The sequence below is a fragment of the Phacochoerus africanus genome, chromosome 2 (assembly GCF_016906955.1).
Source record: "Phacochoerus africanus isolate WHEZ1 chromosome 2, ROS_Pafr_v1, whole genome shotgun sequence".
Classification (NCBI taxonomy): Eukaryota; Metazoa; Chordata; class Mammalia; order Artiodactyla; family Suidae; genus Phacochoerus; species Phacochoerus africanus.
This window is the reverse complement of record NC_062545.1, coordinates 234,786,665-235,075,022: the sequence shown is the minus strand read 5'-3', so window position 1 is coordinate 235,075,022 and position 288,358 is coordinate 234,786,665. Positions and strand designations below refer to the sequence as shown.

The 288,358-nt window shown below is 36.9% G+C and overlaps 2 pseudogenes; both read left to right on the top strand.

The window, feature by feature from the left end:
* Positions 1-66,010: 66,010 nt before the first annotated feature.
* Positions 66,011-66,555, top strand: LOC125120826 (ferritin light chain-like; annotated as a pseudogene).
* A 22,438-nt stretch (positions 66,556-88,993) lies between these two features.
* Positions 88,994-270,312, top strand: LOC125120825 (stAR-related lipid transfer protein 13-like; annotated as a pseudogene).
* Positions 270,313-288,358: the final 18,046 nt, after the last annotated feature.

Genomic DNA, 288,358 nt, shown 5'->3' with positions numbered 1-288,358 from the left:
GCAATTTAGTTAAGAGAACTCTACTGTGAACAAATAGAATCAGAAGAAGTCCACATTGGCTCAATTATGGTGCTGAGGTAAAAGCCGCGCTGCCTTGGGTCTGACTATTTTTGATCTGCTCAGAAAATTAAAATCTCTGAACCAAGACTGATGGAACTGTCTTCAGGTGCTTTTCTTAATATTCTCATTATTTAATCACATTGTGGTCATGGGTGAACCAGGCCCTGTTGATGATAGGGAGGAGAATACCTATTTCAGAACTCTTTCATGCTGACCTCAAAACAGAAGGGAGCACTTCTCAGTATACTAATCCCAAGTTTGATCTCAACATCAAACTCGAGGATGGGCTCTGGCCTGACTATTTTAGGGGAAAACAAACTTCACTTTTCATAGTGGAGGCTGGATTCAATTATTTCCTAGATCAAGCCCCTGTATAATCCAGTGTTTTCAATTTACCCAGATTCCACCAGAAAACATAGAATTTGATGGGCATAGGAAAGATGCAGAATCAAAAGTAGTTAGATAAAAAGCATTCTGGAGATGAAAACTCTGTAATTAACAATGTAATATTTCATCTCTCACAGAAACACAGATAATTAAAATGGACCAACCACTAACAACTCAAAGGAACAAACAAGGCAAAGATGGCCTTGCAGTGCCCCCTAGCAAACATCACAAAATTCTTCTCTGTAACATTTACTTCTTTGTTACTGCAAATCTGGCTAAAGCAATTTTGAAGCCACAGTCCAGACAATTCTACTTCCTAATCACTACTGAAACACTGACAAACTACTGAAAAGTATGCTGATGTCCATTTAATATTAGACAGGCAAACCAGAACAATATTCTTTTATTGCAATCTGTAACCACACACTCAAACGACTGATTTCTTTATAACTTCTCTCTTTTCATTTCTTTCTCCTTTCTTTTTAAAACGTTGTAGTGAGCTTGTGATCTTGAACCAAAAGCACAATAAAAGTGAAAACAAAGCTAAGATTTCAAAGCTGTTTTTCTCTTCCAGAAATTCTCATGTTAATTTAGTTTATCATTCAATTCTGCTAAGCAGACTATTTTTATATAAGACTAGCTGAAGTTTACAGTCTATTTATCTTACACCTTTTAATTAAATGGCCTCCACCTGATGCCTGGTCCCTATTCCACTGTCTTACATAATGTATCTGTTCTCATTTTCCTTTTGATTAAGAGTAAGAAGCAGTTACGGGGAGTGAAGCGGAAATATGTGAAAATCACAACAAGGCATAGCAATTTCATTTTTTAACCTGGAGGTGTCCTACGCTTTTCGTTCAGGTCAGCCGAACTTATAAAGGCTGTGAGTGATTACTAATTCCACTTTATTTTCCCAGTGAAGCTGAAGGTGATGAAGGAGGGAGAGATTTTGTGTCAACAAAAAGATGGATAGAAGCATAAAAATAATAGCAGTCAATTTTAAGAAAGTCACCAGAAATGTTAAAAATTAGCTAACTCTTCTGGGTGTTATGGAAAATTGTAGAGTGGAAATAATAGGTAGATGAGATTTGATTAAATATTTAATTAAGCTAAATACATACAAGTCTCTTAAATTTGAATATGTTCTGCACAAGGGTATTCCACCAAAATGAAGTAGGGAAACATTTTAAAACAACTCTTCCTTCTGATTATATTGAATTGCTGACTTGATCAGACAAAGCATGTCATCCACCATTATTCTCAAACCAAGTTACATTTCATGGTGTTATCCCATTTATTAGACCCAATTTTACAGATGGGACAAAGCTCAGGATTCAGATTTCATCTGCTTATTCACAATATTGACTTATAAACATTTTTCCTTAGTGATTAATTTAAATGGCTTTGAGGAAGGATCAAGATGGCAGAGGAGTAAGACATTGCGCTCACTTTCTCTGACAAACACATCAAAAAAAAGTACATCTACATGTAAAACAATTGGCACAGAACATCTACTGAACACTGACAAAAGAAATTAAACCTCCAAAAGGGCAAGAAACTCTTGATTTAACTGTGTAGAACAGAATAAAAAAAAAAGAAAAAGAGAGAGGAAAGGAATCAGGATGGGACTACATTCCTGAGAAGGAGCTGTGAAGAAGAAAAGGAACCCACATCCTGGGAAGCCACCTAACTGACAGGGAGATCAGCCAAGACAGAGAGACCTCAAAGTCACCAAGAAAAGTACAGTAGATGGACTGAGGAGGGAAAACTAGAGTGAGGGCCACATAGATCATCTGCATCGCCACCCTAGACACCACGGCCTGAGACGGTTGGGCAGGGGCTTGGAACTGAGACTCAGCCTCCAGAGGTCAGTTCTAGGGAGAGGACTAGGGCTGGCTGTGATGGAACAGCCTAAGGGACTAAGCAGTGTGTCACGGGCAGGGGAGCGGTGTGCTATGGGCTGGGGAGTGGAACACCATGGTAGAGGGAACTTGGGAGGAGGTCTGGGCCCACAGGAGAACCAAGGTGCCACTGTTGGGGAGGGCAAGAGGAGGAGGGGAGAACTATAAAACTTTAATTAAGGAAATTAAAGAGGAATGCAAAGAAATAGAAAGATAGTCCATGCTTCTGGACTGGAAGAATTTACATTGTGAAAATCTCCATACTACCCAAAACAATCTACAGATTCAATCCAATCCCTATCAAATTACCCATGACATTTTTCACAGAACTAAAACAAATAATCCAAAAATTTATATGGAACCACAAAAGACCCAGAATTGCCAAAGCAATCCTGAGGAACAAAAGCCAAGCAGGAGGCATAACTCTCCCAGACTTCAGGCAATATTACAAAGCCACAATAATCACAGCAGTGTGGTAATGGTACCAAAACAGACATACAGACCAATGGGACAGAACAGAAAACCACAGAAATAAACCCAGACACCTACAGTCAATTTATCTTCAACAAAGGAGGCCAGAATATGAAACGGGACAAAGACAGTCTTTTCAGGAAGTGGTGCTGGGAAAACTGGACAGCAGCATGTAAATCAATGAAACTGGAACACACCCTCACACCATGCCCACAAATAAACTCAAAATGGCTTAAAGACTTAAAAATAAGACAAGACACCATCGAACACCTAGAAGAGAACACCAGAACTCCTAGAAAGCAAAACATTCTCTGACATCAACATTACAAATGTTTTTCAGGTCAGTCTCCCAAAGCATCAGAAATAAAAGCAAAAGTAAACCAGAGGGACCTAATCAAACTGACAAGCTTTTGCACAGCAAAGGAAATCATAAAAAAAAAGACAGTCTACAGAATGGGAGAAAATAGTTTCAAATGATGCAACTGACAAGGGCTTAATGTCTAAAATACACAAACAATTTATACAGCTCAACAGCAAAAAAGCCAACAACCCACAGGGAAAATGGACAAAAGACCTGAACATACATTCCTCCAAAGAAGATACATACAGATGGCCAACAAGCACAAGAAAGAATGCGCAACATCACTGAGTATTAGAGAAATGCAAATCAAAACTACTATGAGGTACCACTCATACCAGTCAGAATGTCCATTATTAATGAGTCCACCAATAACAAATGGTGGAGGGGTGTAGAGAAAAGGGAACCCTCTGGCACTATTGGTAGGAATGTAAATTGGTACAACCACTATGGAAAACAGTACCTTGGAAAACTAAATATAGAACTGCCATATGACCCAACAATCCCACTCTTGGGCATATATCTGGACAACACTTTCCTTGAAAAAGACATATGCACCCACATGTTCACTGCAGCACTATTCACAATAGCCAAGAGAGGGACACAACCCAAATGTCCATAAACATATAAATGGATTAAGAAGATGTGGTATATATATATACAAAGGAATACTACTCATTCATAAAAATGAACAAAATAATGCCATTTGCAGCAACATGGATGGAACTAGAGACTTTCATACTAGTGATGTATTATCAGAAAGTGAAAGACAAATACCGTATGATATCACATATCTGGAATCTAATATATGGCACAAATGAACCTTTCCACACACAAAAAAAAATCATGGACTTGGAGAATAGACTTGTGGTTGCCAAGGGGGGAGACAGTAGGAGTGGGATGGACTGGGAATTTGGGTTAATAGATGCAAACTATTGCCTTTGGAATGGATAAGCAATGAGATCCTGCTGTATATAGCACTGGAAACTATATCTAGTCACTTACGATGAAGCATGATAATGTGAGAAAAAAGAATGCATATATGTATGTATGACTGGGTCACCTGTAGAAAATTGACAGAACACTGTAAACCAGCTACAATGAAAAACAATAAAAATCATTAAAATAATAAATTGCTTTGCAGAGGTTTACCTTTTGGCACTCAGGAACCAACATAATTTGCATCTTAGGCTACTCTCACCACTGGTGATGTTCAATAAGAAAAACATCAAATTATGCTCCTTATCTAGACAATGGCAACTCAGGAAGAACAGGAGAGCATCCCAAGTTAGATATTGGAACTCAGTACTTTTTGGGTATAGGAAGCTCCTGAGTGGAGACCTAGCACATGGTCCCATCAAGTTTTACTCCAGAAAATACATTCACTGAAATGACTTAATATTCCAATTTCCACTACTCAGTGAACTAAAAAATCCAAAATCACTAGAGATGCATGCATAGAAATATCATGTTTAAAGTTTAAACATCTTGTTTAAAATAAAAACTTTAAACCTTTGTATACACATTCGTAAGAACATTAACTCCAGGTATAAAAAGTTCCCCCAATGACAGCTGTAGTATTTTCTTTCCTATATTAGCTGCAATTGTTTATGCTTAGTTTATCGTATATTTATTTCCACTAGACTATGATTCCTGAAGGACAGGATCTGAGTTGTAGTCATATTGTATCACAAGTAGTGTACTTGGCAGAATGTAAGTAGTGCATAGTTATTGACTGAACTGGATTAAATAAATTTAATATTGGTAAACATCACTACCCAATCAGTCAGCAAGGATTGGAGGCTCTTACCAGGCAAAACAAACATACTAGCTGGACCTGTGACTAGGTATTCTATAAAAATAAGGTTGGTTATGTGGTTTTGATTAAAATGGATACTGGATTTTTCTAAGAATACTAATGCTTAGAAAACATGGTTTGAGTTTGTGGAACTCAAACCACAGCATATCAGCTCAAACATAAAACCTGAAGCTGATATACAGAACCTGTAGCTGAAGCTCATGGCAGGCCTGGCTCTCTTCCAATAAGAAAGTATCCTGCACCAACAAGCTCTCTTTCTCTCTACAAAGAGACTGCCTACCCAAGCAGGCTTTTATCAGGAATGAGAAGAATTTCAGATACCCAGTAAGGCCCCACCACCATTCCCCTTTCACTCTGGCTATTAAAAAAAAAGCAGCCAACTTCCACTGGGGGTCAGCTCTCTCTGATCATCAGGAACTCATTTCACTGTACTAGCAGCATTTCTTATCTAAATAAACTCTTCTTTCTCTTCACCTCTCTATGAGTATGGAAATTCTTTTTTCTAACCTGTGCTATGGCCATGACAGATTTAACTGATTCCACAATTCCCTTCAACCCCAAAGGTAACTGGATACCTATTATGCAGTCATCTTCAAAACTACAGTCCTCTCTTTGCCATCGCATAAAATAAGGTATCCCTACAGAGACCATTTATGAATGTATTTTGTTTTAAAAGCACATCTATCTTATAAATCCATGTTGCAGGTGGTGTATTTTAGAGAGCCATTGACCTCCAAATATTCCCAGAGTGCTTGACACTCAGGAACCCTTCTCTTAGTGTCATATCATGCAGTGCATTGAAAGAAAAAAATCATAATTGCAAGGTTAAAGCACCATCAAACAAACAAGAATGCTAACAATCAAAATAACTAAATAAAGATGCTTAACAGAAGAATTAAGAAGAAATCTTGTGAGGCAGATGAAGTGGTCTGTGTCATGATTAAGAGACGGGTTCAAAGCTGGATCCCTGAATCAAGAGAGAGTTTAAATTAGGCTCTTTGTGTATTGATGTGGGGGTCCTCACCCCTGTGGCTGCTGCTCTGAGCAATATGGCAGAAATAGGCTGGAGGGAACCTGAGCAAGCCAGGTGCCACATGGAGTGAGAACAAAGAGAAAGAAACTAGAAGTGATGCAGAAATGCTGTCAATGTAACTTGGTAAAATCTCAAAAGACAGGCACCACTTGACCAATTTAATGACACAAAGAGAGACTTTGTTCTGATAACATACTGCCCCAAAGTAAACAATGCTATGGAGTGGAACACAATTCATCCTTAAGCCCTAAGGGATCAGAAGCATCAATAGTAATCCTTAGGGTATAGGGAAGTTATATGATTCTTGTCACTCTATCTGTCCCTCCTCATTCCTCCACAACACACATACACACACCCGCACACAGTTTCTCCCAGGGGTAGTTTGATATTACAAATTAAGATACACCAGGTTTGAACTGTAATCACTTCAGTTAAGGTTATTCAACAATTCTACTAATATCTGTAGCAAATTCTTCAAAATCTGAACAAAACACAACCCTCTGGAAAGATGCTATATATTCAAATCCTGTAAGTTATTTACCCAATTCCTTAGGAAAACACAAAATTCTTCCTTTTTAAAAAAATGTCACTTATAAGAAATAAAGGTATGATTCAGGTTCATTTTCTTAAGCACATGCAGCATATTTTGTGCTAAAATTATGAGTAGTATTGATAGCACCAAATGATCTGTATTGATATTAGTGGATTATTAGGTTTACATTTATGATTTTTTAAAATCACTGTTATTTTGTATTATATATATATATATTAAAGCAATGAATGCACATGATTTTAAATCATATATAGTAGTCTCCTTCACTTTTTCTGTATTTGACTTCCTCCCCAAAATGTTTAAATTCTTCTGGCAGTTTCTTCTTATGTTTATCACAATATTTTTTAAAAATTGATTTGTATTACTATTTCTTCAATCATCCACTTCAGATATTATTAGTTTATTTGTGTCACAGCAGTTAAGTTCATCCTGCCCCCAGTCAAATACACATAAGAGCATGTAGACAGACAGACACACATACTACATATACAGTAGTTCATACACATACAACATACAATGTAATTTAATAGTATTTTTAATGAAATCAGGGCTATATTACTTAATATGACTTTGTAGTATATATCACAACTGCATTTTTTTTCTTACCCTTTGCCCATGATATTAATAACTGCCTCTCTCCTGCATCTTCTTGGCTTCATTTGGAGTCATTACAAAATTTTGCAAATATTTCAACAGATTTTTCAGATGACCTTCGGCAAATTTTTGAGTTGATTAAACCAAATTCCTTTTTTCAATTAGCCATGATTGCTTTTGGAAAACCTTGGCTTTACAGCTCTCCACCCGCTGCCCAGTCCACACTAGTTGTTGTTTGGGCCTCCTGTCCTCTTAGATCCTAGTCAGATTCTTTTTCCACTGAGCCACAAAAGGATACATAATAAGGAAAATTTTAAATTCATTAGAAGGATTGAAATATAAAGCCAAAAAAATCCTAGAAAATTAAATAAAAAGATTAAAAGAATAAAATACATGAAAAAATAAAGAGATTATTTCAGGAGTTCCACCACTGGAGGAGAAAGAGAGAAAGGCCACAAGAGAGAAAGGCCAATAGAAAACACAAAAGGGAAATATTATCAAAGACATACTATAAAAACATTTTCAAAGCTGATAAGCACACATCTTCACAAAAACCTAGAACATCATCAAACATCAACTGAGAACTGAAGTGATGGAATCTCGTAGTATTTTTCTATGTGTGTTGGTTTCAAGGTTAATAGGACAAAGGTTGCACAGGGTGTTGACTCCACCTAGTATTTGAGGAGCCACCTAGCAATAAATGTGAAGATTCCAACATGCCATAACTTTGTTTACTGCAAAGTTAAACCCTTGTAGCAAACCCTGTTTTCAAAAGTGAAGCTGCCATGAACTGCAGTATAGATCTGAGAACTCCACCGTTTCTGACAGGCTGCTACAGTGATTCAACTCCTAGCAGGGCTTCAGAAATGCTCCTAGTAAAGAGCATTTAAAGAACTGTAATCAGTAATTACTTTTCAAAAGGCAGAGATAGCAATTTAAACTAAAGTGCATAACCAGATTGAAATGGAGGTGAGGCCAAAAAAAAAAAAATCATCCATCCCTCTAATAATGCAGAACCAATGAATCCACTTTTTTATTTTACCTCTCTCACTTTCAATTTATACTTGATCTGTTTCTTGTTTTGTTCTGTTGTTTTATACCTCCATCTCTTATTCCTATCTTTTTTTCTGCTTTTTTCTTAAGCATTTCTTCCTCCCATTTTGTTTGTCTATCTTCTGTCTTCTTTGTCCCTTTCTTCCAGCTTGATCTTCCTTTTACTTGCATGCTATAGCTGTCATAGCATTGCTATATGGAGTTGAAGTGTGTGTTTCTGGGTTGCATCTATGTGAGCATTATACTCATGGAATATAAGCTAATTTTTTTTCTTTTCTAAAATGAAAAAAATTTTGTAAACTTCTTTCTTTCTTCACCTCTTTAAAATTAAGTATTGACTTAATTATTTAAAAACATCTACATGTTGCTTAATCTATTAGCAGTTAAACAGAATAACTATTTTTCACTTCTGATTTAGAGTAATTCTTAAGATCCTAAGAAATAAAGATGGCAGAACAGGAAGACACTGAGCTCATCTCCTCTCACAAATACATCAAAATTACGACTATTTATAGAACAGCTATTTATGAAAAAGATCAGATTATACCAGAAAAGATCTTCGACTAAAGATATAAAGAAGGAGCCTTGAAGAGATGGGTATGAGGGGAGGAGTTGTGGTAGTGTCAAAATCCATACCCCAAGGTGGGTGACTCACAAATAGAATGATTACAATTGGAGATTCTCACCAAGGAGTGAGGAGCCTTAGTCCCACATTAGGCTGCCCAGCCTGGTGATACTATACTGGGAAGAGAGCCATCAGAACACTTGGTTTTAAAGGCCAGTGGGGCTAATTTTCAGGACACATAGAGGGCTTTGGGAAATAGAGACTGAACTTTTAAAGGGCACACACAAAATCTCATGTGCTCTGGGACCCAAGGGCAGAAGTAGTAACTTGAAAGAAGCCTGGGTCAACCTTACCTGCTAATCTTGGAGAGTTTCCCAGAGAGGCAGGAAGTAACTGGAGCTCACCCTGGGGACATAAGACACAGGTAGCAGCCATTTGAGGAGGCTTGTTCTACTGTATGGGCACTGATGCTGACAAATACTCTTATGGAACTCTTCAGCTTGTTTAGCAGGCTCGGTACCCAGCCCTACCCCACATGTCAGCCTGAAGTCATCAGTACTAGGATGCCTCTGACAATGAACTAAGTGGGCAGAGACACAGCTCCATCCATAAAAAGACAGGCTGCTATAAAAATTCCTGAGCCCACAGCTGCCTGTGGACATGGCTCTGTCCAAAAGAGGGCTTAGGACATAGTTGAACACACCAGTGAAAAGCACTAGACCCAGGACATCCAGGACCTTGCAATCAGAGACACCAGGACCCAGTTCTGACAACTGGTTGTCAGGCACCAGCCCTGGAATCCCCTGGTCCTGGCCCCTCCCACCAGGGAGTTTGCTGTAGGCTCAGGACAGCCTCTTCAGGAGGCTGACAATCAGCTAGGAAGAATGCAGCCCTGCAGCCCGCCATGGTAGGACACAGCCCACTTACCTGCAGGCCAACACCAGCTTGGAGACAACACCTTTGGCCCTCAATCCGCTAGCCTCAGGATCAACCTTACTCACTGGTGAGCCAATACAAACTGTGAAACATCAGTGACCTTGCTGCCAGCTCTGTAAGTAACTAGCTCAACCTACCAGGGTTCTGCAACAAGCTCTGGGACCTTAGGGTCCTAGAGTCTAGACCCTAGGACCAGGCTTTGCATGCTAGTAGGTCAGCCCTAGCCCCAGGACTTTGATTCACCCACTAGTGGGTGGGAACCAGCCCTGTGATCTCCTAGAATCCAGTACAACCCAATAGTGAGCCAGCACTAGTTGTGGGCCCCTTAACCCCTGCGAGTTCCACAGGAAGCCACCTTGCGACCCAGCCCTGCCAAACAGTAGCAAGTAGCTAACACATAGGGAAGGGAGTGGCAGCCAACCAGACTGAGGGACAGCCATACCTACCAGATTTCCCACAGTGGTCAGCCCACCACAAGAGGAGGACCCACATAGACCACACAGGGGACAATCCTAGAGCATAAATTTCTGATAACCATAGGATAGTGTATGGCTGGGAAGCATAGGACACCTACAAAAGGCCACTTCTCCAAGGCCAGGAAACATGACCAACCTACCAGAAGTATAGAAATAAAGATAGCAAATTAGGCAAAATAAAGTGAAAACAAAAAACAAACAAACAAACAAAAAAAAAAAAACCCAACAAGATAAATCCCCAGAAGAACCAAGTGAAGTGGAGATAGGCAATATACCCAAGAAAGAATTCAAAGTAATGATTAAAAAATTATCAAAGAACTAAGGAGAAGAATGGACAAAAAGAGCAAGGAAATAGAAGTTTTAAACAAATGGTTAGAAAATACAAATAATAACCAAACAGAGATGAAGAATACAATATGAAGAAAACTGAAATGAAAAAATGAGGACAATTTAAGAGACCTCTGTGATAACATCAAGTGTATTAAACATTTGCATTATAGGGATCCCAGAAGGAGAGAGAGAAAGAAAGGGGAAGAGAATATATTACAGTAATAATAGCTGAAAACTTCCCTAACCTGGGAAAGGAAACAGATACTCAGGTCCAGGAAGCAAAGAGTTCCAAACAGAATCAACCCAAAGAAGGATACACCAAGACATGTTGTAATTAACATGACAAAAATTAAAGATGAGGAGATATATATGATATATATATATATATATTTTTTTTTAGGGCCGTACCCATGGCATATGGAGGTTCCCAAGCTAGGAGCAGAATTAGGGCTGTAGCCACTGGTGTACACTACAGCCACAGCAATGCCAGATCTGAGCTGTATCTGTGACCTACACCATAGCTCACAGCACTGCTGGATCCTTAACATTGAGCAAGGCCAAGGATTGAAACTGCATCCTCATGGATACAGGTCAGATTCGTTTCTGCTGAGCCACAAAGGGACTTCTAAGGAGAGTATATCAAAAGCAGCAAGGGGAAAGCAACAAGTTACATACAAGGGGACACCCATAAGGCTATCAGCTTATTTAGTAGAAACTCTGCAGGCCAGAAGAGAGCACAGTAAACTTAAAGTGATGAAAGTTAAAAAAAACTTACAGCCAAGAATATGCTACCCAACAAGTGTCTTTTCAGATTTGATGGAGACATCAAAAGTTATGAGAACTTTAAGAAAAGCAAAAAGAGTTCAGTATCATTAAACCAGCCTTATAAGAAATGAGGAATCTAGGATACAGCACAAATGAACCTATCTACAAAGCAGAGACAGACTCAGGGATATAGAGAACAGGCATGAGGTTGCCAGGGGGAAGGAGGAGGGATTAGAATAGACCAGAAATTTTGGGTTAGTACATGCAAACTATTATATTTAGAATGGATAACCAATGAGATCCTAGTTTAGTACAGGGAACTACATCCAATCTCTTTGGATAGAACATGATGGAAGATAATATAAGAAAAAGAAAGTGTGTGTGTGTGTGTGTGTGTGTGTGTGTGTGTGTGTGTGTGTGTATACATAAAACTGGGTCACTTTGCTGTATGGCAGAAATTGGCACAATGTTTTAAATCAATTATACTTTAATAAAAAAGAAATAAAAATTTAAAAAGAAATGTTAAAGGTACTTCTCTAAGTAAAAAATAAAAGGCCACAACTTGAAACATGAAAATTACAAAAGGAAAAATCTCATTGGTAAAGGCAAATATAATGTAAAGGCAGTAAGTCATCATGTATAAAACTAGTAGGAAGGGGTACAAGACAAAGTAGCAAAAATCATCCATATCCACAATACAGAGTTAAGGGATACCGAAACAAATCAATTTAAAATATGATGACAGAAACAGTAAACATGGGAAAGGGGGAGTGAAAATACAGGGTTGTTAAAATGTGTTTGAACAAAAGAGATCAGAAACTTAAAATAACCACATATATATAAATAGATGGCTATATATATACCTTGTGGTAACCACAAACCAAAAACCTAAAATAGACACACAAAAAAAGAGAGAAAGGAATCCGAACCTAATACCTAAAATAATTATTAAAGCACAAGGGAAGAGAACAAAATAAGAATGGAGCAAAAAAGAACAAAAACAAACTCCTCCCCAAAGATTAACAGAATGGCAGTAAGTATATACCTATCAATAATTACTTTACATGTAAATTAACTTAATACATCAACCAAAAGACAGAGAATGGCAAAACAGATACAAATGTATATTCTGCCTACACAAGATTCACTTAAGACCAAATGACACACAGAGACTAAAAATGGGGGGATCAAAAGTTATTCCATTCACACGGAAATCAAAAGAAATCTAGGGTAGCAATATTTATGTCAGACAAAGTAGACTTTAAAACAAAGACTGTTGCAAAAGACAAAGGACATTACATAATGATCAAGGAATCCATCCAAGAAGACAATTTACTAATTATAAACATATGTGAACCCAACACAGAACCACTGAAGCAAATATAAATAAACATAAAGGGAGAATTTTATGGTAACATGGTAGTAGTAGAGCACTTTAAAATCCCATTTACATCAATGGATAGATTATCCAGACTGAAAAACAGTCAGGAAAAACTGGCCTTAAATAACATATTAGACCAGATGCCCTTAATAGATATACAAAGAACATTCCATGCAAAAGCAACACAATACACTTTTTTTCTTCAAGTACACATGGATCATCCTCCAAGATATACCACATGCTAGGCCATAAGAAAAATCTCAGTAAATTTAAGATAACTGAAATCATATCAAACATCTTTGCCAACCACAATGAGACTAGAAATCAAATATAAGGACAAAATTGCAATAAAACAAACATGTGGAGGCTAAACAATATGTTACAAAACAACAGATGTGAAATAAAAAAGGAAATAAAAAATACCTGGAGACAAAGGAAAACAAAAACAAAACAATCTAAAATCTATGTGACAAGAGACAGGATTAAGCTGGCAGAATAGAAGGACTGGAGCTCAACTTCTCTCCTAAAAACAACAAAATTCACAACTAAAGACTGAGCACACTTCACCAAAATGGACCGGAAACCTTAAAAAAGATACCCTACTCCAGAAGAAAAAGAGGAGGACACATCAAGAGGTAGGAGGGGCGATTTCACAATATAAACAACCCCATACCTCCTGGGTGGGAAGCTCCACAGACTGGAAATTAACTGGTGCACAGAGACTCACCTACAGGAGTGAGAGTTCTGAGCCACACATCAAACTCTCACGTGTGGGGATCTGGCACAGAGAGAAAAAGCCCCGGAGCATCTGGCATTGAAGGCCAGTGGGGCTTGTGCGCAAGAGCTCCAAGGAACTGGGGGAAATGGCGACCCCAATCTTAAAAGGCGCACACAGACTTTCATGTGCACTGAGTCCCAGGGCAAAGCAAAGTCTCCAAGGGAATCTGGGTCAAACCTGACCGCAGTTCTTGGAGGACATCCTGGGAAAACAGGGGTGAATGGGGCTTGTTGTGAGGGAAGGACATTGAAAGCAAAGCTCTCGGGAATATTCAGCAGCAGTGCCTTTTTCTGGAGGTGGCCATTTTGGGAAAATCTGGCCCCATCTGTAGGCAGCTGCTGAGAAGCCCCAGGGCAAACAACAACCCAGGTGTGAACACAGCCCCACCCCTCAGTAAATGGCTTCCTAAAGACCCCTCAGGCACACAGCTGCCTCTAATCCCATCCAGACACTAAGTCCACCCACCAGAGGGATTAGAATTGGCTCCTCCTACCAGGGGGCAGGCATCAGCCCCTCCCATCAGGAAGCCTACACCAAGCCCCCATAGTGACTTCAGCCACAGGGGGGCAGACATCAGAAGTAAGAGAGGCTACAATTCTATCATCTGTAAAAATGTCACCACACCAAAAACCTATAAAAATGAAAAGACAGAGGACTATAACTCAGATGAGGGAGAAAGGAAAAACCCCAGAAAAACAGCTAAGCCATGAGGAGATTCTCAGCCTCCAGGAAAAAGACTTTAGACTGTTGATGCTGAAGATGATGCAAGACATTGGAAATAAACTGGAGGCAAAGATGGATAACTTACAGGAAACACTGAGCAAAGAGATACAAGATATAAAACTTAAACAAGAAGAGATGCAAAATACAATAACTGAAATAAAAAATTCACTAGAAGCGGCCAACAGCAGAATACAGGAGGTAGAAAAATGAATAAGTGAGGTGGAGGACAGATTAGTGGAAATTACGGATGCAGAACTGAAAAGACAAAAAAGATTGAAAACAAATGAAGACAGTCTCAGAGAACTCTGGGACAATGTGAAATGCACCAACATCCATATTATAGGGGTGCCAGAAGGAGAAGAGAGAGAGAAGGGGACAGAAAAAATATTCCAAGAGATAATAGCCAAAAACTTCCCTAACATGGGGAAGGAATCACTCACTCAAATCCAGGAAGCACAACGAGTACCATACAAAATAAACTCAAGGAGGAACACCCCAAGACACATACTAATCAAACTGACCAAAATTAAAGACAAAGAGAAAATCTTGAAAGCAGCTAGGGGAAAGAAACAAATAACATACAAGGGAACCCCGATAAGGCTATCGGCAGATTTTTCAACAGAAACTCTGCAGGCCAGAAGGGAGTGGCATGATATACTCAACGTGATGAAAGGAAAAAACCTCCAGCCAAGACTACTCTACCCAGCAAGGCTCTCGTTCAGATTTGAAGGAGAAATCAAAACCTTCACAGATAAGCAAAAGCTGAGAGAATTCAGCAACACTAAACCAGCCTTACAACAAATACTAAAGGAACTTCTATAGGCAGAAAAGAACAAGAGAAGAAGGAAAGGAAAAAGAGCAGCAAAAACAAATCCAAAGTAATTAATAAAATGGCAATAAGAACATTCATATCAATAATTACCTTAAATGTGAATGGACTAAATGCCCCAGCCAAAAGACATAGACTGGCTGAATGGATACAAAAACAAGACCCATATATATGCTGTCTTCAAGAGACCCACTTCACTTCTAGGGACACATACAAATTGAAAGTGAGAGGAGGGAAGAAAATATTCCATGCAAATGGGGATCAAAAGAAAGCTGGAGTAGCAATACTCATATCAGACAAAGTAGACTTTAAAATGAAGAATATTTTAAGGGACAAAGAAGGACATTACATAATGATCAAAGTATCAATCCAAGAAGATGATATAACAATTTTAAATATCTACACACCCAACACAGGTTCACCACAATACATAAGGCAACTGCTAACAACCTTAAAAGGACAAATCGACAATAACACAATCATAGTAGGGGACTTTAACACCCCACTTACAGCAATGGGCAGATCAACCAGACAGAAAATCAATAAGGAAACACAGGCCCTGAATGAAGCATTAAACCAGATGGACTTAATAGATATCTATAGGACATTTCATCCAAAAGCAACAGAATACACATTCTTCTCAAGGGCACATGGAACATTCTCTAAGATGGATCATATCCTGGGCTACAAATCCAGCCTCAGTAACTTTAAGAAAATTGAAATCATATCAAGCATCTTTTCCGACCACAATGCTATATGACTGGAAATCAACAAAAAGAAAGCAAATGACAACAAAGATATGACATTGAAAAACCTATGGGATGCAGCAAAAGCCGTTCTAAGAGGAAAGATTATAGCAATACAAGCCTACTTCAGGAAACAAGAAAAAGCCCAAATAAACAAGCTAACTTTACATCTAAAGCAGCTTGAGAGAGAAGAACAGACAAGACCTAAAGTTAGTAGAAGGAAAGAAATCATAAAGATCAGAGCAGAAATCAATGAAATAGAAACAAAGAAAACCATAGAATAGATCAATGAAACAAAAAGCTGGTTCTTTGAAAAGATCACCAAAATTGATAAACCCCTAGCCAGACTTATCAAGCAAAAAATAGAGAGAACTCAAATCAATAAAATTGGAAATGAAAAAGGAGAAGTAACAACGGACATCACAGAAATACAAAGGATCATAAGAGACTACTATATGCAACTATATGCTAATAAAATGGAAAACCTAGAAGAAACAGACAAATTCTTAGAAAGGTACAATCTTCCAAGACTAAACCAAGATGAAATAGAAAAGATGAATGGACCCATCACAAGAACTGAAATTGAAACTGCAATTAAAAAACTTCCAAAAAACAAAAGTCCAGGACCAGCTGGCTTCACAGGAGAATTCTATCAAACATTTACAGAAGAGCTAACACCTCTCCTTCTGAAACTATTTCAAAAAATTGCAGAAGCAGGGATACTCCCAAACTCATTCTATGAGGCCACCATCACCCTGGTACCAAAACCAGACAAAGACTCCACAAAAAAAAAGAAAACTACAGGCCAATATCACTGATGAACATTAATGCAAAAATCCTGAACAAAATACTAGCAAACCGCATCCAACAATACATTAAAAGGATTGTTCATCATAATCAAGCGGGATTTATCCCAGGGATGCAAGGATTCTTTAATCTACACAAATCAATCAGTGTGATACACCACATTAACAAACTGAAGAATCAAAACCATATGATCCTCTCAATAGACACATAAAAAGCCTTTGACAAAATCTAACACCCATTTCTGATAAAAACCCTTCAGAAAGTGGGCAGAGAGGGAACCTACCTCAACATGATAAAGGCCATATATGACAAACCCAGAGTGAACATCATTCTCAATGGTGAAAAGCTGAAAGAATTCCCACTGAGGTCAGGAACTAGACAACGATGTCCGCTCTCACCACTACTCTTCAACATAGTTTTGGAGGTCCTAGCCACAGCAATCAGAGAAGTAAAAGAAATAAAAGGAATCCAAATTAGAAAAGAAGTAAAACTATTGCTATTTGCAGATGACATGATACTATACCTAGAGAATCCTAAAGACTCTACCAGAAAACTGTCAGAGCTTATCCACGAATTTGGCAAAGTTGCAGGATACAAAATCAATACACAGAAATCAATAGTGTTTCTATATACTAACAATGAAAAAGCAGAAAAGGAAATTAGGGAAGCAATCCTGTTTACCATCACATCCAAGAGAATAAAATACCTAGGAGTAAACCTACCTAAAGAAACAAAAGACCTGTACTCTGAAAACTACAAGCCACTGATGAAAGAAATCAAAGACGACACAAATAGATGGAAAGATATACCATGCTTGTGGATTGGAAGAGTTAATATTATCAAAATGACTATACTACCCAAGGCAATCTACAGATTTAATGCAATCCCTATCAAATTACCAAGGACATTTTTCCACAGAACTCCAACAAAATATTTTAAAGTTTGCTTGGAAGCACAAAAGACCCAGAATAGCCAAAGACATCCTGAAAAAGAAGATGCAGCTAGAGGCATCAGGCGCCCAGACTTCAGACTATACTACAAAGCAACAGTCGTCAAAACTGCATGGTACTGGCACAAAGACAGACATATAGATCAGTGGAACAGGATAGAAAGCCCAGAATTAAACCCATGCACTTACAGTCAACTAATCTATGACAAAGTAAGCAAGACTATACAATGGAGAAAGGACAGCTTGTTCAATAAGTGGTGCTGGGAAAACTGGACAGCCACATGGAAAAGAATGAAATTACAACACTCCCTAACACCATACACAAAAATAAACCCAAGATGGGTTAAGGACCTAGATATAAGACCAGACACTATCAAACTTCTAGAGGAAAACACAGGCCAAACACTCTCTGACATAAATGACAGCAACATCTTCTCAGATCCACCTATTAGAGTATTGACAATAAAAAGAAAAATAAACAAATGGGACCTAGTCAAACTTCAAAGTTTCTGCACAGCAAAGGAAACTCTAAACAACACAAAAAGACAACCCACAGAATGGGAGAAAATCTTTGCAAGTGAATCCACTGACAAGGGATTCATCTCCAAAATTTATAAACACCTTCTTCAGCTCCATACAAAAAATAACAAACAACCCCAAAATGGGCAGAAGATCTAAACAGACAATTCTCCAAAGAAGACATACAGATGGCCAAAAAACACATGAAAGGATGTTCAGCATCACTCATGATTAGAGAAATGCAAATCAAAACCACAGTTAGGTACCACCTTACACCAGCCAGAATGGCCATCATCCAAAAGTCTACAAACAATAAGTGTTGGAGAGGGTGTGGAGAAAAAGGAACCCTAGTACACTGTTGGTGGGATTGTAAATTGGTGCAACCACTGTGGAAAACAGGATGGAGATGCCTCAGAAAACTAAACATAGAACTACCATTTGATCCAGCAATCCCACTCCTGGGCATCTATCCAGAGAAAACCATGACTCGCAAAGACACATGTACCCCAATGTTCATTGCAGCACTATTTGCAATAGCCAAGACATGGAAACAACCTCAATGTCCATCGACAGAGGAGTGGATCCAGAAGATGTGGTACATATACACAATGGAATATTACTCAGCCATTAAAAAGAACGAAATACCAGCATTTTTAGCAACATGGATGGACCTAGAAATTATCATGCTAAGTGAAGTCAGCCCGACAATGAGACACCAACATCAAATGCTTTCACTGACATGTGGAATCTGAAAAAAGGACAGACGGAACTTCCTTGCAGAACAGATGCTGACTCACAGACATTGAAAAATTTATGGTCTCCAGAGGAGACAGTTTGGGGGGTGGGGGAATGTGCCTGGGCTGTGGGATGGAAATCCTGTGAAATTAGATTGTTATGATCATTATACAACTACAGATGTGATAAATTCATTTGAGTAATAAAAAAAAATGAAAAAAATAAAAAAATAAAATCTATGTGACAAGAAAAAAGCAGTTCTAAGAGGAAAGTTTACAGACACAAAGCTTACATCAGGAAACAAGAAAAATCTCAAATAAACAACCTAATCTTTCACATAACAAAACTATAAAAAGAACAAATACCAAAATTAGTAGAAGGAAAGAAATCATAAATATCAGAACAGAAAGCAATGAAACAAGAGACTAAAAAAATCAATAGAAAAGCTAAATAAAACTAAGAACTGGTTTTTAAAAGATAAACAAAATTGACAAAACTTTAGCTAGACACATCAAGAAAAAAAGAGCCCAGAAAAAAATATATATGTATATAAAAATATATATATATGTGTTATATATATGTGTATGTTATATATATATATAAACAGGTCTCTGCTATACTGTAGAAAATTGACGAACACTGAAAACCAGCTACAAAAATAAAAATCATTAAAAAAAAAAGAAAATAAGAGCCCAAATCAATAAAATCAGAAATGAAAAAGAAGTTACAACTGACACCACAGAAATACAAAGAATCATAGAGATTACTGAGAACAACTATATGTCAATAAAATGGACAACCTAGGGAAATGGACAAATTCTCAGAAGTGTATAATATTCTAAGACTAAACCAGGAAGAAGTAGAAAATATGAATGACCAATTACCAGTAATGAAATTGCATGTGTAATTTTAAACGCCCCCCACCCAAACAAAAGTCCAGGACCATAAGGCTTTACAGGTGAATTCCACCAAACATTTCGAGAAGAATTACCCCCTATTATTCTCCAGCAAAATCAATACTGCTAGTCCACAGGCCACAATTTGTAGAAACTACAGCAACAGGTATATATAAGCCAATGCCACTTTCCGAGGAACTTATTAAGTAATCAGGAAATGATTGAGAATGTGTGCAAATCATTTTGGATCTTTCCTACAGAGGTCTTGATCTCTATCTGGAAGGTGTAGACAGCCACACTCTCTGTCCTAGTTTAAGATGGACCACAGAAACAGGCATATAGTACATCCTCAACCACAGTGAATGTTCTTGATGTAAGGTTAGTCAGAGGCAGAAATGTTCTGTATTTATATGTAGAGACACAGTCTCTGAAACAGAACCTTACTCTAGGTAAGAGTACAGTAAGTTGAACTAGATTGAACGTCAATGAAGTCGTTCTGGTCTTGTATTTCTAGTTGCCACATTACTTTATTAAGAACTCTAGCGACATATGGGCTGATCTCAAATAATGTAATTGCTGGAATCATGCTTTCAGATTCTTGATGTTCTTACAGATAAATGTCTCAATATTTTTATTAAGTTGAATTCTCCAGCCTTTTAACTAAACCCTTGCTGGTTTTCTTATATCAGATTACCTAACTTTACAACTTCACATAAGAATGCTTCTATTTCATACCTTATCATCACAAATTTCTTGTTGGAAAGAACCATTTATTAACAATCCAACAGCAGTCTGTAACTACATTAAAACTTCTTAATAAAAGAAATAATTAAACAATATTTTAATGATGCTAGTTTCTCCTTAGAATTTTTAATATGATAGAAAAATTGGTGCCCTGGGTTTTCCATAACAGCCTAGATTAAAAGTACACCAGTCCCATTTTTAGCAGCATGGACCCATTGTAAAATAAGAAATACATAAAAATAAATACTGTATTCTTGAAATGTTAGTCTGAGAATGGTATAAATTAGGTACTCCTCTCTTTTAGAATTTTGGCCCAGAGTTTTTAATATTTGTTTCAGGAAATATGATAAAGGAAAGAAATTATAACATTTTGCAGAACTTATAACATTATAGTATATCAAATTATTCTGCAGCAATAAGCAATAGTCCTATGATTAAAGATATGATTATTGGTCATTTCTGATTAACTATGTAATTTTTAGTATTTTGATCACATAAATGGTATAGGACCATTTCTGTCTTTCTCTTACAATGGAAAATAAAGCAAGTTATTATGTATGCCTCCTTCATATTTCTGTATAATGCATCCTCTGCTTGTATTATGGTGCCAAAACCTGACATGAAAGTTTATGACAGAGTGAGATTGTAAAAATGTATTTTTTATTTGAGACAATTTTGCTATAAAAGCACATTTCGGTCCTTTAAAATAACAGTCGACAAGATTTACTGTATCAAATGTAAGTTTCACACCTCAGTCAGTGGTAGATTTCAAACAAATCCCAGCAGCTGAGCTGAAACTGGCTTTTAAAATCTTTAAGTTAGTTTGTTCCCAGATGAACATCATTTTTTCTTACTTGAAAAATCACACTTATCATGCAGCCTGCAAATTCCTTGGTTTGCATTTATCCATTTTATTATCTTTTTCTTATTGACAGAGACAGGACCCAAGTCAGTGCTACATTAATCTAGAAATTGAAAATAAGTAGACAATATTGTGAATATTAATGCAAGATGGTAGCTCTCATTTTTCCCAGCCCAACCTACTTTTCATTTGAACCAATTTATACAAAATGTATTTAAAAATAAGAAACTTAAAGACAACCCATTTTCAACACTGACCTACAAATTTGTGTTTCATTGCAGTGCACTTCTGCTGTAACAGGGAGATTAGAAGTGGGTGCTGAAAAATTGCAGATTCTTTGGGGAGGGTATAATCACATGCTGACAATGCACCCAAGCCATTTAATGTCCAGGGTGGAAATTGGAGGACATCTAGCCAGTTTATGAGTCTCAAAAGAGGGGAGAAATGGATGTCGATAACCGTAACACCCCACTCTGTAGGGAGCCTGTCTAGTTCTTGGCAAGAATTTCAAGCTTAATGCTTCCTGGATAGCTTTCTCTTCTTCCTTCTTTCTCCGTCACTCTCTTGTTGTCTAAGTAAATAAAAGTAGACTTAAAAGTTGCACTTACATACAAAAAACATAGAGAAAAGAAAATTAAGTGAAGAAAATCTCAACAGATTTGACTTCAGATTTGCCTTAGCTATCATGAGTACTTGGCCTTAATATTCACTTGCTTTGCAAGTTTATCCCTAAAAATGACCAATGTTTGGGTAGTGCTTACAGGATTACTAAGCCCTTCATATGCCTAATATTTGCACAACAGAAAGTTTTTGAAGCAGGAATATAATTTCATCATACATACTGTAAAGTTGTCTTGAAGATGTTTAAACAAAGTCCCTGAGAAAGAAATTCAAATATACTTTTCCAGAATTCAAAGTCTGATGCTCTTTTGTCTACACTAACTTGCTATTTTCATCTCTGAAATGTTTATTAATTTTTATATATTTTCCATTAAAAAATCAAGGTTAAAAGTAGGATTCCTTGGAGTTCCCATTGTGGCTCAGTGGTAATGCACCCAACTAGTATCCATGAAGACATCGGTTTGATCCCCGGCCTCATTCAGTGGGTTAAAGATCCAGCACTGCCATGAGCTATGGCGTAGATTGCAGACATGGCTCAGATCTGGCATTGCTGTGGCTGTGGCATAGGCTGGCAGCTGCAGCTCCGTAGGCTGGCTGCAACTGCAGCCCTAAAAAGCAAAATAAATCAATAAATAAAATTAAGCTTCCTCTAAGGCATATTAAAAAAGGTAAACCTATATAGAATATCCAAGTAATAAAGATACTAAAATGACACTGTAAGATCAGAAATAAGATGGATGCCAAATGCCCTCTGGTAGCCTCCTTTCCTTTAGGAATAGGTCTACTAAAATGTGAAGAATTGGGATACAGATGAAGGGACACTGTGCCCTTTGGTTTTGTCGTTTGTGTGCTCTTTTGGAAAAATACTGAAACTGCCTCTGATGATTTCTAATAGACCCGAAGGGAAAACTACCCAAATTCCCATGAGCAATAGAATGAATTAATAGATTATGATTCACATGAACAAGAAGATAACACACAGCAATGAAAAACAACCATATTTCAATACACACAGCAATGTAAATGAATTTCTTAAATGTACCATTCAGCATCAAAAAAGCCACCCTCAAAAGAATACACTGTATTGTCAAATTTACATCAAATGCAATGCAGTCAAACTAGTCTATAGATTAAAAGGCAGAGGTTGGAAATGGTCATCCTTGAGGGGGATTAGTAACCAAGAGTATACTATATATTTATCTGCATGCTGGATACATAGTTGTGCTTGATTTGTGATCACCTTTCAAGTGAAACATTTATGATATGTGCACTCTAATGTTCATATAACATATTTCAATAAAACCTTTAAAGAAAGAATGAAGCTGGACATTACAAGTGCATGTGTATCCACCAGATACATTGGAGCAACTAACTCCAGGCTTTTTCAGGCTGAAGAGCACTGGAAAAGTGTAGGCTTTGGATTCAGATGCCTTTGTTGTAAATCTCCACTGCACTGGGACACTCATTAGCAGGGTGTCCTAAGGCAAGTTTCCTAAGCCTCAGTTTCTCCAGTATAACTTTTATGGATTTGTCCCCTCAACTATTCCATAGGGTTTTGTAAAGCACAAATACAAACTCTGTAAACTGACAGCCACCAACAAATTTATTTATGCTTCAATGGCCATTAAGTATCTTGAGTTAGTGCTATCATCAGCAAAAGTCAAATTCTGTATTAGAAAAGTTAAGCAATATTTCAATATGGCCACGAACCATTCATAGTTCAGTGGCTTCACATAATATTATTTCTGACTCCTGTGACGTCCATTTGTTGTTTCCTAGTTTAATGGCTTTAAGGAATTCTGTCCTTGTTGACATCTTTCGGATTCTGTCCATTTATTTTTTTCATTTGGAAAAAGAGACCACAGGGAAGGTATGTATATTTTTTTCTTAACTGCTCTGTTCCCAAAGATGTAGTCATTATTCCCACTTACGTTCATTTTGGGGGGAAGTAGCCACACGGCCCCATCTCACTATAAGACAACCTCAGGAAAGTTTGAATCTTCATTAGCCATTAGTTCTATCTGCTCCATTGGCCTTGATGGTCTGCACAGACCACTTAATTTTTGAGGCTCTATCAGTTAAGCATTTCACACTAAAATTCATAGAAACACAGAGATCATTTGATCTAAAAACACATATAACTCTCTGGGATATATCTTCCAAATGATAGACTAATTTCATACATACTTCTCAGTAAAGCAGGAAAACATAAAAATTACAAATGTAATAATGTTTGCATGTAGGATATCCTAATAATTAAGTTCTAAGATTTGATAAATCTGGTTGATTATTTTACTACTGAAATTCTCTCTGTTCCTTGAATTATATCAATAACAATATCAGTAATTTTATCAATAATCATAAATTGTATTTATTCCACATTTTTCAATCTTTTTTTGTACTTGCAGACTTAGGATCACAAAACGTAAGGCAAAAGGTATCAGCTTGGAATCGTTTTCATCATGTAGCCTTTTGCTCCCAGGAAGTGGTTATATGATTTTAACAGTCCCGTTTCTCTCTCTCTCTCTCTCTCTCCATGTATATATATATATATATATATATATATGTAGGTCTCTCATGCCTGAAATGAATTTTCAAGACTCAATGTCTTTATGCTAAGTATTCAGCACTCCAAAAACTACTGCTTCTGAAAATATGTATAGGCCAGGAATGAAGTGTTCTATTTTTACTGTGAGATGCAGATTTCCTATTAAAAAGTAAAACTTTCATTTCCAATGTTGTAAAGGACAGTATTTGGAGTTTGGTGAATTAATTTAAGAGGCAAAAGAAGTTCTATACAAGAATTTTCTTTAGTCAATGTATTTACTTTTGATTATAAATTTGAATATTATTATCAGTGCCCAGCCTTTGACTCTATTTGGGTCAAATATATATTGGTAGCTGGTACTTAATCATCTTATGTTATTCTGTTTATAATTATATTTGATCTCATAGCCATTTATACAACTTCAGGAATCAATTATCAAAATGTATTGATATTATTTTTTCATTTGTCTCTATGTCTCAATAATACTTCTTTTTTATTTCCCTTTGTTCCTTAAAGAAAAAAAACAGGAGGGACACATAATAATGAAGAGATATTTCAGGGTTCAAGTAAGGTGTGAATAATTTTTCCTGTCTTTCATCCAGCTTTAAACAGTATTTCAAAGTCTATTTATCAAGTAAGAATAGATGACTGTTACACAATGTAGGGCATTGTGGGCTGGGGGCCTTCAACAAATTTAAAATCCATGGTCACAAGTAAGTACAAGAAGACAGTAAGCTCCATGGACCATCTTCACAATAACCTATCAAGCAGCACAATGCCTAGCATGTAATACTAGATTAAAAATTAACGAAGTATGGTTGGTAGCAGTTCCTCTACCTCTTGGCCAGTCCTGACCTGTAACACTGTACACCATTCTCTCAACATTGCAGTCGAGCCAAGTAGACAATCATTCTGAAAGTTCTTAAATGGCCAAGAAAACTCCTAATGTCCCAGATCATACTCTGTCATCTGAAATTCCACTTTTGAGTTTCATCATTTAGCTAAAAATATCATTCCTGGAGTTCCCATCATGGCTTAGCAGAAATGAATATGACTAGCATCCATGAGGATACATGTTCAATCACTGACCTTGCTCAGTGGGTTAAGGATCTAGCATTGCTGTGAGCTGTGATGTAGGTCACATGGCTCAGATCCTGCGTTGCTGTGACTGTGGTGTAGGCCGGGGGCTGTAGTTCTGATTTGACCCCTAACTCGGGAACTTCCATATGCTATGGGTTGGGCCCTAAAAAGACACACACACACAAAAATCATTCCTAGTAAAACGTGAAACAAATATAAAACCAGAGAGTCAGTCATCTTTGAATCCATTTTAAGTTATTTACACTTATGACAAATGATGGCAGATTTTTTTTCCCCCAGTGACAATTGGTTGGAGGAGGAAGTTATTCTGTGGTCTTGGAAGCTGACTGCAAAAAAACCTGAGTCAGTTAAGTTGAATTTAGATGAGTGAGAACCAAGAAACTTTCTCCTTATCTTATACTGTTGCCTATGAATGAAATACCAAAAGCATAAAGATCATTATCACCAGTACTTGTGTACATAATGAAAATGTGATCCACAGATGTAATCTAGTCTAACAGCTAATCACTGGGAGAGCCCAAGGTTAGTTTTTAAGAGACCTGACTTTTAGTTTGGTGTCCTTACTTTTAGAACTGCAGTTTCTTATTTGCAAAAGCTAATCCTACTTCAAAGTATATACAAAATCTTACAAAATATTTCAGAAATTCAAAAGAAAACTGAAGGAATATCAACAAATTTTATCTCTGTTATTTTGCATAGTATACATAACTATTTAGGCTCCTTTAGAGTGAGTTAATTTTCCAAACATAAACTACTATTAAGTATGAAGGTTTATGATTATGTAGTTAGGATCTGGTTTAAAAAATATTCTCCATCATTTTCATCAATAGTAAATCAGCCCATTGAAATTATCATTGGGATCCTTGACTATGGTGAAAAAAATTGTATTGCTGCAAATATAAAGAAATGATCTTTCCTACTATATCAAAAAAGTATTCAATAAAGAAATAACGGTTACATAAATACATACGTATATATATAATATATATATATATGTATATATACATATATACCATGTGCCGTAGTGGAGTGCCGAGGTCAGTAGAGTCAAAATTAATTACATCACAGGAGTTTCTGTTGTGGCACAATGGAAACGAATCTGACAAGTATCCATGAGGAAGCAGGTTCAATCCCTGGCCTCTCTCAGTGGGTCTGGGATCCAGTGTTGCTATGAGCTGTGGTGTAGGTCACAGACACAGCTTGGATCTGGCATCACTGTGGCTGTGGTGTAGGCTGGCAGTTGTAGCTCTGATTCAACCCCTAGCCTGGGAATTTCCATATGCCACAGTGCAGCCCTAAAAAGCAAAATAATTAATAATAATAATAATAATAATAATGATATTTCAGGCTGTGTATTAGAGTTCTCCAGAGACAAAGGGCCAATAGGATGTATATGGATATGTATATATTCATTTATTTCTATATAAAGACATTAATTACAATGAATAAGCTTGATTACAGAAGTGAGAAGTCCAGTATCTACAGGATGAGTAACCAAGCTGAAGACCCAGGACTCAAGTCCTAAGAATCATGAAAGTCAATGATGTTGTTCCATTCCAAAAGCCAACAGGCTAGAGAGCAAATGTTTTAATTTAAGTCCAAAGGCAGAAGAAAAGTCAATGTCCCAACTCAAAGCCCATCAGGTGGCAGAATCCCCTCTGAATCAGGGGAAGAACAGTTTTTCTCTTCTAATTAGGCCTTCACATGATTAGATGAGGCCCAACTGTATTTTAAGGGGTAATCTGATTTACTCAGTATACAGATTTAAACTTTAATCTCATCTAAAAACATCCCTAAAGAAATACTTAGTATCTTAGTCCATCTGGGCTGCTGTAACAAAATACCACAGATTGGGCAGCTTTGTAAACAACAGAAATTTATTTCTCATAGTTCTAGAGGCTATACATCAAAAGATGAGGGTGAAAGGAGTTCCTGTTGTGGCTCAGCAGTAATGAGCCCAACTAGTATCCATGAGGACAAAGGTTTGATTCCTGGACTCACTTAGTGGGTTAAGGAACCAGCATTGCCTCGAGCTGCTATGTAAGTAGCAGATGCAACTTGAATATGGCACTGCTGTGGCTGTGGTGTAGGCCAGCAGCTGTATCTCTGATTCAACCCCTAGCCTGGGAATCTCCATATGCCTCAGGTGAGGCCCTAAAAAGACAAAAAAAAAAAAAAAGAAAAGAAAAGAAATCAGGGTGACAATATGGTTGGGGTAGAGTCTTGTGGGTGGCAGACTTCTCGGTATATCCTCACATGGCAGAAAGGACAAGGATCTCTGTGGGGTCTCTTTTATGACAACACTAATCTCATTCATAAGGGTTCCAGTCTCATGACCTAACTATCTCCCAAGGCTCCAACTCCTAGTGTTATCATTCTGGGGGATAGGATTTAAACATATGAATTTTGGGAAGATTCAAAATAATATTTAAGCAAGTATCTGGACACTGCATGGCCCAGTCAAGCTGATTAACCATCAGAGGCAGAATGCTCTTTTCAAATACTTTGCTGTATCTTTTTCTTAATAGAAACACAAGAATTTATCAGGAAAAAAGTCTGAAACAATTCTACAATTGGGATTAAGACACAGGTAGGCATATATGGCAACAGAATATTCCGAGGTAGATGGTAAATCTGCTTTTGCAGATTTTCAAGGTGTTAATTGGAGCTGCTAAGAAAGACATAACATACCTGTAGACTAAGTCAAGCAACAACATTATTATAATTGGAGAGAAGTGGCTTAATAGATATGGATTATTTAGAGAGTTTTATAAAACGGCCTTGACCCAGCCACTTGTTCCATAGGAGAAAAGGACTAATAGGATATTTTTAACATAGCACAATAAAGAACTAACTCTCAAGATGATTCTCAAGCTCCATAGAATTGAAAAAGCGTTGGACAGCAGCAGAACTGGATGGTATCAGAGGATGGTGGGAGCCAACATTGTTGTCTCATGAGAAGGGCAGCCATGTCAATGGTAGCTCTGTAAGTGAGCCCTGTGTTACCCTGAAACACCTGGGGGAGCAGGAGCATTTTTCACAGTGGGCTGATTTATTGTAGTCAAACAATCTATTGATAAATTAATTTTCATTTTGTGTTTTACTGCTCTAGACTCATAAAAACATATAAAAATGAATTTCCCTACAATGCTCCTTTCCTCCAGAGACACAGTCAACCCCACATTTATAGTTCTAAGTTCTCCATATAACAAGGGATAGTGTAAACAAGCTTTTTTTTTTTTTTTTTGAAAGAAGAAATCTCTGGACCATGGGCCATTGCAATGACCATCCTTAAGTGGCTCTTTGTGTTTGGAGGTTGAGGCCACTCAGAGAATCTAAGAGGAGGAGGACAAACAATAGGGTGCTGCAGATGGCTCAAACTCTTGCAAGAGATAGTTTATTTTTTTCACAAGTGTTGTGTTGTTAAACACAGCCACTATTAAAATTTAAATTATATAAACTTTCTTTGAAATGAATTTTATTGAAAACAATGTTAATATTCACAACTCACTACTTCCTAATTATTTTAGCACATTTTTTATTATCTATGTTTTTTCTTCAGATTATTTACCCGTCTTGAATTTGTATGGTGGAAATAACATAAAAAAATGTGTTGCCAATTCTGCCATCAATGACATCAAGTTAGTACTTGAAATTGGCTGTGGTGAGAGCATTCACACTACAGAAATTGGCAAACCCCAACTGTGCCTTCTTTTTACAGTAAGCCAGTTGCAAAACATTTACTGGCATAATAGTAGTTTGACACTGTGAATATCAAGGTGCAATAAAGATGATAGGATCCTAAGTTATGGTGAGGTTACCGAAGATGAAGAAGAGGAAAGTGGTTAAACTTGAGTGTGGTACCTTGTGTTGCAGGATTTCTAATTGCACTGTGTTCCTGGGGAGTGGATTCTAAATCATGTTTTAGAATCCCTCCCACCTTTGAGGGGATCACTTCTGTCTGATCAAAGAGTATTGGCAGAAATGATCTCTGCAAATGAGAATTAAGTCTCTTTCCTCTTTCTCTGGTGTGGTAGAAGACTCAAATTTCTCCTACAAAATAATAGAAGGTCTCCCCCACTATTGGATGTTACTGTACATTTATCAAACTTGGTTTTTAACTGGATCCAAAATAAAATTTATTTATATGAAAAGAAGAACCGTGAAATCTATTACCTTACTTGGACACCTAGAACTGTGTAATGATTTCTACTTATTGTATCATGGTAAAAAAATGGCTTGTTAGTAAAAACTGAATGTGGTAGGAGCATATTTCATAGGGATATTGATTATAAATTATATTTGTCACTGGCTTTCATATAGACCAAATATTTGAAACATTTATATTGTCATAGAACAAAGAGAGGTGTGATTGATGTCTTAAAGGTATGTGATTCTAGAAACTATGTTCCATGGTTACAACCCCTCCTTCATCTCTCAGATTTTAGGAGATTATTAAAATGATTTTACATGTGACATTGGGAGGAGAATTTATGAAATTGGTGGAGGGAGTAAATGACCCTTCTCAAGATCTCCCAAATCATGCTCCCTCAGAGATATGCTAAAGATAACTGAGACAGTACAGAGAGTCAAGGCAGCTAAAAGCTGCTAAAATCAGGATATTAATGCAATTGGGAATTTGTTGATACTTGATGATTAGTGAGTGAGCCATGAGAAAAACTGCCCTATCTACTGTATCCCAGGGTCTAACAAGGAAAACAAACACATTTTACAAGCAAAAATAAAGGGAATTTAGGATAGAGAATTGGTTATACAGGTCATGGAAGAGCCTTGTTTGAGATCAAACAAGGGACATGAGACACTCCAGAGATTATCACCAACAGGCTGGCGGGCCAAAGGGAGCAGGTGATGTCACAGAAGTCCATTCGGCATCCAGGTTCACATGGTTGACAGGATTTTCAGGACCTGGAGCCCCAGAGTTGAAGACATTCCTGTCAGAGATGCCATCAAAACAGAGAGGGAAACAAAAATATTCTGGTTTCTCCCTTCCTCCAGCTTCTCAATCTCAACACCAGCAATTCTCATTAAACCTAACCATGAGCTGGTTAACAGTGTGCCCTTGTAGATGTAGCTTCTAGGGGTCAGTACACCAAGAAAAGGAAAAGAAACTTCTGAGGGAAAACAGGTACAGGACTAATAGATCTATAAAATCTAAAATATGTATCTATATGTGGATGAATAGGTACATAGCTAGATTACATGATTCCCCTCCAGTGTCCATCAATGTTATGTCCATGGGGGTGGAGGAAGGGTTTCTTTTTTTTAAGGCCACACCTGCAGTATAAGGAAGTTCCTGGTATAGGAGTCTAAGAGAGCTGCAGCTGGGGCTAGGCCATAGCCACAGCAATACTGGATCCAAGCCCCATCTGCAACCTATGCTGCAGCTTGTGGCAATGCCGGATCCTTAATCCACTCAGTGAGGCCAGGGATCAAACCCACATCCTCATTCAGTGTTCTTAACCCATTATGCCACAATGGCAACTCTGGGAGAAAAAATAATTTATTTTTGCTCAGGTATAATATCTGAATGAGCATTTAATTAATCACTGAATTATAAGTTTACACACTTCTAATTATTTACAGTATTCAATTGTTATTTAGCTCCCTAACTATGCACAGGATTGCCCAAATATCAAGAGCCTATTACTGATCCAAGAGACTCTTCTTTTCCATTATTCTTAAGCTCTCTATCTATACTCATACTGTAAGAGGTACTACAAAATGGAAAATCAGACTGATCTGACAGTAAACCTACTCTTTTTCACCTTGCCTTCTTTCACATAGGCTGAGAAACCTAAAATGGCCAAAAGGCAAGAAGAAGGCATAAAAGAACAAGAATAATCCATGAACTAAGTGAAGTGTGATGGGTGATTGAGAGCTGGCTCTCTTTGTCAAGTGCTTTTATTATCCCACGTCTCCTTGCACCCTACTAAACAGCTTGATATAACATGTCAGTATTATTATTGCTACTTTTTGCCGTATCCTCTTTCCAACATCACAAAAATAAGAGCCCATCAGAAAATACATAATATTAGCCAAGACTTGGTTCTATTCTTTCTAGAATTACTTCTGTTTTACGCAGATCCTCTTTATAAAGCTCTTTGGTGTCATAAACTTACACTAAGGGGAGTTCCCATTGTGGCACAGCAGAAATGAATCCAACTAGGAACCACTAGGTTGCAGGTTCAATCCCTGACCTCACTCAGTGGGTTAAGGATCTGGCGTTGCCATGAGCTGTGGTATAAGTTGCAGGCATGGCTCAAATCCTGCACTTCTGTGGCTGCTGCAGTGTATGCCATCAGCTGCAGCTCTGATACAACCCCTAGGCTGGGAACCTCCATATGATGCAATCTCATACCAGCAATTCTCTAAAAGGCAGAAGAAAAGAAAGAAAGAAAGAAAGAAAGAAAGAAAGAGAGAGAGAGAGAGAGAGAGAGAGAGAGAGAGAGAGAGAGAAAGAACGAAAGAAAGAAAGAACGAAAGAACGAAAGAAAGAAAGAAAGAAAACCCTTTCCTTCCTGTCACATTATTTCATGAGGAGTGTGTCCTGTTACTTACACAGACAAGTGGAGTTCTTTCAAAAGAGAAAAGCTATCTATTTCATTGACTTTCCATATGCAATCTATATACTACAGTTAAGCACTCCAAGGACACAAATTTGTTCTAGAAAATTGGCAACTCAAAAATACAAACAAGCCTTATGCTATTCAAACAACCCTTAAACCATTTGAAAAACAATCCTGCTTTAAAAGTTAGAGTGGCGATGAGATCCTGCTGTGTAGCACTGGAAACTATGCCTGGTCACTTTGGATGGAGCATGATAATGTGAGAAAAAAGAATGTATACATGTATGTGTAACTGCATCATCATGCTGTACAGTAGCAAATTGACAGAACACTGTAAACCAGATATAATGGAAAAAATAAAAATAATAAAATAATAATAATAAATAAAGGTGTAAAAAAATTTTTCGCAAGAATTGGGCACACTTTGCTAACAGATTCACTAATGTTTAGCAGAACAGAATTCACACTGAATCCAGTTTATGAGTAAAAGACTCATATGAGTAAAAAAGTCAACAAAGTTGATCATAGATGACAATGCTTCTTCTCAATTTGCCTGATTTGGAGCCATATTTCCGCTGACCACTCAAAAATCTCCTCTTGAGTATTTTATGCCATAATAGAGCCAGAAATAAGGGATGTTAAGGCTGGAAGGGACTGCCAATGGTCTGTGATTCAATTCACATACTCTTTCTGCACCAGACTCTTTAAGATCATTGAGTTAGTCTAAGAATTTTGAAGCTGTAGAATTCAGGGAAGTACATTACAATATGCCAATATTACTATTCTCCTGCTCTGACATTCTCCATTGATTGACAGATGAAGGAGAAGGAAGGGCAGTCACCATTAACTGAGAGTAAATGAAACTGGAATATTAAAATTCAGTATGATTTGAGTGACTGAATTGGCTGGCAGAGTATTCTCCAGTTAAGGGTTGGGAAAGATTAATTCTGTACATGACACCACTACTGTATTTATACAAGTCTACTGGGACAATTGTTTGCCTTGAATTGTTTTCTTCATTTCAGTCAGACAGTTGTGTTGACTGATTTTTCTTTTTGATGTATGAAATGACTGTTTGACTGGATTTACCATTTAATTTCCACTAACACACTGCAGAAACAATACATTAGTCAAATTAGATTGGCAGGTATGAAAAAGTTTACCCCAGAACTAGACAGAAATATAATATTGCCTTCTATAGATATGTAAGGCATATGTCCTGGGTTTTGGGGAATTGTTCCAATTTCAATTATTTTGCCAAATGTTTCAAAAATGTAGGGTCACTGGTCGCATAGTAAAAATAAGAAGATCTGTGAAGTCCAGATAAAAATAATTTTGTGTCAATCTGAGAAGCACATAATAGAAACTATTACGAGATAAATTTTACACAATTTCTTACTTATAAAGAGGTGTTACTATGCTAAATGTTTGAGTCTTATTCTAGAAGTTCTTTAGGAACAAATACTTTAAAAATATTCATAGAAGACCCCCTTTATTTACAATTTCGTTCTTCCAATATTTACAGTTACTATGACAGCTATTCTCCATGTCCATCTCATGACTCTCTGTTCCTAGTGAATATTTGGAATTTGGTGACAGGAAAGTTGAGCAATTTTTGACAATGTTATTGAATAATGATGATTTTATAAAAAGTACTTTCCTCCACAGCCAATCAGTTTATCATGGCACAGATGGTTGGATATTACTCTTAGTTACGAAAAAGGTCTTTAGAAATTTTCCATATTCTAATCACTGAACTGTGTTCTTTTTCAAAGCAAGATTAATTCTTTTCAAAAGTAACATATTAGCTTAATTATAATTTTTAATCTAAAAATCATCTGTCTGTGAGAATGGCATCTTTTTATTGGGAAAAAGGGATGGAAGAAGGGACAAAAAAATCCCAGAATTCATAGCAAGACAAAACAGAATGTTTTAAATGGTGGGTAAGGGCTTCAGTTTCCAACTCTACCAGCTTTCCTTAGATAAACACATTAGAAAGGCCATATAATTCATAAGTAACATTTAATTGTGGGCATTAGAAAGTTACTAAGGTAGCCATGACCTAGAAAAGTAAAATATAGAAAGAAACTCAGTGAAGTTAGAATAATATTCTACACATGCTTTTCTAGTCCAGGCATTTGGAAACTACTGACGAAGAACACAATTCTGAGAAACAAAATGTGGCTCCCAAAAGGTAGAAAAACAAGTAGATCTTATAGCAATATTGTAGGACTAAGGAGACCAGACTTAGAATTTAGAAATAAAAAGGCAGGTAGAATTTTAAGGACCAAAATCCCAGAGAGAGAAAAAGTTCAGAGAATTGAGCTAGATTCAGCAACAATTCTTTTGAGGCATTTTTCATGTAGAGGGAAGAGGCAAGATGCTAAGAACTCTCATAAAATCTAAGTCAAGTCAAAGCAAAGACTTAGCAGGCTTATAATGCTAGAGAAATAAAATTGAGGTTCAAATCCCACCAAGGAAGAGTGGCCCAATGGAAAACTAAGGATATGAATTAGGATATGGAGAGTCTCAGCCTGCCTGTCTGGGTGTGTGGGTGTGTGGGTGTGTGGGTGTGTGAGAGAGAGAGATAGAGAATGTGTTAGGAAGATTGATGAAACATCTAAGTTGAATCTTATAAAGAAAGAAAACGAGTATGATGTTTGTCCAATGTTTGAGAAGAGATACCCTTCTGCTCTCTATGAAATTCTCTGCTGAAGAAAACACAGCTGACCCTTGAACAAGGGCTTAGGAATGTTGATTCCCTGTGCAGTCAAAAATCCACATATAACTTTATAGTTGAACCTTCCTCTCTCTGGTTCTGCCTATGAGAATTCAGCTACTATGGATCATGCAGTACTGCAGTATTTATTGAAAAAAATCCATTTATAAGTGTATCTGCATAATTCAAACCCATGTTGTTCAAAGATCATCTATAATATCATTCAGATTCTCTACAACTTATCATATCCCAAGTCTGGCATTCAATGAAGAACCACCAAGGCAACACCACCACCCCCCAAAAAAAGGAGAATTAGGATTTAAAACAAAACAGAATAATAATCATAGATCATCTCAATATTAAAATTCAAACATATTTTGGTAAATATTATCAAATTGAAGAAAATAAATGAAAGTACGTGGAGAATGTAACTAGAAAACTATAAAGTATAAACTGATTGATGTTGAACGGAAAGAATTAAAAATCTTATCAAAATTAAAAACTCAGTAATGGATTGGACACAAGTAAAGAGAGATTAGTGAACTGGAAGAGACATCAGTAAAAATATTAAAACTAAAGCATGGAAAACAAAAAGAACAAAAAGTAGAGAAAAGAGTGCTTGAGACATATTGGGCATAATTAATGATTTAGTCATATGTTTAAACTGGAATCCAAGGGAAAAAGGAGAGAGATTGATGAAAAAGCAGTATTTTACAAATAACAGCTGATAATACTCCAAAACTGAAAAGAATATATCAAGCCATAAATTCAGTAAGCATTAAAAATAGCAATAAGAACAAATACAAAAACAAATCATGCCTAAGATCACCATAGTACAATTCATGCATAGCAAAGAAAAACAGAAATTCTTAAAAGTAGCCAGAGGAAAAAGAGAGATATTACTTTCAAAGGGACAATAATAAGATAAAGGTTGCAGTTTACTTCTCAACAAAAATAATGGGTATTAGAAAATAATGGAATAACATTTTTAAGTGCTAAATAAAATGTGTCCATCTAGAATTCTAGAGGTAGAGAAAATGTTGTTTTGAAGGAAAGATGCAATAAGGAAATAAATTTGCAGACAAACAAAATTTAGATAATGTGTTCTCATCAGAACTGAGTAAATTAAATTACAAAGGGAGACCTGCAGGCAGAAGGAAAATTATCACACATGAAAATAAAGACTTTTATAAAGGAATTATGCACAATAGAAAGGATGAAGAAGTGGATAAATCTAAGTAAAATTTAACTACAAAAAGAGTAATAATAAATTAAAATGTACTAAAAATTAAGTGCATTAAAACAAATGGAGGAAGGAAAATTAGTAAAAGAAATTTAAGTTGGCAGCATTGCTTGAAAAGCAGTGAAAGTGCTAATTAGTCATGGTTCATGTGCATTTGCTACTTATAGAAAAATAACAAGCTAATATAAGTGGAAATGGAATTTGATTAATACAAAGGAGGAAGGAAGAGCAAAAGGAACATAAAAAGGAAACAAGGAGTAAATGGTCTATAAGAAGATACACTAACTGTAAATACTCAAATTAAAGAACAAAGATTATTGAAACAAACAAAAAAAACCCCACAAACAAATCCCATGCCATTTATAAGAAATGAGATTCAGTATGAGCAAACAGTAAAACTGAAAATTAAAGGACATAAAGAATATGTCATATGAACTATAAAGTGAAGTTTTCTAATGTTAAAGTAGATTTTAAAGCAACAAGTATCACTGGAGGTAAGACAGGATAATAAAACCAACTGTTACTTTGCAAAGAATACATTATAAATCTAAACTTCAATGCAATATACAAAGGGAAATTCAAAAAGTAAGTGGAAATAGAAAAATCTAAATTACTTCTACCAGTAACACAGAACAGCAAGTCAGGAAATTATAGATTATCTGAATACCATCATGAAAAATATGGGCTAAGGTTACATAAAACACTGCACCAACAAGGATGGAAAACATACATTATATATAAATTTTTAGGTGCACAAGGCACATTTATAAAAATTAGCTATATGCTGGATATAAAACAAGACTCAGAATAAGAAAGAAATTTAAAAATATATAATCAATATTTCACCAAATATTTCAATATTAAAAATATACCTCTAATCAATATATAGGTTGAAGATAAAGTCACAATGACAATCAGAATTTATTAATTGAATAATAATGCAAATATGCCAGAAATGAAAAGAAGTTACAATAGACATCACAGAAATACAAAGGATCAGAAGAGACCACTAGATGCAACTATAGGCCAATGAAATGGACAACCCAGAAGAAATGGACAAATCCTTGGAGAAGTACAGTCTTTGAAGACTAAACCAAGATGAAATAGAAAAAAATGAATGGTCCAATCACAAGTACTGAAATTGAAACTGTGATTTAAAAACTTCCAACAAACAGAAGTCTAGGACCAGATGGTTTCACAGGAGAATTCTATCAAACATTTAGAGAAGAGCTAACCCCTCTCCTTATGGAACTATTCCAAAAAATTGCAGAGGAAGGAACACTCCCAAATTCATTCTATGAGGCCACCATTACCCTGACACAAAAACCAGACAAAGATACCCCAAAAAGAAAAAAGAAAATTACAGGCCAATTTCACTGATGAACATAGATGCAGAAATTCTCAACAAAATACTAGCAAACCGCATCCAACAATACATTAAAAGGATTGTTCATCATAATCAAGCGGGATTTATCCCAGGGATGCAAGGATTCTTTAATCTACACAAATCAATCAGTGTGATACACCACATTAACAAACTGAAGAATCAAAACCATATGATCCTTTCAATAGACGCGGAAAAAGCCTTTGACAAAATCCAACACCCATTTCTGATAAAAACCCTTCAGAAAGTGGGCAGAGAGGGAACATACCTCAACATAATAAAGGCCGTCTATGACAAACCCAGAGCTAACATCCTTCTCAATGGTGAAAAGCTGAAAGAATTCCTGCTGAGATCAGGAAGAAGACAAGGGTATCTGCTCTCACCACTACTATTCAACATAGTTTTGGAAGTCCTAGCCATGGCAATCAGAGAAGGCAAAGAAATAAAAGGAATCCAAATTGGAAAGGAAGAAGTAAAACTAACACTATTTGTAGATGACATGCTACTATACCTAGAAAATCCTAAAGACACTACCAGAAAAATATAGGAGTTCATCAATGAACTTGGCAAAGTTTCTGGACACAATATTAATACACAAAAATTGACTGTATTTCTATATACTAACAATGAAAGACCAGAAAGAGAAATTAGGCAAAGAATCCCATTTACCATCACATCAAAAAGAATAAAATACTTAGGAATAAACCTACCTAAAGAGACAAAAGATCTGTATTCTGAAAACTGTAAGATGCTGATGAAAGAGATCAAAGATGACAAAAATGGGAGTTTCCGTTGTGGCACAGTGGAAATGAATCCGACTAGGAACCATGAGGTTGCGGGTTCGATCCCAGGTCTTGCTCAGTGGGTTAAGGATCTGGCATTGTCGTGAGCTGTGGTGTAGGTTGCAGATGTGGCTAGGATCTGGCATTGCTGTGGCTCTGGCATAGGCTCGAGGCTACAGCTCCAATTCAACCCCAAACTCAGGAACCTCCATATGCTGTGATGGCAGCCCTAGAAAGACAAAAAAAAAAAAATGACACAAACAGATGGAAAGACATACCATGCTCTTTGATTGCAGGAGTCAGTATTATCAAAATGAGCATACTATCCAAGGAAGTTTACAGATTCAATGCAATCCCTATCAAATTTACCAAGGAAATTTTTCACAGAACTCAAGCAAAATATTTTAAAGTTTGTTTGAAAGCATAGAAGACTCATAATAGCCAAAGACATCCTGAGAAAGAAAAATGGACCTGGAGGAATCAGGCTCCCAGACTTCAGACTATACTACAAAGCTACACTCATCAAAACCGTGTAGTACTGTCACAAAGACAGAAATATAGATAAATGGAACATGATAGAAAGTCCAGAATTAAGCCCATGCACCTACAGTAAACTAATCTATGACAAAGAAGGCAAGAATATACAATGGAGAAAAAAACAGCCCCTTCAATAAGTGGTGCTGGGAAAACTGGACAGCCACATGTAAAAAAAAAAAAAAAATGCAGTTAGAAACTTCCTAACACTGTATACAAAAATAAACTCAAAACGGATTAAATACCTAGATATAAGACCGGATACTATAAAACTTAGAGGAAAACAAAAGGCAAACACTCTCCGGCATAAACCACAGCAATATCCTCCCAGATCTGCCTCTTAGAGTAATGACAATAAAGACAAAAATAAATAAATGGGACTTAATTAAACTTAAAAGTTTCTGCACAGCAAAGGAAATCTTAAAGCAAAAAGACAACCCACAGAATGGGAGAAAATATTTGCAAATGAAGCAACTGACAAGGAATTAATCTCCAAAATTTATAAACACCTTCTTCAACTCAACACCAAAATAAAAACAAATAACCCCATCAAAAAGTGGGCAGGGGAGTTCCCGTCATGGCGCAGTGGTTAACGAATCCGACTAGGAACCATGAGGTTGCAGGTTCGGTCCCTGCCCTTGCTCAGTGAGTTAACTATCCGGCATTGCCATGAGCTGTGGTGTAGGTTGCAGACGCCACTCGGATCCTGCGTTGCTGTGGCTCTGGCATAGGCTGGCAGCTACAGCTCCGATTTGACCCCTAGCCTGGGAACCTCCATATGCCGCAGGTGCAGCCCAAAGAAATAGCAAAACGACAAAAAAAAAAATTGGGCAGAAGATCTAAACAGACATTTCTCCAAAGAAGACATACAGAGGGCCAAAAAATACATGAAAAAATGTTCAGCATCATTCATTTTTAGAGAAATGCAAATAAAAACCACTTTGTGGTACCACCTTACACTGTCCAGAATGGCCATCATCAAAAAGTCTACAAACAATAAATGCTGGAGAGGGTGTGGAGAAAAGAGAACCCTCTCACACTTTTGGTGGAAATGTAAATTGGTGCAACCACTGTGGAAAGCAGAATGGAGATGCCTCAGAAAACTAAAAATAGAATTACCATTTGATCCAGCAATCCCACTCCTGGGCATCTATTCAGAGAAAACTATGACTTGAAAAGATACATGTACTCCAGTGTTCATTGCAGCAATATATACAATATCCAAGACATGGAAACAACCTAAATGTCTATCGACAGAGGAGTAGCTAAAGAAGATGTGGTACATATACACAATGGAATATTACTCCACCATTAAAAGAAAAGAAATAACAGCATTTGCAGCAACATGAATGGACCTAGAAATTATCATGCTAAGTGAAGTTGCACAAATGATGAGACACCATCATCATATGCTATCACTTATATGTGGAATCTAAAAAAAAGGACACAATGAACTTCTTTGCAGAACAGATACTGACTCACAGACTGAAAACTTACAGTTTCTAAATGAGATGGCTTGGGGGTGGGGGGATGCTCTGGGGATTTGGGATGGAAATGCTATAAAATGGGGTTGTGATGATCGTTGTATAATTATAAATGTAATAAAATTCAAAAAAATATGCCATAACAAACCTGGGTTGCAAATAAAACCGTGGTCACAGAGAAATTTGCGTATTAAAATTATGTATCTATAAATGTAAGCAGTAAAGTGGTAAAGCTTCTAGAAAATAATCTATCTCCAGGAAATAGGCAACTACTGAATGGTACCTCCTGGTGGAGGCAGAGCAGACCTAAAAATTGCAGGAGGCTAGTACAGATGAGCAAGTTCCAATTGACACCAGCTGAGAGCAAGGTGAACATCAACATCAGTCTCCAAGGAAGAGTGTTCAAAGTATAAAAGGATGGAGAAACCAAACTATATTTAAAAGCTGGCACCATAATTCCTCTTAAGGACAACTTACATTGCTGGGGAAAATAAGAAGTGCTTAAAGTAGAAGGTGAACATCTTTATAATTCCCAGAAGCATGTTGGTAACAGGACCACATAATGACAAATTTAAGAGTCCCTGTGGGTAATCCAGAAGAGAGAGAAGGAGAAATAGAGATTGGAGAGAAGGGAAGGGGAGAAAATAAAGGGAAATACTAGTGCAGTTTGGTGTTGCTGCAGACTAAAGTCAAGATACGCCCTCCACCTCCAAATATTAAACAAAAGCCACTGTGTTGCTAAGTCTTTTAGGTACTTAGAATTTTTCTTTTTTTCGTTTTTTTTGTTTGTTTGTTTGTTTGTTTTGTTTTTTTCTAGGGCCGCACCCATGGCATTTGGAGGTTCCCAGGCTAGTCATCTAATCGGAGCTATAGCTGCTGACCTACACCAGAGCCACAGCAACACGGGATCCGAGCTGTGCCTGCGACCTACACCACAGCTCACCACAACACCAGATCCTTAACCCACTGAGCAAGGCCAGGGATCAGACCCGCAACCTCATGGTTCCTAGTCAGATTTCTTAACCACTGAGCCATGATGGGAACTCCCAGAATTTTTCTCTTTAGAACCTGGAAATGAGGTTAAGTTTCCTGCTTGGGTTACCACAGCACAATAGAAAGGCAGGATGTTCACAAAAGTGCAGAAGAGACCCTGGAGCTGTGAGCTCCTCACTGGGAACCAAAGGACATGAAGGATTCCTGAGCAGATTGAAGCTGCTGGGTTGCCTTTTGGGAGTTCAATCCCATGGTAAATACTATACCTTCAATGGCCCCTTTTCCCTCTCTGCCCAGCCCTCCTCTACTTCCATGTGGACCAAAGAGGGTTAAGTGGACTCCCTTTGACCTGTACTTGGTGTTCTCAGTACTTGACTCAGGCTTGAGGAGTTCAATAAAAAGTCTGATTCCATCTACTGCTTTTGGTTTCTAAGTCGCTGCTCCAGGCTCATCTCTTCAACCTGCCTTTTCCACTTATGCCAATAATCCGCTCTCCAGACGTCCTCATCTTTTTCTGAGGCAGAAGGAAGAGGAGAATTAATGAGAGCAATTTTTATTTCTAGAAGGAAAGTAGAATATATTACCTCCCAATGTTCATCTCCTTGATGTTCAGTATTTTTTTATTAGTCATGGATATTTGTGCACTGCCACCCCCCACCCAAGGAGGTTTTAGAACATGGTCCTTATCTCAGCACTTAATCTTTCTCATCCTCCTTCACTCTCTCCCCTTACTCAACTTGATCCACTGATTCACAGGCTTTCTGGACCTCTGAGGAAGATAAGCACTTTACAAAACCTCTGCTACAGGACCAAACATATTGAAATGACTTTTTATGAAGATATTGAAACAACAGAAAAAGAATGCATGAGGATTGTTTCTCCCGAGGGTTCAATTATTTTGAAGGCCTTTAGCAAACTTTGATTGAGAAATCTAACCTTTCTTTCCTTGGCAATAGTTGATCACACTGTGATGAAAACAAGTTAGAGGAAGGAAAAATAATATTTGGATTTCAACAAAATAATGAAAATGCAGAGACTATCTCTGACTTTGGCAAGGTGAGAAAAGAGTTCACATTTTGATTGTGTGATGGCAGGAATTCTTTTTAAAATAGGGCCAGCTTGCATGATGCATTTAAAAATCAACCTTTTCAAATATAGCCACAACCCCCCACAAGATTTCTTGATTTCTCTGGGGTCAGATAAACCATCACATTTCAGAGTAGTGCCCTGTATATGAAAGTGATAAAAATAATCTGGAAGCACAGCAGTGGCTAAACATATGGAGCTGGCAGCCTTTCACTGAGATGGTTTGGGCTATTAAATTCATTGCATAAAATTTTATATGTTCACATTCAGGCAGGTAGGTCTTTCCAATGATCAGGAGCTTCCACCCTGCTAACAGCTAAGCATGCACTTTTAGACCTTACTTTGGCTGTTCCAGAAACTACTGGATTTCTTTAATGCCTCTGTTACTATTTCCTTTGTGTCATTCTGTGTTTCTTTAAAAACACAACTTATGACCTTGGGGAAGTTATATTATGTCCTTAAGACCTGGCTGCATTCTCTGGGAATATCTGTGTATATTTTTAGTACTGCTTGATGAAGTTTTCTGTGATAATGAAATAATCTATATCTGTACTAACCAATGCAGTATTCACTAGCCACATGTGGTTAATAAAATCCATGAAATATGGCAAATGCAACTGAGGAACTGAATTTTTAATTTTATTTTTAAATTCATTTAAATGTAATTATTCTATGTGGCTAACATCTATTGACAGTACAGAAAAACAATATTTAAAGACATTCTCCACTCTAAAACCTAAATATTTTTACCCTTTGACAAGCAGAAAATAATTTATGCTTCCCTTGAAATTATTTTTACGACCTTTGTCAGTTTGGAAACATTATATTCTTAAAATTAGCTTTTCTTTATGAAACTTTAATAATGTTGAAGTTTCCTGCCCTTAGTACCACCTTTGTGATTATTGGAAATACTGTGGATGAACAAACCATTTCAAGATATCATGGAGGGAAACCTCCTTCTGGATTTAATTTCATTATGAGGATGCTCAGAATGTCAAAAAGCTAAATTGCCTAACATAAAACCCATGCCTTTTTTTATACTAAGTTATTTTCTACATGTAGCTGAAAAATGTTAAAAATATTTTTAAAAACTGCACATCTATTCTTGAAGCTGATTTGGCTGTTCAAGGCTTGCTAACACTTGATCCATCTCACTAATATTTCACTTAGTAAACAAATACAGTTGCCATAATTGCTACATATGTGTCTATATTCCCTTCTAGGTTTTATGTTTTTGAAGTTATAAACTATTTATATCACAGCCCCTATGCATCACACGATATTCATTGCTAAATCAGATTGTGTTTTAAGATATGAGACAAAATTTAACATTTTTGTTATAGTCACAAACATTTAGCAAATCAATCAGAAAATAAAAGCAAATTTTTTTTGTTCTGCCAACAACAAAAAAAGAGAGAAATACTTAATGCAAAACCATCTCTCTAATAACTACTGGTGGATTTAGAATATACACATGCTAAACTTATTTTAAAATATCTCCTTATCAAAGTCTTTGAGGTTGTACCTAAAAAAGATTGTAACAGAAGTGAAAAGTAATCATGTATTCTCACCAGCCTGGATCATGCATTCAAAGTAAGTGTATATTATATATAAAACAAATAAACAACAAAATCCTACTGTATAGCACAAAGGAACTATATTCAATACCTTGGAATAACCTATAATGGAAAAGAACATAAAAAAAAAAAATATATATATATATATACACACAACCATATCACTTTCCTATACATATGAAACTAACAAAACATTATAAAATCAAATCAATACTTTAACAAAAAACAAAGTATATGTTTCCCTTTATAAATGGAAGTAAAGTTTTATCAATTCACCTCTGATATCCAGTAAACCAACTGAAACAAAAGAGAAACTACAGCTTTCTTGGAAATGATATGGCCAGCAAAGTGGGCCATTACCCTCAGTAATTGTCACATCTATTGAAAAATATACAAACTAGCCTGCATTCACCAATATATAGGAATTTTTCATTTATCTGACATTGTTGGGCATTGAGTTACTGTATGGTAGAAGAATTTTTTATAAAAAACGACAAATTTAAGAAGGGTTATTTTAACCTTCACTTAGTACTTTTTTCTAAAATTAAGAAATGTATCCATTAGCGTACATAATGCCTCCTTGATAACTCTGGGGTCATCAGTTCAATCAACATTTGTATGAATAATGCAAATGGAAACAAGTCAGACATGCTTTGAAACTGAAGATGATATAATACTGGAAGTAATAACTGACGGGAGAGCAAAGAAAAAAACCCGAATTAAAATAAACTGTGTTCGAAAACAATCAGTCAAGTTCAGACTTTCTATATTTAGTTTCAAAATGAGATACTATAAGTCCCAGAGAGACATTCCAGCATTATTAGCTGTCTTTCTTTCCTTTTCTTTTTTTTTAATGTCCACACCAGGAGCATATGGCAGTTTCCAGGCCAGGGACTTAATCCGAGCTGCAGCTACAACCCATGCTGCAGCCTCAGCAATGCTAGGTCCTTTAACCCACTATGTCTGCCTGGGATTGAATTTATGCCTCTGTAGTGCCCCAAACAACTGCAGTCAGCTTCTTAACTCACTGTGCCACAGTGGGAACTCCCTGTTAGCTGTCTTTCTGCCTTGTTTCCATCTGTCTTCCTTTTTCTTCTATCTTTGACTATTCCAGGAAATATTTACAACTGATTCCAAGACAAATTTTAATACTTACTTTCTCTCACACTAACTTCATAATATGTTCATGAGATAAAATTGTGAAGATAAAATACAATTCATCACAGGGAGATCTGTTGTGAAAATAAAATTAGTAACTAGCATCTAAACAGGGAGACAGTAAGGTGAGGTGTCAGGCACTAATTTACTTCTGAATTTCTCTCCATTTCTGTTTTTTGTTTTTTGTTTTTTTGTTTTTTTGTTTTTTTTCTTTTTAGGGCCACACCACAGCATATGAAGGTTCCCAGGCTAGGGGTCAAATTGGAGACGTAGCCACAGGCCCATGCCACAACCACAGCAACGCCAAATCTGAGCCATGTCTGGAGCTACACTACAGCTCACAGCAACACTGGATCTTTCACCCAACAAGTGAGGCCAGGGATCGAACCTGTGTCTTCATGGATGCTAATCAGATTCATTTCCACTGAGCCATGACAGGAACTCCTGAATTTCTCTCCATTTCTAATACGTATTCTTATTTACCAAGATACTTTCTTATTGGTACACTATTCCAGACTGCTCCAGTCCAACCATCCTCATCCTCTAATATATTCACACTCTTTGTGATCCTCGTTATTTAATAAATGATTAATAGGATTGATGGAATTAAATATGGAGGAAAATTAAACTACCGGAGTCCCTTGGAGGGTTTAAGTACTAGGCATGGATTGAAAGAGGCTGCAATGGACCTGCCTTGTCCAAGTTCCTTCTCAAGACGCATCTGAAGTAAACCTAAATTCAGGGTTGTTCAGATTGGCCTGCTTCCTCAGGCTGACCGAAACTCATTGCTCATGACCTCCCCCAACCCCAAGGTCAGTTGTACTTTCCAAAGAGTGGGTGGCTTTCACTGCCCAGTGCAGAAGCTCAGGCCCCACTGGGCCCACTCTCAGTCTGAAATTCCACATTCAGGTCAGATGCCAGCCTTCCTAGCACATTAGTGGCCTATGCTTCAGTTTTTGAACTCTCAGATGGAGTCCCAGTAGACTGTTTCTCAGCTTGAAACCTGATCTTCGACCCTTTTGCCTGACTGCATGGTCACCTTCCTACTTGAGGCCTCAGTTGTTTTAGCTGTAAAATGATGTATTTGTTCTTAATTCTAAAGTCTTCTTTCTCAAGCTCTAAAATCTGAAATCTTCTTTCTCAAGCTCTAAAATGTGGTATCTCCTTGAAAACGCTGCACTTTGCTGGTTTTAATTTTGTAGAGAATTAAAACCACAATGACTCTAAAAAGATAGTAAGTTACCTTGGATAAGTAAAGTGTGCTTTTATAGTTAGATTTACGGGTATGGAAGATGACTTCCTAAGTTTTATGATAGTAAGGGTACATTGTCATGAGAGTTCAGGGAAGGAAGAGGAAGAGAGTTAATAAAATACAAAATGATTCTGACAAATTGAGTTAGGCAAGGTGTAGCTGATCAGTCAATACTTGAATAAGCTACATATATCCATTTCAAGTTTTCCTTCATTTTTTCTAGGAAGTAATCCCAGGGGACTGAGTCCCATGTTCAGTATCTCCACATTCACTGGTTGAGTATTTAAAAACTGTTACTGTGGCTGGAAAAAGAAATACTGCCTGTCAGTCCTAATTGATGTTTAGCTATCAAGTGCATTTGAAATAAATTTATCACTTCGCCTGATCTCAGTTTAATACATTCCAAAGTGAAGAAAAATACACAAAAATTTATGGAGTCTCCGTCTTCCACACTAAAGTGTGCGATAAATTACAACATTATTTGGCCATGAAATTAACAAGCCATAGAAACCACACCATTAGCAAGGTATACAGGGGTAAACAGCAGGCAATGATAATAATATGAAACAAAATAGACTGTGCATGTTGGTATAGCTGCCAATAAAGCAATAATTACATGCATTCACATGCATCTTCCATAGGTAAGCTCTTTGAGGGCAATTGCTATGAATTCTACATGCCTGTCAGGATACTATGGCCCAGTTTCTACAGCCTTTATTCAGACTCTGAATAGGTATTACTGAAGGTAAATTCAGACCTCACGCCAAGGCAGAATTTGGTCAACATGCATTCTGAACAACAAAATTTTTACAGACCTTTTTTGCAATACTTCCAATTTTCCTACACTAACTGCTATCTCAACAAACGCAAGGTTAAGTATGGTAGATACTTAAGTTAGAAAGAAAAGAAGGAAGAAAGGAAGGTAGAAAAAAGGTGAGTATAGAGTATTTCAAAATTTATATAGAGTGGACCCAAAAACAAACCTGAGTTTACCCTAAACTATTAGCATGTGCTATAGAAATTTAAATGAAGAAAACCAGCAAGGGAAACTCAGAAAGATTATTTGTTTTTCGCTTTACTGCATATACACGTCCACCTTAAGTAATTTATATGTTCTTATCCAATAAAAGAGCACTGTCTTTCAGAGTTCCCATTGTGGCTCAGCAGAAACTAACCCGACTAATAGCCATGAGGATGGGAGTTCTATTCCTGGCCTTGCTCAGTGGGTTAAGGACCCAGCGTTGCTATGAGCTGTGGTGTAGGCTGGCAGCTGCAGCTCCAATTTGACACCTAATATGGCAACATCCATATGTTCCAGGTATGACCATAAAAAGCAGAAAAAAAGAGAGAGAGAGTGAGAGCACACTATCTTTCAAGTCTCTTTGGGTTCTATCACAAAGCATGTAAAGATCTGTAAAGGTTGGATCACTCAACTTTAGCAGAACTAGCTTTCAGGTAAATAACTGCTTTTTTCAGGTTTTGAGCAATTGAATGTTCCAGAAATATTTCCCCCAAAAAATGAAAACTAAAAGTGTACTAGGACAGCTTCCTTTAGAAGTTTTATACTATCAAGGTTTTTATAGGAATATCCTTCTGGATTATCAACACAATAATTCTAAGTAGGTCAATTTATGCTGAGAAAATTATATAATTAAAACCACTTCAACTCCATTATAATTACAATATCTTCCTTACTTAAATCTTGTGCTTCTTAGAAAAGTTTAAAATATTGAGCCAAGAACAGACAGTGGCAATGTCAGAAACTCAGAGGTACCTATAGATGCCTTCAGACAAAATCACCCAGGCTAAAGTACTGGTTTAAAATATCCCAACATGAATGAACCTCAAAAAACACATGCTGAGCAAATAAAGCCAGAAAAAAAAAAGCGCCTACTTTATTATTCAACTTATATGAAATTCTAGAACAGGCAAAATTACTCTATACAGATAGAAAACAGATCAATGATAGCCTTGGGGTGACAGATAGAGAGATTTTTGCAAAAGGATACTTTCTAGAGTTTTAGAATCGTTTTCTGTCTTTATGGTGGTCCAAACCTATACATTAATTAAAACTCAATGAACTACTGACTAAAAATATATGCATTTTATTGTGTATAAATGATACCTTAATAAGGTTGATTTTTAAAATGAACAAAAAACAAAGCAAAGCAAAATGAAAACCTCTCAAGACTTCAAAGCAAATACAGTTTTCTCCCAGGCTACCAGATTGGAAATGAGACACTGGTCTTTTCTACCCTCAGATATCCCCATGATTATCTAGAGTTCCCTATCAGAAAAATCTCACTCCATGTTTAATTACTTTGATTTCCTCTCTGTCTCTTTTCCCAACACAGTGAGGACAAGTTTATGGACGGAAAACCAGCTTTCTCCATCATTTCATCATCACATATTCTTTCTAAAGCTGTAATTTATGGAATAAAATTTGGCTACATTTTGTAAAAGTCTAGCTTTTTGAGGTTTACAAAGCTTAACAGTTAAACTACCATCTCCACCAGAATTTGGAAAAATTATTTTGAAAATGAATAGCTGAGATTTGACATTTCTCCCTGCAGTTTTCTTTTCTCCCAAGAGAGAAAGGGTAGTTGTAAAAGTGAGTAGGAATGAGAAATATATATAAATAAAAAGTATTATCTTGCTGCATTTGCATGGTTATAATGAATAGGAGGCTCTTTTCAACAATCTATTATCAGGATCAATAGAATATAATCTCCATGAAGGACAGGATATTTATCTGTCTTTGTTTTGTTCATTTTGTTTTTCTGATGTATCTTCAGTGCCTGGAACAGTGCTTGTCAAGAAAAAGTGACAAATAAATGCTTGTTGAGTGACTAAATTAGTAATAAGTTCTGGTGCTTAGTATGCAATTCAGACTGTCATTGAGCTTGCACTTACTACAACAGAGCTTGGAAGGGAATCTTCATGGTATCTGTAGTCAAGGATTATCATAATCAATATATCCTTTCCCTTAAATAATCCTGTAACTCCCAATGGATTGTTTTCCCCAACCTCATGGTTATTTCTAACAGAAAAGTCATTACTTTCAGCACACTGCAGTACAAACCACATTCACCAGAGGATATGCCTCTTGATGAGCTTTTTAATAATATAACAGTTGATTATTTCTTCATGACTTTTCACCTTAACTTAAACCTGGCTCTTCACAAATGACCTCATATTCCCTTCTCACTCCTTTGGTTGTGGGCCTCTTCCCCAACTCCAACACCCATTTCATTGCAGACTACATATTTTTTGAGAAAACAAATTTCAAGGAATCGGAAGAGCTAGGTTTCAGTACCATCTCTGCCACTTTTACAAAAGACACTTGACTTCAGTTTATTCATCCATAAAATGGAATTTAACTAGATGGCTTCAAATTCTCTTTGTACTCATAGGCTATATAGATCTAAAATCTTAGAGGAAAGTCAAACAATAAACAATAGAGCTATGTGTCCATCCACAAATCACAGCTGCAGTCACTTTTTTGTGTGTGTGTGTGATTTTTTAAAATAGTTTTAAACAGAAATTTATTCTCAGTATAATCCTATGCACAAAAGCAGAGGTTGAGGCTGCTCTTGGGAGGCCTCCCTCCCTTCCCCGGGCGCCTCCGCTCCTCTCTGAAAGCCAGGGAGAACACAGTTGAAGGAAACATGCAATCACAAACAATGATCAACTCTAAAGGCAAAAGGTTTGGTCCAAAAGAACTCAACAAAATTAATCCAATTACTGTGAAGAGCTTCACTGAGTAGGAGTAAGATATTGAAGATGTAGTGTTTCCACAGGGTGGCTCTTCAGTGCACCAGGGGGGACCTGCTTGAGAGAGCTGAGGACAGAACACATGTGAGAGACATCTCTGGCCTGCTTGCTGGACTTGGGGTTAAAGTCCATTAAGGAATCACACCTTCCTGCTTTTTAGAGATACCACTAGGCAATTACCATATTTTAATTGCCATGAAGAATAGCCAAACAATTATTATTTCAGGGCCATCTGAAAGTTAGTAGCTCTAAAAATTAGCTAATGTACAGTATCTGTCAAAATGTACTGGATTAAGGAGTTCCTGCTGTGGCACAGTGGGCTATGCATCTGGTGTTGCTGCAGCTATGGCATAGGTCACAGCTACAGCCCAGATTCAATCCCTGGCCCAGGAACTTCCATATGCCATGGGTGAAGCCCAAAAAAATATTGGTTTAAGATGATGGTAATACAGCAGCAGTAATTCCAAAGTCATTTATGACAGTGTGGAAGCACTGTCTTTCGGGAAGACCCTTTACCATACAATATACTTTCCTTGTCAGATAATAAGGAAGCAAGGCCATGGACAGTTTACCTTTTGTGGAAAGAAATATTTGGCTTCAAGAAACCTTGAAATTCATGCATTTTTCCTGAACTAGTTTCTCCATTAATTACTTTATCTAAAAAGATAAAGTATGCTCTTTTGGCTTGTTGACTTTTTCCATTTTATTTCATGTGGCTATCTGAAACATTAGCAATATCTATGTCTGTATTATTTTTACATATCCACATATGTATGTGCCCACATGATGAAAACATAATTAAATAAAATATCATGGATAGACTCTTAAGAAGCAAAGTCCATTCAAAGTCATGGAAAATGTGGAAGCACTAACATTCATGGACGACTTTACCACTCAGAAATTTACCTCAAATTTTCTCGATCTTTGTTTTGTCTAGGAATTTTTCAAATTTTCTAAAATAGTCATTTGTTATTTTATAATTATATAGTAAATGCATTAAATCATACCATCTTCTATTTTACACTGCAATTTTTAAACTATTCTTCTCCTTGTCCTCAGCAGATATCATGTCATAGGTTAGGACACAGGCAAAGACTTTGAATATAACAGTACTTTACAGTGACAAGAACTATGTTGAGCTATCTCTATCCTAAGACACTTGACTATATACCAAAGTATGTAACACTAATTATTCCAAAGTTATACAACACTTATCTACAAAAACTCAAAAACAGCATACAAACTTGCATATAAAATAAACATGTAAACGTTAATAAATAAATCACAATATAACTTGCCACACATCATAAATATACTGACTGTAAGGTTCCAAGCCTCTCCCATCCTTAGGTAGTTGGAAATTACAACAAAATAATACATTTCACCTTTAGAAGCCACACAATCTCTCATATCTTACACCCCATTGCTTTCCTAGAGAGAACAGGAAATTACCTTGAATATCATGAAAAAATAAATAAATAAATAACATTACTGATGTAGAATCTTTGTTTAAAGACAATAACTTCAATAGCAGAGGGAACTTTACCACTGCAGGCTTCAGATAACCTCTATTATTTCTCAGATTTCATGATAAATCATAAAAAGCCATACAGCATCTGAAGCTATTTTTTTCAAGAGCCCATTTCATAGCAAAGAAATAAATATTGAGCAATATTTTGACTCCCAAATCTTAAGCCATTCTGATTATGCCTGGGTGATCATGGAGCCATCGGTGAAAACCACCACAGGACTGGCCAAGATACGAGTGTTCTGGCCAGGTTATAAATTAGAAATTATACAGAAAATAATTTTTTGCTAAGTAATTCCTATAAGTCCTTTGGGATGTCAATATAAAGTCCTCTGATGTATCATCTTTATCCATAAGATGGGAACAATGCCATTCCCCACCATGAAAACTTTCACAATCTGATGCTGAAAATCTACTGTAGGGCACAGGATACCAAGCACACATATCCAGTCATTTGGACAATCAACAAACATTCATTTTTAAGTCCAATACATGCCAATAATGTACTGAGCTCTAAGATGTTAAAACAATCCAAACAATCCACATCCACAGTTCTGGCCCTCCTGGAACTTATTGCACAGAGAAGTGCTTTCACTGTAAATGATCAGGTCTCAGCCAATGCTATTATCATCAGCAGGTGACCAAATGATACAGGGCTCTTTCTAAACAGGCTCCAAACTCTTTGTCACTTGCTTTCAATATTTTGATTTCCTTCGAAGAACATAACCCAGTGATCAATTTCTCCCACTTAGTGAGGTTTGGGGAAAATTTATCCAGTGAACAATTCCTTGTGGCCTCACTCTTTCGTCACACTCTCCTCTGTGCTCTTGAACTAAAGAGACCTTGATTAAAGTCACTTGCTCTAATCCTATTATTTTAAAATATGGCTGTTCCTGCTTTGAGGATTTCTACTGGACCAACACAGTGGCAGAGCAGCACTGAAGCAGAAGCAGGTAAATTTCAAAGTGACAGCTCTAAAAATATCTACTCCCCTTTTGTTCTCCTCCCATCCCTTTGCTCTGAACACCTCTGTCCTGATGCATTGCCTTTACCCTTCTATGATTACTACTCCAAAAGGATTTCCAAGAGCAGGGAGTATTTATGGTTTCATTTGCTCCCAAGTCCTTGGTGGAAAAGAATTGTTCCTGAATTCTTACTAATTCCACACTCCCATGGTTAACACACACACACAAAAAAAAACATTATTTTTAAAAAAATATTTCCTCACCTTCATATTTCTCTGGGCCAACACTGAAAGAGTATTTTCAAAGAAACAATACTCTCTCCCCACTGCCTTCTGAGTTTCACATTTGCGCCTTTAGTCTCATTTTCAATCCTTATTAAGGCATGCATCACAAAAATATAAGAAAGTTCTTTGTGCTTGCCCTGTACCCGCCAATTATTCTAATTTGTTCTGTCTCTAAAAGAACAGAATGTGAAATCAACGCAAAGCTGATTGTGCCATCTCTTCCCAGGGAAAGATCTGAGAGTTATCTATTTACTAACGAAGCTCAGTGTGTATTAAGGGTTGACTGAAGCAATCATCAGGAAGTTTCATCCCTTAAATTAGTGTTTTCCATCAGATGCACATCTTTTATTTTGGATAATATATTTTTATAAGTTCAGGATACAGCTGGACAAAAGGGGGAAAAATAAGGGTAACCAACACAACATTTGTAAGTAATGACACAGTAATACAGCGATCATCCTTCCCTGAGAAATTCAGCCTACTTTATAGACACAATTTAGTATGAACTCATAAGAAAGCTAACAAAGACCAAAACTACTTCACAATAGCCTAGAGAGGTAAAGGTCAAAAATGATTATTGCCAAGCCCAGCGGACAATAGCAGCTACCAGAAAGAGCACAGGACAGGAAAATCTGGAAGCCTGTGTTCCAATTTCTGTTATTCCTGTAAGCATTAGTGTGATCTGAGTGAATCCATCCTTCCCTGATTTTTCCATCTATTAAAAAACCTGTATCATCCTTTCAACAGAATGAAATACCTTATCTGAAAAGTTGAAAATCTCTACAGGAAAGAGAGAAAACACGAATTACGCTTTCTAACCAAAATGAAATAACTCAGCCAATGGAGACTTAATAAAAGTCTGCCCTGTACCAAATTACATAAAGCAATTACTTTCTTGAAATCTATCTTTTATGATATATTTATTGTGATAAGGAATTGAAGGAAATCATAGTTACTAATTATTTCAGGAATCATGGTCATTAAGTTCAGATTCCAACTTTGACCTTGACCCAGGATTACAGAGATGTAAGATGTCCCAAAACTTACATACATTGTACATGTGAGAAACAAGATATGCAGACAGATACTAATATAAATATCCCATATGTGATGGTTTTAAAACAGGGTCCCAAATTCTCTGCCACTCTTCCTATCCAGATGTGAGCATTTCCCTTTGAATTTGGGCACGCTTTCCATGGCTTCAAACAATAGATCAGAAGTAAATTATAGCTGGTGGACCAAATCTAGGCCTCTATCTGCTTTTGTAAATAAAGCTGTATTAGGACACAGCCATATTCACGAGTATACGTCTTGTCTTGGCTGTTTTCACATCACAGCAGCAGAGCTGAATAGCTGCAACAGAGACTGTATGGCTTGCAAAACCCAAACTATTGACTGACACTTTATAGAAAAAGATCTCCAACATTGTAATATAACATGATGAAAGTGTTGCTATGTAATATCTAAGCCTAGGACATGAGAGGTCATGCAGCTTTTGCAGCTTGATCCCTGGACACTCATTCTCAGGACACTCCGTCGTGAAACCTAACTACCATGTTATGAGAAGTCCAGGTGGGTAGGCATCTGTAGGCACTCCAGTCAAGAGCCCTAGTTGGGCCCAGTCTTCAAGTCATCCCTTCTCAGGTATCAGACATGTGAATTAAAATGATCTAGACAACTCCAAGCCAAGCCATTTGAATCATTATGAACTGAGACTTCCAACATCAGTCATGGAGTAGAGGCAAACCATCTCCTCTGTGCACTGTTTGAATATCTGTGCACATATTAAAATTTTTGTTTATACTAAGTTTGCAGTTCTTTATTAGGTAGCAATAAATAACTATAGCACTGTGTCTGTACAGAGATCTACATTTCACAGAGCATAGTTTTAAATGTAAATGTTGACTGCTCAATTTAAGTACATATACACACATATAGATACAAAATATATGTATATATAAATATTATACCCATATAAACTAATCCATATTACCCATAAAATGAGGGGCCCATGAAATAGCTAACATTTTCCAAGAATTTATTATGTTATAGAACTGACAAATTCTTACTTTGTATGATTTTTTTTAACCCTCACAGCAGCTCCCTGAAAGAAGTAATATTATTTCTATGTTATAAGTGAGAAAACCAAGGTGAAAACAGATAACCTGCTTAGGGTACTCAGCAAATCAATTTAGAGTCAAGATTTGAACCCAGGCTGTCAAATTTTAGATTTCTCTCTCTTAGTTGCCAAGCTATATACTCAATAAGGGGATGAAAGCTGAAGCTACTACCCAATGTTCAAAAAGTTACATAGAAACTTAGTAGGCATGGTTGAAAAGACAGGATTTGGAGTTTTAAGTCCAGAGCTCTAGTTATACAATGAATTCTTCTCTCATCTAGACATAGATTTGTTTTTAGAAAATGAAGAGTACTACATATTTTGATTGTTAATTTCTGCTCTTAGGAAAATTATTGCCAAAGAAAAGAATTCTACCAAGTAGTTGTTTTGCAATGACATAAATTACTGATTCAAAATCAAATCTTTATTAAGTCTTCATTGCATCAGAAGTCTTTTTTTTTTTTTGTCTTTTTGCTATTTCTTGGGCCACTCCTGCGGCATATGGAGGTTACCAGGCTAGGGGTCTAGTCGGAGCCATAGCCGCTGGCCTACACCAGAGCCACAGCAACACAGGATCCAATCTGCGTCTGCAACCTACACCACAGCTCATGGCAACGCCAGATCCTTAACCCACTGAGCAAGCACAGGGACCGAACCCGAAACTTCATGGTTCCTAGTCAGATTCGTTAACCACTGCGCCACAACGGGAACTCCCCCCACTCTTGATTTTTCTGATCCCTACTCTGTCTACTTTTGGCCAAAGCTCGAAGGCTAATTCACACTTCAAAGTAAAATAATAAAATAGTCGTAACACAGTATTTCCAATGCCCACTGAAATGGAGGCTCTAAATAATTTTTCAGATAGTCTAGGCAATTAAAAATATGTATAGCATAGGTGCAAAGACAGAGGTTACTTGTGTAATAAAGTAAATGGTAAAACAAAAAGTTTCTGGCCAAGTACTTTGGTTTAAATATGAACACTAATCTGAGTCATACCCTTGTGCTAAAACCCAGAGACAGGTCACAAACAGCTTCTAACGGGATATTTCAGTGCACTGCGTCAAATTCACCCAATAAAATGGGGTTATTTGCAGTATTAGAAGATAAGGTGTGACTGGCTAGATGTAGATGAAGGCTCCAAGATAGAAAAGATCAAGAACAAACTATGTAGAAATAAGATATTATCTCAGTCCATGGAACAGGTCATCCAGGAAAGAACAAGAAATAGATTTATTATCAAATATATGAAACCAGAGCCAGTAATGAATGGGTGGTAGATGGTTAGAATGGACAGGTTTCAAGAACCTTAGTCAGGAAGTAGTGTGAATTGGAAAGACCTGACAAGATTTCTGTATCCTCAGACAATCCTTCCCAAGTTGACTATTGTAAAGGTGAGCATTTAGGAGATCTCTGACCTAAACGGGACATGAGATTAATAATTTAACCCAAAATGCATGAATTATTATCTTCTGTGCGTTCAGAAATCAGATGGCATACTATAGCAAGGGTCTGCCATTTTTTTGCAAAGGGTCAGACAGTGTTATTTTGAGTTTTTTGCGGACCATACATCTCTGTTGCAACTATTCAACTCTGCTGTCATCATACAGAAATAGCCATATGCAATACATTAATGAATGGGTGTGGCTGTGTTCGAGTAAAACCTTATTCATAAATCTAGAGTCAAGCAAGATTTTATCAGTGAGCCATAGTTTGCTGACCCCAGTTCTGGGTCACTGTTCACAGGTGAATGAATCATGAAACATTAATTTCTAGTTCTCAGTGTACTACTTTCTACCTGGGTGAACTCGGCTCCATCCTTTTATTTATATGGTCTACTACATGGCTCAAGGTTCTCCAGAGAAAGAGAACCAACAGCATGTGTACATAATATGGCTCTCTCTCTCTTTCCCTCTCTATATAATTTATACATAAAAAAATTTGTTCACACAATTATAAAGGCTTGGTAAATTCAAAATCTGCAAGTTAGGCAGACTGAAGACCCTGGGAAGAGTTGCAGTTAAAGTTCTGTCAGTTTTCTGGCCAAATTCCTTCTGGCTATAGGAAGGTCAGTCTTTGTTTTATTAAGAGCTTCAACTTACTAGATGAGGACCTTGCATATGATGGAGGGTAATCTGCTTTACTCAAAGTTCACCAATTTAAATGTTAATCTCATCCCAAGACACAATCACAGAAATACTCAAAATAATATTTGATCAAATACCTGGGCATAGCGGCCTAGACATGTTGATATATAAAATGAACTATCTCAGCCATGGTTTCATCATCTTTTTGTGAGAAATTCAGTTTGAACTATTTTGATGCCTTCTAGAGAGAACATTCTACCCTTAATTTTTCACCTGGTAGGCAGCAGGTGAAAAGAGCCCATCTGCCTGGTCAAATGACACCTAAAATGATAAAATTCTGTCTTTTCTCTCTAATCCACTAGGAAGAATTTCAAAAGTACACCACTCATATCTGCTTTAGCTAACATGTTAGATCTGGAACTGACCTATGTTACCAGTGAGTCCCATGGAATGCTCTTTCATGAAAGGGAGATTTTACTTGCTAAGTTTAGGAGAAAAAGAATGTGGTGGGTGAAGAACTTCCCACAGATATAAGTTCATGAAGCTGGGAGTAGGAGAGAGCATGGATTTCTGAAGATGCGTGCTTTGAGTCAACACTAATTCCACAGCATAAGTTCATAATTTTGGAAGCCAAACTGCTATGTATTTTTTTTCCTTTTGTTCCTCCAAATAGAAACGAATCAACTATTCTGGCAAAGGAAGAGAATTAGTCATCACAGACAAATTCCTTTTTTAGAGGTGATCTCTCAAATAATTTGACTCAGTGTAGATGATGATATAGCTCCAAAAAGCATAAACCAGAGCCTTTCATTCCAGGTTCATCCTCAAACATCTAGGATAGATAGAAATTTGGCATCAGTAGTTTCTGAAATTTCCCCAGGTAATTATAATAGGTAACCAGATTGAGAACCACCTATGTATCCAATTCTACACACATAATGGAGATGTAGTGAGAAGTTAAATCAAACTTCCAAAAGCAAAACAAGCTCTGACTCTACTGGCTGGAGACATGGGCTCTGGATTTAGTGAGGTGAGAAGATAAAGATCACCAGAGAGTAAATCAAATGTTTTACACTTGTGCTTAGCTAATTTTTACTCATATGATTCAGACAATATCATGGCACCTGAACCCTGAAATGCCTTAGTTCTGTTTTTAAAAAAAAGTAACTGTTCAAGTAAATGAACTCTGAGAATTACATAAATTATAAAGAAAAATAAATCTTATTTTCTGTATTGCTTTCATATATATTGTTTCACTTTCATGATATAAACTAGTTACCTTTCTTTTCATTTTACATTTGATGAAAATAAGGCCTAAAAAAGTTCATTAATTTTATTAAAGGCAGAATAATGGCTCCTAAAGATGCCCTCACCCTAATCCCTAGAACTTATTAATAAGTTACCTTATGTGGCAAAAAAGGCTTTGTAGATATGACTAAAGTTATAGACAATGAGATAGAAAAATTATCCTGGATTATCTCATGGAACAAATCTAATTGCATGAGTCCTTAGAAACAGAAAACCATTCCCAACTGTAGAAAGAGACAGATGTTCTAGTAGAAACAGGATCAGAGAGATGCAACTTTGCTGATTTTGAACGTAGAGTGAGGGAACTCTGAGTCAAAGACCACAAAGTGACCTCTGGAAGCTGATACAGTCCAAGAAACAGATTCATCCCTAAGACCCTCCAGAAAATAATGTAGCCCTGTGGACAGCTTTACTTTAACCAATTGAGACGGACATCAGACTTGCAAGATAAAAAATTGATGTTGTTTTGAGTCACTAAATTTCTGGTGATTTGTATAAAAGCAATAAAAACAAATACAGAGGTCCTACAAGAGCAAATCTATATATTTTTACTTAAGCATTTCTAAAATGCACTTTAACCTCATGATTGACAGCAGTAGCCACTTTAATGGGGTCCCACCACACATTTGGGGCAAAAGAAGCCTAATACAAAGCAGTGACAGCAGCAAATCAGTGTCTAACACCTGGGATAGAAGGCAATTTGATTTACTGTAGCAGCAGTGTAGCCTAAATGGGAACCCATTCTTCTGTCCCACACCCATAAACACTAGTCTAATCTGCAAGCATCTGCTGTGCCAATAAGCCCAACATACACTAACCCTCCAAATCAGTACATTAAGTGATCCAGGCTGGATGTTTCATGAAACTTAAACCCAATGGCACTGGTAAGTGCAGATAGCACCTATTCTTCTGCAAAACTAAAAATAATAGTAACAGAAGAATGGGAAATTTAGAAAGAGGAATAACTGAATGGTGAAAAAATGTGGATAAATATAACAGACTATCATTCACTTCATGAGTATCATAAATTCTGTATAATGGTTAAAGCAAAAATTATGACACTGTCTGATGTAGTTCTCAGCAAATATGAAGGAAATACTAAATAAAATCATACTTTGAGTGGGGAAAATAGACCTAAATGGAAATATATTTTTGAAAATTTCACATGAAATAATAAAACACTGATTCTAGTTGACAATGATATAAATTATATATGTACAGTGTAATACCAAAAGCAATCATAAAGAAAACTATAAAATCAATATTCTATAGTTTTCTAAATTAAAGTGGAATTATTAAAATATGTTTAAGTAACCCACAGGAAGACAAATAAGAGAAACAGGATTGAGAAACAATGGTAAAAAACAGAAAACAAAAAATAAAGTGGCAGATCTAACCTTTAACATAGCAATAATTACATTAAATTTAAATGATGTAAATAACCAATTCAAATACAGAGATTGGAAGAGTAGACTGAAAAAACAGCAACCATGATCCAACTATATACTATCTATAAGAAACTTACTTTCAACATTATGCTATAGGTAGTTCAAGGTAGAAGAATGGAGAAGATATATCACGTGAACATTAATCAGAAAAACCAAGAGTGGCTATGTAAATATCAAGTAAAGTAGAATTTAGAGCAATGTAAATTTCTGGGGCAGAGAGGGTCATTATATAAAGATAACAGGAATAATCCACTCAGAATATCTAGTGATACTAAATGTGTACGCACCAAATAACAGAACTTCAAAATACGTAAGACAAATCCTGAAAAAGCTAAAAGGAGAAAATTTAAAATCCACAATTATTATTTGAGACTTCAACACAGAAATTTATAGAACTACCAGAGAGAAAATCAGCAAGGATATGGCAGAACTTAACAACACCAGAAAAGGATAGAGAAGAAATGAACAACAGCATCAACCAATAACTGACATTTAAAGAACACATTCAGTAAGAGCAGAATACACATTTAAATGTCCATGGAACATTCACCAATAGACCATATATTGGGTGATAAAAATACATTATCAAGTTTAAAAGAATTAAATTTGCATAGAATATATTCTCTAGCCAAAATGGAGTCATACTATGAGTCAATAACAGGAAGACAACAGAAAAATCTTCAAACACATAAAAACTAAACAACATAATCCAAAATAATCCATCAGTCAAAAAGGAAGTTCAGGGAAAATATTTTAAATGCATATAATAAAACAAAATTAAGATATCAAAAGGATCAAAATTTGTGGAATGAAGCTAAGGAATTCTGACAGGAAGTTTATAGCACAAAATTGGGAAAAAGAAACTATTTCAAAGTAACAATCTAACTTTCTACATTAAAATACTAAAACAGGAAGAGGAAAAGAACATTAAACAAGTAGAAAGAAGGAAATAATAAAGAAAAGCAAATCCATGAAACTGAAAACAGAAAAATAGGGAAAAATCAATAATGCAAAAGACTGGTACTTTGAAATAAACAATCTAAACAATGATGATCTAACAAGAGTTAGAAAGATAAAAAGAAAGAGGGCACAAATCACAAATATCATAAATGCAACCAGGGATATCATGACCTATCCTGCAGGATAATAAGGGAAATCTATTTATGAACAAATCTACACTCTAAATTCAAAAATGTAGATGAAATGAACCAATGCTTCTAAACCCAAAACTACCAAAACTCAGCCAAGATGAAATAAATAATCTTACTTTTTCTATAACAATTATAAACACTGAATTTTTCATTTAAAAATTTCCAAAAGAAATATTCAGACTTAGATGTTAAACTTTTATCCAGAAGTTAAAGAATGAACTTACACGATTTTACAAGAACTAGAAGTTCTTGTATGAACTTGTATAAGGCCAGTATTACACTGACACCAAAGCCAGACAGAGTATAGAAAGTAGAAAACTACAGACCAATATTTTTTATGAAATTAGCTATAAAAATCCTTCACCAAATATTAGCAAATTAAATCCAGAAATACATAAAAAGAAGCGTATACCATGACCAAGTGGGATTTGTTCCAGTTATGCAAAGTTGGTGAAATACTTGAAAATCAAACAATGTAATCCCCCATAGCCAATAGATTAAGAGGGGAAAATCATGTGATCATATCCATCAATGTGAAGAAACCATTTGAAAAATCCAATCTCATTCATGATTTTTTTTTAAAGAAGAAAAAAAAAAAACCTACAAGCAAACTAGGAAAAGAAACATACAGAAACTCGTAATTGCAAAAGATTGAGTGTTTTCTCTATAAAAATAAGAAACTAGGCAGTGATATCTGCTTTCACCACTTTTATTAAACATATTACTGGAAGTTCTAGCCAAAAAAAAGCAAAAATAAATACATAAATTTAAAAGTTAACTTTAATAATTTTTTCTTTAAAAGACAAAAGGACTATTCCTACTACATTGCGTAAGAAGGAGTATATCCTAGAGTTCCCATCATGGCTCAGCGGAAACAAATCTGACTAGTATCCATGAGGACACAGGTTCCATCCATGGTTTCATTCAGTGGGTTAAGGATCTGGTATTGCTGCGAGCTGTGGTATAGGTTGTGGACACAGCTAGGATCTGCTGTGGCTGTGGCGTGGGCCAGCGGCTACAGCTCCAATTCCACCCCTAGGCTGGGAACCTCCATGCCGCAGGTGTGGCCCTAAAAAAAAAAAAAAAAAAAAAAAGAAGGAATATATCCTACTGAATGTTGAATAACAATACATCCTACTATATTTACTAAAGAAAACATAAAATTGTATCCGCAGATGAGATGATAATGTAAATGGATAAAAGACCAAAGAATCCACAAAAAACTTACAGAAATAACCCGTTAGTTTATAAATGTTTTAAGTAAAACAGCAACACAATTTATCAATTTTGTTATTATATATTAATAACATGTAGAGCCTAAATAAAAATATATCATGCCATTTACAACGGATATAAATTTTAAAAATACTTAAATCTAGGCTTAATACGACATTTACAGGATCTCTATGCTGAAAGTTACAAAATGCTGATGAAGGAAATTTTAGAAGTCCCAACAAATGGACAGACATACTTTGTTCACGGATTAGAAGATAATACAAAGATGACATAAAAAGACATCAATTCTCCCCAAATTAATAGGCTAAATGCAATTACCCTTAAAATACCTTCAATGTTTTTATGGCTATAAATAAGCTTATTCCAAGACCTATATGATAAAAAGAGGCTCAAGAATAGCAAAAACAATTTTGTAAAAGAAAATTTAAACAGGAGGAAATAATCTATCCAATTTCAAGATATTGCAGTAATGGAGGATATATATACACATATATATATATATGTGTATATATATCCATATATATACATATAAAACACAGAATAGAGAACCCAGAAATAAACCCACATAAATACATTTAACTTATTTTTGACAGCAGTGCAAAAGCTTTCAAAGAAGAGAATTTAAAAAAAAAAAAAAAGGCACTGAAGTAATTGGACATCCCTAGGCAAAAAAAAAAAGAACCTTAACTTAAACCTCCAAACCTTTTACATAATAGTTCAAAGTGGATCATAACCTTAAATGCAAAAGCAGAAAATTTTTAGAAAAAAAAATAGAAAATGTCTGGTTTCTAGAATAAGGTGAATCATTCTTAGACTTGACACCAAAAGCATGATCAATAAAAACAAAATTTGATAAATTGGATCTCATCAAAAATGAGTTAAAAATGCATCATAGAAGACACCTTTAAGTGGGTGAAAACAAATTACACACTGGGAATACGTATTGGAAAATCCCATAGGAGACAAATGACTTGTATCTATAACATACAAAGAACTCTCAAAACTCAACTTAAAAAATACAATTAGAAAATAAGCAGAAAACAGCAAAAGATATTTCATGGAAGAGAATGTACACATGATAAAAGCTGCTCACCATTAGCTGTTAGAGAAATGCAAATTAAGACCATAATGAGATATGAGAGAGTAACCAAAATATAGTAACAACATCAAATATTGGCAACTATATGGGAAAACTGGATCATATCACCGATGGGAATATAAAATGGTTTAGCCATTCCAAGACATAGCTTGACAGTCTTTCTTAAACCTAAAAGTGGAATCACCCTACAATCCAGCAATTGAATTCTTGAACATTAAACCCAAAGAAAAACTTAATTAAGCTCCTGCAGAAACTTACACATAAATGTTAATAGCAGTTTTATTTGTAATAGCCCCAAACTGGCAACTACCCAAATGCCTTTCAATGGGTGAATGTTTAAACAAATTGTGATAAACTTTTTATGACAGCATACTACTTAGCAAAAAAAAGAACAAATTAATAAATGCAAAAATTGAAATGAACTTCAAAGGAAATGATGCTAAGTAAAAAATGTTAAAGTCTCCAAAGTTAAAGTAATACATGATTATGTTTGCATACTATTCTTAAAATAACAAAACTGTGGAGATGGAAAGCAGATTAGATGTTGCCAAGGGATAAAGATGAGGGTAGAAAGTGCAAGGGAGGAACTTGGTGAGGTTTTTGTGGTCCCACTATGAATAAAGTTGCAATTTTGGTTTTAATTACTGAAGACTTTTTAAAACAATTCCTAAAAAGAGGTGTCCAGATATTCCTCAATAGCAGCAGATTAGAGGTCCAGCTTCCCAAAATGACAGCTTTAAAAGAGATCATACTGATTCACTGTGTATGTCAGTTTTAAAAAAGGCCAGTCTCAATAATTAATTTGGTACATGTCTTAACCAAATTATTCTGTGTATCCAGCTATATACCAAATGGACTAGCAGGATTTTCAGTACATTCAATCTTGTTTAAGACAGTAAATCTTATAAGACAGTGTGTGTGGGTATAATACATATATATGTTATATATACATATATATATAAAACATAAACCTCAGCTACAGTTAGATCTTATAGGGAGACCAAAATAAGTAGCAGCAATTTAAAAGCTTAAGCAGTGGTTCCTAAATTTGGTTGCGTATGAGAATCATCTGAGGAGCTCTTAAAAAACCTTCACACCCAGGATGCAAACTAAAATAAAATCTCTGATTCTGCGAGTCTGAGTTCAAATATCAGTCATCTTAAAGCTCCTCACACGATGCCAATGTCTAGCCCAAATAGAGAACCAGCAGATTAACAGAAGGGGATATTTCTACAAAGACCTCTTAATAATATAGCTTTTCACCCAATCAGACTTACCTCTCTCAAAATGGGTAAAGAAGGCTGGATGTTGTCCAAATTGCTAAATTTTAATTAGGACTTGTGACTTGTCCCAAATTAGATCATGTTTCCCCTAAATATCAGATCATTCTCTAAGCTTTTCAAATCAGGGCAAAGGAGTTTCCCACGATAAGATTTTAAGCACTCACACAGGGGAAGTCCCTGGGAAACCCAGGGGCGCGGTCACTCTAAGTTGAAATGTAAAGCTTTCTAAATAATCTTGCTACTGTTCCCAGGTACTAGTCTCTGCCAACTGGTGAAGAAAAGATATTCTTCACTGCTGCCACAGCAGATGCTGCTCTACTTGTCCAAATCTTTTCCAGGAGCCACTCCACTTACTCCTCTCCACCTAGTGGTGGATGCTTTGGCCCTCTTACAGTGCAGGTATTTGCAAACTTTAAGGTGAATGAAAATCATCTGGAAGGCCTGTTATAACAGATTCCTGATTCCTCACCAGAGCTGCTGATTCTATAGGTCTGGGGCAGGGCCCTAAAACATTAATATCAGGGGCTGCTGATAAAGCTGGTTACCCCATACAAGCTCCTGCACCCTGCTCACAGTGAGGCCAAACAAACCGAAACGAAGTTGGGAGCAGAGAAAGGTTTATAGCAGGGCCATGCAAGGAAAGCGGTGGCTCCTGACCCCCAAACCTCCAACTCCCCTAAGCTTTTAGGTAAAGCATTTCTAAAGGCTAGTTGAGGGAGGGGAGTCCCAGGGCATATCATCAGCTCGTGCACAATTCTCTGAATGGCTGATGTTGAAGTTAACAGGGAGGTTAACATTATCAATCATTAGGCACCAGAAGGTCTGTGGGGGGGCTGTATGCTCATGATTGTCAAGCAGTTAATTTCTTTCATTTGTGGGGGTGGGTTTTACCATCTGAAAAACCCAGGAAATATGCAGGATACTATTACCTGGGTACTTTACAGAGAAGCTACAGCAGAAGAATGGGGGAGAGGTCTTTCCTGGGAAGGCCCCATAGGGTCCTGCTTGGTTACAAGGAGACCATACTCTAAGAACCACTATTCTAGGGGCTTGGCATGTTAAGAAAGTAATGGAAGAATCCCTTCCTAGATCTAGATTCTAATATTGCCAACTCTTTTTTTTTGGGGGGTGGGGGGTTAGATTTGTCCTTGGTTGAACTTCTTGTTTATTTATATCAAAGCTTATTTGAAGCAGTGCACTCAGGGTTCCTGCAGATCTTGCTTCAACAGCCTTTGAACAGAACAGACCCTGGGACACCCCTCGCTCCAGCCTCTGACCACCCTCCAACCTTTTTTCCAGTTGCAACCTTCCACATCAACCACTCAGCTATATGTAGCCTCCAGACCCAGCCAACACCATTTTTTGAGCTTAGCTTCTTATTACTGATCAACAATGAGCTCCCAGATTGGTCAGAATTATTCCACCAAGGTGGAGGCCATTGTCAACTGCCTGGTCAACATGCAGGCCTTCGACACTTACCCCTCGCTGGGCTTCTATTTCGATCACAATGATATGGCTCTGGAGGATGTGGGTCATTTTTTTTCTCAAATCGGCTGAGGAGAAGTCCACGGGCATTCAGCATTTTTTGAAAATGCAAAACTAGTGTGGCAGCCACTCCCTCTTCCAGGACATGCAGAAGCCATCTCAAGATGAGAAAGGTAAAATCCAGGACACTGCTGAAGTCGCCATTCTCATGGAGAAGAACATGAACCAGGCCCTTTTGGATCTGCCTGTCCTGGGTTCTGTCTGTGCAGACTCCCAGCTCTCTGACTTCCCGGAGAGCCACTTCCTGGATTAGCAGGTTAAACTCATCAAGAAGATGGGCACCTGACTAGTCTCTACAGGGAGCTGGTCCCCAGGCTGGGCTAGGTGAGTATCTCTTAGAAAGGTTCACCCTTAAGCCTAACTACAGGCTTCTGAAGCCCAGAGGCCCTTGAGGAGCACCTCTCTGCAGCCACTAGGCAGCTTTTAACCACCCTGGGGCCCTCTCCCAAGCCTTGGAGCAAATGGAAACAATAAAGCTTTCTGTTAAAAAAGGAACAAAAAAAAGCTTATATGAAACACAAGCAGAAGATATATATATATATACACATACATACACACAGACACACGTGTCTTTTAATATATGAATTGCTCCCACTTTATCTGTATGAACTAAGTTTGTCCCCATATTGGGCTGGTTCTCAAAATCTGCTGCTCATTTGAATTGCCTAAAGAGCTTTAAAAAAAACACTGGTGTCTGGGTCCCAGCCCCAGAGATTTGGATTTAATAGGTCCAGGGAGGAGCCTGGGCAGGGGAGCTCTCAGAGTTCCCCAGGTGATTCTAATGAGCAGCAAATTTGTGAGCTGCCTCTTGGCTTCAACCCAGCTGGTGATCAGATATTAAATCCAAGACACATGGGCTATTGCCTGAGCTCTGTTGCTAGGTGTATTCCATTTTCTTCCTCCTAGAAGATTTGTTACAGGGAAAATGATTGACAGTTGTGTTACTTCTCTGAAATGGATTGAAATTTCCAATTAGCATGAACAGAGGAGGGAGAAGGGGTGACTGCAATAATGTATATCATTTATGTACTGCCCTAGGTGCATAGCTAGAAGCTTTTGCAATTGAAATCGCTCTACTCTTCATGCTAATGGTAATGTTTGTCCTGCTAATGCAGCTGTAAACTTTATAAGCCCATAGGTAGACAGAATCACTAAGCATTTACTCCTCCCCATTGGCCCACTCTCAAGCTCCACTCCAGTTGACCAATACACAAATGTACATCAATGTGATGGAGAGCAAAATAAACATACTGACCTTCAATTCTTCTCCTTTTCAGCTTCCCTCTTATCAGAAGATGTCAGCATTTAGTGCAAGGACAAATGCTTGGCCCTTGGTGAGTAATGTAGACAATGCCTCCAAGAGACAAACAGTCCTTGTGGGGTGGTGGGGGGGAGCCTTTCAAAAAGGGTGATGCCCAAAGGCGGCATTTTCAGTCTCAGCTTAGATGTCAAACATTCAAAATAAAAATGGTTATCCAAAATAAGAAAGGAAGACAGGAAAGATAACTTCTTATCTCTTTGTAATAAGGCAACCTTCCTTTAAAATTAAAAAATCTTAAACCTTAAATTCCCTTTCCTAATCAAAATGTGCTTTCCCATTTTTAGACCATTCCTCTGATTTCCTATGTTATTCATGGTGTTTAATTCTTGAAATAGCACATGACTGAAAACAGAAGCTACCCTCTTGCCTAATATCAACTCAGTCTTCTTTTCCTAGGACCCGCCTTCAATGTACAATTTTGGGTTTGCCAACATCATTATTATTTGCCACCAAAATAAGTCGCAGTGTTTTGTCTTTCTAATATATAATTATACAACATATTTTTAATGCAATATAGTTACTATAGTCAATATAGTTAATACAGTTATAACACACATGATATGAGAGCACTTTGATTTTCTTTATCCATGTAGTTTTGAAATTTGACAGTATATTTTGTTATATTCCAGTAAGCCAAATACCTTTGCAAAGATAGAAAAATGAAATAAATCTATAATATTCATGTGTGGTTTGCCCCTGGGATAGATTACCATAATGAGAGGATATTTGAGCTTTTCCCCAAGTCATTAAAAAACCTCAAGCAAGCAGCCCCTGGTCCTCTCCAGGGGGTGGAAGAAAGGACCTTTAATCATAATAATCCTGGGGCAGGAGGAATCTCGGAAATAAGACATCTGCTTCTGTGCCTTGTTGTTTTGCAGAATAGTAATGATTGCTTTAGCAGCTTCTATTGCCATATGTGTACAATAAGTAAATGAACATAAAATTGCATGAACACATAAAAGAAGGATAAACCCACCCAGCTTAACAAATCCACTCTCTCACCTGCTGTGCCCTGAAACATGAAAAAAAGACTCACTGGATCATAAGGATTAACAAAATAACAGTCTCTGCTAACAATATTGACAAGAAATGTAAGAATAATTTGTCTGATGTGGAAGCAAGAGAATAGCTGCTTAATTCTTAGCCCTGCACTTTTCCATCACTTTTATCCTATCACGAGAATAAAAATTACCTATACGTTTGCCTTAGAAGAAATTAAAATTTAGCAGTCCAAACATTTTTTTTAAATTTTGTTTTCCCTCCAGCAGGAAATGAAATACATGACTGAGTTTCCGTCGTCATTCATAGTGTCAATGTGGAAAACATTAGTGTTGTGAATTTAAATTCAGTAAGATAAGAAATTTTCAAACTGATCTTCCCAAACCACAAATAATTAACTAATATTGTGTATAGTGCTAAAATCTTAGAGACTTTTTTGAAATTTAAAGAGTTCTGAAAACATTAACTAACATCATCATATTTCTCATGCCTCAAAACTGGATATTATTAAATACCTTAATATTTATCAATGAATAAATGTTTGCTAATTCTCACTGCTACAATAAAGTCATACTATCGATAAAAAGAAGGCTTATTTTGGATTTAGCAAAATAGGATGGGAGAAGATTTTTGTGTGCTAACTATGGTAATAATTAAATGTGTAAAATAAATAAAAGAAATGTCATATATGTTTTGGTCATTTTAAAATATAATTAATATCTTCAGTTTCACTAGCCTTTAACTTTTCATGTTTCCACTCTAATGAGGTGGTTACATGCACAGACAATAAATCTAAGACCCAGGTTCAAGTTCATGACCAACACTCACTGCCTATGTGACCTTGGACAAGTTATTTAACCAATCTATGCCTTCATTTCCTCAATAGAGTAGTTCCCATAATAATCACCAGGCTCACATACATATTATGAGTTAAATAAGAGAATAAATTCAAATTCCTTAGTATAGGGCCAATCATATAGTAAGTAACAAAAAAAGTGTTGCTTGACACAATTATATACTTCCCAATAGACTTCTTTTTGCAATTTTTTGCTTCCTTTAATATCCTTCTTTTTCGATGTCACCTATGTCCTTACATTTAGTTCCTTTTATTTTCCTGTTAAAAAAAACTACCTTCAAAATGGATAAGAAATGAGTTTCTACTCTACAGTACAGGGAACTATATCCAATCTCTTGGAACAGAACATAATGGAAGATAGTATGAGGAAAAAAATGTGAATATAGGTATATGTATGACTGGATCTCTATGATGTACAACAGAAATTGACATAAGACTGTAAATCAACCATACTTTAATTTTAAAAAGTTGTTTAAATAAAAATAAAAATAAACTACCTTTAGCCTATTTCTAATGATTCATCATTCCTTTTATAAACTTTCTTTCTTATCACCTCTCAACCACCATATATACAAGGCATATTTACTTGGAAGCTGATGAAGCTTAACTTCATGGTCCCACAACTCTATGGGTTTCTTTTTTGGGTTCAAGGAAGAGCCCTAGGAATTAGTTCATGTAATCATAATATGATTTTTAAAAATTTTCAAAAGTGAGATATTTTACCTTCAATCAGATAAGACCACTGTCTCTTTCTTTTCCAATTTTCTATCATATTCCCCTTATGTTGGATCATATTGGAATGGCCACAGGCTTTTTTAAAATCTGGCCAAGGAGAAGTTTCAGTTGAGGATATTATGTGATTTTTAGATACTAATTGACTATATACTGTCCCATTATAGGAATGACTTCCATAAATATTCCTACTACCTACTCTACTGACTTAACTATCACAAGATACAGAAGCAGAGCAAAAGTCATCTTACAACATGGTCGTGTCCTTACAACATGGTCGTGTCACAGTTCACAGCTGTGAAAGTATGTATATTTGAAGAAGAAAAAAAAAAATTGCGAAGTGTAAAGCCAGAAGTTATTCTGTGGAAAATCATTTCAATCATAGGGCATGTAAAATGTAAGTCAAAGATTCAGTTCTCAACAATGCCTAGTCAAAACAGAAGTTTTATTTTGTCAAGAATATACTCCCATCAATTATAATGTGTGCATAAAATGGATTTGTGTCAAAGAGTATTTTATCAGAATTTCTATGATGCACAAACCTATAATAGTAGTGAAATCAGTAATGCATTTGTAATAGTATTTAGAGGAAGAAATCTGAAAAGTTTTTCTCAAATTAATGAAATTTAATATGACATTATAAATAATAAATTGTGAAGTTGAAATAAACATTTCTAAACTCTTAATAACGACAAGTAAATTCTAATCAACCATGGTCTATAAGAAATCCATGTCTATAAGCTACAAAGTTTATTTCTTAGATTTTATTTCTAAAATACAAAAATTGGCATATGAAGAGGCAATTAAAGAATATGTAGTTAAAAGTGTGATGGAAAAGCTCTATAGAGATATATCTTGCACTAGTTAATTTTTAATGTTATTTTTCTATAATTTGTGATACCTATAATATTTGATAGCATTATAAAAACTGTAATTTGAAAATTGCCACTTCCACGTAGAATGAAATATTTTGAAGCAAAATGAAGTTTCCACTGAGAAAAAATTTAAAAAGCCAAATTAAGTATCCAGCACACAACTAAAAATTTCTAGGCAACTTAAAAGAGAAAATTATATCACTAAAATTCTAAGAGAAGAGATAATACAAAAATATTTATATAAGATATTTGTGTATCTTTATCAAGAAAAGACTTTAAAATCATCAGAATTGGAAGTACCCATCGTGGCTCAGTGGTAACGACCCCAACTAGTATCCGTGAGGATGAAGGCTTGATCTCTGGCCTCATTCAGTGGGTCAAGGAGCCAGCGTTGCCGTGAGCTGCAGTGTATGTAGGTCGCAGACGTGGCTCAGATCCTGTGCTGCTGTGGCTGTGGCATAGGCCGGCAACTGTAGCTCCAATTCGACCCCTAGCCTGGCAACTTCCATATGCTGTGGGTGCGGCCCTAAAAAGAAAACAAACAAACAAAATAATCAGAATGAATATCACATTTTATTTATTTATATATTTTATTTTTATATATTTATATTTTTATGTTTACAGAGAGAAGTTAAGCCCTAGTTAAGGCAGTGAAAATAGCCATAGCAGTGGGAGTAAAAAGAAATGGTCATATTCAAGATACGTTCTGTCAGTAAAAGTCTAATCTGATTGCATGCACGGGATGGAGAGAAAGAGCGGGGGAAATCAAAGTTAACTTCAGAGATTCTAGTGAAGATGGGATTGCCATTACCTAACCCAAGGAATTCCCATCATCCCCATGGTCTAGGAGAAGGTCATAGAGGAAGAGCTAATCAGTGAGAAATAAAACTCCCAATGTCTCCAACTCCTTATACCAGCTTTGTTTTTCGACGCATACAAAGCAGCATCTCGTTTAAGGGGAAAATCATTAAACTGATAGTCAAATTAAATAACATAGTTCAAGTCACATTACCAGTGGGTAGTTCCTCCACAGTTTAGAAGATCATGCTCACAATCTTCCTCTTCATGCACTCTGGAACACATTAGCCATTTCTCTAAAGTTTCCACTTCACACAGCAGACCAGAGACGACATTAGCCCACAATTAAAAGCTTGGCATGAGATGGTGTCAGCCCCATGTAGAACTCTGGCAAAAGTCATACCCCAGCCCGGCTTTGTGGAGAGCTCTTCATGGAATCCTGGCAATAAACTCTGCCATAATAATGTGATTCTGTTTTTCATTTGGTGTTCTTCCTTGCTTAAACTTTCCCTGGCCACTCTGACAAACAAACTGTCAGGCATGCCTGGACTACTCATTAACTTTAATCCATTTAATGTCATCCAGATTCCAAGAAAATTATTAACAATAAAGAGGGAAATTTGGAATATGGTAACATTTAGGTGCCTGAAATATACAGGTAATTGAATCCAGCAAGTAGCAAATTATTTGGATCTCAAATATGCCAGTAGAATAGCAGAGTAATATCAATTTAATGTAATTCTCCTACTAGAAACACAGTAAATTCTGAGTGAATTTTGAAAAAGTTAAAGCACATAGTTGAAATTAAAAGAAATGAACACCTGTAGGTTTCAGAAAGTAATGGAGAAATTAAACCAAGAAGGAGAAAAGAAGACTGATGTCCATGGGTTCTGTTCTATAATATAGTAGAGTATAGTACAGTATAGTACACTAAGAGGAGCTGGAGCTAGAAAACTAACATTACCTCAAGGCCAGAGATTTAGATTCAGAATGGAAGAATATTGAGAAGCTGGTACATATATCCTATGCAAAGTTCATGAGAAACTACTCAGTCTATTAAAAGGGCCAAGGGAAGTGGTAAGGAAGATTGACATTTGTTTAAAACATTCGGGTAGAGAAAACATTAACATTTCTGAAAAGTAGAACTGTCCTTCCCAGAGTTGTGATGCCCTGGTTGTCACTAACCTGTAATGCCCGGTATGGATCAGAAACTGCAAGGTGAGTAATTCAAAGAAAATGAGCTACAGAATAGATATTGCTATCGTAGGACCTCATCAGAAAATTAAAACCAGAAATTTTAACAAGCCAGAGTAGATAGTATCCTAACCAGAACGGAGTAATTCCTAGAAAGTTACTTTAGTTATTTAAGTAATATTCAATGCATTTCCATAGCCGGGACATTTTGAAGCATTCTAAACATACACAAACAATTCACTTACAACTTATATATCCCACCATCCAAAGCAAAACTCACTTAAGAACTGTACCTGTGGAAAATGTGCAGCACTATGGAAAAAAGAAAAGTTGTTCACCATAAAAAACGTAAAAGTAAGAAAGATAATATCTAATTTTTAATTTTTTTTTCTTTTTAGGGATGCACCTGTGGCACATGGCAGTTCCCAGCTTAGGGATCAAAGTGGAGCTAGGGCTGCCAGGCTACACCACAGCCACAGCAAGGCAGGATCTGAACCGTGTCTGAGACCTACACCACAGCTCACACCAATGTGGGATCCCTGATCCACTAAGTGAGGCCAAGGACTGAATCCACATTCTCAGATGCTAGTCAGTTTCATTTCCACTGCACCACAATGGGAACTCCCTTAATTATTCTATATATTTTTTTAATTTGGGAAGATGCCAAAATAGAAAAAAACAATGTAAAGATGAAGATTTAAATATTTAGAGATTCATGGATCTCATTTATAAATATATTTTTAAAATTAAATCCCTCAGAGGTATAAAAGTGTCTCAAGATACAGTTAAATAAGCATGAGAGAACTTCAGTTATTGAATATCCTTGGTTAGCTATTAAGACCTTTCATGAGCAACTTGATTTTTATGGCATTACACAACAAAGGGCAAGATATTTTGCAAAAGTCTTGGTCCTCTTTTTGGCCTACTTTTGTGTTTTTAGCCTTCATTTTAAAGTCTGTTTTGTCTGATATGAATATTGCAACTCCTGCTTCCCTGTGTTTCCCATTTGCATGAAGTAACTTTTTCCATCCCCTCACTTTCAACGTATGTGTCTCCTTTGTCCTAAGGTGAGTCTCTTGTAAACAGCATATTGTACACTCTTGCTTTTTTATCCAATCTGCCACTCTGTGTTTTTCTATTGGAGCATTCAGTCCATTGACATTTAATGTAATTATTGATAAATACGTGTTCATTGCCATTTTTAACCTTGTTTGCCAGTTGATTCTATATTTCTCCTTCATTTCTTTTTTTGGTTGGATGCTTTCCTTTTATTTTATGCTTGTGTCCTCTCCTTTTTAGTTTTTGTGAATGAATTATTTGGTTTTGACGTGTGGTTGCACTGTTTTTTTAATTATGTTAATGCCTTCCTGTTTCTGCTTGCTTTAGCCTGATAGTCATATAGGCTCCAACACATTATTAAAAGAAAGAAGAAATAAAAATAAAAATGACTCTATATTTTCTTACTTTCCTTCCCCACATTCTATGATTTTGTAGTCCTTTTTTAACATCTTCATGTGTGTCCTTTTGCTGTTCCTTGTGTTTATCATCACTTTCACAGTAAGTTATTTTTTCCTCTTTTAGATCTATATGTTGGCTTATTTAAATGATAACACCTTCTCCCACAAACACTTAAAAAAAATCTACATGTAGAACGATTTGCACAAAACATCTACTGAGCACTGGCAGAAGACCATGATTCTCTAAAGAGGGCAGGAAACTCTCCACATAATTGGGTGGAAGAAAAGGAAAAAAAAGAGAGAGAGTAGAAAAGGAATCAGGACGGGACTAGTATTCTGGAGAGGAAGCTGTGAAAGAGGAAAGAACTGCATCCTGGAAGGGCACCTAACTGATGGAAAGATCAGCTGAAATGGAGTGACCTCAGGGCCTCAGAGAAGAGTACAGCAGCTGGATTAAGGAGGGAAAAGCAGAGAGAGAGCCAAAGGGACCATCAGTGCCACCTCCTGGGACCCCACTGCCTGAGATATTTGGAAGGGGTCACATATCAAAACTAAGGCTCTGGAAGTCAGTTCTTTGGCAAGGACTAGGGTTGGTTGTGTGGAGAGAACCTAGGGGGCTAGAGGGCAGTGTGCCAAGGGCTGGGGAGCAGAACGCCTATGCAGTCATTTCAGGCTCCAGAGGTGGGTGTGACCCGCCACCACTAGGGATCCGTGAATAGGCACTACTTGTGGCCCTAGTCCCCTCAGAGGTCAGCACAGAGGAGGGCACTGCAACCACACTGTTGTTGCTCTCACTTCCCTGGGAATATACATACCCTGTCACTGCCACTGCCAAATATTCTGGTCACTATTTACACATGCCTGAGGGTCATTGCCACTTCCAAGGACCCTGAAACTAGGAGGAACCTGTGCCACCTTCCTGTGATTCCTTGCCACTTTCAAGAGCCCAGCAACCAGGCACTGGCTACTAGCCCTGCCCATAGCTTCCATCTCCCTGGAAGCACATGCAGGACCATACTAAGGAGATAACAACCTGCATACATTGAAGAAAGAGACAGCAAGCATCCAAAAAAGCAACCCTCATGCAAAAAATGAATAGTAGTAAGACCTCACAAAATACCCAGGGGTGCTCTCACATATAAATATCCCTCCAAGACTACAGTAGTTGGTTTTGCTAAACTCATAGAATAAGAAAATATAAACAAAAAGAAGATTCTCAGGAATCAGTCCAAGTTGAAAGAACAGAATTCCCCTGACGAAGCAAATGAAACAATGAAAGAGACCTCTGCAGTCTAACATACACCAGGTTCAAAAAGGATACATTGAAAAAACTGAAGGAATTAAGAATGAATATGAAGGAATTAAGGGCAGATATAAATAGTAATGCAGATTAGTTTAGAAAGGAACTAGAAAATATAAGGTGGAGCCAAGAAAAATTAGAAAATTCATTCACAGAGATGCAAACTGAGTTAAAGGCACAAAAGAACAGAATGAATAATGCAGAGGAATGAATGATTGACTTGGAAGAGAGAATAGTGAAAATCATCCAGTCAGGACAGTAGACAGAAAACCAAATGAAAAAACATAAAAGTAATATATATGAGATTTATGGGATATTATAAAGCAGGCCTATCTACACCTCCAGAAGGAAATGAAAAAGAAAAGGGGATTGAAAATATATTTGAAGAAATTATGGCTGAAAACTTTCCAAAACTAAAGGAAACAGATATCAAGACATGGGAAGCACAGAGAGCCCCAAACAAGTTGAACCCAAATAGGCTCACATCAAAACATATTATAATAAAAATGGAAAAGGTAAAGATAAAGAGAGGATTCTAAAGGCAGCAGGACAAAAACAAAGAGTTAATTATAAGGGAACCCCCATAAGGCTATTAGCTGATTTCTCTACAGAAACATTACAGGCCAGAAGAGAGGGGCAAAATATATCCAAGGTTCTAGAAGGGAAAAATTTGCAGCCAGAATACTCTACCCAGCAAAAATATCATTTAAAATAGAAGGGGAAATAATTTCTCCAACAAACAAAAAGTGGAAGAGCACAGAAATACTAAACCCATTTTAAAGGAAATACTGAAAGGGCTTCTCTAAATAAAAAAAAAGTAAGAATAAATATGATGGAGGAAATCATAACTGGAAAGAAATCACTTAAGCCAGTCTACAGATCTAAAAGGAAAAAAAAAATATTGTAAAAGTGGCAATAAACACAATGAACAGCAAAAGGATAAACATGAAGATGTTAAAAAAAGTACATCAAAATCATAAAATGTGGGGAAGGAAAGTAAGAAAATCTAAACTCTTTTTTTTCCTTTTAATAATGTGTTGGAGCCTATATGACTATCAGGCTAAAGCAAGCAGAAACAGGAAGGCATTAACATAATTAAAAAAACAGTGCAACCACACGTCAAAACCAAATAATTCATTCACAAAAACTAAAAAGGAGAGGACACAAGCATAAAATAAAAGGAAAGCATCCAACCAAAAAAAAGAAATGAAGGAGAAATATAGAATCAACTGGCAAACAAGGTTAAAAATGGCAATGAACACGTATTTATCAATAATTACATTAAATGTCAATGGACTGAATGCTCCAATAGAAAAACACAGAGTGGCAGATTGGATAAAAAAGCAAGAGCGTACAATATGCTGTCTACAAGAGACTCACCTTGGAGTTCCCGTCGTGACGCAGTGGCTAACGAATCCGACTAGGAACCATGAGGTTGCGGGTTTGATCCCTGGCCTTGCTCAGTGGGTTAAGGACCCAGTATTGCTGTGAGCTGTGGTGTAGGTTGCAGAAGCGGCTTGGATCCCATGTTGCTTTGGCTCTGGTGTAGGCCAGAGGCTATAGCTCGGATTAGACCCCTAGCCTGGGAACCTCCATATGCTGCAGGAGCGGCCAAGAAATGGCAAAAAGACAAAAAAAAAAAAAAAAGGAGACTCACCTTAGGACAAAGGAGACACATGACACATATGTTGAAAGTGAGGGGATGGAAAAAGTACTTCATGCAAATGGAAAACACAGGAAAGCAGGAGTTGTAATACTCATATCAGACAAAATAGTCTTTAAAATAAGGCTATAAGAAAGACAAAGAAGAACACTATTTAATGATAAAAGGATCCATTCAAGAAGAGGATATTACAATTGTCAATATATACGCCCCTAATATAGGAGCACCCAAATACATACAACAAACACTACCAGACACAAAATGAGAAATTTATGGGAAAACAATAAGAGCAGGACACTTTAACACCCCACTCACATCAATGGACAGATCCTCTAGACAGAAAAACAGTAAGGCAACAGAGATCTTAAATGACACAGTAGAAAAGTTAGACTTAATTGACATTTTCAGGATATTATATCCAAAAAAAAATCAGAATACACATTCTTTTCAAGTGCACACTAAACATTCTCAAGGACTAACTACATACTGGGGCACAAAACTAACCTCAACAAATTTAAGAGTACAGAAATTATTTCAAGTATCTTCTCTGGCCACAATGGCATGAAACTGGAAATCAACCACAGGAAAAGAAATGAGAAAAAGAAACTGACTACATGGAACATGCTACTAAAAAGCCAATGAGTCAATGAGGAAATCAAAAGGGAAGTTAAAAAACACCTTGAAACAAATGATAATGAAAACACAATGATTCAACATCCTTGGGATACCACAAAAGCAGTTCTCAGATGCAAGTTCATAGCGATACAGGCCTTTCTCAAAAAAGAAGAAAAATCTCAAATCAACAACTTAACTTACCACCTAAAAGAATTAGAAAAAGAAGAATAAGCAAAACCTAAAGTCAAGAGAGGGAAGGAAATCATAAAGATCAAAAAGGAATCAACAAAATAGAAATTCAAAAAACAATAGAAAAAAATCAATAAAACCAATACTAGTTTTTTGAAAGGGCAAACAAAATTGCCAGATCTCTGGCCAGACTCACTAAGAAGAGGAGAGAAAGAACTCAAATAAATAGAATAAATTAAAAAGGAGTAATCTCAACATACTGCAGAAATACAAAAACCATAAGAGAATATTATGAACAATTATATCCCAACAAATTCAACAAGCTAAAAGAAATGGACAACTTTCTAGAGACATACAGCCCACCAAAACTGAATCAAGAAGAAACAGATCAATTGAACAGACTGTTCACTAGAATGAAATTGAATATGTAATAAAAAAAAAACACTCCCTACAAACATATACACAATGGAATACTACTCAGCCATATAAAAGAAAAAAATAATGCCATTTGCAGCAACCTGGCTGGAACTAGAGATTCTCATACTAAATGAAGTAAGTCAGAAAGAGAAAGACAAATACCATATGACATCACTTATATCTGGAATCTAAAATATGACACAAATGAACCCATCTAAAGAAAAGAAATGAACTCATGGACATAGAGAACAGACTTGTGATTGCCAAGGGGGAGGAAGAGGGAAAGGGATGGATGGGGAGTGTGGGGATAGTAAAGGTAAACTACTCCATTTAGAGTGGATAAGCAATGAGATCCTGCTCTATAGCACAGGTAACTGTATCTAAACTCTTGTTATGAAACATGATAGAAGATAATATGAGAAAAAGAATATATATATACACATATATATATATATATATATATATGACTGGGTCAATTTCTTGTACAGCAAAAATTGACAGGACATTATAAATCAATTGTAATAAATTATTTTAGTAAATAAATAATTTTTAAAAAAGAATAAAATACTAAGGAATAAACCTACCTAAGGAGGTAAAAAATCTGTACTCAGGAAACAATAAGGCACTGATGAAAGAAACTAAAGATGACATAAACATATACAAAGATCGCTGTGTTCATGGATTGGAAGAATTAATATTATAAAAATGACCATTCTAGGAGTTCCCGTCGTGGCGCAGTGGTTAACGAATCCGACTAGGAACCATGAGGTTGCGGGTTCGGTCCCTGCCCTTGCTCAGTGGGTTGACGATCCAGCGTTGCCGTGAGCTGTGGTGTAGGTCGCAGACGTGGCTCATATCCTGTGTTGCTGTGGCTCTGGTGTAGGCTGGCAGCTGCAGCTCCGATTCGACCCCTAGCCTGGGAACCTCCATATGCTGCGGAGCGGCCCAAAGAAATAGCAAAAAGACAAAAAAGAAAAAAAAAATGACCATTCTATTGAAGGTAATCTACAGATTCAACAAACTCTTTAGCAAAATAACAAGGGCACTTTTTACAGATCAAGAACAAATAATTTTAAAGTTTGCATGGAAAAACCAAAGACCCTAAATAGCCAAAACAGTCTTGAGAAAGAGGAACAGAACTGGAGAAACCACACTTCCTGGCTCAGGCTATACACTACAAAGCTGCAGTAATTAAAAATTGTGATACTGGCAAAAAGACAGACACAATGTATCATAACAGAGGGCCCAGAAATAAACACATGTACTTATAGTTAATTAACCTATAACAAAGGCAAGAATATAAAGTGGGGAAAATTCTGGGCTTCTTTATGGATGGTTTCTGTCAGTTTTATTTCTAAATGGACCATGCTTTCCCATGTCTTTGTATACCTTGTCATTCTTTTTTTTTTTTTTGAAAATTTGAGATTCAAATATTATAATGTGAAATCAGGTTCTCCTTCAAGTTGAAATGAAAGAACACTAGACAGTAACTCAAAGCTGTATGAAGACATAGAGACCTCAAGTAAAGATAAATACACAGGCAATTTTTTTTCTTTTTTTTTTTTTTTTTGTCTTTTGTCCTTTTAGGGCCTCACCCAGGGCATATGGAGGTTTCCAGGCTAGGGGTCTAATTGGAGCTATAGCTGCTGGCCTATGCCACAGCCACAGCAACACCAGATCCAAGCCGTGTCTGCAACATATACCACAGCTCATGGCAACGCTGGATCCTTAACCCACTGAGTGAGGCCAGGGATCAAACCTGTAACCTCATGGTTCCTAGTTGGATTCATTACCACTGTGCCACAATGGGAATGCCAATTTTTTTTGTTATAGATGATTTAGAATATTCTGCAATTTCTGCTATAGAGGAAAGTGACCCAGTTATTTTTATATATGTATATACACACACACATATACACATATATGCCATGGGTGCTGCCCTAAAAAGACAAAAAATATATATATATGTATATTCTTCTCATATATATATATATATATATATATATGGAAGCTCCCCTATCTTCTATTATGTTTTATTACAAGTGATTGGATATAGTTCCCTGTGCTATACGGCAGGACCTCATTGCTTATCCACTCTAAATGTAGTTGTTTGCATCTATTAATCCCAAACTTCCAGACCATGCCACTCCCTCCCTCTTGGCAACCACATGTCTGACTGTTTTATCTGTAGTCTGTTTCTCTTAAATAAGTTCATCTGTGCCATATTTTAGATTCCACATATAAGTGATAGCATACTGTATTTGTCTTTCTTTTTCTGACTTTCTTCACTTAGGATATTCTCTAGTTGTATCTAAGTTGCTGCAAATGGCAATATGTTGTTCTTTTGGCTGAGTAATATTCCATTGTGTATATGTATCACATCATCTTAATTCATCCATCAATGGACATTTAGGTTGTTTGCAAATTTGGCTATTGTAAATAGTGCTGCCATGAACATACAGATGCATATATCTTTTTGAATTGTAGTTATGTCTGGATATATTACATGGGCAAATATTATATCCAGTATTATGTTATTGGTTTGTAACTTCACTTCCTATTTCTTATATAATTTAAAAGACAACTGCATATGATAATTATAAATCAATGTCATTGGGCACGCAATGTATAAAGATACAATCTTTGACAACAATAATGTAAAGATGAGGGGAGTTCTCACTATGGCACAATGGGATTCAGCAGTATCTCTGGAGTGCTGAGATGCAGATTCACTCCCTGGGCCAGCACAGTAGGTTAGGGGTCCGGAGTTGCCACAGCAGCAGCATTAGGCTGAAAATGTGGCTTGGACCTTATCCCTTATCCCTTATCCATTTCCCAGGAACTCCAGCCCCCCCAATAATACTAATGAAAAGAGGAGTGGAACTGTATATGAATAGTTTTTGTATGCTATTGAAGTTAAGTTGGTTTCAATTCAAATTATATTGTGTTAATTTTAGAATAGTAAATGTCATCTTAATAACAACAAATAAAATATCAATAGATTTTTTTTAAAAAGGAAATAAAAAGGAACTTCAAAAGAGTTCACTATAATAAAAAATCAACTAAGCACAGAAGAAGGCAATAATGGAGTAAATGAAGGGAAAAGAATGTATAAGACAAACAGTAAACTGACAGTATTAAGTTCTTCCTCATCAGTAATTTTTCAAAAAGTTAGCAGATTAAGCTCTCCAATTAAAAGGTAAACGTTGGTAGAGTTTTTTAAAATAATTTAATTATATGCTCTCTATTAAAAAACTCACTTGAGATCAAAAGACACAAGTCATTTGAAAGTTAAAGCATGGAATAAAATAGCCCATCCAAATAGTAACCAAAATAAGATCTGGGGTGGCTACATTAATACAAAAACAAACAAACAAACAAAAAAGCAAAAAAACTTTACTAAGAGGCAAAAGAGAGAACTATATATTGACATCAAGTTCAATCTACCAAAAAGATGTAACAACTATAAACATATATGTACCAAACAACCCCAAAACATATGAAGCAAACATTGACACAACTGAAGGAAGAAACAGATAGTTCTAAAATAAGAATTAGAGATCAATATATTGCTTTGAATAATGGTTTAAAACATCTAATCAGAAAATCAGTAGAGATATGGGGGACTGAGTAACATAATTAACAAACTAAACCTGACAGACATATACAGACCAATCCATTCAACAACATCAAAATACACATTTTCCTCAAACATACATGGACCATTCTCCAGAATAGACTATCTGTTAGGTCACAATACAAGAAATAAAATATTTTTAAGAAATTGAAATCATACAAAGTATCTTTTTTATCCACAGTGAAATGAAAGTAGAAATCAATAACAGAACCATTGGTAGCCATTTCCCATCATGCCTGCCACACATGATAAAAAACAATGAAAAGAAAAACATAATTTATCATTTAGAAAGGTGTGAAAGAGGACATACCATTAACACAGAGTGTATGATTTTTTCCTGTAGTCAGGGATAGGAAGGGAAATGATGCTAATTCATGTGTATCATTTATTCATTAGTGTGTGAGTTTCTTAGTCAATCATTGGGCAGCCTGTGGTTCTGCCTGATGGGAAGATTTCCTATACTAAGTGTTGAGTGGAGCCAACCTTGAAAGGAAGATTTAAAAGGATTACATTGTGATGGCCCTGGTAGCACCCTTCCTCCTGGGCCAATATTTAAGCTGGGCTATTTCCATGGAGTGTGTGCAATCATAGCCATCAGGGCACCAGAATTTAGTTTGATTTGTTTTGTTAATACATTCCCTCAGTGGTTTGTCTTTTGTATCCTTTTCCATTTACTTCACTCTTTATTAACAAAGCAAAAAACTTGGTTTTCCTGTTCAGATTCTGAAAAGTGGATATAAATACCTCTGCAGTTTTACACATCACAGATCAGTTTTAGGTGTTAGGGTCATAAACACCAACTATTTCCAATGACTTTAAGATATAACTTGAATATGTGATTAACATGTCCAGTGTTGAAGTGTGTGTCTGGCTCATTATACTTGCTCTAGGGGGTTTCAAGCTAAAAAGATTTTAAAATCTTTACCTTTGAATAGTTTTCCTGTGCTGTCCCTTGTTGTCAGACTGTTAATGTGCAGTCTGGCACCTTCAAATAATGAGGCTTTGTAACCAATCATTTACCATGTTGTCTTATCCACAGAGAATCTTAAAATCAAAATAGTGATATTACTCAATTAACTACACTTCCTGTTCATATTTCCCTGTCTTTTCTTCACATTCCACCTATGTATGCCTAACCCTGTTTATATTAAATATTTTCATTATTATATTGGGTTGTGTGTATGTATTCCAATAAGCTATCACAATGCTTTCTGGAACATGGTAGGACATTATATGTTTATATATAGTACCATAGAAATATATAGTATATTTATAGAGAGAGAGAGAGAGAATTTGCTTAAATGCACTGTTTTTTCTTTTCTGTACTGAACTCATTGCTCCATTGCCTGTGGGAATTTGAATGAAAATATTCAAAAGGCAAAATCTCCAATTCTGGAAGTTCCTGTCGTGGCACAGTGGTTAACGAATCCAACTGGAAACCATGAGGTTACAGGTTCGGTCCCTGGCCTTGCTCAGTGGGTTAAGGATCTGGCATTGCCATTAGCTGTGGTGTAGATTGCAGATGCGACTCGGATCCCTCGTTGCTGTGGCTCTGGTGTAGGCCGGCAGCTGCAGCTCCAATTGGACCCCTAGCCTGGGACCCTCCATATGCCGCGGGAGCAGCCCTAGAAAAGCAAAAAAAAAAAAAAAAAAAAAAAAATCTCCAATTCTGAAAATTCAGTATGGGTCAGTGTATCATTTTTAAACTAATAGTATAAAGTGATAAAAGTGAAAGAATTAAATCTTTTAAATTTAATTCTTTACTGTCAACAACATAGCAGCAAACATAAATAAATGTCTAATAAAACTGTGTGTTCTAATTTGGAACTCTTGTGAACACCTAATTTTTCCTTCTAATTATATGGTAGTAAGCCATTTGATTATTTTATTTTTAATCCTTGAACTTTAAAACACTGAAGTATTTGTTGTGGACATAAAAAGTGTTTTTCTTTATGTGATGAGGGTCAGGGTACTAGAAAAATTAAAAGTCAAAACACTTATTAAGGAACCCATAGTTTTCTAAATATTGTGTACTTTTATTTCAATAACTGATTTAAAACTCCTAAAAAGATGCTATAATGGCTATTATGCTATTTTAGGCAGTGAATTGAGTGACTTTCCAGGGAGGTATAAAACTTGCCTAACGTTATCCAGCTGATGAGTGGTAGAAGGGAGAATTAAATTCAGTTATAATTATTACCAAAGCTTATACTCATCTCTTTACATCATCTACTTTTAACAGCCAATGCTTTCCTGCTTACAAATACAACTGAGTTTTTCAAAGAGATAGTCAATATTGCTTTTTAATCAAACAGAAAAATTACTGTTGATTCTCTAAAGATATATTCATTTTCCATTAAATGACTGTAGTTGTTCAAATAATACTTCCAGACATGAGTAATCATACAGGCAGAGTCTAAGAATAGAACTCAGGGATGTATCTAGTGGTCAGTAAATACCAGTTGGGCTCCTTAATGATATTTACTGTCATTTCCTCTAGACTAGCATAACCTTATTAATAAGATCCTATACTTCACAGTATTACACTTCCCTGAATGATTTTTCTTCTCCATCACTTTTATCACTCTTTCCTCATTATTTTTTGACAATTTTTGGTGAATTAAATTCAGTGATTAGTATTCAAGTGCACTAGACACAAAACTAGAGAGTTGTAGATTACACCAAAAAAAGAAATATACACATACAAACGCACATGCACACACATCCCAACTACGTGTGGCACTTCTCCAAAATCTATTCAGTACCTGCACATTTATTGTATATTAGGAGTAGGACTAGGGAGTTCCCATTGTGACTCAGTGGTAACTAACCCAGCTAGTATTCATGAGGACACAGGTTCAATCCCTGGCCTTGCTCAGTGAGTTAAGGATCCAGTGTTGCCATCAGCTGCAGTGTAGGTTGCAAATGTGGCTCAGATCTAGTGTTGCTGTGACTGTGGCATAGGCTGGCAGCTACAGCTCCGTCTGGACCCCTAGCCTGGAAACTTCCTTATGCTACAGGTACAGCCCAAAAAAAGACAAAAAAAAAAGAAGAAGAAGAAGAAGTAGAGCTAGGAATGAGCATTACACTCTACTTATAAGATACAGAAAAGAGACCCAAATATGGAAATTATCAGCAATGAGAATGGGGAAGAAAGACTACAACAAGAAATTTTATATGTTATTTTTGTTTTCTAGGTATGATGTCAAATACTGAATTTTCAACCTAAGACAAGGAGGTCATTAAAAAGATGTATTAGTTTCCTAGAACTTCTATGACAAAGTAACACAGATTTAGTAAGTTAACAGAAATTAATTTACATACGGTTCTAGAGGTGAGAAGTCTGAGATAAGAGGCTTCTCTTCTTGGCTTCTAGATACCATCTTTTACTTTTGTCTTCCCCTAGTCTTCTCTCAATGCAAGTCAGTGTCTTAACAGTCTCTTTCTATAAGGACAACAACAATATTGGATTAGGGCCCATTCATATGACCTCATTTTACCTTAGCTACCTATTTAAGGGCTTTATCTCCAAAATACAGTCATATTATGAGGTACTACATCAAAAGCAAATTTTTAAAACTATTAGCTACCTAAGTTCACTGGAGTGAGAAAAAGCATGACCTAGTTGGAGTCATCCTATGAATGCAGAGGTAGTTTAATGTAAGAAATATATAGATTGAACTCACCACCTTTTATTTCTTTCATTTGTCTTTCATTGATCTCTCTTATACTAGGCACTATCCTAAGAAGTTTACATATTTACTCCTTTAAACCTCCTACTATTCCCGGGAGAAGGTTCCATTTTGCTTCCATGTCCTAGGAAAGACCCCAACATTCAGAAAAGTAAAGTTAACATTTTTTTAAGTTTGTGAGGATGGTCAGTAATGGGACCAGGACATATACACAATAGAATACTACTCAGCCATAAAAAGAACAACAAAATGCCATTTGCAGCAACATGGATGCAACTAGAGATTCTCATTTAAGTGAAGTAAGTCAGAAGGAGAAAGACAAAAATCATGTATCACTCATATGTAGAATCTAAAATATGGCACAGTTGAACCTATCTAAAGAACAGAAACAGACTTACAGGCATGGAGAGCAGATCTGTGGTAGCCAAGGGAAAGGAGGAGGGAGTGGGTCGACTGGGAGTTTGAGGTTAGTAGATGAAAACTATTACATTTAGAATGGATTAGCAATGCGGTGCTGCTGCATAGCAGAGGGAACTATATCCAATCACTTGTGATAGAACATAATAGAATATAAGAAAAAGAATATATATATATATATAAAACATTATGTCACTTTGCTGTGCAGCAGAAATTGACAGATAATTGTAAATCAACTATAATACAAAATTTTAAAAAACAAAAATTTACTTTTAGGAGTTCCCGTTGTGGTGCAATGGTTGACAAATCCAACCCTGAGGAACCCTGAGGTTGCAGGTTCAATCCCTGCTCTTGCTCAGTGAGTTAAGGATCTGGTGTTGCCATGAGCTCTGGTGCGGGCCGCAGACACAGCTCAGATCCCATGTTGCTGTGGCTGAGGCGTAGGTCGGCAGCTACCACTCCAATTAGACCCCTAGCCTGGGAACCTCCATGTGCCATAGGAACGGCCCTAGAAAAGGCAAAAAAGACAACAACGACAAAAAAAATTGCTTCTATATTCAGAAGTAAATTTAACTTGTAAGTTTCTTTTTTCTTATAGTTCTTATCTATTTTCAGCATCAAGATTATATAGACCTTATAAGATTAAAAAAAGGAACAGTCTTTCTTTTGCTATTCTCTAGGAAATTTTCTTTATTAATACTGATGTTATCTGTTTATAGAAGTTTGGTAGAATTTATCTTCCAAATGCTCTTGGTCTGGTACTTTCTTGGAGGATGATTGTAAACTATTGACTTAATTACTGGTTAAAGAACTCCAGTTATGTATTTCCTCTTGTGTCAGTTTTGGTAAACTGTAGGAGTTAGGAAACTGTCCATTTTACAAAAATGTTCAAATTTACTGGCATTTCTTATATTCTCTGTTTGTACTCTCTGCTATAATATTATCCTGATACTTTCTGTATATTATTTATTTTTTTGTTTTTTCTTAATCAAAGTGATTTTTAAGTATTTTCAAAGAATATCATTTTGACCTACTAAATCACTTAATTATACTTTTTTCTGTTCTACTAAGTCCTGTTCATATCTTTATTATCTATATTTTCTATGTTCTCAGGGTTTATTGTTTTGCTCTGCTCATGTCAATTAAAACACTTGGTCATTAATTTTAATAAAATTTTTATTTATAAATATTTAAATCTTCTTAAAGATTCCAGCTTAGTGTAAGTAACTAAGGGTCAGCTCCTCCACATTGTTGCTAACCTAAGGCTTATTTCACCCCAAAACAATGAAAATATTGATATTTTTTCCCCCTAGATGACCTATCTTTTGCTATTTCCCTTTTTTTTTTTTTTTTTTTTTTTTGAGAGAAGCCCTTTAAAATACCCTTTACCATTATTGGGTCAATAATATAAGGTATATTTTTTCAGAATCAATCTATTTATATAAGTAGGCAGAAAATCTCTTCTGCCATATTTTTAAAAATATCATCATTTTATTCTTCTCCTCCATAATTAATCTGTTGTTTCATATAACCATTGAGTTTTTTAGCTTAATCAATGATATGTATTTTTTAAAATGTTTCAAGACTCTACCCGGCCTTTTAAAGGATCTTTGTCCCTTGTTTAACTTCTAGTTTATATATTTATCACTAGATATCTATTCATACTTATATGTGTAATATATAGTTAAAATATATAAATATATAATGTAACTGTATTATAATTAATATATTTTGTATTATATATAAATATATGTACTATATTTATATACTGTAACTGTATTATAATTAATATATTTTGTGTTATATAGTATATTAAATATATAAGATTGTAATAATTACATATTTATACATCATATCATTATATAATTAATCTGTAATCAATATTATATATGATAATAACATTATGAATATATTAATATACATAACATAAATATATTGCATTAATATATTTATACATTATATATTTTATATATGCTATATGTTATATATAAATGTATATTAATATAATACATAATTTTATATGTTATCATAAATATTAATGTTACATTTATATATTAATATACTATTTAATATTTATATTATATTTCATATATAATACATATAGCTACTGCTGTCTAAAGCCATCTGATGCAAGAAGTAGAATGAGACCAGGAGCATGGCCAAAGCAAATTCTAACAATGTCAGGTTACTGATATTCATGTCTATGTCTTTTTCCTGGAATCCTCATCTGGCTATTACAGGGCACACAGGAAAATTATGAAAAAGTCTCCAGGAGGACATGGGATCCTTTATTTATTGGAATCCCAAATGAAATGTGGTACTATTCAGTCCCCTGTCAAAAAGCCAAGAGCAAAGCTTGAAGCACCCAGTAAAAGCCAATTCAAACAAAAAAGCTATTACACTTAAAATTGAAAAAGTTAAGTTCCCAAGAGACCCTCTACATCAACCACCAAAGCTCATTTGGCAGTAAATCAATAACATTCACCAACAAGAAATCTAAAACAATAGTTTTTCTACAAAAAAAAAAAACAGAAAACAAAAAAAACAAAACAAAAAAAACAGCTGCTAATCAGCGTCTTCCCCACCTAAAAGGCGGGGGGAGGGGGTATAGGCAGATGACCTGATAGGAAAGATAAAAGGAAAAGGAAAATATCCAGTTAGAGTGTGACCTGAACTGCGGAGCCACAATGCATTGACTGGAGAAGCTGGCTTCTGCAGCTTCCTCTCTCCTAATCAGATCGCCTTAGATTTACAAAGCAACTCTGTTTCAGAGGGTCAGACAATACCCAGTGATATGCAAAGAGATGGAGCATCTTTTAATGAGCCAGAGGCCACTGGGGTCAGAGAAACAAGGGACTCTGTAGCAGGGGCCTCTCTGACAAGGCTCAATAGGTTACTCCAGGGAACAGCTTCCAGCTCTCACGCCTGCCTCAGTAGTCCATGTGTTGATGCCCATCAGCAATCGCCAGCCTGCCAGCTGAACCTGTGGCCACTGCTTCTTGCTACATCGCCTCATGGCCATCATGGAAAAGCACCCATGTCTAGCAAATGCAACTGGACTTGGGCACCACCAAGTTCATGAAGAGGATAAAAGTTCCTGATTACAGAGACAAGGCTGTCTTTGTCATTCCTCTTACTGTTCATGTTCTGAACTGGTCAGGCCCTGTTGCAGAGTATCTAGCAAGCACTGAGGTATCCAGGCAGCAACTGTCTCCATCAGGTAGGTCTTTTTTGCAAATCAGGTGTGAAATCTCAAATCCATGCCTTATGTCAAGTGAATAAGAGCTTTCCTGAGACGTCAGCCACAAGGACCAGTCTGCTTACAATGTGGTAGAAACAGTAAAACAGTTCTTTCAGGACCTCCCTGAGCCTCTTTCCACCAACAAGCTCTGTGAGACCATCCTCCACATTTATCAATATGCCCCCAAAGAGCAGTGGCTGCAGGAGTGCAGGCCACCGTCCTGCGGCTGGCCCATGAGAGCAGCAAGGGCTGCAGACACTCCTGTGTTTTGTCAACAACATGGTCAACGTGGTGGACAGATCAAATGACTTCCATGAACTTGGCTGTCTGGCTCCCTTCCCTCTTTCACCTGAATTTATTGAAGAAAGCAAGCTCCCCCAGAATCATGCAGAAGAAATGTGCCACCAGGAAGCTGGATCAAAAGGACCTCAGTGAGGATCTGGCTGTAGTTCAGGGATTGGCCCACAGGATCATGGAGTGTGATCGATTTTTTTGAGGGGGTGTTCCATTTGAGGTGTTGTCCCTGTCTCATAAATTGTATGTGGAGGCTGAGATCCATCCTCCAATTGTGGAAGACCTGGGAACCCAATTGGAGGAGAGATGGGCCACTTTCCACAGGTCCCTGGAATATCTCGTCCAGGGCCTCCAGAAGGAAGCCAAGGATAAGTTCAAAGGATGGGTCGCCTGTTCCAGTGCAGACAACACAGATCTTGCTTTCAAAAAGGTGGGAGTCAGGCTTCCACTGAGGCTATGGAAGGCTTCTGTGGAGATGGTAGCACTCCTCTTGGTTGTTTTGATTATGTGCTTAGGGAGCACCACCTGCGGGATGAGGATTTGGTGCAGTGGAAGGTGGTAGGAACTCTGGACAAGCAAACTAAAATCTTATCAGTATCTACTGAGCAGCATGGTGCCTGCCCTATCCTTCCAGAGAAATAAAGCATCTCATTCAGTGAGTCCCTTCCTCACATGGTTCTTTCCAAAATGCCCTGGACCCTGTCTCCCACTGTCCCATAAACTGAGCAGAATCTGCTGCTAACACCAAAGTGTGAAAATATGCCCTGATTAAACACATTTCCTTTTCTTTACATGAGACTGATCACAACCAGCACCACAGGGTCCATTGAATCAGAGTTCTTGTCTACATGTCTGAATGAGCTGTAAGTAAAGTACTAGAGTAGAGGAAACCTAAATTTAAATGTCCTCATAATTTGGGCAGAACATTAACCAAAGGGGTGTCATAGACATGCTAAAGAGGAATGGTTGGATTTTTATTTCATTTTTTAAAGTTTTTTCTTTGAAATATAGTTGATTTACAATGTTGTGATAATTTCTGCTGTACAAGGAAGAAATTAAGTTAGGTAATTCTCTTCCAGATTATTTTCCCATAAAGATTATCACAGAATATTGGGTAGAGTCCCCTGTGCTGTATAGCAGGTTCCCACTGGCCAGTCAGAATGGCTGGATTTTATTTATCTTTACTCTTCCCTGGAATGTGATGAAAGAATATCATCTATAGGTTCAGGCTATTTTTTTTGCTAAGGACCAATTCAATTGGAAAGCTGGGGGAAAATTCAATAGTAAAGCTCTCTTTTTCTTGGCCAGTTCACCTTACTTTCCTAAACACAAAGTCCTTCCCCTAATGCTTTCTCCTTTTATTGTAGTAAAATGAACATAACATAAAATTCACTATTTTTATCATTTTACAATTCACTGCACAATTCAGTGTAATTTAGTACATTCATAATGTTGTAAAACAGTCACCCCAAAAGACACCTAACACCTATTTTGAGTAGTAATTCCCTATTTCCCCCTCTCCCAAACCCTAGTAAACCACTAAGACACTTTCAGTTTCTATGGATTTCCCTATATTGGATATCTTGTATAAATGCCACAATACAACAAGTGGCCTTTGCATCTGACTTTTCACTTAGTTTCATCCATGACATATCATGTATCAGTAATCCACTCACTTTTATGACTGAATTCCTTGATCCATTTTTCTTCATACTGTTTGCATACAAAATCAAAAATGTGTTAAGAGTGAAGCTGTGTTTTAATTGCACATCTGTTAGGCAACACATTTAAGGAAGGTGAAAATGGAGATACTATTGTAAAATGATAATCACCAGGAAACCTCACATAATGTGATGATGAAAAATTTGGGAAATGGTGCAAAAAAATATTTGCTTTATATTAAAAGACTTTTAAATAAGGATTCAGGAGATTGTCTTTTTTTTTTTTTTTTAAGGTAACAAATATTTGAGTCAGAAGAAAATAACAGTCCTTTAAAACAATTGTTTTTTTATTTGCTTTTTAGGGCCGCACCCATGGCATACGGAGGTTCCCACTATGCCACAGCCACAGCAATGCCAGATCCCAGCCACATCTTTGACCTACACCACAGCTCACCATAACACCAGATCCTTAACTGCCTAGGCCAGCTCTGCATGTGAAGGCTGAAGAACAGGTGCTGTGGAACTTAAGAAAAAGTTAACATAAATAAGACACAGAGACATTTATCTTAATTAAAGGTGGGAACTGGGGACTCAAGGTCTCAGGGACCAAGTGCACTGCCTCAAGAAACCACACTGCTTTTATTGTGCTCTTGAGGATTATGTCAAGTGAGGAGGGGGTTGTAGGTGCAGGATATAGGGTTTTTTTAATTATTATTTTAAAAGTCACATAGCTGGTAGATGGTTAAGCTTTTATTCTGACCTTTAGGCATTTAACAATCATTAGCACTTGAGGAAACTTGGTGTTAGCTGTCTACGCATAGCATCTAGAGAATCATTATTGTGCTTCTTGCAAATGGCATATCTAACCTGGCATGCCTAGGTTTGCACCTTGTTCTCCTTGCTGATGCATATTCTGCTAACGACCACTCGACCACTCGTAAACCACTTGGGGCCATGAGGTTCCTCTTTCTCTTCTTTTAACAGGACATATCATGCTGTGCAAACAGCATGCCAATCTGCACAGGTCCAGCATGCCTAGACCAATACATTATGTCCTCATTCAGCTGACCATATGGATAACCTATGCCTTTAGGTCTTTGTTCTTAAGCTTAAGTTATTTACCAGCACTGAGACTATTTTTCAAGCAGAAATATGGGGTAAAGTAAAGCAGGACAAGATGGAATTTTCAGCATAGAAAATAGAAGCAAAGAGGCTAAGAAAATACTATAGAAACATATCTCCTGACACTTAATCCATCAAACCTGGAACCTCATGGATACTAGTCAGATTCATTTCCCCTTAACCATGACGAAAACTCCTAAAACAAATTTTGAAAGGATTTTAGTTATTCTTTTTTTAAATTTTTTGCCACACCCACAGCATGTAGAAGTTCCTGGGCCAGGGATCGTACCTGTGCTACCGCTGTAACAACAGACCCCAGCAATGACAACTCACTGAGCCACCAGGGAATGCCAGATTCTAGTTATTTTTAATAGAAAATAAGAGCACAGATTGTTCACACCTAATATGGACACCTTGTCAAAATACTGTTTATGATTCTACCCATCACTATCAAATTATATTTTTTGAGAGTAAGGCAGCTTAATTCTTGCATATTTCTTTTAAAAATTCATCAAATTCATTAATACAGTATAAATAAGAGATGTTGATGTTTAAATGCAATTCAAATATCCGATATAAAAAACCCCAGTAAGAAAAAGAACACTATATCTCCTGCCAAAACATTGTCAATTCTAGCGTGGCATGCTAACTAAAAGAAACTTTTATTGTTAAGTGAACAGAGGTTTGTTGTTTTTTTTTAAGAGGATAGAGAGCCAAGCAATTTTAAGTACTTATGTGTGTTAAGAACAGTGCTAGCCTAGCTCATACTCTATATCAGTCAAGGCTCACTATTTTACATATGTGAAAAGCAAGGTTCAAAGTATTTGAGTAACTTACTAAAAGGCACACAACCGATAAATTCAAGCAAGAATTCAATTCCAAATCTGTCATACTGAAGTTTGAGTTAATACTTGAGATTAATAGAAATAGCACTAAATTAAAAGTTCAGAGATATTTTTTATTTCATACTCTTTCACTAATATTCTCGGAGATAAATCATTTCACTTATATGGGCCTGAGTTTTCACAACTACAAAAGTTGGAAGCTTGACTAGATGATCTCTATAGTCTTCCAATTCTAAAATGTTCTAGCAAATTGGCCTCCTACAATAATTGCCCTTGCAATATATGTATGCTGCCACCAAGTGGCAGTAGAGAGTACTAGTTCCCTTTTTTCCCCAAGTGGGGAGCACATTTTGACATCAGACTGATCCATCAAAAGTGCAACTTTGATATAACTATAAAATAATAAAATAATCAGGTATTATTTCCTATAAATCAGAAGCTTTACATTGTGGCTATGCATCGTATCAGAATCACCTGTAGAGGTTTTTAAACATAGAAGAAATCCAGACCCCACTGAACAAGAATCTTCAGAGATGGGACCAAGGCATCCAGATTTTGTTAATTTTTTTTTTTTTTTTGCTTCTGCAGGTGATTCTGATATACAACTAGTTTTAGGCTAAACAAACAGAAACCAAATGTAAAAGCCCCTTACTCTAGCCATTGACATTTTATAACCAACCTTTTGTCCGATACATACACACACACACATTCACAATATAGGCACGTTTCACTTTATCGTGCTTCACTTTAGGGCACTTTCACAAACACTGTATTTTTTACAAATTGAAGATCTGTGGCAGCCCTGTGTCGGACAAGTCTATCAGCACTATTTTTCTAACAGCATTTGCTCACTTTGTGCCTCTATGTCATATTTCAGTAGTTCTGGAAGTATTTCAAACTTTATCATTATTATTGTATTCATTATGGTGATCTGTGATCAGTAATCTTTGATATTATTGCTGCAAAAAGATTATGACTTACTGAAGACTCAGGTGATGGTTGTTAGCATTTTTTAGCAATAAATTACTCTTAAATTAAGGTATGCACATTGTTTTTTTTAGATATAATGCTATTACACACTTAATAGACTACAGTATAGGGTAAACATAACTTTAATATGCACTGGAAAAGCAAAACATGGGTGTGACTCACTTCACTGTGATAATTCTTTTCTGGTGGTGCTATGGAACCAAAACTGCAGTATCTCTGAGGTATGTCTTTATATGGCTTTGCAAATATTGCTCTTACTTAATATCATCAAATATAACTCATTCGAAATAAATTTTAACTTTTTAACTTCTAACTTTTAGCTTCCTTCTTTTAAGGTCATCTTCTGAGTACCATAAAGGTGAAATATCTGCAGTTAATTTGCCACCAATGAAACCTAATTTCTTTCCTCCCTTGATAGAGAATTGAAAAAATTCAAATACCCTTGTATACATCTTGAATTTTACACACCATAGCTTTTTGGTTTAATAACTTACTGGAGGGAGCATTGCAAAAATACCCACTGTAACTTAAAGTGTTTTGGAGTTCTGCTGTGGCACAGTGGGTTAAAGATCCGACATTGTCTCCGAAGGGGTTTGGGTTGCTATGGAGGTGTGGGTTCAATCCCCAGCTCTGCAAAGTGAGTTAACTATCTGGTGTTGATGCAACTGCAGCTCCAATTCAACCCCTGGCCCAGGAATTTCTGGACGCTGTGGGTGTTTTCATTACGAATAATGTTTTGCTATTGGTATGCTGTGGGTGATTTCATTACCAATAGTGTTTTCATTGCCATTTAGTTTTAAAGTATTTACACATTTTTCTTGATTTCCTCTTTAACTCATGTCATAATATATTATTTCTTAATTTATTTTTTATAAATTTAAAACATTAAATGATTTTTAACAATCATATATAGGAAGTTAATTTATATCTACTCTTGCTCTTAATTTTATGCCCATGATATTATTGTAGGAGACTATATTTTATATGATGTTATTGTTTCTTTTTTGGGTGTGTCTTTTTGTCTTTTTAGGGCCACACAAAACAATGTTTTTGCTCTTCCTTTATGGTAACCTTTTGAAGTTCTCATATAACTTGAAAAAAGTTTTGTTGTTCAATGTAAAGTTCATTCTGAATCACTTACTTTGAACTTCTTAATAGCATTTTTCAAACTTTTATTTTTACCTTTTTTTGCTCTACATATCTAGTTTTAAGAAATGCATTAAAATACTGACTTTTTTATTTTCCATTTTTTTAGTTTTCAAGTCTACCTTTTGCTTCTAGCAGTTGTTTTATCACATATTTTAGTCTATTTTAGTTACATATATATTCATAATTGTTACATACTCTTGATCTATTGTTTGTTTTACCAGTATATATAATCTCTTTATGTTTTATAACATATTTTACCATAAATTCTATTTTATCTAGGTTCATTTTATTTCCTTTTATTGTATTATTTTTTGGGCCACACCCACAGCAAGCAGAAGTTCCTGGGCCAGGGATCTAACCTGTGCCACAGCAGTGACCTGAGCCATAGCAGTGCCAATGCCAGATCCTTAACCTGCTGAGCCACCAGGGAACTCTTATTTTATCTAGTTTTAAATCACTACACTGGATTTCTTACAATTCATCTTGATTTGTCCTATATACTAAAGAATGAATAAGGTAGACAATATGTTGTTCAATTTTGTATTTTTATTCCAGTCTTCTGGTATTTGAATTCAATTTATTTATATTTACTGTAATTAATCTTCCATTAGGACTTATTTTGGCTATTTAACTTTATATTTTCTATTTCCTAGGCTTTCTTTCTGCTTTATGTCCCCTTCCATGTGGCCTTTCATTGGAAAAGATTGTTTTATTTGAAAGTTATACATTCTGTTTTTTTTCTTCAGGTGGTTAAATGTGATTTATAAAGACCTATGCCTACATTCATTTCTTCCTATGAATATTTTAAACATCAGTCTACAATGTTTTTTAGACAAGAAAAGTGAGCTGACATGATTTTTTTCTTCCTCTGGGTTCTCCTTACCTATCCATGGACCCATACTTCTCATTAAGAATTTTGGCTCTTTTTTGTCTGGATATATGCCCAGGAGTGGGAATACTGGATCATATGATATTTCTATATATAGGTCAAAAGATACATGTACCTCTATGTTAATCACAGCACTATTTATAACAGAAAGCAATCAAAATGTCCACTGACAGGTGAATGGATTAAGAAGATGTGGTGTGTGTGTGTATATATATATATATGAATACTACTCAACCATAAAAAAGGACAAAACAATGCCATTTGCAGCAACATGGATGCAACTAGAGATTCTCATACCAAGTGAAGTCAGAAAGAAAAAGATAAATATCATATTACATCAGTTACATGTGGAATCTAAAATATGACAAAAACGATCCTACCTACAAAACAGAGACAGATCACAGCCACAGAGAACAGAACTGTGGTTGCCAGGGGAAGGGGGGAGGGGGGAGGGAGTGGGATGGACATGGAGTTTGCGGTTGGTGGATGCAAACTGTGAAATTTGGAATGGGTGGGCAATGGAATGCTACTATACAGCACAGGGAACTATGTATGACTGGGTCACTTTGCTGTACAACACAGATTAAAGAAACACTGTAAACCAACTATACTTTAATAAAAATAAATAAAATAATTTTGGTTCTGAATTGGTATGAAAATGTGATTTTGAATAAAATAAATTATAATTACTTTACCTACTGTATTACAGAATTTACTTAGTTATGAATGACATATTTTCATCACAAGTGTTTTCACAGGAGGTGTTTATATGGTAACCCTTCTGATGCTTTGTGTGTTTGAGAATTATCTTCACTGTGATTTCATGTTTAAATGGTAATTTAGCAGGATGTAAAATTCTAGGTTCACACTTACTTTCCTTCAAAAGTCTGATATTATTACTTCACTATTTTTTGGCCTGTCTTTGTGACCAAGAAACCTGATTTATCTCTTATCTATATATAGTTCATCATTTTTAATTTATATTCATCTATTTTTTTTTCTGGACTTTTTGAATTTTTCTTTGTGGTGTTCTTAATTTTTCTTATAAATGTACTAAAGTGGATTTTTTTTCCCTCTTTCCTATCCTGTTTGGGATACTTCATGGTTTTAATCCAGAAGCCTTTCATGGTATTTACAAATGTTTTTTTCTTTAAACATGCTTATTCCTGCTTCAGATTATAAATAGTCTCCCATATAGATTTTTAAGTATTTAGCATGCTGATTTTCAAATCTGGCATTGTTTATTTTTAATTAAATATAAATTTACTATTTCAGTACACTTTTTAAAACAGTATTTGTGCTCCTCAGAAGTCTTGATATATTCCCTGAAGCTTATATTCTCCTGTGGTCACAAGCATGGCCACCATACATGACTCTGCTGACCAAACACTGCATAAATATGCCTGCTGAGGGGACTAGGGGAACCAACAAACATCTGTGCTGCATCACTAAATTGATGCCCTAGCACGGGACTGCATGCTCCCAGAAATCAAAGTGAGCTTTCCCTTCACTGGCTTGTGAAGACAGGCCATGTGATGCTATCTTTTCCTAATTCTTGGGACCAGAGTAAAGTATTTATTTCTAGTTTTTCTGTCCAGATATGTTGTGCCTCTAAAATTGTTTTTAACAATTTATCCACCTTGTGGTGAGTATGTTTTTCTAATTTCTTCATCCAGAAAAGTGGTGTTGTTTTTTTTTCTTTTTTTTCTAATTTACACAAATAAAGACTTAGGGCAGGGTTACCATGTATCCTGGTTGGCCTGGGACATTTGCAATTTATACCCATTGAGCTAAGGTAGCTATTAATTGCTCCCCTTTCACTATCAAAATTGTTTCAATTTGAATGATAGATTAAGTGATCATCCTACTTGTAGGTTCCCTGTAAGTAGCCTTGGACATGACTACTGCACCTGGGTAAACTGTCAGTGTGTACTTGGGGAGGGGGCCAAAGCCCAGGCTGTTTTATGACTTCCTCAGTGACCTAAAGAAGAGGGATCTGTCTGGAGTGGATGGGTCCCAGAGCGAAAATCTTGGCGAGAATTTACCTATTTGCTGCCAACTCCCAAGTATGTTTGCAACTCTACCTTCCAAATTCCTTGTCTGACTTTTCTGGATGTGGCTTTCCTTCAAGTGCTTTTCACCTCCAACCATACAACATGTAGAATCTAGGAGAAAAGTAGCAGGTACCGCTTATAAGACGGCTTAAAGACACATCAGCCAGACTTTAATACTTCCATGGAGTTACCTACCAACCAAGCTGTGTTAGGTGGCTGCTGCTTTTTTCTTTTTTAAAGCAGCCCCACTCCAGAGTTCTCCCTTGACAAATCTTTTGATGGGGGCTCCTGGTGCTACACCTGCTTTGGCTTTTTTTTCCATCCCATGCCAAGTCACAACCACCTCTATTTCCCCAAGAGTTTCCATAGGAGCTAACATTCATTTTCCAGATCTATATACATTTTGCTACTTTTTCCCTGACATAGTCAGAGTTGGATTTGCTGGAGGCAACCAGCAGCCTATGCCAATGCTCCAAACCCCAAAGTCCTCTCTTCTATTGTCATAGTCCTGATGACAACAGCAAGCCCACAGATAATAACTCAGAGCCAGGTGCAAGAGAAAATATGGGTGCCCACATATCACATATCTAAATATTTAGAATTAAGTTTCTTCCCAAATCAATTAAGTATGTTCCATATCCTCTTACCTTGACAAATAGGCTATAAGGAGAACTTGGAAGGACTGGTTACAATTTAGATACCCTAGGAGCTAGTTCCCATCAAGGGCCTTCTACCCATGGCCCACCAAAGATAGGCTATATAATTTGCATGGCATAGTGCACAATAAAAATGTTTAGGCCCCTTGCTAACGAAGTACAAAAAAAAATCATTAAATACATTAAAATATGAAGTTTTTCCCTCTCTTCCTCAGTCCCTAATTCTTTCTCAAGGTGTCAAGGGTGTTTTGTATTTTCTATTTAAGTAAAGAAAACTTGAAATTTTAAATTATTAGCATGAATTTTATATCCTTTTAGTATGTGATCCCAATTTTAAATGCAAACATCTTTATGTTTTAAAATCTTTCTACTGCACCTTTTTATATTGTGCAATGTCAGTTTTAAATACAAATATGAGAGCATTTAACCTGTATGCAGAATCACCTAAATTACATGACTCACATTTTGTAACTCATACATACATACAGACACATATTTGTTATGACAGCACTGGAAACACTGCACAAAATTAATTCAACTTTTTTAAGTTCATTTTTTCATATATTCACACTTGCCAGAAATCTCTACCTTCAGCTTATTGATTAGTAAGAAAGGGCTGACCAGGAAAGAAACCACTGACCACCCTATCTTTCACTTTTTTTCTGTCACTGTTTTCAGTGCAAATGCTTAGCTATTAAAGAGAAAAAAACACAAATAAAAAAGAATGTGATATGGTTCTTTGGTCATTCATGTTTCTTAGAACACCAATGCTTTCTTTCTGCATTCAAAGCAAGTTCTGATTAAAATGGAAAGCATAGCCTCTCAAGACTGTCAGTGCCCACCCTTAGAAATAGACCTAACATGTTATCTATACTTGCTTTGAGTCTCGCTGAACTCCGATGCATTATGTATTCACTGGAATTCTGTTCTCATGGGGCACAGAATGCTAGCATGCAAACAGGGTGACAAGGAACAGTGGCGAGTATGCATATTGTGTATATCTTCTCTGCTTACATGCATTTTCCATTAGTCCTATTAGACTTCATCTGTGAAAAGCAAAGTCAATGACAAAATTATTAAGAATATCAAAACATCAATAGCAGAGCCTTAAACTAAGTTCAGGGTGCTTCTTCATGCATGTCCCTGTAACTGCACAGACTGCATGCATGGAAAGCCAGTCCCAGGCTAACCTCACTTCTTTTTCCCTTCCTTTGTTCCATTCTGTATACCTTCACACATCAGTCCATTTGAGCTATGCCCTATCCCCTGCAAACAGCTATGTGTTGGCCATCTATCCTTGTGAGGACAAATCCAAAGAAGAGGTTTATCAGGCACTGAAAGCAGGCTTAAGGCATTAGGGAAGGGTATTTCAGAGTCCCAAGTCATGGGGACTATGGTCTAAGAACAAGGGGTCCATTCCATTTGAGTGTATTCCCTAAATCCCATGATCTTTTTCTTCCAAAAGGCAGACCAGAGAGTGACCCTTGAAAAGCACAAGGTCCATGGCAGGGACTACACTTGCCAGGGTCTTAGGTGCTCCAATCAATCTGCCAATACTATCTTTGTTATTCCCATTCTCATCATAACTCATTTTGTAAAATTTTTATTTATTTTTTTAATTTATTTTTTATTGTTATTTCCCCAAACACATTTTTTTTCCCACTGTACAGCATGGGGACCCAGTTACACATATATGTATACATAATTTTTTCTCCCATTGTCGTGCTGTCTTGTAAGTATCTAGACATAGTTCTCAGTGCTACACAGCAGGATCTCATTGTTAGTCCATTCCAAAAGCAATAGGTTGCATCCATTAACCCCAAGCTCCCAATCCCTTCCACTCCCTGCCCTTCCCCCAGGCAACCACAAGTCTATTCTCCAAGTCCATAATTTTATTTTCTGTGGAAAGGTTCATTTGTGCTGTATATTAGATACCAGATATGAGTGATATCATATGGTATTTGTCTTTCTCTTCCTGACTTTTAAATTCATCATTTCTCTTAAGTTTTAATCTCATTCTGAGTTTGAGCTTTATTAGTATCACTTCCCTTTGGTCACATGGCTCTATTTTTAGCTTTCATACATGTTCTTTCTTAAATCAATCTTACTGAAGAGGTACTTGAGCAGTCACAAAAGTCTCTGTAGACACCTTCTCGGTTTCTTTCACACTTATAATATTAATGACAGTCTTGTCAGAATTTCATTTTCTGTCATTATTATGAATTGACACAACTAAGTGAAAGGTCCAGAATCAGAAAATTGTAGAATTTTATAGTCTTATGGGATCTGTGGATCAAGTAGTTATTAAGATTTTTCTCCTAAGTAGAATAGGTAATTGGTGGCATAACAAATGGCGGGTCCTGGACCTTTCGACTCCTAGTCTGAAGCTCTGTATTATGCTGTTTCAAAACAGAATTAACAGGTTATATCTTGATCTTTGATCCATGGCTTATATGTCCAGCCTATACCACTGATAAAATAGAGCTCTGAATCCTAAGAACCAAGAGAAAAATCAGAACCAGTATTAGTATTTTGATAAGTATATGAAAATAGTTATGTATGCCTATGACAGCCATTGTTAATGAAACAAAGTTCTCTTTCACTTGGAGCTCTATACTTCTCTTCTCATTAATAAACAATGAAAACTGGAACAAAAGACAAAACTTGTAATCATCTGAGTTATATAGAACTAAAAATACTATACAGCTCAGAATATATAATTAATAGTAAAACAATGACAACATATTAAACCTAAGTCCAACTTTTGCTAGATAGCCATTTCAAAACAGGCTCTGGTCAATCAAAGACCTCATACTGGTCAACAATTGTTACAGTAACATTGTTATTGTAATAAGCAATAAAAAAATTTCAGTGGCTTACACATCAATCATTGATTCTCATGGGTTGATAGGATAGGTGGTGCCGTGGTCCAGGTCTGCAATGTATGTGTCTCATATATCCTAGACTTGCAAGCAAAGCAGAATTGCTTCTTCTCATAGCAAAGTCAAAGGTTAAGGATTCAGATAAACAGAACCTCTTAAGACCTAAGCTCAGTATTGGCACATTGTCACTAGATGACCCAAGAAACATCTGTGCTGCATCACCAAGTTGATGTCCTAGCATGGGACAGCATGCTCCCAGAAATCAAAGAGAACTTTCTCTTCACTGGTTTGTGAAGCCAGGCCATGTGATGCTGTCTTGTCCTAATTCTTGGGACCAGAAGAAAGTTCTTATTTCTAGTTTCTCTGCCCAGATATGTTGTGCCTCATGGGGAATCTAATGACTTTGTCATTTTATTAGATATGGTTTTCAATTACAATTGACTCACTGTTGGCTTGCCTGCAAAATGGCCATCACCCAGAGGATCCTGAACAGATAGCTCCTTACCATTTAATATTATGTCCATGCTTTTTTAGTAAGCCACCACCCATTTTCAAAACCAGCATTAAAAGCATAGCTACACTAAAGATGCAAAATTTCATGCCCTTCCTTTTGGAAATTCTGTTAGCTTTGACTCTTAAACTAAAAGTTAAAAACAAATTAACCAAACAAACAAAAACACTAATAACATTATAAAGAGGGGGTGAGGACAAGAATGAGTTTGACTCCAAGGAAATAATAATTATATTAATACAGATTTTCTTTGAAAAAAGTCATTTCTTTCCTCTTTTATCATCCTTTAAATACAATAATAAACATTAGGTAGCCCTTATCTAACCAAGTTTTTAAAAGTATGCTACAACAGTAAGGTACAGGGTATGGTTTGAGGAAGAAGACTGGAGAGTGAATAAAGAGAAGCAGCTACTCTGGAAATATTCTTAAACAAAACTAAAACTGCAACATGAACTTAAATTTTGTTTCATTTTAAAAGTAAGCATTGCATTGCTTCATATTTTCACTTTTATGTTTAAAATACTATTTGCATCGCCATTTTAATATTAAGTCTTTCAGTCTATGAACATGGGATCATACTACTCAAACTGATCCATAGTTAACGCTTTCCCCATCAAAATCCCAATGGCATTCTTTTCAGAAATAGTTCAGAAAAAAATACAAAATTTGAAAGACTACAGATAGCCAGAGTAATCTTGAGAAAGAAAAACAAAGTTGGAGGCATCACATTTCCTGATATCAAAATATATTACAAAGTCATAATAACTAAAACAGCATGTTACTGTCATACAGACATAAAGACAGTCAAACTCATTTCAACAAGGGTGTAAAGAATATGCAATGGGGAAAGGGTATTCTCTTCAACAAGTACTGTTGAAAACTGGATATCCACATGCAAAAGAATAAAATCGGACCTTTATCTTACACTGTATACAACAATCAACTAAAAATTTCTAAAATACTTAAATGTAATATCTAAAACTCCTAGAGGAAAATATAGAAGAAAACTTCGTGATATTTGTCTTGATAGTTGCTTCTTGGAGTTCCCGTTGTGGCACAGTGGTTAACGAATCCAGCTAGGAACCATGAGGTTTTGGGTTCGATCCCTGCCCTTGTTCCGTGGGTTAATGATCCGGCATTGCCATGAGCTGTGGTGTAGGTTGCAGACGCAGCTCGGATCCTGCGTTGCTGTGCCTCTGGCGTAGGCAGGCGGCTACAGCTCCGATTCAACACCTAGCCTGGGAACCTCCTCTTGGGAGCGGCCCAAGAAATGGCAAAAAGACAAAAAAAAAAATAGTGGCTTCTTGGCTAGAACATCAAAAACACAGGCAACAAAAGCGAAAATAGACAATTAGATTACATCAAATTAACAAGCTTCCACACAGCCAAAGAAGCCATCAACAGAATGGAAGAAAATGAAACTGAAGGTAATCATTAGTTAAATCCATTGTGCCTGTAACCTATCTTCACTAATCAAGGCTGTTTTAATTGTTGCTATGAAAAACTTGCAGGTCCAAACTTGCTTTTGGACTAAACAATAAGGTGCTCACCTGAGTCATTTTCTAGGAACTTGGAGTCAGTTGTGTCTATTTCAACCTAAGCTGGTTGTGACTGGATAGGACTAATGATTCTTCGATTGAGTGTGTGAGTGTCCACTAAGTGACCTTATGATTTCTGAGGGTTGAAAATTCCATCCTCAGATAATGGTCAGTGCGTCCTTTTGTTTTAACAAATGGCATTCCATGAAGAGGCTTGTTGCTTGGTTACACTTGTGTAGAGTGAATTACCATAACTTTTCATAATCACCTTATCCCAAGTTCCCCACATTCCTCATGCCTCAGGTCACCCCACTTCTGTTTACTAGATAGATGCTTTAACCAACTAAGCCATGATGCAAAAGGCATTCACCCCTCTTCTTCTGTCCCATAAATGTTCAATCCCTGTGCCTTCAGGGAAGAAAATCTGAGGCTTGTTCTCTTCTCTCTTCACATGGCTGCCTGTGAATAAACCCTCTCTTTGCTGCAAACCTAGTGTCTCAGTGTTTTGACTAGCCGCACATTGGGCAAAATTAACATGGTTCAATAGCAAAAATATCTGAAAACCATATATCTGATAAGGAATTAATAATAAAAACATATAAGGAATTCCTTCAACTTAGTAACAAAATGAACCAAATGACTCGATTAAAAATGAACAATGGAGTTCCCGTTGTGGCTCAGCCATAACGAACCCAACTAGTATCTATGAGGTCCCATCAATCCCCAGTCCCACTCAGTGGATTAAGGATCTGGCTCTGGCATTGCAATGACCAGTGGCGTAGGTTACTAACACAGCTTGGATCTGGCATTGCTGTGGCTGTGGTATAGGCTGGCAGCTACAGCTCCCATTCGACTCAGCCTGGGAGTAGCCAAAGGTGCAGTCCTTCAAAAAAAAAAATGGCAAAAGACTTGAATAGACATTTATTCAAAGAAGACACATAAATGGCCAATAGGTATATGAAAAGGTGCTCAACATCACTAATCATCAAGGAAATGCAAATCAAAGCCACAACGAGATAGCATCTCATGCCTGTTAAGATGGTCATTATGGGGGGAAAAAAAAGGTAATGAGCATTGGTAAGAATGTGGGAAATTGGAACCCTTAATCATTGTTGGTGGGGATGTAAAATGGCACACCACCTGTGGGAAAAAAGTATAGCAATTCCTCAAAAAATTAAAAATAGAACAACTATATGATTCAATAATCCCACTTTCAGGTAGATAGCCAAAAGAACTGAAATCAGGATGTCAAAGAGATACAGTAGACCCCTTTATCCATGGTTTTGATTTCTGTTACATGTGGTCAACTTCAGTCTGAAATTATTAAATGGAAAATTCCAGAAATAAATAATTTATAAGTTTTACTTTCAGGCCATTCTAAATTGTGGGATGAATTCTCCCACCAAACTGCTCTGTCCAGCCTGGGATGTGAGCATCCTTTTGTCCAGTGTACTCCACCCCTTTGTCGCTTGGTAGCTGTCTTAGTTATCAGGTTGATTGTCTTGGTATTGCAGTGCTGTGCTCAAGTAACTCTTACTATACTTAATAATGGCCCCAAAGCATAAGAGTAGCAATGCTGGCAATCTGAATATGCCAAAGAAAAGCTGTAAAGCGCTTCCTTTAAGTGAAAAAGTGAAAATTCTCATCTTAAGGAAGGAAAAAAAAATGTATGCTGAGATTGCTACAATTTTTCTATTTGTGACATTAAAAAGAAGGGAAAAGAATTGTGTTAGCATGGCTGTTGGATATCAAACTGCAAAAGTTAGGCCACAGTATATGTTAAGTGCTTAAGTCAGATTGAAAAGGCATTAAATTTGTACAATAAGATATTCTGAAAGAAAGAGATCACATTCACATAGCTTTTATTATAGTATATTGTCATAATTGTTCTAGTTTATTATTATGAATCTTACTGTGCCTAAATTATAAATTAAATTTTATAACAAACATGTATGCATGGAAATAAAAACGTGGTATATATAAGGTTTGGTATTACCCAGGGTTTCAGGCACTCACAGGGAGTCTTGGAATGTATCCCTACAGATAAGGGGGAACTACTGTATTTGCAATCCTATCCATGATCATGACAGCATTATTCACAATAGCTAAGATATGGAAACAAACTAAATGTCTGTTGACAGATGCTCAGACAGATAAAATGTGATATATACATACAATGGAATAGTATTTGTTCTTAAGAAGGAAATGTTCTCATTCATAACATGGATGAACCTGGAAGACATTATGCTAAGTGAAGTAAGCCAGTCACAAATGAATAAACACTGGATACCACTTACATTTGGTGTCTAAAACAGTCAAAGTTTTAGAAACAGAGAGTAGAATGGTGGTTTCTGGGGATGGGGGCAAAGGAAACAGGGAGTTTTTCAAGAGGCATCAAGTTTCATTTATGGGACATGAGTAAGTTCTAGAGATCACAGTGCCTATAGCAAACAATTCAGTACTGTAAACAGCATTTTGTTAAAAGGATGGATATCATGTTAAATGTTACCATATTACCACAGAAACAAAAGCAAACAAACAAAAACCCAAAGGGGCACAAAGAAACTTTTGGAGGTGATGGGTATGTTTATTGCCTTGATGATGGCACTGCTTTCATGGATGTGTGCATATCTCCAAACTCATCAATTGTATTCAGTTTTTTCATTATCAATTGTACCTCAATAACACTGTCTAGAAAATATAATGCACACGGTTTTAATTAGACAAATGTAAGATGCTGGATAACTATAAAGTTTGGTTAATTATTTTTCAGTACTCACTTTACAATACTGCTTATAAGAAATTGAATGAAATCAATAAAAGGAAAAGGTCCCAAGCCTTTTATGCAATATGGTTTTCAATACAGGCTTAGGCCAATTATATCTCTGACATTTGCAGTGGGCATTTTAAATGATCAGAAAAAATAGCTGCTAGGAATGGTTTTTCAGAGCCAGCTTGGCTGCACACTATGTCAAGATCTCTCTAGAAAAGTGTGTCAGGAGGAATTAGATGATTTTGTAAAGGCTCTTTACCCTTGGGTTTACTGGAAGAATTCATCATTTTAACACCTCATGTTTATTAAGTAACTCCATGTTTTATATATGATGTTTATAAAATTTGTTTATGTGAGAGATGTATATTTGACTCTCCCCGTGGCTGCATGAGACAACCAGGATTGGGCGATGTTACCAAATTAGTAAATGGGGCCCTGATCTTAATAGTAAGAGAGATTTAATTCTATACTATATATAATTTTGTCCAAATGTTTGAAAATTGAAAAAAAAAGGCATTTAATTTTACAAGCTGTCATCACAGAGAATTTCTACATAAACATGAGATAAATTTTCAGAGGATAACATTACAGCTCAATATCCATCTGACCCCCAAAAAACATTTCCTGATTCTTTAACTTAAAAGCCCCACTCTTTATAAAATCATGACTATTAACATTTGTACTACAGCTGCCTTTGGTATTTTTCTTATATCACAGTAATGTACATTTCTATCCATCATAACCCTCAAGCAATCCTATGAGAGCTATAAAGCAGATATTAGTATACCCATTTTACGGAAAAGGAGACTGGGGCTCAGAACATATCAATGCTTAGTGAGGAAACAAAGAATGAATGGGTAGAGGTGGGATATGAAGCCTTAAAATTTAAGTCCAGGGCTTATACTGCTGGTAGTATCCTCACCGAATTGCACTAAGTTGGCACTAGAAGATGTTAGTGAATTGAGCAGGAGCATAGACGGCCAGCACAATAGATCAGTGGGCACTTTCTCTGATGTTGTGGATGTAACAATGGGTAAAGCAAGCACCAAGAACTATCCAGCAGGATATAAAATGCATCTTCTGAAGTACACAGCATCATTGTCTTTGACATTCGCCTTCTAAATGGCTCAAGTTCTATGGCCTCAGCAATTAGCTGCTTCCCCCATCATTTAGCAAGGGACCAGAAACCATATAGTGGGACATGGCTCTTTACTCTCTATCTACTCCACAGAGAGCTCTTTGCTCGTGGGGTGATCAATAATGCTAAGGGTTGGGAGGGTATCAAAGATACTTGTAAAAACAGAAAGGTATTTTCTGGCTTGAAATGGGCTTTAGGGGGATAAGTGACTTTAAAAGTCCTCAGAAATAAAAGCAGTTATACGTTTCACATTAACAATTAGGCATCAAAATTGTTTCTCACTTTATTCTCAATTATAGAGACTAAGAGCCATGTTATCCATGATAATTTACCTGCAAGGTCCAGTTTATTCAGCACACTATATCAGATCTTTCAAGGTTTCCATGGTTAATATCTAATGTGTATATTTTCTATCCATTAGGAAATATGTTTCTCATTAATTGTATATAAAGTTTTTGAATTACGAATTGCTCACAATTAAAAATTTGATGTTTAGTTAGTTGGCACACCAGTGATGAGATTAAAAATTTAAGAGAGAAAACCTCCCAGCATTACAGAGAATAAATCTTGCATTAGCCAAATGATTTCATAAGGCAAGGTTTTCCATTTCACTGACAGAAAGTAAAGGACAACTAAGCAACCTCCAAACTCAGAATGCTCTGTGGTGTATCATATAAATTACCTCCTTTGTTGCTATCTAATTTAAGTTTGCCAAATGATGTCATTTGTTACTTTTCAAGAAATTATTTCCCAAGAAATAGATTGCCTTATTTTGTTTTGTAGAATTTAAAAAACAAAAAAGAAAGAAAGCTCATGACCTATAGGACAGTGAAATGCAATTAGTAAGAACAATATGAAGTCAAAGTGGATGATATTCTTGCAGAAATCAGGAAAAAAATGCTTGTATATTCTGTATATACCAGTGTAAGGTGTTGGTATATAACGCATATTATATTTGTTAAACATATATACATACATAGTGGAAAATGTGATGGTTTCTTTGTTGTTCAAAGACATAGATCAAAGCAGGGCAAATATCCTTCCACCCACTCATTTCAATAGTATTTGAATGAGCACATATTTAGTGCTGAGGGAAGCACTGACAGGATATAAAGAAGCTAGAACCTGAGAAATATTAACAAACCCACTTCCTCTTTCAGCTAGGCAATTTTAAACAGTGCGAAATAGCTGATAGATTGAAAAGTTAGACTGCTAATTTTCTTGATAGAAAAGAAGTGGGAGATTCTGCCTTCTTCCAAGGCTCCCGGAGGGCTCAGGAGTTGAAATTTGTTGTTTACCGTGTAAAATAAAAACAATAAGACAATTTGCATTCTGTTTCCACTAGGGATTAAAACACAGTGGCCTTTAGCTATAGGGTCGGGAAACAATGTTGCTTTGCCTTTCAACCATTTATAACACTAAGCATTACTACTTTGGAATTAAGGGCTGTAAGAGCAGGAAGACAATGTTAGAGTTAGTACATTAAAGCAAATTTCTAATTCTGCCTAACTAGCATGCATTTACTTCATTAACTAGCAGTTACATTTCCCACGCCTTCAATTAACACTGGTTTCATTTTAAATGCTATCAGTTAAGACAAGATGCGATAAGAAAACATCATTGCCAGGCAAGCTTTCCTCAAACACAGCTGATTTATCTCTTTGGCAATTCATTAAAATGCAAAATATATTGAAATTGATTTTCAGCACTTTCAGGCAGGAATGTTTCTAATAACGTTAATTTGCAAATTTCCTCTTCTTCTGCTGCTTTTTTTTTTTTTTTTTAAGTCTCTGTGCTGCAGACGCCATGTTCAGCCGGAGGCTATTTGTATTGTGCAGACAGAAAATGAACAGCGAACATTTATTTCTCATATCTTTCAGAGGAACCTGAGGCGCATGAAGATATTTGTGCTGTAACAGGCATAGTTGATCCCCTTCACTTCCTTTAGTCGCTATATATCACCAGCAAACTCCCAGCTAGTCCTGCTGTAGCAATTAACCTGCCAGAAAACTCTCCTGTCAGGCTCAGTAATAATAAACTCCTCTCCCCACCACCATTCCCAAGAGAGACAGAGCTATAGATTCTGGCCCTGCAACTTCCATGGAGGCTGAATTATTCAGAATCAGCATCATTAAGAAGATGACATGATATTACTTAAAAAGACATACTTTTATTTCCACCCCCCACCCCCCGGCTGAGGTTTAAACCTTTTAAGGTGGAAGCAACTGATCTTTCCTTCTTTGGTGCACTGTTCCTAAAATAGGAACATGATTTACAATACCTTGTCAATTTCCAAGTCTATGAATAAAAGTATAAATACCAGGAGGGAAGTGTCAGAGTCAAAATGTACAGCTCTTGTAAACCTAGGAACTGGCTAAAAATAATATTTTCACCCCAAAGAGACAAAGGGAGCAGGTTCATTTTGAGTAATCGGTCATGTTTAAATTGTTATTCTTAGAAGCAAAGGAAAAAAAAAATCCCCGTGTTTTGCAATTTGGGGGTCAGTTTCAAGTGGACTAAATTGTGATGAATTATAAATTCGAAATCCGGATATACAATCTGTCAGATAACAAGTTGTTAGACTCTGGAAATAGCATATTCTTAACAATAAACCTTGTCTTTATGAGGATGGCAGTATTATAAATGTCATAATGGATTGCAAATGAACCAGCTGTTTATATTCTGCTCTAGTACATGAATGAGAGGCGAGTAAGCCAGGAAATAAAAGGAGATGGAAGAAAATTTACTAGTACCAAGTCATGGGGAAAAAAGCCCAAGGAACTCAATTTTTACGCATTCCCATCCAATTTACCCTTGCTGGTGACTTCTGGGGGGAAGTGTAGCTTTTGAAACCAATTGTATTATTCCACTTTAAGATGCCTTCTAGTATATTCAATAGACCCATCACAGTTATATGTTCCTTTTTCAGTCTCAAGCTGCCCTCACCATACGAGATTGGTTACTGTCAGAGGACTTTCAGAAGAGGATTTGAATGCAATTTCAAAGGCCAGACAGAGCAGCTTTCAAAACACTGCAAGCTTAGGAAAGTAGGGTTAGTAACCCAAGAGGGCTGAGATTTTGGCTTTCTGCTTCTCATCTCACTCATTTCACTTCAAGCTAAATTACCTTTTCATTCCAACCAGGTGAAATTGAGGCAGCATGGCCATCCTAAGTGAAGGAGCCCACCTAGCCAAAGCTCTGCAAATGGCCAGTATCTTTAAGTGCATTATTGCCATCAGGATCCACATTAGCCCGTGGAGATAAGCTTTTCCTTAAGAGAACAGAAACTCATTGCTCCTCTACTTAGAATTAAATCCAGGTTGACTCAGAAGATTTCAACAAATGGCCAGGCCACTCATGGACGCTTGTTAGCAGATAGCCATTTTCTGCATGTCAGGTTATGAATTATATGTGTTTGTTATGCATAGATTTTAAGTTTCACATTCCCTTTTCTCAGCCAGAACTAAAATCCAGCAAAGGGACACAGAGAAGGGATTCAACTTGACTTTACAAATTAACAGTGTTGCTGTGTGGGGCATTATAGCTACTCTATTTAAAAATCTAATCCAGAAGAGAACATTACCACTTGTTACGTTGGCGTTTTCAGATAAGGCACCTCACCCTTGGCTGCAGGTCTCTTATCTCCATAATATTCATGGAATGCTGGCTTTTAATTAAACCATCCACAATTCTATGTAACTCAAAGTATATATTTTACTGCTGCAGGAACCAGTAGTCAAGAAAATTCTATATTTTAAATTTATTTTTAAAGCTTGGATAGTTTTATTGCCAGTGATGTCATGAACAGTACTGCCCTATAAAGATGACTAAATTTTGTGTCTTAAGAGACATGGCAATCATATAAGGCTCCCAAAAGTTCATTTCTGCAGATGTACTATTCAGAGACTTGACTTTGTCAGAAACTCTTGGAGGTCTGTGATATGTCATCATTTTTCATTTTCCTAAAGCACAATTTTCTTCACATGCATGGTGCATCTGGACTGCAGAGGTAAGTCACCAAATCATGGATTCCACAAAAGTGACCATGTGTCTTCTTCAAATACAAAACACCTTAACTTCCCTGATGTTTTCTCAGTACTTATTTCTGGTTCTCTTTTTATTCCTAACTTGTAAATGTTGAAGTCCCAGGCTATTAACTTCTCATTTGTCACACTCAGCCTAGGTCACCTCCTTCCATCCCAAGGCTTCAAGTTGTATGTATGAGTGTGTTGATAACTCCCAAATCAAAATCATCTACCTAGATCTCACTCCTGAAATTCAGAAGCATAAACACAACTGCTTTCTAGGACACTGGGTATCCCAGTGGCACTTAAATTCAATATATTCAAAATGGAATCTATAATAACGCCAGTTATATTTAATATGGTTTTAATGATTACACTTATATTCTTTAAAAAAGAAGAAAAAAAAAACCCTATCAGGTTGGAGACTCTGGTATTTCTGATTTTACAGGTGAGCTTGAAGAGGTTAACTGTCAAGTCCTATGGTTCTAAGGAACTATGATTTGGACCTAAGTCCCTCTAACCAGAGTCTCTTTTTAATCCCTACCCCCAGGCTGTCCAGGCTAGGTTTTCTCTTTCACATACATGATTCATCCCAGTGGTCTTTTCCTGTTTTAGGTGTATAATCACTTCTTCAGAAGTGCCTTTTCTGATCCTACAGAGCAACTTGGATTTCCAGGACTAGGTTCTACAAATATAAAACACTTTTTTTAGAAAGCCTGCAATTATGTATTTGATTTTTAATCTACTCAAGAGCCTGAGAAAAACATAGGGCAGATGTAATCGAGAAAACAAAAGGAGATGAATGTATGAGACAGAGAATTATTTAGAAAAAGAGAACAGCAAGTGTAATGGCCCTGGTGGGAAAATCAGCAAAGTGAAATGTCATTCACAAATAAAAAGGAAGTTGTTTTTTTGTTTTTTTTTTAAATTAGAGCAACAAACAATAAAAGTGAGGAGGAGCAAGAGGTGTGACTTGAAAGGCAGATAGGTGCTAGATTAGAGTGGGTTGTATAGGTCCTCTTAAAGACTTAAAAATGTATACTAAGGACAAAACAAGAATGTTTTAAGCAATGGGGTATGAAAACCCAGTTCATTTATTTACTTAATTCTCAGTCACTAATGGGCAAAGCTGACCTTAGCAACTAAAGGTCATAAACTTTTGTCCAATGCATGGGAGGTACGGATAAGGAAGGAAGAGTAATGGCAAACTGATCTTTTTACTTATGCATTAAAAGGTCAGGTACTCCAGGGCACCCTGTATAAGTAAGAAATTTAGAGGATGAGACTTGTTTTATATAAACAAATAAATAAACAGTGTATATGTAATTAATAGGATTTATTTTTTAAAGAAATTTTAAATTCATAGAAAAATAGTATAGAAAGTTCCCATATATGCCCTGCCTCCACCCACACACAACCTCCCCTACCATCAACATCAGGTACCAGAGTGGTACATTGTTACAACTGATGAATCTACACTGACACATCATTATCACCCAAAGCCCATAGTTTACATTACAGCATCACACAGAGTAGATTCAGAGCCCTTAAAGTCCTCTGTGCTCCACCTATTCACCCTACCCTCTCCACTAACCCTTGGTAACCTTTTTACTGTATCTTTAGTTTTCGCCTTTCACAGAATGTCAAATAGTTGGAATCAGACAATGTGCAACCTTTTCAGATTGGCTTTCTTTACACTGTAGTCTTCATTTACGTTTCCTCCATGTCTTTTCCCGGCTTGAGAGCTCTTTTCTTTTTAGTGCCAAAAAATATTTCATTGTCTGAGTGCACCACAGTTTATTTATCCATTCACCTACTAAAGGACATTTTGGTTGCTTTCAAGTTCTGGGAATTCTGAACAAAGCTGTTATAAACATACATGTGCAGGTTTTTTTGTGAACATAAGGTTTCAACTCATTTGGGTGAATACCAAGAAGCATAATTACTAGATGTTATGTTAGAGTATGTTTAGTTTTGTAAGAAACTGTCATCTCCCAAGGCAGCTATAACGTCTTATATTCCCACCTCCAAAGAAAAAGCATTCTGGTTGCTCCACATCCTCACCAACATCTCATGTTGTCAGTGCTCTGGACTTTGGCCACTGTAGTGGGTATGTAGTGGTATTTCATTTTAGTTTTAATTGAAAAGTCCCTAATGACATAAAATGTTGAGCATCTTTTCATCTGCTTATTGGCCATCTTCTTTGATGAGGTATCTAAGCCTTGCTCATTTTTTTCATTTTTTAAAGTTTTCTTGAAGCATAGTTGATTTACAATGTTGTGATAGTTGCTGCTGTGTAACAAAACATCTCAGTTATATAGGTACACGCATCCATTCTTTAAACTTGGTTGGTCATCTCATTTTTGAGCTTTAAGAGTTCTTTGTATATTTTAGATAGCAGTGCTCTATTAGATAAGTCATTTGCAATTATTTCCTCCCAGTCTGTGTCTTATCTTCTTATTGTCCTTGTTATATTTTTACAGTTATTAAAGTAAGTTCCTGAATTCCCAATAGGTAATGTTCCCTTGTGGAGCATGTTAATGTGTAGAGTATTCAGAATCCAAGGAATAACAATTGAAATAAATTTTCTTTGAGAGCTGACTGTGTTCAAGGCACTGTATTGTGGTAGGTACTGAAATAATGCATGTGTACTCTTTCATTTCTGTCCTCAAGAAATCTATGGTCATAATGATGGCAGGGAAGACAGGCCCAAACACCTCATTTCAGGATTTTCATTAACACAGAACAACAGCATTTTTTAGGAAGCCATCCCATTGTCCTTGTCTTTGTCTCCCTAGTCCCAAAGTCAGTGCTCATTTCTCTTTCCTTAAAGTTTCATCCCCTTAAAGTTATACTTCCTGCCTTCAGAGACTTCAACATTCCTATAGATTTTTCAGCTATGTATTTTCCTATCTTTCTGAGAAGTCACCCCTTCCCCCTGGGCCCATTCTTTTATTTATTCCAGAGAGACTTTTCAACACCAGTCATTGGAAGCATGAACTCCAATCTCATAATCATGCAGGCCCCATTCTAGAAGAGTTAAAGGAAAGGTTACTACTTATAGGCAGCAGGCAGCAAATATCTGGGAAGATTTCATAGAAAACAAAGTCAAGCTAAAATTTAAGAGATAAATAGGACTTGGCAAGAAGAGAAAAGTGGCAAAGAAATGAAAATTACCAGGAAGAGGAAAAAAACCTCAAGGACTGAATAGCAAGCCCACCAAACTGGGCCAAGCAGGAGATGCAAATAGGGGAAGGGTCTGGACAGGTCTATAGAGTTAACCTAGAACTATAATAACACTTTTGCTTTAGTCACTTTATATTTCAGAGTGACTTGCACTTCTGATGGACTGTCATGTCATCATAACAGTTAATATTTACTGAGTACTGATCAGGTACCAGGCTCTTTTCTAGTATAAAGTATAAGCTGCTAAGGCCAGTCTCCAACAGGGAATCTGATTCTACATCTCTATCTTGTAACCACTGTACTCTGTATCAATTCCCTCAACAGGGCTTTACAACAACCCCTTCTCTCTTTTTAACAATAATACTAACTATTATGGGCATGTTGAATTCCATTCTTTCTCCCTTTTCTGAGCTCCTACTACAAAGTCAGTTATTTAAAGAGGCATGTTTGAGTAGATCATACAATTAAAACTATATACTTATAACAGTGTTTTGCTGCTAACGTGAACAAATGAGTACAAACCGAGTACGATTAATAATTTTACTGTACTATAGGTCAGGAGTCCAACACAGGTCTCACTGGGCTAAAACTGAGGTGTCAGCAGGACTGTGTTCTTTTCTGGAGGCTTCAGGGGAGACCTAAGTTCCTTGCCTTATTCCAGCTACTAAAGGGTGTCCTTAGCTCCTTGGCTTGTGGCTCTGTGCTTCCACATTTAGAGCCAGCAAAGGCAGGTAGGGTCCTTGTCACATGGCATCGTGTTGAAATTACACCTTTCATCACATCTTTCTTTGCCTCTCCTCTTCTATCTCAGTCTTCCAAGTTTAAGGATCATTCTGATTACAGTGGACCCACCCAGATAATCCAGGATAATCTCCCTATTTTACACTAAAATATTAGCAATCATAATTCTCTTTTGCCAAGTAATCTAACATACAGATTCTGGAGATTAGGATGTAGACATCTTTCTTTTTTATGGGGGGGGGTGAAGAAATGTATTATTCTGCCTACCACAATATTACAGAAATATTAGTTATTTATTAGTATTTCAAGTGGAGCAAGAACTTAAGGAAACATGAAGCCGTTAGTTATAAAGTGATTAATAGTGAGTTAATGAAATCTTCCTAATATTTCATAACTGTCTTGCTCCCTCCTAATTCAACGGCAACAGTTTTTAGCAGCTTTAATGTATGAAGTTTGTTCAAAATATTAACTTAGGATTCACAGAAACAAAATCTATTTTCACCCTCATATGGGGCTTGAAATTTATACAATAATTAAATTACATAATGAGAGTGATAATTATACCTAGGATAAATGCATGGGGAGGAAATAACTGACTGTGGATAAATATATAACTCAGCTGGAGAAGCCCAAGTATTTGGGCTCAAGAGAGGCATACAGCATGCAATGAACATTCATCCCTGTGATTTGTAGATGGAATGGGCTGTCCATTCACCTGATAAACCAGTTGCATTGAAAAATTTTAAGAAAGCTTCTACTGTCCTACAAACAATAGAATACAGGTTCTGCAGGCAGACTCGAGTTCCAATCCCATCTCATTCATACCTTACAAGTTGAGTGACATTGACAAAAATTAATTAATGTCTAAGAAGTCAGTCCTGTTTCTTCCACTGTTAATGAAGGTTAAGATGACACCTACTTCAAGACACAGAGGTTAAACAGGTTTTGCAGGTAAAGGTTTTGAGGTAACTATTTTGTCAATGACAAATATTTGCATATTGTTTCCATTACTTCTTTGAATAAATCCCTACACATGAAAGGCTGACTGGATGTTTACAAATTTTCATTTTTTATATATGACTATTACCAAAATGGCCTACAGAAATACATATCAATACAGTGTCTGATGATACCCATTTCCTTAGGAAACTTGCCAAGACTCCTTATCATTTAAAGATTGCCAGTTGAGGAGTTCCTCTCATGGCTCAATGGTTAACAAACCTGACTAGTATCCACGAGGATGTGGGTTCAATCCCTGGCCTTGCTCAGTGGGTTAAGGATCCAGCATTGCCATGAGCTGTGGTGTAGGTCACAGATGCAGCTCAGATCCACAGTGCTGTGAGTATGGTGTAGGCTGGCAGCTATAGCTCCAATTCAACCAGTCACCTGGGAACCTCCATATGCCACAGGTGCAGCTCTAAAAAGACAAAAAATAAATAAATAAAGATTGCCAGTGGACTGGCTAAATAAATACTGTCTGAAATTGTTCTCTCATTTGAATTTTTGTGATGATTGACTTTTGGATAGTTTTTGTGTGAAATTATATTGACCGTTGACCATTCAACTTCCTTTTTGTGAATTGCTTATATCTTTATTCATTTTAATGAGATATTTAGAATTTTCTCACTGATTTAAAACAATTCCAAAAAAATAAACCTTTGTCTTTTATGTCCTAAATTTTTCTGATTCATTTATTTCTTTGTCTTTCATTTATGTGACCTAAGAATATCCTTGAGAGACAATTCCCAAATTGTGTCTGTCTTTGGAGGAAAAAATCAGTTCTAAAATACCATCTGCCTGAGATTTTTTTGTGGCTAGTAAATTTCCTAATGATATTAGCATGCATTTTTCAGTATTCATCAGAGTTCATTTGAATCTCTAATAACTAGTTGACTTTTTAAGAAATGACATCTGAGGAAAAAAAAAAAGAAAGAAAAGAAAGAAACCACAACTGTTTTCAGAAAATGTGTTCATCTTTAAATTCTTCTCACACCTTAGGTACCAAACCAACTTGCATTTGTGATCCCTGACTAGTTTTCTCCAATCAATTTCTATTCTTTTTTTAATTGCATATTTCACTAGGCTTGCCTTTATTTAGCAACTGTTACCTTAAAGCTTATTATTAGAGCACCTCCATCTGTTTAATAACGTCAACATCCTTCCTGTCACCTCAGCACTTCTAATCCCCCTCCTCACAGCCCCCTCGCTGAATGAAAAGCAACGTGCTTTTTGTTGGAAGCTTTGAATGAATAATTCATTTGGAAGAATTGTCCGTGTTGTGCATGTTCAGAAGACAGAGCACTTCTCTTGTCAGTCACAATGGCTCGGGTAGGGCTAAGTGCTGTTCAGTGTGTGCTCAGAGTGCACTGCTGATGATGGGCTGCTGAGATTGCCAACTGTGTTAATCCTGATCATCCTTCTTTGTCTTTTGTGACAGGAAGATTAAGATTCGAGGTCTTATTCAGTTGTTGCAGCTAGACTCTATTTCACTTGGTTGTTTCAAGCCTTCTTTTAAGTTAGCAACAGACTCTCATCAGCATCCCCTCAAGTCCAGGCAAAATCCTGAGGTAGAATACCATTTGCCTGGGGCATCTCAAGGTCTAGAGAGGGGAGAGCATGGTCTTTCACCTTCAAGACCCTTGGGTTTGTAATCTTTATCAGCCACTGATGAACTTGGTAGCTTGGGCAGCTTATATCATCTGGATAAGCCTAATTCCCTGGAAGTGAATGTTGCTACCACACAGGTTCTGTGTGTGGATGCATGGATTCTACAAGGAAATATTTTATGGAAGCACTCCAGCACTATGCCCAGAGGATGGCAGGGTTTTAGTTAATGTTCATGTCCTCTTAATGAATTCATTCTTCCTTCCTGTCTCCATCATCTCTATTCCCTTCTCTACTCTGTTAAACATATACATACATACTTTGGAGATACTGCAGGTTCCATTTGTAAAAAAAAGCAAACGTTGCAGTAAAGCAAGTCACATCTTTTTTTTTTTGGTTTCCCAGAACATATAAAAGCTTTGTTTACATTATTCTATAATCTATTAATTGTGTAATAGTAAAACATTTTTTAAAACTACATAGACCTTAATTAAAAAGTACTTTATTGCCAAAAATGCTAATCATCGTCTGAACCTTCAGCAAGTCATGATCTTTTTGCTGGTGGAGGATCTTGCTTCCATGTTAAATAAAGGCTGCTGACTGATCAGTGTGGTGGTTACAAAAGGTTGGGGTGGCTGCGACAATTTTTTTAACTACAACAATGAAGTTTTTGCCACATTGACAAGTTTTTTTCACTTGCATGCTTAGGGACCATTGTAAGATTACTAATTGAGCTAATTTCAATATTGTTGTGTCTCAGGGAATAGGAAGGCCTGAAGAGAGAGAGACAGGGAATGGTCAGTGGAGCAGTCAGAACACACACGGTATTTATCTATTACATTTGCCATCTTATATGGGTGTGGTTCATGGTGTCCCCAAAATAATTATAATAGTTAACATCAAAGATCACCAACCACAGATCACCATGACAAATTTACTAATAATGAAAAGCTTCAAATATTGCAAGAATTACAAAAGAGTGACACAGAGAGACAAACTGAGCAAACGTTGTTGGAAAAATGGCCCAACAGACTTACTCCAGGCAAGGTTGTCACAAACCTATTTGTAAAAAAAAAAACATAATAAAGCAAAGCGCAATAAAACAAGGTACATTTGCACAAAATACTGAATGAGCATACCATTTTTCCTGCCAAACAACATGAATCATTTCCCTATTTTCACGAGATAAAGGGTAGTCTCCCCAGCCTGATTCCAATCAGCTATCCCTCTCTACCCACCCGAAGTGTGCAGCGGACTATCCACATGGAAATAGGCTTCATTTTTCTTGACTAATTTCATGTTACTTCAGTTTCCAGGCCCAGCAGTTCCTACTCCCTACCTGGGTTGGGTGTCTCCTTATGTGCAGCTACAAGTATCACAGTCTTCTTTTAAGATATAGCAACATATAATATGCCTTCTCTGAATTCTTCCCACGCCTCCATCAGAGCCTTTGGTCCCACCTCCACACTCCCAGAGACCTTGCCCATCACTCTAACCTTATCTCATCACAATTAACTTCCCACTTCCCTGTGTCTCTGTCTCCATGAGCTTTAAGGGCATAAATATCCTTAATATCTCTTTGTTTGGTTTATAGAAACTGCCAAACAGTTCAAGGAATTTTTGGTAAATAAATCAGTGAATGCTTGCATGAAAGAATGAATGAACCAATGAAATACTAAATATCTTGAGGAAAAATACCTTAGACATCAACAAACACTAAAATCATTATACCTCAATGACATGATAACAAGAACACGAGAAAATGCCTGTTGCATACCTTTAATCAAACACTTGTAGAACCACTTTTGGAAACACGTTGATAAATGATAAGTGCATCTTTCTCATTATTGACATTCACATATTCCCTGCCCACCCCTGCTTCCCTGATTGCTTTCTCCAATACTCTTTCCCTCTTCTTTCCACCTTGTAAAGAAAGTGGAATTAAGAGGGATTATTTGGAGATCCCTCCTGAGACTAGTAACCTCAGCTGTGACATCTGGAATCTGGCCTGTTTTACTTGCCCTGTCTATAAAACATCCTCACAAGTGCTAACTGGTGACTATCCTAGGCTCTGTTAACCCTCTCCTTCCTGGCTTGGCAGTGGCTCTGCTCTGCCCTCGTCTTTTCCTGGAACTTACATCCCTCTTCTCCCCTAGGGGTAATGTCTTAACTGATGATGACTAAACCTGCAAGGCAGAAGCCACATATAAAACTTTAAGGGATTTTTCTCCTACAGTTTCTATGTGATGTCCATTGATTTTTTTTTTTTTTCCAGAAAGTACCCAGCATTTTTTCTGTCTCCTTTTGGATGAATGCTAGCACAGAATGTATGATCTGGTCAGCCCTTCCATGTCAACACTGAATATACGTATGGATTGGGTTCATAAATACACAAGATGGCAGAGGCCCTCGTTGGAAGAACTCAAAACTAGTGATGCCAACATTGGCTTGAAGGGAAAATAATTCAGGAACCTACATGAGAACAACACTGTGTTCTTTTAACTTGCTTCTTAAAACAAATAATTAGATTAAGACAAAGTGGAATGTTATTTGAGACACACTACTGGCCATACCTTCCATTTATGCACACTTTACATGTAAACTGTGTGTCTGTGTGCGTGGGTGTGTGTTTGACATCTGTCCCTATAGAGCTGATGTCAGAGAGGCCCAGTATTCTAATAAAGAGGGTGAATACAGATCGTCTGACTTTTTCCTTAGTTTTACCAATGATCACAGCAGCAATAACCACCACTAACAGAGTAACTATGGAATCGCAATTTGCATGCAACATCTCATTTAATCAGTCAAACAACCTATAAAATAAGGGAGTATTACTTCTATTTTACAGAAGATATCTGTGTGCCAAAACAGAATGTTAAAGCTCTTGAGAGGTTGCTGATATCACACAGAGCAGAAAAAGGAGAGTCAGTCTGAGTCCAAGCTCCAACTTTTATCACCACACACCACTACTGCCTCATGCCAGTCAAGAATGTTCTTTCTGCACTTTGCGTTTCCCAAATTGTTTAAAATACAATGCTATCACAGTGTAGCTAATCTATAAAATAATGACTCCTAGATTTGATAGCTCAATAAAATCACCTTTTTTTGTCAAAACATATTTTATCTAAAAAGGTGGAAACCTAGAACTCACCGGAGACCTACTAGCTGTCCAGCAGGATTCTGGAATCTCTGTTAAAACACCTCTGCAGTCAGTTCTGATGCAGCCTGACTGGCACGGCTTTGTTGGCACATGGCTGGGAGCCACATCTTGAAGACTCTCAGCATTTAGTCAGGACCCCATTTGTCACAAAAGATCTGGCACATAGTAGCCACTCCAAAATTGCTATTGAACTGAATTGTTGAACCATAAGTCTCTAGAGTGGTATTTTCTTCATTAGAATAATGATCAGCACAATTTTTCCTCTACTAGAATGAAAGGGGAAATCCACTCAGGCCCATGATGCAGCTCAACCTTTTGGGCTTGGGGGTGGAGGGGAGTGGGGTGGCAGTCAGGCATTTGGAGGTGCAGTTTCTCCCAGCAGAGTTTTCCACTAAGTAGAAAGGCTACAGTCAAGGTACACATTTCCTTCCTAGGACAATATGGGCATCTATTATTAAGGTTTATAGGTATTTGTGTATGTCATTACCATTACTGGTTTCTCCTGGGTCCTGGGGAGAATCAAGCTGAATGTCTATAAAATACAACAAGCTCCTAAGAGAAAGATGCTCTCTAAAGATATAGTATTACTATAAATTTCAACCACTTCCCCAGCCTGAAAATGCTGTCCTGGTGAGAAAGATCACTTAGCAGTCATTGGCTCATTTCCTAAGCTAGTAGGAAACCGACCTAACTCCCAGGCATGGTGAAAGTGAAGGAATGGGGTCGTTGGGGGAAAGGACAGGGAAAATACCTAACAAAAGTGGCAATAATCTATTTTTCAATTCCATATCAGTTATAAATACAGCTAACCAATAATTGGGGTAATAACAGCAAAAACCCGAGCTTGCAACAATTCAATTATCTGTTTGTAAGTGCAATACCATCTTCTTAAAGAAGTTTGTTTCATTTTCTGGTATTGCAAGGACCTAACCCCATTTGGCACGCGACAACATAAGGGAGACTGGTTCTTCTCTTTATTCCTCAGGAAGTATCAGTCATCTTGATCGCCATCAGATTTTCACAGTGGCTAGCTATTTGAACCAGGACAGCTCCCTTGGAGTTAATCTTTTAAACTGAGAGCCAAAATCCCCTTACTCATCCCATGTATACAAGAATAAAGTCTCTGAACTGCTCATAATCTTGGAGAAGTGCCATCTTTTAGCCTGTGGATAAATAGAGCTCTTCACCAGTTCCTAGTTATTTATACCCAGTTGGAATGTGATGCCTAAGTAAACAACATACTAGAGGGAAATGGATACATTTGCAGACAGATGAAGGGAGTGTAAATTGTACAGCCATTTTGAAAGATAATGGTGCATAGTGATCAAAAGACTTGCAAATATTAATAACATTATATCCATTTATGTTTCTATACATATTTATATGAATATTATAAATACTATAAACATTTTAAATGTACAAATATAATGCAAATATGTGCTACATATATGCAAATATTTTATATTTTCTATATATTCTATATAATATTTTATAATATTTTTATATAATATAGAATAAGGCTTTGTCCTATTATATGAATTCTATGCTGACAACCTCCAGATCTCTTTTCTAACTCTTCATTCCAATAGAGATCTGCCTTCTCGACATCTCTTGCGCTAATAATATATCTGATATACATCTCAAAACTGAACTGTCGATGTTCTCTATCAAACTTGTTCTTCCCACAATCTTCCTCATCTCATATGGCATCTCCATTCAACCAAGCCCAAAGTCTCTTTTTCTCACAGCAACCAAGAAATTCTCTAGTCTTCAAAATAGATCAAGAATCCTGGAATTCCCACTACAGTGCAATGGGTTAAGAAGCTGACTGCAGCAGCGAGGGCCCCTTCAGCAGAGGTACAAGTTCAATCCCAGGCCCGGCACAGTGGGTTAAAGGATCCAGCATTTCCACAGTTGCAACCCAGTTCAAAGCTACATTTCAGATTCAATCCCTGGCCTGGGAATTTCCATATACCATGGGTGCAACCATGGAACAACAACAAAAAAAGGAGAAGATCAAGAGTCCAGACTCACCTGAGCACTTAGATTACTCTTGCTCCTTCAAACCATCATCACCTTGGAGGTCAGAAGAGAAGTCTGACTAGAGCTACATATTAGGAAATCACCAGCAAATGGATATATTTGAAAGACGTAAGGATGGATGAAACACCAAGAGAGAGAATAAGGAGAGAGAAAAGAATATAAACCAAGAAAAAGCTGCAAGGAACTTTAACTCTGAGAGTTCAGATATATAAAGTGGGAACTAAGACAGAAGGAAAGTGCTGCTTTGTTAGAGATGAGACCATGATAGATTAGCACTGGAGGCAAAGCTGGGTATGTTCACAGTGGGGAACATGTACTTAAGCCTTCCACAGTTTGTTCCAGAAATTTCTGGTCATACAAATGGTACTTGGGCCTAGGATCACTGTGAGAGAGGATTTGAGTCTCATCCACAGAAAGGGTTTCCACCCCATCTATGACTCCAGAAAGAACAGAAAGAGTCAGAACCTTACCAGTCTGGCTCTATTCTCAGAAGATAGATGGGAAACCTTGAACTTATGGCTACTATCTTCTCAGACCTGTCACAGGTCAGGAGCTTGCCATGACCATCAAAGCACCCATGTCCCTGTTGGATGGGCATCTGAGAGGCTGCCTTGGAAGGAAAGACAATGATATTCTGGAGAGAAATGATGTCATCAAGTGAGGTTGCCAAACTTGAAACTACCATCCCCTCCCCTCCTCCCCCCAAGTCTTAATCCTGCAATACCCTGGGTTCTCCAAGTGAGAATCTGTCATTTCAATGATGGATGAAGGCAGGAAGCAGATCACAGAGGCTGTGAGAAGCTGAGCACTGGCAGTCCTGGAGCAAAACTGGATCACCAGCTCCCAGAGTGGAGGGGATTGGGCGTGGTAGAATAAAATTCTCTTTCTACCCCTCTATCTGCATCAGAGATTCTGAGAGGGAATTCTTTAAGAGTCCAGAGGAAAACTGGATTTCCTTTCATCAAAAGGATAAAACACCCAGGCCAATTTAGACTTGAAATACATGAGCATCTTTAAGAAAGTCCTAAGATAGAGCTACCACATTCATTTTCTAAATTGTCTTTAAAAAGCATGATCCACTTGTATTTTTTTTAATGAACAAAGAAAAGACATTAAAAGGAAATGAAACTTAAAGCAAAAATAAACCAATGGGACCTAATCAAATTGACAAGCTTTTGCACAGCAAAGGAAACCAGAAAAAAAAAAAACAAAAACACAAAAAGACAACTTAAAAATGGGGGAAAGTAGTTTCAAATGAGGTAATGGACAAGGGCTTAATCTCCAAAATATAAAAAAAACTTATACAACTCAACAGCCAAAAAGGCAACAACCCAATGAAAAAATGGGCAAAAGACCTGAATAGACATTTCTCAAAAGAAAATATACAGATGGCCAGCAAGCACATGAAAAAACATTCAACATCACTGATTATTAGAGAAATGCAAATCTAAACTACTATGAGATACCACCTCACATCAGTCTGAATGGCCATCTTTAAAAATTCCACAAAAAACAAATGCTGGAGAGGGTGTGGAGAAAAGGGGACCCTCCTGCACTGTTGGTAGGAATGTAAATTGGTACAACCACTATGGAAAAGAGTATGGAGGAACCTTAGAAAACTAAATATATAACTACCATATGACTAAGCAATCCCATTCTTGGGCATATATCCAGACAAAACTTTCTTTGAAAAAGACACATCCACCTACATGTTCATTTCAGCACTATTCACAATAGCTGAGACATGGAAACAACCTAAATGTCCATTGACAGATGAATAGACTAAGAAGATGTGGCATATATACACAATGGAATACTACTCAGTCATCAAAAAGAATGAAATAATGCCGTCTGCAGCAACATAGATGGAACTAGAGACTTTCATACTACGTAAAGTAAGTAAGAAAAAGAAAGACAAATACCATATGATATTACTTATATCTGGAATCTAATATACAGCACAAATGAACCTTTCCACAGAAAAGAAACTCATGGACTTGGAGGACAGATCTGAGATTGCCAAGAGGGAGGGGGAGAGAGTGGGATGGACTGGGAATTTGGGGTTAATAGATACACACTATTGCCTTTGGAATGGATAAGGAATGAGATCTTGCTGTATAGCACTGGAAACTATATCTAGTCACTTATGATGGAGCATGATAATGTGAGAAAAAAGAATGTGTGTATGACTGGGTCACCTTGCTGTACAGTAGAAAATTGAGAGAACACTGTAAACCAGCTATGATGGAAAAAATAAAAGTGACTGGGATTTTTGCACTTACATGTTTTTCTCTTTATTTCTACATGATTTGCTTACATTCATATTATAAATCTCATGTAGGGGTAGGTGGCAAATATCCCATTTCATTGACTGAAAAATGGTGTACTAGAGAGATTAATTTTCTAAAGGTCAAAATTTTAACCACTCAATCCCATGGGTAATTTTTCCCTAAGCACAAATCTCTATCTCAACATGTTCAAGCAACTGCCAAATTATCATTTCTGCTTTTGTCCTGGATTTTAAATTGGTAAATGCTGTACCAGCTGATTTTGGACAATTATTCAGATATTAAAAATGGCATCTGGCATAATTTCAGTTAAAATGCAGTTGAAAGTGATTATTTGCCTTTCTTCTGCCTCAAGGCTTCTCTACACCTGTGCTCAGTTGGTTCTTCCTTGAGGACTTATATTTATTTTATAATTTTTTTATTTTTTTAAATTTTTTATGTATGTATTTTTTCTACTGCACAGCATGATGACCCACTTACACATGTATGTATACATTCTTTCTCACATTATGTGTTCCATCATAATTGACTAGACAGAGTTCCCAGTGCTACACAGCAGGATCCCATTGCTAATCCATCCTAAAGGCAACATTCTGCATCTATTTACTCCAAGCTCCCAGTCCCTCCCACTCCCTTTAATGGGATCTCTCTTTTCTTAAATTCTCTGACTGGGGACATTTTTTTGTTCAACAAATACTATAGGGGTATTAAAGTATTTAAATATTTTAAATATAGATATGGAAGATTACCAACATGTTATTGAACACGTTATTTGAATAGAGATTACACTGCCCTGTACAGGAAGTTTGCAACTTTCTACATATTGTGCTGTGAAAAATTCAAAAATGACTTTAAAATCTCCTAACAATTCACTTATATTAAAAATCATCTTAGTTGAATATTTTCTTCTGGGGAGATTATATATTTTAAAATAATACTTAGTGGAGTTCCCATTGTAGCTCAGCAGTAATGAACAAAACTTAGCATACATGAGGATGCGAGTTCGATCCCAGACCCTGCTCAGGGGGTTAAGGATCCAGCATTGCTGTGAGCTATGGTGTAGGTCACAGACATAGCTAGGATCCCATGTTACTGTGACTGTGGTGTAGGTGGGCAGTTGCAGCTTCAATTTGACCCCGAGGCTGGGGACTCCCATATGCCACAGGGCAGCCTCCAAAAAAAAAAAACTATTCAATTTAGAGCTTCAGACACATTAAAAAAATATAGTGTATGAAACACCACAACTGCTGCTCTTCTTAAACAGCATAATAAATGTTTATTTGTAATATGTTAAAGAGATTTTATAATATAGATAACATATTTTATAACAAATAAATTTTATAACAAAATCACAGATGCTAGAGCTAAGGAGGGGTTCATTTACATAAATCTATCCATTTTGCTTCAATTTATATTAGTAAATATTGTTAAAATATAAATGTTTTTGTTTTTCATTGACATCTCTTTTCCTTCCAAGTCAAATGTAGGAGGTAGGTGCAGGCCGGGAGAAAAAAAATCATAAACATCAAATACTAAACTGTCAGTTGCTACACTGTTTTATAATGAAAATACAAGAGAACAAAATATATTTTTTACAAATGTTTCTTTCTCTCTTATCCTTTCTTTTTTTAAAAGGTAAGCCCACAAAGTGCCAGTAATTACTCTTGTAGGAAGAATCAGAGAAACAAAATTGTGCTATTAAGAGCTGAGAAGCGAGAAATATTTTTTTTTAGAAAACACTTAAATGAATAGAGTTTCCTATCAAGTTATGATTTTGCCAGGTAAATGACTCTTTTGACCAATTCTCAAGCGTAAGCCTGAAGCAAGTAAACACTATTGTTCAAGTTGCAAACATACTTAAAATCTCATGTCTTTTCTCATTCCGGGTTGAGCACATGTACAAATGGTCTTCACTTAATTAGTGTAGGGGAGAGGCCAAGGAAGGAAGGGTTGGTAGCTAGCATGGAAGAGAAACTGGATAATGACTTGATATGGGAGGACTGGAATCAATTCAGGAAATTCTACTTTATTACTTCATAGTAAAAGAGGCCAATGAGGATAGGATGGCAGGTCTGTCAAAAATAGAAGAATCCAAGTATAATAAACCTCTCAAGCTGAAGGAAGACCAGTGGTCACTTAAAGCAGTAATCTTGCATTTTAACCAAGAGAAATTTCAAGTCTGAGAAGCAAGGTGGCCTGCTGAGGATTAGATGACTAAGTGAGAAAGCCAAGCTTTGCACCAAAAGATTGTGCTTTCTGTTAAGAATTCTACTATTCTCTCAACTGTCCCTTTTAGAAGTGGATGCAGATAGTAATATAATCTACTTGATGGTCTAGTTTGTTTTGCTTTAATAACAGACACTGGGAAAGGTTGGGGGAGATTTTGATGACTAGCAGGGATGAAAACTTTGGCTTAAGGAGAAATAAGTTCGAGTATATTCAAACTTAAATACCCTGTAATCAGATCAAGCTCATGTGGGTGAGAAGGATGGGGAAGACAGGAGTTGGACATTCATACAGAAACAAAGCAGAGGGTTTAATATCAGGAAGTGATGGTTGCTTATTAGGAAAGTCTAAAAGAAGGTCTTCGGACAATAGCTTTGCATGTCAGGTGCAGGTACATAAGGGCTGAAGGTTGGCGTGGGAGAGAAGGTGGGTTTCATTAGCAAGGTTCACTGAATCTCTGTCATGTGAGCATGTGGGGACTTCCCAAACACATTTACCTGGGAAGTTTTCCACTTCTGCTGAGTCTTCAACATACCCTGTGTTTTGAACATGTCTTTCCACTCTGGTCCAATATTTCTGCTTTACTATCAGAAGGAAACAATCGACACATGCAAACCATCAAAGAGAAAATAAGCAGGTTTATTTAAAGAACTGTCTGGATATCTGAGGTCTTCTTCTTTCACCTATCTTCAAGCAGCCTTTATTAACATAGAACTTTTATTATATTCCAAGTTTCTTAAGCCAGTATTTCTTTTTAAAAATTTTAGCTAATTAATAATGAGTTCCTGTCATGTAACTGATTCCATTTAATCAATGAAGTCATCAGAAACACTGACTCTAACACTCTTCATCAAAACAGTCATCATTATAAACCACTGATAGTTTCTATAAATGTCAAATGGGTGTTAACTGGGATAACAATCCCTAATAGCAGCATAACTCTCTGGGTCTTGGCCACACTTTACCCTCAAGGTTAAAGTTCAATTACATCAATTAGAGCTCACAAATTAAATGAGCAGCATAAGGCTTAACTTTTTAAGAGATATGGCACCCAGTTCAAATACGCCAATGCAGCTTTTCCAACCCCATGTGTTTTCCCAGCTTCTAGAACAGAGAATCCTGCTTGAGTGGTGTGCTTAAATTTTGGTGCCAGCGCCTCTGACTCACTGTGTGTGTTCTTCCTGAACTTTAACTCATTACCAACTATGTTTTTCCACGTTAAGAGAAAATAAGACTAGGTTTGTAATTTTGTTGGTAACAGTGGAAAAGCCTTTTACATAATCTTGCATGCTATGCAGTGCCAGTTTAATACAATTCACTATTCCTCATCCACAATTATTAAATATAGAAATTCTGAATATCAAGTTTTTTAAAAAATTAGCAGCATTTATTTATTTAGTGGCAAAACCTGACTTGAACCAATATGACCCTATTTAGAGTCTATTTATCTCACTTAATATGAGTATTTCTGCTTTTCACTGTAGAAATCTTAATGTGTTTGATTAAAAGGAGGTGCCCGAGACAACCATGGAGAATCATTACATATTACATGTACATATGCACTGTATTACGTCTATAAAATCTGAAAAAAAATCTGAATTTCAAAACTCAATTGACTAAATTAATTTTAGAAAAGTGATTAGGAATGTGAAAAAGTAAAATTCAGGTATTTTTAAGCCTAAAGAAAGTGATTTTGAAAACTTCCTCTGTTTAAATAAATAATTCTTATTGTATGGCCCACACATTCAAACATTTTTTTCCCATTGCAGATCTTGTTTGGGTTATTTCATGTTATTTCAATTTTAATTTAATTTAACTTTATTTTACTTTTCTGTTTGTGTACCAATGAAACAATAGCAAAACTAAGAACACTGGGGACATTGACCATGCAGCCTCTCTGATGCTGGTAGGACAGTGCCTTGTGGATGTTTACATGGCTACTTCTTATTATGAGAGACATATTTATCCAAAGAACATTCAGTATTTGGTCTCTTTGCTGAGACTGCCAGCAAAGGACCTAATTGTGAAAAAACAAATGCCGTTTATTTGACCCAGGCTCACTGCAAACCCCAACACCTTATTTCACATTCATTTTACTGTAATCACAAAACTATGTGTGGATCATACCCACTCTTAAAAATAGCCACTTAAAAAAAAAGAGAGAGTAAAAAATATAGTCTCATATCTTCCAAGGTGTATTCTAATAATGAGGCCTTTTTTGCTTTCAATGTATTACTTTACTTTTCATACGAGGGGTTGGAACAAGAACTCTATTTAAAATCAGCATATTATAGATGAAAAAATTTTCAGGGAAATATTAGCAAACCTAAGCAAACAAGACATAAAAAAGAAGTTCCCATTGTGGCACAGTGGAAATGAATATGATTAGTATCCTTGAGGATGTGGGTTCGATCCCTGGCCTCACTCAGTGGGTCAGGGATCCGGTGCTGCCATGAGCTGTGGTGTAGGCTGGCAGCTGCAGCTCCGATTTGGCCCCTTGCCTGGGAACTTCCATATACCACAGGTGCAGCCCTGAAAAAAAAAAAATGAACAAAACATAAAAAAGATTATATACCACGACCAAATGGGATTCATCCCAAGTTGACAAAGATGGCTCAACATACACAAATCAATGTGATACATCATATCAACAACAAAAGAAGACAAAAACTGTATGATCATCTCAAGAGATACAGAAAAAGCATTTGATAAAATTCAACATCCATTCATAATAACTAAAAAAAAACCTTATGAAAGTGGGTATAGAGGAAACATACCTCAACATAATGAAAGCCATTTATGACAGGAGTTCTCTTGTGTGCTGCAGTGAGTTAAGGATCTGGCATTGTCACTGCAGTAGCTTGGGTCACTGCTGTAGCACATGGGTTTATCCCTGGCCCAGGAACTTTCATTATCCCTGGCCCAGGAACTTTCGCATGCCATGCGTGTGGACAAAAATAAATAAAGCTATTTATGACAAACCCGCAACCAATATATTACTCAATGGTAAAAATCTGAAAGCCTTCCTCTAAAATCTGGAATAAAACAAGGATGCCCACTCTCACCACTTCTCTTCAATACAGTACTGGAAGTCCTAGCCACAGCAGTCAGACAAGAAAAAGAAATAAATGGTATTTAAATTGGTAGGGAAGAGGTAAAACTGTCATTGTATACAGATGCTGTGACACTATATATATAGAAAGCTCTAAAGACTCCACACAAAAACTACTAGAACTGATAAACAAATTCAGCTAAGTAGCAGGATACAAGACTAACATAAAGAAATCGGATTCATTTCATTACACTTACAAGGAAATATCCCTTGTGAACAATCCCTTTTAAAATAACATATAATAAAATAAAATAGTTAAGAATAAGCCTCACCAAAAAGGCGAAAGACTATATGCTGGTAACTACAAAACATTAGTAAAGAAAACTGAAGATGATACAAAGAAATGGAAACACATGCATGCTCTTGGACTGGAAGAATTTTAGCATTGTTAAAATGACCCTACTAACCAAAGCAATCTACATATTTAATGTGATCCTTAGAAATTATTCGTGGCATTTTTCACAGAACTAGAACAAGTAATTCTAAAATTTATATGAATTGCTAAAGCAATCCTAAGGAAAAAGAAAAAAAAAAAGCAGAAGACATAACCCTCCCAGACTTCAGACAATACTATAAAGTTATAATAACCACATGGGTACTGGCCCCAAAACAGATATACAGATCAATGAAACAGAAGAGAGAGCCCAGAAACAAACCCATGCACCTATGGGCAATAAATCTTCAACAAAGGAGGCAAGAATATACAATGGGGAAAAGACAGGCTCTTCAGAAAGTGGTAATGGGAAAGTAGGACATTCGCATGTAAATCAATGGAGTTAGAACACACCCTCAAACCACACACAAATATAAAGTCAAAATGGCCTGAAGACTTAAATATAAGAGAAGACACCATAAACTCCTATGGAAAAAAAATAGGCAAACCATTCTCTGACATAAATTATAGAAATGTTTTCTTAGGTCAGTCTCCCAAGGTAATAGAAATAAAAGAAAAATTAAACAAATGGACCTAATCAAACTTATAAACTTTTGTACAGCAAAGGAAACCATTTAAAATAATCCAAAAAGACAACATATGGACAAAGAGAAAATATTTATAAATGATTTCACTGGCAAGGGCTTATTCTCTAAAATATACAAATAGCTTATACAACTCAATAACAAAGAAAGCAAACAACCCAATAGAAAAATGGGCAGAACACCTAAATAGACATTTACCCAAAGAAGAAATAAAGACAGCCATCAGGCATATGAAAAGATGCTTTTCATCACTAATTATTAGAGAAATGCAAGTGGAAACTACATTGAGGTAACACCTCACACCAGTCAGAATAGTTACCATTAATAAGTTTACAAATGATAAATGTGAGCGAGAGTGTGGAGAAAAGGGAAATCTCTTACTCTACTGGTAGAAATGTATATTGGTGCATCCACTATGGAAAACAGTATGGAGGTTCCTCAAAAAACTAAAAATAGAGTTCCCATATGATCCAGCAATCCCGCTCCTGGAGATATACCCAGACAAAACTATAATTCGAAAAAATACATGCATCCCTGTGTTCATAGCAGCACTATTCATAATAGCCATGACATGGAAATAACCTACATGTCCACTGACAGATGAATGGATAAAGAAGATGTAGTGCATATATATACTAAAACACCACTCAGCAATAAAAGAGAACAAAATAATGCCATTTGCAGCAACAGGTATGAATCTAGAGATAATCATACCAAGTGAAGTAAGTCAAAGAGAAAGACTAATACCATAACATATCACTTCTATGTGGAACCTAAAATATGACACAAATCAACATATCTACAAAACAAAAATAGACTCATATATATAAAGAACAGACTTGTGGTTGCCAAGGAAAAGGGGCAAGAAGGAAGGATAAGGAGTTTGGGATTCGTAGATGCAAATTAGTGATATACACATATAGGATGGATAAACAACAAGGTCCTACTGCATAGAACAGGGAATTATATTCAATACCTGTTAAACCATAATGGAAAAGAATATGAAAAAAAAGAATATGTATGTATAACTGAGTCATTTTTTTGTACAACAGAAATTTACACAACATTGTAAATCAACTATACTTCCATAAATTTTTAAAAGTTAGTACATAACTTTTTAGTTGCCTTTCACAAGGACAAGGTTTTTCTTTATTTTTTTTTTTTTGAAAATCAGTACTAAATTATGTGTGTTAGGTTTCTGACAAAAAATGTTAAATAGCTAAGATCCCTTATTGATTCTGGTATTGAATTCCAAAAGGAAGAGAGAATATGAACACAACCATAACATCAAAATGCCCTGTTTTGGCAAGAAAGAGTTTTTCAAATATTTACTATGTATATGATTTTCTATTCATGAATCTCATCTTGGGTGTGTAACTTCCAGTTAGAATGAAAGGGAGTGACCTAGGAATATTCAATTTGACTTTTATTCAATAAGACAAGAGGACCTACAAGTATAAAATCCAAACACACTGGCTTTTATTGTCCTCACTGAAAACAGCAAAGAAAACAGAATTTGGACTGAGCACATTTTCAGGTTCTAGACTGGAACCATCTCAAGTTCATTTACAAGTGGACACTAATACGGAAACAAGTGGGAGGTGTGCAACCTGCATATATTTATCTGGATGCATTTAAAATACATCTCACTTAAAAGAGGACTCTTCAGAAGTTCACCAGCAATGAATATTTTTGTATATAGTCATGAACTCTCAAAAAGCAGCTGGTTCTTATGAACTCAGTGGAAACCACAGTGGGGAGGAAAGAAGAAACCACAAAGCCACAGGGATGTTACAACCCCCACGAATTAGTGCTACTTCAGAAAAACAACCACCAACCTTCAAACAGCTCAAGCAAAATGTCAAGTAAATGAAGCACCCACCATTTGCGAAAGCCCGAGTTATGAACATGTTAACAAATAGCTATGTGTTATTATAACAGTGAAGAAAAGAAAACACATCGCAATGGAAGGCAGTTGGGCAAATTATTCAACACCTATATAAACCATGCCCCAAAAAGCAATTTGGCAATATAAGAGAGAATTCCATCCACTTTCCTTTTAGAGTCACAATATTTTTAGGAGTATTTCTCTTAATTCTGAAGCCATAACTGTGTTCTTTTAACACAGTGTGAGAAGTTGGTATGACTCACATGAAAAGTAAACTAGCTAGTGGGACTGGTAAACCCATTGCCTGCCTGAAAATAATTGTGAAATGCTCTATATGGCTGGATTTGAAAGAGATGCACATTCTAAATGCTTACCTCAGAGTTCCCGACGTGGCTCAATGGTTAACGAATCTGACTAGGAACCATGAGGTTGCGATTTCAACCCCTGGCCTCGCTCAGTGGGTTAAGGATCCACCGTTGCCGTGAGCTGTGGTGTAGGTGGAAGACACGGCTCGGATCCTGCGTTGCTTGGCTCTGGCGTAGGCCGGCAGCTACAGCTCCGATTGGACCCCTAGCCTGGGAACTTCCATATGCCACAGGAGCAGCCCTAGAAAAAGGCGAAAAGACAAAAAATAAATAAATAAATAAATAAATAAAAATAAATGTTTATCTCTCCATTCATCTTTCACGAATTTCCTTTTGACATATTTAAGCTAAGCATTTTGTTTTGTTTTGTTTTGTTTTGTTTTGTTTTTCCCTACCTTTCTTCAAGGGATAGTAACTTAGAAAGCCTGTAGAATTCAGACGATTCATGCTGGCATGGTATATTTTATTCATTCTTAACTAGATTTTAGTATTATAATTAAAACAGGAAATGTACATGCAAAACAGCAAAACAGGTAAACAGTAAAAATCATTATCCCTCCCAACCCACATCATCCCACAGGGAGGTACTATTTAAAAGTTCTTAAGTATATTTTGTGGAATTTTCTATGGAGATTGTGGTGTACTGTTAGCCCCATCTACAGATTTCTGTTTTTCTCTTAATATATCTAAGAGTTTCTATGTCAGTATATCAGTACCTAGAGAGGTGCCTCATTAAAAAAAAAATGACTGCAAGTTAATCCATTATATAAATTACCATGATATAGTTAACTGGTTTCCTATGAATGGGCATTTTAGAATATTTCTAGACTCATTACAAATAGCAATGAACACATATGTTTCATACATATGTGAGTAATATCCATAGGGTAGACTCTCAGAAATGGATTGCCAGGTTAAATAACATTGAATTTAAATTTTTGGGAGTTCCCGTCGTGGCGCAGTGGTTAACAAATCCGACTAGGAACCATGAGGTTGCGGGTTCGGTCCCTGCCCTTGCTCAGTGGGTTAACTATCCGGTGTTGCCGTGAGCTGTGGTGTAGGTTGCAGACGCTCGGATCCCGAGTTGCTGTGGCTCTGGCGTAGGCTGGTGACTACAGCTCTGATTCGACACCTAGCCTGGGAACCTCCATATGCCACGGGAGCGGCCCAAAGAAATAGAAAAAGATAAATAAATAAATACAATTTTTTAAAAATAAATAAATAAATTTTTGAAAGACATTTCTAAATTGTTCTTCAAAGAGACAGTGCCAAGGTATGTACTAATTAATATTGTTTGAATTGTTCATTTCCCCACATTTTTGTCAACGATGTGTACTACCATTTTTTTGGCAATATAAATGTTAAAATGCTATTTCACAGTTGTCTTAAACTTTTTTATTAAATCACAAGTGAAACTGAATGCCTATTCATATGTTCCTAAGCTATTTATTTATTTATCAAATTATTTACTCATATCCTTTCCCTTTTTTTCTATGGGTTTATTTATTTTTGGCTTATTGACTCAAATAATTTTTAAATGATTAAAAAAATTCAACCTAAATACAATTATATGTGTTATAATTTTTTTCTCTTTTTTTTTTTTTGGTTTTGTATTGAGGATATTTTGGCCTGAAAAAAAATGTTTAGGTAGTGACATTTAAAAATTTTTTCCCCCTGGATAAGTGTTTCACTGCTTTTTCTCAAAATACAGAGAAATGAATGACTAAATTATTTTACATAATTACAAACATAAAACAAAGTCTTAGTTGTCTTTCAAGAATAAATACATTTTAGGAGTTCCCATAGTGGCTCAGTGGTTAATAAACCCAACTAGTATCCATGAGGATACAGGTTCGATCCCTGGCCTTGTTCAGTGGGTTAAGGATCTGGCATTGCTGTGAGCTGTGCTATAGGCTGCAGACGCAGCTCGGATCCTGCGCGGCTGTGGCTGTGGCATAGGCCAGTGGCTACAGCTCCAAATCCACCCCTGTGAACTTCCATATGCCACAGGTGCAGCCCTAAAAAGACAAAAAAGGCAAAAAAGGCAAAAAAAAAAGAATAAATGCATTTTAGAGGGTTTTTTAATTTTGAAACGTTAGATTGTAATTATTTTTATCTGTAATGTAAACAAAGGTTAGTTCTTATTTTTGATATTATTAATTCTCTGCAGTGTGAAATGAGAAATGTGTTTCCATTGGATTCCTTCTAGACGGAAAAGTAGCAGCCACCTGCAAAATTTTTGCAGTGCACCTAATTATGGAGATCTGGTAGAATCAACAGGGCCTGCAATGTAGAAGATACGAGGCAGCCTCTCTCAAAGCTCATTTTAAGGCTTAAGTTGCTTGATGTATTTTTATTCAAATCTGAACCTGATTTTGTATGTATTTTTTAAATCAAAGTATAGTTTGCAATGATGTGTTAATTTCATGTATACAGCACAGGGATTCAGTTATATATATGTAAATTGTGTGTGTGCGTATATATATGCCATACACACACACACTCAAACATATATATTGCTTTTCAGATTCTTTTCCGCTATAGGTTATTACATAATATTGAGTGTAGTTCTCTGTGCTATGCAGTAGGTCCTTGTTGGTTATCTACTTTATATATAGTAGTGTTGGATCTTAACGAGTAGTTAATGCTTATTGCATCTTAACAAGTTGTCTTGCAGCTTTCTTCTCACCTCTGACAACGTGATGGAATCAGAAGCCCCTGGAGGTTCATGGTTTTGCCTCTGATGTAGAGTAACACTTCAGCCTGTGCTATAATTCAACTTTTTAAAAGTATCTAAATAGAAAACACATAATATGAGGAGATTCCAACACCAAAAGAGAACATAACTTCAGTCAATGAAATGCCAAAGCCAATTAGAGCTTGCAAAATCAGTAGTGGAATACACAACAACCTTTCTTTTTTTTTTTTGTCTTTTGTTGTTGTTGCTATTTCTTGGGCCGCTCCCCGCGGCATATGGAGGTTCCCAGGCTAGGGGTTGAATCGGAGCTGTAGCCACCGGCCTACGCCAGAGCCACAGCAACGCGGGATCCGAGCCGCGTCTGCAACCTACACCACAGCTCACGGCAACGCCGGATCGTTAACCCACTGAGCAAGGGCAGGGACCGAACCCGCAACCTCATGGTTCCTAGTCGGATTCGTTAACCACTGCGCCATGACGGGAACTCCACAACAATCTTTCATTGCTACTTAGGGAAAATGTACGTGATTCATGACTATAACAGGTATCTCACTACTGCTTAGCAAATTTGATGTACATCTTAGTCCCAAGTTGCCTTTTCGCCATAAATGTTTGTTGTTTAAAATAAAAACCATTGCAAATATTAAAAAGTGAACTCCTATTGTCTGATTTCTTTTCCTAAACTCAGTCTGTCTCTATATTCAGTAGCTTATTAATTTGCACGACTCTTCTCTGCACTGATGTGGGTGCTATTTCACCTCCAAGTACGTCGAGAGAGTGTTAAAGCCTCTGTATCTTCTCGTTGTGCCTATTGAACTGCAGGATAAACAGATCTTGGCATCATTGATTAGTTGCACTTGACCAAAATGCTTGTTCACATGACTGAGATCTAGAGACCCATCATCTCAACAATAGCTTGGAAAGGTTTATCAGAGTGACAAGACAGAAATAAGGCATAAGTTCAGAAAATTAATCACCCTCATCATCAGCTCTGCAGAAATCTGTTACCAAGGTTTCCTGGTCCTGGAAATGTAAACTGCAAGCAAGTGTTAACGGCATTTCTAAGCAGCATGTGGGATAAACCTCTACACAAATTATCATCAATAGGCACAACAGGGAAGCAGCAATGGGAAGATTCATTCTCCTCTATTTGACTAGTTCAAATGAATTTCTTCTCTGCACAGAGCACTATGTATGTGATTTCCCCTCAGAAATGAGAAAATTTGAATGTCATCATCTTTTTCACAGTTCAAAGGAGATATTAGAATCTGTACTGCTTTCTGTGTGTATGCTTATGTGTATCACACACATACACACATATGTGTGCAAGTGTGTACCAAAATCCAGACAAATAACTCCATTTATATTCTCCAAGCTCATGGCTTCAAGCGAGTTATTTTCGGAGATTTTTCCTGGAAGTATGTAAATCTCTCTGACAGAAGCTAAGTTTTGTCTCCATTTTGAAGGGCTTCTTGGAATTGCTGTCTTAATTTGCAGTCTTGACGGTTTTTATGAATATCTGGACTTCTGTGTACATATGTACATTAGGATTTAACCCTCTAGGCACCAGGCTTCAAGTTTGTGTTATTGAGCAGATAATTAACTTAATCATTTGTCCTCATGGAAGCCTTCTCTGACCCTGTGTTCTTAGAGAAGCATGTGATTTTCTTTCATGGGACACTTCATAGTTTATACTTTTATCTTTACTCATGTTATCATTGCACAATTTTTTTTCCTTCTCTAACACGGAATTTTTCAGCCTCAGCATGTTAAGTGTGTGTGTGTGTGTGTGTGTGTGTGTGTGTGTGTGTGTGTGCACGAGCTCTCCTGTGCACTGAATGATGTTCAGCAGCATGCCTGGCATCCACTCATAAGATGCCAGTAACATTTCTCCTCTTGGTTGTAACAATTTAAAAAATTCATCAAACATTGCTAAATGTCCCCTAAAGGAACAAAATATCCCCAATTGAGAACAACTACCCTAAAATGAAAGTTTCCACGAGGAGAGGAACTCTGCTAGTTATCTTTCACTTGCCATCCACTCATATCTTCTGTCCATCCTTTTTCACTCTTCTTCCTGCCCCGAGAAGCTGACCCATATGGACTGTATCATTAGGCCCCTTTGTCTTCTCATTTCTACTTGGGTATGGCCAATAACAGGCACTCCCTGGAGATTGAAGAATAGAAAGGTAGTGAGATGGAGACTTTGTTTTGTTTACAGGACGCTGTCATAGTTTGAGTGCACAAAGCCACTCTTCCTATCAAAGAGCCCTCTCCGGTCAGCCAACCCCTCCCCTGGAGGTGGTAATGGTTTCCCAATGGTTACTAGCCTTGGAGTCCAGCACTGTCCCTTGCTGCTTTCCTTAAAATCCTAATCAAACTTATGTAATTCATTTACTAAACTCTCTCCAAGTTTTGCAAGGACTCTGACAGCTACAAAGATGATGCCTTTATTTCACATCATTGAATATGCAGTGCCAACTGCAACCAACTCTCAGCAAAAAAAAGGTGGGGGGGTTATATGAATAAATGAAGTGGAATCTGTTTTCCTCCTTTCTTTGCCCTTCAGCTTTTTCTGGTTCTATTCTTCACTGGACCCAAACTTACAATTCCTCAGGTGGTTTGAAACATGGGTTCCAACTCAACTGAGGGCTTCCAAGACACATTCATCAATACCATGCCTAACCTTATCCCTACTTCTAATCCCTGCTGTGTCCACCTTTATAATACATTGCCTTCACTCTTTTTTGTTTGCTTGTTTGGAATTCTTTCTGCTGGTAGGGAAAATACTTTGTTAAGCTTTTCTTCTCATCAAGCCTAATACTAAAATGCTTTCAGATTTAGTTTTGTCTTCAACTAATAATATCTAATAGTATAAGTTAATAATAAAAAGGCCTATTTTAAGATATGACTATTATATTTTTTCAGAAATTATGAAGACAAAGTTATTCATAGCTCTTGCTCCATTTCAGGGGACTACTGGTTCAACAGATATTGTGACATTATTATTTGATCTGAAATATTTCCAACCCAAGAAATGCTTCACACATATTCCACAAACCAAGCTGTCCATCTCTGGAATAAATAACATCTGTTTTTGAGAAAAAGCAAACACAGACAAGAAGCTAAGTAATTAAGAATTTATTGTAAGTGTTTAAATCCAAGACAAACTCGCAATTCCCAAGCCTTTTTTGTTCCTTCTAGACTCACAAATTCTGATCAGTATCTTCAACTTTCCCTCTCTTAGAGAATCAACAAATCCTTTTACTATCCTTTTATTGAAGGACACCTATAATTGGTCTATATTAAAATGGGAAACTATTTTATTTATTCCTTTTAGTTTTAGTAGCCAAAAAATAACTTATTTAAATATATCAACATATTTAAAACAAGGCTTACATTTGCTACATATTCATGGGGCTTATAGTTATGAACTCTTGTATCTCCGTAGCCCTTCAAGGAAACGTAGAAAAATAGAAGAAAGACAAGCATTCCTAGATCTCCCACGGAGAAGAGAGAGGATGCTGTTAGTTCCCAGAAAGTGAAGCCCACACAGCTACCTTGCTTATTGTTTTCTTGGAAAGACACTTACTTTTGTTCATTTTTATTTCCTTGTTTTTCAGTCTTTCTTACACCATAAATCAAGAGGCCATTCAAGAAAATTTGCAAAAATAGGGAGTTCCTATCACGGCACAGCGGAAACAAAACTGACTAGAAACCATGAGGATGCAGGTTCGATTTCTGGCCTCATTCAGTGGGTTAAGCATCCGGCCTTTCTGTGAACTGTGGTATAGGTCGTAGACTCGGCTCTGATCTGGCATTGCTATGGTTGTAATGTCGGCCAGCGGCTACAGCTCTGATTTGACCCCTAGCCTGGAAACCACCACATGCTGTGGGTACAGCCCTAAAAACCAAAAGAAAAAAAAAGAAAGGATGCAAAAATAAAATGCTGATATAAATAAATAAATAAAATAAATGCTTTACTGATATAAAATCAGGTCAAAAAATTTAGAAATTATTTAAAAATGAATATAAATAATGACAAATTACAATGTAAAATGGAAACAGTTGTAGCATTAGCATGGAAGTTTTGTAGAGAGTATCTTTCATTTAAAGATTTAATATATTAACAATAAATTAAAGGGAAATCATAAGAAGCCTTGTGCTTCAAGAATTTATAAGAACTCTTCCGTAATTTTTAATTTATCATGGATATGACCAATTGTTTGATTTTGTGGCTTATAGAAGTTCTCAAAAAAATTTTGTGAATGATGAAACAAGGAAAGAGTAAAATCATTTGAATGCTCAGAAATAAAGTAAAAAGAGACAATAAGTTCATCCCCTTTGGATTATGAACACTCATTGTGTGTTCTGCATGGTAACTCAATGCCCAAAAAAATTTTGAAATAAAGTCATTAAGTTCCTTTAAAAAAAAAAAGCCTTTGGAGTTCCTGTCATGGCTCAGTGGTTAACGAATCCAACTAGGAACCATGAGGTTGCGGGTTCGGTCCCTGCCCTTGCTCAATGGGTTAAGGATCTGGCGTTGCCGTGAGCTGCGGTGTAGGTCGCAGACGCGGCTCAGATCCTGTGTTGCTGTGGCTCTGGCATAGGTCAGCGGCTACAGCTCTGATTAGATCCCTAGCCTTGGAACCTCCATATGCTGCAGCAGCAGCCCTAAAAAAGACCAAAAAAAAAAAAAGTTTTTGACTGGGATTAATTATGATACTCTTTGAAGCCCCCTAATTTTTGTTGTAATTAAACAAAGGCATCATTAGAGATGAACTAATTTAAACAAAATATGGTCTAAAGGTTCATATTTTCTCATCATGCAATATATTTAATTGTCTAAGGAAGAAGAAGGGCTAGCTCCTTCTAGGGCATATCTTAAAGTGAATCCAAAATACCTTCTTCTTTCTGTAGCAGTAAAATAGTTTCATGATTGAGGAAACCATGGAGTACATTATTATATAAATTTTCAAATCTAGAGCAAAATTAAAAATTTTTATGGTGACTATCTATATATCTACCACCCACATTCTATCATTAAATTTTTACTACACCTTTTACTACATATCTATCTATCCAGACATGCCTCTATCAATCCATAAATCTATCTTATAGTTTAATGCAACTCAAAGTTCAGCATGCATAACTTTAATAAGAGTTTAATTAATCTTTCAATAGTTTTCCACCTTTTGAGATAAAATTTTCGCATAGTTGAAAGGAAAGATTATAAGTGTATATCCGCTGAGTTTTGACAAAGGCATACATTGGAGTATTTTACACCCCAATCAAGATAGAAAACATTATATCATCCAGAGAATTTTCTTACCTTCTTTTTTTTTTTTCTTGCTTTTTGAGGGCTACACTCATGACATATGGAAGTTGGAAGTTCCCAGGCTAGGGGATGAATCAGAGCTGCAGCTGCCAGCCTATGCTACAGCTACACAGGATCAGAGCAGTGTTTACGACCTACACCACAGCTCATGGCAACGCTGGATCCTTAACCCACTGAGCGAGGCCAGGGATCAAACCCACAACCTCATGGTTACTAGTCAGACTGGTTTCCACTGTGTCACAGGTGGAACTCCCAACTCCCAATTCTTCTATTGACAAACATCTCAATCATTTCCAGTTTGGGGCTATTATGAAAAATACTGCTATGAACATCCATGCATAACTAATTCTGTGGACATATGTGTTCACATGTCTTGGATCAAAATGGAATTGCTTGGGTAAAATGCTAAATTTTGTAAGAAACTGACAGATACTTTTTCCAAATTGATTCTTCTATTCTACATTCCCACCAATAATGTATGCTGGTTCCACTTGCTTCATATCCTCACCAAAGTTTGATATTGTCAATTTTTTAAGCTTAAAATTAGACATCTGCATACACAAAAGATTAATTTAGACTAGACAAATAATTTCACACTAGACAAATAAACTCAAAAGGATCACAGACCTCAACTTTGGAGCTAAAACTAGAAAACTTTTAAAATAAACTATAAGAGAAAACTGTTGTAACCTTGAGTTAGGCAAAGCTTTCTTAGATAGAATATCAAAAACATGATTTATAAAATAAAAAATAATAAATTGGATTTCATCAAAGTCAAAAACATTTATACTTCAACAGATATCACTAAGTAAATTAATGGACAGCCACATATTTGGAGAAAATATTTGAATATCACACATCTGATAAAGGACTTATAGCTAGAGTAATAATAAACAAAGGCAATTCAGTAATAAGAAGACAAGGGCCCCAATTTTAAAATTGGCAATGAATTTTCATAGATATTTCTCCAAAGAAGAGATACAAATGCCAAACAAGCACAAGAAAAGATGCTCAACGTCATTTGTCACGGGAGAAATGCAAATCAAAACAATGACATGCCACTCAGATCCACTAGATGGCTAGAGTCAAAAAGAAAAATAATGACAATTATTGTTGAGGATGTGGAGAAATTCTAACACTGCTTGTAGGAAGGTAAAATGGTGCGACCACTTTGAAAAACATTTTGGCAGATTTTTAAATTATTAAACATCATTATACCATACAACCCAGAAATTCCACTCCTAGAAATGAAAACTTTCATATAAGTGTTCTTGACAGTATCATTAGAAATAGTCAAAATGTGGAAACACCCAATGTCCATTATTTGGTGACTGGCTTAACAAAATAAAGTATATTCATATTATGGAATACTATTCAGCAAACTACTGACCATATAGCTATAAATGTAGATGAAACACAAAAATATTTTATTAAGTACAAGAAGCTAGGGACAAGGGTGATATATTGTATAATTACATTCATACAAAAATTCCAGAAAAGGCAAATCCATATGGACAGAAAGTAGATTAGTGGTTGCATAGAACTGGGGGGGGGGAGTAAAAACAACTACAAATTGGCATAAGAAATGCTTTTGAGGTGATGAAAATATTCTAAAATTGGATTTTGATGATAGCTATAAAACTCTGTAAATTTATTAAAAATTACTGAGGTTTACACTTAAAATGAGTGAATTTTATGGTATATAAATTACGCTTCAATAAAGCTGTTTAAAAAAATATTCCGCAAAGAAAACTGCAGGCCCAGATGGCTTCCCTGTGAATTATACCATTAATTTGAGAAAGAAATATCACCAATAGTATAAAAACTCTTTCAAAGAACAGAAAGGTAGAAAAAAATTCTCAAATAATTTTTATAGGCCAGCAGAACTTTTGTACCAAAACTGAAAGTGGAATAATAAGAAGGGAAAATTACACATCAATTTTTTTTCACGAACATCAACACAAAATTCCTAAAACAAAAATTGGCAAATCGACTTCAACATTATAGAAAGTGATGATACATCACAATCTAGATGGACTTAGGTTGAGTAAAAACTTAAAATCATTTCATGTTTCTGAGGATGCAAAAAAATTAATAAAATGTAACTTTTTTTCATGATAAAGGAAGAAAGAGCTCTTGGCAAACCAGTAACAGAAGAAAGTTTCCTTAATTCATGAAAGGTTATCTACAAATATCTTGCAGCAAACATGGCACCTAATGGTGAATATTAAAAACTAAGCACCTGAGATTAGGAATGAGATGAAGATGCACAGCATTAATTTCTATTAATATTGCTGTATAGATTGTATCTAATGAAACTAAAAAAAAAAAAAGAAATAAAATATGTAACTAATGGTATAAGTGAAGGAGGATTGGAAAGCTGTCATTACTTACAAATTGTTGTGTATTTTTGGATATATATAAACTCCCAAGTATAGCTAAAGATTCAGAATTCATAATTTAGCAAGAATCTGAGATAAAAATCAGTTTTATTATAGCAATTATACATCTATATATGAGTGACTAACAACTAGACGATGAATTGTAAAAATGATAGTGTATATAATAGCAAAGAGTTCAAGGTACCATGCGTGACAGCAAGAATAAATAACAGAGACAAGAATAAGATTTAACAGAACTTCAGATACCAGAATTATCAAATGAAGACTATAAAATAACTATTTCTATATTTAAGAGAATAAAAAAGTCAAAGTACAAGCAAGGACAAAAAGACTAAGGAGATGTGAAATAGAAACAAATGTGTGTTCTAGAAATTTATAAATGGATATAAAAATTTCTAAGATAAAGAGAAGGTTAAATAACTGAAGAGAGATTTAATGTATTAGACGAGGGATATAACTCTTCTTACAATGTAACGTAAAGAAATAAAGTGATAAAAGTGTTAAAAAAAGAAATAAAGTGATAAAAGTGTTAACAAAAATGAAAAGACATGGAGACAGAATCAGGGATAGTATTATGGGGACTGTAACTTTTGAAGGGATAATACCTGAGAATTCTTAGGAACACTTAAAACACACCAAAGAAAAGAATAAAAAATCACAAATAAGTACATATAGTTTTATTTCATGGAATTTATAAACTTTAAAAGCATACAAAACTAGATGATCTAATGTTTAGGAATTCAGAGATTATAAAACTGTTGAGAAAAGCTAGAGAAGAGTAGATGTGATTCAGGATGGTCACTGCCTTCAAGTGATGAGACAAGAGACTGGCACAATGCCCAAGGTTTTTTAGGTTTTTTAAGGCTCCTCAAGTGAAGCTAGGTTGTGGGAACATGGATAATTGCATTGTTATGTATATCTTTCTCAGATTAAGAGTAGGTTCAGGTAGTTCACAGAAAAGGAAAAAGAAGTTGCTTTTTTAAATGTGAATGCATAGTAAGTATTACTTAACATACAAAATATAAATTAAAACCATAACCAAGCATTTGCACCTATTAGATTTAGATTTAAAAAAATTAAAATGTGCAAATCAAAACTACTATGAGGTATCACCTCATACAAGTCAGAAAGGTTATCATTAATAAGTCCACAAACAACAAATGCTGGAGAGGGGTATGGAGAAAAGGGGACTCTCCTGCACTGTTGCTGGGAATGTAAATTGGTACAAACACTATGGAAAAGAGTATGGAGGAATGGGAGAAAACCAAATATAGAACTACCATATGACCAAGCAATCCCACTCTTGGGCATATATCCAGACAAAACTTTCTTTGAAAAAGACACATCCACCTACATGTTCATTTCAGCACTATTCACAATAGCCGAGACATGGAAACAACCTAAATGTCCATTGACAGATGAATGGACTAAGAAGATGTGGTATATATACACAAAGGAATACTACTCAGCCATAAAAAAGGACAAAATAATGCCATTTGCAGCAACATGGATGGAACTAGAGACTCCCATACTAAATGAAGTCAGAAAGAGAAAGACAAATACCATATGATATCACTTATATCTGGAATCTAATGTATGGCACAAATGAACCTTTCCACAGAAAAGAAACTCATGGACTTGGAGGACAGATCTGAGATTGCCAAGAGGGAGGGGGAGAGAGTGGGATGGACTGGGAATTTGGGGTTAATAGATGCACACTATTGCCTTTGGAATGGATAAGGAATGAGATCTTGCTGTATAGTACTGGAAACTATATCTAGTCACTTATGATGGGGTATGATAATGTGAGGAAAAGAATGTATATAGGTATGTGTGACTGGGTCACCTTGCTGTACAGTAGAAAATTGAGAGAACACTGTAAACCAGCTATGACTTAAAAAATAAAAATCATTTAAAAAAATTAAAATGAGTTGACCAAAGTTTAGGAGAGAAGACATACATTGTTGGCTGAAGTAGAAAATGGTTCAAACACTTGATAGAGCCTGTGGTAATATTTTTTATAATCTTAAAAACTCCAAACTCATCAATGTCCATCAGTAGGTACTGATGAAACAAACTATAATGATTCATACTATCTAACACTACATAGTCACTAAAAATAGTGAGGTAGGTCTATGTGTGCTGATAGAGAATGATCTCGAAGAAATACTATGCAGTGAAATAAGATGCAGAATGGTGCAAGTTCTTGGTATGCTCTAATTCATATAAAAAGATATATATATACATATATATACATATATATATATATAATACATAACACATTTGGAGAGGTATGAAGTATTGCTAAAAAGATAGCTACAAAAACAAAGGAAAACCTGTAAAAATGGTCATTCCGAGGAGTAATACAAAAATGGTTCTAGGCTGCCAGGTGTAGTCTTTTCACTATTAGTTCCTTTTTTTCAGTCTTCTATATTTTTTATCAAATGCAAAAATAATCTTTTGATTGAAAAAAAAAGTCATTTGTATACTAAAATTCACATACAGATAAGAGTGTAACATGGTCATAATACAGGAAGCACACGTTTGTCTAAGCCACTGTAAAAATACCCTCTATATTTGGAATTTATTTATAACTAAAGCAATAATTCAAAATCACTTAACAAAAGTGAGTTTTTGTTTTATTTTACACTACTCAAGTATTATCATCAGGAAGAAAAACCTATTGCATGAAAGTGCTAGTGCTGCCTGGGTTTATCTTGCTCAGGAATAAAGAAAAAAATTGTGTTTCAAACACTAAAAAATAAAAAAGCTTTGCTGAATCTCTGCTTTGAAATGTGTAAATATAAAAGCAAACAATAGAAATAATTTTCAGATACCTATTTAGGGATCCCCTCTCTGAAATCAGGTATGTTATTTAATTTCACTTTTTATCCATTGTTCATTTGAGGTCAAACTTTCTACAGTTCCATAATAGAACTTGCCACTCTACTTTCAGAGGCACAGATGGTGGAAAAATGTTTCACGAGTAAATAATTTTGACTGTGACTCAATTTAGCTCTTCCGAACCACAATTTACAAATACAATGTAAAAAGTGAAATACATCCTTCTACAACCTAGTGATGTAGCTCTGGGAAAATCATGGCATCTCTCAGAAATATATTCTCCTCTGTAAAGTGAGAATCCCCAACACCTTTGTTATAGGGTTGTGAGATTAAATGCCACAGCATACCTTTGAGCCCCAACCTGGCTGCATTCACCATTACTGAACAACATTTAAAAATACCAATACCTGGCCCCGCCGAGGCCAACTGAATCAACATGTCTGGCTCTGGGCCTTAGCATCTGCATTTGTCAAAGCTCCCTGGATGATTTTCATGTGTGGCTAAAGAATCCCAGGCTAACTCTGGACAAGGGCCTATCATATCTTCCAGCTGGCTGTTAAAAACACCGACTTTTTTGTTGATAAAACACCAATGAAATTGTAAAGATCAACAAGCAAACAAATTTGTTTGTGGTGGTGTACGTGCATCTTGTACATTTTTGATACAAGAAATAAGAAGTGGCTTTTCTAACCTGCTGGGATGCTACCAGCACCTTGGCAGCCTCTAGCTGTGTGGCTGGTGAAAGTAAAATTTTAAGAACAGTGTGAGAAGGGGAGTAGGAGGAAAGGAATCTGTATTTTAAAAGCAGAAAATACATATAAAAAAACAAGCATGCCTTGGGGTATCTGTTGCTCCAAGTCAGAATCGAGCCTAATCAGGCATATTTCTTTACAAGTCAAGGATGACTACTCTTTGAAAGGACTTCCTGTCCTTCCTCCCGGCCTCACTTGGAATTCTCAACATCTCTTTACTTGTTCTCTGTTTTTTTTGTTGTTGTTGTTGTTGTTGTTGTTTTACAACAGTTTACTGATTTTTCTTTTTACTATACACTTTCAGTAGAACCTCGACTTCATAAGAGAAGCTGTAACATCCCCGTTAGCTCTTACACTGTAGAATTTTCTTCCTAAATTTCTCCAATACAAGAGACCTACCTCTAAGGCAAGGACTTTTTTTTTAATAAAAAAGAGATTATGGCATGCATCAAAGTACAGCATCGTAGGAAAAACACAAAATAGAGGAAAGCCAAGTACTTTGAATCGGAAGTTTAAAAATTTTTTTAATAGTGCTTTCCTCGATGATAGCATTTTCCACACGAGACATTCGTTCTCGTATTTTGGCTTAGTTTGATTAAAATGCTTGTTTCCAGTTCTGCTGGATCCTTCAAAACATTTTTCTCTGGCCATCCCTTGTGGAGATTGCTCTTTCTCTGACTGGTTTCTAACTCCCTGGCACGGCTCTGGATCCTCTCTTAATAATTGGATTCTGCCGGCTGTTTGCTAGCCTTCAGCATTTCCTCCAAAACTAAGTGAACTTGTAACAATATAAGATAAAGCTTTTCCTCCTTTTATCTTTACTTTCTTTAGAGTCTTACCAAAAAATCTTGTTTACTCCCGGGGGCTACAACAAATTATCCCTTCCCGGTTGTTTACAGGAGAAATCACATATATGTATTGTGTAATTTTAAACAGTTCAACATGTCATTCTACTAGTAAAGGGAGCATCTGCCCTCACTCCAGAAAGCTGGCATTCGGAGTCAGTGTTTTCATGAATGTTTTACCTATTGAGCTGTGTGCACAACTTTGTCCAAACAACTTCACCCGTCGGGACCCCAGGTCTACATCTCACTCGTAAAATGCTAGCCAAGGTCATGTCAAACTTTTTCCCTCTATAGTTTTGATTACTTTATTAAAATACAGTCACTAAATGTAATTAATTTAGTTAACTTGCTGAACTTGGTAGGGTACAATCAGCATTCACTTTCATTTTCTCCCACTAATGCTTTGAAACACAGTATTTTAGAACTCTTCCTCCTCTAGACAGCACCTCCAAAAGATCTGGAAAGGTTCATTTTCTGTATTAAAACATCTATGTACTTCAGTCTAAACCTAAATTTTAATATCATATCCAATGTAGAACTTCTTCCCTGCCCCCCAAATTTCAAGTCTTCCCTGTTCCCCAAGTTTGAAGAGTGAAAAACAAGAAACGAAACTGAATTTTTGCAGGCTGGTATTCTACCAGCATTCACTAACCCTTACAGGCATCCTTGCTGGTTGGTCAGCATGCATGCCCCAGCCATGGTGAAAGAATTTGAATATCACACCTGGGTTTTTCACTCTCCTTGTCACCCAACTCCTCCACTGCTTCTGGCCAGAGTTTTTAGTACCTTCTTAGATAGTAGATGTCTTCTGCCTGCAAGAGTAAATATCCAAATGATGGCTCAGCTGAGTTGAATATGAACTGGCTTTTGGAGATGTCCACGTATACGCCCTTCTTAGTTAAGATCCTTTCAAGATGTCTGAAGCCTGGCTACCTTTCATAGTATCATATGGGAAAATACATGCATCGGCTCTTACAAATCATTCAGCCACTACTGATTTGTCCTCTCTCTCTCTCTGCAGTCCCTTCAATCCAGTTTTGGGACTTTAGACTTTTCCAAGTGAGAAGCAGATACCAGGACCTGTGCCCCCCTTTAAGTTTCAAGGGACACAAACCTCTCTTAAGAATAACCGTGTTATACAAAGTTTCCATTATGGCTCAGTGGTTAACCAACCCAACTAGTAACCATGAGAATGAGGGTTTTATCCCTGGCCTTCCTTAGTGGGTAAAGGGTCCAGCATTGGCATGAGCTGTGCTTTAGGTCACAGACGTGGCTAAGATCCCGAGTTGCCATAGTTGTGGCACACGCCAGAAGCTCGATTCATAGGAACCTCCATATGCCATGGGATCAGCCCTAAAAAGACCAAAAAAAAAAAAAAGTGAAGAAGATTTGTATATGGGGGCACCTAAAAGCCAGAGGGAGATGACAGTCTGTCTCTTGCAGATGCCATAATATTTAGTGGCGGGACCCCAATCACTTGGCAGAGAAGAAGAAATTTACCCCACCACCCTGCCCCAACACACAAATACAAAGGAAGAGAAAAGAGAGCTGTCAGTTTCCCTCAAAGGAAGTGTGCTTCACCAAAGCTATTTCTGAATGCCTGATCTTCTCTTACCTAGTCTGCTGGAGTGATGGTGGCTGAACTGGGTCTCTACATCCACCAAATCCTGTGGGGTTACATTCTGACCTTTTCTTTATTATGGTGGAAAACTTTTCCACCCCTTATATCCTTCACAATTTTTGAACCTTTGCTGAAACTCCAGGATAACAAAAAAGTACTCTTTTTATTTATTTGACTACATTTCACAATCTTTTCTCCTGCACATTTTTCTTTTAATGCTTAAAAGATACATGGGACCTTAGAATAACTAATTTTATCATTGAGCAATCTCCAGAAAATACTTATTCTAAGTCTCAGTATATTATATGTAAAATGACCTAATGAGAAACTACCTGACATGATAATTATGAGATTAAATGAGATAGTATGTGAGAAATCTAGGTAAATTTTTAGTGCCATTCAAAGATTAATGGGTTAAATATAACCTGAGTTTAGTGGAAATCAAAAGCAGGTTTTAAAGTAATTCAGGCCTACAAACCATCTACCAGTAGGTAATACAGATAAAGATACACACCTGAACACTCTCTAAAGCATATAAATAGCACCACATCCCCAAACCTTCAACCTGAACACTTAGATGACTCTACAATGTTTTAAAATTGACACACAAGATGAAGGAGGAAGAGGAAAAAGAAGGAAGAGGAAGAAAGGAAGGAGAAAAATTATTAAAGAAAATATATAACAGCACTATAAAATGTTCATCTTAGCCACAGAAAACCCCCTTCTCAAGGCATATGATTACCAGTATGTTTGTTTCTCAAACATCTATTCAAATCTTGTCATCTAGCATATCTAAAATGTTTTCTTTCTGAAATGCTAAAACTGCCATATATGTAACTTACAGTTTTCCAGCTATTTCATGCATTTGGTTTTGTGTCTGTCCAATTAAAATTAAAAATTTGAGATGAAGCCTCATTTTTCTACTTCTTCTGTGGCCCTTGAAATGCACAATAGATGATTAGGTCCACAGGTGACAATTAATGTATTCATTTCCCTTCATTCAAATCCAAGTGTGACACAAACCTGGGCTGAGAACCCTCAGGGTAAATTCATTTCTGTAGCAGATTTGGTAAATTCTACAGAAAATGCTAGAGTTCTTTAAAAACTATAGAGGTTGGATAAACAGCTAATATAAATGGGCACAGCCAACTGAGGTGACATGGGAGACATTGAGACTCTCTGTGCTTCCGGTAAGAGTGGAAATACCATGTGGTATTTTTGTACTTCTGTTTTTGTAGCAGCACTTCGGAGGAAAGAAAGCATATTATTTATATACACACAAGTATCTTCCAAACACAGGGAGCTGTATCACTACAGTAACTTTTTTTTTTTCAAAACCAGAATGACTTATTTTACTTCCAGGTTTAGTCTTGATTTATATCAATCACTTCATTCTTGCCTGCTCTGAAGCAGAGATTATATTATTTCTGTTTGGTAAAGTGTTCTTTCCTGAATGTGCAGAGTAATAAACACTAAAGAAAGAAGTTAAACCAAATAAGTGATTAAGAAATTACTCTGAATCAAGGACTATGTTATCAATTTGTATTTTTTAGCTTTCTAAGTCATCACATGCCTTTGAAATAGCCACAACACACCTTGAATAAATAGGTTCAGGCAAAGTAAATGATTTGCTGAATATCACACAGGTTTATGTGATTGCAAAGTCTGTTTTTTGATAACTATTTGATTTTGCATCCCCAAACTCACTTAACCAGGGCAAACAAGCGTTTGCTTCTGAGAGGTTAGAAAAGTGAAGTAACTCATCCCACCAAACTCATTCAAATAAAATGTTCCATCACAATGTGCATCCAGGTTTTTCTTTCTTTTTTTAACAGTTTTTTGAGATGTAATTCACACACCATACAATTCACTCATTTAAAGTATATAATTCTGTGGCTTTTGGTATATTTGTAAATATACCACCACCACCACAAAAAGAAACCCTGTACCCCTTGGCTGTCACCTCCCATTTCCTATATCCCTCCAACTCCAGGCAACCATTAATCTGCTATCTCCATATACTTGCCTGTTCTGAATATTTCATACGATGGAAGCATACAATATGTGGAAATTTGTGACTACTTCCTTCAATCAATGTAAGGTTTTTTTAGGTTCATCCATGTTGTAGCATGTATCAGTATCTCTTTTATTTTTATGGCGGGGTAACATTTCATTGTACAAATACGTCCCGCTCCATTTATCCATCAGTTGGTGGACACAGAGCTGTTTCCACCTTCTGGCTATTATGAAGAATGCTATTATGCCTGTTAATGTACAAGATTTGGTGGGGACATATATTTTCATTTCTCTTTGGTTTATACCCAAAAGTGAAATTTCTGGGTCCATGGTAACTCTACGTTTAAGCCTTTGAAAACTGCCAGAGAGTTTTCTAAAGTGGCTGAATCATTTTTCAGTCCCACCAGCAAGAAAGGAGAGTTCCAATTTCTCTACATCCTCATCTACATTTATTATTATCTAACTTTTTGATGATACACATCCTAGTAAGTGTGAAATAGTATCTCATTCTGGTTTCTATTTGGATTTCCCTGATTTGAAGTGCATCTTAAAATATTCGTTATAGTCACTCAATTCAATGTTAAAATCCTTTTTTATTTTTTTATTTTATTTTTTGGTCTTTTTGCCATTTCTTGGGCCGCTCCCACGGCATATGGAAGTTCCCAGGCTTGGGGTCTAATTGGAGCTATGCCAGAGCCACAGCAACACAGGATCCAAGCCGAGTCTGCAACCTTCACCACAGCTCACGGCAATGCCGGGTTCTTAACCCACTGAGCAAGGCCAGGGATCGAACCCGCCACCTCATGGTTCCTAGTCAGATTCATTAACCACTGCACCACGACGGGAACTCCTAAAGTCCTTTTTTAAAAAAGCAACTAAAAATCAGTGAGAAGAAGGGAGTGGGTGTAACTACACTAAGCTGATAAGAATGTGTGTGATTGTATGCATATACATGTGTGTTTGTATATTTTATTTGCATATGTGCATGCAGATGTAAAGGTATATCTCGAAACTGAAAATGTGATCTCTCAAGGTAAATGGCCTGAGGTCAAATGCAGGCACCACCACCTAATACCTGAATGACTTGGAACATGTTGATTAACTGCTCTAGTTTTTCCTATATATAAGAATGGACAATAAAAATAGCATATATAATTTGCTTAGTATAGTGCTTGTAGATAGCTGATTTATAAATACTAGCTCATTATGTCTGTATTCATTGACTTTACAATTATGAGTGGTTTCATATACTGTGCAATTTTAAAAAATCAATTAGTTTTACATTTTATCTTCGTACATATTTGTTTCTAAATATTTCTAGCCAAATATTTTGGTTTAGCCTTTGACAAATTCCCTGTCATGGATCAGTGCTCCTCCATACCTAATTTTGCACCCTACCCTTTAAAATATAGTTACAAATTCCCCATATAAAAAGAAAATAAATATCTTTTAGCAAATAGTATCATCAGTTCTCATAGCAAAATGCATCCCATTTTGCTACAGCTCTAAGAGAGGTCCCAAGGCAATCAAAAGAGGAAGAAGGAGTTCCCGTCGTGGCGCAGTGGTTAACGAATCCGACTAGGAACCATGAGGTTGCGGGTTCGGTCCCTGCCCTTGCTCAGTGGGTTAAGGATCCGGCGTTGCCACGAGCTGTGGTGTAGGTTGCAGACGCGGCTTGGATCCCGAGTTGCTGTGGCTCTGGCGTAGGCCGGGGGCTACAGCTCCGATTCAACCCCTAGCCTGGGAACCTCCATATGCCGCGGGAGCGGCCCAAGAAATAGCAACAACAACAACAACAACAACAACAACAAAAAGACAAAAGACAAAAAAAAAAAAAAGAGGAAGAGAAAGCCGCTCAGGGCCTGTGACAGTGTGTGCCCTTGAAATGCAATGGAACTCTCTTTCCTTCATCCAAAGCCTCCAGGTTGAGTCCTTATACTCCTCACTCATCAAACCTGGGGAATGGTGGAAATAAGCAGCACAAATTGCTAGATCATGCCCCTTATTTCCATGTAGAAGCAGGTGCATCTTCCTCAGGATAAGTGGTATGAAGACACTGATCCACTCTGACAGGCCAGCTGATCTAAAATTACTCAGCACACATTGCCACTGGCTGGGGAAGCTTCTCCCAAGAGCTTATTCTAAAATTCTTCAATCCCCCGGGTGCTAATTAAAATTTACTGGATCATATTTGCAAAGCTCAACGGCCCTAGTTACAGCAATTATCAGTTACTAAATGTTAGTGCCAGGGATGTCACCTGGTCATTGGCTTTTTTATTCAAGAGGACTGTCCCTCCCCCTTCTCCCCTGATTCTTTCCCTCTACTTCTTCCAGACTCCAAATGGGCTAAATGCCTCAGCTGGCTTTAGAGGAGGGAAAAAAAATCCCTCGCTTATAAAAATTCTTTCTTCCTTGGATCACTAGTCACTGAGGGAGCAGGGTTTTAAACACAATGATCCTGCTGTCGAAGGGAGGTGCTAACCTCTGAGCCATCACAAAGATGTATCCTGGCACATCCATTTGCCTTGTGGTTGTATCAGCAGGTAGACCAAAGGCCCTGAGCAGGACCTGCTAATTTTATCAGTTTATGGCAAATGATTGCTCTTGAAATGGGAAACAAACCAGTAACAATGGAGGGTCTACCAATTTATGGATTTGGCCATCAAAGAGGTCACAGGCAAAGGACTCAGCCACCGGGCAGCACACTCTGTCCCTAGATACTACAGACCCCAGGAAGAGACAAGTATTGCAAGGACATACAGATGAACTTCCTGTGCTTAATTAACTTCAAAAAGTGCTTGATGGCCTTCAGCAGATACTCCATGACAAAAATAAGATGGTCCAGGTTCTCTTTAAAGAAATGACCTTAAAATTAATAGTCAAATTTCTTCACATATAATTCAGGAAAGATGTTAGATCCAAGACCAGTTTAACTCAAACCAAATATCCAGAGCATTAGCAACTTTTGCTCTTTGCTCATATACCAATGACAACGTTTTACAATGACATGATATTCTCAACTATTTGTGTGTATATTTGTTTTCAGAAAAACATTTTTTCAGAGCTCTCTTCTGAGAATGATGTTTGTAGAACACCTACTACATGCCTGACATTAATGCTTGGAACTTCAAATGACAAGATCCATCTTTCTTCGTCTTGGACCAACTGTAATATCAGCTTTTCCTTTTCATTATTAAATAAATCTATCTTCCTCAGCAGAGGAAAAGATGATGGCCCAAATCATGATAATCAAAGATATGTGCAAAAAACAACAACAACAACAAAAAAAACACAAAGATATGTTCAGAAGCAACAAAAAACAGTGAAAGAAAAGGCCAAACTTTGTGATAGAAAATGCAAAGTTAGGAGTTCCCATTGTGGCTCAGCGGTAACGAACCTTACCAGTAACCATGAGGATGTGGGTTCAATCCGTGGCCTCTGGGTCAAGAATCTGGCTTTGCTGTGAGCTGTGGTGTAGATCAAAGACACGGCTCAGATCCTGTGTTGCTGTAACTGTGGCATAGGCTGGTGGCCGCAGCTCCAATTCGACCCCTAGCCTGAGAACATCCAAATGCCATAGGTGCAGCCCTAAAAAAAAAGAAAATGCAAGGCTATAATGAAACTCTTCCCCATTCAATTGCTGTGGGCTTCTCCAAGGCATTGAATGTTGTGAGCCTCTATGCACTTCCCTGGGTCAAGAGTAAACTCTGCATGTAAAGAAGCTCAGAGGAAGGTGAGATGCTGTATAGCTGTAAAGTCAGAGGACTTTTACTTCAATTAGAAGGCCAGCAGAAGTGAAATATTTAAAATGCTTACAAACACTGGCAATGCTCATTGAGATCAAACAGAAAGTTTACTAGGTTTAAAAGGCATGACTATGAAGTTCCCTTCCTGGCTCAGCAGAAACAAATCTGACTAGTATCCATGAGGATATAGGTTCAATCCCTGGCCTTTCTCAGTGGATTAAGTATCCAGAGTTGCTGTGGTTGTGGTGTAAGCCAGCAGCTACAGCTCTGATTCAAGCCCTAGCCTGGGAACCTCCATCTGCGGTGGGTGCTGTCCTAAAAAAAAATAAAATAAAAAATAAGAGGCATGACTATGTACATTCTATGGCAAATGGTGATCATCAATAAGTTTAAATTTTTTCTGTTCCTGATTCCATAAAGTTCTCTTCATAACCAAAAGATTTAAAGCTAACTTGCAGCAACAATTAATATTCTAGACCATTCCATCTCTTTCACTTATGTATACTGTATAATAATCATATAGCCACAAACTCTGAATCCTTTTGAAGTTTTATATAGGAAATATATTGAGGTAAGGAAGAGAACATAAGTTCGTTGTACAGTATATATAATAATTCTCCTTCCTAAGCCTCCAATAAACTTCCTATAAAGTTCTGAAAGGACAACATATATTTGGTACTTGTTTAAAAAAGGCTTGGGGTCAAACTCACTTGATTTTCCACTACGTTAAAATAATTTTTGTGTGCCCGATGTACTAAACCAAATAATGAAAAAGATGTACAAGGTAGCAATTCCATCTGCATTTTCAACAGTTATTCCCATGGGCTAACTTGCTGGTGAGTTAATTTGCATGAGTGTTACATCCTCAACAACAAAACATTTAGTAAATGTCAAGTATTTGTTGGGAATGTCTTGGTCCAGGTCTACATATCATTTCAAATACATGGATATTTGAAGGATGGGAAGAAGGGAATTTAGCCAGGTAAAAGAAACATCTTAGGAAAAGGAAGTAGCACACATCCATGGGAAGGAGAAACTGTGGTTGGAATAGAGTGAAAGGTGGGTAAGGGAGGCAGAAGTTAGATCATGCAGAACCTTATAAACTTATCCTACTGGTCAAGGTCCTAGGAGGGCACATAACAGGAAGATCTTACCGTCCTCAGGAGATGAGGGAAGAAGAGAGGTATTGGGGTCTGGTGGGAGCTGGTGCTGTGGAGGCAAGACTATCCACAGCTGCTGGCAGGGAAGAAAGGTGGAAACTAGGATACTGGAGGAAAGAAATACCTCCAAACCTTCCCCTCCCCTCATGCCCTGCCACTGCCTCCCATCCAATGTCTTCCTTGGGATACAGAACAGAGCAGAGAAGGACAGAGAATCTATGGGAAGAAGAGATGGCAAACAGAAACAAAACAAAACAAAACAGCATGCTGGACTTTTTATTTCATCCTAAGAAAAATGGGAAGCCTTTGAAAAATTTTGATCTAGGGAGTAAAGTAGTGAAATTGAAAGTTTGGGTCCTTTTTTGTTACAGGTTCTGTGAAACAGCATTCAAATGCACATCTTTCATGCTGATACTCACTGTGTAAAGAGAGAGAGAAAGAGGAAGAAAAAAGGGTGAGATATTTCAGGTTTGCTGTAAATTTTAAAACAAATTTAAAAGATTATCAAGACTAAAGGCAAATTGGGACTCTAATAACAGCCAAAGTGACAGTAAGAAAATCTAGGAGTGATTAATTAGACTTACATAGAGAATGGCAATGAATTCAGTCAAAGATCATGTTAAAGACAACAGGTTTCATTTACGTTCTCTTTTTCGGAGGAGTTAGTACGGCAAGTTTTCATCAAAGGATTTGCTAGAGCTCAGATGTTTCCTGTTTTCATAAACTTGCAACGAGAGTTACAAAAGCTATTCTTTGAGGGGAGTTTTATTTTTCCTTATTGGGTGCTGTTTCTGATATTTGTTGAAAGGAAAACAGCGATGAACTCTTTAAAACCATTTAGATTCCATGAATATAAGCTGATCTCTTGCTATATTAATTTGTGTGCCCTATTTACCTGAAATAATTGGCAATCTAGACGTATTTTAAAGAAAACTCTACACCTTTCAGAAAAAGAAGGAAGGAAGGAAGGTAGGAAGGAGGGAAAGAAAGAAGGAAAGAATGAAAGAAGGAAAGAAAGGAAGAAAGAAAGAGAGAAAGAAAAAAAGAGGAAGGAAGGAAAAGAAACATACAGGGTGCATATTCTGTAAATGATAGAACAATGAAGCATCCAGGAAGCTTTCTAAATCAGTGATTCTGATACTCTGGTATATGTCATCTATCATCTAGGGAGATTTTTTTAACACTGTAAATTCCCAAGGGGCCCCGAAAACCAACTTAACATGAAATTTCTGAATAAGACACAGGCTTCTTCATTAAAAAAAAAAAAAAAAAAAAAAAGTTCCTCTCTGTGATTCTGCCATGAAGCTATCTTTGACAATCACCATAGATAGATATAGCTTAAGATTCAAACCATGTTTAAAAAGTCCAGATAATTAAAATGCTGGTAATATTAGCCTAATGAGTTTCCAGGTCCTTCCACTTAGAACACTCCATTACTCTTACTACTCGGTTTCAATTTTAAATGCATAGAGATGGATTCAAATTTCTAAAATTCCTAATATTCACTTGATCTCAATAGTTTCCCTTCACAATGTACAATGCCAGTGTGCACTTGTTGTAATGGCCTCTTAAAAATAACATAAATGATTTTAAATTTGTTGAAATTTTAGTTTTTTTATTATGAATTTTATTTTAAGCAGCTTCTGAAGTCCTCTGAGTACTTAGGCTGGGAGTGAATATATTGAGGTTAAGAAATAAAATGATTATTATTTACATCCCACAGAAAATTACTGGACCAGTACTTTAGTTCAGAGGTAAGTGCAGTCTTCTCCAGTAAAGGCTCCAATGGAATGTCAATTACTGTCAATAAACAGTATCCTGAAATCAACCAAAATCTTGCTCTTTAACATGGTTATTGTCTACAAACTTCCTTCCTGCCATCAGTTACTCACCTATGCCCTAAGTTTTTAGAAGTTCTGTGTAAGACCCTGCTTGACTCATTCTGAAGCAATTCTCTGATTTGTGTTCAAGCTCATTCTTTATTATACAGCTGGCTCTCTCTTTTTTTTTAGCTAACCAAGGATCAAAAATTCACTACTCAACTTAGAATACAAATCAAGATTTGGAAATCTCATGCATATCTTCCTACCATGATCCTCTCACTATAATAGCAACCCCCAAAGCAGACACGACCCATCACCATGTGTTTCTGTAAAAACTACTTCTGAGGCTTTTATTCTACAATTCAATGCCCCTGCAATAATACGAATTTCATTGCCACATTATTAAAGCAGAGAGGACTGATTACATGCAACAACTTTCACCCTAGCCCCAAATTCTTTGAAATGAACCAAGAAATACCTAAAATATTTTAAGCTATTGAGAAACAAAAATATTGGTTAATTTCTGAAGAACAGAAAATCAATAGAATTAAAAAAGGAACTGAAGACTAAAATTCCTAACAGTGACTTGATACCACATAAAATTCTAATGAAAATACACAAAAATAGAGTAAATAAATGAAGTTGAGATTAGAGTAGCATGGGAGGATTCTGATGGCCAAAGGATATAAGTAATGACAACTGAGTTTAGGAAATAATCTACTCGAACTGTAAGTTTATACAAAAATGTTGAGAGAATAAAGTAACTGAGTTTCCTCCCCAAAGGTATCAGTGAATAGAGCACTAAAACCAGAGAATTCCAGGTAGTTGGAAGCACAGAGAGAGATGGACAGGGTGCTTTCAAACTAAAAAACAGGTTGCCAGTACTCCATAGTCTTAGGTATTTGTATCTCTCCAAAGACTAGCTTCTTTAGTCAACACATGCATCCATAAGCAAGTAAACAGGAAATGCTAAGAATCAGAAAATGTCTGAGGAAAACCATAGCTACTGAAGAAGGAACCCCAATTCAGTAAGAAAAAAACAAACATATGGAAAACTATTTAATGGAGCAAGCTAAGACTGTAATGAGATTATGTGGGGTTTTATCATGTCTATAAAACTAGAATTACACTTTTATGAAAAAAATAAGCTAGAAAACTTGGAAATACAAATATATTCAAAAGGTGAGATGAATAACAAGTGAACTAATAAGCTTAAGAGAAAATTAATGCCCAAGGGCTTCACAGAACATAGTGTGAAAAAATGATGGAAGATGCAATGAAATAAATAGAGCTGTAAACAATAGATCTATTAGGCCCCAAATCCATTTAACAGAATCATCAGGAAAAATAAAGCTAGATAATAGAGAAAAATACATAATCAATGAAATAATAAAAATTTTTACTGAGCAGAAGAAAAGGCCCAAAGATATCAACCTGGAAAATGAGTACAAATCCACAGTTAAATATACCAAATTCCACAAGACAAGACTAAAAAATAACACTCTTAAAATATTCCAAAGAGAAAGAACAGCTTCCCTACAAAAGAAAAGGAATCATATTAACAGGCTTTTCCTTGACCACAATGCATTCTTAAAGATAAGAAAAATGGCAAATTTCTAATTAAAAAACATCTTAAATATATTTGATTTTTACCTATTTTGAAAAGTTATAAGTAACTTCACTATCCATCAAGGTATTAATAATAAGTAATGATGAATAAATACTATGAAATATTACTATATGACTTGATAAGGCAACAGAAAGTAGCACTTGGGACAGCTTCTCTCAGTATGATTATCAATTCCATAGGCAATTAATCTAAAATTGAGAACCTGAGTAGAGCTTTCAATAGACTCACAGGGCTAAGAACCAAAAATGGTACTCAGGGCCTGCCAAGCAGGAGAGTCCTTATAAATACTCAAACTTTGGGGTATCACAGAAAGTAACATTAAACCAGAAACAGCATAGATCTAACAGGAAACAAAGTCCAGGTTCAAACAATTTTAAACCATTTATGGTTGAGGTGACCAGGGACTGTTAGTACCCTTGTGAGTAACAGCCAGTCAGAAGCAAAGTGAGGACTCACTTGAGAAAGAAAACATCATCCTGAGCCTCACATTATTTCTAGTTTTTCATATACAGTCTGTGAAATTCTGGGGAAAAAAAAACAAAACAAAAAACAAAACAGTCAAAGGAAATGTTTATCAGAGCCCAATGAGATATCATGGCATGCCTGTTAGGATGGCTATTATCAAAAGGGCAAAAGTGAAGAAATGTAGGCAAGGATGTGGAGAAAATGGAACCCATGTGTACTTTGGTGGAAATGTAAATTGGTGAAGCCATTATGGAAAACACTACAGAGGTTAAAAATACGGAATTCCCTGGTGGCACAGTGGTTCAGGACTTGGTATTGTGTCTGCTGTGGCTTGGGGTTGATCTTTGGCCTGGGAATGTATGTATGCTGCAGTCGTGGCCAAAAAATTAAATTAAATTAAAAATAAAATTACCAGAGTTTCCATGATGTCTCAGCGAAAACAAATCTCACTAGCATCCATGGGGACTCAGATTCAAGCCCTGGCCTCGCTCAGTGAGCTAAGAATCCGGCATTGCTGTGAGCTGTGGTGTAGGTTGCAGATGCAGCTCAGATCTGGCATTGCTGTGTCTGTGGTGTAGGCCAGCAGCTACAGATCCAATTCGACTCCTACACTGGCAACCTCCATATGCTGCAGGTGCATACCTAAAAAGACAAAAATAAATAAATAAATAAATAAATAAAAATTACCATATGATCTGACAATTCCAGTTCTGGGCATTTATCTGAAGAAAATAAAAAAATAACTCAAAAAATATCTGCACCCCCATGTTCACTGCAGTACTATTTACAATTGCAGGTACATGGAAACAATCTGAGAAAACATGATTCAGACATATAGATACAAAATGGACTATAATTCTGTCATTTCAAAAGAAGGAAACCAGGAGTTCCCATTGTAGCTCATCGGAATGAGGAGGCAAGTTCGATCTCTGGCCCCACTCAGTGGGTTAAGGATATGTAGGGCGTTGCAGCAAGCTATGGTGTAGTTTGCAGATGCTGCTCAGATCTGGCACTGCTGTGGCTATGGTGTAGGCCGACAGCTATAGCTCCAAATGGACCCCTCGCCTGGGAACTTCCATTTGCCACAGCTGCAGCCCTAATTAAAAAATTAAAAAGAAATAAATAAAAAGAAGGAAATCCTGCCATTTTTGAAAACATGAATAGACTTTGAGGCCATTATTCTAAGAGAAATAAATCAGAGAAAGATAAATACCATGTGATCTCACTTATACGTGGCATCTAAAAGCAAAAACAAAACAAAACAAAAAAATAAACCCATAGATGCAGAGAACAGATTGGTTTCCAGAGGCAAGGGATTGGGATGGGCAAAATGAATGAGGGTGGTTAAGAGATATAAAGTACTAGTTATTAACTAAAAAAGTCATGGGAATATAATGTACAGCATGGTAACTACAGTTAGTAATACTGTATTGTATATTTGAGAGTTGCTATAAGAATAGATCTTAAAAGTCCTCATCATTAGAAAAAAAATATAACTACATATGGCAACTTATTGTTGCAGTTTACAATATACACAAATATTAAATCAATACGTTGTACACCCAAAGACAATATTATTACATGTGATTATACTTCAGTAAAACATTGTGTTAAGGTGATATTTAATCCAACAACTGATTAGAGTAATCAAGTAGAATACCAAAGCTAGATAAGGACACTATGAGAAAAGAAAATTACAGGCCAACATCCCTGATGTACATATGCACAAAAATCCTTCACAAAATATTAGCAAATAGAATCCCACAGCACATTAAAAGGATTACATACATGGTCAAGAGGGATTTATCCCTAGGATGCAAGGATAATTCAATACATAAAAATCAATAAATATGATGTACCATATCAAGAGAATAAAAGACAAAAATTATATGATCATCTCAATGGATACAGAAAAAGCATTTGACAGAATTAAACATCATGTCACGTTAAAAAACCCTCAACAAATTAGGTATGGAAGGAATATATCTCAACGAAATAGCGGCCATGTATGACAAGCTCACAGCTAACATACTCAACAGTGAAAAGCTGAAAGCTTTTTCTCTAAGATCAGGAACAAGATAAGGATGTCCATTCTTGGCACTTTTACTCAAAATAAATCTGGAAACTCTAGTTAGCCCAGTCATAGGCAAGGAAAAGAAATAAAAAACATCCAAATCATAAAGTAGAAGCAAAATTGTCTCTGTTTGCAGATGACATAATCTTATATATAGAAAATTCTAAGAACCCCATCAAAAAACAGAATAATAAATTCAGTAAAGTTGCAAGATACAAAATCAGTTTTTTTAAAAAAAATTTGATTCTATACTTTAAAAACGAGCTATTAGAGAAATTATGAAAACAATCACATTTATTTATAATAGTATCAAAACAATAAAATATTTAGGAATAAATTTAACCAAGGAGATGAAAGACCTGTACACTTTGAACTACAAACAATGGGAGTTCCCATCATGGCTCAGTGGTTAGCAAACCCAACTAGCACCCATGAGGATGCGGGTTCGATCCCTGGCCTCACTCAGTAGGTTGAGGATCTGGCATTGCTGTGAGCTGTGGTGTAGGTCGCAAACACAGCTTGGATCCTGAGTTGCTGTGGCTGTGCTGCAGGCCAGTGGTTACAGCTCCAATTGGACCCCTAGCCTGGGAACCTCCTAATGCCACGAGTTGTGGTCCTAAAAACACAAAAAGATCAAAAATTAAAAAAAAAAACCTACAGACAATGAAAACAAAACAAGATATACTGATAAAAGAAATTAACAAGCACAAACAAATGACTACAGTCCTTGAAGACAGGTAAAATAAAGGAGGGGCTGCTGTGTAGCTTACTCTATTATTATGTTTCCATGTCTCTTTTATGGCTCTATATTCTTCTATAATATTCTCTTTCATACTGAGAATACATTCATATAATTTGGGGATAATTTATGTCCTGAAAAGTATGTAAAGAGTAATTTGAAATCTGCATATTACTAACTAAAGTATCAGATTCCCATGGCCTAATGTTAGTTAGAAGCTATGACTTCATTTAATTTTAAATGTTTACATCATTTCATAATATGGAAACCAAAAGCAACAATGAAATCTACAAAGAAATAGATTTAAATTTTAATAAAAAGGTAGTAAAATACACAAAATAAAAATCGTGTATAATAATCAATCTACATAAAGATGTATCATTGTTGATAAAACCAGGAAGAAAATATGAAAAGAGTTTTGCTATCAGAGAAATAAGATTTCAGTTATTGTTTTCCCCAAATTGTTTTTACTCTGGTTTACTCAGCTTACAATTAAAGATTTCATGGGAACAAAATGTGCAACATATTTTTATGAGAGAAAAATAATTAGTGCCTTCCATTTTTATACCACTCTTGCTTCTAAAAGTTGAGTATGAGATTCATGAAATTAAGCTACATGGTGAACTTCAAACAGATGGTTATTAGTTAAGAATAAGAACTAGGTCACAGGTCTAATTAGATCATACTAGAAAAATTCAATGTTTCTCCTACCTTATAGTCATGCCAAGCAAGTTCTGTGTTGGTATCCTGTTTCATATTACCTCATAAGCTAACAGATTTTCTTTATTTAATCAGGTCCAGAAACTACTATAAATATTCCTAATTTTCTTATACGTTCTAGTCTCAACAGAATGTGAATTCTCACTAGAGAAATCTCTATTCTTCATGTTGCTGTCTTCATGTTGCTGCTTTTCTCCCCTTATGCATCATCTGAAATGTTTGCTTCTTTTCTTGTATTATCACATTTTATTGATTTTCATTCTGTTCAGCTTTTCACTTGTTGGGATGGAGTAGTGACTCCAACTCCCTACAGAGGTACTGCCAATGGGGATAATTTTATGTCCCGAAAAGTGTGTAAAGAGTAATTTTTAAATCTGCATATTATTAACAAAAATATCTGACATATACACACACATATGTAAACTATATATACACACATACACACATATATAACTAAATGTATTCAGTTTATATATAGTTTATATATGTATTTAGTTATTATATACAAGTGTATAGCTTATATATGTGTATGAGTATATATAGTTTATGTGTGTGTGTATGTATATATATATATATATATATATCTGATTTAGCCATAAAGAACACAGTAGTCCAAAGAAGGAAAAGAATCAGGGCTTTGAAGACATTACACCAATTGCAAAAAGCTATTTCCTTCTTTGTAATAAAGATAATTTTCTAAGTCAGTATTGTCACGATATTCAGTGACATAAATGTCCTGAATTACAGACATGTAGGTGGTAGGAATACAACATGAGGGGGCATTCATTCATGCTTTGCCTATAGATGGAAGGTAATTAGGACAACTGTTATATTCTGCATGTACTATGTTTTAGTATTCACAGTATAATGTACTAACGTGTACATTTATTCTAAACTATACCCTATGACCTCAACACTTGAAGAACTATGCAATGCTCATCCCTTTTATTAGCCTAAGAAATCACTGTTCACTGGTGAAATGAATGTTCAAAATATGTGCTTGGTCAGAAGGATTATTCAGCCACAGAGACCACTGCACAAGAAAAGTATAGGAATGATGCAGGCCTTTGATCTACATGTAACTTTCTAGAAAATGCTACCACTGACCCCACTAGATATTGGCTAAAACTAAGCCCCATAATTGTGGTTTCTACCTAAGAGTGTATCCTTCATAGGAGGTGCTTGTGGGAGTGCTTGAAAACAGAGAAAGTTTTTCCTAAGTGTAACTAAAACAGGTTATGCCTCCACCTTAGTAGGTATTGTAGTTGGGTCTAAGATAAGTTTCCAATGTAAAATACCATCTGGTGAAGAAACCTTATACACTTCCAATCTTTTTTTATATTTACCAAAATACCTGAAAACTGACAAAGGGCCAAATTGGCATAGGTTAATTCCTCCCACTATCTACCCAGAGATGAATACAAAGATATTCCAGAATCGCTGTTTCAAGGCCTTCAGGGTTTCATCACTATTTTACCTTATTTCATGTTCACTTTAGTGTAGTTTTAAGACTAGTCTCACTTAGAGGAAAAAGAAGTAACTAATGACTTGGTGGTTAAATGACAAGTTTTCTATGCCAAGAAAGTTTCTCCTGCATGAGTAGGTTGATGCTTAACATTCTACTATTAGAACATCATGGTGCTAGATAATGTTTGTTACATTTTGCTTCATAATCCTTATGTTATTTGTTGTTATTGAGCAGGAAATCTTATTGCCAAAAAATAGAGTTCTCTGGCAGCTCATCTTGATTGTTAGCTAAAAAATTATTTATTATTTATACAATAAACTGTGTGTGCTAGTGAGAGTTGCAGTCCACAGATGTGTGTGGATGAGTGTCTATGTATGTTTTGGCACTCACTGCATTTGAAAAGTATTTGAAATAGTTATAAATACTATTTCATGCCTACCCCAGAGTCACTACTAGTTATGGTTTCATATCTCAATTACTTAAACTCCCTCACCCTGCAACTGAGCCTAGCAGTTCTTTAAAATAGGATTCATGCTGCAAAAGCAGTGCTTAGAGGGAAATTCACAGCGATACTGGCCTTCCTTAAAAAAGAAGAAAAATTGCAGATCGACAACTTAACCCACTACCTAAATGAATTAGAAAAAGAAGAACAAACAAAACCTGAAGTCAGCAGAAGGAAGGAAATCATAAAGATAGAGAGGAAATCAATAAAATAGAGATTTAAAATAACAATAGAAAAAAATCAATAAAACCAAGAGCTGGTTCTTTGAAAAGGTAAACAAAATTGACAAACCTCTGGCCAGACTCACCAAGAAGAAAAGAGAAAAAACCAAAATAAACAAAATAAGAAATGAAAAAGGAGAAATCACAACAGGTATTGAAAAACACACAAAAAAATGTAAGAGAATACTATGAACCATTATATGCCAACAAATATGACAACCTGGAAGAAATGGACAACTTTCTAGAGACTTAGAGCCCACAAAAACTGAACCAAGAAGAAACAGATCAACTGAACAGACTGATCACTAGAAATGAAATTGAATATGTCATAAAACACTCCCTACAAATAAAAGTCCAGGACCAGATGGCTTCAAAGGTGAATTCTACCAAACATATCAAGAGGAAAGTGTACCCATTCTCCTTAAACTTTTCCAAAATGTTGAAGAAGAAGGAACACTCCCAAAGATATTCTATGACACCACCATCACCCTAATTCCAAAACCAGACAAAGATACCACCAAAAAAATTACAGGCCAATATCTTTGATGAATATAGATGCAAAAATTCTCAGCAAAATTTTAGCCAACCGAATCCAACAACATATAAAAAAGATCATACGCCATGAGCAAGTGGGATTCATGGGGTCCACAAGGATGTTTCAACATTCACCAATCAATCAGTGTCATACACCACATTAACAAAAGAAAAGTTAAAAACCACATGATCATGTCAATAGATGCAGAAAAAGCATGTGACAAAGTCCAACATACATTCATGATAAAACTCTTACCAAAGCGGGTATAGAGGGAACATATCTTAACATAGTAAACCCATTTATGACAAACCCACAGCAAATATAATGCTCAATGGAGAAAAGCTGAAAGCCTTCCCATTAAAATATGGAATAAGACAAGGATGCCCACTCTCACCACTTTTATCCAACATAGTACTGGAAGTCCTAGACACAGCAAACAAACAAAAGAAATAAAAGATATCCAAATTGGAAGAGAAGAGGTAAAACTGTCACTGTATACAGATGACATGATACTATATACAGAAAACCCTAAGGACTCAACCCAAAAACTACTTGAATTGATCAACAAATTCAGCAAAGTAGCAGGATATAAGATTAACATTCAGAAATCAGTTGCATTTCTGTATACTAACAAGGAAATATTAGAAAAGGAATACAAAAATACAATGCCTTTTAAAATTGTACCCCTAAAAAATAAATACCTGGAAATAAACCTGACCAAGGAGGTGAAAGACTTATATGCTGAGAACTATAAAATATTAATCAAGGAAATGAAAGAGGATTCAAGAAGTGGGAAGATATTCCATGCTCCTGTGTTGGAAAAAGTAATATTACAAAAATGGCCATACTACCCAAAGCAATCTACAAATTCAATGCAATCCCTATCAAATTACCTATGACATTTTTCACAGAACTAGAACAAACCATCCAAAAAAATTATTTGGAACCACAAAAGACCCAGAATTGCCAAAGTAATCCTGAGGAACAAAAACCAAGCAGGAGGCATAACTCTCCCAGACTTCAGGCAATACTACAAAGCCATAGTCATCAAGACAGTGTGGTACTGGTACCAAAACAGACATACAGACCAAAGGAACAGAATACAGAACCCCAAAAATAAACCTAGACACCTATGGTCAATTAATTTTCAATGAAGGAGGCAAGAATATAAAATGGGGAAAAGATAGTCTTTTCAGCAAGTGGTGCTAGGAAAACTGGACAGCTGCACATAAATCAATGAAACTGTAACACACTCTCACACCATGCACAAAAATAAACTCAAAATGGCTTAAAGACTTAAACGTGAGATAAGCCACCATCAAAATCCTAGAAGAAAACATAGGCCAAACAATCTCTGACATCAACCTTACAAATGTTTTCTCAGATCAGTCTCCCAAGGCAACAGAAATAAAAGCAAAAATAAACCAATGGGACCTAATCAAATTGACAAGCTTTTGCACAGCAAAGGAAACCAGAAAAAAAAAAAAAAGACAACTTACAGAATGGGAGAAAATAGTTTCAAATGATGCAACTGACAAGGGCCTAATCTCTAAAATATACAAACAACTTATACAACTCAACAGCGAAAAAAGCCAACAACCCAATTGAAAAATGGGCAAAGGACCTGAATAGACATTTCTCCAAAGAAGATACACAGATGGCCAACAAGTATATGAAAAAATGTTCAACATCACTGATTATTAGAGAAATGGAAATCAAAACTACTATGAGATACCACCTCACACCAGTCAGAATGGCCATCATTAAGTCCACAAATAACAAATGCTGGAGAGGGTGTAGAGAAAAGGGAACCTTCTTGCACTGTTGCTGGGAATGTAAATTGGTACAAACACTATGGAAAAGAGTATGGAGGTACCTTAGAAAACTAAATATAGAACTACCATATGACCAAGCAATCCCACTCTTGGGCATATATCCAGACAAAATGTTCATTGCAGCACTATTCACAATAGCCGAAACATGGAAACAACCTAAATGTCCATTGACAGATGAATGGACTAAGAAGATGTGGCATATATACACAAAGGAATACTACTCAGCCATTAAAAAGGACAAAATAATGCCATTTGCAGCAACATGATGGAACTAGAGACTCCCATACTAAATGAAGTCAGAAAGAGAAAGACAAATACCATATGATATCACTTATATCTGGAATCTAATGTACAGCACAAATGAACCTTTCCACAGAAAAGAAACTCATGGACTTGGAGGACAGATCTGAGATTGCCAAGAGGGAGGGGGAGAGAGTGGGATGGACTGGGAATTTGGGGTTAATAGATGCACACTATTGCCTTTGGAATGGATAAGGAATGAGATCTTGCTGTATAGCACTGGAAACTATATCTAGTCACTTATGATGGAGCATGATAATGTGAGGAAAAGAATGTATATAGGTATGTGTGACTGGGTCACCTTGCTGTACAGTAGAAAATTGACAGAACACTGTAAACCAGCTATGACTTAAAAAATAAAAATCATTTTAAAAAATTAAAAAATAAAATAGGATGCATATAAAGCCACAGTCCTTGCCCTAATTTCTCCTCAAAGAAGACACAGTGCAGGTAGTTCCATAAAATGGTCTGTTGATGTGGAATAGAACAGGGTTACGCATGTAATTTCAACTTCCACTCTGCCTGTTTCTTTCACAGTGCCACCCCTGGACTGAATGTTCCTACCAAAGTTTCTTCCAGCCTGGAAATGAAGGGTTTCCTATCATACTTTAGTGTACAATTTGCTTTTGATTTTTCTCTTAATTCAAATGACATCCGTAGTTTAATGGGCTCTGTCAACAGAAAATAACTCTGGTGCCCTTTTTCCCTTTCTGTTGTGGAGCACACTTGAACAAAAAGTGTTCACGGACACCAGGAAAGCCATTTTCAGATATATAAAATTAATCATTCTTCACTCCCAGTCACTCAAACTTTTTAAATCTAGTACCCAGCACCTTGTAGGAATGAATTGGAAAAGTAAGCCTTGATAAAGGAGTCAGAAATAAAGGAGAAAGAGGAGAGTGCTGGTGGAGGGCCTTGGGGGCCACTCACCATGAAGAGATGCTCCCTGGGTGTGGCCTTATCATAAGAGGGAGAAGAGGATACAGTAGCTCTTGCTGGTCCTCCAACATTTCTTTGAGTTCTGAAGTCAGAATGTTGCAGAGCTCACTCGTTAGACCTCTTCTTTTCTGTAATTGCATCCATTTCTTTGATCACCTGATCTAATCTCATGACCTAAAATGCCATCTGTATACTGTGTATCTGCAAGTTTAGAATCCCAACCCAGACCTTTCCAGTAAACTCAAGACTCACACATACAGCTCCCTACTCAACATCTGCCACTGGATGTCTAACTGGCAACTCAAATTTATCCTGTCAAAACTTAAACTCATGACCATAATTCCTAAACCTGCACCTGCATTTTCTGCCATGTCAGTTGACATCACCCTCATCCTTTACTCCACTCTTTCTCATCTACCCCACATTCATTCATCAGGAAACTCTGTTTGCTTTGCCTTTACTCTGTCCCAAGCCACAGGGCTGTCTTATTGTTCCCTGAACAGACTAGTTGTGCCCCTAATACAGGGCCTTGGCTGTTGTCTCCTGTGTTTGGAAGGCTCTTCTCATCGATAACTATGTGCTGGCCCCTTTACCTTCTTAAGTCTTCCAGATGTTACTTTTTCAATGAGTTCTTTCTTCACCAACTTTTATAAATTGGTGATGCCTACCTCCTTACACTCTCTACCCTCTATCCTTCATTTATTTTTCTCTAAAACATGTATTGATTTTTAACTTGCCATATAATTCATTTTTAAAATTTTTAATTCATTTTAAACATTCTACTTTCAAAAAGAATGTAGGTTCTATTAAGCAGGTATTTTTGCCTGACATAGAGTAGATGCTCAATAAATATTTGGAGAATGAAGAAAGAATCAGAAGGACTAATCTCAGTTTAACTAAAACTAGCTGTTGACCTTGGACAAGTCATTTGATCACTCTAGGCCTTAATGTGTTTGCCTGTAAAAATGAGAGGACTAAATTAAAATAACTTGGAGGTGGGAATAGCCCTAATGAGGGACTTGAAACAAAAAGATCTGTTCCATCGAAGTCTCTGTGGCAGTGAATTTGCTTTGAGTTTACGAAGGAACCAAGTGGATTATGGGCATTACTGCCAGGCACTTGAGCAGTAACCTGAGACTCTATGTGGCATTACTGGCAAGAGGACCAATGCTGTCAGCATCTCAGTGGCAACAATGCCCTTCGTATTTGACCTGGGGTACTGGTTCAGAAGCTGGCAGCCTCCGCTGACAGGTATCACCACAGTGAGCAGAAGAAAAGAAGCCCTTCAGATATGGTGGCCAAAAGAACTGTGTTCAAATACACAGGAAGCATTCCCTGAGGTCTCCCAGAAACAGTTAGCCAGGTGGGGAAGGAGAAAAAGAGGGTGGCATTCCTGCAGTTTTAAATAGGGCTGAGCCAAAGAAATATGATTTAGGTAAGAGCATGATCTTATTTATACTCCTCGGATGGGGTGGCCTGGGGAGACATTGGCTAAGACTCATGGCTTCTTTCATTATGCCCCATTGCTCTATTAAATTCTATTCCCTGCACCTTCAGAGCAAATCACTCCACCTAACACTGTCCCCTTTCTTTGATCTGTGTGACTGAAAGGATGAACCTTAGGCGCCCCTCCCCCACCAACCCCGCCAGAGCCCAAGGCACAATCAATTTCAATATGCAGGGGAAATAGACCACACAGGATCTATGGCCTCCCAACAGGGACCTGACATATTAACTGTTGTAATGCCTCTAATTCAGTCTATTTACTTTGGGAAAGGCCTGTCTCTCCTGCTCATCATTTTAACCCGTACATCAGCTGTGTCATGACTATTTAGAGTGATGGGGGTGATGCTCAGGGCATAGTCATGAGGAGCCTGATGAGGGAACAGCTCCAGCGAGCCCACGAAGCTGCAGGGTAATGATGACTAATTCCCTTCACGTCCCTCACCCCTGCCTTGAAATCTTCTCTTGCCTTTTAAATTGACGTCTGTCAGAGGGAATGACTCCGGCAGTGTCACTGCTTGATGCATTGGCCCGGAGGAGGCACTCCTTCTTGTCACGAAGGGAGACATGCGAGAGGAGCAAAGAACAGCAGAGGAGGGGAGATAGGAGCCCTCCGGGAAGATGAAAAATGAGCAAGGAGAGAAGGGGAAACCTCTTCAACCAAATGCCACTATTTTGATTTGAACACTTTCACAGCTTCTGTGACATAGAAGCAGACTATTGAGATGATCTCACCACATGTATGTCACAGCCCTAAACGGCTCAAGTTGGTGTATTTTTCAGAAAGTATCTCCAGGAGAAGCAGGTCAATAGGAGCTACTTTGTGGCAGGTGATTCCATATGGCAACCATTCTCTTTAAACTGCTTAGAGCCCACAACAGGATTTTGATTTTTGATGCATTCTTAATAGCTATAGTGAAAGGAAATCTTTCCAATCAATATACCTCTAGATCACCAATGTTGAGCTGATGGTGATGTGGTTAATTGTCTTTAGATGACAAATGAATGGCATGCTTGAGGTCACACTTGAAAATGGAAAGAAAACCATATTCAAAAAAAAATGCTTCTTTTACTTTAAGCTGTGTCTCAAATATTCTCTTTTATTAGAGAAAGTTTTTTTTCCCTTTTATTTTTCTTTAAACTATGAATACATTAGGTTTTAAAAACAAGCAGATTCAAGTTCCAGTTTGGCAGAATCTTCTGTCCTCAGGTAACAGGGTAAAATGTCATTAATTAATTTCACTTATCTAAGAATGTTTATGTCCTCCTTTGAAAATTAATGGTCAAACACTATGATTTTCTTATTACATGAACAAATCTCTGGGATTAAAAAAAAAAAAAAAGATTCCATTAATGTTGATCCAAGAACCCACTAAAGAAAGCCATGGTTGAGAGAGCTGCTTAATGTCTGGGTGATCCTTTTTTTCTCACCTCTCATCTTGGAAAAGGTTCTGGCTCAAAACTGACTCCCCAGAAACCAGAAAAGGCCTGAGGGAGTCTGGCCCAACTCCCAGGCATTTTGTTTGGGCAACTCTCAGGAGGCCAGGGTGTTCCTGAGGATAACCCAGGCAGCTCACTGCTGGCCAGGATGAGTTCTGAAATCGTGATCTGGACTCTTGCCTGTCAGTCCTGGAGAAAACCCAAAGCCACAGATCTGCTTTAGAATGAGTCTGATCTTCCGCCAGCAGAGACAGCTGAGGTCAAGGGCAGGCTTTTCGAGGCCTTTTTGTCCTCAGAGGCACTGCCTGCTCTCCTTTAGCCCAGGCAGACTTTGGCCAGAAGCAGGAAGGTGTAGATAATCCACGTGCTGCCACCGCCTGACCTTCTTAGGTGGAGGGCTGAGTTCAGGTCCCTTGGCTTCTGGCTCTAGCATACCCAAGAGAGTGAATAATGACAATAATGATTACCATTTACTGAACTGCTTCTCTGCCAGGCACTGAGCTAGCTTAATTACAAACAACAGTGCAGGTAAAATTATTTTACCTTTGTTGTGAGTCTTGCCTGTCTTGACTGTAAACTCTTTAAGGACAGAGTGGGTTTGGTTTTTGGTTTTTCAATACTCATTTCTCTCCTCTAAGTGTCTCATAGTAGCAGGTGCCCCATAAAGATTAACAAGTTCGAGTGGGTCACAAAGATATCCAAGTTCACACAGCTGACAAACAGGAGAGTCAAGATGCAAACCCAAGTCATGGAAATACAAAGTGGGAACTATCCGCCCTGTACCACATCCCTATCCCACCTCTGCCCTTTGTGGGGTTCAACAGGCCACCCTGACTTGGGTGCACAGTCCCTGAAGAAGTAAAGACCTCCAGCAAAGTGGCAAGGAGTCAGCTCACAAAGATAACAGCAATTCTGAAAATATTAGTACTCTCACTGCACCCAGAATGGAGCCAAAGGATTGGAATTTGTCCAAATATTGAAATTCTTCTTTCTATAAACATAGAACATCTGAGTAGAATGGGGAAGTTGTTAGCCAGCAAAGATATTCTTTTTGGAGTTTTGGTTTTCTCTTGAGCAGGAAAACTCAAATGGATTATTATTAACATATTGATTAACTTATTTCTTACTCCTTCAATAAAATGATTAGAAATAGGATTGAGTCATATCTTTAAGTCCCTAATCATAATGATGATGAGAATATATTTTTAGTCTTTCTAATTTACAAATTACTTCCACGTAAAATTTAATTTTTAGTATTAAAATAAGCAGGGAGTATATTAATATCCCTATTATATGGGTAAGAAAACCAAAGTCCAGAGAGAGAGACTGCATGATTCATCTGAAGTTACAAGGTTAATCAAAATGTAGAAGGCCCAAATTCAGATTCTGACCCCACCACATGATTCTGGCTGTTAACGATTACCTCGATCGTCCATGCAGAAATCAGGACCTACCATTTCGTCACTCTAACAAAGGCATCTCAATTATAGCCTAAGATTTTCAGACTTATTGATAGAAGATACTAGTTTCACAAGGGCTATTGATTTTCCAAGACATCTTACAGGTAGCTTGCCATTCTTTAGCATTTGTAAGACTGAAAATTTAATTACTGAGTTTATGATCATTCTTTCCATTACTAACCACACACAAAATTTCCTAAGGCGAGAAACCGTGTCTAATTAACCTAAGGGTTATTGAGACTAAAGAAAAGAAGACTGAAAAGCAACTTAATGAGTCCAATTATTTCCTCCAGGCCCAGGAAGGGCATTAGCAACAGGCTTCCCCTGGACACGAGCAGGCCGACTTCCCTCTCAGCCTCCTTGCAGTCTCTCCCCCATAAACCAAAGCTTGGCTCAAGAAAGAGTGAGGTAGCGACTACTAATAGGGGTGGTGGTGTTTTGTTTTTCTTTTGGGGGGGTTTTGTTGTTATTTTGCTTTTTGTTTGTTGTTGCTGTTGTTGTTGTTGTTGTTTGCTTTTTAGGGCCACACCCTTGGCATGTGGAAGTCCCCAGGCTAGCGGTTGGTTAAATTGGAGCTACAGCTGCTGGCCTACACCACAGCCACAGGCATGGCAATGCTGGATCCTTTACCCACTGATTGAGGCCAGGAATCAAACCAACATCCTCATGGATACTAGTCGGATTCATTTCCCCTGAACCATAACAGGAACTCCTGTTTTGTTGCTGTTGTTGCTGTGGCTATTCTTTTTAATAGGGTTTCCAAAAAGTAAAAAAGTTACGCAGAGTTAGTTATTTCATACAGAAAAGAACCAAGATAGTCAAAATTAATAGCATAGATAGTACTGTTGACTGGATCAGTCTAGATAACTAGGCTATACTGCAGTAGCAACAACACAAACTTCTCAACAGCTTAATTATTTCTCAGGGAACTTATGTGATCCATGTTGGCTGATAAGGGAGCAGAGTAGGGCTCTGCTCCAATCATCCTGTCACACAGAGGGCCACCTTCTGGTGACTGGTCATCTGGAAAGTGCAGCCTTCTCAGTTGCCACGTTAGGGAAAGAGAGCAACAGACTGGAAATTGTTCATGGGCTTTTCACTCCTTTGCTTAACTGACATACAGGTGTGGCCATCCCTTATCCTTTAGCATCTACTGGGAATTGGTTCCAGGACCCCCACAGAAACCACAATCTGTGGACGCTCAAGTCCCTTTATATAAAATACGATGGTATTTGCAAATAACCCACACATACCCTCTCCTATAATTGAAATCATTTCTAGATAACTTATAATACCTAATAGGATATAAATCTACGCAGATAGTTATTGGCATGCAGAAAGTCCAAGTTTTGCTTTTTGGAACTTTCTGGATTTTTTTTTTTTTGGAATATTCTCAATCCATAACTGGTTGAATCCTTGGACGCAGAACCAGTAGACATGGAGGGTCAACTGTAAAAATGTTTCAAAATTGAAAGGGGAAAAAATATTAATGGATGTGCTATTAAGTTTTCATAAAAAGCAGGAATTAAACCTATCATTAAGCCCACATCATCTAGGTTGGCTTCCTAGGACACCCCAAAAGGAGAACTTTTCCGCCTTGAGTATATGGGGGCTTAAGTTCCTCCCCAGTCACTTATCCTTTAGAAGGGGAGTCACAGAAGAGGTGGTAAGAGGCTACTGTTGATTTCTACCAAGAATAGGCTTAGTAATGAAATATTTATCCTATTGGGAAAGGTGACTATGTAGTGGTCCCAGTGCCTTTCATGTGTATTTATTTATTGATTATTTATTCATTCCTCATAGATTATTTCCTAGAATTTAAAAAGCAGGCTTGCATTGCATGATTTATGCACACTCACACCTAAATTTGGTAGTCTCTGGGGAGCTCTTCCAATTCCATCAAAGAATTGGGTCTAGAAGATATATTTTTTTTTAAAATGAGCCGGGTTTTGCACAGTTGAAAAAAAATGCAAAACAAAGAATAAAGGAGACAATTTCGAAAAGAGCATTACATTAGTTTCTCCAGAATGCTGGAGGTCTCAGGAAGCTCCCTGTTTAATGAGGTGCCCTTAGGAAAAAATAAGAGATCTTTTTCATCGTCTCCCCATTTGGCAACACTTGTTCCCAGTAGTCAAGTTTCTCCTCATAGAAGTAAGCTGGCCAAAAACCAAGGAGGCCAATTTGATAACTTCAAAGACAGTTTTTGAAATATTCTACCATTACAACGAACAGGTTTAAGGAGAAGTCCTCTTCAGAACATCCTCATGGTAGAAGTCACCACGGAAATTAGGCCCAAGATCTTTGGTGATGGTTGAGAAGTCCATATAGAAATAAAAATGGAGTTGAAAAAAATTCAAATAACATCAATAAATTTAGTTTTGAAGAAATAGTAAAACTTTGTTTTCTTATCAACTCTTACTTAAAGGTAACAAACATCTGTATCCCTTGTACATAAGCAATATATTTTAAAAATTTTATGTCAATGTGCTAATAAATGTTTTGTATGTAGTGCCTTGTAGGAATAAGTCTTTGATTATTATAACCTCTTAAGATATACTTTGAAACAATCTCACAAAGGTAAACATTAGTTTCAAGAAATATTTTAAAAGAATTAATCCATATCAACACTGAGAATATACAAAAATCTAGGTAATCTATTCCATTAAGACATTTTATTTTTAATCAGAAATAGGTTGCTTGGAGTTCCCATCGTGGCTCAGTGGTAATGAACCCAACTAGTATCCATGAGGACTTGGGTTTGATCTCTGGCCTCATTCAGTGGGTTAAAGGTTCTGGCGTTGCCCTGAGCTGTGGTGTAGGTCACAAACAAAGCTCAGATCTGGCATTGCTGTGGCTATGCCGTAGGCTGGCAGCTACAGCTCCTATTCAATCCCTGGCCTGGGAATTTTCATGTGTCCTGGGTTAGGCCCTAAAAAGACAAAAAAAAAAGAAAGAAAGAAAGAAATAGGACCCTTTACACAAAAACGTTCAAAACCACCTAGTTCTTACTGATAATTTATCCCTGGTTGCACATTAAAATCACTAAAGGAGCTTTTAAAAACTAGTGTTGATTGACTCCCGTCTAATCCACTTGAGTCAGTCTCTGGAAGGGAGGCCCAGACACTGATATTTTTCAGTGCTCCCCCAATGATTCCAAGGTGTAATCAGGATTGGCAGCCACTGCCATAGAGTGCATTTTCTCTCTCCAGCCAGCAGCAATATTATGTTCTCCAAACTTCCTGTTTTTGCACTTTCTCCCTTTTCTAAAAAGCAAATGCGTATATATCCCTTCACCTCTCTTAAAGAGTAAATTCCTGGAGGGGAGATCCCATCTCCATTTCATCCTTATATTCCCCTAATTTCAGGCACCATGCTGAATAAGTATTAGTTGATTGAGCAGCACACTGATCATCTGCATAAATCTAATTCCAGATTTTTAATTTCATAAACTCTAGGGAGCCTCTATCAATGGAGTTAGCAAAGTAATGATCCATGAGGAAATGAAAAGTGAAAATTAAGATTAGTAATTTGGTGATTCTTGTCCGGAAAACACCTGAAATCTAACTGCAGGTGATTTTTCTGACATGTTCTTGGAGACAAAGAAACTAATGATGTGATAGTTTGCTTCAAAGACATTCTGTATAGCATGTTCTGCTATAACTTTATAGTTGTCCTAAAAGCAATAATATCAATGAGTGGAAAGGGGGTATTTCAGAACTGGATGAAGACATTTTTTTTCTTTCAGAAGCTATAATAAAAAGGTGTTTAATAGATAGTTATATTTTGCTATCGTAAACTAAAAATAATAAATGAATTGATCAAAAGTGACCAAAATGAAAGTAATATTTACTTCTCAGGTATGTTTCATTTACATATCCAAGAATCTGCTCTTTGTTGCCACCATCTTCCATCTTGTTTAGGCAACTTACTTGTAACACAGCTTACAACTGGTAACTCTAATCAAATGAACACTGTTACCTGATGAGCCAGCCCCTCAGTGAGGGCAGCTGTATATTCCTGAGCAGGGGCAATGACAGAGTTATGGCTGGGGAGTTACCAATTCTCACTGCATTATAGACAACAGTAGTTTCATAATGTAGTCATTTGAATGCTAGGTTATCCAAGCACCATATTCAAGATGTTTGCCATATTCAAGATGCCTTTATACTATTTATAAGTCATTTAATATTTTGAAGAAAACTATCTTTTAGTTACATGGATGTCAGAGGGAAAGGTCAAATCACTGTCATAAACAGAAGGTATATCTAATAGGAGAAATATAAATATTAAAATGCTTGTTCATCCTGCATACCACTAATAGCATGGCAACCATCACACAATGGGAAACACCAGCATAAGTAAAATTACATTTTTTAAGTATTAATTGCATCCTATTCCAAAATCATGCCATTGCAAAAATGCCTGAATTTAGAAACATCTCTAAATTTTAATTAATACTGAGTAAACTTAGATGGTAGAGAAGAAGTATAACCCCCTGCCTACTTCTAGGAAGTTAAATTTTAATAAATTGTTTGAAAAGCTGGACTAGAGAACTCTCAACATTCTCCTTTGAAGGCATTTTACTGATGATCAAACTGAATTATAATACCCAGGCAGATATCAGAATAGGAGTATTTTATCACAGATAATAATCATTTATATACATCACTATTTTCATTTCATTCTCTGGTTTACCAACAGTTCCTAGACGACCACCACTTTTGTATTTCAGTGAAAGCAGAGACCACAGTCAGCATAGAGTCCCAGTGATAGGCACATAGTAATGACTAAATTAATGTTTATTACATAAATAACTAAATATCTCTTTCATTCTCTAAAAAAATCTCCACTTCCAAAGTGCTTGTCCTCTTTACTCCTGTGCTACTCTGATCTGAAATATGTAATTCTCAACTCTACTCAGGGACATTTTTTTTTTCCTTTGGGCCATGCCTGCAGCACATAGAAGTTCCTAGGCCAGGGACCAAATCCACACCACACCAAGGACCCAAGCCACAGCAGTGACAACACTGGATCCTTAACCCACTGCACCACAAGAGAACTCCATATTCAGGGACATTTTAATATACTTCTATAGCAAAGTCAGAATCACACTGTCTCCAGATCCCAACTCCCATCTCCACTTTCCTCCCCACCTATAGAGTCCTCACCTGCTAGCACTCTATGGCAGCTTACTTCTATCCTCAGGCAAGCTTCTGTCAGCACCTGGGGATCCAGATCTCAGACTCTCAGGAGGCCATGCCACAGGAGGGAGTAATACTGTAAGACACATTTTGTCATCCTGCATTATAATCCAGGGCAGCAGAAAGCACAGGATTGGCTTGGTTTTCTGACGTCAAGGAATACAAATGATACAAGACTTGGCAAGTATCCTAAATCACTTAGCCAAGAGCTTCCACTGCTGAAACACTAAGTATCTGAAATGTTTCCTTCACCACCCTCTTTCCATTCATCCTTGTTCTGTCATCACCAGCATCACCCTAACAAAGAATCTATGAAAAGTAGGGCAAGGGAGAAGCACTAACAGAGGGGGAAAGAGAGGGAGAGAAGGGGAGGGGCATGAGGAACACCCTGCTATCCAATACCCATAGAAAATTTGTTTTTAATTCCCTGGCTATCACAGATAGAGGCTGCTGCTAGCATTTAAGATAAGATTAGTTGGTGTTGTGCTATCAGCACCTCCACATTTTCCCTGCAGGGATTCCTTCTGACAGGCTGGAGCTGGAGGCATGTCTCAGGATTAACACGAGCTAATGATTATACACTAAAGCTTTGGAACTGTTGGACTAATAGGATTAAGCAATAGCAGATGCAGGTCTCCGTTCAGGTTAAAAATGCACTTTTTACATTACAAAGTCAGACAGATCCCTTTGAACATGCAATGAATATGGATGTTTTCAATTATCACAGTCTTCCAGGGCTATACGATATGGTAAATTAATCCCTTTAGAACATCGGAAACAGGACAAAATAGCCTTCTTGAAGCTGAAATCCCTCGTTTTAGATTTTCTTTCATGGGGATAAGCAGCAGTGCACCTCACATAATTAATCTTATTACAAACAGAGAGAAAGTGGGAATTTTTTAAAAATGTGTAAAAGTTGTTTAAATATTTGAGAAACTGAGAAAAAAAAAAAGAACTTTGAAATCAACATCTCTTAATTAATATCCAAATAGTCAAACATACAAACATAAGGCATGAGAAGCAAATGGCTGGATGTGTGTTGGGATGGGTTTGTATTTCTCTGTGCCTCAGGCTATTATTACAACAAAGGGGAAGGGGAAAAAATTAAGGTCACTTCAAAAAATGAACAAAATAACTGCCAATAGAAAGCACTATTTCCAAGATATTTGAGTTGATCTGATCTTATGTTCCAGGTCCTAGGAGCAAAGGGCAAGGAAAAGGGCATAGTGAGATATTTATATTTTGCTGCCACATGAAAGGGACTCTGCTTCCCATAGTAGATACAACCACTCCTCAGAATAGCTAGAACGTAAATCCCCATTATTGCAATTAAATGGGGTTAGATGTGGACCTTAGTGGGGGGTGAACCTCAGGAGTTTCATGTGTTTGATTGACTTAGAGAGGAAGGAGGGGGGAAAAACAACTATTTATAGGGAGGACTTCCTAAAGAAAGCTGTTTGAGCTGGCAGCAGGGAATGGAAGTAGTTTTACAACAATCAGAATAAAGCAGGCTTACCAGCATGGGTTTGATTCTTTGAAAATTCTAAAGCCAAATATCTTTCTATTTGGCCTGAGCAATTGGTATTAACCCTCATTAACAGGCCCTAGAATCACACCGCCTAATATCACTCCCGACTTCACAGTGTGGACAAACTAAGCACATGGGTAGTTTTGCCAACAAACAAGAATCCCATCTTTTTTTTTTTTTTTTTTAATTGCAAAATGAAAGAGAGAAAAAAAGCAGAAGGACTATACCAGATTCCCTCACTGAGTCCATTCTTTGGTTTTTATTACACCTAACATGGTTTGTTTCTAGGAAACAACTTGGATACTTCCAACCTAAGATTCAAAAGGATTCAAATAAAACCTGAATCAAACAGTTAGCACAACTGGAGAAAAGTGTGATGTAACTATGGACCATTCACTCAGGTTCCAACATCACTGGTCAATCAAAAACCCCCAAGTGTCAAACCCCTTTAGCTTCCCAGATGATCCAGTACAATGGGATGTCTACCCACCCCTAACCAGGATTTTCTATGAATATTAAAAGACTAATGTGCCTGCTCTGTAAATACTGCTTAGAGAAATTACTTAAAGATGCTACCAAACTTCCATAAACATTATTTTTTAAACTTCTGATTGAAAAAAGTCACTTCTTGACAGAATGAAATGAAAGAAATTGTTATTTTAACTGGACTGCTTGGCATTCTTTTTTTTATTATTACTTCTCTGTCAGTTGCACAATAAATTCAGAAGATATAAACTGATTTTCAGATAAAAAACTTCTCTCTGTACAAGGCATCAAGAAAGCTGTTGTGTTAAATATGTATGTCTTCTCCTTTCTTGGAAGAAAATAGCAATTGATTATTTTTTCAAATGGACTTAATCTTCCCTCATCATCATGCATATTTCAATGACATACATTAAGACATGTACAACTCAGTTTTAATGTGCATGGGAATTACCTAGAATTACTGCTAAAAGGGAGTTGCTGTTGCAAAGGTCTGGGTGGAAGCATAGGGTCTGCATTTCCAACAAGCTCCCAGGTAATAGAAATGCTGATGGTCCCAGGAGCCCACACTCTGATTTAGCAACAAGTCATTAAGATACAAAAGCCACTTAATGAATGATGTGTTATTCAGACTTGAGGGAATCAAGCATGCCAACTCCACACATTTCTCTTCTAACAAAGTATAAAGTTATCAACTTAGGAGTGAATTTGATGATAATCAAAATATTCCATTTCTTGCCCTTTTTCCTAAAGATCAGTCTCTTGTCCATCCTACTAGGCATTTTCTTAATTGGTTTAGTTATTCAGCCTCAAAAACTATATTATGATAGATTCAGTATATGAAAAGCTTCTAAACCATTATCTAATTACAAGTTCATTATAATTTTTGTTATTCCTCAACCATCTTAAAAACTGACATTAATGCTATCATTTTCAAGTGAAGTTTATTAGAGTACTATCACATTTAGAAGTATTTTGTATATCAGTTTGATCTGCAAGACACACATTAAAACTGCTAGATTATTTTCAATAGAAAATAAACTTCAATTCTGATATCAACAGTGAACCCTATTACCTCAGAAATTTTTAAATAAAAACTAATTTTTCTCCCAAATTCAGTACTTTTAACAATGCTTACGAGGTATACATACATATCCTGGCACTGGGAAGGAATAGGGAAGAGAAGGAAACATTTATGTAACAACTGCAGATGTCATCTGTGCCATTCAATTGTTCTTGTACTAGCAGGAGAAATAAAGAAATACATATTTACAAATCAATGCCATATGTGCAATAATAATAAAGGTGAAACCAAAGTCTAATCAGAGCAGTTGTAAATAAACAATTGTTGAGCAGAGCTAGAGCAAAGTACTGAAAAAAAAGAGAAAATGTTAGAAAAGTTTTGCAGGATGAATGGAAGTCAAGGGAAAGGAAAATTGAAAGCATATTCTGTTAATACAGAAAACACAGAAAAACATCAACTAACACTGGGTAAGATCAGGGTGGCTTCAAAGTGTATCAGGCTGCATATATCAGGCAAGTAAAAAAATCCCTGCTATAACAGGTTTTGAGTAACGAAGGGACAAAATAAAGAAATTCTCTGCTTCATTTCCTCTGCTTGGCTCCCTAGGAAACAGTAAGGTGGATTGTAGAATTAGGCCTCTATCTCCTTGCTCCTTTGGCTTCACCATCATTCATTTTGCACAATGCTTAGCACATGGAATGTCCAAGTCAGTTTGTAAATCTCATAATCACAGGAAAGACAGACTTGCCCCAGACATGGCACACTGGGAATCACTGAGCATGCACTTCCTATACTCAGGCCTTAGGTCCACAGGATGGGTGGAGAGTGAGAAGAAACATAGTTCTTCCACCTGCCTTACACTCTGGACTCTGTGACAAACAACAATAAGAGTAACGCAATTTGATATTATACTCAAAGGAACTCAAAAATGACTTTAAAAAGTCACTCATCAGCCACCAGCCAAGTTCTCAGCATGACCTTCAACAATTTGAGGAGGTAAAAGGAAACAAAAGAAATGAGTGCTGCTTTCCAAGGAAGTGTACATTCACTGTGAAGGTAAGACACAACTATATAAAAGAGGCCATACGATAACAGGATTTGACCGTTAGCACGATCAAGCATGAGAAATGGATGTCCCAGATTAAAATCTTTGCATACTCTGCACTAACATTGCATAAAGTTTAATATAAAATCGGAAATAAGTTATTACATTTCTTACAATAGGCACTCATTGGATATAATGACAATCACTGAACAGTGAAAAGAAAGGTTATGTCAGAGAAAGTATTATTAGAGTCCTTGATGTAGATTCAGGCACACAATTAGAAGACGAGCTACTCTCGACAACTTTGAAACCCTGCAGTTAGAGTATGTCCTCCTGTCACAACCGCTTTCAGTGCATGCAGTTTTTAAACAAAGTTTTATTATTAACCGACGTGTCATATTCCATTTCCCTAACTGCCATCCCATTCTACTCTCACACTTTCTTCTGCTATCTGCTTTGATTGTTGTCTCTGAACTATGGGCCTTTTCAACAGGAATTTTGTGAAGCTGGAAATGACTAAGCCCTCGGTGATTTAAAACCCTCTGAACCCTATCCTTTCTAGTGCCTAAATCTCTCCTTAAGTGGCTGGCAGGCACTTATTTCCAATTGGAGATGTTCATTAAATAAGCGATTAGAAAGCATGGTAGAAGGGGCTAATTGTTGAAGGCCAAGAAAGGGACATTAAACACATTTTATATGAAGCTTTCATCAATTTTTAGTAATGTGTTAAATGTTGCCCTGGTGTCTTTAACTACTTAATGTCATTAAACTTGTAAGTAGAGTGACTTTGACTCTGGGGAGAAACTAACTCGATATTATTTTTCCACAGGGCTCAAAACCTTTACACAAAAGCCAGCCAAATGTTCCTCATTCTAGGGAGCATGCTATTTTAGCCTTCGTGATGATGACTCAACACTGAGCCTTGCTGCTATGTAAGATTCCAACAGAGATGACATTTTGCAATCCCCAGCAGCAACATGTCCCCTGTCTGGAGGCAAACCGAGAAATAGTTCACTTCAAATGGGCCTCTAAACAGCTGTCAGGTCAGAATAACTTTAAGTCATTACCTATCTGAGTCGTGTTGAACCAATGACTTTTAAGTGGTGAAAATCTTCATATCATGTTACTAAGCTCACTGGCCAGCAGTGCCTGTGTCAACAACCCACCTTCCCTCTTAGTAAGCAGGCAAAAATAACACATGGCCGATGATTTGGAAGCTAAAGGAGCAGTTGAGAGGTTGAAAAGTTCAGGAAGTGAGGAAGCTGAAAATACACCTCCTCAGAGCTTTGCCTCCAGAATGATTCATGATAGCCTTTAAATCACAACGTGCCACAAAAGAATTCACGCCGACTTCTGACCTGCTAGTGTTTAGCAATGCAGACCTTCCCCACAGACATATAAGCTGCCTTCCTCTAGTCATCATTAGCTTGGATGATGAGCTTGGACCCAATTTCCTGACCAATTAACAGCTCAAGAGTCTAAAAGTAAAGAAATAGGGAACAGCTGTAAGTCTCTAACTATGATTACTTATAAACCCTTCAAATCTAGGCTCAAATAGCTTCCCTATAGTTTTGCTCAATTGATTAACTCCAACTGGTTTCTCACTAAACCATTCATTTACTTTTACAATCCACTAAAGCCTTAGATAAAATGCATTTCATGTTCCTTCTTGGGCCTTTAGTAATTAGCTGTGTCTACCATGTCTTTTAATCTCTCATTTAATGAGTGCCTCCAATCTTTAATAATTTAAAAGGATATCAAGCCAAGTATCAATTAAAGAGAACTATTCTAGGCAGCATAAACAATAAGTGTTAAGTCAGTGGAGAAAAGCACATAGAGCCCTGTTGCTTTCTACTTTAAGAGCAGTTGAAAACTGGGATTATTTCAAAACATTACACTTCACTGCTATTTATTTTAGTTATCTTACAGGCAAAATTAAATATAAAAAATTGAGCATGAAGCATTTTGTATAGATTCGAGAAAGAATCATGCATGGCATATACAGCCTAATTCATTCCTAAATATATTCCAACTGGCCCAACTCACTCCCATGGGCTAAGAACAATAGTTTCAGCTGGAATTTAACTACTTGTTTTTAATCCTTTTCATTTCCTGATCTATCTTAAAACTCTTGATTGTTCCAAATATCTAACCCATGGAAGTGTTTCATGCTACCTTAGACTTCCATACCCACTAACGGGTTTTGTAAGAGATCGATATTGGACCATTGTTACTTCCTCATTTCTTCAATGGAAGAAAGTTAGCTCAAAAGAGCAGTGGCCTTTCTAATAGACCTGGAAAAGGGCCCAGGTATCACCAAGCAAACTCATTACTTACTGAAGGAGCCTTTGGTAGACTGTTTACGAGACTAGGCACAATAGCCCCCTCCTTTTATCACAATTTTTTCTTTATTTTATTTTATTTTATTTTGTCTTTTTGTCTTTTTGCCTTTTCTAGGGCCACTCCCAAGGCATATGGAGGTTCCCAGGCTAAGGGTCTAATCGGAGCTGTTGCTGCCAGCCTATGCCAGAGCCACAGCAACAGGGGACCCGAGCCTAGCCTGCAAGCTACACCACAGCTCATGGCAACGCCAGATCCTTAACCCACTGAGCAAGGCCAGGGATCAAACCCGCAACCTCATGGTGCCTAGTCGGATTTGTTAACCACTGCGCCACGACGGGAACTCCACTTTTATCACAATTTTTACAATGTGACTTGAGGTGGAGTCTAGGTCCCCACCTCTTGTGATTTTCCTACATGAATAACATGTGGCAGAAGTACAGATGTGCCAGTTCTGAGGCTAGGCCTTAAGACACCTTGCACATTTCTGTTTGTTTTCTTGGAAACATGCCCAGATGCACTGTGAACAAAACTGAACTACTTTACTAAAAGATCAGAAACTGTAGAGAAGTGTCATAGCTAAAGGCCATCCCAGGCAGCCAGCCTCAGCTAACCGAGTAGCTGGCCACTAGATGTGATGAGAGAACCCCAGCCCCAAGAGCAGAACTGCCCAGTAGAGCCCAGTACAAATTGCTGACCCACAAATCATGAGCCACAAATACTTGGATAGCATTGCCTGAAGTGTTAAAGTTTTGAGGTGGTCTGTTATCTAGCAAAAGCTACATGATATAATGTCACAGATTTTCCTAGTTGGTCTGCTGGGAGTTTTCTGCATACACCAAGGTTCCAAATCACCTGCACCAGCAAAACCTGATTTTCAAAGCTAGACCCCAAATTTCTACATAACTCCCCACCTTGGGGTCACTATATCACTGCCTTCAATAATTTTGCAGCTACCTCAGAATGTGATTATCATATATAGTTCTATATATCCTAAGATACTCACAATAGTGATCCTGATTGCTATAAAATCTGAAATAGTAACATTTCCCACACATGAAACGTCCTCCATTAATCCCAAGTATGTGTGGTAGGAAAACACTGATTTTAAAAAATCACCATGCTTATCCATCATGTTAAGATACCACCCGTACTCATTTTGATATCTCGGTAGGAATCAGAGGATGATTCTGGAACTCTTACACCAACAGCCTTCTCTGCATCATTCAGGTACACATGCAGATCACACCATCAGTGTTTTCATAAGCCATCAATTCACAAGCTGATGGTAAAAGTAACTCATCTGCTTCTTCCCTAATATACCTACTTCAATGAATAACTACCGCAGAGTTCTGACACTTTCTGATGACACCAGGAGATAAGGCTGAGCTTGCTCTGGGTGCCGCTACACCACTGACGTCACCTGGGTTTTGCTTTCTGCTAGAGATAAGAATGTTGAGATATCAGTCTTGATGTCTGTATCTTAATATGCTTAAGCACTGATATCCTGAATCCTGGGTCAGAAAGAGAGAACATGGAATAGGACATGGAGGTAAAAAAAAAAAAAAAAAAATCTTGTTTCTTTGTTCCATTCAGTCCTATGAGTCCAGTGGAAGAAAGACCTGCTTTCCTTATCTCTGAATCCACAGCTGCAGCAATGCAGCCCCAACAGGCCTCTGCCTTTATCTTTTCCCTCATCTGCACAGCATGCAATCACTTTCAAAAGAGGAATTCAGATAAAATGCACCCCAAATTCATATTGATTACTGTAAGTTATTTAGAAAACAAATTTCTGAACCTATCAAAAGTCCCTAAACACTGATTTGCTTAGAAGGCTAGTCACTATTTAGAGGGTCCAAAATGCCAATCTCTTTGAACACAGATACTAAATTACATAGTCCAACTTTGCTTTGATACCTTCTTGTATGCTCCAGGAAATAGTATTAGTTTCCTATTTGCTTAGAGAATTAGGAACTAATCACAGATTATTTTTTATCAAAAACAGAAATCAGTCCTCTTGATATTTCCACAGGTGTTAAAAAAATAGCCATTGTTAATCTCACTGTAAAGATGAGAACGTGGAATCATGTGTGTGGACACATGTAAATTAGAAACACTATGAAACAGGTTTGTTCTGAAATTCAGTCTTAAAATAATCATTATCTCTTCAATAAGCCAAATTAAGGCCAGAAAAATGCCAGATTTACTTCTCTGACAACTAAACCTAAGCCTATATTTGAAATGGGAAAAAGATTCAAATCTCTTCAAAACAGAGTGTTTACTATTTTTCCAGATTTGTAAAAATGGGTATATTTTACATAAACTGTGAAACAGTCATTGAACACTTACTATCACATACCCAAGCACTGCACTATGCTTGTCACCCACATTGTCTCATTCCATTTTAATAACAACCCTGTGTTATAACCATCATTATTTCTGTTTTCTGGGTAAAAATAATAATAATAATAAAAACCCAGCGATTGTTTGCTATCACACAGTCAGATCTTCCAGCCTCAAATGTGTCTTCTTAATGGTGAGGGCACTGAGCACACGAGAACACTAGCGCTTTTGAAAGTAGATAATATAATTATGATTTACTTTGCTTCCTATAATGTTATATTATTTTCTAAAATCTAGCTTTCTAATCTTTTATTGGAGTATGATAAACTGAATTATTTTCTTCTGTTCACTAAACTCTGTTGGCATTGGTTAAAGAGCAACTTTAACACTCATCATTGCCCAGGATGACTGGGGCCTGGGTGAGGGGTGGTGCTATTCTAAACTCAATGGGTCAGCATAGACACCTCTGAGAGTCAGGGGCACACCAGCATGTCTTCCCTCTCATGTTTCCCTAACTGTTTTCCCAGAGACTGGATTCCCACAGGATTGACTAGGATATAAAGATTATTTTTAAAAATATATATATTATATTATTTTTTTAAATTAGAGTATAGTTGATTTACAATGTGCCAATTTCTGCTGTACAGCAAAGTGACCCAGTCATACATATACATATACATTCCCTTTCTTATACTATCTTCCATAATGTTCTACCTCAAGAGATTGGACATAGTTCCCTGTGCTATACAAGTGCTATACAGTAGGACCTCATTGCTTATGCATTCTAAATATAATAGTTTGCATCTACTAACCCTAAATTCCCAGGCCATTCCACTCCCACCCCCCGCCCCCTTGGCAACCACAAGGCTATTCTCTATGTCTGCCAGTCTGTTTCTGTTTTGAAGATTCTTAAACTAATAAAGTGGTACACAATGGCATACACAACATCAGGAAGTGTCCTAACTCCTCAACTGACACAAGCATCATACCACTTAGAGGTTTGGGGACTTTATAGTTGCCTTCAGCAGTATATAGAAAAGGTTTTCCAAAAATATTTCTTTTTCAAGAAGGACACTCTCATTAATAAGATTTCTCATTAATTACAATGGTAAATATATACCAGAACAATAAGGAGATACAGCAATCACTACCTTAACCAAGTGATAAAAATTAGCAACACCAGTAGTGACAAATCCTGTCTCTGTTGTGAAGCATAAGAAGTACATTTGGGACCCAAAGGGTATTCTTACTGGTTATTTTACATAAATTCAAACATGGGGAAACAAATACATCACGTGGGACACTTCACAGTGCAACCTACATGGACTCTTTTAAAAAGTTAATGACACATACACACAAAAAGTTTATGACATAAAAAACAAATAAACAAAAATGGTGGGATAAATGGTGTTCTAGATTAAAATGGACTAAAGGCAAAACATCAACACAAAGGAGGAAAATGGATCCATTTCTGGATTAGAAATAAGTAGCTATAAACAATATTTTTCTTCAGGCAAATAGAAGTTATGCAAGGCTACATACTAGATATTATTGAATAAATAATTTATATGTATGAAAGTAGTATGTGGTTAATGTCTTTATTCTTGGCAGATGCATATTGAAATATGTTGGCATGAAATGTTACGTTTATCACAACTTTCATATGGTTCATGGAACAATACACCCAGAAATACAGACGTATATATAGAGATAAATGTATATATAACCAAATGGGGAAAAATATTAACTCTTGATGAATCTACATAAAGAGAATGTGACTAATGACTGTACTATTTTTCAACTTCTGTAGTTTTCAAAATGTTCACTATAAAAAAAGTGGGGAAAAGAGAGCAAATATTCAAGGTGCCAGGTTATATGCTTTCCCTTCTAAGTACTTCCCACCGTTTCTAACCCCCATGACACACAAACACAATGAAAACACTGGAAAGTATATGGCACTAATATTTGAAGTTCATAAGAGCCACTTATTTTTGAAAATGAAATATCAGAATATATCATTTGTTCACTCCTCAATTGGATTTCTCAAGGAAAAAGGAAGTTTCATTGTTTGAAAACATCAAGGAAAATACGGAAAAGAACAAATGGCATACTCCTACTAGCTCAGTCTCTTCAATATAGTCTAAGTGTTTGTATCATCTATGAAATATCATCCACTGTCACCCCAGGGCACACTCAGCACACACCTCTGGTTCATCTCTGTCCATTCTCATGGGACTCATCTATTTACTAGTCTGGCTTCTTGGAGGGCAGTGGCTGTAACTTACTTCATTTATTCATTTCTTCATTTATTCATTCATTCAAATATTATTCATGGAGTACCTATTATATGTCAGGCAGTGTTCAGTGCAGTAATGAAAAATAGGTAAAATTCCCTGATCTTAAGAGCTCTGCATGTTAGTCTCCTGCATGAAGGAGACAATAAACCAATAAAAAATATTAGAGGCTAATGGAAGGTGATGAGCGATACCTTGGGGAGATGGGGAAGGGTATACATTTCAGCTGACAGTTGGAAAAGGATTCACTAAGAAAGTGACATTTTTGAAAGAAACAAGGGAGTGAGTTACAGGAGTATCTGAAGAAAGATGTAGAGGAAAGAGCACAGTCACAGACACTAAAAACTGGGAGTGTTCCCAGAGTGTCTGAGGGACAGCAAGGAGGCTGGTTTGGCTAAAATGATGTAAAAGTCAGAATCAAGAGTTTAAAGTAGAAAAGTAGTATGATCTGTATCAGGTTCTTTAAAAACATCACGCCAATCAATGCGTGGAGAAGAAAGTTTGCGAGTGCGCAGAAGCTAAGAATATTCATAGCCATAATCCAGGTGAGTGAGATCTCTGGGTGGCAAGGACTACAGTAGAAATGAATGTAGTGAGAAATGTCAGATTCTGGAAAAAAAAATCTGAAGACTGAGTGGACAGATTTGCTGACGCAGTGAATACGGAACACAGGAAAAAAAGAGTTGTCAAGGATGATCTCATGTTTCTGGTCTAACCTGGGCAGAATGAGTTGTTGCCCATCTACTAGGACTGGACAGACCCCAGAAGGAGTTTATTTTTGTGAGGAAGATCAAATCTTTCAATAGACATGTTAAATTGGAGGTGTCTACTGTCTAAGTGAGGAGAGACACTGAGTGGGAAGTTACATATACACATCTGGGGTTTAGGAGAGAAGTTCTAATTTACATAAATTTGGGATTCATCGGTAATAGATATGCACTAAGGCTATGAAATTGGACGTGATAAATAAGGATGAGCACTGACAGAGAAGAAGTGAGGTGCAAGGACTTCACTCTGGGGCAGTGCCATGTTAAGTGAGAGATCAGGGTGAGAGTGTGACTGATAAGACAGAAGAAAATCCAGCAGAAGGTGTTTGCTGCAAACCTAGTGAAGAAAGTGCTTCAGAGAACCAAGTGGTCAACCGAGGCAAATGCTGCTGGTAGACAAGTAAGAAAGGACAGAGATTTACCTGTGGATGCGAAGATATCAAAAGCATGGGCGACATTTACAAGAGCACTGTTATTGGATGATAGGGTAAAAGTCCATTTTAGGAGAATTAAGAGACAACAGGAGGAGTAGAAGTAAAGGTAGCAGGATGAATATATATATATATATATATATATATTCATATATATCTTTCTTTTATGGTAAAATGGAGGAGAGAGATAGGGCTCTACCTGGAGTGGGAAGCATAATAGAATTCTTAGGCTTTGGCAATGAGCAAATCAAAAGAGAAAAAAATGTCTGGTGCAGAAGAAGGAAGAGAATGTGTCCTTGAGTAGGCAGAGGAGATGACAGATGGCATAAAAGTGGAGGTGTTGGCCTTAGCTTCAGGTGAGAACAGTTGACTACAGTAACAGGGTTGGAGGGAACTGGTCAAAGGCCAGAGACACGGAAAATGGTGGGGGCTTGCTGAAGTTCTTCAAGTTTGCTTCTGATTGATTCTGGTTTTGTTTCTGGTTTTGGTGAAACAGTATTTCATCAGCTGAAAGAACAGAAGTGCTAGAAAGCTGAGAAGTTATGGAACATATTCTATGATGGTAGAAAAGTATGAGCAGTTTATAATATAATAGGATTTCAGAGCACAACCAAGGCTTACTTGCAGATCTTTATTTACAGTGAGTCTGGCCAGCATGGCTGTGTGACTCTCTGACACCATGTTCAGCTGTGCGAGTGTCAGCACAGTGTAAGCAGAGAACTGATGTAGGCAGTGTATTCTTTCCTTAGGGCTGTTATAACAAATTACCATGAACTAGTGACTTAAACAACACAAATGTATTCTTTTACAGTTTGGGAGGCCAGAAGTCCAAAATCAGTTCCTCAAGTTGTCAGTGGGGCCACTCTCCCTCTAGAGCCTCTAGTGGAGAATCTGTTTCCTTGCTTTTTCCAGCTTCTACAAGGGCATTCCTTGGCTCATGGCTCCTTCATCTTTTTTTATCTTTTCTTTTTAGAGCCGCACAGGCAGCATATGGAAGTTCCCAGGCTAAGGGTCAAATCAGAGCTGTAGCTGCTGGCCACAGCCACAGCCACAGCAATGTTGGATCTGAGTTGCATCTGCTACCTACACCACAGGTCACTGCAACACCAGATCCTTAACCTGTAGAGCGAAGCCAGGGATTGAATCTTTGTCCTCATGGATATGAGTCAGGCTCCTTAACCACTGAGCCACAACAGGAGCTCCCTCCTTCCTCTACGTTTTAACCCAGCAGCATAGCACCTTCAAATCCCTTTCTGCTTCCATTATTACACTGTCTTCAGCTTTCTGTGTCTGTCAAATCTCCCTCTGCCTTGGTCCTATAGGGACACAAATGCAATTGCATTTTGGGCCCTTTCAGACAATGCCAGATAATCTCCCCATCTCAAGAACCTTAACCTAAACACATCTGCCAAGTCTCTTTTGCAATGTAAGATAACATTCACATATTTCTGGAATTAGGACTTGGGTTGTCTTTGGGGATCATAGCCTACCATAAGCAGCACTGTGGTTTTGCCAAGCTGATACATGAATGAGTGAGGGGTAAGGGAGTGATTATATGATAGCGACTACTGAATTAAACCTGATAAAGAGAGAACTGAGAGCAAGAAAAGGCAAGGGATAGGAAAATGCACTGTAGGTTCCTCTAGACTGCAAGAGTTTTGGCATCAATGGACTATTGTGGCTGAGTGGAAAATGGGATATGGTGGTTAGAGGATGCCATGTGATGGATCAAACAGATTATGGAGGAATGAGGTTGGAGTAGAATGGAAAAGAGCATCACTGGAGAAGACATGGAGCCAGAATCATTTAGGGGAATTAGGAAAATGAGCAGGATTTATGACAAAGGTAGTGTTGGGGAGACTAATATTGAGTCAGGAGCTAAAATCTGGGGAGGAGGGGAAATTGTATTTATCTTTATGTCTATAGCACATGGGCCAGAGTGATAGATTTAAATTATTTTGAAGTTTACTCATTCTTATACATTCTTCTCACATCACAGGTGAGTTCCATTAAAACTGAAGTACTTCCACTGCTAGTCATGTTTTATATTTTCATACCATTACATTATCACATGGAATTAAATTTACTGTAAGCTTTAGACCTGCTTCAAAATAATTTATATTGAAAATTTCAAAGTGACTGCAGATAACACTTAATAGACTATAATCTAAACTATTTCTACTTGAAATGTGGTCCCTAGCATCTCTGGCATCCTCTAGGAGCGTGCTGGAAATGCAGAACCCCAGGCCCCATACAGACATCCTGAATGAAAATCTCCATCCAAACAAGATCCAAGTACTTCACATACAAATTCAACATTGAGAAACAGTAGTCTAGACAGTAAAGCTGAGGAACATGTCAGCAGTGAAGTTCCACAAAATTGGGGGCTACATTTATAGGAAGAAGAGATGAGAATCTGTCAGAGAATTTTCCCTCCCACAATGCAACCAATAAAGGTGACATGATTTAAATAATTGTGGGGATATGAAGCATATGAGTTTAATGTTTGCCTGAGGTCAAGTTTTAACCATGAAACTAGAGCTCAGATAGGAATTGGTTAAGTAGTTTAAAGGAAGGACCAACCAGTTTCCCATCAGGGCCTGGCTCAGTGTCCTGACTGAGCTCTCTGAGATGCATGACCCTGAGGAGCCTGCCCTACTTCAGTGCATTCCCCCACAAAGACACATGAATCTCAAGGAAGTGACATCTTTCTCACACTGGTCATTCACTTTCCAGTTCTATCATTTGTTCATCTCCAGATGAACATAAGCATATGCTGTTTATTTTCTGTTATGTGGTACCAGTAGATTTACACATCTTCAAATATGCATTCTCAAGGAATAAAATTGATAAGATACAAAGTTGAGAAAAAAGTTGGTATACTGCAAAGTTAGAGCATTTACCAAATAAGACATTAGGGGTGGTACATGCAAAATATAGTATGATACTGCAAGGACTTCAAAAGGCATGTTTGAAGGCAACAATTCAACAGATAATTAATTCTATCTCCTGAAATCCAGCCTGGTGGGAATTTTCTCCACAGCTTAAAGTCTTAAAATTTGTACTCTGTGTACTGCTTAGCCGAGATATTTATCCCTAAAGTGAAGACTTCACTTTCTTTCAACCATCATGCTGAATTGCTTTATCATATGCCTAATATGAAAGTTATCAATTAATCTCTAGATAATTTGTGTTTTAATGTTCTCATAAAATTTGGGAACTTGTATTTCAATCATCTTGGAATAGGGCATTTTAATTACAAAAAAAAGAAAGAAAAATCACTCATAAATTTATTCCTTTAGTGTTTTCCTCATCAGTATGAATTTCATAAACTGCAGAGCAACTTTGCTATACAGGTTATTTATGGTTTATACCCAATCTGCTATCAAAAGTGATATGACATGATTATGATAAATAATACATTTATACAAATATTGTTAAATACAGAGAAGGCAGTCCCAAAGCCAACTCCTCTATGAAACAACACCAAACCACTGTCTCTGTGGCGCAGACAACTCTCATTATGCTGCCCGACCCGCTGCTCCCTTGCAGTGTACTCAGTGAATCTGCTTTTCTCTACTCTGACTTGACTTGGTGAATTCTTCCACTGCCCCAGACTAGTCTAGTTGCTGCCCGGGACAGACCAGAATTCTGCAGCCCTGTTCGCTCCCTCCCTCACTACAAGAGCCAAAACACTCTCACAGAACTTCCCAGCCCCAGCAACTGCTCAGCTCAAGACCAGCTGGGAGTCAGTTATAATTTCTCCTTCTTCATTTCTAATTTCATTGATTTGAGCCCTCTCCCTTTTTTTCTTATGAGTCTGGCTAAAGGTTTATCAATTTTGTTGATCTTTTCAAAGAACCAACTTTTGGTTTCATTGATCTTTTCTATTGTTTTCTTTGTCTCTATTTCATTTATTTCTGCTCTGAACTTTATGATTACTTTCCTTCCGCTAATTTTGGGCTTTGTCTTTTCTCCTCCAATTGTTTTAAGTGCAAGGTTAGGGTGTTTATTTGAGCTTTTTTTCTTTCTTGAGGTAAGAATGTATTGCTATAAACTTTCCTCTCGGAACTGCTTTTGCTGTGTCCTATAGGTTTGGGGTTGTTGTATCTTTGTTTTCTTTTGTCTCTTTTGATTTCCTCTTTGATTTCTTCAACCATCCATTGATTGTTCAGCAGCATATTGTTTAGCTTCCAAGAGTTTGTGTTTTTCTCTGTTTTTTTCTTATAGTTGATTTTTAGTCTCAAAGCAGTATCGTTTGAGAAAATGCATGGGATAATTTCAACTTTTTAAAATTTACCAGGGCTTGGAGTTCCTGAAGTGCATAGTGGAAATAAATTCAACTAGGAACCATGAGGTTGAAGGTTCAATCCCTGGTCTTGCTCAGAGGGTTAAGGATCTGGTGTTGCCATGAGCTGTGGTATAGGTCCCAGATGTGGCTCAGATCCTGTGTTGCTGTGGCTGTGGCATAGGCAGGCAGCTGTAACTCAGATTTGACCCCTAGTCTGGGACCCTCCATATGCCACAGGTGCAGCCTTAAAAAAATAATAATAATTTAAAAAAGTAAAAAATAAAATAAAAAATAAAATTTACCAAGGCTTGATCTGTGACCCAAATGTGATCTATCCTGGAGAATGTTCCATGTGCACTTAAGAATCATGTATATTCTGTTGCTTTGGAATGGAATGTTCTACAAATATAAGTTAAATCAAGGCCTGTGTTTCCTTGTTGATTCTCTGTCTGGATGATCTGTCTTTTGATGTAAGTGGGTGTTATGCTCCTTTGCTATTATTGTGTTGCTGTTGATTTCTCCTTCTATGGCTATTAAAAGTTGCCTTATATATTGAAGTACTCCTATGTTTGGTGCATATATTTTACAATTGTTATTTCTTCTTCTTGGATTGATCCTTTAATTATTAGGTAGTGACCTTCTTTTTTTTTTTTTTTTTTGGTCTTTTTGCCATTTCTTGGGCTGCTCCTGAGGCATATGGAGGTTCCCAGGCTAGGGTCTAATCGGAGCTATAGCTGCCAGCTAGGCCAGAGCCACGGCAATGCGGGATCCGAGCTGCATCTGTGACCTATACCACAGCTCATGGTAATGCCGGATCCTTAACCCACTGAACAAGGCCAGGGATCGAACCCACAACCTCATGGTTCCTAGTTGGATTCGTTAACCACTGCTCCATGACGGGAACTCCAGGTAGTGTCCTTCTTTGTCTCTTGTTATTTTCTTTATTTTAAAGTCTATTTTGTCTGATATGAGTATTGCTTCTCCTGCTTTCTTTTGATTTCCTTATGCATGTAATATCATCTTCTATCCTCTCACTTTAAGTCCATATGTGTCCTTGGGTCTGAAGTGGGTCTCTTGTAAACAGACATTTATCCAAAGAAGATATATGGATGGCCAACAGGCATATGAAAAAATGCTCAATATCACTAATTATTAGAGAAATGCAAATCAAAACTACAATGACATGCCACCTCACACCAGTCCTACAGGCCATCATTAACAGTCAACAAATAATAAATGCTGGAGAGGGTGGGGAGAAAAAGGTACCCTTCTCCATTGCTGGTGGGGATGTAAATCAGTACAACCATTATGGAAAACAGTATGGAGGTACCTCAGGAAACTAAACATAGAACTAACATAGGATCAGCAATTCAATTGCTAGGCATATATCCAGACAAAACTTTCACTGAAAAAGATACATGCACCCCTATGTTCATAGAAGCACTGTTTACAACAGCCAAGACATGGAAATAACCTAAATGTCCATCAACAGATGAATGGATTAAGAAGATGTGTACATATATACTATGGAATATTACTCAGCTATAAAAAAGACAAACTAATGCCATTTGCAGCAACATGAATGGAGCTAGAGACTCTCATACTAAGTGAAGTAAGCCAAAAAGACAAATGTCATACGCTATCACTTATTTGTGGAATCTAAAATATGGAACAGATGATTCTCTCTAAAAATAACAAGCAAACAAACAAATGGGAGCAAAGCCTAGCCAAGAAGAGCAGACTTGTGTTTCCCTAGGGTGGGAAGGGGAGGGAATAGGAGGGATGGGCATTTGCGGGGTTTTGGGGGTACAAATTGTTATATCTGGAATGGATGAGCAATGGGATCATACTGTACAGCACAGGGACATGTGTGTGATTGGATCACTTTGTTGTACATCAGATCTTGATGAAACATCGTAAATCAACAATACTTTAATAATAATAATTTTTTAAAAAAAGAAGATAAAAAAAAGACTCAAGTTGGGGAGGGAGGGCTGGATGACACATGAACAGATCACCATCTCCCCACAATCATTCTCCAGCCAATGCCCATAAAACCCCAAATTCTTCCTAGAAGAACATGCTCTCCAATTTCCTAATTGTTGGTGTGAATTTGAACTTACACCTTCTTATTTTGTGGTCAATTTTGCAATGATGCCCTCTCTGCAAAACTGTTCTAGAGTACCTTGAATCCTTCCAGCCCCTGCTACCCTCTAAAACAAACCCTCAAATGCCCACAAGGTTAGGATACTAGAGAGACGTTTCCAGGGGTCAAGGATTTATATTGTACCTTCCTATGAATTCTGATTGAATATAAACACATTGGAGCAGCCATCACCTTACAAAGCCTTCAGACAAATGGCTGTTTATTTCTTAGATTAATCTGACTGATTACAGTCGTCCCATACAGAAACCAGGAACTAAATATCTCACCCGAAAATGTACTACTTCCCACCCCCTCACACACACACAGCAATACAGGAAAATAGCAAAATATAAATCAGAGTTGCTTTCAAAGCTTTGAAAAATCTGTGAAATTCATAGCCATGGTTTCTAGATCATATTTTTTAACCTGATTTGAGATCTTGCACTCATTCAAAACTGATGTGGTTAAAAAGAAAAAAGAAAAAAAAAACCCTTCTAACTTTCTAAAACTTGGAATTTAAAAAAAATAATAATAATCCAACTTTCTTCCAGTTTGGAAGAGTCTAATTTGCATAAATACCCCCACTCCCCACCTTACTTCTGACAGTAGAATTCTAAACAAAGCAATCAGGCTGGCAGATGAGTCAGATTTGCTTATTGTATTGTATGCATGCATGTTAAAAAATGGTGCTAGTTCTTTCTTGTTATTTATTGGTGTCAAGAGATACGATTTAAAAATCCTGCTATTTAATTTTTTTCCTCTCCTATGACAGTCAGATTGCTTCCCCTTACACCTCCTTGAGAGCTTACTAAATATTTGAGCATTAAGAAACCCTAATTTTTCCTCTTAAAACAAACCAGAAACATTTATTTTGATTTAATTTTTTTAGACAAAGAGAACCCTTTGATTTGGGGGCTTTCAGGTTTTGGAACAAAATGATTTTAGGTAAATTAGCTGCTAAAATTACTGTTATTATGCTTATAAAAGCTGCTAAAAATAATCAGTTCATAGGGCAAAAAAAAAAAAAAATCATATACTACAGCATTTTCTTCCTGACAGATATTTCAGAAATTTGGCCTAGAATAGAATACATGCATTTTTTTAAAGTTATAACAGAATTAAATTACCATAGAAAATGACTATTAGAGCCAAAAATTTTTAATAACACTGATATTTACATAAAGCTGGGCTTTATAAACACTTAAAAAGACAAATGCCCAAAGACAACTTGAGACATATCTGTCTGTCTTTGTGGCTAATCCAACTCAAGAAAAATAGGTAAGCAATAACAAATGCCAAATTACAGTTGCTTTCTTTTCATTTTAAACATTTTTTGCTTTGTTGAGCAAATGCATCTCTTCCTGGATTGCATCCAGGCCATCCTCTACCTCTTCTCAATCCCCTTAAGGGCATCAGTTATTTAAACTTGAGAAATAGAGCTCTTCAAAAAGACAAATCTTTGCTCATGTTTTCAAGCATGGAGGCAAACACTGGCAGCAAACATGAACAGCAATGAAAATAAGTCATTTGGAATTTACTTTCTTTTTCCCCACATTTAGAATCAGCAATATGTTGATTGGTGCCGTCACTACAGAGACAACCAAAGCAAGGAAGTGCATCCTGATGACATATGCACATGGTCTTGTGTCTGAAAGGGATTGTCAGGGGTTGTTTTGCTCTATCCCCACATGCCTTGCGGTTGGGTGGTCCATCTATTCTTCATTTCCAAAACATTATTTGTCTGCCTTTTCCTTCTAAATATACCCAAAAATGGGGAAAGGAAACTTTGCCTTTTAAGTTATTGCAACATTTCCCCATCTCAAGATAGAAGAAACTAATTTCTTACCTAAATCCCATTTTTGTCAATTCTAAGTCTGCTGAGTAAAAACATAAATTTGGTGAAATAAAACACTCAAGATATTTTTTTAAGAAACATTAAACGGCCTAGTTTAATGTGGTTCCTTTAAGTTGTTTAAAGTTGCATTATATTTGCATAATACTTTATAGCTTATAAGTATTATTTCATATACAATTTCATTTGACTCTACTGTAAACAGGCAGAAGGGATATTGTCCCCAGGTACAAATAAAGAACCTGAGCCTCTGATAAATTCAATGACTGGCTTTAGGAAAGTAACCACCTAAGTTCAGAGTCAAGACCAATATTGGCTCTTACCTGAATCCCAGGCCAGTACTGCCTACTCCAGCAAATTATCTTTCTTCCTAAGTCGCCTTTGGTGTTTCTTTCCTTTGAACCTTCTCAAACTTCTTACACTTTGGATAGTAAACCTGGAGCAGAATACAGAGGTTTTATTTTTATAAAATTATTTATAGGCATTTATGTAGAAGAATGTGCATATTGCTAAATAACGGCCTTATATTTCAGCAACATAAAGCCTGTAGATATTTTTAACTTATCTGCATAGTAACTGTCCTTCACTGATCAACAATCTTCAAACTGCATTTGTTTATTTTCTTTTCTTTATGAGAAATAGTGTCAGTGTGGATATGAATGGTGGTTTCTGGAGAAGAATGAGAGAGCTGTTGCTGAGAAGGCTAGTTTTGGTTCAGTTTTATCCTGTGTAATCAGAAAATATATATGTGAATATAGTACCTTTCTTAGGGTATATGTTTTTACGAACTCTCCTTGCAATGCCCTACAAAAAGAAAGGGATCCTTTAATGAAATGGAGATCCATCCTGTACCTTCACAGCTGTCTTTCCATTTGGTGTGCAGTCAACTGTGTATTTAATACAAATATTGCTTCAGGATTTTCAGAGCAGATAAGGAGGCTGCTGATGTTAGAATGCCGTGCAGAGAGAATTTGCACGCAGGTAGGCCAGTGAAATTTAGCTTGGCGAATAATTACTATGATGATCATAATTAATAATTATCTTGTGCCAGTGGAGAATTGTTCTAATTGGTAATCTCTTCTCTTAAAAGTCCTAATATTTTATTTCTGCTTATTGCCAACTATCAAGTGGAATGCTAATGGAAATGAGGATGACTGGTATTGTAATAATTATAACTGTAATCACATTCACCAGCTAACCTCTAATTAAAATAAATCAGATGGCATAGTGAATTGGCTACATACAGTTGTGTTTCCAATAATATATCTTATTGGGAAAAAATTATTTTCTTTCACAGAAAGCCTTTAAAGATCAGATTAAAAATTAGGTGGATGTGGTGTATTTCTAAGATGTTTTCTGGAGTAATAAGTAGGTTAATTGCATATTCATCAGGTGATGGGGTTTTATGGTAAACACAAGTTAGCATGTAATAAGTACTATTGTTTCTAATGGGATTATAATATTGTTACCTTGCAATTATATGCAGGTCATTCTTGGATGTTCAGCTAGTAATGAATATATGTGTACAAACCTGAAATTTCTTGACTAAACTCTGAAAATCAATCAGATAAAATTATCCATGTAATTTTTAAAATGTTGGGTTGTATGATTTGAGTAAGATAATTTTTTATTTATAATTCTGATTGTTTTCCAAAATAATGTCTGCAATAAACAAATATAGGATATATGTGTCCCAAATAATCATTTCAAGCTATCATTAATTATTCATCATTAAATAATGGTAAGAAAGCTGATAATACATGCATATATGCCTATATTCATGTAGATGAAAAAGAGGGCAGGGCAATCTTTTGAAATGATAAATCTGAGTATTATCAAAATTCAATATTTTTAGAAACATTTTGTGCTGATCGTTCTTCTTCCATATCCCTGCTCTACATCAACTCTCATTTATCCAGAAGCAAACTTTTTCTATAAAGGGCCAGTTAGTGTTTCGGCTTTGTGCACGAGTCTTTACTGCAACTTATTACTATAGAGAAAGCATCCATAAATACATATACATAGCAACTATTCTATTACTATAAAGAAACCATCACATATGTATAGGAATGGACATGGCTGTGTTCCAATAACTTTTATAAAAACAGGTGTCTAACTGGATTGGCCTACAGACCATAACTGATCAACCCTCAACAAGTTAAAAAATATTTATGAGGACTTTTATGCCAAGTACTGTACTAAGTACAAGGGCAGAGGAATGATTAAGAGAAATAAGGCTCCTTTCTCATCCAGTTTTCACTCTATTAAAGAAAACCCACATGTATGGCAATATGCTGGGGGATTTAACAGGGAATGAAATATTTTCCTTGCCCTCTGGAAGTTCAGAATTTTGTGAAGGAGTTAGATTCATAAATCAATGCTAATAATTGTAATAGTGTCTTCAAAGTGTCTTCAGAGCACTAGTAGAGTTGAGGTAAGGAGAGAAAGATTTCATCAAGGTAGTGTCATCTGAAAACTTTCAGCAATAGTTACATCAGGTACCATGTTGGGGAAGACCATAGCATGGTTGAGACCCAATGAGCATTCAAGAAGAACACTCACTATAGAGGTGAGCATTAATGATGATGAGCCTAGAAAGGTAGGTTACACTGGACTGTAGAGGTCCTTAAGGGCCATATTAAAGACTCTGGGCTTTATCTGTGTTGACTGGCATGGAAGAAAGTGGAGAATCATAATATGTTTTATCCTTTGAATGGGAGCATAAGGTATGAATTCTCTCACCTTCTTTATCCATTCCTTTGTCAATGGACATTTACATTGCTTCCACGTCTTGGCTATTGTAAATAGTGCTGCAATGATTGCTGGGGTGCATGTGTCTCCTCCAATTATAGTTTTCTCTGGATATATGCTCAGAAGTGGGATTGCTGGGTCATATAGGAATTCTATATCTAGTTTTTAAGGAATCAGTATATTGTCCAGCATAGTAGATGCACTAATTTACATCTCCAACAGTGTAGGACAGTTGTTGTCTTTTCTCCACACCCTCTCTAGCATTTATAGTTTGTAGACTTTTTGATGATGGCCATTCTGACTGGTATGAGGTGATACCTCATTATAGTTTTGATTTGCATTTCTCTAATAATTACTGATGTTACACATCTTTGTCATTTGCTTTTTGGCCATCTCTCTGTCTTCCTTAGAGAAATGTCTATTTAGATATTTTGCCAATTTTTAATTGGGTTTTTTGTTTTTTGATATAAAGCTGTATGAGATGTTCGTATATTTTAGAGATTAATCCCTTGTCAGTTGCTTCTTTCACAAAGATTTTCACCCATTTTGGGGGATGTCTTTACTTTTATGGTTTCCTTTGCTATGCAAAAGATTTTAAGTTTAATTAGGTCTCATTTGTTTAACTTTTTTAAAATTTTCATTTCTCTAGGAGGTGGATCAAACAGGATATTGATGTGATTTATGTCAGAGTGCTCTGCCTATGTTTTCCTCTAGGAGTTTTATACTATCTGGCCTTATGTTAGGCCTTACTTAATCCATTTTTTAGTTTATTTTTGTGTATGCTGTTATAGAATATGCTAATTTCATTCTTTTACAGGTAGCTGTCCAGTTTTCCCAGACCACTTATTGAAGAGACTGTCTTTCCTCCACTGTAAGTTCTTGCCTCCTTTATCATATATTAGTTGACCACGGTGCTTGGGTTTATTTCTGAACTTTCTATGCTGTTCCATTGATCTATATTTCTGTTTTTGTGCTAGGACCATACTGTTTTGATTACTATAGCTTTGCAGTATACACTGAAGTCAGGAAGCCTGATTCCCCAGTTCCATTTCTATTTGAGGTCTTTTGTTTTTCCAAATAAACTTTAAATTTTTTTTTGTCCTGGTTCTGTGAAGAATGTTACTGGTAACTTGATAAAGATTACACTGAATCTGTAGATTGCCTTGGGTAGTATACTCATTTTGACAGTACTAATTTATCCAATCCAAAAGCATCATACTTCTTTCCATCTGTTTGTGTAACCTTAGATTGCTTTCATCAGCACTTTATAATTTTCAGAGTATAGGTCTGTTGTTTCTTCAGGTAGGTTTATTCTTAGATATTTTATTCTTTTTGATGTGATGATAAATGGAATAATTTCTCCAGTTTCTCTTTCTGAACTTTCATTGGTAGTATACAGAAATGCAAAATACTGTGCTAACTTTGTGTCTTGCAACTTTACCATATTCATTGATGAACTCTAATAGTTTTATGGTAGCATCTTTATGATTTTCTATGCATAGTATCATGTCTTCTGCCAACAGTGATAACTTTAAATACAGAGAAAGATATTAAAAGCAACAAGGGAAAAGCAACAAATAACATGTTAGGGAACCCCCATAAGCATATCAGCTGATTTTTCAGCAGAAACTCTTTAAGTCAAAAGCAAATGGCAAGATATATTTAAGGTGATGAAGAGGAGAAACCTGGAACCAAGAATAGTCTACCCAGAAAGGCTCTCTTTCAGTCAGACAGAAAAATCAAAAGCTTTTCAGACAAGCAAAACCTAAGAGAATTCAGCATCACCAAATCAGCTTTACAACAACTACTAAAGGAACTTCTTTAGACAGAAAAGAAAAGGCCAAAACTGGAAACAAGAAAACTACAAATGGGAAAGCTCACTGGTAAATGCAAACATAAAAGTAGGGAATCACCCATTAACAAACATGATATCAAGACTAGCAAGTGTAAGAAGAGGACAATACAAATGCAGAACATTGAAAATCCATTTGAGGGAGTTCCCTTCATGGCTCAGAGGTTAACGAACCTGACTAGGATCCATAAGGATGCAGGTTAGATCCGTGACCTCGCTCAGTGGGTTAAGATCTGGTGTTGCTGTGAGCTGTGTTGTAGGTCACAGACACAGTTTAGATCCTGATTGCTGTGGCTTTGGCCTAGGCCAGGAGCTATAGCAGCAATTTGATCCCTAACCTGGGAACTTCCATATGCCCTGTGTGTGGCTCTAAAAAGAAAAGAAAAGAATAAAGAAAATATTTGAAATTAAGAAATCAGCAACCAAAAACACTTTGGTACATATATAAACTGCCCTATCAATATCCAATGGGAAGTGCAAACCAAAAAACTGTAATAAACACACACATAAAAAAGAAAAAGCAGGAGTTCCCATCATGGCTCAGCAGAAACAAATCCAACAAGAACCATGAGGTTGTAGGTTCGATCCCTGGCCTCACTCAGTGGGTTAAGATCTGGTGTTGCCATGAGCTCTGGTGTAGGTCCAAACATGGCTTGGATCCTGCATTGTGACTGTGGCCAGCAGCTGTAGCTGATTTGACCCCAGGCTGGGTACCTCCACATGCCACAGGTGAGGCCCTAAAAAAGAAAAAGAAAAAGAAAAAAAAGAAAAAGAAAATACAACATTAAATATAGTCAGTAAATCACAAAAGAGGAAGAGAAGAAAAAACTCCAATATTAACAAATTTAAAACAATTAAGAAAATGGCAATAAGTACACGTATATCTATAACTACATTGAGTATAAATTGATTAATATTCCCACTAAAAACAGAGACAAGCTGAATAGATACAAAAACAAGACCTGTATATATGCTGCTTACAAGAGATCCACTTCAGACCTAAGGTTATATACAGACTGAAAGTGAAGGGATGGAAGAAAGTATTACATGTAAATGGAAATCAAAAGAAAGCTGGAGCTGCAATACTCACATCAGACAAAAAAGATTTTAAAATAAAGATAATCGCAAGAGGTAAAGGACACTCTATAATGATCAAAGAACCAATCCAAGAAGAAGATCGAACAATTTTAATTATATATGCACCCAACATCAGAGCACCACAATATATGTCAAATGCTAACATCAATAAAAGGAGAAATAAATAGTAACATAATAATGGAGATTTTAACACTCCACTTACATCACTGGGCAGATCATCTATACAGAAAATCAATAAGGAAACACAGGCCTTCAATAACACATTATATCAGATAAACTTAATTGATATTTATAGAACATTCCAACCAAAAACAGTAGAATATAGATTCTTCTCAAGTGCATAGGGAACATTCTCCAGGATAGATCACATCTTGGTCCACATATCAAGCGTTGGTAAATTTAAAAAATTGAAATCATATCAAACAATGTTTCCAACAACAATGCTATAAGATTAGAAATCAATGTCACACACACACACACACAAGCAAAAAACACAAACACCTAGAAGCTGAACAACATACTACTAAACAACCAATGGATCACTAAACACATCAAAGTGGAAATCAAAAAACTCTTAGAGACAAATGACAACAATACAATAATTCAAAACCTATGGGACACAGCAAAAGCAGTTCTAAGAAGAAAGTTTATGGCAATGCAATCTTATCTCAGGAAATAATAAAAATCTCAAATCAACAACCTAAACTTACACCTAAAGCAACCAGAGAGAGAAGAAAAAACAAAACTGAAAGTTAGTAGAAGGAAACAAATAATAAAGATCAGAGCATAAATAATGAAACAGAGAAAAAGAATATAGAGATTAATGAAACCAAAAGTGGGTTCTTCTAAAAGATCAACAAAATTGATAAACCTTTAACAAGACTCATCAGGAAAAAAAGGGAGAGGGCCCATATCAATAAAGTTAAAAGTGGAAAAGATGTTACAACTGATCCCACAGAATTACAAAGTATCATAAGAGACTACTGCAAGCAACTATATGCCAACAAAATGGACAAGCTAGAGAAAATAGACAAATTCTTAGTAAGGTACAACCTTCCAAGACTGAAGCAGGAAGAAACATAAAATATGAATAGACCTATCAAAAGTACTGAAATTGAAATTTCAATTTAAAAACTTCCAACAAACACAAGTCCAGGACCAGACTGCTTCATAGGTGAAATCTATCAAACATTTAGAGAAGAAATAACACCTATGCTTTTAAAAGTTTCCAAAAAATTGCAGAGGAAGGAACACTCCCAAACTCATTCTATGAGGCCACCATCACCCTGATACAAAAATCAGACAAAAATACAATAAAAGAAATTTGTAGGTCATTATCACTGATGAAAATAGATGCAAAACTCCTCAAAATATTAGCAAACCTAAACAAACAATATATTAAAAGGATCAGATACTACAATCAAGTGGGATTTATCCTAGGTATACAAGGATTCTTCAATATCTACAAATCAATCAATGTGATATACCACATCAACAAACTGAAGAATAAAAACTATAGGATCATTTAAGTAGATGCATATAAAACTTCTGACAAAATTCAACAGCCATTTCTGATAAAAACTCTCCAGAGAGTGGGCACACAGGGAACCTACCTCAATGTAATAAAAGCGGTATATGACAAATCCACAGCTAACATCATTCTCAATGGTGAAAAGCTGAAAGCATTTCCACTAAGATCAGAAACAAGACAATGATGTCCACTCTTGCCACTTTTATTCAACATAGTTTAAAAATCCTCATATGGAGATCACAGAAGATAAAGAAATAAAAATAATCCAAATTGGAAAAGAAGTAAAACTGCTACAGTTTGCAAATGATATGTCACCCATTTTGAATGTTTGCTTCCTTCCTAAATGCCAGACTGCATCTTCACTCCCTTTCCACAAAAAAACAAGTAAAAAACCCAAAAAACTATTGCATACTCTTGCCAGTTGAGGAGCTGCATAACTTGGGGTTGTTGCGTCTTGAGGTTGCCTTCAGAAAGGAATCTGGCACCTGGACTTGTAGACTGTGATCTTTAAATTTCTGCATGCTTTGAGTTGCTTTTGAGCTCTGGAAGTATGATAAAAATTTCTAAGAATCACTGATAACATTTATCCCTTCAGAAAAGTAACAAACCAATGACAAATCATGGAAAACCACTCAGGAAAGCGACACAATATTCAATTTTAATAGGTTTGAATTCAGGTACCATTTATTGATTGCATCTGTCCACATCATCAGATTATTTTTATTTCTTCTCTTTGTTCTCTGGGAGTTAAAAAGCCTAAAATATTACATTAACGTGGAAAATTGACCAAAATGGGTATAATTTGTATCCTACAAATATATGGGGGAATGCCCTCCCAGAGAGAGACATATACTTAAATATTCATATGTTTTGTTTATTAAAGAGAAAAATTGGAAACTAACTAAATTTTAGTCATTGGGGGCCATCATTATATCTTACAGGGTTATTATAATTTTCTCTGAATTATAGTCTTAACTTTAGTCCCAGAAAGCCCTCCTCTTTCAATCTGCTTCCCTACTGTCCTCATACTCATCTTCTGATACTCAGATCTTACACCATTTACTACTTAGAAATGTTCTGCGATCCTCCACTTTTTCCCTTACCAATCACCACAGATAAAGTCCAAAGTATTTAATGTGGCACTTGAGGACCTCCACGATCCATTTCAAACTACCTTTCCAGGTTCATTGTCATTAATTATAAAATGGAATGATACATGAACCAGTTATTGAACAACATGGATGGATCTCAAAAAAACATGACATTAGGGTAAACTAAGATAAATTACAGAATGCCATGTTTAATATGACATTACTTACATAACTTTCAAAACACATGATAATATTCTATTATTTTTCAGACATATAGATGAAAATGTAAATTATTTAAAATTCATGAAAGTAATTGTCTTTGGACAAAGAGAATGTTAACAAAATTGAGAAGGACTTCAATCTTATCTGCAATATTTTGTAACTATTTGTTCCAATAAGATGTAAAGAAAATGTTAAAAAAAAATAGGTCTTTTTGGGATTATTATTTGATCACAGAGTTCTTAGAGGCAAGAAATACATTTTCAATCACTTAAAAAATAGTTATGTTTTGGAGTTCCTGTCATGGCTCAGTGGTTAACGAATCTAACTAGGAACCATAAGGTTGTGGGTTTGATCTGGGGCCCCACTCAGTGGGTTAAGGATCTGGTATTGCCATAAGCTGTGGTGTAGGTGGCAGATGCGGCTCAGATCCTGTCTTGCTGTGGCTCTGGCGTAGGCCGGCGGCTACAGCTCCCATTGGACCCCTAGCCTGGGAACCTCCATATGCCATGGGTATGGCCCTAGAAAGAGACAAAAAGACAAAAAAAAAATAGGTATGTTTTAAAGGTTTACTGGCTGATTTCAAGCCAATTTTGTGTAATGTATTCTCTACAATTTGTATTTATTCAATTTATGTCATTATATTTAAATATTTACATATATCACTTAAATATTATTAAAATACAGTTTTTAATTAAATATTATTCAATTACAACTTCTTTACAATAAAACACTTTTAAGCTCAATTTTGACCAGGACTATTGACTGAGAAATTTGCAGTTTAGCCCAATAACATGGACAGTGCTTTGGAATCTACTGTTAAAAAGAAGACAATAGGCTGAAAATGGAGTGACTTATGCTAAGCCCTACATTACCAAATTGAGACTTAACTTAATTATAGATTCTGCTCTCCCAGAAATGGAATCTTAAATCACTCAGTCAGGAATCTCCTGGTCAGCACTAGCTAGATAATCTGCCTGAGAGACCTCTGCCATCCCCTAACAGAACAAAACCATAATAAGTAGCCCACTTTTTTGCCTAAGATAACATCCTTGTTCCTCCCTTCTGCCTATAAAAGTCTTGTTTTGTATAGCTCCTTAAAGCTCTTTTCTATCTACTAGACTGGATGCTGCCCAATTCGAATCAATTGTTGCTCAAACTTGTAAAATTTTTTAAATGCCTTGGTCTATCTTTTAATACCACAGAAGTAGAGTATTATCAGTACAATCAAGGTATATTTTGCTCCCAACTGAAAAACACAACTAGAGAGAAAATAGGCTGAGTACACCTAAAGCATCAGTCAATAAAAACACTAAAAGCATCTGCAAAAAATTAGTATATGGTTGTATGACTTTATTTTTTCATTGAAATAATCATAATGGGGAAAATCAGAACACTGTACTTTCAAGTACATAGTTTTTATTATTTTTATGATTAAGTTCGAGCTTCATATGATTTGTTGTTCCCCACAATCTTTTCAGGGTTTGAGGCATCTTAATCCAGACCTTCCATGCCTTTTGACTTTTCATCCTCACTTATGGAAAGACTCTTCTGGACTTTTGCAGAGATCTTTGGAAAATGTCCTCTTGCTAGAAATCAACTCTCTCTGCCCTATATCAGTTCAATTTTTCCAGAGTCCAAAATCAGCACACAAATGTGGAGTGGGCTGTGCCCACAGGCACTGCAGGTCTGCACTCTAATTTATGGGGGGTTAGGGAGGTCTGCAGCACAAGGCCAAGAGGATTGTGGGAATGATGAACATGAACTAAATGTCCCATACACACGCCAACTGAAAAGCAAAGAAGCTCTTCACCAAATGATGTACCCTGGGAAAAGAGAGATGCATGAAAGGTCTGACTTCAGTGTGTCTGTTCCCCACTTTGCTTGTTACCTCATGGAGCCTGCTCTTTGTTTTTCCATTGGAGATCATGCAGGAATCAACTGCCAAACATGCCTTACACCTCCATGCCATCTAATTATAGCCTGTAACACTCCTGAGTGCTGACAGTGCTGAGCTATTGACTCTTGACACTCTCTAAAGCTCTTAATTATCTTTTCACATAAGCCCCTTTCAGACCTGTCAACTTCTTTGTATTGTTTATGAAGGGGAAAAAAAAGTAGCATATTAAGATTTCAGAACTATGCACTCAGAGGCAAACTTGCAGTTATACTTATGAGTGTGCTTGAATGTCTGTGTACTCATATGCACACAGACAAGTGAGGAGGGTTTCAGATTGTGGAATACAGCTCCAGAATGACAATTCTGATGCCAGCTTGCAATAGGGACAAGTAAACTTAATCAAATAAAATGAAATTAACCCAAACCTTAATCAATCTGTCAAAGAAGTCATTTTTAACCTTTTTCTCCTTTAGTGTTCAAATATACACATATATACACATGTGTGTATATATATATATATATGACTAAACTTATAAAATGTCTGAAAAAGTTTTTAAAAATTCATTCAGGGAGTTCCCGCCGTGGCGCAGTGGTTAACGAATCCGACTAGGAACCATGAGGTTGCGGGTTCGGTCCCTGCCCTTGCTCAGTGGGTTAACGATCCGGCGTTGCCGTGGGCTGTGGTGTAGGTTGCAGACGCGGCTCGGATCCCGCATTGCTGTGGCTCTGGCGTGGGCCGGTGGCTGCAGCTCCGATTCAACCCCTAGCCTGGGAACCTCCATATGCCGCGGGAGCGGCCCAAGAAATAGCAACAACAACAACAACAACAACAAAAGACAAAAGACAAAAAAAAATTCATTCAAAAACTAAGTTGTTAACACATTATGGCACCGGGCAGTTTTAAAGGGACACTCATGCTTTGCCCTATTTAAGAAGTTATTTTTACGACTTAAATGTAGAATTACCTAAAAATTATTTGCTCATATTCATACTAGACAGTCAAATAACCTTGAGAGACATAGAAAAGTGGCCATTGCTACTAACTGACAACTTCAGATAAAGAAATTTCAGCTCAGAGAATCGATATGCCTAAATTCCTCTAGTAACTAGAGAAATAAGCCTGTGTTTCATCCTAAACAGGTTTAGGTTCTAAAATTAACATGCATGGCAAAACCATAAATAATTACAATTACCATTGAAATCACCATTGAATGTCATCCACAGCCATGGACTGAATGATTGAGATCTGGGGGACCTTCCTTCCCCGACTCCCATGCCAAATTCATATACTGAAGTCTTAACCCCTAACATGAAGTTATTTGGAGGTAGGTCTTTGGGAGGTAATAAGGTTCAAACGAGGGTGGAGCTCCAATGATCAATTAGTGTCCTTATCAAAAAAGGAAGAGACACCAGAGCTTTCTCTATATACACAGGATATGAGGAAGGGCCGTGTGAGTACATGGGGAGAAAGCAGCTATCAATAAGGCTAAAAGCAGGTCTTCGCCAAGAACTGAACCTACCAGCACCTTGATTTTGGACTTCCAGCTTGCAAAATTTTGAGAAACAAATGTCTATTGTTTAAGCCACCCAGTCTATGGTATACTATTATTACAGTGTATGCTAATCAAGACATTCATGAAATATAATATAAAGATATACTATGTTCCATTAAGTCCAACATGATCTGTTGCTGGTGTTGTCTTAGATGTGGTCCCTGCTATCATTGCAACTGCCTAGTACCAGAACTGATTGCTAACTTCTTGGGGTTATTGGCATTTTATCAGGGGGCTCTATAAAAAAAATCTGCAAACTCAAAAAAAAAAAAAAAAAAACCTCTTTAAATGCTAAGATGCTGACAGAGCATACAGGAATTGAGTCCAGCTGAAGTGGCAGGAGATTGACATTTCATAGAGCACCCTCCCTCTGGGGCATATCGTCACCCTCCAGCATCATTTATATTATTACTTCTCTAGTTCTCATTTTTCCCTTTGCTGATGTGTATAGCTGAAGTCAAGTAAGTTAAATGAACATACCATGCCCCTGTAGTGTATCAGGCTTTTGACTCTAATTTCAATCCTCTCTTCATGAGCTTTTGCATTCATCTCTGCCTTGTTGAGTTAGAGAAGGAAATGGAATAGAATCTGACATTAAAAGAACAATACAGCCTCCTCAGTTTTTCTCACTTGAACAGGAAAACAGTGAAACTTAGTAATGTTCAGCACTGAGCATAACAAATGCTTCAGGCCTGGAAGTAAAAGTGGGAACAAGAGAGCAAAAAGAACCTAGTGGCCATGAAATATGAAGAAAATATTCATCTAAAATACAGGATTATGCTTTTTGAATTGGGAGATAAAACTTTTTTTGACCACACTCACACATCCCAAAGCTCCAGGGCCAGGGATCAAACCTGTGCCACAGCAGCAACCCACGCCACAGAAGAAACAATTTTGGATCCTTATCTGCTAAGCCACCAGTGAACTCTGAGAGACAACTTATTATTTGAAAAGGTTATCTCTAGGTTGATTATTTAAGTCCCACTTGAATGGTGAGGAAGGATCCTTAGTTCAATCAGTGATTGGCCTAAGAATAAAGTCCGGGTCCTTGGATGGCCAAAGTGGGGCACTGTGTACTGAGACAGCTGGCACAGTGCAAAGAGCAGGGGACCACACAAACCTAGGTATGAGCAAAGCTCAGACATTCACTATATACTGTTCAACAAGCCATCAAACACCCTGAGCATCAGTGTTCTCATCTGTAGATTTGGAATGATGGTACTTAGTTCACAACCTTGATTCAAAGATTAAGCAAGGAAATTTGTATAGAGCACTTCTAACACAAGGTTTGGCCATGTCAATTCTCACCTGATTTCATCAAAACCCTTGCTGGGGTAAAAGGGACACAGGAATTCATAATAAAGTGAGAAAACTATCAAATGTTTCAACTCTATAATCTTACAGTTACATTTAATATTGACAGAGAATAAAGATAAACTCAGTGACCTAATAATAACCACATTATGCTATAATGGGATTAAAATTATACAAATTATAAGAATGGGATATACAATTAAGGTTGTTTATGTTGCTTACATATAAAGAGCATCTATGAAAAGAGCAGCAGTCATATTCCAAGGTCAGTATCAGACTGCATTATCAATCTTCTCATTTGAGACATGATTATGGAATCAGTTTCCAGGTATTCTTTTATTTCTGGTTTGTTATAAGAAACACAATTTCTTAGCTTTAAAACACGTGTTGGTTTAAAGTCTTATCACTTTAATTGAAGACATCTTACCTAATTTTAATCAAGGCAAATGGGTGGCAGTCCCATTGGATAAAGCCTTAGGATGTGAGTGGGTGTGCACCCACACTCAGGTACCAGAACACCCATGTGTATATTTCTCACTCTAACCTTTCTATGTCCCTTCAGGTTTCCCCTTCCTTCCCAAACAGATAATATACAGTAGACTTCAAAGAGGAAAGCTCTGCTACAGCTCTGCCTAGAAAAATTCACTCTTAGGTACAATTTTAGATTCTGAGTCAGAAAAGGAGAGGATGGCTCCAGGTGGGAGGTAGCAGTAGGGAGGTAAAGTAGAGAAGCAGTAAAGCTCAAAGGAACAAATGGTTGGGCGGAAAACTAAAAACCTTAGTGTTAAGGTTACGTCTGCCACTCAGGCATCAGCTCCCACCAGACCTCATTGGATGTGAAATGTTCTTTCTAGGGCCGCTTCCTCACAGGGTCACATCATCTCCAACAGTCTCACCTTCAATAAGCTGCTTCATGTGGCATTAGGTAATCTGGCTTTATTGGGAATCTAAAATAGGGGGATACATGACAATATATATCATATTCAGAATAAGTGAGAACACAAAATGTATCAGTTGGGATAATGGTCAAAAGAGATAAATGGTAGACATTTACTTTTCATCTCACAAACAGCTCTGTTAAAAATTATCTTTGTAAATCAGTGTTCCATAAAGCAATTTTTGTAAGTTCAAGAAGAGTTAAGTTTCTCCCTTTTCTCCTCTTGTCTCAGACATCACAGAACAGGAGCAAAGATAGTAAATTTTAGTTTGCCTTATCAGTGCTGAAACTCAACTTAATGAAAGTTACAGTGGTCTTTGTGAGTTGACCTCAAATCAAAATAGAATTTAAATTGCCATCTTTATCTAAAAACTTGGCCTAATCTATAATCAACATGTTTGCCAATGAATCAGTCTTGTTCAGGATTTGAGAACTGGCCATATTTGTTCAGCAATAATTATCTCCTTTAATTTGTTTACTAATCTGTGTTAATTACAGAAAAATCAGAAAATAAAGTTACACAGGGGAAAAAAATCACTAATCCTGCCTCTGGAGAACCTCTTACAGTCAGCTTCTGATTTTTTAATTCTAATTAGACAATATGGATACAAACCATTCAAAGTGTTATGAAAGTCAAAGCTAAAATTATTTCGTTATGGAAACTACAAACTATAACCAAATTTGATTTGATTTTTTTGAGTATTAGGAAATCATTCTGTATCAAATTACCATTATCTTCCTACATTGATAAAGTAATTATTTAATAATAAAGGGCTGTTGGAATCCCCATTGTGGCTCAGCAGAAACGAATCTGACTAGGAACCATGAGGTTGCAGGTTCAATCCCTGGCCTCACTCAGTGAGTTAGGGATCTGGCCTTGCTGTGAGTGGTGGTGTAGGTCACAGACACAGCTCGGATCTGGCGTTGCTGTGGCTGTGGCATAGGCTGGCAGCTATAGCTCCAATTCAACCCCTGGCCTGGGAACCTCCATATGCCACAGATGAGGCCCTAAAAAGCAAAAACAAACAAACAAAAAAAACATAATAAAGGGCTGCTTTTCTTGTTCTTCACAGACTAGAATAAAAACAAATTTATGTCCCCATTATTAAGTCATATAAATTAGATGTAATTTTAACATGATGATTTTCTCAATTCAGAGTTTACTGTCTGCACTCATAATGACAGGAAGATATAACCCCGCATAAATCCTCACCACTCTGCCAAAAGACACACACTTTTGGTCAGGGGTCCTGTCATCTTGTTTGTTAACTTTGTATTACTTAGGATATAAGAAAGGATCATTGAATTGTGATTATGCTTTTATTACTATATCTATCTATCTATCTATCTGGAAGTGGGCTTTATTACTCTCCCTCCTCAAATTTTAGTGCCATGATTTTTTAAATCTGATGTACAAGAAAGGTAGTGTTAGTAAAGCAAAAAATGACAAATAGTCTCTATTTCTCCCTTCACTTTGCTTTGGTTTCCCTTGTTACTTGACATTGCCTTGTTCATTTCTTCGCCCTCATTGTTTCTTTCTCCCTTCCTTTTCCTTCACTAGTACAAAGCCTATTAGAAGAAAATCCTTGTTTCTTCACATATTAAATTACATGATCTTTTCTGACTTTCACCTCTAATTTACTGCCACCACCAAAATGGATTGAGAGTATGCTCTAATCTTATCTTCTGTTAATCTCACAGAAAAAAAAAAATGTTTGGAAAACGCTGGTTTGGATTATAGTAGGGAAAGAATACTGTGAACTGGAAAGAGTGGGCTCTGATATCAAAAAGACTTGGATAGTAAACCCAACTCTTTTGCTAACTAATCACTCAGGTGACTCAGGTGTCAGTTTAAATGCGCTGATGCTCAGATTCCTCATCTAAATGGGTAAAGCACTTATGGTTTGTTGTTCTTTCTGTTATTCATTATAAGAACCAGAGAAACTTTTCATGTGCCTAGATGAGAATCAGAGAAAGTTTTCATGAAGGGATTTCCCTTGATTAACTATGGTCACCAGAACTTCAAGGTAGAGGACTCATCTTCCCTTCTGCTGATGCTCTCCTCCTACCGTGGGCCCCAACTTTCCCTGCTACTTCTGCTATCAACTTGGCTCCCTCCTACATCTTCTGCTTTTGTCTCCTCTCTGGGTTCCATTATCCCAGCCTGAAGCTCTCCGGGTTAACCGAGGCACAGTGATATGTCATTGAAGTCAAACAGAGCAAGATCCCAATCTGGACTTTGCTGTTTACTAGCTGTCTGACTTTGGCAAGCTATTTAAACTCTTTGAGTTAAGCCTTCTTCAACTATGAAATGAAATCAATAACATCAACTTCTCACTGCTATTGTTAGATTTAGATATGATGACTACAAAGTGCGTGATACAGTGCCTGGAAAACAACACAGTACATATTGAAGAGTTGGAATTATGCCAGATTATCTCTTAAAATGCCCACAAGTTATTTCAGTTATTTTATCTGAATCCATTGTTAACTTGCTGACTTACTGAAATAAATAAAAGAGGGAAGTGCCCAACTTCTTGACAATGACAATCATGATAGTTTTATGTTAAGTCACTGAAAACTCTGTGCACACTTTTGCACAAACATGAGCAAGTCATATTAAATCCCTAAGGCTTTATTTCCTAAAGTGTGAGGACTAGCAACATCAGGATTATTGATTGTGAGGTTCATATTAAACTCATATTCACAGGCCTTGACCCAGACTTTTTGATTTAGAATTTCTTACAGGGGTCAGGGAGCCAGCAATCCGGAATTTGAACACAATTTTCCGTGAACTTTAATTTTCACTTAAGTTTATGAATACTAATAAGTGAAGGCCATTCACTAAGAGTGATGAATGAATTTAATTGGAAAGGTTCTCAGTGAACAGAATTATTCTCTGACCACATATATGCTTTTTTATTTTAAAAAGTTATTTAAAAATAAGGGAGCCTGTAGCTAGCAAGTCTGTAGTCAACACTGTATATTTGTTTATAAAAATCTTAGCTGAAATGCAATTATGTGGTACTTGAAGGTGCTCATAATTCAGTGGTAGGATGCCTTTCATTCTTGTGCCAACCACCAACTCAGTGGGTCAATTTTCCTTAGTTCATGGTCCTGTCACATCATGGGTCCTTACATCCACACACCTTCAGTAACCACAGAATCATTTACTAAATAACAATACTTCTTTTCTTTTTTTTTTTGTCTTTTTTTTAGGGCTGCACCCATGGCATATGGAGGTTCCCAGTCTAGGGGTCTAATTGGAGCTGTAGCCACCAGCCTACATCATAGCTACAGGAACGCCAGATCCAAGCCACATCTGCGACCTACACCACAGCTCACAGCAACGCTGGATCCTTGACCCACTGAGCGAGGCCAGAGATTGAACCCGCAACCTCATGGTTCCTAGTCGGATTCGTTTCCACAGTGCCACAATGGGAACCCCCAATACTTATTTTCTGAGGCTAACTCTTGACCATGAAATCGCTCCTGCCCGAGAGTTAGACCATGAGATTACTGTCCACACACAAATGGATTTGTGGTTCATATTTCTCCCAAAGGAATGACAAAAAGCTCATTAAAAAAGGGAAATCAGCAGAGGCTATGCTTTCTTACAGATCTTTTTATCATATTCCAGGAGCAACGATCTTTCAGAAAATACTGCTGGCCAAAACAAGCACTAGTGATCATGGAAGCATTCTTGTGTTGACCACTGGGGATGATGGCACCCCCTCTCCCATGTGGAGCCAAGCCAACTCATCCAGCCTGTGAGAAGACAAAGAGCAAAGAGAGTATGTCTGAATCTAGGTCATCCCCTGTTCTTGCATCTCAGAAGCACACCCATGACAACCACCACCCAACATAAGCTTTTCTTAATGTCCTCAGGATATTTGTGAAAAATTTGGTCTTTCTATCCTTATTAACTGATACTTTAACTAAAATAGTCAACCTGACTGTATTATAAACTATATTATAAAGTGTGAGTTTTTCTTCAGACCCTAATTTAGCAGACACATGCTAGCTCTTCACCAAGTCCATTTCATCTTCTCCCCAGCTGCATTTCCCACCATACTTGCAAAGAGGTGCAGCCATGAGCCTGAATTCTAGCCAAAAGAAACTGAGCAGAAGGGATATGCACCATGTCTAGAGCAGGTTCATAAACACCTCCCACTCTATACCCTGTATGTTCGTCCCCTTTCCAATGGCTTCATAAGTAGCTATGTTCAAAGCCATGCATTAAAGTTGATAAAGCAAAAGCATAGAAGAAACCATTATTACTTGGAGAGCAGCCCTCCAGTAAGGAATACCTATCTTCTAAGGGCAAGAAACAAACTTCCGTTAAGGCACCAAAATTTCAGGTTTATATGATATACTGCCTAGTTCTGCCTAATATACAAATCTATCTTAGAAAGGTGTCACATATTGAAAAAACACCAGTTACAATCACCAGATAGTGAGTCCCCCAAAACATAGCCTCTAATTCAACTGCAATAAAACAGGATTTTAAGTATTATTACTGAAAAAAAGAGTTCAGCTTTAAAATAAAAATAATCCTTGACAAGAATTTACAGAACACCTTCACACTGTCCTCAGGTAGAAATGACAGCATTCTCATTTTCATGGTAAAAGAAGCTAAGGCCAAAAAAGGAAAGTGATTATTTCAAGATAACCAAAATGACATTCAAAAAAACAATGAGGGAAGCATTATATTTGCTGTGGGTTTGTAATAAATGGCTTTTATTATGTTAAGGAATGTTCCCTCTATATACCCAATTTGGTAAGAGTTTCTATCATGAATGGATGTTGGACTTTGTCAAATGCTTTTCCTGCATCTATTGAGATGATCATATGGTTTTTGACTTTTCTTTTATTAATGTGATGTATGACATTGATTGATTTACATATGTTGAACCATCTTTGTGAACATGTGATGAATCACACCTGGTCATGGTGTATGATCTTTTTGACATGTTGTTTTATTTGGATGGCTAAAATTTTGTTGAGAATTTTTGTGTCTATATTCATCAAAAATATTGGTCAATAGTTTTCTTTTTTGGTGGTATCTTTGTCTGGTTTTGGAATTAGGGTGATGGTGGTGTCATAGAATGTCATTGGGAGTGTTCCTTCTTCAACTTTTGGAAAAACTTTAAGGAGGATGGGTATAAGTTCCTCTTTGTATGTTTGGTAGAATTCTCCTGTGAAGCCATCTGATCCTGGACTTTTATTTGTAGGGAGTGTTTTTATGACATATTCAATTTCATTTCTAGTGATTGGTCTGTTCAGTTGATATATTTCTTCTTGATTCAGTTTTGGCAGGCTGTAGGTCTCTAGAAAGATGTCCATTTCTTCTAGGTTTTCAAATTTGTTGGCATATAATTGTTGATAGTTTTCTCTCATGGTTTTTTTATTTCTGTAGTATCTGTTGTGACTTCTCCTTTTTCATTTCTAATTTTGTTTATTTGGGTTCGTTCTCTCCTCCTCTTGGTGAGTCTAGCCAGAAGTTTGTCTGTTTTGTTTACCTTTTCAAAGAACCAGCACTTGCATTGATTGATTTTGTCTATTATTTTTTGAATCACTATTTTATTGACTCAAAATGACTGAAAGATTAAATATAAGATAAGACACCATCAAATTCTTGGCAGAGAACATAGGCAAAAAATTCTCTGACATCAACCTTATAAATGTTTTCGCAGGTCAATCTCCCAAAGCAACAGAAATAAAAGCAAAAATAAACCAATGGGACCTCATCAAACTGACAAGCTTTTCCACAGCAAAGGAAACCAAAAAGAAAACAAAAAGACAACTTACAGAATGGGAGAAAATAGTTTCAAATGATGCAACTGACAAGGGCCTAATCTCTAAAATATACAAACAACTTATACAACTCAACAGCAAAAAAAGCTAACACTCCAACTGAAAAATGGGCAAAGGACTTGAATAGACATTTCTCCAAGGAAGATATACAGATGGCCAAGAAGCACTTGAAACAATGCTCAACATCCCTGAGTATTAGACAAATGCAAATCAAAACTACCATGAGATCCCACCTCACACCAGTCAGAATGGCCATCATTAATAAGTCCACAAATAACAAGTGCTGGAGGGGTTGTGGAGAAAAGGGAACCCTCCTGCACTGCTGGTGGGAATGTAAGCTGGTACAACCACTAAGGAGAAAAGTATGGAGATCCCTTAGAAAACTATACATAGGAGATGGGATTAAGATGGCAGAATAGAAGGACTGGAGCTCAACTTCTCTCCTAAAAAAAAAAAAAAATTCACAACTAAAGGCTGAGCAATCTTCAACCAAATGGACTGGAAACCTTAAAAAAGGATATCCTACTCCAGAAGACAAAGAGGAGGTGACATCAAGAGGTAGGAGGAGCAATTACATGATATAAACAACCCCATACCTCCCGGGTGGGAAGTCCCACAGACTGGAAACTAACTGGTTCACAGACTCACCTACAGGAGTGAGAGTTCTGAGCCCCACATCAAACTCCCACATGAGGGGATCTGGCACTAGGAGAAAGAGCCCCTGGAGCATCTGACATTGAAGCCCAGTGGGGTTTGTGTGCAGGAACTCCACAGGACTGGGGGAAATGGAGATCCTATTCTTAAAAGGCACACAGAGACTTTCATGTGCAATGGGTCCCAGGGCAAAGCAAAGTCTCCAAAGGAAGCTGGGTCAAACCTGACTGCAGTTCTTAGAGGACCTCCTAGGAAAACGGGGGTGAATGTGGCTTGTTATGAGGGAAGGACATTGGAAGCAAAGCTTTTGGGAATATTCAGCAGGGTGCCTTTCTCTGGAGGTGGCCATTTTGGGAAAATCTGGCCCCACCCATCAGGCATCACTGAGAAGCCCCAGGGCAAACAACAATCCAGGTGGGATCACAGCCCCACCCCTCAGTAAACAGGCTACCTAAAGACCCCTCAGGCACACAGCTGCCTCTAATCCCATCCAGAGACAAAGCCCCACCCACCAGAAGGATTAGAATCAGCTCCACCTACCAGGGGGCAGGCATCAGCCCCTCCCATCAGGAAGCCTACACCAAGCCCCCATAGCATCTTCAGCCACAAGGGGGGCAGACACCAGAAGTAAGAGAGGTTACAACTCTATTATCTATAAAAACGTCACCATGCCAAAAGCCTATAAACATGAAAAGACAGAGAACTATAACTCAGATGAGGGAGAAAGGAAAAACCCCAGAAAAACAGCTAAGCCATGAGGAGATTCTCAGCCTCCAGGAAAAAGACTTTAGACTGTTGATGCTGAAGATGATGCAAGACATTGGAAATAAACTGGAGGCAAAGATGGATGGATAACTTACAGGAAACACTGACCAAAGAGATACAAGATATAAAACTTAAACAAGAAGAGATGCAAAATACAATAACTGAAATCAAAAATTCACTAGAAGCAGCTAACAGCAGAATACAGGAGGCAGAAGAATGAATAAGTGAGGTAGAGGACAGATTAGTGGAAATTACGGATGCAAAACAGAAAAGGGAAAAAAGATTGAAAACAAATGAAGAGATTCTCAGAGAACTCCGGGACAATGTTAAACGCACCAACATCCATGTTATGGGGTGCAAGAAGGAGAAGAGAGAGAGAAGGGGACAGAAAAAATATTCCAAGAGATAATAGCCAAAAACTTCCCGAACATGGGAAAGGAACCGCTCACTCAAATCCAGGAAGCACAACAAGTACCAGATAAAATAAATCCAAGGAGGAACACCCCAAGACACATATTAATCAAACTGACCAAAATTAAAGACAAAGAGAAAATCTTGAAAGCAGCTAGGGAAAAGAAACAAATAACATACAAGGCAACCCCAATAAGGCTATTGGCAGATTTTTCAGCAGAAACTCTTAAGGCCAGAAGGGAGTGGCATGATGTACTTAAAGTGATGAAAAGAATAACCTCCAACCAAGATTACTTTACCCAGCAAGGCTCTCATTCAGATTTGAAAGTGAAATCAAAACCTTCACAGATAAGCAAAAGCTGAGAGAATTCAGCAACACTAAATCAGCCTTACAACAAATACTAAAGGAACTTCTCTAGGCAGAAAAGAAAAGGCTGCAACAGGAAACAAAAATACCACAAATGACAAGGCTCACCAGTAAAGGTATACATACAGTAAAGATACAAAATCATCCATGCACAATTATACCCCAAAATCACAAAACATGAGAAGAGGAGGGTACAAATACAGGACACTGAAGATGAACTTGCAATTAAGAGAACAACAACTTAAAACAATCTCATATAGACTCTTATATCAAAACTTCAGAATAACTACAAACCAAAAATCTACAATTGATACACAAACAAAGAAAAATCAACTCAAATACAACACCAAAGATAGTCATCAAACCAGAAGAGGAGAGAACAAGAGAATAAGGGAAGAAAAAAGAGCAACAAAAACAAATCCAAAGCAATTAGTAAAATGGCAATAAGAACATACACATCCATAATTACCTTAAATGTTAATGGACTAAACGTCCCAACCAAAAGACATAGACTGGATGAGTGGATTCAAAAACAAGATCCACATATATGCTGTCTTCAAGAGACCCACTTCACTTCTAGGGACACATGCAAATTGAAAGTGAGAGGATGGAAGAAAATATTCCATGCAAACAGGGATCAAGAGAAAGCTGGAGTAGCAATACTCAAAGCGGACAAAATAGACTTTAAAATGAAGAATAGTTTAAGGGACAAAGAAGGTCATTAATAATGATCAAAGGATCAATCCAAGAAGAAGATATAACAATTTTAAATATCTGCACACCCAACATAGGTTCACCACAATGTATAAGGCAACTGCTAACAGCCTTAAAAGGACAAATCGACAATAACACAATAAGAGTGGAGGACTTTGACATCCCACTTACGGCAATGGACAGATCATCCACACAGAAAAACCATAAGGAAACACAGGCCCTGAATGAAGCATTAAACCAGATGGACTTCATAGATATCTATAGGACATTTCATCCAAAAGCAACAGAATACACATTCTTCTCAAGTGCACATGGAACACTCTCTAAGATTTATCACATCTTGCTACAAATCCAACCTTGGTAACTTTAAGAAAATTGAAATCATATCAAGCATCTTTTCCAAACAAAATGCTATATGACTGGAAATCAACAAAAAGAAAAAAACTGCAAAAAACGCAAACACGTGGAGACTCAACAACATGCTACTAAACAACCAATGGATCACTGAAGAAATCAAAGAGGAAATTGAAAAATACCTAGAAGGAAATGACAACAAAGATACCATACTCCAAAACCTATGGGATGCAGCAAAAGCCGTTCTAAGAGGAAAGATTATAGCAACACAAGCCTACTTCCGGAAACAAGAAAAAGCTCAAATCAACAAGCTAACATTACATCTAAAGCAGCTTGAGAGAAGAACAGACAAGACCTAAAGTTAGTAGAAGGAAAGAAATCATAAAGATCAGAGCAGCAATCAATGAAATAGAAACAAAGAAAACCATAGAAAAGATCAATGAAATGAAAAGCTGGTTCTTTGAAAAGATCAACAAAATTGATAAACCCTTAGCCAGACTTATCAAGAAAAAAAGAGAGAGCAGCCAAATCAATAAAATTAGAAATGAAAAAGGACAAGTAACAATGGACATTAAAGAACTACAAAGGATCATAAGAGACTACTATATGCCACTATATGCCAATAAAACAGAAAACCTAGAAGAAATGGACAAATTTCTAGAAAAGTAAAATCTTCCAAGACTAAACCAAGATGAAATAGAAAAGATGAATGAATGGACTTCCAACAAACAAAAGCCCAAGACCAGACGGCTTCACAGGTGAATTCTATTAAACATTTAGAGAAGAGCTAACACATATCCTTATGGAACTATTCCAAAAAATTGCAGAGGAAGGAACACTCCCAAACTCATTCTATGAGGCCACCATCACCCTGATACCTAAACCAGACAAAGATACCACAAAGAGACAAAAGACCTGTACTCTGAAAACTATAAGACACTGATGAAAGAAATCAAAGATGACACAAATAGATGGAAAGACATACCATGCTCGTGGATTGGAAGAGTTAATATTATCAAAATGACTATACTACCCAAGGCAATCTACAGATTCAATGCAATCCCTATCAAATTACCAAGGACATTTTTCACAGAACTCCAACAAAATATTTTAAAGTTTGCTTGGAAGCACAAAAGACCCAGAATAGCCAAAGACATCCTGAAAAAGAAAAATGGAGCTGGAGGAATCAGACTCCCGGACTTCAGATTATACTACAAAGCAACAATCATCAAAACCGTATAGTACTGGCACAAAGACAGACATATAGATCAGTGGAACAGGATAGAAAGCCCATAATTGAACCCACACACCTACAGCCAACTAATACATGACAAAGGAGGCAAGAATATACAATGGAGAATAGACAGCTTTTTTAATAAGTGGTGCTGGGAAAACTGGACAGCCACATGGAAAATAATGAAATTACAACACTCCCTAACACCATACACAAAAATAAACTCAAGATGGGTTAAGGACCTAGATATAAGACCAGACAATATAGAACTCTTAGAGGAAAACATAGGCCAAACACTCTCCGATATAAACGACAGGAACATCTTCTCAGATCCATCTATCAGAGTATTGACAATAAATACAAAAGCAAACAAATGGGACCTAGTCAAACTTCAAAGTTTCTGTACAGCAAAGGAAACCCTAAACAACACGAAAAGACAACCCACGGAATGGGAGAAAATCTTTGCCAGTGAATCAACAGAAAAGGGATTCATCTCCAAAATTTATCAACACCTTCTGAAGCTCCATACCAAAAAAACAAACAACCCCATCCAAAAATGGGCAGAAGATCTAAACAGACAATTCTCCAAAGAAGACATACAGATGGCCAAAAAACACATGAAAAGATGTTCAATATCACTCATTATTAAAGAAATGCAAATCAAAACCATGATGAGGTACCACCTAACACCAGCCAGAATGGCCATCATCAAAAAGTCTACAAACAATAAGTGTTGGAGAGGTTGTGGAGAAAAGGGAACCCTATTACACTGTTGGTGGGATTATAAATTGGTGCAACCACTGTGGAAAGCAGTATGGAGATTCCTGAGAAAACTAAACATAGAACTACCATTTGATCCAGCAATCCCACTCCTGGGCATCTATCCAGAGAAAACCATGACTCGCAAAGACACATGTACTCCAATGTTCACTACAGCACTATTTTCAATAGCCAAGACATGGAAACAACCTAAATGTCCATCGACAAAGGAGTGGATCCGGAAGATGTGGTACATATACACAATGAAATATTACTCAGCCATTAAAAGGAATGAAATACCAGTATTTTTAGCAACATGGATGGACCTAGAAATTATCATGCTAAGTGAAGTCAAGCATACAATGAGACACCAACATCAAATGCTTTCACTGACATGTGGAATCTGAAAAAAGGAGAGACTGAACTTCTTTGCAGAACAGATGCTGACTCACAGACATTGAAAAACTTAAGGTCTCCAGAGGAGACAGTTTTGGGGGTTGGGTGGATGTGCTTGGGTTGTGGGGTAGAAATCCTGTGAGACTGGATTGTTATGATCGTTATACAACTACAGATGTGACAAATTCATTTGAGTAATAAAAAAAATAAAAAATAAAATAGTAAAAATAAAAAAAAAGAAAAAAGAAAACTATACATAGAACTACCATATGACCCAGCAGTCCCACTCTTGGCATTTATCCAGATAAAACTTTCCTTGAAAAAGACACATGTACCTGCATGTTCTCTGCAGCACTATTCACAATAGCCAAGACATGGAGTCAACCCAAATGTCCACTGTAGGTGATTGAATTAGGAAAATGTGGTATATATACACAATGAAATACTACTTGGCCATAAAAAATAACAAAATAATGCCATTTGCAGCAACATAGATGGAACTAGAGATTCTCATCCTGAGTGAAGTAAGTCAGAAAAAAAAAGACAAATACTGTATGATATCATTTATATATTTATATTTTCCACAGAAAAGAAAACCATGGACTTGAAGAACAGACTTATGGTTGCCAAGGGGGAAGGGGAGGAAGTGGGAGGGACTGGGAGCTTGGGGTAAATAGATGCAGAATATTGCCTTCAGGATGGATCAGCAATGAGATCCTGCTGTGTAGCACTGGGAACTTTATCTAGTCACTTATGATGGAACACATAATGTGAGAAAAAAGAATGTATACACGTATGTATAACTAACTGGGTCACCATGCTGTACAGTAGAAAAAAAAATATATATATATACACACACATTATATAAATAAATGATAAAGAAAATTAAAAAAAAAAACAATGAGGGAAGGAGCTGGCATTCAGATCTTGGTCTTTTTTTTTAAGTTTTTTTTTTGTTTTTTTGTTCCATTTTGCTATTTTAGGGCTGCACCCTCAGCATATGGAGGTTCCCAGGCTAGGGGTCCAATCAGAGCTGTGGCCACTGGCCTACACTGCAGCCACAGCAATGCGGGATCCAAGCCTCGTCTGCAACCTACACCACAGCCCACTGCAACGCCGGATGCTTAACCTGCATCCTCATGGATCCTAGTCAGGTTTGTTAACCGCTGAGCCACGAAGGGAACTCCCAGATCTTGGTCTTTTGACCCTAGATCTAACTCATTGTCCCCCAAATAAATGTTGTTCTTTGTACTCTTGATGAAAGGTCTTATAGCCACTTCTCATAGAGAGCAAAATTAGGTCATCACTGTTCGTCAGCAGGCAGAGTAGAGAGCACCCCTATTTGATTTCAGAGTCTGTTTTTTGTCTTGTTTTGTTTTGTTTGTCTTTTTGCCATTTCCAGGGCTGCTCCTGCGGCATTTGAAGGTTCCCATGCTAGGGGTCAAATCGGAGTTGTAGCCTCCGGCCTACACCAGAGCCACAGCAACGCAGGATCCGAGCCGCGTCTGCAACCTACACCACAGCTCACGGCAACGCCGGATCGTCAACCCACTGAGCAAGGGCAGGGACCGAACCCACAACCTCAATGTTCCTAGTCGGATTTGTTAACCACTGTGCCACGATGGGAACTCCCTCATTGTCTGTTTTTAATTTGAATAGAGAAACTAGGAAGTTGGGAGTTTTCTTCCTCCCCATAAAAGTGGATGAGGCCCTACTTCTGAAATGGATGTTGTACATTTTGAAGTTTCCAGTACTGTCTTCGAATTCATTTGCTCTGATTTGAGGCTCCAAATTCAAACTTTGACTCTCAAATCATACTGAACTTGTTTCCAACTACTATTCTGACTCTAAAGCGATTTCATTTCACTTAACCAGGTTTCCTGAGTTGAAATTACCAGCTTTTGAATCACTCCTTATGTAAGAGGTCAGAACAAATTTAAGCAATGAAATTTGTTTTGCTGAGAACCAGTAGAATGAATGTGGCTGTGTTTATTCCCTGATTTTGAACTCAGAAAAACATCCCTCAGTCTGTCATTGATTTTGTGTTTTCTATAAAACTTGAGCTGACAAAGGATAAGATGTTAGTTTGTTTTGTTCCATAGACCTTTTTCTTTTAAGCCGAATAGACTTTCTCTCTATGAGCTGAATTGCTTCTCAGTTGACTCTAGGGCAATCCATCCCACTGGAACACCCAGCCTGGCTCTCAGTGTGAGAGCAGCCATGGCGTGCCAGCACTGCCATGATAATAATTTACAGCTGAGGTTGTTGCATTCCTAGCCCTTTTAATGTGACTGTGTATAAAAGCATAAATATGCCTAGAGACAAGGGAAATATGTTCAATTATTTTATTGCATTGTTTTACAATATTCATCATGTATCCCCAGGCATTGAAAATAGCCCAAGTAAAACAAAAATAAAGATAAATCCTGTGATCATCAAAACAGGGACCAAACCCAAAATACGCCTTGGTTTGTGGTCGGGTTGAAAATTACTGTCCTTTTCATCTTAAGTCTTTTTATGTTATATTTAAATTAATTACACATGGAAATATTTCTACCATGAGATATGGTGATGATTTCCTGAGAACAGAGCTCAGTGGAAAACTGTATATTTATTTGGGGAGACATTTGATGCAAAATTATGCTACCTTTTATTTGGTTATGACCTTGAAACCTAACAGCAAGAATAAAACTTTGCATGTGGTCATTTTCACTGTCAATTTTGGAAGGAAGAAAGGAATGCAGAGAAAGAAGGAAGGAAGGGGGGAGAAAAAGAAGCAAAATAATTTCAGTAATGATATAAAGATCAAATTTAGAAAATTATTATAAGATCCAAGGAATCAGGCTTACCAATCACGTTTCCTTTCTCATTATTACATTATTTATCACTTATTAAGTATATTTAACTCACAATATTTTATTTACAGTATAAGAAAAACATGAATAGTTTAAATTCTAAGTGTAATATAAGCACTTAATTAATACCATGCAAATACATTTATAAAATATAGGGTTCCCACTTTGAAATGCTGACTTGAACCATATATGAGGTCAACATTCATTTCTAAGATAAAGAGATAATGCGAGGTACCCCCACAAAACTTAGCTCTACCAGAAAAGATGATCAGAGAACCAGCCTTAACACTGAATCACTGGGAAAATATACAAGTATTTCATTAGCATATGTCCTTAAATATCATAAGCAACAAAAAGAATAATAAGAATTTCTAGAAGCTTTAAAAGAATACAAGTGTACAATAACTAATTGTTGAGCAGATGAATAGAAGGATGAATTAATAAGTGGTTGAATGAAAATATATGGATTCTTGCTACTGGGTGGATCCACATCTATGCTAATGTCAAATGATGCCATAGACAGGAAGAGGTATGAGGAAATTTCCTACAAAGACCTTGTGGGAAGAGAAAGAAGGAGCCTAACAGTGATGGAGAATATCAGGACAGAGGTCTCAAAAATCTAAAAACATTTTGACTCACAAAGGCTATCTTCTGCTCCACTACATGACTCTAGAATGACATCCTGGGAAAAGAAGATATCGTGGTACAGAGTGGCAGAAGAGGTGGAAGTCTAAAGAAGACGGGAGATTTGGTGAGTGTCATCATGAGAAATATCTATGGACCATAATGAGATAGGGCTCCACACCCGCCAGCACAACTATTTTTAAATAAATAGAACAAAACAAAACTGGGAAATAACCCGCATTGGCAGGGATGAGGAGAAATTTGAGCCTTGGTACATTGCGGTTGAGAATATAAAAGCAATGTCTATAGTATCTAATTTATACTGTAAAAATAGGTATGGTGATTCCTCAAAAAAACAAATACAGAATTACCATACTATCCAGCAATTCCACTTCTGCATATATAGCCAAAAGAAATGTAAGGACCTGAACAGGTATTTGTACACTCAACATTTCATGGAACCATTATTCACAATAACCAATAGATAGATGCAACCCAAGTGTTCATCAATAGATAAATAGATATATGTAAAATGTGGAATATACATATAACTGAATATTATTCATTTTTAATAAAGGAAGGAAATTCTGAGAAATGTTACAACATGGATGAACCTTGAAGACCCTATGCTAAGTGAAGTAAGCCAATAATTAAAGGACAAATGCTGTATGATTTCATTTATATCAGGTAGATTAGTCAAATGCATAAAGAGAAACAGAAAAACAGTTGTTTCCAGGGATTGGTGGGTGGTGAGAATGGTGAGATGGTGTTTAATAGGTACAGAGCTTCCTTTAGGGAACGTGAAAAGTCTCTGGAGAATGATAGCAATGATGGCTGCATGACAGTGTGAATATACTTAATGCTACAAAACAATATGCTTAAAATGGTTAAGATGACAAATTTTGTGTTATGTATATTTTATAATAATGAAAACAGATATATCCACAAGAGCAGAAGCATAATGGTTCAGTTAAATGCAGTTATCCCAGAACAATCTCAAAGACTAGGATTTGATAACCTCGGTAAATGCCCATCTCCACTGAATCTTTCTGAATTTTCCTCTTGGGTTTTTCTATTTAACTGTATTTATTAAGAGAAAAACCCTAAAATTCTAATGCATTATATGCTGATCCTTAAGAAGAAGGAAAGTAAAAGACTACTACCTTTAACATGAAGCAGGTAAGAAAGGTAAAAAATGCTGAAGGAATTGATAGTTGTTATTACTGCCAAGAAGGAAGGGAAAACTAAGACCTGAGTACCATGAAGAGAAAGAAAAAGCACTAGATTTCAATGGCTCTTCAGCAAGAATCCAGGAACAGCCTACAAGAGACAAAAGCTTTCTTAAATGATTAAGAAAAATAAAAGTGAAAGGAATAAAAAGGGCACTTAAGAAGCACAAAATAAAACAAAGCTTTTATCCACCAGCTTTTTGTTTTATCTCAATGGTGGCATTCTCCTACAATGAATTACATTTTGATGCATTTGTTCAGATTGTCCTGATAGGACTAAAATTCTTTAGTTTTCATGTAGTAGTCATTCAACAAACATAAACATATTGACTGTGATAAATATGTTAAGAAAGTTGAGAAAAAGTTAAAACAAACAGGAAACACAAGAAGGCTTTTGAGGGGAGGTTAGATTTCAATGGACCTTTGAAAATGAGATCTGATAGGTAGTTAACTAACAATCAGAATTCCAAAAAGAGGGGGGAAATTAGTGTGTTTTAAGAGCACAGAAGCAGGGTGGGGAGGGGATTAAGATGGCAAAATAATAGGACATAAAGTTCACCTCCTCCCACAAAGACATCACAAATATATCTATATGTGCAATGATTCACTCAGAAAATATACTGAACACTAGCAAAAATGCCTCAGGTTTCTGATAGGACAAGAAAAACTCCACATAACCAGTAAAAACAATGAAAAAAAAAAGTGAAAAAGGAAGTGAGACAGGACCTGTGCCCCTAGGAGCGAGCTGGGAAAGAAGAAAAGTTCCCACACCCTGGGAAGTACTCCCACTAGCAAGGAGCTCAGCTGGGACAGAGGAGGAACTTCAATGTCTTGGAGAAGAATAGAGCAATCAGTTTGAAGCAATTAAAACAGAAACAGCCCTCCACGAATAAATGGTCAGTGCTATATGCAGTCTCTCGGGATAGGCCATAATGGAAGATAATATGAGAAAAAGAATGCATATATTTTATATGTATGATTGGGTCACTATGCTGTACAACAGAAATTGACACAACACTGTAAATCAACTATAATAAACAATAAACAAATTTAAAAATTAATAAAATGGTCAGTGCTACAGCACTCCACTCCCTGGCCCAAAATGACTGTCCACTGGTGTGGGTGGGATCTGGGAACTAAAAGTCAGGCTTTGGAGATCAGACTCAAGGAGAGAACTGGGGTTGGCTACATAAGGAAAAAACTGGGGTTGGTGGTTCAGATACAGCCTGAAGGAACTAGACTCTAAGTGACCATATTTGTGGGTGTAAGCTGAGGAAATCTGCACTGGCTTAGAGGCCAGGCACCACTGTTTTGGGGTATGAAAGGAAAGAGGTGGGATCCACCACTACAGCCTTCTTCCCTGCATGCACTCTCAGGTGGCAGGACACCACCTATATCAGTTCCAGGAGGTACTGCAAGTGACTTCTATTGGCAATGGGAAGGGTTACAGGAGCTAATGCAACTCTCCAGCTATAGGGAGCAGTTGCATTAGCTCCTAGGAACACAACCATTGCCAGCTATAGGGAGTCATCCTGCTAGCTACCAGGCAATGGAAGTGGTCACAGGAGATGCATGATGACCACTCTGTTCCTGGAACAGTGCCATGAACCTCTGCTACTTCCCTCACAGACACCATCCCTAGCAGCCACCCCATTCCAGGAGAAGTAGTGAGCCACCATTGCTCCCATCACATGCTCTGGGTGCATGTGAGCCACCACTGAGAATTCCAGGATCTGGTACCAGACATTTCATCTACACAACTGCTGTCAAGGGGACCATAAACATAGAAAGTTAGAAAATATAAGATGACAGAGAAATATGTTTCAGACAAAGGAAGACAACGCATAAAAACAACTAAATGAAAAGGAGATAGGCATCTACCTGAAAGAGAATACAGAGCGATGACAGAACTGATGATCAAGAAGTTTTAAGAAACATTCAACAAAGAGCTAGAAGATTTAAAGAACAAGCAAGCAAAGATGAATAATGTAATACATAAAATGAAAAATACACTCAAAGGAATACATAGAAGGATAACACAGGCAGAACAAACAAATGCAGTGGAAGACAAAGTTATGAAATCATGGAAAAGAATAAAGAAAAAAGAATGAGAAGAATTGAGGGCAGTCTAAGAGTCCTCTGAGACGGCATTAAATGCACCAATATTAACTTTTATGGGTCAAAGAAGGAGAATAGAGAAAAGGCCAGAAAAAAATATATGAAGAGATTATAGCCAAAAAGCCTTCCCTGATATGGGAAAGGAAACACCCAAGTTTAAAAAGTGCAGAGTATCCCATACATGATAAATCCAAGGAAGAATACAGAGAGACACATACTAATCAAACTGACCAAATAAAATAGATAAAAATAAAAAATATTAAAAGCAAAAAAGGGAAAAACAACAAATAACATCAAAGAGAATCCCCTTAAGGAGATCATCTGAGTTTTCAGCAGAAACTCTGCAAGTCAGGAGGGAATGGCAAAATGTAGTTAGGGTGATGAAGGGAAAGAACCTACAACCAAGAATATTCTATCCAGCAAGGTTTCCATTTAAATATAATGGAGAAATCAATAGCTTTATGGACAAGCAAAAGTTAAAATAATTCAGTACCACTAAATGAACTTTACAACAAATGCTAAAGGAGCTTCTCTGGGTTTGAAAGAAAAGGCTACAACTAGAAAAAAGAAAATTACAAACATGAAAGCTCACCAGTAAAGGCAAACATACAGTAAAGGTAGGAAATCACTCAGACACAACTATGACATCAAAACCAGCAATTGTGAGAAAGGAGAATACAAAAGCAGGATATTTAGAATGCATTTGAAATTAAGAAACCAGAAACTTAAAAATAATTTTGCATATATATAGAATGCTGTATCAAAAACTTTCAAGAAGTACAAACAAAAAAGTACAACAGATACAAACACATTAAAAAAAGTAATCCAAATACTATATAAAGATAGTAAATCACAAGAGAAGAGAAAAAAAAAGAGGAAGGGAAATAAAAAGACCTAGAATACCAATTCAAAAAGAATATTAAAATTGCAATTAGTACATATATGTAAATAATTACCTTGATTGTAAATGCATTAAATGCCCCAACCAAAAGATACAGACTGCCTGAATGGATAGAAAAATAAGATCCATATACATGCTGTCTACAGGAGACCCACTTAAGACCTAATGACTCATACATAGTGAAAGTGAGGGAATGGAAGAAGATATTCCATGCAAATATAAATCAAATGAAAGCTGCAGTAGCAATATTCATATCGGACAAAACATACTTTAAAATAAGGATGGCTGCAATAGACAAAGAAGGGCATTACCTAATGATCTAGGAATCAATCCAAGAAGAAGATGTAACAATTGTAAATATACATGCACCCAACATAGGAACAACACAGTATGTAAGGCTGGTGCTAAATGCCATAAAAGGAGAAATCAACAGCCACACAATAACAGTGGAAAATTTAACACCCCACTTACATCAATCAATAAAGAAATACAGGTTTTATATAACATGTTAGAACAGATAGACTTGACTGATATTTATAGAACATTTTATCTGAAAGCAGCAGAATATACATTCTTCTCAAGTGCACATGGGACAGTCTCCAGGATAGATCACATCTTGGGTCACATATCAAGCCTCATTAAATTTAAGAAAGTTGAAATCATATCAAGCATTTTTTTTTCTGAATACAATGCTATTAGACCAGAAATCAATGTCAAGAAAAAAAAAAAAAAAACGCAATCACAGGGAAGCTAAACAGTACACTACTAAACAACCACTGAAGAAATCCAATAGAAGTCAAAAAATATCTAGAGACAAATGAAACAAAAACATGACAAAAAAAACCTAATGGGACACATCGAAAGCAGTTCTAAGTTTATAGCAATATAATCTCACCTCAGAAAACAAACAAAAATCTCAAATAAACAACTTAATCTTATATCTAAATCAATTAGAAAGAAAAACAAACAAAAATTAAAGTTAGCAGAAGGAAAGAAATCATAAAGATTAGAGTGGAAATAAATGAAATAGAGACAAAGAAAACATTAGAAAAGCTCAATGAAAGTAAAATCTTTTTTTGAAAAGATAAATAAAATTGATAATCTAATTTAGCTAGACTTATCCAAAAAAAAAAATAGGGCTCAAATCTATAAAATTAAACATGTAAAAGGAAAAATTACAATTGATGCCAGAGAAATACAGTCATAAAAGATTACTCAAGCAACTATATGCCAATAAAATGGACAACCTAGAAAAAATTTACCAACTTTAGAAAGGTACAAACTTCCAAGACTGAACTAGGAAGAAACATAAAACATGAATAGACCAATCACAGGCAATGAAACTGAACTGCGATTTTACCTTTCAAAAAAACAAAAATCCAGGACCAGATGGCTTCATAGATGAATTCTATCAAACATTTAGAGAAGTAGTAACACCTATTCCTCTGAAAATATTCCAAAAAAAAAAAAACTGCAGGGGAGGGAACACCCTCAAACTCATTCTATAAGGCCACCATCACCCTGATACAAAATCCTGAGAATTACACCATAAAAAAAAAAATTACAGGCAAATCTCATTGATGAACATAGATGCAAAAAAATCCTCAACAAAATACCAGCAAACCGAATACAAAAATAAATAAAGAGGATCATACACCTGACCAAGTGGGATTTATCCCAAGGATGCAAGTATTTTTCAATATATGCAAATCAATCAATGTGATAACACTACATTAACAAACTGAAGAATTAAAATCGCATAATCATCTCAATAGATGCTGAAGAGGCTTTTAACAAAATTCAACACCAATTTCTGATAAAAACTCTCCAGAAAGTGGGAATAGAGGGAAAAATAGCCATATATACATACCCACAGCTAACATTATTCTAAATGGTGAAAAGTTGAAAGCAACACCACTAAGATCAGGAACAATATAAGGATGATCACTCTCACCAATTGTATTCAACATGGTTTTGGAAATCCTAGCCATAGCAATCAAGGGAGAAAAAGAAATAAAAGGAGTTCAAATTGGGGAGAAAAAAAGAAGTAAAACTGTTATTGTTTGCAGATAACATAGAAGATCCTAAATATGCTACCAGAAAATTACTAGAACTCATCAATGAATTCTGTAAAGTTTCAGGATACAAAATTAATACACCAAAATCTCTTGCATTCCTATACACTAACAATGAAAGTACAAAAAACAGAAATAAAGGAAACAATCCCATTTATCATCATATCAAAGAGAATGAAATACCTAGGAATGAACTTGCCTAAAGAGGCAAAAGACCTGTGATCTGAAAACTCTAAGACATTGATGAAGGAAAACAAAGATGACACAAACAAATGGGAAGATATACCATGTTTTTGGATTGGAAGAATCGATATCATCAAAATTACTATACTAACAAAAGGCAAGCTACAGATTGATTGTAATCCCTATCAAATTACCAATGGCATCTTTCATAGAACTAGAACATAAAATTATAAAATATATATGGAAACACAAAAAAACCACGAATAGCCAAAAGAATCTTGAGAAAGAAAAGTGGAGCTGGAGGAATCAGTATCCCTGACTTCAGACTATACTCCAAAGCTATAGTAATTCAAACAATATGGTAGTGGCACAAACACAGAAATATAAATCAGTAGAATAGCATAAAAATCCCAGAAAGAAATCCATGCACCTACGGTCAGCTAATCTACAGCAAAAAAGATAAGAATATACGGTGGAGGAAAGACAGTCTTTTCAATAAGTAGTTTGGGAAAACTGGTCAGTTACACATAAAAGAATGAAATTAGAACACTCTCTAATACCATACACAAAAATAAACTCAAAATGATTAAAGACCTAAATACAAGATCAGATACTATAAAACCTTTAGAAAAAAACATAGGCAGAGCACACTTTGACATAAACCACAGCAATATCCTCTCAGATCCACCTCCTAGAGTAATAAAAATAAAACCAAAAATAAACAAATGTTACCTAATTAAACTTTTGCACAGCAAAAGAAAGCATAAACAAAATGAAATGACAACACACAGAATGGGAGAAAATCTTTGCAAATAAAGCAACTGACAAGGTATTAATCTCCAAAATATATAAACATCTCATCTCAGAAGATTTAAAAAGACATTTCTTTTTTCCCAGCAAATTTATAATTTATTAATTCTTTGAGAAGACTCTCCCCATGCCCCCAAGAAATAGATTTGTTCATGAAACAGAAGAAAACTGTAGTTAATATTTCCTCAATTCTTTATAAAAATGAATATTTGGAATAAACACACACACAAACAGAAATAAAATTTTAATTGAAAGTAATAAAAAGTATTATTCTACCTTATACTGTAGAAAACTGAATCATGTATAGATGACTAGCTTAAGAAAATGATTTAGAATGTGAAGGAACAATTTTTATCATGAAGGTATAATTTACACATGATAAAATTTCCCATTGTAGGCATGCAGTTTGATGGCTTTTGTTAAATGTACACAATTGTGCAACCATAATAAAGCTATAGAATACTTTTACCACCCCAAGATTTTCCTTGTACCACTTTGCACTCAATTTCCATCCCCACCTCAATTCCTAGTCCTAGGGAACCAACAATCAACTTCTATAATTCTAGTTTTAACTTTTATAGAAATGTTTATGAGTTAAACAAAAATGTCTCTAGAGAAGACAGATGGCCAAAAAGCACATGAAAAGATGCCCACTAACTATCAGAGAAATGCAAATCAAAATTACGGTGAGGTACCACCTTAGACCAGTAAGAATAGCCATCATCAAAAAGTCTACAAACAATGAATGCTGGAGAGGGTGTGGAAAAAACAACCCTTTTATACTGTTGGTGGAAATGTAAGCTAGTGCAACCACTATGGAGAACAGTATGAGGTTCCTTAAAAAAATAAATATAGAGTTGCCATATGATCCAGCAATCCCACTCATGACCATATATCTAGAAAATAAAAACAGAATTCAAAAAGATACACCCACGTCAGTGTTCACTGTAACACTATTTACAATAGCCAAGACATGGAAGCAGTCTAAATGTCTATCAACAGAGGACCAGATAAAGAAGATATGGTACATAAATACAATGGAATATTAGTCAGCCATAAAAAGAATGAAATAATGCCACTTGCTGTAACATGAATAGAACTAGAAATTATCATACTAAGTGAAGTAAGTCAGACAGAGAAAGACAAATACCACATGAGATCACTTATACGTGGAATCTAATAAAAATGATACAAAAGAACTTAGAAAACAGAATCAGACTCAAAGATTTTGAAAATAAATGCATGGTTACCAAGGGGGAAATGATGCAAGGAGGATAAATTAGTTTAGGATTGACATATACATACTTCTACATATTAAATAGATAGGTAACAAGGACCTTCTTACAGCACAGGGAAATCTACTCAATACTACGTAATAACCTATATGAGAAAAAAAAATATCTGAAAAGGAATGGATGTCTGTATATGTATAACTGAATCACTTTGTGTACACCTGAAACTAATACAACTTTGTAAGTCAACTGTACTCCAATAAATTAAAAAAAAAAAACACGAAGCGATAAAAATGCAAGCTTTAGTTAGAAAATAAACACATTTCTTTCTCTCTCTCTATTTTTTTTTTGTCTTTTTGCCATTTCTTGGGCTGCTCCCGAGGCATATGGAGGTTCCCAGGCTAAGGGTTGAATCAGAGCTGTAGCTGCCAGCCTACGCCAGGTCCACAGCAACACGGGATCCGAGCTGCGTCTGCAACTTACGCCACAGCTCACAGCAACGCCAGATCCTTAACCCACTGAGCAAGGCCAGGGATCGAACCCGCAGCCTCATGGTTCCTAGTCAGATTCGCTAACCACTGTGCTACGATGGGAACTCCCTATAAACATTTCTAAGTCCTATAAAACCGAGAATGTATTAATGAAGGTATTTTGGGAGTTGAGGGGAAATTTTCAATTCAAGTCACAAGCCTGAGGAACTGAGTATTATTTTCCACATAATAGGAAACTACTGAAGGCTTTTGAGTAGAAAATAGACTTGGTTAGCTTTAAATCTAGAGAAGATAACCCTGGCAGCAATGTAGATTATGCATCTGCAAGAGGGAGTAACTGGAACAAAGACAGAAAAAAAGGAAAATAATTCAAACATCCAGTAAAAACATAATGAAGGTCTCAACTAGGGCATGCAATAAGATTGGGATGGATATGAAAGACTCCTGCAACTGTGCCTTCTGAGTGTTTATGGAACTTTGGGAAACAAATATACTGAGCATGACTACCTGGTAAGATGGGATATAAAGTACACAAAAGGTAAAGTTTGAATTAATATTTTTTTTATTATGAAACCATTCTAACCGCAGGAAACTACCTCCATGCAACCCACTACCATCTTCTGCTCATTCTTTTTTTTTTTTTTTTTTGTCTCCTATTGTCGCTACACTGATACCCCCTAAGCACTTATCAGTTTATAAGCACTGTCTTTCTAGGGGAATCTAACCCATCTGCACTGATCAAAAATACCTGTGGTCACTTGTTTTAGAAGATGAACATCAGCAAGAACAGGACAGTGCCTGGGCTGCTAGGAGGTCTTGGCACAGGATTAAAGAGAAATGGGAACAGTTCCCTAAGAAAAGGAGGGAGGTCTGAAGAAAAGAGTTCTAACAAATAGGTGAGAAGAATCCTGGTTTTGGCTCCTTTATCTTTGCTAAACCTCATTCTCCTCACCTGTAAATACTGTCTTTACCTCAGAGGACATCTCAAGCAAGATTTTTTTTTTAAGTGCTCCATAAATTTAAAAATGAAAAAGACCTTTGCAGGTTCGATCCCTGGCCTTGCTCAGTGGGTTAAGGATCCAGCACTGCTGTGAGCTGCAGTGTAGGCTGCAGACATTGCTCAAATCTGGCTTTGCTGCAGCTATGGTGTAGGCCGGCAGCTACAGCTCCAATTAGACCCCTAGCCTGGGAAACTCCATATGCTGCGGGTGTAGCCCTAAAAAGACAAAAGACAAAAAAAAAAAAAATTAAAAAAAAAAAGAAAAAGACTTGCGTGCAAGTATTTTCATTGTTATAGGAGAGGGGCACTAGGGTTTCTGAAAGATCTCCACCTAGAAAAGACATAAGATGTGTTCATATCTTCTCAGAAGGCACAGGTAAGACCAGAAGTTCTGAGCCCAACCCTGGAACAATTGCAATGTGACAAGACTGCTCTGAAAACTGTGTGGTTTATTTCAGGCGATGGTTAGTAGTCTGATGTGGACATATTAAAGTATGGTAGTCTCTTGGCTGTCAGAACTAAAGCTTCAGACAGGGAATTAGACCATGTGTTTCTCATACCTCACATTCCATTATTCTAAGAAATGCTTTTCACTCATCATGACTGAGCAATGCTAGATGTCACTTTTTTTTTTGTCTTTTTGTCTTTTTTAGGGTCGTACCCATGGCATAAGGAGGTTCCCAGGCTAGGGGTCTAATCAGAGCTGTAGCTACCGGCCTACACCAGAGCCATAGCAACGTGGGATCCAAGCCACATCTGTGACCTATACCACAGCTCACGGCAATACCAGATCCTTAACCCACTGAGTGAGGCCAGGGATCAAACCTGCAACCTCATGGTTCCTAGTCAGATTCGTTAACCACTAAGCCACAACAGGAACTCCAAGATGTCACTTTTAAATGGGAAGCCATACAGATTTCAAACAAACTAGAAAAGTAATGTCAAAAAAGTTTCTCTGTAAGAAGCTAAAAAAAAGAAGAAAAATTTGAGTTTCCTAGGAGTTTTTAAATCTGGAGAACTTGGGAGATGAGAAAGTAAATGAAAAAAAAGTGGATATCACTTGTCCCATCTTCTTCTAGGAGAGATTTTTCCTAGGAAATGCTATGATTTGTATGCCAATTTCAACGCATAGTGAGAAAAAGTAGATAGGGCCTGGCTTTGGAATCTGCATTACTACTCACTGGGTGTGAGGCTCTAAGCAAGTTCTTTATACTCTTTAAGGCCATGCCTGCTCAACTATAAACATTAGGTAATAATACACATCCTATATGCCTAATATAAGTACGGTGAAGTGAAGGAAGTATCCAAATATGTCTTAGTGGTATTCATATATAGCTTGTTGTATCTAGCAGACAGTTGGCCAAGCCTTCCATAAACACCCTGGAGCAGAGGCTAAAGAGCTTCTCATGGAAGAACCCAGGCTCATCTCACCACTAGGTTCAGATGGGCAAAGACACACCTGGTGAGCTGGGGAAGCCTATACAAACAAAATCTCTTTCTAGAGAAACCAACGCTCTTACTTCCTGGAATTAAAGACTCATGCTAAATGAGATTGGAGCCGAGAACCAAAACAGCCAAACAATAGCAAAACAAAAATAAATAAGTAAGGGTAGTTAATACATCACATAATCATCATTGATTTTGTGTGTTCTTTGTGTGAGGATATTTAAAATCTATTCTCTTACTGACTTCCAAGTATACAATGCAGTATGGTTAACAATAGTCACTGTGCTGTACATTTGATCCCCAGAAGTTATCCATCTTAAAACTAGAATTTTGTACCCTTTAACCAACATTCTCATTTCTCCCATCTCCTGGCCCCTCACAACCGCTCAATTTATACAGTGTTATATGTTAATCATATCTTAATAAAGCTGAACAGAGAGAGAGAGAGTGAGACAAAACAAACAAAACCCCCTCGGTCCATGGAATGGAGGATTGAGTAGGGGCCCCCAAAATCTATTTGAAGTGGCAATTAAGAGCTTCCTAGAGGAAAATTTACCTTCAGTAGCAATGGAACAAAGCACTTTGACCTGACTCACTAACAAATCCTGTCTTCTGAATGATGTCTGACATTCAGAGTGCCTCCTGACTTAACAAGAGGGGTGATGGGAGGGATTAGAAACCAAAATAAAATTTATTTTAAAACCCTATCTTATATCAGTTGAAGCAACTTGCTTTGTGATATTTTCAATATTGTTCAACCAACAAAAGAGAAATAATTTATCCCATTTTGCTATGGACAGCCATGTAGCTTCAGCATCACAAGGACTCTGAGAGCCAGCATAGAGGCTGCTAGTGGAAGATGGGGTGAGAACACAGTCGGTGGGGCCAGGAGGTTCCCTAACAGGTACCCAGTGAGTGGAGGCTCAACAGGGGGCCCAGGACCAGAAAGGTTGTGCCAGCAGGAGCCTCCAGGGCCTGGAAGAGGAGCGAAGTGCTGGGAAGTGTCCCTTGACCATGGTAAAGGAGAGCACTGTCCTGTGAGAAGTCTCTGTGTAATAAAAAAAAAAATTCTCTCAAATCCTTAACACATAATAGAGTCAGCATTTAGAAATCCAAAAAGAAAATGTCACTATCAGAGATAAAAAGCCATAAAATGTTCACCATCATTTGATAGAGAATTTTGAGATTTTACTAATGTACGCAGTGGCTGACTGACAGAACTAGATGTCCTTTCATAATTCAATGTTCCTAAGGAAGTTGGCCTGGTCATGCAGAACTGACAGAACCAGAATAACTAACACACGAAGAAACCCCACGGTTTCTGGTTCTTATGTTTCATGTGACTCTCAAGTTTAACTTCAAGTTTCAGATTTATGTGAACTTTAAAACAGATTCATGAGTTTCATTTTTAAGTCACTGTGATTTTTCATGGGTTTCTTAAAAAGACATTAACAACAAATCACCCAGGGCTCATTTCAATCACACCCCACTCTTTTGATACCTCTGGAACCTAAAGAAATAAGGGAAGGTTGGGGAATTGTGTTTTAATGTATCTATATTTTGCCTGCAGACATGACACGGGCTGGGAGAAAGTAGTCAAGTCACCATTATGTGACCACGGTTTTAAAGAACTCTACTTTTATTACAGTCATGCAGGAGATTTATGGGCTGATAAGACTTCATTGATCAAAAGCATACTTTAATTTAGTATTTAGTGTGAGAATTTGCAAATAACCTCCAGATGTGTTTATGGGAGCCAGACACCATGGTAACCAGACTATAAAATAAACCTGCTTAGGTGATGTCTAGGTAAGGCCAAAACAACACGTTGATTCAAAAATTTCAATTACCAGAGAAGACCTTGAAAAAAAAGCTATCAATTCATTGCTAAATTTAGCTGGCCAGTTTGATCAAAAAGAAATTTTGAATTATGAAATTTCTAATAAGAAAAACAGTAGTATAATAAAATATTAAATTTTGGGGTAGCCAGAGAATTGCATATAGCACAGAAACAGAAAATGTAAACAGCATAGCAATTTCCAAGAATGAAGCCAACAATTTCAGTAATTTCTAGAGAAGTAAACTAAATGAAAAAACTTATGAAAATTATTTAGGTAAATCTACAAACTGTTTCGTAGCAGCCCTTGATTAAAATAGCACTCCACAGCACAGGGCCAACAAGAGAGCATTTTTCTAAATCCAGATATCTCTTCCAGTCCTAGTTTTGGAGATTTAAAGAGTGAAAAGAAGATAATCACTTGCAGTGAAAGGAAATTCCTGTTAACTGGTTCGCTGCTCATTTACAAGGAGGCTCTACTCCTTGGGTAACATGTGTCCATGATGCGCTTGGTACTGTTATCTAAAAGGTCCCTGTAGCACATCTACCCACATCTGCTATCATCTGCTGATCTGCATGCATTATAAGAACCAGTAGTATTTGTTCCCAAATCTATTTCAGCTAGTTTTAAAAATACTAAATATGAGAATAAAAGAATTGTCGTTTCTCTGAAAATTAAGTTGAATCATTAGTAAAAACTCAATAAAATGAGCTACTAAAAAAGTGTTATTTTAAGTGTTAGGAAGAAAAATTTAAGGTTTTCTCTTTTAAATTACTCTGCAAGTATCTTTAACTTCCCATTAATCTTTATATAAGTCAAATGTGGAAAATATATGTAATGGATTATGGACATCATTTAACCAATAAATATAACATTCTGATGATGCCAAATTTTAATCATGGCAACAGAAGAAATTTGATTGATGCCAAATAGAAAACTCAAGTATATTTGCCAAAACTTGTGTTAAAACAAAATGTGTAAGATGTGTGTACCCTGTACAATAAGATATGTGTGTGTGTGTGTGTGTGTGTGTGTGTGTGTATATACACATGTATACACATGTTAATGTATGAATCATATTGTATGATTAGTCACTTTTTTCCTTTTTTTTCTTTTTAGGGCCACACCTGTGACATATGGAAGTTCCCAGACTAGGGACTGAATTGAAGTTGCAGCTGTTAGCCTACACTGCAGTCACAGCAACACCAAATCCAAACCACATCTGTGACCTAAACCACAGCTTGCAGCAACACCTGAGCAAGGCCAGGGATTGAACCCACATCCTCAAAGACACTAGGTGGGGTTCTTAACCCACTGAGCCACAGTAAGAACTCCATGAGCAGTCACTTTAATTGGAACTTGTTGGCAGGTCAAATACTGAAGGTAATTATTTATATTTGCCTTTAGCAGTAAGCCTTCCCATTTGTAATTTTTTTGTTTTTAGTTGTGGTTTTTTTCTGTCTAAAGAAGTTTTTTTTTTTTTTTAGTAGTTGCTGTAAAACTGGTATGATGGTGCTAAATTCTCTTAGCTTTTGTTTATCTGAAAAGCTTTTGATTTTTCTATCAAATCTGAATGAGAGCCTTGCTGGGGAGAGTATTCTTGCTTGTAGGTTTTTCACTTTCATCACTTTAAATATGTAATGTCACTCCTGTAGAATTTCTGCTGAAAAATCTGCTGATAAACTTATGGGGGTTCCTTTGTATGTTATTTGTTGCTTTTCCCTCATGAATGCAACTATTTATAATGAGACAACTTCCATAGGATAATAATGCACCCTCTTAAACTATCAGCATAAAATTGATAGAAATTCAAGAAATTTTTAAGACATAAAAAAATTGGTGTAACTCAAGTGATTTTTTTCCCAAACTAAAAGAAAAAAAAAAATGGAAGGTACCTGGGCAAGGAGAGTTTTATCCAACTTTCTTTCAACACATTATAGAGTAGAACTGCATACAAAGGTACAAACAAAACAAGTAAAAAAATACAAAATTTTGAGAAAATTGAAAGATGAAAAATAAAATGTCAGTAGAATAAAATTGAAGAAATTGAAGTATAGTATAATTTTGTGGACAGGTGAAAGCTCAAAGAACAGAGTTTGAGTATCAAATCTCATATATATATGTACATGTATAACATTTGTCTTCATATAGTGTATTTGTATATCTACACATATAATAAAGATGATATAAAATTCTAATTTATTACAAAATACCATTTATAATATAGTCATGAAAGAGCATTGCATGCTACTTGTTCACAGAAGCTCCTGGCTTTGGAATGGGATACTCAGAAGTCAATCAAGTCAGAGTCTCATAAAGCCTTTATCCCTTGAAACTAATGGAAAGACAAGAGCACAAAAAAAAAATCTTACCTCTAAAAGGAAAAAAAAAAAATCTCAAAATTTTTTTATTTTACGAAATTCTTCTATCTACCAAAATTTGATGATATTATGTACATAATTTTTAAAAAGCCTGTTGGATAATTTATTTGGAAAGTTACTAAAGTGAATTAGCAGAATTGGTATGCTACAATCTTTCATCAATTTTTAAATAAATGTGTATATAAATTTATGTGTGTATATATGCATATTATGCATACACATATTTATACATATATAAATATAAAAATAGATAGATAGATAGATAGATAGATAGATAGATAGATGTAGAGACATGCATGCTGAATATTGGCAATTCCAAGGAGCAGAGACTGGTCAAGGATGTGAAGAGGTAAGGAGGAGGGAAATAATGAGCTTTGTATCAATATATCTCTCTATTATTTAACATATTAAACACATAATATTAGTTTAACTTTTTAAAATCCATTGTAATGAAATGAGTAGAATACAATATGGGTATTTCTCCAAAGTGACTGACTTGGATAAAACTGAGTTTCATATTTTGGGGTGGCAAGAAAAAATAGCTTTTACCCATATTTGAACAATTCCTAGGGTGTTCTACTGAAGCAATGATACCCTAGGCATTTCATACCAAATATTCTATTGATAACAACTTGAAAATCTGATCAAAATATTAAAAAACTATTTGAATGCAATGGAGAACTAATATTTCAGTGAAGAATCATGGTGTCATGATCCAAGAGGAAGAAAATCTTGCAGGTTGAAATCAGCATTTGACATTGCTTCTATGCTGGGAGTATCTTCCAAATTCAAAAAAAAAAAAAAAAGACTAAAAAGCTAAGCTCTTGAGCTGAGTGACTGAACTCTCAAAATCAGGGGCTCGGAAATGAGGATGGGGGAAATAGCTTTTAACTAGTGTTCTAAAGACAACATACTCCCTACTGGCAAGGGTAAACTGAAAATAAACTAATCTTGGCAAAGTTCAAACTTATCCTGAGATTATCTTAATTATTGATTAGATGAAAGTGAACTGGGATGGTTGGTATACCTAGCCAGCTAACTTCCAGACACAAATGAAATTTTTCTCAAGAGGAAAAATTACTAATTAGGCCTCAATAATCTCTTCAATTTTTCATATATAATGTCTAGCACTCAATCAAAACTAAATAGTGTATGAGGAGACAAGATGGTGTGATTGAAAATCAAAAGAAAATAGAGAAACTATAGAACCAGACCTACCAGGCAGGGATGCTAATCAAACAGCGATATCAGGCAGGAGTTTTAAAATAGTCATGTTCATTATGTTCAAACATATCTAAAGAAAGAATTTCAGTGGAGAGCTGTCAGCCCAAAATAACTCTCTATAAAATAAATTACTTTTTTTTATACTACATAATCTTGTGTGACTTTCAGAATCCTTTAACCATGTCAATAACTAGGAAAGCAATTAACCCAAACTTAATGACCCTTACAATTCTTTTATCACAGTATCTGTTTTCTCAGATTTTTTTTAAATTTAGAGAACCCAGTATTTTATTAACAATATTAAATTCATATCTCCCAAACATTATAGTTGTTTGTGATCACTTTATATTTTGAAAAAAAAAAAAGCTTTACTCTCTTAGAGAAGTGGCTCATTTCAGTACCTCCCTTCTCATTCCCACACCTTTCAACCTGATCCCCTTCATTTTGAAAAATCCTTCTAATACTTTCCTAATTATAAGTATTATGAATGTAAGTGAGTAGCTACAGAAGAGGTATATACGCACCTCAGAGAATGTACTATTAAACTTTAAAAACTGAGAATTTAACACAATAAGCAAGTGTTGAAAAGGCACAAAATTACATGAAAATAAATTTAAAAATTAAAATATATTGTTTCTTCTATTTAGCAACTAGGAGCTGCTTCTCTTTTATCTGTATTTGATATCAGCTTTATATATGTGTGTACATACACACTCATCATATTTATAACTCATTGGAACACAAACACACAAAAAGATGCATTGATATAGTTCACTTTTTTCTTCCAAAATACTCTTCTTTTGCCTGAAATCAAAGAATTTTATCAAAGAAAAGCAAATTCTAATATTATGAAGTTATGACATATTTAGAAGTACGTATTTCTTAAGAAATTAGGAAATTACTCTTTTCGAGTAATAAATGGGTAAATTTTAGAAAGAATCATATTTGAAAGACTACCTAAGTGGAAATCAACATTATCAAAGCAATCTTTGATAATAAATATGTTATAAAGTTGCCCAGGAGATTTCTACTTTTTCATTGATGCTGTAGTTTATGGCATACCGGTGCTCCCAGAGAAAAAGGTGCCATTAAATATAAAATATCTGTTTGTGGGCATTAGAGTGCTAATGTGACAGAAAGGATTGAAGGGCCCAGACTGCAGAGAAAAGGAAATAGCCTAAGATATTTGCTGACCCCTAGTATGGGAAGATGGGTTGGATAGGGAAGCAAAGGGTAGTTGATATGAGGTGGAGAGTACTTTAGTCAATCTCGTAAGTCCTGGGAAGACGAAACTTAGAGTTTAAGGATGCCAAAGAAACCAGGTACTAAGGAAACAAAATCCAGGAGAGAAGTGAGGTGCAGAGAACTAAAAGCCTGAAACTTAGAACTTATTTTCTTCTTGAGTTATTTGTTGATTAAGCTGAAGAAGGCTAAAGACTACAAGGCTAAGATAAAAATGTTTAAAGACATAGGGAATTTTAGCCACCCCTCTATAATAGGAAGCAAAAGGTGGAGAAGGTTGGACAGGCCTTAGGAAGTTCTACTACAGATGCACGAGTGGAAGAAAACCAAAGGTAGAACGGTTTTCACAAAGATTGTCAGCATGTTCTAAAATGATGTTGATGTGATCCAACCTTGTGCTACATGCCAGAGGATAAGATGAATCCTCTCCGGAAGAAGAAAACATTATTCAAAGCCTCTACAATTTTTCATCTCTATGTCTAAAATTTAATCAGCTACCAGGCACACCAAGAATAAGATGCAGAAAACCAAAGGAAATCAAGATACTGATAGGTATTTCAAAAATAACTAATTCGTGTGATTCGGAAAACAGAAAATCATGTGAAGACCCTCAAAAGAGAACTTTCACGTATGAAAAAGAAATGGGTAGATTTTAAAGAAAAAAGATTATACAAGAACAATTAGGAACTCAATACATGGTTATAAAAGCAAACTGATCACAAGTAAAAAGAGGTTTACTGAACTCAGGACAGTCAATAGAAAATATCAAAAAAATTACATATAAAAAGTGTAGAATTAATTTTAGGAAAATTACTGTAATACTAGAATATAACATAACTTATTTTCATGTTTTGTTATCTATAACCACTCTACTAGCATCTATCAATAAGCTCTTCTGTTGGTTGCACCAAAGCCAATATGTCATCATCTAAATCACTCTGCTTATTTGTGTCATTGTTTAAACTGTACTTGTCAGTGACAGTAGCTAAATACATCACCAGCTTAGAAGACAAATTAAAGAAATTAAAGAAATTATTGACTAGGTGGAGACAAAATAAAAATTGGTTGCTGCAGATAGAGACTTTTAAGTTCCTAAGGTGAAATGTTTCCTAAATACCCTAGATTGCAGCACTGCAAAGTTAACCTGAATCATTTTACACTTGGCAATCAATAGCTCTTCCTAGTTAGACTGAGTATTTAAAAAATAAGAAAAAAAAGGGGGCTGTGAAATTTGTCCAGGTAAAATAAAACAAGCTTCAAAATACTGACTGCAATTTTCCTATTAAACTGGAATATCACCAAATTATAAAAGGCTCTGATTTTCACCTGACATTCTACTGGTTGATATTTAAAATGAGTATTAAATAAAATTTATTAAGTGGGCATAGCAAACTTCTTCCTTGGATTTTTTTTTTTTTTAATAGCTGCACCTGCGGCATATGGAAGTTCCCAGACTAGAGGTAGGCCTAAGCTCAGCCACCGCAACATGGGATCTGAGGCGCATCTTCAACCTACGCCACAGCTTATGGCAATGCCAGATCCTTAACCCACTGACTGAGGCCAGGGATCAAATCTGCATTCTCATGGTTACCATGTCAGGTTCTTAATTTGCTGAACCACAACTGGAACTCCCCTCACACTATTTTTGCTATGGTATTTGCCTCCGCATCAGATATTTGGAGTTCCCTTTCCTCTTCTATAACTCCATGCTCTCTTGAAATGATCTGAAAGTAGACATTTGTACTTGAGAAAGAAAACATTTATGATTTTGAAGTCAGGGGCCCTATAACATATCTTATTTTTTTCTTTTAGTGAAAATAACTGACAATAGCTTTTTGTGTAGACAGAAATAAAAGGCCACACTGGAGTATATCATTAGTACCATTTGATAAAGAGGGTGTACACAGAACAGGCACCGGCTAGGGAAAGAGCAAGATTAGTTTGCATTAACAAACAGAACTATGCAATGTGGAATGAACTCCTCTGGGAAAGTGAAGGAAGTTTTCATCAAAGAAAGTCAGGAGTATTTCCAGGAGAGAAGAGGGTTATATGCAGAAAATTTCTCCTCCCTAAGATTTAGAGATAAGGAACTGGGAGGAAACTGTCACAGCTCAACAAATATCTAGTGGAAAGGAATAAAGACTTCAAAATAAAGCCACTATTAAATTTTATGTATTGAGAAACATGATACCACTGGCTCTGCAACTAGAATATTTCACATCTGCTAGAAGAAGCTACTCACAGCAGTGAATAGAAGAGAGGCACCAACTCCAGACAATGGACCACAACCAACCTGTGGGGACAGCACCAAATCACCAAGCCTCAGGATCATGACCCAGAAAGCTAGCCCTTCTACTTGACACACAGCTTCACTCAGCTAGCAGAGGCTCTTCCACCTTCCAGGGTAACTCAGGTTCCTCTGCCACCTATATAACTGCTTCTTACCATGGCAATAGTATCTCTGATGTATTCGCTGAGCATTAAGGAGAACAAATAGTGAGGTGGGACAATAAGAGATGAAAAGAAGATAAACAAGTTAAGAACCAGATCTTATATGGCTTTGTAGTCACCATATCAATTTTAGCTTTTATTTTGAGTGAGGTGGGAAGCCATTGGCAGTTTTGTGCATAGAAATGACATCATCCAATTTATATTTTAACAGTTATTCTAGCAGCTGTGCTAAGGATAAATGACTGGGGAGAATAGTAGAAGAAGAAATATCAATTTATAAGGTAATATACTAATAGAGGTAAAATATAATGACAGTGTAAAATAAGGTACTAGCAGTGAAGAGTCAAAACAATATTCATATTTTTAATGACTATAGCTTTTTTGTATATTATGCTACCTGATGTCTATCCTTACTCTCAATCATTTCTAGACTTATGTCGATGAATTTTTTTTTGCCACCCCAGAGCACATGGAGTTCCCAGGCCAAGGATCAGATCTTAGCCACAGTTGTAACACCATACCCACTGTGGTGAGGCTGGTGATCTAATCTAAATGTTGGCACTGCAGAGACACCACTGATCCTATTGTGCCACAGCAGGAACTCTGAAATTTTTTAATTTAAAACAAGTTTTGAGCATTTTATTTGCACTTATTTATTTATACATGAATTTATTGATTACTACATATTAATTACATTTCCAGCTCTAGAGATTTTTCTTACTGGTTTTTATAGTTTTAGTATTGATTCTTAGGTAAATACATATTACCTGAAAATAATGATAGTTTCAACTTTTTGACAACATCAAGGTGACCACCAACTGAATAACATACAAAGAACTCAAAGAAATCATTATAAATATGTTTAAGAACTTAAAAATCTTTTAAATGAATCAAGTCATAGAGAATATCAGCAGATAATTAGGAAATGTTAAAAACAACCAAATAATATTTGGAATCAAAGTGTGTAATACTAAAATGAAAAATTTGCTTAATGGTCATAACACTTTAGAAATCATTGAAAAATGGGTCAGTGAACGTAAAGATAAATCAATAAAAATTATCCAATCTAACGAAAAAATAAAAAATAATGAAATGAAATGGGAGCTTCAATGATCTAAGAGTTAGCATCAAGCAATGTAATTAATACATGTATAATTAAATATCTGAAGGAGAAAAGAAAGAAAATATGGAGAAAAAAATACTGGAACAAATAATGTCCCCAAACTGTTCAAATTTTCTACTAAAAATGTAAATAAAAAGGGACTGCCTGTTGTGGTACAGTGGAAAACAAATCCGACTAGGATCCATGAGGATGCAGGTTCAGCCTCGCTCAGCAGGCCAAGGACCTGGAGTCGCCATGAGCTGTGGTGTAGGTTGCAGATGCAGATTGAATCCCATGCTGCTTTAGCTCCAATTCGACCTCTAGCCTGGGAACTTCCATAGGCCGCAGGGGCAGCCCTAAAAAGCAAATATATAATATGTTTTAAATATATATATATATAAAGAAAGAGACTCAAGAATCTCAGACATCCCAAGGTAGAGTAAACAAAAAGAAAACCCTAAGTGACATTCTGTAGAAGACAAAACTATGGAGACAGTAAAAGGATCAGTGTTTGCCAGGTAATAACAGTAGGAGATGAATAGGCAGAGAACAGAGGATTTTTAGGGCAGTGAAACTATTCTGTATGATAGCACAATGGTGCATACATGTCATTATACTTGTGCCAAAAAAACCCCATAGAATATACAACATAAAGAATTAATCCTAATGTAAACTAAGGACTATGGATGATAATAATGGGGTAATGTAGGTTCATTAGCTGTAACAAATGTACCACTCAGCTGTGTTGATAGTGGGGACAGCTGTATAGATGTGAGGGCAGAGGATATATCAGAAATCTCTGTACCTTTTGCTATGAACCTAAAGCTGCTCTAAAAAACAAAGTGTCAACTCCTAAGTCCTTATTCAGTGAAAGTACCAATTAAAAATTAAAGCAAAATAAAACACTTTCAAATAAATTAAAATTTTAAAAATTCATCAATAAATCTGCCTTTCAAAAAATGTTCTAGAAAGTTCTTTGGGTTAAAGAAAAATAATATCAGAAGGAAACTAGAGTGTACAGAAGAAATCAAGAGACGTGAAAACAGTAAATGTACAGACATACATACATATATGTATAAATCCATATTTTTCTTCTATTAATATTTTAAACAATGTAAGATGACCGTAACACAAGGGAAGAGGAGAAATAGACCACACTGTGCTAAGAATCCTACTTATTAAAAGAAGAGACAACAGAAATTCCCATCATGGGTCAGTGTAAATGAATCCGACTAGGAACCATGAGGTTGCGGTTTCCATCCCTGGCTTCGCTCACTGGGTTAAGGATCCGGCATTGCCATGAGCTGAGGTGTAGGTCATAAACACTGCTCTGATCCCGCGTTGCTTGGCTGTGGCATAGGCCAGCAGCTGTAGCTCCGATTGGACCCCTAGCATGGGAACCTCCATATGTCACGCGTGTGGCCATAAAAAGACCGAAAAAAAAAAAAGAGGCACAATATTAAGTATAAATTAATTATGATAAGTTAAAAATGCATATTTTGATTCTTAGAAAGCACTGAAAGACAGGCAAAATAAACAAATCCAAAAGCAAGTGGAGCAAAAACAAATAAATCAAAAAACAAGTGCTATTTGTTAAAAGGAAATAAACCACAAAATGATACACCAGGATCTACCCATATCAATAATTATGATAAACATAAATTGTCTAAACACTCAAAAAGCAAAGTTTGGCAGGAGAGATAAAATAAACATGACCCAGTTACACTATCTACAAGAGAAATAATTTATATTTTGTAAAAAATATATAGTTTTAAAATAAATGGATAGAAAAAGATTTACGACGCAAAGAGTAAACTAGAAGGCTGGAGTGGTAATGTTAGTATCAGATAAAGTAGATTTCAAGACAAAGAGTAACACTAAAGATACAAAGGGTATTTCACCATAATAAAAGAATCAATTCATGAGAAAAACATAATAATCATAACTTAGTATGAGTCTGATGACAGAATTTTGTAATGTGTTAAGCAAAAATTGAAAAATTGAGAAAAACAGAAAAATCACAATTATAGCTGGAGATGTTAGCATCATTCTCAGTGCTAACAGAGTGAGATGCAACAGCTGGAAAGTACATAAAAGATCTGACCTAAACTATCAGCCACTCCCCCAACTAATATTTATAAAATAAGACCCCCACGAACTAAAGAATATTCATTATTTTCAAGAACAATGTGAAGCACATGCTTGGCCATAAACAAATTCTATAAATTCCCAAACATTGAAACATTATAGAGTAGATTCCTTGACAACAGATTAATCTAGAATCAAAAAAATGAGCTACCTAGAAAGGCCCTAAAGTTAAAAGCACACCCAGAGGTTAAAAAAAAAAACTTTTAATTGAAAATATTTCTAATTGAGTGATAAACATATCAAAATTCATACAAAAGTAAATGAGAAAAGGAATGTTCTTTCTTACATACAAAAGTAAATGAGAAAAGGAATGTTCTTTCTTACAGTGTATTGCCAACTAATAAAGTGATAATGATGGAATTAGAAATACCACCTAAGGCTAAAGGAAATTAAGGAGATATATGACAAATAAATGTAATGCATACTTGTGGGTTGTACTCTGGATTAGAAAAAAAAAGCTATAAAAGATATTGATAGGACAAAGTGCCTTTTGTAATAGATAATAATATTGTATCAGTGTTAAATTTTCAAATTTTGACTTAAGAAGTTAAGGTTGAAAATTAAAATTCACCAAATGTTTTAAATTGGTGGAAGCAGTCACATAATTTTTCTTAATACTATTTAAAAACATTCATGTTAATAGAGTAACAAATTTTTAGTTATGACTTTTATACTGTCAAATCATCTTTGCATTCCTGACATAAACATGTATCATTAAACTAATACACAATTTGTTTCAACTTACATTATATTTAGAATGTTTTCTTCAACCCCTTAAATAAGATTGGCCTATGACTAGGAAATATGTATAATTCTGGTCTATATAGTGTATCAGTTATGCCAGCATGGCAGAAGGATTAGGAAAAGCTCCATGCTTTCGCTGACCCAGAAATTTAGTAACATGAAATTGATACTCTCCTTAAGAATTTAGAAGACTCTTTAGTAAAATCATTTGAACCTAATGCCACTTTAGGAATAATTTCTACATTTTCAACTTATCCTTTAGTCATTGTTCTATGCAGATGTTCTACTTACTTAAAATAATTTTATTTAATAGTTTCCTAATACTTCACCCATTTGATCTTTCAAGTTTTTGTGCAAAAATATACATAATATTTTGTGTATCTTTTTATACTTACAGATGTGTCCTGTTTCTTAAATATTGTTTTTTGTATCTTCTGCTTTTTACACTTGTTAATATTTTCCATATTTTATTCCTCTTTTAAAGTAGTTTTCAGTTCTATTTATCAATTTTTTATTTATTTGAAAGTTCACTAATTTCTTACTTTCACTTACCAATTGTTTCCTCAAGTTTTAGGCTTATTTCTCCCTAATTTCTTAAGCTGAATGATTAAAACTTTTCCTCCAAGATTTTTTTACTTTTTAACACAATAATTTTCTGCTTTCTAATAAAAGAATTTCCTTGAATACCTTGGCCACAACACATAACTATTTACATAGCACCCTTTCTAGCCCAATAGTTATTTGGAGGATTGCATTTTATTTCCATGTGGACAGATTTTATTCTGTTATATTATACAAAAACACTGCAAATTCTAGATCTTTTTTCTCTGTCTTATAGCTACTTTTTCAAAGTTTTTATTCTTTTAATGTCTTGAGCTAAATGCTGGGATAATTTTGTGGCTCAATATTTCTGTTCAACAATTCATTCTCATGATGTGTCACTTTTGCTCGAGTGCATCAACTGAATTTTTGTTTATATTCATGATGATTGATATTGTTTAGATTCTAATTGTGCCTTTTCCATACAAAAATGTTCTTTCTTACAGAATTAAATATTCTGTCATCTGAATATATTAGTTATATTTCTTTAACTAATAGTTATATTTCTTTTGTTTTTATACTACCTTCATTGTATTGGTCATTAATATTTCTATTGAATTTGGTGTTTTTATAAAATGATGTTCATTTTCTTTAAATTTGTGTTGTGTGTGTGTGTGTGTGTGTGTGTGTGCCTTTGTTCCTTTTAAATCTGACATTCCATGTTCACTTGCTGAGAGGGGACTACTTGCATCTGTGTGTGTATAATGTACTTAATGTATTCTTTAGCTAGTGTTAGGGAAATGGTTTATTCAAAGAGTCACACCTACTTGACTTCTTTATTCAGTTATTTTTTAAATTACTTAATGGCATCTTGTTTCCAAATTATTGTATTTATGAAACATCTCTCATAATTTCTAGAGATTTTCATGGTAATGAGCATGCATACATGCATACCCAGTCTTCCAGTTTGATTCATGCCTTTTATATAATGTAATAATTCATTTATTCCAGTATGCAAGATTTCCACATATAATGCATAGAGTTTTTTTGCTGGTTGCTGGGATATAGAAAATATGTAAAGAACTTGGAGTTTAGGGATATGGAAAAATGTGTAAACAATTATAGAGTGTCATGTATGAAGATAATACAAATGTGCACAAAGTATATGTGGACCAATAATGTGTCAAGGAGGTGGTAGAGGGGGTATATTATTATTACTATCATTATTATTATTATTATTATTATTATTATTAATACTGTTTAACCATGATAATTAAAACAGACCAACAGTTTTACTATTGTTTTCAGTTCTCCACAAATAGTATCAACAACAAAAAAAGACTCCTTGCACACACATAGGACAGACCACTCCCACTGTTCCCCCTTACTGAGGGCTCAAATAGGAATGTAACACACTCTGCTTGGTCACATTGCTTTACAGATAAAAAGTCACTGTAAACTTGGCATGTGAGGAAAGGTGGGGATGGAGAAAAGTTGAGAAACCTAAGAATCTTAATAACTAGACATGAGATTACATAGAGATGAACTGGTTGTTGAAGACGAGGAAGTGGGTGGTCTTGGAGGACTCAGAGGCTTTTGATTGGTAAGACCAAAAACAGAAGACACAGATTCAGTGGGTGAAATGTATAATGAATATGGAATGCCTGTAGAACATTTAAGGGAAAGAACTATTTTCTAGTTCTATTAACAGATTCCAAAGTTCAAAAAGGAGATCTGGGTTAGAATATAAAGCTTACTTTATTAACACATTATAAACCAGAGATTCTCAGATGTTTTAATGTGAGAATAACCAGAACTGCTTATTTAAAGAGGACACAAACAGGTGGAAAACATACTGTGCTCAGGGGTTGGAAGAATTAATATTGTTAAAATAACCATACCACTCAAGGTAGTCTACAGATTCAATATAATCCCTATCAAAATATCAATGTCAATTCTCACAGAACTAGAACAAATAATTTTAAGATTTGCATGGAAAAACAAAGGACCCATAATTGCCAAAACAATCTGGAGTAAGAAGAAAAAAGTTAGAGGCATAATGCTCCCTGATTGCAAACTCTACTACAAAGCTACCATCATAGAAACAGTATGGTACTGCCATAAAAGCAGACACATAGATCAACGGAACAGAATAGAGAGTCCAGAAATGAACCCACACTAATATGGGCAATTAATAACAAAGGAGGCAATAATATACAGTGGGGAAAAGACACCAATATTTACAGTTTATTCTGCTACTGTTTTGGAAACAAACATGTCTTTATACCTTATTCTGCTAGAATAAGAAACAAACTAGAAATAAGCAACATAAAATATTACCTTTTTACTAGAAAACAATCAGCAAATAAACGGTTGCATTATTTATTTTGTTCACAAACTAAATATTTGCACACTTTAAATAAGGTCAAAGTACAAGTTACTGAAAGTCTGGGAAATGAGTACAATTACCTTACCTTTATACAGACAGCAAAGAGGTGAGCTTACCAGAATGTACTGGAAGGAATAAAGGAAGCATTTGGGGTAGGGGTGGAGAGGACATGAGAATTTTAGGGACAGTGACTTGCAAGCATGTGCAGGATTCAAAGTGAAAATGTCAGTATTTTAGCTTTTTTATATGAAGCTAAAATTGTTTGCAGGAAGAATCTGAATTGCCTATAAATAAAATAACTGCTGCCCTCTCATTTCTCTTGCAAATATCAATAATGTCTCCATGATGAGAGAGAGATTCCCACCCCCTACAAATGACTGCTATACAGAAGGAAAGAGATGGATATTGCCAGTGACAGGAATTTGACACCCTGTTTTTATCTTCTTAGATACCTATTAAAATTATCAATGGATCAATTTCCTGTTGATTCAAAAAATAATGTTAAGTAGTGGGCTTTGTCAACTACAGGAATTTTCTATCTGGGAAATGTGTTTCTTTGTCTCAAGAAATGGTAGTGCTGGAGTTAGTCTTTAAATTGAAAAGAAAATAATAGTGCTGGGGCAGGAGTTTGAAGATGTATTTCAAAAACTTATTTACATATTCCCTAAAGCAAGTGCCTATATTTGCAAAAGGAAGTAAGAAATACTTCTCGGGGGGAATTCGTGGGAGGCTTTACATGTTGAATATCAAACTGACCTAAAATAAATGTACAGGACTCTTTTAAGAAATTCAAAAGGGTTGTTTTCTAGCTACGCAAGGCCAGAATTTGTAGGAAAGACTACCTACTCACCCATTATTTGAATAGTGCCTTTTTTTAAATAAGAGAACTGCATCTTGGCTATTGACTTTTCAATTAAAATACAATAGAAACTGAAGCTGAACCGGCAAAACAATACCACTGTAGTTGGGACATGGTGTCCATGAGGAAATCTTCATGGAACTGTACAATTCAGGTATGAAAATAGAAAGCTAAAAAGGGCTTCTCTCCAAATTGCATTTAGGGAGAGAAATGGGGCTTGTTGGTGACCTATTCTCAAATTAAAGAAAATAGAAGAAACAGAGAAGAGGGGTTTGAGTTCTGAATGTGGAGAAATTTATTAACAAAATAATCATTAGATATTCAAGTTTTTTATCAAGGAAAGTTATTAGAAGTATGACAAAACCATAAACTCTCCATTATCCATTGTTAAAGCCTCATGGGTATTTTTTTAAGAGGCAGAAAAAAACTTGATTGTCTTTCCATATTCCTTCTAGACAAACATTTTATGATTATTTACAGCAGTTATAACAAAGTTCAAGGTTTATTCCAAAGGCTTCTCTGACCTCCATCTCTGTAACAAGCCAGATGCCCTTCCCTCATCTCACAACCTTTAAATTTGTTTTACCTCATTCATTATGCACAGTGCATAGTCAGGGGCATCAATTCTCGCTTCAGAAAAATTCCTCTTCTCCAGTTTTCCTTCTGTTTTCTACACCAGCATCACCTCCCTTCCCTCAAAGGCCACTTGCAGCTGGCAAGGGTATCAACATTCTTCTAGTCACTTGAAAATGAAATATTGAATTAGTTTTGATGTCTTCCTTCCTTTCTACCCATTGCTGCCATATATCATCAGAGACAAGGTCAGTTTTCAGTTTTTCCTTCTTCGTTTTTCTTGTCTTTTTTTTTTTTTTTTTTTTTAATGGCCACACCTGCAGCCTGGAAGTTCCCAGGTTAGGGGTCAAATGAGAGCTGCAATTGCAGGCCTATGCAACAGGCACAGCAACACAGGATCTGAGTTGCATCTGTGACTTACCTTGCAGCTTGCAGCAATGCAGAATCCTTAATCCACTGAGTGAGGCCAGGGATCAAACCTGTATCTTCAGAGAGCCAGTGTCAGGTTCTTAACCTGCTAAACCACAACAGGAATTCCCTGCTTCGTGTATCTTAAATTACTTGTCATTTTCTCTGTATGCAAGTAGAACTCCACTTCTTCTAGTATGGAATTCTTTAAATTGCTATTTAATGGGTTATAACTCAAATCTCATTAGAGTAAGCAGTCCGAATGAAACCCATTCTATAGCTACAAACAAGGGCCTACTTACGTCAAATTATGTATGATAGTTTAAAAAAAAAAAGTCACAGGATCCTTAAATCATTTCACAATGGAAAAAGATGTGTTTAAAGTCAGAAGTTGTAGATTGCGGTTTCATTCCTACCACAAATCAGTTTTGTGACTCTGAACTTCGGTGTACTTATCTGTACAATGACTGGCTAATAAGCTTCAACAGTCCCTTGTCTCTTAAAACCCACGATTCTCTGATACAGGTTCTTGAAATTGGATCCATTAACTACTAATATTTGTTTTTCTGGCTCTTCTTTCTATAAAAAGCATGTTTCCTATTTTGGGTGCCCACTGTCTTCCAGTGACAACATTTTGTTTGTTTCTACTTTAGGGTTCTTCCTTGGTTTAGCTTGGTTTTCTTGTTGCATTATATTTCTCTTCTATTTTCTCTTCCCAAGCTGTGCAAACTCATACTGGGTTTGGGGCCCTTACCTGCACATTTATCTATCACAGTATTTACCACAGGGTACAGGGACCATGTCATACTCATATTCACATTGCTAGGGCCTAGTCTAGAGCTAGAAACAGAGATGGCTCACTAATTTCTTGTTAAAGGGAACTAGGCCAAGATGGTAAAGGCTATGGTACCAGAAATGATTGAGTCTCAAATGGATCCATGGCACTTCTACCATAACAAGAACAAAAAGCAGACTGAAAGACCCTTCTTTCCTCATGAAACTTTCACTGACGTTTGATTTTGGATGATCATTCTTCTCTTCTTTCCAAATCATCATAACAAATACATCGTTGGGAGTATCAAAGGAGGAAACTGCAGCATAAAATCAGGAAAGATAATTGTATATTCTCAAACTTGTTACCCTTATTTTTCTGAGTGTTTTTCTATACCTATATAGAAAACTCTATATATAGAGAGAGAGTTTTAAAAGAAATCTTAAATTTATGTGACTTCTAGGTCTTCATATTTTGGGTTGAGATGAGTGATAAGAGAAAGTTCTATATTTTATTGGTTGATTATATTGTATTATGAGAAAAATTTAGGGAAATTCTAGAAGTTCAGTCTCTTGTTTTATTCTGAGCTATTACTTTTATAAGGAATCATAAACTCTTAGGGTTTGAAAGACCCCTTAGGAGTCTGGCAGTATGACATTACTAAGCTGGATTATTGCAGAACACTTAAAAGGTCTGGTGTGTGTCCTGAGAAAAATGTTAAATAATTTGAAAAGAAAAGAAAGAAATGAGAGTTTTTAAACAAAAAATGTTTGGGAAATGTTGATTTTTTTAAAATCAGCTTATTTTTCTTACCATAGTTCTCAGAGTCTTTAACATGAAAATATTCATGGTGAATTTCCAAGACTATACCAAAGGTATAATTCAGAACTTTCATGACTCTTTGATTACAGAAACATTTCTTAATGAAATGTACATTAATATCTTTCAGAAGATTTTTCTCAAGAACAAGTTGGGAAACCCTGAGACTTTATCTATAAACATACATGATTAGCTTGTAGTAAGGACAGACTAGAACCCTGAATAATTAGATTCCCTATTCTGTCTACTTCCTATGATAGCATGTGTTCTAATAATAATCTATACTTCTCTCCAATATTTTTTATACTGCTTTAAAGGAGAGCACAATACTCCAAAAGAAAACATGCTCTAAATCCCAGTCATTTCTAGATAATATTATAAAAATTTGTACCCATTTCTAGTGTCAGTCCTCCTACTTGAAAAAGCAAAAAAAAAAAAGTGCTAAAATTAAAAAGTGTTAAGGATTTCTGGCAAATGACTTACAGCACTGGGGAAAAAATACATAAAATAACAAACCAACTCTAAGTAATATTTTATATACACATGTATGTGTGTGTATATATATGTGTATATGAAGCTTATAAATATCTCATTCCTATTGTAAAAAATAGATATGACTTCATGATTTTTAAATTTTAAATTAAATTTGGCAATTACAGAAGCAAAGAATAATTCTGTGGTTATTTTTCTCATCTCTCAGATATTTGTTTTTCATTATGTTGTAGAGAATAAACCAATTAACTTAAAGATTTAAAAAATATCCTTTAAAGACAAACGAAATATCAGACCAAAGTTTTGAGTTCAAGCTGTGGTCTGAGGCATCTTACTACTTTAAATTTGAATGTGCATCAAATTTCCCAAATGTGAATATTTACAAAATGGAATCACAATGGCTTATTGCCAAGAATTTAAAAAGAAAGAAAGCAACTTTCTTTTTGCAATGGCAAAATGCTTAACAGCCAAAATTAATAAGTAAGGAAAGCTTTTTGCACAGTTCAAGAGAAATGGCAAAGAATCCACAGAAAGGACTCCGCTCTTCTTGGGCTGCAGAAGCCTTGCAGACAAGCTGAGTCAGAGACCCTCTTAGCCTTTCCTTTGATTTTGTTGAGTATGGGAGAGAGTTTACTTGAATACTGCTGACAACTCCTCCACATTAGACAGCAAAAAACAAAATATAATGAAGAGATTCATAGAATCCTAGACCTAGAAGAAAATGTGGGAAGAAGAGCATTTGAGGTCTTGATAATAAATCCCCATTAAGGTAAATCACTAAGGCCTAGTGAGATATGTTCAGGCAAATACTTGATTGAACCAAAAAATTCCCACCCATTCCTTGCTCTGGAATCTGAATACTACAGACCGTATGAGTGTATTGGCCAAAGTCCTAAGTTAGACAGATTCAGCCAAATAGAGTGGGGTAGGGTTGGGGAGTATGGAAAAGAGTTCTGTCAAAGAACAGCACAGGCAAATGCCATACATCACATCAGCTCTTCTAGGTGCTCTGTTGGAAAGCTTATATTTAAGAAATATTTACTGTGGGAACAGTATGTACTAGACAGTATTCTAGGTGTTGGAGATTCAATGGAGAAGTAAACAGACAAGGTCCCCACTCTAAAAGAGCTTACATTCTACTAAGAGAGATGCTGCATAACCAATCTCAGACAGTGGGAAGCCACTCTGAAGAAAATGAAGAATGGGGTGACATGGTATGTGATTGGAAAAAGACCATCTGAGAAGATGGCATCTGAAATGACAACCAAATTGTCAAATTTGTCAAATAATTGTCAACTGTCAAATAAGCAGAGTTCATCCATGAAAGAATGTGGAAGAAAAGTATTCCAAGCAAAGGGGATGGCATCATATAAGCCCTGCCTGCAAATTATCTAAGGCAGGAACATAATGATGTGCTTGAGGTACACAGCAAAGGATGTTAGGTGCAAGTACAATGAGCATGTGAGGGGAGGTGCAAGATGAGATGGATGAGATAGGTGGGGCCAGATCATGTGGGCTTCAATTACTAGGATTTTATTCTATATTATAAGAAGGTATCAGATGATTTTCTACAGAGGAATGAAATGATCAGATTTATCTTCTTAAAGAGACCATTTTGACTCCTGTATTGCTAACTAACAATAGACAGCAAGAGAAGTAGGGAAAATAATTACTAAGTTAGTGGCATAATTATTTTGAAATAATAGTTTAGAGACTTAGACTAAGGTGTTAATAGTAAAAATGTGGAGAAGAAGACAGACTCCAAATATATTTTAGAGATTAAATTGCCTGTAAAGAGATAGAATCAATTCAGGGGGGAGTAAAAGAGAAAAATAAGAATAAGAAATGACTACTAGACATTTGGTTTAAACAACTAAATGGATGGGGGAGGGAACTTTACTGATAGAGGATGACCTGGAAGAAGAATGGGTGTGTGTGTGTATGTGTATGTGTGTGTTGGCGGGGAGAGGTTGTTTATCAAGTGATTTTTTTTAATATGTTAAGTTTAAGATGCCTATCAACATTTAAAAGATGTCAAGTGGCACTTAGATCAAGGATCCCGGAGTTATCAGGGAAGTCTAGTTTGAAGATGCAAATTTGAAAGTTAGTGGTGTAGAGATAGATATTTAAAGCCATAGACCTAAAAAAATTCACCCGAGGAAATGGGTGAAGGCAAGAGGGCTCAAGACCGAGTCTTAGAAGCCCAAAATATTTGAGTAGTCATGAAGATGAGGAGAAACTAACACAGAAAGCTAAAAAAAAAAAAAAAAAAAGCATTATCCACCCATCTGTGACCATGAATGGAAAGTGTAACAAGTCAACATAAAGTGGGTTTTTCTTTTCACCACATTGGCTTTGTCTTCTCTAAGCAGTCTTCCAGTTTCTCTCTGAGCAGATGATCCTGGATTTAAGATTACATAGCCAGGAGTTCCCGTCGTGGCGCAGTGGTTAACGAATCTGACTAGGAACCATGAGGTTGCGGGTTCGGTCCCTGCCCTTGCTCAGTGGGTTAACGATCCGGCGTTGCCGTGAGCTGTGGTGTGGGTTGCAGACACGGCTCGGATCCTGCGTTGCTGTGGCTCTGGCGTAGGCCGGTGGCTACAGCTCCGATTCAACCCCTAGCCTGGGAACCTCCATATGCCGCGGGAGCGGCCCAGGAAATAGCAACAACAACAACAACAAAAAAGACAAAAAAAAAAAAAAGATTACATAGCCCTGGAATAGAGAGGGCTTCCTGGATGGAAACCCATGGCCCAATCTAAATTAGACTAGACACTTTGAGTACATCATTATGTCCACCTGGAGAAAAACATCACAAGTGCAAGAGGAGGAGGAAAGAAGGAGGGAGGGAAGGAGAAAAGGAAGAGAGGCTAAAACTCAAGGTTGGAGTACTTCCCTGGATTGTCCTTTTTAACAGCATTGTGTCTCTTTCACACTTGAGTCTTGCTCTATAGTTTCTCTTAAGTTGATTCCTTCCAATTCAGTCAGCCACAGGAAGGATCCCCTTCTGCCACACAGCCAGAGATAATAGCCAAACATTTTCATGTGATCTATTGCTGTTACTGCTGTTGTTCCCGTGTTGATGTTTTTTAAGTTCTCATGTCCTTGGATCAATTTTCCAAAAACTAGTCCAGCATCCATTTCTAAGTGCAGAAGCCTTGGGAAGAGGGTTAGCGAGACCAGACAACAGTGAAGCAGCTAATTTCTCTCTTTTGATTTTCAATACACACATCTGTTACTTTTCGGTCTATCAGATTTCATGCAGTCCAACTAAGATGTGATTTAACTAACAAGTACCCAAGCAAGAACGTACGGTTTACTCTTGTTCTCTGCTGTGATATTTGAGGAAGACTATGCAATTAGAATCTTATGATCATACTGATGTCGGATTAATTTTCTACAATGGTTTACTGAGGTGAAGATTTATGAAAATAATCCATTAGCTTTGACAGCCTCCATTTTCTTTGAGGTTCTTTTGAGGGTTGTCATGAATATTAATGTTTGTTGTTACCACTTAATTCTGTATCCCAGACCATTCTTTCTCTGCAGCTTCCTTTTTGAAATTCACAGGGCAGTACTTTCTTACTGAGTTTGCCTAGAAGAATTGTGATTCTCAGGGCAACAAAGATGTTCTGTTTAATTAAATTTTCTTATTAACAAGGAGTTAACCCAAAACAAAGCAAACAAAATGGTGAAATGCCCCCCGTCTTATTTGAAAGAGTAATCCAGACAGTGATATTCCTGGCTGCCTCAGGAAAGCTTTTGTGTTTGATGCTAACAACAAAGGAGGAAGGGGGAGAAGGCTCAAGGCTCAGATAAGCCAGCATTTAGTGCTGTAGCCAAAAGGAATTACTCAGCCACAAAACAGAATACCCCACCACAATAGTTCAAACATTCAGGAGTTTATTTTTCTCCCACAAGAAGTCAGGAGGAAGGTCATTGCTGCTGTTGGTTCTGGGCCTAAGCCTTAAGAGATCCTGCAGCTTCTCTTTTGCCCTTTGGAAGCTAGCCATCATGTAAAGAAGTCCTGTCTCCTCCCTCCTGCAGAACAGGCTTCATGAAGAGAGAGACCCTGAGGATGAGAAACCACATAGAGAGAGAGGCTGTATGGAGGAGACTAAAGGGCCCCAGACAACAGCCAACACCAAATCCCACACGTGCGTGTGAGGCCATCTTGAATCCTCCAGCCCAGTTAAACTGCCCTAGTTGATCCTATGTGAAGCAGAAATGAAACATCCCGCAATGATCCTGCCCCAGTTCCTCACTCACAGAATCAGAAGCAATAAAATGTTATTGTTTCAGGCTATTCAATTTGGGGGTGGTTCGTTATGCAGTAATGGAAAACAGAAACAGAAGGTTTGACTAAGTTCTTAGAGTGATTTATTTACCCTGGTAGAGCTCAGTCTTTTAGACAACTCTAACTCTTTACATTAGTAATGCCCATTTAGATTGCATTTAGTGTTATCAGACTCTACCAAAAGCTAGAAGTCCGGTGTGTGTGTGTGTGTGTGTGTGTGTGTGTGTGTGTGTGTGTGTGTGTGTGTAAGAGAGAGAGCGAGAGAGAGAGAGAGAGAGAGAGAGAGAGAGAGAGTAGGCTTGTGCACAAGACATATATATATTATTTGAATAAAGATCAAATACTTGTTAATCTAGCAGTGAATGCCAATAGCAAGGGGAAAATAACGATAAAAATCCATGTGTTTATTTCACTTTTGTCTAACTTCCTAGTTTCGGGAACAAATAATTTACTTAAGGATTACAATCTTATTTATATTAGTAGCACTATCTGGCCTGTTTCTCTGAAACGTCTCTTCTGAAGGCTCTGCTCTGCATGAGGTAGAAATTCTATAAATAACACTGATGTTGACAATCAGGCCTTCATACTTGAACTTTTTCAAAATGGTTTCAAGCCACTAGCTAATGTCATTTCACTTTTTAAAACAATCTTATCAGGTAGAAAGTACAGATTTTATCATCCCCATTTTGCATATAAAGTAAATAAGATATTGGACACTGCGGAATGAAACTAAATATATTTAGCTACTTAACAACAGGCCTTGCGAGAGTAAAATTAGTCACACACCCAGATCTTCCCTTTTGAGTATGGTACTCTTTCACACTACTGTCAGGAAACAGGACATGTAAGCATGCTGCTATATCTCATAGCCCTATTTGTGTTCCCCGGAGAATCAAATCCTTTATAGAACAACCTTTGTAAAGTAACATATGATGAATGTAAGCCTTTTACCTCCGTGGGAAATACCTATAAAATAGTTATGATCTTCATCTCAACACTCAGGGCCTAACATAGTTTTAGCAGCAAGCCAAATCAGTTCAGCCTTACAAAAAGCTTTCTGAAGCTATCAAGTTTGCCAAAATGCTGACCAGTCTTCTATCAGCAAATTTCAGTTTTACCTACTTAGAGTCACCCAATTTTCTGATCTTTCATTCTGTGCCACTACATATCCATGCAGCCATAAACTACCAGAGAAAACCCTGACCCCAAGACAAACACAACTCTGACACAGATTCCCAAAAAGGAAAGGAGGAGAGAGAGAGAGGATTAAATTTCCTTTGGACTCACTGCCTGATTCTCATTAAGCCCACCATGGTCACATGATTTAGACCATGGACTATATAAAAGTTCCGTTTTCATTTTACAACTATGGGGAAGAAACAGAGCGCTACATTTTGTAACCCAGATGTAATTAGGAAGATGCTCGCTTAAATGCAAAACTGAAGCTTGGTTTTTCACAACTTTATTAGGCATATGAAGAAAAATGAGTAAGTCTGACTTCTATTAAGTTTGCTTTGATTTCTTTTACGTCCTGGGAACGTAAACTAGTGTTTGTTTTCATGGCTGCCAATGTTCAAACCTTCCAAGTAATTTTGGATTCAACAACTCAACACATTAAACAGCTAATGTATAACACACACCATGTTCTCAGTCTGAAACCCATGGCAACTCCTAAAACATTTTAAGCTGTAGCTTTTGTCATGAAACTATTGTAAATCTATGTTTGAAACCTTGTTTAAATTTTGTTTAAACCTTTCTGCAGGAGGACACCCTTTTAGAAAATGGTTTCTGGAAGTGTTTATGTCAGAGGCATTCATTAAAGCTTAAACTATGGCCACTGATAGGAATTAGTAAAGTGAATTGCTTCATTTCATTCAATTTGGAATCAATATTCCTCCATGGATTAACTAAGGTGCTAAGTGGAAAGAGAAGTCTTCTGATTAAAGAGAATGGAAACAAGTTTTCAATAGAATGCTACTTTTCTCCTTCTCTCCTAGTCCCCCTCACCTTCCCTTTCATGTCCTCCACTTTCTGCTATGAAGGTCAGATAACAGTGCCCAGGAAGGAAGCTGCTGCGAGAAAGGATGGTTGTAAGACAGATTCTCCAGAAGAAAATGGCAGAGGTTGATAACTGTTGAAATTACCTGACGGATACATGAGAGCTGTGTTAGCTCAATTTCCTACTTTGGGATATCTTTGAAAAATTCTATAATAAAAAGGAAAAGTTGTTTCCTTAGGCAAAAAAGCTGTAACCAATTCACCAAAGCAGTTAATACTGGTAATGGTATCTGAATAACAGAATTAATGCTGTTTTCTATTTCCTACCTGATGAAGCATATAGTAAGTTTTGATGTCCTTCGATTTACACTGTCAAAAGCCACAGAAGATTTTAATGTCAAAATGACTTTTGAAGTCTATTGAAGACTATTTGACGCCCAAAGTTTGAGTAAAAACTATTTCATGTAGGTAACAAGGAATGTTTGTGTTTTGTTTTGTTTTGTTTTGTTTGAAGATCACCGTCTTAGTCTCGGCAGGAAATAAAATGCTAACTTATAATAACGTGTTCTAGTTATCTATTGCTGCAAAACAAACCGCCAAAAAATTTAGTGACTTAAAATAACCATTTCATTTGCTCCTGAATCTGTGGAACAGGAATTTGGACAGCAAGAATGTCTCAGCTTCATGATGTCCAGGGTCTTATTAGCTGGGGTGACACAAACAGCTGAGAATGAACTGGACAGTCCAACTGTGGTTCTAGGTCTGGGGCTTTGCCCCTTACTGCTAGTGGGGCTGCTCAGTGCTCCTCTCTGTGGCCTCAACACATATCAAGCTGGATATATTTAGAGTGTGGAGGTCTGGGGGTAGTTGCATGTCTTACATGGCAGCAGGCTTCCTTAGAGAAAAAGAGGAAAATGTCAGGCTTCATAAAGCCCAGGCCCAGAACTGGTATTGCATGATTTTTGCTGCACACTATGTATCAGATCAGAGGGGCCAGCCCAGATTTAAAGAAAGGGGTGTCGCCTGTTAATTGTTGAATCAGCTTGCCCACATAGGGCGACAAGGGATTGTCAGCCGCCATCTTCGAAGAGTGTCACATATTGTATACCGGCTGGCACTGAAAGAGCTTTATACTCAAGACACATGTTAGATTTTGAATCTTGAGCATATTTGAAAACCTCATCATCTAGAGGCAACATATTCTTATTTTTAGAAGGTAACTAAAGGCGGGGAAAGCTTTTGGGTAGTGAAAGAGTAAATAACTTTAGACTATATAATAATACCCTTTATCATAAATTAAATAAAAGTTACCTAGTAATAAAGACAGAAAGCTTAACTCATACTACAATTTAGATGTAGGGGAAAATGTCATTTTTAAATTTAGTCTCTAATCTGGCTTGTTCCCCAAACACAAGCAGGGAAAAAAACAAAAACAAACAAACAAAAAACCAAATGTATTCAACATACAATCTGGCTTAAAGCAATAACCCATGACCTGCACAGTCACTAGGCAAAGTTCAGTCTCTTTCTATTCCTCTGTTTCCCTTCCTAAAGAGCATCTGAGTATGTGAGGAGAGAAGCATGGCATGTTTCCCTAGCACTGAGGGGACAGAGTCTTCTGGACTTGTGCTGGTCCTTGGCTATTTGCCTGCTGGAGGGATTGTTTTGCTCTTCCTGGTCACTGTGCCTCCTGTTGGCCTGTGGTGCTGTCTGTAGTCCATTCTTTGGCTGTAAAAAATGCTCTGTATGGGATTCTCCAGACATCTTGGCCTTCCCTGACTCCTGCTGGCTACAGACCCTGACTCTGCTGAGTCCTCCCTCTGGACCAGTGAACCCTCCGCACGGCTAACCCTGAGGCAGTCCATGCTTTTAGTACAGTACCCATGCCACCTGAGAACTGAAGGCTGCCAGGAAAATCTACCATCAAAGACTCTCTGCCTTTGATAGAGTGGCACTAGGCCTGAGGTAGCAACTCTAAGGCCTGCTTGCAAGACTGACCCTTGGCTGGTATCCATGAACTTGGACCTGGGGAGAGTTCCTACCGTACTCTGACAGGAATGAATCAGTGTCTCTCTGTGCAAACAATATGGTTTATGCTGAACACCTGCTTTCTTTCTGGGAATCTGGAATTTAGGAACATGTGGAAAGAAGATGCCTTCATGACCAGTTTCCAAGAAAAATCTGGGGCACTTCTAAGTGTCTCTAATGTGCTTCCTAGAAGACAGTGCTTTCCATGGCTGCTGGGGGAATCGAGCACAGATGTGTGATCTGCCAGGGAAGGACTCTTAGAAGCTCACATCTGGTCTCCTCCAAGCTTTGCCTTTAGGTGCCTTTTCCCTTTGCTGATTCTGTCGTGTGTTCTTTCACCATAATAAGTCACAACTGTGAGTACGAATACATGCTGAGTTCTATGAGTCCTCCTAGCAAATCATCAGAACTGCAGATGGTCTTGGGGACCCCAGGCACAGGCTCTAGCGCCATGATTACCGTGACATGGTGCTGCATACAAAACCTGCATAATATCATCTAGATTTCTCCACTTTTCAAGTGTTTGTCGCTTTACTTCAAAATCTTTATCTTTTCTTTTTTAATTTAGAAAAAGTGATAAATTCACCTTATAGGAAACAAACCCACTGGCCAAGTTTCCTTTGTCAAGCAGTTTTAAATAAAATGTTGGATTTAGAAGATCACAAAAAAGGGATATTTCATGTTGCACATGATTCAATAAAAATGTTTTAATATATTGTCCCAAAGGTAAATTTTCTAGATGATGCTAGAAATAATAACTACGCTAAGTCATCAGTATCACCTGGTCCACAGGGTCTGAATAATGTGGGTGGTATGAATGCCAAGAAAATGACACAAAAGTAAACTAATTAAGGACAAGCACATTCTCCATAATGGCAGTGGCCATGTCCCTGGCAGAGAATAGCACTGGGTAATAATCCCTTCTTTTTTCCCCCAGCTTTCTTGAGTTATAATTGACATGTAATATTGTGCAAGTTTAAGGTGCACAACATTTTGATCTGATACACTTACACATTGTAGCATGATTACCACTAGACCATCAATTAACACCTGCATCACATCACATCATTACCATTTCTTTTCCCTGGTGAGAACACTTAAGATCTACTCTCTTAACAGCATAATCCCTTCTCCTAACTCACTCTCTCCTTACCTGCATCCCTTCACAATCAAGCGTCTACCCCCCACCACCTTATTTACCAAAACAAATAAATAAATAAAAAGGACTCAGGCAAGCAGGCAGTATTTGATGTCCCACTAGAACCATCCAAACCTGAATTTCACCAGCACGTGAGGTAAAAATAGCTTGGCAAGGGTCTTTCTGAGGAGGGTAGTTGTTCCCATGCAGCACAGTCTGATTTTATTATCAAACTGCTTTTGTTTGGAATGAATGGCAATCCAAAAATAAATCAACTAGCTCAGAAAACACTGATGAAAATAACTTTGAAAGGCCCTGTCTATCGCTGGTCACTGTGCCTCAGAACTGAGCCTGGGGTCTCTACCTCCCTCTACGATGTCGCCTCCTATGTGACAGCAGCTCATATCTACCGCCAGTGCATGTTTAATATGAAATTCTTCAAGTACCACTGCAAAGCATCCAGCAAACACACCAACTCTAAACTTAGTCTTACATATGTAGCCAGAGACATGGATAAATATAGAGACCCAGAAATACATACAGAACTCCAGAAAAACGTGCTCTCGGCCAGAAACATATTGTGAATATGCAAATATCTCGATGTCTGGTACCAAAGCTTTGCCCTTTAGCACTTGCCTAACTCCATCTTTCTCTCTCTTTCTCTCTCCACCACGGCCCCCCTCCACCAGTATCTTCCCATCTGTTTATTTTTTCCAAACTTTCATTTAAAAAAATATGGTATCACCTCTTAAAAATAAGAAAAATATGGTGCCACAAATACCACTGCCAGGTGTAACATATGATGCTGCTTCTGGGAGTTGAGGAACAAAATGTATAAAAGAGGCAGCATTCAAATTTTCTTACAAAGGTTACCGGAAATGGATTGCATCCATTTTGTCTGTTCGTTCCTGGTTAGATTTCAGGCCTACTTTGTACTTTAAAGAAATTGTATAATCCAGGCCTTGTCATCAGCTTTCTTAATTTATTTCCCTGAGATGACAGGCCTGGCAGAGGCAGACCTGCCTCTCAAATGTCTGGATTACAGTGTAGCTATGGAAACAGGTGTTAAAGTGCCTTGAATGTCAAGTTACACTGGTACTTTGCACATCGCGTTCTATATGGACGGCACATTATTTTACATGCTGACCAATGCAACTGCATCCTTCTCCCTGATTGACAGAGACTTTCATCACAGAGGAGATCTGCCCCAGTGAACCTCCAGGGAAGAGAATGAAGGTGGCAAATTTGTTGTGTCCTCTAAAGCTCTGACTGAAGTTCTCTATTCTGTCAAAAAAAAAAAAAATGAAAATAAAGTTCAATGAAATGAAACTGGATTAAATTAGATTAGATTAAAATAAATAAAATGAGAGAGAGGAAGGGAAATTAGAACAAATTTCTTTTCCATGGGCTAATATTTCCTTCCCTTGTTTAAAAAGGAGAAAAATGAGAAGAAGGTTTTAAGAAATGATTCTACTCTAATTCATGTCCTCCTCTGTAACATTCATGAACACTTTCATTCCCAGCATTAAAGATTTAGTGAATTTCAGCATCATTATCTAGAAGTAGCTATTTTCATTAACTCATTAAAAACACTGCCTGCCATTAAATCTGACATGCTCAGAAAGAAAAGGAAGCAAAGAAATGGATGGTTCTGGAGTAGCCACTGGGTGCTGGCCCAGCGATCAGACATGAGTTATTGTATTTCATTTCATCTTTACAAACAGCACTGCAGGGGAGATATAATCCCTGTTTTATGGGAAAGGAAACTGAGACTCAGAGAGGTTAAGTAAAATGCTCAAGGCCTCAAGGTTATAAATGCAACAGCCAGAAATCAATCTGAGGTTTGTCTACAAAGCCCATGTTCTTTTCACTGAATCAACCTAGACAGCAAGTTTGGGGCATGTAAGGCCAAACTGGCATACCCTCTCCTTGGCATGTTTCCCCCCTTCAGTTTAGCTGGTTTAACAAGACAAGGCTTCACATCTCTGCTCAGGTCACAATAATTAGGTGTGGTCCCCTGACACTGAAATCAGGTTGGCTTGGCTCCAACTTCTATATTAGCATTACTCAGTTGAAATTTTATCCAAACCTTGATGAGTTATTAAATAAAAGTCTCATTTAAATGGATGTAGAGAAACTCTACACTTTGGAAAAGAGTGGTGTAAAATCTAATGGATTGTATTTGCTCCCTTTATAAATATGTATTGTGATTTGTGATGCACCACTGGCCTTGTGATAGGCAAAAACAGGAATTAGAGAAGGGATATCCCTAAATGTACCTCTATGTAAAATGAGAAGAAAAAAAAATTTTTTTGTGCTTCTGAAGGGCCGTGGTGAGATACATTTGTGTTTGACAGTGTGATCATTTACATATACAAAATACCGAAGAGAGACAAATCTAAATGATTATAGGTGTCTATCTTGTGACTACATGGGAAGATGAGAAAAGAGCTTCAAAATAAGAGAACCCAAAAGAATAGAAAGGATGGTGGGAACTGGCTCCTGAAACCAGCAGCAACTGGAGAGGTTATAGCAAATTCCATTAAACTAATCTTGCTGTACACTTAGACTTTCTTTTTCAAGTCTGTACTAATTCAAAGGAAAGATGTAAAGCGATATTACTCTTAGTGCACTCTGGCTGCAAGTTCCATTCTTCAAAATTCAAAAATTTCCATCCTGAGTAATTACTGCCACAATCCAGACAACGTGAATCCAGTTCAAAGATGCAACCAGGCCTCTCTAGAAGAGATACAGTTTGGCACACAGGGACTCTACTTGATTTTATTGAACCTCAAGTGAGTTCTTGGCTCACTGTACTTCTGTGCTAACAAGAATACAAAAAAGCTCCAGTCCTCCCTTCTTGCTTTGCCTTTCCCAAAGGTCATGGTAACCAGAAAATCCTCCCCCAGAAAATACTGATTTCATGCATTCCTTGTACTACATTTCCCCTCCTTCCATACAACAGAACCCACACCCCATCAGCACAAGCCATCAACATGTGCAGGTGTCCATCTATCAAGAAGTGATGAATACAGGCTACAGACACATGCCTCTGTATAATACAAGAGTGTGACAAACCTACTTACAACTATAATCCCCTTGCCATTTGGTATCTGGAAATCAGCTGGTATCTAGAATAAATTTTCATTCAATTCACTGATACATATAAATGGAATAGATGCAAAAATGTATCTGTTTCATATTTCTTATAAAAATAATTATCTTGGAGTTTCCGTCGTGGTGCAGCAGAAATGAATCCAACTAAGAACCATGAGGTTGTGGGTTGGATCCCTGGTCTTGCTTAGTGGGTTGAGGACCCAGCATTGCCATGTGCTGTGGTATAGGTTGCAGACACGGCTCAGATCTAGCGTTGTTGTGGCTGTGGTGTGGGCCAGCAGCTGTAGCTCAGATTAGACCCCTAGCCTGGGAACTTCCATATGCTGTGGGTACAGCCCTAAAAGAGCAAAAAAAAAAAAAAAGAAAAGAAAAGAAAAAAAAGAATTATCTTGTGATACTCTGAATAACATTTTGTTATTCTTAAAGATCACATGCTCTAGAACAATCATACTGATTGAGGATATGAGTTCTGAGGTAAAGATGATTTTAAATTCAGGACATAGAAGTGTTAAATTTGACTCCCCAGATCCTTTTTTTTTTTTTTTTTTTTGTATTTTGAAATGAACGCACTTGATTTACTAGCCTGACTGACTAAGCTTTTCTATTTATCCTCTACCCTCCAGTCACCCTCAGGTGCTACTGTGCAAACCTTGTCCTTTAAACAGAAAAACACTTTGCTGTCCTGGTCAAATGGAGGGCCTCAGTGCATACTTCAGATGGCTAAAGTTTTCTGTGAAATGAAATATAGGAGCCATAACTCAGTTTCTCTGGCAATGAACCATAGAGGCCATTTATCAGGATGTGGCAGACATTTATCTCCCCAAATACTCCAAGGCAGATGGAAATAGCATCTAGCCTCCTGTCAGAATAAATAACCCAAATATTGCCCCCCCCCCTCCAACCCATGAAAAGACCCAAACAGATCAGCAGCCATAGATCAGCTAAAGGCAAACCAAACCAGTCAGCTGTAAACCTTTGCTCCCACTGCTGTCTCGGCACAGCAGTCTCCATCCACAATGGGCCTGCATTCTGGAACCAAGGCCTTCTACCCTCTGGGCTTTTGCTCTGACCCTCCTAGTGAGGAGTCCAAAGCTAATGCTTTATTTTTTTACTGTAAATTTCCAATTCTGTCCTCTCCTGACTTCATTCAGAAAAGGACTTTTTCCATTTTTTAACCTAAATACGAACATTTATTTCAAAATTACCTCCTCCAAAGGACAGTCTGGAATAAACTGTTTCCCTCACTTCAAAGCAAATCAGTCATGTACACCTAAAAGAGTGGTTAAAATAGTAAATTTTACATTATGAGTACCTTACCAGAATTTAAAATCTTACCACAATTTTTATTTTTTAATTTAAAAAAATGTCAAACTCTGGAATAGATAAAATTAGTAAGAATGCCAGGTTTTGGAGTTCCCATTGTAACTCAGTGGTCATGAACCTAACTGGTATCCATGAGGATGCGGGTTCAATCTCTGGCCTTGCTCCATGGGTTAAGGATCTGGCATTGCTGTGAGCTGTGTTGTAGGTCACAGACTTAGCTCTGGCTTTGCTGTGGCTGTGGTGTAGGCCAGCAGCTGCAGCTCTGATTTGATCCCTAGCCTAGGAACTTCCATATGCCACACCTACATAAAAAGAAAAAAAAAAAAAAAGAATGCCAGGTTTTAAAATGTTTGATTTTCCTGATTATATCACATTTATAATACACCTAAGTCCTCCAGAAGACAGGCAAGGTGGTAAACTAGCTTTTTTCCCCCCTATAATTCTGGCCTTGTTTTAAAGTTGTTTATTAAATCTCTGAGGCACTCAAAGCTACATAGTGATACTTTTAATTTATGAAATTTATAAATATGGCTAATTCTAGAACTTGAAGAGGCTAACCTAAGCCAAAACAGACTAACTCAACAATTCTACTCAACCTTTCCTCGCTCCATTCCCAAAGAGGATTTTTTTTCCTTTTTGTCTTTTTGCCTTTTCTTGAGCCACTCCCACAGCATATGGAAGTTCCCAGGCTAGAGCTGCAGCCGCCGGCCTACACCAGAGCCACAGCAACATGGGATCAGAGCCGAGTCTGCGACCCACACCACAGCTCACGGCAATGCCAGATCCTTAACCCACCGAGCAAGGGCAGGGATCAAACCCGCAACCTCATGGTTCCTAGTCGGATTCATTAACCACTGCACCATGACAGGAACTCCCCAAAGAGGATTTCTGATGTAAATTTTGCATTTGTATCTTTTAGCATTTTTTTTTTTTTGTAATGAGAAAATATTCTTCGGATTTTTGTGTCTGAGCTTTTCAGTTATTTTAAAACTAAAGTCATAAATGATCGAGGCATTTTCATTTGTGGAAAAATTTGGGGTTTTTTCTCCCAAAATTTTCCTTATCTTTTTTTAAAATAGCCTCATCAGGAGTTCCTGTTGTGGCTCAGCAGGTTAAGAATCCAACTAGTATCCATGAGGATGTGGGTTCAAACCCTGGCCTTGCTCAGTGTGTTAAAGGATCTGGTGTGGCTGTGGCTGTGGTGTAGGCTGGCAGCTGCAGCTCTGATTTGACCCCTAGCCTAGGAACTTCCATAGGCCAAGTGTGGCCATAAAAAGACTAATAATAATAATAATAATAATAATAATAATACATCTAATACAACATTGTAAGTCAACTATACCACAATAAAAAATTTTTTAGAAATAAAAGTAGCCTTCTCAATACTCCTGAAAGATTATTAACTCTTTAAGAAGAGAAGGTGATGTTAGACAGCCTCTGTAATGCCACCTTCCAGAGCACACTGCCATGTCCTTAGCAGGTGTTCATAAAAGCTTATCGGATCTATTTGCACTGGCAGGACAATTGAGCATTTCCAAAAAAGGGGTTTGGAAACACAGAAGTAAAAGCATTGTCCTAGATGAACTGGTATCCAGGTAGTAGTCAAACACTGTTCCTGAAAAGTGAAACATCCAGAAAGATGGCCAGAGGGCTTTGCCTAGCCAGATGCTTAAGCATGTCTTTGTGAAGGGAATGAAGGGGTATAAAAAACAGCTTAAGCACATCTTCTCCAAGTGAACTGGAAGAAATTCGTAGGTGCCCAACTGTTCAATAAAGGAACCCCAGATCATTCTCTTGAAAACTAGATCCTGGGACATTTACTAAACTATTTTTAGCAGTTTGGTTTTTTTTTATCCTAATGTACCTTTTAAAATTTAATATTGAGAAATGTGCACACACAAACATTCTGAGAAAAGCTTCTTTTAATATGAACTTTGCAAATCTAAAGAATCATTTGAAGCTGGATTTCTCCTGGAGAGCTAGATAATTCTTGAATACAACATGAGAACTGAAAATCCTTCAGTGGTCCTCCCATATCTGTAAGATAAAATCCAAGCTTTAGGCTCTGATTCATGTCCACCTCTCTAGCCTCTTACTCACAGCTCCTCCAATCTGCAGCTGTGTTTGCTTTTGTTACTTGCCAAGTAAGCCATCTTCTCACACCCTTGTGTCTTTGTACAAGATGCCCTTTTACATGGAGTATTTGTCTCAACACTGCCATCTGGAACACACCTACACACAATTTAACACACACAATGGTCTGTGAGGCTTTCTCTGACTGCCTGATGAGACTCAAGGGACCTCTTCTTTACTCTCTCCATGGGCTCTGAGTGTGTCACAGCTATAGCACTTCTCATCGTGTGACAATTGTTCATGCATACATTTTTGCTCCACTCCCTCTAGATTATGCAGTGTCTTCAAAGCCAAGGGTCTTTCCTTGATTATCTTTATATATCCATGAAGGAAGGGAGGAGGGAAGAAGGAAAAGACTCACAACTACTAGCACTAAACAAACATAGATCATTCATGTATTCACTTACTCTCTCATCCACCTGAGAGACTTCAGTCTAGGATGGTGTTCAGAGGACTTGGGAGAAAGTGCAACCTGATATCTTAAAGCCAAAAGATAAATCAGTGACTCACTGCTATCAAGGTAAAAATCAAACTAAAGGTCCAGAAACCCAGAAGGCAGTGAACAGGCATGAGCCAGGGCTGGATCATGAGTTTAAAGATGAGAACATTCAGGAGTTCTCACTGCAGCACAGTGGGTTAAGAATCCGCCATTATCTTTGCAGTGGCACAGGTCTGATCCCCAGACCATCGCAGTGGGTTAAGGAACCAGCATTGCTGCAGCTGTGGCAACTCCTTGGCCAGGGAACTTACATATGCCACCAAAAAAATAAAATAAATTAAAATAAAATAAGAGAACATTCAGCCAAATAGCCCCTGCTCTCTTCAGATGGGACATGTGTGGTTTTCAGTTTTCTGCAGTTCCTGCCACTCCTTAACAATTCATCTACCTAGATTCATTTGATTATATTACCAATCTAGATTCTGTAGGTGTTTGGGTTTTGGACCTATGACCTAAGGGACCCATTGAATAAATGATTTTTTTGGAACTCATCAGATCCACTAGCTTGGATGCCAAGAATTTAGACACTTCTAAAAGAAAAATTGCTTATTACTGACAATGTTTTTAAACCACAGAGCCATAAAGCCTTTGGTAGTATCTCTAGCTTCATTTATCAAACCAGGCATTCTAATAGCTGCTTGAGGGCAAGGAGCACTTGATGACAAATGACTGGCAAAATACATAAACACACAGACACATGCACAGCCACCACCACCCTCACCACTACCACCACAAGAACCACAGGAACAAAATATACAGGCCCTTTTCCCTCATCACATTGATGTTCATTATTTTTTCTCCAAAGCAAACTTCACAATTCTGAACTCTTACAGAGCTCCTGTCCAGTAAGAGAAAGGGCCTTTTCTGGGTTCTCTATTAAGAATTATGATCCCACTGTTCAACACAAAAGTCAGCTGCTACAGCAGGAGGTTGTTCATTTTCAAGCAAAGCTGAAAAGCAGTTGTATTTAGGGTTTTTTGTTGTTATAGTTGTTCTGTTTTTAAATGAGGTGGTGTCAGAGTTCCTGTCGTGGCGCAGTGGTTAACGAATCTGACTAGGAACCATAGGTTGTGGGTTCGATCCCTGGCCTCGCTCAGTGGGTTAAGGATCCAGCATTGCCGTGAGCTGTGGTGTAGGTTGCAGACGCAGCTCTGATCCCACGTTGCTGTGGCTCTGGCGTGGGCTGGCAGCTATAGCTCCGATTAGACCCCTAGCCTGGGAACTTCCATATGCCATGGGAGCAGCCCTAGAAAAGGCAAAAAGACAAAAAATAAATAAATAAATAAATAAATAAGTAAATACATAAATGAGGTGGTGTCTATTTTTGCCTCCTTAAGGGCAGGGCTGGAGGAGATGGCCGAGAGCAGGAAGTCCTTGAAATCAATTGGCTCTATGAAAACAAAGGGGTCCAAGTCATCCTTCATTTGCTCTAACTATAATCCATTGGACTTGCATGCTGTGCTCTGTCTATCAAATCAAACCTTCCCCAAGGAAAACCTGATTCTTTTAGGCCCAGTCTGTGCTCTGACAGCACAAGCCACATGGCCTACTTCAATAAGTCCCCATTACTGCCGACTGCACTGCTTTTGGAGCCAAATCCCAAGGGCTCCCAAGACGGATCATTCAATCTTCTGAGTAATCAATCCCAAGAGCCTGCCGATCTGGCCCTGCTCAGCTGAGCTGAGGAGTGGCCTGCCTCGTGGCCATGGCGGCCTTGGACTTGGGGAAGCGGCAGCAACACATAATCTCCAATTTCCAAAGCCTCTCCACAGATATTTGGAAAGGGCAGCAGGAAGGTGTGAAAAACAGAAGCAGGGGCTGGGGGAGGGGACTGGGAGATTCGATCCTAAACAGGTTTCACTTAAAAAAGGAAAATGGTTATATGACCCTTTGCAAAAACCTCACGCTCCACAGTGCCCTTTGGGGAAACTTGAACCTCCCAAATATGTTGTCAGACACTGAACCCACACCCAGAGTGTTAAGTAACACTGGCTCTTGGACAGAAAAGTGTCACCATTCCCTCCTCCTGGCTGGTGTCTTTAAATAGCTCCTCTTATTTACGGGTGTACATAGTGTTAATGTCCTTCAGTTGCTCTATTTTCAAGGATGGAAAAGCAGTTGCTAAGCATTTCTAAATGACAGCCCCAGGGTTCATTAAAAATATGGCAAACATTTGCTAAGCTCATTAAGTGCAATTTTTGTGTGTGTGTATCAGATTCCTCCTCTGCATGTTCTGCGTGACCAAACATCTATTAACCCTAATCCCATTGATGAGTCTGATACATTCAAACCGGCAATTAGACAAAACAAAAGGGATATTTATGGAGAGACTCCTAAATGGGCTTTCATATTGGTCTAAGCTGTTTCAAAACGACAGTTTAATTCCCCTCTGTTAATCCCTTGCTTCCAGAGCACTCCCTTTGTTTGATTATAGGCTGTCAGATTCAGGGATTCTGATTGAATCAAAATTTGAGGCAAACTAGAAACACATAATAATTATGCCATTTAAGCCCTGTTGCCTACTGTATAAGCAAACCAAGTGCTCTACAGATGAAGACTCCTTAAGCACAAAAGATTTCCAAATGTGCTGCTTGTACAATTAGATACCATAGAATCTGAATTAGGTGGTCATTGCCTCTGATCCTTTCGAAAATCCTCCATTTGATGAATTTGGTGGTAAAATACCGTGCATTAAATCTGTTGACTAGGCAAAAATATTTTAGGAAGTGCTCCCTCTGCTCTTCCTCCCCTCCACCCCCTCGCCTCCCTCCTCAACCACAGCTGTGGACTTGTCTGACCCATAGTGGTTAATCTGAGCACCAGCTCTCATTTGGCCATTCCAGCTTTCCATTAACTCAGGGCCACGGGGGTGTTATTATTAGAGGCGGAAAGGATTCTGCATCACTTACATGGTGTAAAGCTGGACAAATAAACAAGTACTGACTATGGATGTCTCCCAATCACACTGGGCCTCAATTTTTGAATGTGCTCTTTCAAATAGCAAAATGACCCTTCTCTAGCTTGTAAAACCTCTCTTTGTTTTCCCTCAAAGAGAAGGAAACTCACCCAGAGGAGTGGACTTTTGACAGAGTTCCCCAGCAGTAACATCATTTTCAAGTGGCTCTTGACCAGCTGAGCTTTTTCAAAGTGTAACTTTTATAGCCACAAAGGATCATGTCTTATTTGGGTTCATTAAATTTCCTCTTACTTTGCAAAGGGCTGACCAAGCTTGCAGCTGCCGAGAGAGAGAAGCCAGCCCTTCATCATTCTTCAAGTCGATTCAGCACTGGTCAGGGCTCTATTTGAAAGCCCTACCCAGATTTAGACCTCATAATTTAGTCTCTGTTGGAAATGGGGAAAAAGAAGAAGAAGAAGAAGAATATCCTTGTTCTAGTAAGAACTGGATCTCCTTTGGCTACCGGTGAAAGTTGGGGTGTTGGCAATGAGACACAAGCTGACTTATGGAAGTGTTGCCTGAGTGAGGTCAGGTGCTGAGGCTTACAGTGAGAAACTATCACAGAGCAAAGAGAAAATGAAAATGAATTTAACAAGAGTCAGACCGTTAACACAGAAACCTCCTCACCTCCTTCTGCTCTCTCTCCTAGGAACTACATTTCCCAGCATTATCCACCTCTAAGATTTTGGTTTAGATGCTTCCAAGGAAAGCTTCCCACTTATCATTTGGAAAGCAAAGAGAAGCCTCTTCTCTCCAGAAGCTACTGTGGCCCTGGTAACTTGACGTCTCAGTGTCCTATCAAAAAATCACTGCAAGGTTGCCACAGCTTCCTACACTTTCAGATTTCTTGAGCACCAGCCATTCCCTCCAAGCCTAAGCTCCCAGATTTTCTCATGGAGATGCAAGCCTCTAATTCCTGTGTTAAGATACTTCCTACTTCAAATAACTGGGTGGACTCTGACTGATACAGGTAATAGATGCCTGGAGCTAGGAAAGAGAGCTGGGCTGACTGAGGCCAGATCACTTTGAAGAATGGGATCTGAAGCTCAGTGTGGAGAACCTTCTACTTCATTCATGTGTGCAAGCATCCTTTCAACAAATCTTCACGGAACACCTACAAAATCCTAACCCCTCTGGCAGAAACCAGTGATAAAGAGATAAGCTCCCTAACGCATAGATCTTACAGTAAAACAATAAAGGGAAGGGGGCAAAGAGCTACAGCTGCCATTTGCAAAGATACTAACAAGCAGAGAATAACAGGAATGTAATTAAGGAAAAAAAAAATTAGTCGTGAACCAATGAGATTTAAATTGTAATCTCAGCTGTTTCATTTCCTAACCATGTGGCCTCAAAGCAGTCAAATGAGTTTACTCTCTGAGTGTCTGCTTCCCTGGTCTTATCTTACAGGATGGTTACGAAATTAGAGACAATGCACAGCAACTAAAACACAATAGCCACTCAGTAAATGGTATTTGAAACCCCACCACCACCACTAAACCCACTAAATGCTAAACTTCCTAAAAGCAGCTGTTTTACTGTCTTGATGTCCCAAGGATTTACCTAGCACAGTGACTTAGGTTTAAAAGATGTTCATGTATCAACTCATGAATGAATGATAGGATAAGTGAATATATGTATAAACTGTGTGGTACATAATGCATACTTGGTAATTGAGCTATCTGTATTATAATTAAATACAATTAATATACTGTAGATAATGTACTAAGCTCAGTGGGAACAATAGGGAAGGAAGTCTTGGGGGAGGGAGAGTAGGAAGGGAGCATTTTCGCCGAGATTTGAAGGATGCAAAGCAATAGGTCCTACCCCTTTTGGACATGAGGACACATCCATACAACCAGCTAAAAAGAGTTCCCTGGTGCCCCCTACCTAGGCATCATTCCAGATGATAACAGAGCCTTCCCACCTGGGGTCAGGCTGTGCCTCCTGAGACTTCTCAGCAAGGGAAACCCACACATCACACAAGAACGCCCTGTGAGTGACGCAGCCTCTCATTTCTGCTAAAGGAAATGAAGGCAGAAAGAAAATGATAATCTACGGGGAGTAACACCCACACAGTTATCACTCAAATGATCCCAAAAGGATCTGAACCTGACTGGAGCAGCGCTTCATAAACTTCCTTTCAAGGGGTTTGTCATCTTAGTAATTATGAAAGACTTTTATAGTCTGATTAAATATGTTATAATCCCTGTTCAATTTTCTACTTATTTTTAAACTATACCTATTGTTTCTCTTTTTCTAATTTTCTTTTCCTTTCTTTTTTTTTTCCCCCAATGCAGCTTTAATTCCATGGATTTTTGCCCCTTTTTTCTCTTTCCTATCTCTTTCTCAAAGCCCCTCTCCAAATGTCAATAAAATTCCAAGATCATTTCTAGGTGACCTCCTCACTTGTGGCATATTTTTCACGGCCTTCTTTTGGAAGAGTCTCAGACCAATGCAATGACTGCAAGCCTTGCGAGTTCCCATGCTCATTCAATCATTCATTCGTTCACTCCGTAAGTAACAGAACTCTAGGTACTGATGATACAGCAGTGAGGAGATCAGGCAAGGTCCCTGCTTGTGGAACTTACCTTCTGATGGGAGCACACATATATGCTCTCTGGATATATTAAAAAATAAGTGAAGGGAGTAAGTATAGTTTGCCATCGGAAACTTCTCACTGCCCCATTTCAACAACTGTTTTGTCCTGTGTTGCTTCCTTTACTCTGCTCACAGGCAAAACCTCTCTCTACCTGGATTCCCTATCTGATCCTCAGTTGACACCCCCAGTCAAGTATGCCCACTCCATGATGGACCTAACCCATCTCACTCAAACTAAGTCAATCTGTTCTGCATCCTAAAACTTCTCAAATAAGGATATGTGCATGGTATACCAGGAGTGTGCAAAACCACAGGAAAAATTGACTGTATTTTCCTAGAGCATAAATGATCTATTTAGATGATAAATAGAGACACATAGAGCACAGGATATAAAATTTTAGATATAACAAGGGAAAAGAGACATTGCGTGCTTGGTGCTTTGAACTATGTATCAGAGTCCTCAACAGCAGTAAGAAAGACAAATGAGGACCAAAAGAGAAATCAAGACAGAGACAGAGGTGAGCTGGAGGGCAGGAAAGTGCACATTTGCTCCCCAGATCCCATCAGGAATCCTTTGAGAGCCATGCAGGATGTTAGTTCCAAAAGACCTGGATCTCTAGCCTCAGACTACTAAGCTTCTCTCCTTGAAAGTACTCCAAAGGCTTCCTGTGGTGACCAGAAAACCGTCTCAGTCTGCTCTGCACCATGTGCCCTTGCCCATTTCTCAAAACTCATCCACTACCTCTTCCCCTCTGTGTCTTTCTTTAGCCCCTGGGGGCTTCTTTTCTTTCTAAATGTAACCATTTTGCTCTCTCTTTAGGGTTTTTGCGTGAGCTACTGCTGTCTGCTTGCCATGCTCCCCATTCCACCCATTCTCACCCACATCATGTCTTCACGTCAGGGTTAGGACCTTCTTTCCTTCTTGTCATTCACTTTTTTCTTAAATGACAGCTTCTCTGAGACATGTGATAACATTGATCCAAAGGAGCCTTCCAGTCAATTGCTCCAATGTTGCCCTGTTTTAATTCTCTGTATAGCAAGTATCACTATCTGGAATGATTTTAATTCACATTTGTGAATTTAATGTCTATCTTGTTCAATCTAGATTACAAGTTCCATGAAAGCAGGAATCTTGCCCGTCTTATTTCCTGACACATGCATTCCCCAAAGTGACTGTGATAAAGTAGGCACTATATTAATATTTGTTTTGACATTACAGATTGAGGTAACACAATGCATATGCCTTTCCTGTGAGAAAATGTAGGGAACTGTATTTTTTAAAAAGAGAAAAAGTTGTATGAATGAAGATTTGTTTCTCTTTCTTTGTAGTTTTCCATAGAACCACACCAACATAGCTCTTCATATGGGCAATTGAATTTATCTCCAAATTCCCACGAAAGGTCCATGTACTGTCGGTCAACTTTTTAGACTTGTTTTACACATTGTCAGGTACTGAATATCTAGAGATGAATACTGAATTATTTATATCTTGTAAAAAGTTACTAACAGTATAGAAAGTACTCTAGTGGAGTTGTGTACAAATCATTTTGAGCATAAAAGGGACCAGCTAAGTCTGGTCTGGAGGAGTTGCAGAAATAGCACTAATATACATTCTGGATTTGCAGAGATAAGAAGAAATTGTATCAGCAAAGATGAAGGAAAAGTTCATTCTAGGTAGAGAGGCAAAAACATGTACAATAAAATAAAGTTTTCAAAGGTGCTGAGTGTTTTCCACGTGGTGGGAAGCCAAGGAGTAGAGAAAAAGGGATGGGAAATGGACCAGTGAAAGGTCTTTGCCATCAAGATAACAGATTTCAACAATCCTGTGATTATGAAAGAGTTATGGAGAGGTTTTAAGGGGGATAGTGCTAAGATCAAACATGTTTTAGAAAGGCAAGTGAAGGTTAGTGTGAAGAATGATCAGCCAATAACCCTGGAAAAAGACCCAAACCCACTGCACTGATACAAGCAAGAGATGATCAAGGCAATACACTGGATGGAGAGACATCAATCCAGAGGTGGAGGTGACAAGACTCCCTTCCTAATTAGATGTGTGTGGTGAGAAAATGAGAGAGATCATGGATGAATGGGGAAACTGCCATGGCGGTCATGGCAGGGACAGACCAGGAACATAGGAGAAACAGGTTTGAAGCAAATTCTCCCAAGTGCTAATCCAGCTGAATGTTACTTGTTCCAGCAGCCTTGGCATTTTATTGGTTGTTAAAGACCTCTAAGCCTTAGCCAGTGGGTATTTAAAGGCTGAGATAAAAGCATCATGACAGGCCAGCAGGGTATTTTCAAGACAGGGTGTCTGTCCCAGAATTCCTTTCAGTCACCCACAGAGACCGCTGTCTTCATTGACTGAACATGGGCCAAGCCTGCTGCCAACCACCACTAACACCATCCCCCAACGTCCCCCCCCTCATACATTATAAGTCGTTTCAATCCATCTAGCATAATGAGACCACTTTGCAATTCCATTACGATTTACTCTCAAGTTTAAAAGCTGTAGTCAAACCACCATGAAGGAACAGCATTAAGGAAGTGCGGTGACATCCTTTAGGGTTCCACATGCTTCTCTGGCAGCCAAGCCAATCTTCTGAGCATACCTCTTACAGGGTATTTGCCAATAGCTTTCTCCAAGAGTATTAGTAAAAATCTATAGCTCCCAGTTGGATACCAAATGCAGCTGCCACATTCCGTGCTGGTGCCAGCAAAGTACTTCACACAGACAGCCCGCTTTCTGAGGCTGCTTTATTTTTTGTCAGCCTTTCAAACCTCACTCCAACAAAAATCTTCTGTATTTAAGCTAGAAGCCACAAAACCAGAATAGGTCTTCTGGTCAAATGTGCCTTTTATGTGTCATACCACATTTCTTCTCTTCCCTTCCCTTATTTATTTTTTTAGGATGTAAAAAATGCAGTGGGCTTTTCCTAATGCCACTTTCATTACAGTTGCAACCATCCTAACAGAAGCACATCTGTTCACATGGAGCCTTCTTGGACCCAGAGAAATGCTGTTCCCAGTTCAATAACTGTATCTGCCTTATCATCTCTGAATACAGGCTGCCTTAGTTAAAAATTTCTGTGAAGCCACGGACACACTGTCAAAGTTTGATTAGTAAAATGAACCAATAAATCTCTTCTTTTTTCCAGCAACGCTTCATGTAGTCCAATTCTCAGCCTGTCTTGGGTAAAGTTTGTATAGTTTTGAAAGAAGAGCCGTGAGCATTCTTCTTTAGCCCGGCACCTTCTTCCACCACCATAATGAAACTGAAGGTTATGGGTTTCCAGATCAAAGCTCTGAACTGGCAGGAAGCCTAGCTAATTACTCTGCTGGCACTGAGCCCCTTGGGAGATCAGATAGGCCTTCCTCACCTTCAATACAGCTCAGAAATGGGGAATTAAATACTGGATAAGGAACTGAGAGGAATCATTCACTGCAGACTGAGTTGAACAGAAGTATCTGTTGGAGAACAAGGCCCCTTGGCACCATATCTGAGGCTCACAATTGACAAAGTAGATGTGAAATGCTACTGGGGGCAAATGGATTGGGAAAGACCTGAGGGACCTTTCCCATAATGCTAAACATCCCCAAGAGGGTATAGTCCAGAAAAATGGAGAAAATTTCCTCCAGCCAGTAAACTAGCAAATCAAATATGTAAAACATTTGTGTCTGAATCATAATACTCCCCTAAAAATGATTTTTAAGGGCATCGCTGGGTATTCCTTAAAGAAAACTCTCCAACATTCAATGAAACAGATGCTCTGTCCATATTTTCCAATGAGCAACCACTTTCTGTTAAGTGCTATGGGGTCTCAAAAAAATCACTAAGTCACAATGCCTGCCCATGAGAGCTTCACAATCTGGGGAGACAGCCAGCCAGCCATGTCATTATAAAAACGCATAAAGAAGTCTTTGGGAGGAAAGAAGATGGTAAAAATATGGGAAGACAGAGCATCTAGGTGTCATGCAAGAGGGGTAATTTGATTTGAGCCCTTAGTGACTGACAGATTATTTGAACTTTAGCTGACAAGGTAGGGAAATAGAAAATTGAAAAATGAAAAATGGAGCTACCATTGTGGTGCAGCAGAAAAGAATCC